The sequence below is a fragment of the Alligator mississippiensis genome, chromosome 4 (genome assembly GCF_030867095.1).
Source record: "Alligator mississippiensis isolate rAllMis1 chromosome 4, rAllMis1, whole genome shotgun sequence".
Classification (NCBI taxonomy): Eukaryota; Metazoa; Chordata; order Crocodylia; family Alligatoridae; genus Alligator; species Alligator mississippiensis.
The window spans coordinates 64,871,714-65,090,638 of record NC_081827.1 but is presented as its reverse complement, the minus strand read 5'-3'; the positions used below and the strand labels follow the sequence as shown (position 1 = coordinate 65,090,638).

The window sequence follows — 218,925 nt, the reverse complement described above, 5'->3', positions numbered from 1 at the left end:
AACATGGCAGCTATACAAAATAACAATACAGGACCCTCTACGACAGGATGTGAAAGAAAATAGTATAGCCAATTGAAACCCAGGGGAAATAAAAGAAGGCAAACCAATTGCTCAAATTAGAACTTGGCAAGGACTGTACAGAGAGTGGAATTTTGAATGGCCTCAAGTGGTCAGGACCTTGATTTTGTGTCTCAAATATCAATATCCATACTGATGTATTAGTTCAGTACCACTCCAGAGGGGAAGTGTAGCCTTTTAAATTGCCAATATCTTTTTATGCAGCCCTCAGGTTTTCCCTAGGTTTTTCTCAGACAAATATTGACCATATCTTATGTAGTAGAGCTTATTAAATCTGATAAAAATCTCTGCCCAAGGAGCTATGGGTGCAAGCTAATAATGCAAACTAATGCTGCCTTTTACAAGGATCAATTTCCATTTCAATCTGTTCACATTTAAAAATGAATTTGCTTGCACCTTTCATATTTGCTTTCCACCAACTTTCAAGCAATTAAATTATATACCAAGTAATTAAGAATATGTACAAGGGATGGGATATTGGTAGCTTAAAATAGTATGTGGACGGAATCCTTACAACTCCTTAATTGAGCACTGGCCCAGAACTATGAGCCAAACAAAAATCTACTCATACCCTTTCTAGTCAGATCTTGCATCCAAACACAACTGCTGTGTAGGCATGTCTACATGTCTAATTCATGTGCCTGAATTTTCTGCGCAGAAAACCCAGGGTCAAAAGTGCTCCCTGGTACATGTCTACATGTATGCCTGTCAGAAATAAACTGAACCCGACAGGAGCAGCTCAGTCCAGGGCTGCTCCTGCCCTGCTCTGCACCCTGCAGCAGCCAGTTGGAGCTCCAGGCTCCCCCGGGTGCCAGCTCTAGGCTTGCAGGTGGCATGGGGGCTTATCCCAGAGCTCTGGAGGGTGCTGGGGTAGAGCTGTCCCAGTTCTTCAGGCTGCTGTGTCCCAACCAGGGGGAGATTGGGTTAGTTCTGAGTGGGGCAGGGGCCCAGAATGGGGCAGCAGTAGGTGTGGTGGTGTGGGGTTATGCCCCTCAGTGTAGCCGCATGCGCAGGGGACATGTTGACAGGGCAGCATGGAACTCAAAGCAGCAAGCAGTTTTTCTGTGCAGCCCCTGCTGTACCTTGCAGTGCCAGGTTGCACCCACCAGCTGTGAAGGGCAGCAGGGCAGGTGCCTGAGTCCGCAGCAGGCAGCCTGCACCTGACCCCACCCCACATACAAATCTGGGGGGGGCATGGGTCCCCTCCTACCCCCCCCCCAGAGTGCATGCAGTGGCAGGGAGATAGTCCCCATCCCACCTGGACCCGCAGCAGGCAGGCAAGGGGGAATCTGTGCTTTGCTCCACTGCAGCAGCCACCCCCTTCTGTTACTATGGACCTGGGTCCCTGGCCCAGCAGCTGGGGCCTGAGCGAGGGCTGGGTTAGGATGGGATGGGGGTAAAGGGCGCAATCAGGGTCAGGGGGCTGTGGAGAGGGGAGTGAAGAGCACCAGCAGGGCCAGGGGGTGGTTACAGGGGCCCTTTCATTAAATAATAGATTCGGGGGGGTTTATCAGAGAATTTCCAATTTTTTATCAGAGAAAACCAGGATCCCTGCTGATTACCAACACCTTGAAGAGAAAAAGCTGAGGTGAGTCTTCTAGACTCTATGCTAAAGAGTTTCTAGACTATCTGCCTTCACACAATTTCTATGAGGCACAAAGAAAGCCAGTGACTGCAAACACATAATTGCTGAAGACCCTTGAAAATCCCCATCCCTTTCAGAGATAAATCAAAAGTGGGCTTACCAAAAAGGTGGCATTTGTCTCTAGGAAAAACAAAGATGAGGGAAGGACTTAGCCAAACTTCATTTGCAGTGACTGCAGTATTGGGATTCTATCAGTACCTGATGGATTCGTTTCTCAGACTGCCCCATGCTGCTATTCCTTTTGTTATTTATGAGTATTTCTGTAATCTGTTATCCCACAGAGTTTATAACAAATATTACTTAAAACTTTTCAAGATTCTATTTGAGTGAAAAACTTGAGTGTCTTTCCTGAGGCAGGTCTGTATGCTATGCTCTGCAGAGAGGCTGTGCTTCCTTTTGTGTTGGAACATTGCATTGGTGTAGATCACTGAGGCATCACAACAGACCCTGAGTGGCTGCCAGTGCTTTAAGGAAACCAAAAGCAACAAAGAGAAGCAAAATGTAAAATGAATTATAGGCTGAATGTCTCTTATTAGCTATAGTTAAAGAATTCAACACATCAATGAACAATTAGCTCATCTTAGAAAGGAGGAGAAACCCTGCTTTCAGTTGCTTTAGAAGTGTCAGCTCAGACGCATCAAAATACTCTGAGAATGCCTATTGGGGCAAGTCCCACAGAAAAAAATAGCTAAAGAAGTCCTAGTTTGTGAGTCCTGCAGGGGTTTATGCATAAGATGAGATATACCAATGGTACTACCTTTTTAGATTCAAATCACAACTTGGAAAATGTCAGCTCTTTGCTATCATTTGCTTGATTATAGAAAAAATAATGGAGCAAATCCATTGCAAAGAAATCAGAAGGACCACAACAGGTCACAATGTTTCTTACACTAAGGATTCATATTTGAAGTGTCTGGGCACTTTTTAAAGGATCTCTCAGCACCCCATGTTGCAGCAACAACCTGGTTGAGATTCACTGATATATACCTAGCTGTTCAGTCCAATCAAGACATCTATGCATGCCTAGCAGCAGGCATTTATACACCCAAGGCAATTCATTGGCAGAAACTGAGGTGTCTATGAAATGTAGGTACACAGAATTAGACAGCGGCTTTTGAAAAAATATAAATTTTGGACCTAGGCAATTGAAGTGACAGTGAAAGGCCCGGGTCATTTTATTTACTTTTTCTTTAAAATGAAACCCACATTTTTCCTTTAATTACATGATTTTGGTAGCTGGCATTAAGAAAGGCACAAAATACTGTGAACACCCCAATAAATTATTAGCACCTTCTATTTCAGAAAGGAAAAAAGTGGTCTCTCCCTCCTCCCATGCAGCCACTGAACCCCCACACATTTCTGCGTGTGATTTATGTTGAAAGTACTTTTAGTGTAGTTGTGGAAAGGATGGGAATCTTTTCAGTCTTCTTACTGGTATACTACTGAATGTAGGCATTTGCAAATGTTATTCAGGGTGCAGACAGAAGTGCAGCTCCTTGGTCTAACTCAGAGCTTCACAGGAAGCACCATGAGTAAGACCAATCCTCCCGACCCACCAGACATTACCTGTTGGGTCAGGAGGGTGGGGGACTGAGCTCCAATTTGGAGCTGAACTAGGGAGAGAGGCTGCATCTTTGCAGCCTCTTCCCTTAGCCTCCTCCCCCCCCTCCCCAGCTCCTGGTGCTGTCTCAGGCTGTGAAGGGGAGAAGGCAAGGATCTATTCTGGGGTTTCCTCAGCCGGCACTAGAGTCAGGGGGTGGGTGGGTTGGCCAGGGGTCTCCAACCCACCTGCCCCACCCTCTAGTGCCAGTGGGGCAACCCCCAGAATGAAATCCCTTTGCTCCACCCCATTCTGAAAACAGTTCCATGAGCAGATGTGAGCTGAGTCAGCCTAGCTCTGTTCACACAGACACAAGTTAATGAAGGCACTCTACTTTGGAGCACCTTCATCTAAATCGTCATGTAATTAGGGTTCAGACTGTTGCAGGATCAGGCCCTTTTAAAGCACTTTGCAGTCATGCTCTTGTATTAGGTCATGGCTGTAGAGTGCTTTCAGTGGCCTGATTAGGCAAAAATTATCACCTCTATCTGTGAACTCATTGTCTAAAAAACAGCTGATCTTGGGTGTTGGTGTTTTTTTCAGCACTCACATGTTGTTCCTAGAAACAGATGTGTTGACGTTTCTGGAGAATATTTCTTAATGGCAGCCAGGTCTGTACCAGAGTTGTGGTAGGACAGTGCTGGATAGCAAAGGTCACTATCTTTTTCTTTTTCTAAAGCAAGCTAGACACCTTATAGACACTCTCAGAGCTTATGGACAGAAGGACGATTCATTTCCAACTACAGGGACAATTTTGGGAAGAATATTTTCAGGACAGTGCTGTGCTCTGTGTGACTTGCACCAAGAAAGGAGCAGAAACCTCTTCTTTGCAGTTATATCCCCAGGGACTGATCAAAAGGAGTGGGGAGGAGGGAGAAGTGGGGCAGAGAATAGGGCCTGAGTGGCTCTGCTGTTTCACATGAAAACAAACTAATAATAACTAAGGGAAAGGAGTAGTCAATTAATAAAGCAATACAGATTTTGCAAATAAGTGGAAAATGGTTGTTTTTCCTTGGAGAGCTCATCTGATAAGGTTGCTCATCCCTTTTTCCCTTGCTCTGTTTCAATAGTCGTTCTTCTTCATGCAAATATAGGTGGAAAGGGGAGAACAGTGAAAGGTTAAAATGGAAGCAGGCTATCTTTCATCGACATGGTAATTTTGCTGCTTGGCTCAGTGCCAAATGTTCACTGCAGCCACTAGCTGCCATTCCAACATGAGTGAAAGGATCTTTAATAAGAGTGTAAATAAAAGCCAGGCTGAGAAATGAGTTTTCCATCCCAGCAATCACTGGACTAACCTCTGCTGTAAATAGTCTCTCAGAGCAGCACAGATGGAGTACCTGCACCTGGGGATCAAGGCAATCTCTGAGCAGTGCAATTTAAACAGCTGGGTATGACTGAAACATGAATTAGCAGGGATAGGCCGAGGAATTCCATTTTGTGTATTATGTAAAAACAAATAATCCAGTCCTGGTTTTTCTCTTTAAAAAGGGGAAGGAAAAAAAGACAAAACACTTTTGACGTGATCTTGTGGGAGGTACACTTCACTGCAGCTGTTAAATTAATCTAACCCTGAGAATTTCCCACAAGGCACTGTAAAAACAGAATCCTAATTTATGATAATTGATTTAACAGCTTGAAAGTGATTTATCTGACCTCAGTAGAGATAGCAAAGACACCAAAAGAATGATTGGTCATTCTGTGCTTTGTGTGTTTCTGATTGGCCTTATTAATTTAGAGCAGAAGGTCTGTTTCAATGTCTTACTGAGACAACCAAAGACAGTTGGCAACCGAACCATTTTAAAGACTTTTTTGAAGCATTACTAAGACTGCTAAGTGCTAAGAATTTATTGCACACAAAAAAGCTCATTAGTTGATTCATTTATAACTGTTCACAGACAGACTTCTGGTCTTGGCATTCTAAGGATTTTAAATACACACATTTTTCAAGCAGCAGAGGGGGACAGGAATCTAAAGCATCTTGTGAGATACAATGTTGTTAAACACTATAAAGAACTAAAATGTCTTCCGAGAAGTCATGAAGGATTATGGTAAAGAGGATTACTAACTGTTGCCTTTTTAAGGTTAGATTTCATAATCACCTAAAAGCTCCACTTATTGAGCTTCTTTATCATTTAGTTCCCTTTACGTCATCAAAGTTATAAAATGTATACATTATTGTGTTAATATACCCAAGCCTCTCTTCAGCAAGATATTACCTTTGGCTACAATATTGTGTGCTACACTGTCATTTTAATGTCACAGCTGAGTGATGCAATTTCATTGCATGAATAAGAAGGGAAGAATGAAAGCCAGAAGAAAAGGTGGATGCGCACTGTAAAGATAAAACAAGAATTTTAAAGGAACATGAAATTAAAATATAGATACTTTAGATGTTTAGCTTCACAAAGTTTAGGTACATCCTTCACCAATCTTTCCAGTTGGGAAAAAGAACAAAGCACCTGTACACACATACACACAAATCACACACAAGTGGAGCCAAAACCATATTTTTTATTTATAGCTCTAACCAGAAAAATAGACTGGGAGCAGCTGAATACCAGTTTATTTTGCTGCCTGAACTGATGTGTGGTTGGGTTAAATGTCATTGAATTGGAAGGTTATGCATTTCTTTCACAGCCAGGTAATGCCCAGTGTTAAAGCACATCTACAAGAATATTAGTAATTGTATTGCCACCTTTCAAGGTGGGAGACGGAAATCCTGCAGGCTAAAATTGGTTCTATAGGGGATGAACAGTTATTTTACTGTTCCCATGAATTGCTATCTGACCCATAACTAAAGTGGTCTATTGCAGGTGCTGTCAATCTTTTTCTTTCTGAGCCGCTGCCCCCGCTCCCCCCAGCATGCTATAAAAACTCCATAGCCCACCTGTGCCACAAGAACTGTTTTTCTGCATATCCAGTAGATTAAAAGCTGTAATTAATTGATAGTTATACAGTTAAACACACACGCATAGTGCATAATATAAAAAGCAAAGAATAGAGGTACAAAAAATGACAATTGACAAAAAATAAATTACAATTACGATAATTGACATAAATAATCATGACATTTTACCTGGATGGAATATCATTATATTATATCAATTATTCATATTTGTTGTATCCATATAAATCTTTTCTTTTTGAAGTTTCCATTTTCCTACTTTTATACAATGATTATTTTTTTTTTTACTCAGTGTGAAACGTTGCTGGTGCTGAGTAACAATTTTGTCAAGAAGTGGGGGTATCTTCAACAAGCACATGTGCATATCATGGTCAATATTCATCCTAGCCTGGTACTTTGTTTTCATTGATGTAATTGCTAAAAATCAGGCTTCACATAAGCAGGTAGTATTAAACAGTATCAACATGTCCGGTGCTACAGGAATGCGGTGCTGTATTCATTGGAACACTTCCACCAAAATGTCTCCAGCTACATGTCATTGAACCTGGTTCTGAAGGAGCTGTCTGATGAAATGTCAATGATCTCTTCCAATAGTTTTGATGGGACAGTAAATGGAAGTTTAGCTTCACTGTTCTCACTAAAGGAATTTTGTAATTCACGTATGTGTAGCACTTATTCCGTTTTGAGTTTGGGGAAATAACCTTTAAATTGTTGAGCAGACCATACAGATACATTGCTAGCTGAGGTTTAATTATGTCAAAGTCAATGTTTCTTTCCTGAATGAAAGAATGTAAGAGGTCAAACATATCAGTAGTGTGCCCACAGATATGAACTTTGCAGAGGTGTAGTTTTGTTTTGAATGCTTCAATTCTTTTACGCCAGGCAATAAAATTAGTGCTCCCACCTTGCCTAGTTTTATTCAGCTTATTAATTTCACTGAATATGCCTGCAAGCTAATCCAGTTTTCCCAGCCACACGTCATTTTCAACACTTTGGCAAGTTCAGATTTCCTAACAGCTAAGAAAATACGTAACTCATCTTTGAGATTAAATACAGGTTTCCCCCAGTTTATGCTATTCATGCGTTCCTGGAGAATGGCACATAAATCAAATTCATAAAAATGAACCCACTTTACAATATAACAAACAGGGATAGGTTCCCATGGTGGTGAGGGAGGGAGGGAGCTAGACTAGGACTAGGGAAGGGACAGGGGGAGGGATGCCGCTCCCGGGGCTGCACAAGGCAGCAAAGCAGAGGGAACAGAGCTGTGCTCATCCCAGCCCTGACTGCAGCGGCTCCAGGAGCAGCCGGCGCTAGTTACCTGCAGCTGCTGGGCTGTACCATGCTCCACCTGTCCCCACTCACCTCTGCTCCTGGGCTGCACTGTGCCCTGGTGCAGGCATATGATGTCAGCTGCTCCTAGGGCTGCTGCAGCCAGGGCTGGGGCGAGTGCTGCACCCACCATGCCTGGGGCTCCGCTTGTCCGCACTCACCCCAGCCTGTGCTGGAGCGGCCCTGGGAGCAGCCAACACTAGCTGCCTGCGCCATGGCATGGTGCAGCCCAGGAGCTGGAGTGAGCCCAGGGCAGGAGGGACAGGTGGAGCATGATGCAGCCCAGCAGCTGCAGGCAGCTGGAGCCAGCCACTCCTGGGGCTGCTGCAGCTGGGGTGAGTGGGGCCACAGCCCTTTCACCCCTTCCTCCCACAGACCTACCTGCTTGGGCAGGGGGGCATCTATGTTGATCACATAAGAGTGAATTTATCTCACATATAACAAATTATGGGTCTAAATATGTTCATCGCATAAGAGCGAATTCGCATATAAAGAACCTGCATAAATTGAGGGAAATCTGTATATGGGTAAGTTTTCAGCCTCAAGATGCATGAGCAGGGAATGGTGCTCTGCCCCCACTTCCTCACAAAGTGCAGCAAAGCACCTGGTGTTTGTTGCTCTGGATTTAATGAAGTTAATAAGTGTTACCGTGGGGCTCAGTACAGTGCTAAGACATGGTTCACTATCATTAGCAGCAAGTGCCTCTTGGTCTAAAAAACAGTGTATCCAAATAGCACAAGGTACAACAGATTCTATTTTTTGCACAATGCCAGAATGCTTTCCAGTCATTGCTACAGCTCCATCAGTGCAGATACTGATGCAATTTGTCCATCTGATTTCTGCAAAAATCATAAAATCATCTAAAAGTTTGAAAATGTCATCTGACTTTGTTGTCATCTCGAGCTCTTTGCAAAACAAAAAGTCTTCCTTTATTTCCTTATTCCACACATACCGAACATACACAAGTAAGTGGGACATTTTTTAAATGTCTGTGGATTCATCTAATTGTACTGCGAAGTCATTCTCACACAGAAGATCAATGCACTGAGAAATTAATGTCCTCAGACATTAAAGTGATCTGTCTTTCGCCAGTGTCATTTGAAGTCAGTATTTTTTGCAAGTACCTTGGCCTTCTCCTCTCCAAACATTTCCTTTGCAATTTCAATAGCATACAGCTTTATCAAATTCTCAGCAATCGTATGCAATTTTTTTGCTTTAGCAATTTTTTGCACCACTATGTAGGACAGGAATTGGCAATGTTTTTGGCAGGAATGCTGAAAAAAACTGCAATGTCTATCTTGTATGGTGCTGGAGTGGTGGCATACCAGAAAAACAAAACTGGGGTGGGGGTACCTGGCAGGACACACTGTATATTAATATAGTTAATAATCATAAATGTTGCTTTTTAAAAAGTAAATACCAGGTTTTCTAAAAATTCTAAACCCAAGGACAATAAATAAGACTTCATATACTGTCTTTGTTGCTGTATATTCTTTTTTGTTAAGCAAGTTGTGATGAGAGAGGAAAAAAGAGAAAAAGAGGAGAGAGAAAGAGGGAAAGAAAAAAGAAAAAGAGAAGAGAAAGAAAAAAGAAAAAAATGAGAGAGGGGAAAAAAGAGGAGAGAGAGAGAGAGAACCATACATGACACACACGCACAGAGAAGCAAACACACACGTGCAAACGAGAACCAGACATGCACACGCCCAGAACCAGACAGACATGTGCTCATGTGCCCATACAGAACCAGACACACAGCTGGACGTGCAGACGCACACAACCACAGACACACATGTGCGCACACGTAAACACACAACCACACACACGCATGTATGTGGCTGAGCTGCTGGGCTGCAAGACAAAGACTGACCTGACGATGCCCCAGGCTCACCACAGCCCCTGTGCTTCCCTGTGGAGCTGGCCCCTGCGCTGCAGTGCAACCCGCTGAGGCCCTGGCCCAGAGCCCGCTCATCAGCCAGCTGCCTTCTCCCTGGGGGGAGGGAGGATGCCGAGCTGGGCCAGGCAGGACCCCCTGCCCCGGGGCTATGGACACACTGCAGCGGGAAAGAAGCAGTACAACAGGCTGGGAGGTTGAGGTATATGTCCACTTCCAGAACAAATAAAACTGAAATTCAAGTAGCTGTCTTGGTATTTCCTAAATTCTGCACAGCTATGAACAGCTTTATGTTTCTTACTCATACCACCTCCACTTGCTTTATATGACTATATTATTCTAAGGACTACAGAGTAAGTTCTCAAGTATACGAAAAAACTGAAGTATTTTTACACAGATAGTTGATAGATGGTCATTTAGTTTTAGCTAAGTGTTCTAAGGAACGAAGGTCCACTACCAACCCACCATGAATAAAATAAACAACAGACATGTAAAAAAGGCAATAAAAAATAAGTCATTCAGGCATCTTACTGAATGACTTACAGGATTGTTCCCAAAGTACATTATAAAATTAATGAGAGTTCTTCTTTAGTTAGTGCAACTTTGATCTTTTTAATTAAAACAGAATTTATACAATTAATGGATGACAAATGTGATAATCTCTAATATTATTGCATATAGCTTTCTCTAGCACTTATCGCCATAATATCTGAACTATAAAACAAATTAAATAAAAGCTGAACATATCTGGTCTCCCTCAAAAATGTTACTTGGTAATCTTTTCCACACACAATCATTCGCTAACATTTCAAATTTGATTCTGCAAAGTTACAAGTAAATAGGTTCCATAGTATAGCATTTAAAATAACTTCATAAATTAAGATTGCTATTTAGCACTCATATTCCCACCCCAACCCCATAACTTACAAGTGATTTTGTTCTAACACTTGACACTTGATTTCCATATGCAAGTCTAAACAAAATATTATACACAGGCTAATTTAAAAAGGAAAAAGAAAATGTATTAGCCGTACTCACCATCCTAGACATAATAGAAAAACACATTATCATTAGATGAACAATGGTCAGAAGAGTTTCCAGTGCATATAGCTATGTCACCATTCTATTGTTTAAGGTTCTGGAGATGGTACTAAATCTGAAGTTTCTTAGCAAATTTCTGAGGTGATCTGAGTTCAGTTTGGTTCAACAAAGCGACCTTAGCGAAATCTTGAATAATTCTATTTCAGTAGGAAAGCTGAACATCATCTTTAAACTCAGTTTCTTCAAAATCATTTCAGTTACATTACAGTAAGAAGTCGGCAAAGTATCCATGTTTTACTGGGGCTGAGAGGGAAAAATTTAAAGGATCAAAACTCTGAAAAACATTCTACTAAGAAAAACATATCTGCTGATGTGACATATTAATTTCTTCTCCCTTGTTATTTTAAGTACATTTGCATGAAAAATATGATTAACTGTTAGAAAGCACTGCAGGCAAGTATTTGGCCCTTAATAAACATGCTGAATTACTGTTAATTAGACCCATCTGGTCTGTCCCTTCTCCTTTCCATGTCCCAACTCTGGAACCTACCAGCAAAGGTCCAAAATCTCTTTAATTCTAGCATGTCCTGTAACATTTCCCTTAGTCCCCCAAACATGCTCAAATAAAGTTATCCACTTCATGAGTCACTTATTAGATTAATATTTGAGATGTAAAACTCCTACTCACAGGATATAACCATGCAAAGAAAACAAACAAGAAACAACTTAATGTAGTGTCAGATATTTTAAATGCATGCCTACCATAAGAAAAGAAAGAAACCTGGCCAATATTTTAAGAGGTTTTTGGAGTCCAGCTGCCAAACATGAATGGGAAAACCATAATCCTTACTGAGTGAAAACAATCCAGGATGTGTAGAAAATTCTTATTTAAGAATCTCCAAGATAGGTATGAGGAGGAAAATTTTTCTACTAATCTACTTGGGAAAGTTAGAGCCATTTATTTCACAGGAACAGGTATGTCAGCTGAAGAAAAAAAAAGAAGCTGAGGTCTTTTTAATAGGTTTAGTGAATGTCACTAAAACCTTAGTCTGCTCAGCGCTTGTTTGATATACTTTTTATAACACAAGAACCAATAAAACAGAGTTAATGCTGGTTAAGGATGGTGTATTTACTAACCTGCTGTATTTACATCCTTAACCTGGATAAAATTCTATCGCAACTGACACTGTATGGAACAAACTCAAAGCCCTTGAAAAGTCAGTTGATTTTAAAAAAGTAGATAGCATGGTTTAGACCACAAGAAATGGTACACACCCAACTGACAATATATCTACAGACAAGAATAGGAGTCTCAGTAAACTTTCAGGCAACTACGAAAACAATACCAGATGCACACAGGCTGAGAGATCGTTACAAACTTGTAAACAAGAAAATGTCTGATAACTGTGGGAGAATAGTTGAGCAACACTGGTGACCAACATAAGGGACTGATGTAACAAAGGTATAAAGGGAACAATACAGAGTGGTGCAAATCCAAAACAAACCATGGGGTATGCCAGTTTGTTCATGTTCATATCACTCACAAAAATGCAAGTGTAACAACTATTTCAGTCACAGCAGCCTGAGAGACTCAAGTGTCCAGAGATTACCACTGATAAAAAGTATTGTTTATTTATATTTGATCATTTTACATATCCACAAATCACCAAAGATGTCTTGGTTATGGAGATGAGCTGCTAGATGTTCAGAGTATATGAACTGCAATGTTGAAAAGTGCCTAAAACGTTACATTGCAAAACCTTCACTTGATGGTTTCAAAGCATGCCAGGATCTTAAAATACTATTGCCAGTGGAAACATCACAGTTTTAGGTGTCACTAAGGCAAGTGATTTAGGGTACTTGTACATGTGCAGCAAGACTACTCCGATGCGCTATAATTACAGTGCGTTGGAGCAGACTCGATTAATCAAGTCTGCTGGAGAGGCAATTAACATGCTCCAGCCAACCTCCAAGTCTCATATATCAGCATCCCTGCACTTCAAAATGGTGGCGGGGGTGCTTTAACTACAGCTCATCAAACATGCTTTAAAGTGCCCCTGCCTCCATTTTGAAGTGCAGGGATGCTGATACATGAGATGCAGTGTGCGCTTTAATTAGAGCGGTTCTCAAAGTCGCTCAAATTAAAGTGCTTCCCCACCCCCAGAGTACGTGTAAAAATGCCCTTAATGAACAAATACTATGCTATATTTCATGAACAAAGCAGTTTCTGAGAGAATACAAGCAACCCCCACTTAAGGCTGTTTCACTTAGCGCTATTTCACTATAACAGTCATTTTAAATTGATACCCGATTTCATTTAGCACTCAGCAAGTTTTGTTATAATGCTTGCAGTCACCATTTTGGGTCATTAAAAACAATTGTGGTTGCCATCTTGGGTCATCAAATACTTTCGGTTTCACTTAACACTCGGTTTTTCAGGAACCAGTTAAGAGCACTAAGCAGAGGTTGCCTGTATAAGATTAAAATGGACACTTAAGCACAGGTGAGTAAAAAGTTCCTTACACTTTAAACCTCATTGGTCCTCAATTTTAAGACCTTTTAACTTATGTCATATCAAAATAGCCAACTTACTGTCCCTCATGGTACCACACTCTTCCAGGTGGGCTGCCTCCTGAGGCAGAAGTAGTGTAGACTATGTTGAAGGCAGGCTCATTAATTTGAGAGTGGTCTAACTGACACCATCACTCAGGAGTGCTACCTCCATGGAGGTAGCTCTTGTGCTTCTAGTTGAGGAGCTGGTCTGCTTGGAGCAATGCTTGAAGGCACCACCAACAGGGAACTTGAGCATGCCATGTAGACATGGCCTTAGGAATAGTTAATAAACTGGATAGTTCTACAGGTTGGTAACACTGGAGAGATTATACTTAGGAAGGCTGCAATTGTACTTAGATCCATGAGTCCTCAACAAAGCAATAAGACAAATGTCTTACCTACATTTGATGATTAAATTGCTGATGCTTTGTTTTTCAGTGTCTTAGCTGTCAGGTCCACTTACAAGGACAGAAAACTGGGTCCAAATATGGTTAGGACTGGACTTTCTGTATGCATATGCGTGTTAACTTACACAGTTAGTGTAACAGGCAGACAAGGTTCCTTGGGTGAATTTGATATCTTTTATTAGACCAACCCAAATGGTTGAATAGTTATTAAGCAAGCTTTCGAGTTCAAAAACCCTTCGTCAGGCTAAGGAAGTTTCAGCAGTTGGTGTGTGCTCTTCCTGGATGGAATGAAAAGTAAAGAAGCCAGGGGCTGGGCTGGGCTGGGGAGTCAGGTGCCAGGCAGATTATAATGTATCAAAAAGCCAACGTCTATGTTTAGTCCATGATCTCTAGTATCCAGCAGGTTGATGAAATGGAGCTCATAGGCTCGTCTCTGGGAAGTGTTGTGTAAGTTTCCCTTGAGGATCAGGACTGAGAGATTGGAGAGAGTGGCCCTCCTGTGAGAAACGTGCCCCCACCGGTAACTGGGTGTTTCTGTCTTTGATAGATTTCCGGTGTGCGTTCATTCTGGTGTGCAGTTGTTGTTTGGTCTCTCCTATGTATTTTCCATCAGGGCATTTGGTGCATTGGATGAGATATATTACATTTCTGGAGGTGCAGCTGTAAGATCCAGGGATGCTGATGGCTCTGTTGTGGGGTGTAGTAATAGTGGGGGTGGTGGAGATGTGTTGGCAGGTTTTGCATTTCTTGTCATGGCACGGTCTGGATCCTTTTGGTGTGTTCTGGGCTTGAGAAAGTTTGCCTCTGGTGATGAGGTTGGCGAGGTTCAGTGCTTGTTTGAAGGCTAGGATGGGTGGCTCTGGGAAGATCTTTTTAAGAATAGGGTCTCTTTCTAGTATGGGTTGCAATTTTTTGAGGATTTTCTGTACAGGTTCAAGGGAGGGGTGATATGTCATAACCAGCAGTGTGCGATTTGTAGGGGGTTTTCTTCTGTACTGCAGCAGTTCTTCACGTGGTATGCGGGTGGCTCTTTCAAACGTGCGATCTCTCTCTCTGGACGAGTGTCCTTGTTGGGTGAAAGCCTTTTTAAGATTGGTGAGGTGGCAATCCCGGGTGTTCTCTCCAGTACAAATGCGGTGGTATCTGAGGGCTTCGCTGTATATCACAGCTTTTTTGGTGTGTTTAGGGTGATTGCTGGTTCTGTGCAGATATGTATGTTGGTCTGTGGGTTTCTTGTATACTGTGGTCTGTATTTTACCCTTCTGGATACTGATCATCGTGTCTAAAAAGGAGATGTTGGTGCTGGAGTATTTTAAAGAAAGTCGGATGGAGGGATGGTGATTGCTGAATTTCTGATGGAACTCAGTCCGAGATTGCAGGTTTTCAGTCCAAATGATGAAGATGTCATCGATGTATCTTAAGTATAGCAAGGGTTTGATGCTGCAGTTCTTGAGGAAGTCTTCTTCTAGGTGGCTCATTAAAAGGTTGGCATACTGTGGGGCCACTTTAGTGCCCATAGCTGTTTCCATCATCTGGAGGAAGTGTTATTAAAAGTGAAATTGTTGTGTGTGAGGATGAAGTGTATAAGGTCAGTAATATCTTTGGGCCTGTATTCTGAGTTGTAATCTTGTTCCTGTAGATATGTAAGGCAGGCGTGGATGCCATCCTGGTGTAGGATGTTGGTATATAGGCTGGTAATGTCCATGGTGGCTAGGAGTGTGTTGCTGGGAAGGTGATCTATGTTTTTAAGTTTCCGTAGAAAGTCTGTAGTGTCTTGTACAAAACTTGCTCTGTGGGTGACAAGCGGTTTTAGGATTGATTCAACGAAACCTGATATTTCCTCAGTTAGGGTACCATGCTTGGATATGATAGGTCTGCCAGGGTTCCCTTCTTTGTGGATTTTAGGGAGCATGTAAAATGTCCCCGGGTTAGGTAGCGGGGGGATCAAGGTCTGTAGTTTTTCTTGTAGTCTTGATGGAAATGATTTGATGGTATTGTTGAGTTTTTTGGTGAAAAGGGGAGTAGGATCTTCTTGTAGTTCTTTGTAGTAGGTGGTGTCAGAGAGCTGTCTCTTGGCTTCCTTTATGTAATCCTCATGGTTTATGATGACTATGGCTCCTCCTGTATCTGCTGGTTTTATTACTATTTGGTGGTTAGATCTTAGAGATTTACACAGTTAGTGTAAGTTATTCATTCAGCCCTAAAAATGTTGCCAGAGGAAATGGACAGAGCCTAGGCTAGGCTTATAGATTCATAGATGTTAGGGTCGGAAGGGACCTCAATAGATCGTCAAGTCCGACCCCCCTGCATAAGCAGGAAAGAGTGCTGGGTCTAGATGACCCCAACTAGATACTCATCTAACCTCCTCTTGAAGACCCCCAGGGTAGGGGACAGCACCACCTCCCTTGGGAGCCCGTTCCAGACCTTGGCCACTCGAACTGTGAAGAAGTTCTTCCTAATGTCCAATCTAAATCTGCTCTCTGCTAGCTTGTGGCCATTGTTTCTTGTAACCCCTGGGGGCACCTTGGTGAATAAATACTCACCAATTCCCTTCTGTGCCCCCGTGATGAACTTAAAGGCAGCCACAAGGTCGCCTCTCAACCTTCTCTTGCGGAGGCTGAAAAGGTCCAGTTTCTCTAGTCTGTCCTCGTAGGGCTTGGTCTGCAGGCCCTTGACCATACCAGTTGCCCTTCTCTGGACCCTCTCCAGGTTATCCGCATCCTTCTTGAAGTGTGGCGCCCAGAATTGCACACGGTACTCCAACTGCGGTCTGACCAGCGCCCTATAGAGGGGAAGTATCACCTCCCTGGACCTATCTGTCATGCATCTGCTGATGCACGATAAAGTGCCATTGGCTTTTCTGATGGCTTCGTCACACTGCCGGCTCATGTTCATCTTGGAGTCCACTAGGACTCCAAGATCCCTTTCCACCTCTGTGCCACCCAGCAGGTCATTCCCTAGGCTGTAGGTGTGCTGGACATTTTTCCTCCCTAGGTGCAGCACTTTGCATTTCTCCTTGTTGAACTGCATCCTGTTGTTTTCTGCCCACTTGTCCAACCTATCCAGGTCTGCCTGCAGCTGTTCCCTGCCCTCCGGTGTGTCCACTTCTCCCCATAGCTTTGTGTCATCTGCAAACTTGGACAGAGTACATTTGACTCCCTCGTCCAAGTCGCTGATGAAGACATTAAAGAGTATTGGTCCAAGGACCGAGCTCTGCGGGACCCCACTGCCCACACCCTTCCAGGTCAAGACCGACCCATCCACCACGACTCTTTAGGTGTGACCCTCTAGCCAATTCGCCACCCACCGGACTGTGCAGTCATCCACATCACAGCCTCTTAGCTTGTTCACCAGTATGGGGTGGGATACCGTATCGAAGGCCTTCCTAAAGTCTAAGTATACGACATCCACCCCTCCTCCTGTGTCCAGGCGTTTCGTAACCTGGTCATAGAAAGAGACTAGATTGGTCAGGCACGATCTGCCCGCCACAAACCTGTGCTGGTTTCCCCTCAGCATAATTTGCCCTGCCAGGCTCTCACAAATGTGAGCCTTCATAATTTTTTCAAAGACTTTACCAAGGATGGAGGTGAGACTGACTGGCCTATAGTTGCCCGGGTCCTCCTTCCTCCCCTTTTTGAAAATGGGGACCACGTTAGCCCTTTTCCAGTCCTCCGGGACTTGGCCCGTGCGCCACAAGCGTTCGAATATTCCTGCCAGTGGCTCTGCAATGATGTCGGCCAGTGCCTTCAGCACCCTCGGATGGAGCCCATCCGGGCCTGCCGATTTAAAGGCATCCAGTTCTTCCAAATAACTCTGCACCACCTCAGGATCTACGTATGGAAATCTTGCGCCTTGCTGCTGCCTCTCTACAACCCCAGTGAGAGACTTGTCGTGCCCCTCACTTAGGAACACTGAGGCAAAGAACTTGTTGAGGATTTCAGCCTTGTCCCCCCTATCTGTCACCAATTGTTTCTGCCCATTTAGCAGTGGTCCTATTCCTCCCTGGGCCTTCCTTTTACTCCCAATATATCTAAAAAACAATTTCTTGTTGTCTTTTACTTGGGTTGCCATCCTCAGCTCCATGGTAGCTTTGGCCCGCCTAACTGCCTCCCTACAAGCACGAGCAGAGGAGGTATATTCATCTTTAGTGATCTCACCCTGTTTCCACTTTTTATGTGCTCCCCTTTTGGCCCTTAGGCTGCCCTGGATTTCTCTGGTCAGCCATGGAAGCCTCCTGGCCCCTTTCCCTTTTTTGCCTCACTCGGGGATCATCTTGCTTTGTGCCTGAAGGATCGTTTCCTTTAGGCACAGCCACCCTTCTTGGGCTCCCATCCCTTCAAAACTCCTACTCTGCAGTGCTTCCTTGACTAATCGCCTGAGTGCATTGAGATCAGCTTTCCTAAAGTCTAGCACTTTCACCCTACTAGTTACCTTACCCACTCGACGTCTTATGTTGAATTCTATTATTAGGTGATCACTGTCTCCCAAATGGCTACCGACCTGGAGGTCCCCTATCATGTCATCTCCTGTTGCCAATACCAGATCCAGTATGGCATTCCCCCTAGTGGGACCACGCACCTCCTGTGTCAGGTGGAGGTCCTGTACACAGGTTAGAAACCTGCGTGAGCGATGGGACCTTGCTGTCTGCGTCTCCCAGCAGATGTCCGGGTAGTTTAGGTCCCCCATGACTACCGCCTCTTTAGCTTTTATGGTCTCCGAGAGTTGCCTCAGGAGCCCCGCATCTATTTCTTCCCCTTGGTGTGGGGGTCTGTAGCAGACCCCTACCACCAAATCCCTTTCTCCTTGCCCCCCATGTAGCCTAACCCACAATCTTTCTACTTCCTCAACCTTGGATTCTGTCTTGATGAGGGTTGATGTATATTGCTCACTGACATAAAGTGCAACCCCGCCCCCTTTCTTCCCCGACCTGTCCTTTCTGTACAATCTATAGCCCTCAATATGTACCGCCCAGTCATGGGATGAATCCCACCAGGTCTCTGTTAGCCCCACTAAGTCATAGGTGTTTAGTGCAAGCGGGAGCGCTAATTCATCCTGCTTGTTCCCCATGCTCCTAGCATTAGTATATAGGCACTTGAGCCCTGCGACTGGTGCCTTTGCTGCCCCCCCGCTCCGAGTCCCAAGGGGCCCATAGTTTCTTACCTTCTTGTTTCTTACCTGTTCTGTAGTGCTGGTCTCCCCATGGCTTTCAGGTTTCCAATGTTCTCCTTCTTCAGGCTGGGCTGTCCTTGTGGGTGCCACATGGTTTGGTGGTCCACAGCTTCCCCTGCCCTCGTACTCCCCTCCCCCCGACGAGCCTAGTTTAAAGCCCGCCGGAGGAGATCCGCCAACCTAGTAGAAAACACACGCTTACCTTTGGGGGACAGGTGAAGCCCATCCCAGCTGAGCATGTCCCTCGTTGTGACGTGTGGGTCATTGTCCAGGAATCCGAAGCCTGCCTCGAGATACCACTGCCGAAGCCGCTAGTTGGTCTCTCTGATGCAGTTCTCCTGCTGTCTTCCTCGTCCGGTCACTGGTAGGATGGAAGAGAAAACCACCTGTGCACCGAACTCCTTCAGCACGCCACCCAGAGCACAGTACTCCGCCATCAGGTGATCGGGGGTTCTCCTGGCCGCAACATTAGTACCCACATGGACTAGGACCATGGGGTAGTAATCGGTGGGCTTGATCCTGGCCTGGATTACCTCCATCACATTCCGAATCTTTGCTCCAGGGAGGCAGCATACCTCTCGTGCCGAGGGGTCCTGGCGACAGATGGGTCCTTCCGTACCTCTCAGGATGGAGTCGCCTATGACAAGCACTCGTCGCCTCCTCCTCTGGGTCCTCGTGGATCTCTTGATCTGTTTGGAGTGTGAAGAACGTGGTGTTTCTTCTTGCCCAAGGGTTTCCTCCTCCCCTTCCATCTCCTGCAGGGTCGCCAGGGCCTCGTACCTGTTCACCAGTTGGACTGGAGAAGCTGGTACCGGTTCGCTGCGAGCTGCTCCGGTCCTGGCTGTGACCGTCTGCCACTCTGCTGTGGAGGGCATTCCCCGGGCTGCTTCTTCCTTGGGTGCCTGGGCCTGCAGGGAAAGGAAATATCTGTCAATTTCATCCTCCGCCTCCCTGATCCCCCTCAGCCTGCTAACCTCCTCCCGGAGCTCCCTCACCTGCGCCTCCAGAGCCCTAAGACGAGCACCTGCCGGACAGGTGTGGGGGCCCCCAATCTCTGCCCCCTCCGGCCCTGCTGGGGATCCCCCACAGGCCAGGAGGTAGGGGGACATCAGATCCCCCATGGGCTCAGTCTGGGTGGAGGCCTCAGACCTGCCCCAGGTAGCCTTGTCCCCCTGGGCAGAGGCCCTAGCAGCACTCCTCGTAGACACCATTCTATAAGCTGCTGTTTGTAGACCTGTGCGGTGTCTACGCCCTACCCCTACAGGAGTCCCACTCCTGGCCCTTCCTGCCCGCCCGCCGGCGCGAACGCCAGCGTGCTCTTACAGAGCGTGCCTGTTTGCACGCTCTGTTCGCGCCGCGCGGCTCGGGAGCGCAGCTTCCTACTGGCTCAGCTATATGGGACCCGGGGGGCTTCCCCTCTGGATCCGGCTCAGCTGTGCCGGGTCCCTCCGCCCCACTTACCTTCGGGGGATCAGCTGCTGCTGCCCCCGCTGCCGATTCCTCTGCTGCTGCTGCCGCCGCTGCCTCCAGTCAGTCAGCTGGTAAAAGGGGTTAATCATTGTGGGTACCTATACATGTGGTCTGTGTATTAAGCTCTAATTAGAACTCTCCAGTTTAAAATGGTTGCGGGATACTTTAACTAAACCTTGTTGAACAAGTTTTAGATAAAGTGTCTCTCAGATATTTTTAAATGTGCAGGGGCTTAATATATGTGATGCTGTGGCATTTTAATTAAAGTGGCTGCCCAAGAACCACTCTAATTAAAATACTCCCCCCACCTCTGAGCACGTGGATAGGCAGTCTACGATACATTTTATTTAAAACTAATCTACAAAGCATGGTTTAGAGATCCTGGGCAAAAAGAATCAGATTAAGTTCAGACAAAAGCATATCAAGACAACTTAAATAAAATGCTTGGGTCATACTGCTTGAATTGAAGGTGTTCCATCCAACTCTGCAAAACCCCCCTGAAATGAGGTTGCTAGGAACCAGGCTAGAAAACAGAATGGGTGATGGTCATTCTTTTCAGGTTTATTATGTACCTTGTAGACAACCTGACATCCCTGGGGATTTCCTAAACAAAGGGGCAGTTTTAATAAGATGCCCAGCCAGATTTAGCTTTCATCAAAATGAAGCAAATAATTACCAGTCAGGCACATTGGATACTGAATATAAACAAAGAAAAGCATCCATGCAAGGTCTTGGAGCTGGATGGCTGCAGTAAAGGAAGCTTTTGATTGATGAGTGTCATGACATTTCCATAAAAAATACACGATCCACAAAACTACATTAAGATTATATGCAGTTATGTTCAACTCTGAAACTTTTCTCAATACACGTGATTGAAAAGTTATACTGGGTTCTTGCAATGAACCTTTGGAGGCTATAATTTAACCAAGAAAATGTGGCTATAATTAAAAATGGTAACTTTGATTCTGAAGAAATACATTACCGTGGTTAAGTTTGCAGAGAAAACTTTTTTTCACTTTTTTAAATGGCAGGTGCTTGAAACTGCTAAGAGGCTTAGAGTGTTTGGTCCTAGAGGAGATAGATTAATGAACAAAATGCAGGTGTGGAGATAAAAAAAAAATGTATGATAAATGCTACTTCTCTTCGGGACAAAGACAGTCTTCACTTCCCATGGGAATGCTGTGTTCTGGATGTAATTGTTATGTATAGATACAGGCTTGTATTACATATACAGTATACCTAATTATGCCTACCAGTACAATGTCCTCCTGGAGCTCTGGTGACCTACACATATACTTTAAAACAGAAAAGGAAAGTATGAATCTATTCCAGCATAAATGTTGTCTAGCTCTAAATCCAGTGAAAAAATACCAAATAGCTTTACCTGATTCTAGTCTCTAGATGCCAATTGAAGTTGAAGATTACACAGCAGATAGTTCTTCCCTTTGGTCACCTTTGCTAATTTGCACATCTGCTTTTTTGCTTAACAAATTGTCAAAAATTGTGAATGGTTTTCTTCAATGTATTGACTACCTTAGATGATTTCCTAACATCTCACTCCTTTATCCTCAAGAATGTTAATAGATGATAACTACTTTTACATAAAAAGAAAAAATCCTTCAGTGGATTTTTTTTGTGGTAAATTAGATTTAAAAGTTTCAACAACCCTAAGTGCAAGCACTATTCTTGATACTGTTGCCTGTTGTGCATTCTTTTATGTGCTAGAATCTCCTTAAGCAAAAATTGACTGCAGTACTGTTCTAGCAAAGACAAGATCTCTTTAGGAATCCTCCACAGTTGCATGGAACAACTGATCCCCTTCCTCTGCCTGATTCCTTGTTCTGCTCTCTTTTTCCTGCTGGATCTGCCAGATGCTAAACAGAGCAGCCGCATATAGCAACAGTGGCACACTTGCTGTGGGTTGGCCACCTTGGCATACAGCTTAGTGGAAGTGAGAGATGAACTCTAACTCACTGCTCTGTAAACATCTGATTCAGAGAGAGGCAGCAGAATTAACCTGAGCTCTGGTTGAGTGTGCCTGAAATACAGATTGAGATTCAATATTCATGAGCTCATGTCTGATACAACTGGAAATCCAGTTTGAGAGGTTTTTGAGATGAAAAGTGGATCCCCTGGAGCTCCTAGCTATGGCCACAAATAGGCATAGGGACCTTTTAAACAGTTTGATCCTGTACAGATCATAGGAAAAGAGGGCTGGAGGTAGGGTTAACATATTTCCAGTTCCAAAAAAGAGAACACCTGTCAGGGGTGTACATGATTGCGGGGGGCAGTGACATGCAGGTGCCCTGCCCCTGCCTGTTCTATTGCCCCTCACTCCCAAGCCACAGCCCCTCCCAGCCCTGCTGCTGCCCCTCACTCCTGACCCGCAGACCCCTGGCCCAGCCAGTACCCCCCAATCCCAACCATCAGTATCGTGCCACCACAGGTCATGCTGGTACACCTCAGTCCCAATCTGCAGCCCCTCCCAACCCTGACTGTTCCCCTCACTCCTAACCTGCAGTCCCCTGGTGCTACCAGTGCCCTTCACTCCTGACCCACAGTCACGTATCCCGCTGGTGCCCCTCACTTCCAAGCCACAGCCCTCCCAGCACTGGTGCCCTCCCACAGCTCTCCAAGCCCCGCCAGTCTTGGCTTGTAGCCCCCTGCTCCCCACAGCCCTGCAGTGTCCCTTGGCCACCCTACCCCTGCGAGCAAAGGCACTGGTTTGCTGCCCACTGGCACCAAAGGGCTCCCCTGCCCCCTTCCCCCGGTGAAGGGGCAGGCACCTCCCGCACATTCCTCCTGCCCTGCTGCAGCCTTGGTGCCTAGACAGCTTCTCCCCGTGCCGACAGGCACCCACCCGTTCCCACCCCCCAACCCATCCCCTTCCACACACCCTGCCACACACACAGTCACATGCGCACTCCCCCACAACCTCCCAGACAGTCCCCCAGCCCTAGCCCTCCATCTCCCACTTCCCATAGACTTACCTGCATCCAGCTGCTGGGGCTGCTCCTACCCCCATGCCTGGCTGCATGCTGGCCATGTGTATGTGCGGACACACACACATATGTTGCCCCCTGCATTCAATTGCCCTCCCCCTGTTCTCCCTAGCCGCAAGCAGCAACTTGCTAGAGCAAGCCTGGAAGTGCCGGGAAAAACACTGATGCTGGGCAGAGCAAAATCCCATGCATTTGATTATATTTTAAGTAACTGCCCCGACCAAGATTGGAAGATCCAAAAAGAGAACATGTCTGGGAAACCGGATGTATGGTAACCCTAGCTGGAGGGGACCTCATGAGGTCCTCTAGCCCCCTTCTAAAAGCAGGATCACCCCTGACTAAACCATTCCAGCCAAGTGTTGTAAAACTCGAAAATAACCCTCAGTAGAAATGTAGGTTAAGTACAGAGGAGCACCTTGCTATAAAAGATGTTGTAGAGGTTGACAATTTGACCAGATTCAAAAGAGGACTGGACACATTTATGCAGGACTGGTCCATCATTAGGCATTAAACATGATAGTTAAAGGTACAACCTCCAAATCATGATTTCCTAGGCCTAGGGATGCTAAAACTAAAGGAAGAAAGGCAAGGGAGATCCATTTGGATACATATTGCATAAATACTCTTTAACTTAGCATCTCCTCCCTGCCACTGTGAGATACATAATACTGGTTGAGATGGGCCAGTGCCTTGACCCATTTCTTAGGCATGCATGCATTATGATCTTCGAGCTCACATACTGATGGATGTAGAGCTTGGATCTCACTAACTTGCCTGGTGGAGGTAATTGCCACTAGGAAAACAAACTTTATGGTTGAAAGTTGGAGGGATAAGGGTATCATTGCTTCAAATGGTGGATACATTATCACACAAGACCAGATACAGGTCCTTTAGAAGAACTGCATCCTTGACATATGAGAAGGCTTTTGCCAACCCTTTTAAAAGGGGAAAACTGGAGGGTAGTGAGCAGGGATTGCCACTAAATGAACTTTAGTTGAATCATGGATAGATCTGCAGCCCTAAGTTCCAACAGCTAATCTAAAATATTTGGGACTGAAGAGAACAATTGAAAAATCCTCTATGTCCAACACTTATGTCAGTCTTGCTGTGCCTTTGCAGTGTTCATGGGATTAATGGGATCAGAAGCACGGTATGTAGCAGGCCTTTGCAATGTGGTATCCAAAGAGGGAGCCCACACTGAGGGCCATCATGGAGCAAATGAGTAGACAACCTCATATTCTGTTCTGTTGAAAATAAGTCTATTTGCTACAAACTCTGTGCTGAGAACAGTCCTTGATCTCTCATGTATGGTGGATCAACATGACTCGACTTTCAACAGTCATGTTGATCTGCCATGAGAGACAAAGGTTTTTTCTCAGCACAGGGTGTGTAGCTAATAGACTTATTTGAAAGTCTATTAAGACTTGAAAGTCTATTATGAATCTGTAGTCCCCCATTTAGATCATACTTAACACAATCCGGCTTGTGGGTGATATCCTGTTCTGCAATTTTGCATTCAAGTTAGCTTTTAAAGTTCTGTTGTTTAAAGACAACTACTCTGAGTTGTGCAATGGAATCCAGGAAGCTTAAAGTGTTCTGTCACTAGCTTCTGTGTCACCAGGTTCTGGACTTGATGTCAGATTAGTGTCCCCTCATTCTTTCACGAGGATTGCCTTTTATGTCCAATGCTGACATCAGGGAAGCATTATAAGCAGGTGGTGACATATGACACTGATAGAGGTGCAAGCAAATAAACCTCAGATGTTTAATTCATGTTCAGTATAAGATATGTTGCATGTTTTAGTAGTCTGCATTATCAGCAAATCTTGGTCTTATTTATTGATAGTCTAATTTGTTTGACTATTGGCTAGTTCCTGCTTTCTGCTCAGAAAATGACCAAATGCATTTTAAAAGAGAAATGCCTTACAAGCATATCAGAGGAGACCTAAATTTCTGACATAGAATTTCTGGGGAAGGAAATTTATATGTAAAGATATTTCTATTTGTTTTAATAGATTAAAGAAAAAAATGGGAGACAAGGGATTTAAGAGAAGACTTTGGGGAGAAAAGAGGGCAACATAACTCAAGTCTAGGAAGGAAAGCACCCCTGCAGCAGAGGCTGGTGAGCCATCTGGGGAAAAAAAAACAGCAGGGGTGTGGCCATTTCTGAAACAAGAGAAATTACCAGGAAAGCTGCTTCAAATTAGAAAGTATCAGTGAAAGGTATTGCTGTTTTATTTTGCATTTTTTCCCCAAACCTTTTGCTTATGTTTTTTCCATGCTATGTTATAAATTTGTTTTTGGCTTTTCACCTTGGTTTGTCTGATGAGCGATTTCAGGATGGATGGCAGCTGCAGCCATTCTGTTCCCTTGGGGGTGGCAGACTCATTTTATTTTGCAATCCCAGAGAACCTTAAGAGTTTGGGAGGTCTTACTCCACTACATTGTAATGTCTGGTCAGCTTAAGATTTGCTAGGGGAGAAGAGTCCTCCCAGAAGCAATATCTGTTTGAAGCCCTGAGGATATGTAGCAAGGTAGTGGAAAGAGGATCTGAGGTCACCCCACAGCAAAACCGAGGAATTGTTAACAGGATGGCAGCAAGTTTCATTGCTGAAATAGAGACAACAGGAGAGTCCTTGCCAGAGATAGCGGTGCAAGAAGTTCTACTAAGCCCTTCATATTTTCTGCATCAAATGGAGGAGGTTGCATACTTTGATGACCTGCATTTACATTTTCCTTGAAGATAAGTGCAAATCCTGGGCAAGATCTAATAACTTGTAGCCACAACTTGTACTACTCTTGTAGTACAAGAGTATCATCATAGATCTTGGTACTTAGGCAGCTGCTTCATAGCCCCTCAGACTAGAAGGGATCACTATGGTCACATTATCTGATTTTGTGTATGCACAACTCATGGAAAGTTGTTTTTTTTTGCAGAAGCTGAATTAAAAAATGTCTTAGAGGGTAGAAAAAGAAGTTGCTTTTGTGGTGACACAAAGGCTAAGGAACAGATGTCCATACTCCTTCTCATTCCACTTATGCCCATGATTTGTGGGCCTTACAAAAGTGGTACTAGTTTCCGCAGATTTACTGCAGCCCATGTCTGCTTGCCTTATGGTGCAAAAGCATGGGCAATTTGGAGTTACCCCACAAATTTCCATGCAGGATCAGACCTCATAGGTTCTGGGAGTGCCTGGCTGGCTTTTCCCAATTACAGACACACCTCAGAGCGTCAGCAGGCACATCGCTGTAAGGAGGGAAAGCCAAGGTTCCCTGCTTATAAAGACATACTTCAGAGAGTCCTCAGAGCATAACGGGAAAGTCAAGGTTTCCCACTTGCAAAAACATACCCTAGGCAATCTCTGGAGCACATTTCTGTAAGCAGGGAAACACACTGCCAATTGTTCTGCAGGACTGGGCCCCAGTCTGATTAGAAACAATGTGTGTTTTGCCCAATGAAGTGGATGAGCTCTGGTGGGACAAATCTTGCCACAGCTGATCTGTTTCATTTGGCAATGACTGTTTATACCTATAGACACAGCTAATCTTGTTTTAAAGATTAAATGAGGGCAATCCCACTACCTTCCCTGGTAAACTGTTTCAAAGTTTAATTTACCTTAAGTCTTGGAAACTGTCTTATTTCAATACTGAATTTCTCTAACTTCAGCTTCCAGCCACTGAAAATTATATGGGCCCACAAGCTTGAAAAGCCTATACAATTAGGTCTCTTTTCCATGTCTTAATACGTATATATGGTCATCAAGTCACATCTTAACCTTCTGTTTAATAAGTTGAATAGTATGAATGCTTATAACTTTACATCATATAACTTGTTTTCTAGGGCCCCCTCTATGCATTACACTTAAAGTGTGATTAACCAAGTAATCATGCCTTAAATTGTGACCTAGCTACATGTTCAACCAATTAACAGTGTGATAAAACAAGCAATAAGCTACAAAGTTATTCCATAAAAATGTTTATTAACTTTGTAGCTTGTTCTAATCATGCCATTAACTGAACTCCTGGCCGAGGGCTCCCCTGTGGCTGGAAGCCCCACCAAGGGGCTCCTACTCATAGGGATGCACCAACTACTGGGAGCCTTGCAAGCAATTAAGCTCATGGGGGGAAGGAGGGAAGCAGCGTTTTCCCCACTGCAAGCTTTGCAGCTGACAACACTACCACCACTGCAAGCTTTGTCATCTACAAAATTATTACACGTTGCTGGCCATGGGAGGGGCAGCTGTGGGGTTTGCAGCCACAGGAGCTGGTATAGGGGGAGCCCAGGATCATGGTCCCAGGCTCCCCCTGCACCAGTGATAAGGTGCAATAGGATCTAATGTGTGATCCAACAATTGCACCTCCTGCTAGGCAAGTGTGGCATGGCAGTGGGTGTGATTGTGTGGATTTCACATTATATCCCGTTGATCCTTTACCTGCAGAGGGGCCTTTATCCCATTGCGCCTTTATGTGTAGAGGGGGCCTAGCTGTGGGAGCATTTTTGCAACTTTCTTTTGAATTCTCTCCAGTATTTCCACAACCTTTTGAAGTGTGCACAGAAGAATGAGCAGCAGTCTTGCAAATGCTACAGAGATAAATCACTTTCCTACTTCTGCTTTCTGTGAACTCAAATACTGCATTAGCCCTTGAAGTAACAGCACTGCACTGAGATCTCAGTGGTCAATAACGAGCCAACATTATATCACAGTTATATCACAATAACGATTATATCACAGAGTATTGACAGTAGTCAATAGCGAGCCATCAGTTCTTTTCCATCACTGATATTTTCAAGGCATGGTGTTCCAGGTTGTGTTAGGTTTGATGGAATAACACTCAAAAGGTTAATAGTAACTTTTCAGTGTCCAATATTAAACAGGTCAACATAGTTCAGCTGCAGACCTTAGTCTGTTTAGATCTATGACAAAAGATTAAAGATGTTTAAAGGAAAAAGAATTTAAAACTCGAAAGCTGAGATGGGCTGGAGATGTTGCTGGAGTTGTCCTGTTTCCAGACAAAGCACTCATAAAAGCAGGGTGGGGAGGAAGCGGAGGGCAGGGAGAAGATTAGAGACAAAATGTCACCTGTTTCTCTGGTGCAGACTCCAACTTGCAGCCTCATTACTAGAAAGACAGGCACAGCACACAATCCAATCAAGTCCAAGACTTGCCAAACCTGTACCAATGTCAAGCTACCTTTCTGGTTACAGGGCTATGGTAGCATTGCATAGGATTAAGTCCTGAATTTTAAAGCCAGACTTATTAAAGCAGAGACAGAGAAACAGGAGAGAGAGAAAAGAAAGCAAGGGGAAAAGAAAACATGAGGGAAGGTATATCTGAAGTAACCCAAATCTGATACTCAGTGTCACCCAGGCCTTATTCCCTGGATAGGTCTGGTCAAGACACCTGTGAGTCAGGATCTGAAAGGCCTAGAGATGCCATGGTGGGCCCAGGGATTCCAGCAGTTGGCGAGCATAGCAACCACAATGGTAATCCTTGCTTCTTTTAAATCTAAACATTCTTTGCATCAGTATCAAATTATGAATGTGAGAAAAGGATTTTAAACTGAATTTCTGGCACAAATTTCAGCCCATTAATTTCTACACCTCTTCTTTACCAAACATGATTGCAACACAGTCTTTGATTTATATCCATATGCCTCTTACTAGATTAATTCAGTCTACCTGTAGCATTTGCTGACTCTTTATAATCAATTTCATATACTTGTTTGAATTAGACTTGTTACAGTGAACAAATTATAATATAGGTTTCTACAGAACTCCCTTGTTATCCACATAGCCTATGACTCTAAATATGGTTGCATTAAAATGCAGTTTATTGAATTTTTGTCAATTTAATGAAGGAATTCAAATTGGTCTGTTAACGGTAAATTTTCATTATCTAGTACTTCTTCAATCCTGCCTTGATGCAAGGTTGAATGGAATTGGAGTAATGATTTTTTGAGATCTCTTCCAGTCCCAGTCTATACATCTGTACGATTTTCTAGGTCATCAATAAATATATTGAATCACCACATTAGGCTAAAGATGATATTTGAGGAACTCCACAATCACAAACCTCACTGTAACAGGGACTCAGGCAGGAACCCTGTTACTGAGGTGAGCTCTGGGAAGAGTGACCTCTGAATGCCCCTGCCCAGCGGAGAAGATTTGACACCGGGGGGGGGGGGGGAGGGATTGAAAAATTAGCCCACGAAAACCGGGGATAAAACCAGCAGCAGGACATTTACTGATTGCCTTCGGGCACAAGAGGACAGACGTGGGGGTAATCAAGACCCCAGGAAGCTGGAGAGAGCGGAAAAGGATTCTTACCTGCGATCCCGGAGGAAGCCGTGAACCAGGACTCTGGAGAACAGGTCAGATGTAAGACGGACAATGGTCCGGGAAATTGGACTATACCTGGTGAGCGTGGGAAAGCACTGAGACAATGGGAGCAGCTCTGCCTTGAGCCGAAAGAGAGACGGTGTCTCTGGGACAGTGCTTGGGGAGGCAGGAACCCAGATAAATCCCTGACCTTATCAGGACGATGTCTGCTGATCCGATAGCAGAACAAACGGTGCGGGCACAGCAGGAGGCTGCTCTCGGTGCAAGCCGCGAGCGAAGAGCAAGACGTGGAGGATCGCACTCCGCTAATTTAAGTAATCGACGGGGGAAGCTACACAACTACAACATATCTGTAAAGTGGCAAAAGGGAGTCTTCCTTTGTCTGTGGCTCAGAACGTCCTCTCCAACGAAGTAATTGATGAGGTTTTTGTTAATGTCTCTGTTATGTTGGAAAATAAACCCATACCTTGAGCGTTTAACACCCGAGTGGTATTTAACAATCAAAACATCAGAGCTCACTGATCTTCTCCTCTTTCTTAGTCAATCCAAGTCATGGCAGGTGCATACGAAGGAGAGAAGAGGCTAAGATTACCTTGCATGCTCACACTCACCATGGACTGACCCCTTCATGGGGTGTCATACAGATTTTCTGGTGTTTATTTCACTCATCTGGTATGTGTGGTCTCATCAGAAAGCCAATAGCATGATGTATCTTTTCATGCTGACTTTATCATTGTATGGGTTATGTGTAGGGGGTCTACTCAATTTGCAATTTTGTGGAAATGGCAAAATCCAGGATTCCTTATTAATTTTAAAAACTTAAAAATTAAATGTTGGCTTCCCAGTGAGAGCTAACAGTCCTCACTGCTGCAGTCCAGCCTCACAACCTGCCCAGGGGACAGGAAGGTGCTGGCTAGCAGGGCAGCAGACAAGATGTGGCTGCCCCCTTCTTCCTCCTCCTGCCACCGTTGTCTCTCTACAGTTAGTGCTATGGAGTGGGTCCAGCAGAGCACATCCGGGAAACACCTGGAAAATTTGCTTTTTATGCCATAACCAACCCAAAAAAATTTAGTCTCATAGCGATTTAAGTAGGTCCCTAGTTACGTTACATTGTCTGTATATATCTTTATGGTTTAGTCAAGGAAAGGGAGCAGGAAGAACGGCTAAATTTTACCTTGTTGCGCTGCTACAGCAAGGACAACTGCCACTCCCAATTACAGACAAAAGGGGCCAAGTTACTGTCTGCCTATAATAGCAAATTCAACTCTTTCATCATGGCAAAGGCATCTGAAAGAAGTGGCCCAACAGCCAGAGGAATGCTAAGTTGTCTCAGGGACAGGAGTTTCTGAAAGATTTGGGAGACTCATGCGGAATTGGGACAATGCTGGGGGGGTAAGAGAGAAGGAAATGTCATTTGGAGATGAAACATGGGCTGTATATAAGGTGACCAAGGTCTTCAGATCCCAGGTTGGAAAGAATTCCAGGGCCTCAACAGTCAAGGCTGTTCAACAGGAAGGCTGATCAATTAAAAACAGGGGTAGGGCTCTCAGGAGGGCTAGGGTATAAACAGATGAGAGGGTAAGAAACCTGTGATTTTTTTTTTGTTCTGTCTCCAATCTTATAGTCAGTTCTTCTTGCATGATTCTTTTCTTCTATATAGTAAATCCTTTTGTTGTTTTGTCTCCTTGATGTTTGCCTGTGGCAGGGTGATCTCTGGGTGAATGATACTCTAGGCTTACCCATTCTATGAAAAGGGGGTCTTAAATTTTTTCCACAACCCAAAGGGAAGGTGACCTAGGGCTCCCTTTTTTATTTATTTTTTTAAGTAATCCACTGAGTAAAAAAAAAAATCCATTTGTACCTAAAATACTGGTATTGTGCATTATTATTTGCTTATCTTGATATTAAGCAGCTATTCACAAATGCTCTACATCTTCACTTTGGGATATGTTTAAGTTTTCTAGTTGTATACCCAGAAGAGTGAAGAGGGCATTATAAATAAAGTAATATCCCTATAGCTTATAACATGATAAACCATCACCATAACTAAACAAAATCCACCACTGCACAGAAGATAACTGGCTGTGTGCACCCTATTTTCACAATGCTACTGTGCAGCAACCTATATTGTTGGTCAATCTCAGTGTTTAATGTAGAAACCTGATTTGTCCAGAATACTACACCTATTTTAGACCTGGAGCAATACAGCTTTTATTTACTTCCACCTGTAGAGGGATAAAAGCTACACTTCCATATTTGAATACTGAAAAGCTAAACTATTTCATAATGAAACTTTTACAGTCATAGTACAAAATCCATGCTAAGGTCAACTATAGGTTATTTAACCTCCTGCAACCTTTCATCCTCAAAGGTGCTTTCCAACATAAGTTTCTTAAACTCAGAAGCTATTCAGGGTGGTGGGGTAGGCAAATGTTATGTTATATATTTCGTATCCTGGAGTAAAATTCTCAGGATCATAAAGCTTTTATTTTGTATGTGTGGATAAGGGAGAAGAGGAGGGAAAAAAAAGACTAGAGCAAGAGGCACAAAATCAGTCTGACAATGAAACCTAACTTCAGGCTTAAATTGGATACCTTCAAAACCAAACTAGGCTGTTATATCCTTGCTGAGACTTTCTGGAGAAGTCAGGTCTGAAGTTGATTGTAAAGACTGAAAGTTTTCTACCATTTCTCTCCACGAGCTTTTGCTACTCAGTCTATTCTCACCTGTGTTTATTCATATCCCCTTTCCTAGACAGAATGGCAGCACTTCATATATTCACTTTAGGTAACTGCCAAAGGAAGCAGCTGCTCCAGCAGCGGCATTTAGGAAATCTGTTGACACACCAAGTAGTTCTTCCCCCAATAGCACTTTCAGTTAAATGGTATGAGTTCTGCTATTTCTCATGCAGCATCAGATGCTTTGTATTACATCTCCCTTCCCACATCCTTGAAACAGGGTTCAGATTTATTTATGGTAAATTTGGTGGCTGAATCCTCATTTCTTCCAAAGACTCTGCTGGAGGACAGGCAAGGGAATTTTCATACATGCTGCAGGAGGTGCTATGTTCCTTTTTAACTGAACAAGCGATGCAAGCAGGAATGAGGCAGCAGTGTTTCAACAGTGGGACTTTTAGAAAGTCAAAATAGAATCTGTAGGAAAAAAAATGGGTAAACAATCCAGTTACACAAGCACCTCCACAGACTAACAAAAGGAACTCTGCTCAGGAATTAAACACTACCACAACAATAGATTCATAGATGTTAGGGTCGGAAGGGACCTCAATAGATCACCGAGTCCAAACCCCTGCATAGGTAGGAAAGAGTGCTGGGTCTAGATGACTCCAGCTAGATGCTTATCTAACCTCCTCTTGAAGACCCCCAGGGTAGGGGAGAGCACCACCCTCCCCTGGGAGCCCGTTCCAGACCTTGGCCACTCGAACTGTGAAGAAGTTCTTCCTAATGTCCAATCTAAATCTGCTCTCTGCTAGCTTGTGGCTATTGTTTCTTGTAACCCCCGGGGGCGCCTTGGTGAATAAATACTCACCAATTCCCTTCTGTGCCCCTGTGATGAACTTATAGGCAGCCACAAGGTCGCCTCTCAACCTTCTCTTGCAGAGGCTGAAAAGGTCCAGGTTCTCTAGTCTCTCCTCATAGGGCTTGGTCTGCAGGCCCTTAACCATAAGAGTGGCCCTTCTCTGGACCCTCTCCAGGTCATCTGCATCCCTCTTGAAGTGTGGCGCCCAGAATTGCACACAGTACTCCAACTGCGGTCTGACCAGCACCCGATAGAGGGGAAGTATCACCTCCTTGGACCTATTCGTCATGCATCTGCTGATGCACGATAAAGTGCCATTGGCTTTGTCACACTGCCGGCTCATGTTCATCTTAGAATCCACTAGGACTCCAAGATCCCTTTCCACTTCCGTGCCACCCAGCAGGTCATTTCCTAGGCAGTAGGTGTGCTGGACATTTTTCCTCCCTAGGTGCAGCACTTTGCATTTCTCCTTGTTGAACTGCATTCTGTTGTTTTCTGCCCACTTGTCTAACCTGTCCAGTGCTGAATGTTGGGTTGTAAGAGGTAGCGACAGCAAATCCCAAAAACCTAGCACAGGAAGACGAATTCCAGTTGCTGTTAACGGGGAAGATATGGGCAAGACGGAACGTAAAAGATACTGGATGACAAGGTACTGCAAACTGATAGGAGATGGAGGACAGAAATGAAGTGAAAAGTCAGAATGTAGAGGGACAAGCAAATCTTGGGGGGAGAAGAGCGAGAGAGACACTCTAAGACCATGGAAGACTGTTCTCTAAAAGCAATCATAGTCCTGGAGAAGTGTAAGTGAAGGTAATTTTGGACACAGCTGGGTGGCATCTTTCCCCAACCAGGGTGTGCTGCTGAGAAAGTAAGTTCTGCCTGCTTGCTGCCAGTCTCCGATGAATCAGTTGGCAATTAAATACAAGAGATGGAGTTGTATCCAAGCTAAGTAGATCTCAGCACAACTCAGGCTCTCTAAAGTCAGGAGCTGAATTCAGCGGTGGCATGCAGGCCACATGCTGTGCCAGCCATTCCCTATGGAAGTGACCCATCAGAACTCCATCCTCATCCCCACCACCTGGATTACACACGGCCTGCCAACTGGACAGCCTTGCCATATTTATGCCCTTTATGTCCAACCATCACATTCATTCTCCAGCCCACAGTCTTGCTTTAACCTAACATGCCAGAGTACATGCCAGACTTTTCATGCCAGACACCATCTCTAGCCCCTTCTCATTAGGCTTACATTTTCTGTCCAGCATTCTTACTCACTTCCCAAGGCAAATCCATTCATTCCTCATGGTAATCCCTTTACTGGTGGAACACATGGCTCTACCTCTCACACCAGAAGAGCCTGAAAATTTTACAAAGTCCTTCCGATTTGCCTAGTTCAATTGGTGGATTTTTTTAAAGTTAATGTGTTGATTAAAAAAGAATGCAAGTATTGATGAGGTTCCTAAGGCTTTGTCAATCATGATGTAAATACACATTAGAAGAAAGAATGATGCATTATTTAATGTTCAGATCACTTAATTTTAGAATAGTTTCCCAAACATTGCCTAATACCTCACTTGACCACTACTGGAAATGAAGATACTGATATCTACCCATGTACAAGTTGCAACAAAACATTCTCTCACCTTTTACCAGTGAAAAGTCTGAAAACAGCCTCTTCATTTATTATGTCACTGAATATCCCATTTTAATTCAAATTGGCTTATGATGCCACCATCTCTGAAATAATCTTGGAATATATTTCATTTTTTCTTTTTCACACCAATGATTATTTTCTAAAATGGTTTTAATACCCATATTCTTCTAAAGTGGAACGTATGAAGGCCCAAAGAAAAGATTTTGCATACAATTTCCGAAACCATCTAGGCATTAGCATTAAAAAAAAAAAAAAAGTCGGAAGAGGAAAGGTGTCTCCCCCCATCTGCACATGAACTGGCTTGTTTATCACACACCTTACCTTACATCAATTAAAAAGCAACAGAATCAATGGTGAGTTCTAAAGCATCAGTTTTGACTGTATTGGGACAGGATATTCTCCTTCTTGGCACACAGGATAACTGCTCCCTGCAGGGAAGTAACTACCATGAGCGCAAGGTTTTAAGTTGGTGTGTGCCAGTCTCTCTAAAATAGGCACTGACAGACAGTAGCTGGAGGGGAGAGCAGCTGATGACTGTTCTTCTCAAAATAGATAAGACAATAGTGCAAAAAAGCATCAGATCAGGGAATAAGAGCATCTAAAGCTTAATCGACTATGTTATGAATCTCAATGCATTTTCATTATTTTGTGAATCGAAAGAAGTGCTCTATAAAGCTACACAAGAGCATTTTGTGCAGTACTTTCTCACTCAGCATAGCAAACAATAGACTTCACAATAGAGATATTATAACCATAAACTAAATGCCTTTACACATGGATTCCATCAACTCAGTCATATGCCTATTTTAACTTTTCTGCAGGGAATTCAGATAAAAGGTTTAACTTTAGATGAAGCCTCTTAGAGTTAATACAATAAAGAAAAATTCAGTGAGAGGCTCAGACAGTTTCATGTGCTGCCTCTGACAATACAATTTTTGAACCTCATTTAGGAACCATGATGCATTTTAAGACTTTTTTTCTTAACATAAGCTTGTTTGAACAAAGTATTAAATTTGCAAGATGCTAACATCTTCATCATCTTTCCTCTGAGAATCTCCAAGCAGTCAGAAATATTAATGAATTTAGTCTCATGACACCTCAATGAGATGGGCATTTTATAGATGAAGGAAGATTGGGACAAGGATTAAAAGCTTAATGCTGCATCCTAGCCATAAAAATGGGCCTACAGCAGTCCTTCAAGGACTAGACAGCTGAGCCCCAAGTAGTTTAATGAAGGCTACAACAGAAGTAGAAACAAAAAACTTACACCTTCTTGTTCATTCCTAAACCTCAACTAAGAGTTGTTGAAAAAAATTTTGAAGTTTAGTTTTCTATGCCACTACAGGAAAAAAGTGATCTCCCAAAACTAACTCCTTGGGAGACTGGGGAACGGCTTTACCCATCTGAAACTTTCTAGACCAGGGGTGGTGGATCCAGCCCAAGGGGCTTTGGCAGCTGCATAGCGGGGGGGGGGGGGAGAGGAAGGGTTGGTTGGCAGGTCATGCTGGGAGCTAAGATTCCTGCTGCACAAACACTGCCAGGTCTTGAATTAGGCCCTAACTATATAGCACTGAAACAAAAAACTACTCTGTATGCCAAACCACCCCCCACCAAAAAAGAAAGAAAAAACCACAAACAGATCCCTGCTAAGAGTTTCATTAATTACAGTATTTTAGTAAATAGTTTAATGTGGCAACCTAACAGTAACTTTAAAATGTAATTTTTTGAAGTCCCAAGAACACAGTATGTTAAGTATGAATTGCTCAGTCTACAAGTAAAGTTTAAAAAGTGTGTTCTATAATACTAGTTAGACTCTCCCCATCAACTCACTTGAGTCCTAGGCACTGTTGCCATGTCAATGACCTCCATCCTACCAAATCACACACAGTCAGTACTCTTTACTAACAAAAGTAAGGCTAGAATCATAATCCTACACAAAAATAAAAAGGATTTTAGATCATTAGCAAGGAAACAACTGGTAATTTATTACACACTAGCTTCAAATGCAGGTTAGATAGACTTTGTTTGGTGAAGCAGCATTATTTGTTAAAATATTTGCATGTTTGTCCTTTCCTTTGTAAAATATATATTCTATCCATTCTACATTTTTGGTCTTTTTAAATAGGTAATCCAGTGGGTTTATCATCTCCACATTTGAAATAATTTTGTAATTTATAAAAGTCAGTCGGTAAGAGCAACTAAGAGTTCCTTAATTTATTAGTAAGGATGGTGAAATACTCATTTACTCTTTAAAAGCTAAAACTATAGACAAGTGAAGGACCATCAAATCAGAAATTGCTAGTTGAGAGGAATAATGCAAGGTTTTCCATATCCTGGAATATTTCCCATCACTGGGCTTAAATTGAAAAGAGGATTTTACCACATGCAGGATGCTACTAATGGATTAGTTCTACTCTGTTAAAGACCCCCCCCATACACTTAACTAATAAGTTGAAACAAACCCTCTTATTTATAGAGACATCTACCCAACTCTAATTTTCAAAGTAAATTACATATAGTGAATAACAGACTATTACTGAAGCACCAACTTTACTTTTAAAAGCATTTATTAAGGTCACAGAGGTTCTCTCTGGTGTGTCCAATTAAGTTAGATGGATAATAAAAATAGATTTTATAACTATCTATATAGTGTCTACTCTATGAGATGGAAATTCTTGCCAAAAAAAGAGATGCACATGCACGCACACAAAGTAATTGCACACGTTTATTGTAAACCTTTTGATACATTCCAAAAAATCCGACAAAGCATAACTAGGATATGCTCAAGACATTACATTTCATATCACAAGCATATCTAAATCATCACCCAAGAGTGTGAGGTTACTTTAGCTTCAAAGCAGCTGTTCGTTTTCCTCGAGGTCACTAGGATCTCGCTGCAAACCAAAAATACACCCAATCTCAAAGACAATGAGTTAGTGCCAAGCAGCATCCCGATGGACAAGCATGCCCAACAAACCCAGCGCCTCACCCAGGCGTGCCAAGCGCTCAGTGCACATTATTTCCCCAGGCACAAGGAATACCCAAGGGTTTTTCCCCAGTCCCCCGGATCGTGCTGGAGGAGAGGCTGGGCCAGCCTGGACGGGTGGCGCTGCGCCTCCGGCACACAAAGAAAACGCGCATCAGCCACGCATCTGTGCCTCTTCCTCAGGCACCAGCACGGCTCCTTCCAGAGGCACAGGGAATAAGGGAGGAGAGAAAATATCTGAAGCTGGAGAAGCAGTGCCGCCGCCCACGGGCCGGGCCGGGCCGGAGGTGCGCGATGAGGCGGCCAGACGAGGCGGGCTGGCTCTTCTCCCGTCCCGCGCGGCCGCAGAGGAGAGCGCCGAGGCGGCGGCGGCTGGGAGGCGGAGCGGGACTCGCCGCCGCCCGCGATGCCGGGAAAACAAAGGGGATTCCCACTGCCATTGTCTTCGCCCGCAGCTGCTCGTCGCCCGCACTAGCAAGGCAGTAGCTTGCGCAGTTATCTCCACAGCGGGCAGTGTCACAACCCGACCAACAGCACAAACTACTACCTCAGCCAGGACCGGGCTGCGTCGCGCCGCGCCGCGCCGGGCGGGCGGGAAGTGCCGGGGCCGCCGCCGCCTCCTTTATCTGCCGCAGACATCGCGCGGCCCCTCGCCCCGCCGGGAAACCCCGCCCGTCGCCGCCGCCCGCCCGCACCCACCTCCACTGCGCAGCACGGCCCGGGCCCCGCGGCCTCCGTCCCGTCCTCCCCCGGCCCCGGCCCCGGCCCCGGCGCCTCCGCCCCTGCCCCTGCCCGCATCCCTGCAGGCCTGGCCACCTCAGCCCCCGCGCCGGCCCGGGGGCGGGCAGGGCCCATGCGGCGCCGCTCCGCCCCCCGCCCGGGCCCGGCTCCCGCCGCGGCTCCGTCCCGCGCTGCCACCGCCTCCTGTGCGCTCGCTGCACCATAGAGATCACTTAAGAGGGAGAGAGGGGCTCGCCCTCGCCCACGTGACTGCACGTGTCACTCACCCGCCCGGCGCCATCTTGAACGCGGGGGTGGGGACAGGTGGGGGGCGCTGCTGCGCTGTCTCCAGGCCCCGGGGCTGCCGCGGCAGGAGCGCTGGACGCCACCAGCCCGGCGGGAAGGGCTGTCACAGCCCGGCGCTGCCGGGCCCGCAGGCTGCAGCCGAGGTGACATCAGGCGCGGAGGGCAACGGGAGGGGGAGGAGTTTCCCGCTTTCGATCCGGGACCCTCTGAAATCCGCGGGAAAAGCGCGGGCGGGGCAAGGCGCGGCGCGCATGCGCGGGGCGGGTCCCGGAAGCACGGCCCTAGGCTGCAGCCCGGGTCCAGCTGAGAGGAGAAAGGCAGCGAGGCGAGGATTTCTAAGAGGAGGATTCCTTTACTGGGGAGGGGTGGAGCAAATAGAGTCCTCAGTGAAACAGCATCACGCGACTCCAGGAGCTAGAGCTCAAGGGCTAAGGAGGGCAGAGGGTCCCCAACTTGCCTTAGGGTTCAGCCCCGTAGAGGTAGTGCAATTTATGAAGCAAACCAGTTAGCCCCTAGTGGCTTGTTTTGTAAAATGCTACGAAAAATAAATTAAACTAAATAGAGAGAGCAGGTCTGTTCAGGAACCAACCTGGTCTACACGAAACCAACACTGCCAGGGACACGGACAGGGACACGCACACACTCAAGCCCACCCACCCTCAGAACGCAGGCAGGACTCCAAAAGGTTTCAGGAAAACCACATTGCAAGACAGAAGAGAGCAAACAGGCTGCTTACAAGTTGGCTGTAATAGGGAAAAAGCTTGGCATGCAAGAAGCCACTAGGCTGATAGGAAAGAGTAGCAAAAATGGCTCCAAAGGAATAATAAAAAAGTTAAAAAGTAAGCCATTTGCATTTCTTTTTGAAAATTGCTGCTTATGGCAGGTACTGTACTAGACTATGGTGTTGACCAGTAATTTCACAAATTTTTAAAGAGGTAGCACTCTAATGAAGTGCATGTATAAACAGGATCCCTAAAATTTCAGGTATCATCCCTTCTGCCATTTATCACAAAAGTTAAAACCACAAGCTTTGTTTGCGATTAAATCATTTACAAAAACATACTTCATGAAATAAAGAAAGAAGTATTGTGGCCTCATTTCAAAAAATTGGAATTGCAATCAAGCCACTCAGAATTCTACGCCTGCTTCTGACCTCAGCCACGTGACTCTTGAAGCCTCAAACTCTCTCATCTATAGAACTAGGATAATACTTCTCTTAATTACACTAACTTTTAAATCAGTAATCTTCTGACAGAAGTCAGTCAGTGCTGAAAATATTGCACTACATAGAGATGCAATTGAAGGAATACAGGCCCAGCTCTGCAACTGGGCTTAGGTACTGAACAGGGCAATACTGTTCAGGGAGAATCCTCCAAAACTCTGAATATCAGAAAACTTTACAAAAAAAGTTCATTTAATCAAAAACAAATTTTGAAAAGTTTGAAAAAACCTGTTGCTTACATAACCTCAAACATAGTAAAACTGTAGTTTGAAATATTTTTCTAAAACATCGGAGACTACATCTGTCTGATGACAGTAGCACCATTTTTACACTGTTGGAAAGCAATTATATTATGCCTGTTAACCCATCTAGGAAGAGAACAAAATAACCAAGACAATAAAACCTTAAGTATTTCAGTTATAAATTCTCTAGTCTAGGTTCAATCCTTATAAGACTTTTCTAAAAGTCTGCCCTCAGAGTTATTTAAATTAGCCATTATCAAAAGAACATAAGGGGAAACAACAGAACAAAAACTACTCCAAAGATAAATTAGGAATTATTTCTACCACCCTCCCACTAACGAGAACTATAATCAAATTGTATTTTCTAATGCAAGCACTTCATATTGGGTCAACCATACTTTTTCCATGCACTATACCAGGGGGGTTAGATGAACAGTCAATGGACCAGATCTGACCTGTGATGCTGTGTTGTCTAGCCTGCAGGGCTGCTAGAGGGGCCAGGAATTTGGGCACATGACAAGCAGAAGCAGGGCCCACTGCCAATATCTGGGGGAGAGCCCTGTGGAGATAAATATCAACAGTGGAAGGCAAGTGACAGCCATATTACCCCCCACAGCTGCTACAGCCAGGTCCAGGTCCAGGTTGAAGGGGGAAAGGCGGCGGGGGGGGGGGGGGGGGAGTGGGGGGGGCAGGAAGCTGGCAAACCTTCATCTTGCAGATTTAAAAAAAGGTTTACTTTACAATGCTGTGTGACCACTAATATAATACATTTTAAAACATATTTAATTTGATTACATATTTTCAATGATAACCACCCATACACCAAGGTTACATATTTCTCTCACCTTCATCAAGCTCCCTTTTGTATTAGTATTTTTAAAAAATTAAGGATTTTGGCATGATGCTTCCCCCCTCACCCCAATAAAGAACCACTTAGCACAAAAACCCTGCCATGGATAATTATTGCGATGTCTCAAATTTCAACCTGCTAAGCATTAAGACAACTTTTATATTTTCTTTTTGGATTTATATTAATCGGAAACACAAAAGTTTAAAATGCAACAAAATTAATGACATGAGTAAAATAGATGCCAAAAATAACGAAAAAAGAACTAAAAAGTTATCTGGGGAAAAATTATCTGCTGCATATTCACTCTTGCAGAATCAAGGCACTTTTCCTGAAAGCTTCAGGAAGCAGTCCCTATTGAGGCTATTCAATATTTTCCCCCTACAGGATACAACATTCTCTGAAGTACTTACTATATACTGAGTTGTGTTTGTGTGTATGCTCCAAACCAGTAGGTGCAGTTATTGTGTTGCATGCCTCTCGTGTTGCTGCCTGCTGTTATATTTGAAATTAATTCAATTTGCCTTTTACTTCGTACAATAAAGGTTACCCCTGTTACTCATAGTCTCTTCTCACCGGGACAAACTCTATGCAGTATAAACAGGTGATAATGACAGTGACCAGGAACATATTCAGTACTGCATCCAGAACTTCATAATGAAAAGCACTATAGGGAATAAGGGGACCAGCACCATGCAGGGAACCTAAACCTGAATTTAGGTGCGTTCAGTATGGCAAGTCTCCATTATAGCTATTTTGGGCTGCACTGAGAAATCTGAGATGGCCAAGCCATTGTCCTTGGATTTCATAAATTTCATAGACATTAGGGCTGGAAGGGACCTCGCGAGATCATCAGGTCCAGACCCCTGCCCAAGGGGCAGGAAGTCAGCTGGGGTCAGATCACCCCAGCAAGATAAGCATCCAGGTGTTTCTTAAAGGTATCCAGAGTAGGTGCTTGCACCACTTCTGGGGGGAGTCGATTCCAGACTCTGGAGACTCGAACAGTAAAAAAGTTTTTCTTTATGTTGACTATGATACCTATGTTGACTAGGGAATCTACTCAGAAGCCAATCAAACTACTAAGGCTAACCAGAAGTGTGAAGTGCTACTGGCTGTCATTGGTTCACAGATTTTTTACATTGTTTGCTCGCTTACATCCTCAGCCAAACACTGGAACAAGTCATACAATGAAATCCTCACACTACTAAAATTCACTTCATATCAACTCCTGAAAATCAGATGGTTCCATTTCAACCACTGCAATCAGCTGCCAAAGAGATCTGCATATATATCTGAGTTGCATTGTATGTCCAAACTGTATGTTTGAGTCTCTATCTTAGGATCAATTTGTGTATGGGGTTCAAGATTAAGCACTACAAACAGGGCTTCTAATGAAGCAAAATTTAATATTGACTTATTCAAGGGCTTGCTCACAAGGCTTCAGTTCTCCAATCAAATGGGATCCAAGCATTGTCCATGAAAATGACATCATCTGAGATTCATCAAGTACAATCTAAAAGAAATGCACAGTCGTCACCACTAACACGCAAGAAATATATTCTTCATCCAATGGAAGCTGCTACAGTTGTAATGGGAGCCACAGATGTGACATGCTGTTTTTATGCTTAATGACATCTCTGCAAGCACAAAGGTTACACTGAATGTGCATGTCAGCAGAATTTCAAGCCATCCAGAAAGAAGTCAAATAAGTGGAATAGGCATTATATCCATACCAGATTCTAGTCATAAACCACCTTCTTGACACACGTGGCTGGAGAGAAGTTTTTGCTGAAGGGGACTTGGCACAAGCACATCAACTCCTTGAGAATGACCAAGCTGCTGATGCACAGACAATCATTACCCAAAGAGCACTCCAATCCAAGTGTTACAATTTGGAGTAAGCACAGCACCAATATTGTTCCACAAGTTTATGAAAGACCTACTAATATGTCTAAGGGTCCAAAAGGAATTGTGCCATATTTTAACAGTATTCCCACCGGAGAAGAATCCAAAGAATTAGCTGTTTGACTGTACTATGCTACTTTGCCAATACCAGCCTAAAACTCAAGAAAGAGGAGTTGTCACAAAGCGTTTTCAGCCAATGGATGCAGAGGGAAAGCAATTTATGGGCAAGGGTGATGCTATGGTTGGTGTTTGCTATATATCACCAGGACCAGGAGGATGAGGTGGATAAGGTTTCTTTAAAGAGGTAGCACAAGTTTCAGAATCACAGGCTCCTGGTTCTCATGGGGGACTTTAATTACCCTGATATCTGCTGGGAGGGCAATACAGCAGCACACTGGCAATCCAGGAAGTTTTTGGAGTGTGTTGGGGACATCTTTCTGGAGCAAGTGGTGGAGAGGCCAACTAGGGGCTGTGCTCTTCTGGACCTGCTGCTCACAAACATGAAAGAATTGATGGGGAATATAGTAGAGGGTCACAACTTGGGCAGCATGATGAGTTCAGAATCCCAATGATTTGCTCAGGCATAAAATCAAGAAGGCCAAAGCACAATTAGAATTGCACCTACCAAAGAATGTGAAGGGCAATAAGAAGGGTTTCTACAGGTATATCAGCAGCAAGAGGAATATCAGAGAAACTATGGGTCCCTTACTGGACAGGGGAGGCAACCTAGTAACAGATGATGCAGAAAAGGCTGAAGTACTCAATGCCTGGTTTTTTTTTACCTCAGTCTTCACAGGCAAGGTCAGCTCCCAGACTATCGCACCTGGCAGCACAGTTTAGGGAGAAGGTGAGCAGCCAACAATGGCAAAAGAACAGGTTAGGGACTATTTAGAAAAGATGGACACGTACAAGTCCACAGGGCCAGGCAGGATGCAACTAAGGGTGTTAAGGGAGTTGGCCAAGTGATTGCAGAGACACTGGCCATCATCTCTGAAAACTTGCGGTGATCAGAAGAGATCCCGGACAATTGGGAAAAAGGCAAATATAGTGCTCATCTTTAAGAAAGAAGGATCCAGGGAACTACAGATCAGACAGCCTCATTTCAGTCCCCACAAAGAGTATGAAGTAGGTCCTCAAGAAATCTATTTCTAAGCACTTTGAAGAGGGGGAGGTGATTAGGATCAGTCAGCATGGATTTAATAAGGACAAGCCATGCCTGACCAACCCGATTGCCTTTTATGATGAGATGACTAGCTCTGCGGGTGCAAGGAGAACAGTGGACCTGATATACCTTCAATTTAACAAAGCCTCCCACAATATTCTCGCAAGCACGCAAGCAAGCCAAGGAAGTACAAGTTGGATGGATGGACTGTAAGGTGGATAGAAAACTGGCTAGATCATCAGGCTCAGAGGGTAGTAGTCAATGGCTTAACGCCTAGTTGGCAGCTGGTGTCAAGTGGAACACCCCAGGGGTCAGTCCTGTGACTGCTTTTGTTCAATATCTTCATTAAATGACCTGGAAGATGAGATGGAGTGCACCCTCAGCAAGTTCGTAAATTACACCAAGCTGGGGGGAGCTGTGGATACACTAGAATTCAGAGACCTTGACAAATTGGACGATTGGGCCAAAAGAAATCTCACAAGGTTCAACAAGGGCAAGTGCAAAGTCCTGCAGTCCTGCACTTAGGACCAAACAATCCCAATGCACCAATACAGACTGGTGACCAAATGGCTAAGCAGCAGCTCTGCAGAAAAGGACCTGGGGGTTACAGTGGACAAGGAGCTGAAAATGAGCAAACAGCATGCCTTTTTTGTGAACAAGGCTAATGGCATAGCGGCGGGCTGCATTAGCAGGGGTGTTGCCAGCAGATTGAGGGAAGTGCTTCCTCCCCTCTATTCAGCATTGGTGAGGCCACATCTGGAATACTGTATCCAGTTTTGGGTCCCCCACTACAGAAACTGGAGAGTCCAATGGGGAACAATGAAAATGGTTAGGGGGCTGGGGCACATGACTTAGGAGGAGAAGCTGAAGGGACTGAGCTTATTCAGTATGGAGAAGACTGAGAGGGGATTTAATAGCAGCCTTTGACTTCCTGAAGAGTGGTTCCAAAGAGGATGGAGCTAGACTGTTCTCCATCAACGGAAGGAGCAATGGTCTCAAGTTGCAGCAAGGGAAGTTTAGGTTAGATATTAGGAAGAAATTTCTCACTGAGGGTAGTAAAGCACTGGAAGAGATTACCCAGAGAGGTGGTGGAACTTCCATGCTTGGAGGTTTTTAAGACCGAGCTAGACAGCCCTGGATGGAATGATCTAATTAGGGACAGTCTTGCTTTAAGCAGGGGGTTGGACTAGACCTCCTGTGGTCCCTTCCAACACTAATTTTCTATGATTCTATCATTCTGTTCACCAAGATCAGACCAACACTCCAAATCACTTTACCACATATTCTGTTGATCTTTCTCAATGCTTGTGATTCCAAAATGCAATACTACCCTGGAAGTTCAATTGGGACTGTGGAGGTACTGAGCCAATTGCTGGTATCTAGTCCTGAATTCGCTGTTTCCCTAGAGATGTGAAGTTTTAATACTAGAATCATGCCCTGATCTTCCCCTCCAGGCAGATGACAGAGTTTGCATGACTTCCAAAGGATCCAGTGTTATCCTGAGCACTGAACTGGGTATGGAAAGGACAACCTCTAGCAAAGTTATGCAACAAGATTCAGGACATATGTTATGCTCCAATATGAATTTTCTACCTAGAAGGGATCTCTCTTAAGGTCAAACATGATTCCGTGTTGTACATCTGTGAATTGTTTTCACAAAAATGCTTGCCAAAACAGATGTCTGGTGGCCAACGATGGACGCTGATATTGAACAAACCATAAAGAAATACATACCATAAGGTTCCAATCCACCTGAGAGAACGGACTCTGGCACAATGGTCGTATGTGCATATAGATTTTGCTGGCACATTCCAAGGCCAGATATTCTTCACTGTTGTTGATGACTTTCTTCAAGTAGTTGGCTACTGTTCCAGTTGCATCTATGACATCACGCACCATAATCCAAGTTTTACAAAAGCTGTTGGTGATGCATGGTCTTCCAGATAGCAATGGACCACAATTTGCTTCTGAAGAATTTATGTAGTTCATGAACAGAAATTTTATCCATCACCTCGTATTTATAGGATCCATCATCCAAAAGCCAGGCCAAGCAGATGATCCCCCTACCAAAGATGCATTGAAGCAGATCCATGCACAACCACAGGTTGAAGCTTTTCAGAACTACTGATTAACCAGCGACTGAAAGCTTCTACAGATAGACTCCACTCAGGCCTGGCAAAACAAGAAATTAATTTCTTTCCAAAACAGGCTACTACAACACCTTTCTGGACCTTCACACAAAACGATTCGAGGGTATGTCCAAAACAATGCAATGAGGTCATACTGTAGTCTTGCAACTGTTTTACCAAAGCTGCAGTACCAGTGTCATACCAGGTCAAAGCTCCCAATGGAAAATGCTTTGCAACATGTCAACTAGATGTTACGCTGAGTTCCATTTGACATAACATCTATTGATTCAAAAGATACTGTACTGTCAACTCTATCAGCTGTTGTTGTAGACCCTAGTCTATGTTTTGTTTCCTGTTGCTGCCTGCCGTTATGCCTTTGTTGTGTAGGACAAAGATGGCTGCCCTGTTGCTCTGGTTTCAGAGACAAATTCTGCAATCTACTAAACAGGGAGGAATCTCTCTCTAATACCTTTTACTGCTTTCACTATGTGAGAAATTCTCAACTGAAAATAGGGTGCACAAATTGAAAATGTTATGATGCAAGCAAGACAGCTATGGGACCTGTTTAAAATTTAGTTGTACACACAGATACCTTCAGATGCATGTATACATTTCCAAGTCTCAATAATGCTATATAGTTTGATTCATTTGGACAGCCTCTAAACTGTGATAGAAAAGTTTATTCCATAAAGGGAACAACTTAGTGCCCTATCAACAAAGTATAGCGCCTGTTCTCCTTGAAAACTTGGAGAAAATAAAGGCCGACTACTAGCATGAAAATGATGGAAATCCAAGGCCACTTCAGGTAAATCTGAGCCTGGATATAGGCAAAATATACGTTCAAAATACAGGGGGTGGAGGACTGTCTCTTTAGGCTTTGTGGGCATGTCCCAACAAGTGGGAACATGCATTTCCCTGCGGACAGACAGCAGCAACACAATGTGTGCCGCTGCTACTTGTCCCCAGGGAACACCCATACTATGCTACTTGTCCCTAGGGAACGCACTGGAATGCCGCATGTTGCCCTGTGTGGGGTAGGGAAGGCTGGGGTCAGCAACTGTGCTGGCCCCAACAGCCTTACCTGGGGGCCTTCAGGAGTTGCAGCCACAGCGATCTTGCAGCAGGAACCTGGCCAGCAGCCGAAGTGTTACTCCAACTGACCAGGGTCCAGTTTTGGGTGGCACACTGCCACACATACCACCCCAGTTTTTTTAGACTTTTTTTTTTGACCCTAGGATCTCCTAGAGTCAAAAAAACCCCATATCCCTACAGAGATATAGATATATAGATATAGATACACACACACACACATTCCCTACAGATCCATATACAGCTCTATTAAGAATTATTCCCTACAGATAACTAGTGACCAATTTTGCAAATGAAAATTCAGACTCTCTTACCTGCATGTAAAGAAGTTAGGTGATAGAGGTATGCTTGTAAGTGGAAAATGGAAGTCCAAAGTGAACACTATTTTGGCAAGAAAATGTTGGTAAAACTAGAATGTAGTCTGGAGAATTCTCAGAACTAGGTACTATCAAAGCTTGCTTAAACCAATGGAAAAAATGAACATGACGTATCTATATAGTACAGAAGTCAATCATTTCAGAACTGCTTCTTTCACAACTCTATATGCGTTTAAGGGAACATATGCAGTAATATTTTTGTACAAAAATAAAAAACAAAAACACCTTCTAAGGCACCTAAACCCTGACAAGGAGAGCTGTTACAAATGTGAATTACTGAAATGTGAATGTGAAAAAAACTGCATTATAGATCACGTTTGTGTTCTAAAGTTTCTATGTCCCTGTAAAATTTACAGTAATTTTATTATTGCTAGTTTTGTTTTTTATAGCAAGTATTTCATAGATTTCATAGACATTAGGGCTGGAAGGGACCTCGGAAGATCGAGTCCAGCCCCCCGCCCAAAGGGCAGGAAGTCAGCTGGGGTCATAGGATCCCAGCAAGATAAGCATCCAGTTTCATCTTGAAGGTGTTCAATGAAGGCGCTTGAACAACCTCCGGCGGCAGGCTGTTCCAGACCTTGGGGGCTCAGACAGTAAAGAAATTCTTCCTTATGTCCAGCCTGAAACGATCTTGTAGTAGTTTGTGACCATTCAACCTCGTCATCCCTTGGGGCGCTTTGATGAACAAACGTTCCCCCAGATACTGGTGGTCACCCCGATAAACTTGTAGGTGGCCATCAGATCACCCCTGAGCCTGCGCTTTTCCAGGCTAAAGAGCCCCAGGGCTCTTAGCCTGTCATCGTAGGGTCTGCTTCCCTGACCTCTGATCATGCGCGTGGCTCTTCTCTGAGCTCTCTCAAGCTTCTCCACATCCTTTTTGAATTGTGGAGCCCAAAACTGGACGCAGTACTCCAGCTGCGGCCTCACTAAGGCCGAGTACAGGGGGAGAATGACGTCCCGGGATTTGCTTGAGAAGCATCTATGGATGCAAGCCAGCGTTTTGGTCGCTTTACTAGCCGCAGCATTGCATTGCAGGCTCATGTTCATCTTGTGGTCAATGATGACCCCCAAGTCTCTTTCTTCCATAGTGCTAGCCAACATAGCACTGCCGAGCCTATAAGGATGCTGCAGGTTTTTTTTCCCCAAGGTGGAGAACCTTGCATTTATCAGCGTTGAACGCCATCAGATTCTCATCCGCCCACTTGCTGAGCCTGTCCAGGTCAGCCTGGATCATCCGCCTGTTTTCTGGTGTGGATGCTTTGCCCCAAAGTTTGGTGTCATCGGCGAACTTGGCCAGTCCACTTCTGACTCCAGTGTCCACATCATTAATGAAGATGTTGAACAGTATGGGTCCAAGGACAGAGCCCTGGGGGACCCCACTGGTCACAGGACACCACGATGAGTGACTTCCATCAATTACTACCCTCTGGGTCCGACCCCGGAGCCAATTTTCCAGCAGTGGATCGTGGAGGACCCAAGGCAACAATTGGCCAGTTTCTCCAAGAGGCGATCATGGGACACCAGATCGAAGGCTTTTTTGAAGTCAAGATATATGACATCAATCTCATCTCCCTTGTCCAGGTGATAGGTCACCTGGTCGTAGAAGGAAATGAGATTGGTCAAGCAAGACCTACCCGCAACAAACCCGTGCTGGCTATCCCTTAAGATGTTGGCGTCGGCCAGTCCATTAAGGATGGCCTCCTTAATAAACTTTTCTAAGATCTTCCCCAGGATAGAAGTCAGGCTGATGTGCCTATAGTTAGCCGGATCCACTTTACTCCGTTTCTTGAAGATAGGCACCACATTGGCCTTCTTCCAGTCTTTGGGCACTACACCAGAGCGCCAAGAGTTTTCAAAGATCCGCGCTAGAGGCTGGGCTATGATGCTCGCCAGCTCCTTGAGTACCCTGGGGTGAAGATTGTCAGGGCCGGCTGACTTGAAGGTATCCAGCTTCTCAAGATATTCCTTCATGAAGTCAGCATTAATGGAGGGCAGGGAATCACCCTCACCCGGACTTCCCGGCCCAGTAGCAGGCATGGGCGTCCCATGGGGCTGATGAAAAACCGACGCAAAGTACCTATTTAATAGGTTGGCTTTTTCCTGGGCGTCAGTTGTCAGTTGCCCCATCTGGTTCAGCAGGGGTCCAACGTTTTTTCCTCCGGCTCCCCACATATCTGAAAAAGGACTTTTTATTGTCCTTGATGCTCAAAGCTAGCTGGAGTTCAGTTGCAGCCTTGGCTTTCCTGGTCTGCTCCCTACAGGACTGGACCAGTGCAGAATAATCCTCCTTGGAGGTGACTCCCATCCTCCATCCTTTGTAGGCCTTTCTTTTTAGCCTCAGGAGGTCTGCTAGGTCCCTGGAGAGCCAGGGGGGCTGCTGTGCCCTCTTGCTGCCTTTCCTCCGAGATGGAATAGACTTAGTTTGTGCTTTGAGGATCACTCCCTTGAGGAGCAACCACTCTTCTTGAACTCCCCTCTCCCTGTGGTCACAGTCCCTTAGGGCCTCACTGACAAGCCTCCTGAGCTTGTCAAAGTCAGCTTTCCTGAAGTCAAGGACTTCCGTGTTGCTGACTGACTTGCCAGCTTTTCAGCGGATGGTGAAGGTGATCAGCTCGTGGTCGCTGTCACCCAGCTTCCCATCAATCACTAGGTCGCCAACTAGGTCATCCCCAGTAGCCAGCACCAGGTCGAGCAGCGTATGCTGGGAGTCCCGAGTAGGGCTCTGGCTCCTCTAGACCAATCCCCGTGACTAAAGAATCCTTGAGGCACACAACACATTAGTTTGGCTCAAATGATGTTTCTTCATGTTTTCATATTTGAATTTTATTCGAGGCACTATTCTGCCTTCAGCTCTGGTTGGTATTTTCTTAGCTAAACTTATTGTAGCTGCTGAATAACCATTTTAATACTGGACAGTTAACTCTTCAGAGAATGAGTATATTAATTTACACAACACCCATAGCCTCAACAGGCCACTGCCACTTCCACAACTGTCTCCTGCACATTTTAGCAAACCTTCACACTTCAGGTCAATCCTTCAATTTTAAGGTAAACCCATATTTTTAACCATTTATGAGTGCTCATTCTTAAAACAAACCACTACAGTATATAAAGATAATTATTTTAAAGAATTAAAGACGGAGTGAGAAAAGTCAAAAGGTAATGTTTAACCTTCCCTCATCCCTTCCAAAAGGAGATATTTTATTTTCTCTATATCTACAGCTCTGCATATTTTTCCACGTGGAAATCTGTTATGCACATTTTCCTTAGTACCTTTTTAGCTCTCTGGTCATTTCAAGATTTAAGATAAATTTCTGTCATTTTTAAAAGCCAACACAGATTTACTTCATCTCCCCCTTAGCCCTTGTCTCTTTCTGCTTTCTTCTCTGCTTACCTGGCACTGGCCTTCTCTTGCTCCCTTCAAACAATCTTGCCATTGCTGGTATGAAATACTTAACTACAATTCTCAACATCTATAAATAGAGACTTCTACAACTTCTTTACCTCATCAACTTTCCATCTATTTTCTATATACAAATATATACTAAAAGGAATGAAAAAATGTAACATTTGGGTTTAGTTATGAAATCAGCAGCCTTGTAGAGTACAATTGTGTGTTCTAGTTCAAGTTCTTTGCCATCCTAATGGCCCATTTAGGCAGTCTGATTAAGGCAGTTTCTACAGCCAATGGTGCACAAGGAGGTGATGTGGCTAGCATCACGTGCAATTTAGATTTCCCAGCTTGAATAATCAGCTACATATTTATAGTGAGTTGATAGGATGTCTCTTCTACTATCTTTTAGTGAAATAATTTCTAATAAAACATCAGTGCAATGATGATCTATGTGTCAAAGATATACCTTTTAACTGAAATACATTTCTGGAGGATAAAGTCCTTTACCTTACCTTCAATGTAAAACCACTTGTCTGCCTACATCATCATCATCATTTATTTGTGCCTGTAGGCCCTAATCAGGGGCCCCACTGAGAGAGGCATTGTACATATACAACAAAGGTGGTTCCTGCCCCAAAGAGCTTACAATCTAATTATAAAAGATGAGACACAATAGATAGATGCAGACAAAGACAAATGAGCACAAGGTAACAATGAGACGAGATTAGTCAGCATGATACATGGTTGTTACAGTATTCCAGTTTCCTAACCAATCTGCAAACTGTTTAGACAAAACACATTAGGAAGTGTAAAAGCATTTATAAGTGGCTGTAAACAATAAACTTTATTAGCCACCTACAAGTAAGGCACTTAAAAGGCTAAGCTAAAACTATGTCCATGAGCAGAGTTAGGTCTGACACCCTTGCTAGACAGTAATTGATCTTGGGAGACAAAAACGTATTGCCAGGAATGTCTTGTGGTAAAAGCTTCAGACTAAAACTGTTTTGTACAACTAAACTTTCGTAACTCAAGAACAGTAGGTCACTGTTTCTGTTTGAATAAAGAAAAGGCTACTAGCCGTGTTACTTATTCATTGGATTGTTTCCTTCTTGGCAGAGTAACACACAATAAAACACTATTATGTTACAACTGTAGAAGTTGGAAATGGTCTCAAAATCTATGTAATATATAATTTTTTCTCAATGACAACCTAGCATCAATTACAGATGGCATATTCAGACAACGTTCATGCTTTTGCTGATTTTTCCCATCACTTTTGACATATAATATTTTCACAAAATAATCCTTAATTATGCCACAAACATACAGCATGGTTTTGAGTCTCTTAACAATGAGTGTAGCCATATGAAGAAGCCTGCAAACAAAATAAAGCATAATGGAAACAAAAATACTTTTCAATGTAAACGCCTTTGAAGTTTAAAAATTACTCCTTAAGAACTGAAAAGCTGTATACCAAATTTATAAAAGTAAACTGCTCTGTGAATAACTGCTCTGTGGATATTGGTCATGACTGATTCATCCTGCCTCCAATATACGCACACTTGCAGAAAAGATTCAGTCCTACAATAAAATCCTACTCATCTATTGGAACACTACTAAAAATTAGGGGTGCACCAATAGAAATTTTTGGGACCAATAGCCAATTTTTAAAGGAGGCATATCAGCCAATATCAATCCGATTTCTAATACAGCTGCATCCAGCTGGTAAGTCTGTTGTGATGGAAAGGGAAGGTGGAGGGAAAGGGCGGGGGGGGGCAGATCAATGCCCACCATGTTGAGGGAGGGAGTGGGGCTGGGATAGGTGCTGCCCAGCCGAGGCAGGGTGGGGCAGGGTGCAGGATGGAGCAGCAGCTCATCTGGGGGGCGTGGTAAGGGGGAGCAGCTCCCACTGCTGCACAGACACCAGGAGGGCATGGTGGGGTGGGGTATGTGCCCCCCAGATCTGCAAGGGACAGGGCAGGCTGCAGCTGAGGAGGGTGGCGGAAGTGCTGGGAGGTCTATGGGGGGCTACAACAAAATTTGGGGTGGCTGCAGCCCCGCACTGTAGCCCCCTTCCAGTGCCACCGCTCACCCCAAGCACAGCATGGCCCAGACCTGGGAAGAGCCCGGCAAGGTCCCCGGCCCCAGCTGCAGCCTACCCTGCCCTGCACAGATCTGGGGGGCACATGCCCCCTGTGCCCTCCCAGGGTGCATGCAGCAACAGGAGCCACTCCTCCCCGTGCCCCCCAGAGGAGCCGTGGCTCCGTCCCATGCCTTGCCCCCGGCTGGGCAGCGCCTACCCCACCCCCCAGCCCCACTCCCTCCCTCACCACGGGGGCCTTGATCTGCCCTCCCATGCCCCTTTCTTCCCTCTTCCCATTCCACCACAACAGACTTACCAGCTGCACACAGCTCTCCAAGCTGCCAAGCTGTGCTCTTTGCTGCCTGCATGCTGCGCTGTGGCTATACACATGCACGGGCATTTACTGGCCAAATTAAAATCGGCCACATCTGGGTGATTTCCGATATAGTCAATTTTTTTTATGTCAGTGCTGATCCGATATCAGACTGATGTATCAGTACACTTTTACTAAAAATATTTTCATATATGTACCCGATTACCTTTGCATTTTACTGCATAAACTGGGGAAAAGCCATATTGCGTTTTAAAACATGGATTACTTGAATACTATTCTTTTTATTATTCTGGTTTCTTCTTACAAGCAATTATTTTATGTAAATTGCCAAAGTCTTATTTCCAAGAAGAATAAACAATAATTTGTGCTCCTTATTTATAGATTAACCTAAGTAGACAGGAATATAAACAGGGTAAAATGGCAGATGGTCTATGCAGCAAGTACAATTTTTTAGAGGGTAAGAAAACAGAAGAAATTTGCTTAAAGTTATTGTTTGAAACTTCCTTGTTACATTTAATTTTGTTTAACAGTTCAGTAATGCACGAAGACACACTTCATGCAGTGGAACAGGAATACTGATTTTTTTCTTCCTCTGTCAAAAACATGAAGAACTTAAATTATATCAAATACTCTAGCAGCTAAATTCCATGTACTGCAGAACTATGCTATGGATAGCTTGGATATTGCAAGATATTGACATTACCAGAAGGCAAAAAAGTTAGTAGGGTAATAAAGGAGAAGGACAACAAAACTGTTGTTAATGGTAGGTCACCTCAGGAACAACCTGAGTGTCCATTACAGAGTCTGTAATAAAATTAACAAAAAATAACATCAACATTAGGGTGATCAAATAAAAGATACCCTAGGTACCAACTTCTATTTTATCTAAATTAACATCTTCAGTGAACTTTGTAATTCAGTTCAATCCTGTTCAAGTCTCTAAAAATCATCAATGTACCTACTTCGTAACACTTTATCCTTATGACTGAGACACAAAAAAAGCCATTGAGGAGGAAGAGGACCCACTCGTCTTTTGCATAAACTATTTTTCAAGGACTTGAAAAGGGTGGAACAGAATCCCACTTGGGCACCTATGCCTCATCCACGTGGTGTGGATGTTTGGTTCCCTGGGGACAACTAGTGGTGGTGCACCTTGCGCCACCGCTGGTTGTTGCCAGGGAATGCCCCTGCCAAACGCCCTCTGGCATGAAGCAAGTTACCCTTAGGGTGGAAGGGGAGGCTGGGGTCAGCACTGGGCTGGCCCCAGCAGCCTTACTTAGGGTCCTGGGGGCCTCCTGGGTCTGCAGCAGCAATAGTTCTGCTGTGCAGAATCTTACCGGCAGCTGCAACATGGCTCCAGCAAACCAGGCTCCACTTTTGAGCAGCACGCTGTTCCACTTTTTTTCTCTGCGGGTTTTTTTTTGACCTCTGGATATTTTACCGCAGCCATCAGGACCAGTACATTTTCATTTCTGGCTCCCAATATTTTTTATTTTATTTCAGAGCTTGTGGAAGATGCATCTCCTTATAGTCATTTGCAGTCTGAGGGAGATCATCAAGTTCTCCTTTAGCTGCTTTCAGCAACACAGTGGAAACCTCAATCTTGTAAACATTTCACATATTACTCAAGTCAAGTATTCATATTACTCACGTATGTAAAGTTAAAACACATGCATGATGCTTGCAGATTCAAGGTCTAAATTTTTCCTAGTTTTCTTTAGAAGAAAAATACATAGACTCTCTTGCTATGAGGTTGAAAATTTGTATTTTGATCAAATTTGAGAAAGCTGTGCAACGATGGACAAATATTAGACAGTAAGAAATCTCAACAGAGAAAAGAAAGACTTCAGATGGTAAGCAGGTAGATACTATAATCAGACTAAGATTCTCATCAAGAGAAACTAGCCAGTAGAAAAGCTCTCTTCCAAATTAAATGCATGTTTTATTAGCTCTGATATGCTAGTAATTTACATGAAATAGGAAACGATGGCCATATAGATTCAAATGTCAGCTGTAAGGCAAATTCCAGATGTACAAAGCTATATCATTCATTTAATAACTAAAGGGATGATAAATGAACAAATGGTAGAAGACTGCTTTTTGTAGTTTTTAAAAGGTGTGTGTCTGCAGATGATAAAAGTACATTAAAAGTTCTAGAAGCAGAAATAAATATAAACATAAGATGTCTGGTAAAGACCAAAGCTGAAGGATCTTCACTCAACTAAAATGAGCATGTACATTAGTGAGGTAATTGTACCTTTAGCCTGATTTCCCAAATTAAAAAAAACAAACAGCTAAATATAATGTGCTCACATGTATATGTTGCCTCCCTAATAATGTAAGCTAAGATGGTACATTCTAAATAAGACGAAGGGGCTACCATTCTCCAATTCTTATTTTTTTTCCCCCTACATCATTATGGGCCATGATCCTTCTTTCATGGATGGCAACACTATCTGATCCCCAAACCCTGTTGCTTTTTGGCATCACAGTTGTTTTTAAATTTTCACCGTTAGAGAACTGATAACAGATGTTCAGTTGCATAAAGGCTCCTGTATTATATTTTGGAACTGCTTCTAAAAAAGATACATTTGTTATCTTAAAACTGACATTAAAGGCTTGTCCATACCATGTCAGTGGCCACTCTTAGAGAGTTCAGGGCTGAGCATGCTTTGTCCATGTCCAGCCTACCCGAGTCATCTGAGAAACCGCAGGAGCTGGGGAGTTCACAAGAAAAGCTGCTCTGACTCATTGCTCACACCATCTCCTCTCGGGCCAGCCAGAAACTCAAGAGTTCAAGAGTGAGAACTGGCGATGAGACAGGAGCAGCCTGACTGGCAAACTTCTAGTCTTGGAGCAGATCAGCAGACTAAGGAAGGTGGGGTATGCTCAACCCCAGGACATAGTACCATTGCTGTGGTACAGACTAGTCCTAAATCATTGCAATATGCTCCTCAAACTTAATTCAGCTAGCATTTGGCTTCCTAGTACAAATTTTGTGTTCTCTAAAACTGGGCTAGAAACAGTTTTATCCAAGATTGAGGATAGAGTTCCATATAACATTCATAAAAGAGTACACAGAGTCTTAAAGCTCACTGTGTATTTAATGTGGTTTAAAATATAGAGAAAAAAGTTCCCTTGCTTTTTAAAATAAGCATAATATGGAGTAACAGCACTAGCTAGCATTATATAAATCCAGGAGCTCTAACTCTGGTCAATTCATCCTCCAACACGCACACCACTAGCACCCTCTATAAATTTGCATCTGTTCACATGAACCAGTGGATATCCCTTTATCCTACACAAATCTAAAGCAAACTGAAGAGTGTTAGTATTATGCATGATCATTACTTTTAATATCAGCATAACGTTTTAAAGAATGGAAATCTACCATTGAACTCTGAAGTCCATATAAAGGCACCTATTTGATTTTTTCTAACTTCTGATTATAACAGCTCCTAATAATCTCATATGACTTCCAAAGTAACTGTTTGGAATACAGTACTTGGAAAAGCAGGCAAGAGCCTAGCTGTGAATTTAGAAGCTAAAAACTTTAGACTCCTATTTTTTAAAAGCTTTGCCTTTGTGCTTTCACATCAATGGTCATAAACATCAACATACAGGTGAATTACTACTCAAATAACAATTATATACAAATAGTATGCTATTTCATGGCTTAGCTTTAACAAGACTACAGCTACTCAGATGTTTTACTTAAGTTATGCAGTTCATGAAAGGGAAACAAAGATCTCATTTACTTCATGACAGAAAGTTTACTGCACTTCTAATGAATAACTATCTTCAAAAACACACTTCCCATGGTTTTATCACACACATTTTATACTTAAAGGTTAGAACAATTATTGTTTGGGTTGAAAAGACATTACAAAACAAAGAGCTTATGATTATTGAACAAAAAAATTTTACAGCCAAATATTTGAGATATTTCAAATCACCTTTCCTGGGTCATAATTCAAAGACAGTGACAATTGCCATTATGGACAAAAAGGGATATAAATCCCAAATACAAATTGTTCTTTTCAAGCAAGACAGCAACTACAAAAATGAGTAGACGCAAGTAAAATGAATACACTGAAACAAGTACTTTGTGAAGTGAGGTACTGTAGAAAGTTGGATTACACTACAGTGTATTTCTGCACATTCAAACTCATTTCAGGTTGAAACTTTAAAGTTTGAAATCAGCAGATTGTTGACTGTTTGCTGCTGTCTTCTGTCATATGACCTCTTTGTTGAGATGTCCAACGGCCACAGATAAGATACATTCAAATAAGCAAAAAAAAATTAACGGCATGATCAGATATGAATAAGCATATCTGCCAATTAAGAAGGCAAATTGTAAGTAAAAATGCAAGCATATAACTTATTCATAATAAATACATCATCAAGCATTTAACATTATCAATATTTTAAAAAGAATTTAAATAATAAATGCAACTATTTTATACAGAACTGTACCATTTATTATACACACGTGTATCAGTTCCCTTTGTTTACAAAGGCTGGTTACAGATAATATGGAATGTTACAGTACCATCTTGCATAAAATTTTAATACAATTCCGTACTTCAAAAAAGGGTGCAAAACACCAGCCCAATAAATCTGACTGAATTGAAATACTTTTTTTTTTTAATTACATCATTAACACATACACAACAAGCTGTACATAAGCCCACTTTTCAGTCACCACTTCAAGATACTGTAGCTAGTACATTAGATTATAATTGATTCCACCCTAGTCAATTAAATTTATTAAAGGCTTGCACTGCTACTCACTCTGGCACCTTTGAGATACAAGCTTGTATGAATTCATGAATTACTGAGCTCTTGTTAGTAGTTAAAAGGCAGTCAACACTGGTTGCCATGTACTAGTCACAAGAGATATCCTCAGAGAAGCCTCTCTTGGAAACAAATATTTTTGGGATATTTTTTCCTTCAAAAATAAAAGAAAGTTTTATCTGGTCAAGACTCTCCATTTTGTACCTTGGATGCTGGTGGATGCATGAAGTCCTTAAAGGGAACTAGTGCTTCTTTGAGAGCAGAACAAACTTCTGATGATGAACAGCTGATACATTCTACTAAAGTTGGATACAAAGCAATAACTTGTGCCCAGGTGTTAGCATCAACTGTAACAAAAAATGACAAATGAAATCACTTAATGTTGCTCATACTTTTACAACAAAAAACCTTTTTACTATACATACACATTAAAACACTAGACATCTAGATGAGCAGATACTAGTAAATCCAAGATGCTATGTATTTTTAGATTTAAAAAACCATGCATGTTATCTAAGCTTATTTGTTTTCTCCCTGCCTTCTCTATTCTTGATCATTGGTAAAGATTTGATCTGGATAGGAAAACTTTCATACTGAACTGTGGCAGTGACCAGGGGAAAGGGAGAGTAATTCTGCACGTGCTGCACAGGGGGCAGGCAGCATAGTGAGCCCACAGGGCTCTGACTGTCAACATCCAGCCAGCAAGCTACTGGGTCAATGGAGCAGCCACAGGTTGTCGCTCCCACTGCTGCAGCAGCCAGTGTTGATGATGCTGGAAAGGAAAAACTAAATTTTTCTCCACTGTGACTTCTGAAAACAGAGCACCTTATCCAGGGACATGTAGTATTCAAGTAAAAATGGAAGATCTGATAAACAAACAAGATCATATGATCTTAAGCAGTGGATGTGCACATTCTTTTTCAAAATGTGGAATCTATTTGTTGCCTTATTTTTTACCACCAGTGTGCTTTTGAAAGATTTTTCAAATCTATCTAGGCAATAATTATTATTTAAAAAGGAGGTGTCAAATTTGGATCAGTGATCCTTGATAATGGTGTTTTAAACCATTTCCAGGGCTTCATATAACAATAATCTAAGACATTTGATTATCTAGAGCTGTAGGAAGTGTCATATGAAATCGTTATTCCTCCAAAAAAGGAATATATGATCAGTAATGTACTATGTGATGAACTGTTTGATGTTTGCCATTTTCACATAGTGAATTTCTTTAAATTCTTATTTGGGCATGAGCTACGTATAATCTGCTGTGTAAGGTCCTAAAAGAATTCACGAACTCCCTCTGCTTCCCATGATAAAACAAAACAGTATAAGGTGACACGGAACGCATAATTCTTGCTGCTGGCTCCTTAATTGCTAAAGATAAAAAATAAACTGTTTGTTAGTCTATGGTTAAAAACTGTTGGTAAGCATGTAACATGTAAGCATGTAACAGTGTGTTTTCCTACCATTAGGAGCCAGAAATGAAAATGTTACACAGAAAATGTTACACAGAGGGTATCTTTAGCAAGCAAAGATACTTTGTCAGTATCACCATATAGAAATGCCTATCTTAAACCTGACTACAATAGACTGGATGGACCTAAGAGTGAATGACAGCTAAGAATCTGAAAAGAATATTGCATAGGTAAACAGAATCTATCAAGGTTACTGCTGAAGACAACTATTGAAAGCTAAAGAGGTAACATTTTCTTTTAGATGCTATAGTTATTGGATTTAATAACTAAAAGGTGTCTATTAAGAGAAGTCATTAGTCCTATAGCTGGAAACTTCCTATTGTAGTATGCATCTTAGAGCTGTATGCCAACTGGTTTATTAGAAAGATATTTTTAAAATGACTACCTGGCTTCTGAAACGTGCATAAAAGTGCAAAATAAGAAGTCTTATGGATATTACGTCCCTTGGAAACTGCATAAAAACATTAAACAAACACATACATAGGATAGAGAAGACAATTTTATTTCATTTACAACTTAATCGTTTAACAACAACTTACCATTTTCAGGCTGAGTTTTCTTAAGTGAATCTATGAGTGTACTGACAGCTTTTAAAACAAATATGATTTCTGTTACTTGTTGCCTATAGGGGAAAAATTATAAAACTAAGAAATACATAATTTCAGAAATGTTTTCCAGAACATAATTTCCTGTTAACTACAGTATAGCCTCATAAATCCAGATATCAAATATCCAGAATTCTCAAAAATCCAGCACTTTTTAAAACGACATTAGATCAAGGAGTACTGGCAGCTGGTCCCAGAGCAGCAGAGGGGGAAGCTTGCATGTGGCAGCTGCTGCTGCCATGCACCATCCTGCACTGCTGCTCCATGTGCAGCCACTGCTCTGGGACTGGCCGCCACTCCTCTCATGCCCCCCACCCACGGGACCGACCACCACTCCAGTTTAAAAAGTACGGAGTTTTCAAATTTCTGGCAAGTGCTTGGTCCCAAGCATGCTGGATTCATGAGGTTACACTATTATATAGCAAACAAAAATAATATTTAACCAATAAAACAATTAAAACAAAATCCAAGGAAAACACCTAAGGTTATATCTGAGGTTCACACTAATTTTAAATCATAACTTCCCCACATACCTGCTGCAAGTTAGGATGGCATATTTCATTTTTAGAAATATATTTCAATATATTTTATTTCTAATTTTACATTTTTTTAGAAATAATTTTAATATGTAGATTTCAGTCTAGCACATATTTATACATATGATTACCTTTGAATATCCAAGAAGTCCCAGAAAGGCAATTTATTATTGGAACATTTTCCAAAAAGTTTACTGTAGACTTTAGGCACCTACATTATTTAGATATTCTTGAAAAGAATTACCATGTCTGTTTATTATTGTTGTTTGGATTTAGATCCTGCCATACCCAAAAAGGCTCAGGGAAGCTTATAACAACAGACAAACACCCACAATATAAGACAATGTCTGGTTTTTTTCCTGCAACAAAAAAGTGTGGTTCCAATAATGCTTCAGAGTACTATTTGTTCTACTTTAGAGGTATTTTATTTTTTTCCTCTCCAGCAGTTTAGAACCTCTAAATAGCTACAATGGAAATATATGAGGAACTAGCTATAGAAACACTGTACTACTTTTAATTTCAGGGACTAAGAAAAGTTGTAATATCTTCCTCCTGACCTCTGGATAATCAAATACAAAAAATAATTGCTACTTTACAATTCTGCCAATTAATAGCAAATGTGGTCAACACTATCTGAAACCTCTCCTACTCGCCTTAGACTTTCTCCTGCAATACATTTTTATTGCCTGAATCAGTCTTAATTACAATACACTATTTTCTACCACATAATGCTGGCATATTTGTGTTTTTGTGTTTATGTACATATGCACAATGTTGTATACTTTGTTTTTTTAAACAGATATAGTACATACCGTGGAAGAGGACATTTGCCACTTAATCTTTCATCTTCTATGTAACGATGCAGTACATCTTGTGATCTTTTCAGAAGTACAGAGAGTGCCATTCTAGAGATGTAGCCTTCCTGAGGAGTTGCGACTTTATTACTGAATGAAAACTGAAGCAGAGTTTCAAAGCATATCTTAGAAAATTCCTCTCTCATTCGAATATCTATTTCTGCTTCTGCAAAGCAAAATGTTATGTTTAATAGCGCAACAAGCAGGTCTATACATGCTTTACATTTTGTAGTACAATCCATGCTTTAAACATACTTTGCAAGAAAACATCTCTGCACCTCAGTATTCAATAATGATAATAATGTTTACAAATACCGTTAAATACACGAACTGAAAAAAGATGTTTAGCAATTTTTGACAGTTCCTAGAACTCGGAAACATTAGCTGCATATTTTAAAAACACATTTCACTGCCCGAGACAGGATAATCTGTATGCTTTACAGCTGTCTCAAATTATGGCCAAGACCCAAGTTGGAAAGCAAGTGGAAGGAAAGGAAGAAAATAAAGGTAAGACTAATAAGCAAAGTAATTCTTTGTAGGATAAAATGCATCACAGCTTTAAAATGATGCCATATAAAATCATCTATGTTGGAAACTTTATCATGATACAGTATTGTATCTGCAAATAAAATCTTTGGTGGAATAGGCATTCTAATATGCACATTTTAGTTTACTTTCCTGAGAGTTTTCATACTGCATTTATATTACTGTTCATATAACATACCTGTAAATGAGGATGACTGAGAATGTATTGAGCCTTTATTAAGCATAGTCATTATCTGACCAACAAATTCCTTGGGAATAAAATTAGCATATGGCAGTATCTCTGTACTGATAAGTTGCACAACCTAAAAAAATAAAACATACTTAAATTTGTTTCCTGCAGGGAAAGCAGAGGGGGGAAATCAGTGACAAGAATTCCAATTCTAACACCTATGAGACTTAAATTCCCAAATATGTGGAACGAGATAAAGGATGTTAAAGAAAGGATGTATTGAAGTAAGAAAATGTACTGTTCAAGTATAATATGAATGTTCATGCTCAGTGAAATTTTAAAATAAGAATCATATATTTGCCATGCTTGCTAGTGTTAATCTGCAAATACATAAGTGCTAAGATTTCAATTATAAATTGGGCTGCTAAAGTAGTATCTTAGGTTCCTGACATTTTCTGAAGTTCTGATCATTTAGACATTTCCATTAATTTCTGAAGTGTTTGGTAAAATCTTTACTTCAAATAGAATTATATCGTTTGGGGAGAAAAGATCTGACCTTCAGAACAACTATCTTCTTGGCCACTACAGCCCACTCAATATCTCAACTAGAAGAGGATAGCAAATTGCATTTATGTAAACAAGCAGAAGTAAACTTATATATTTATGAACTCACATCTGTAGGGGACATTTGGAAAAATTAAGGGGAAAAAATCAACCAAAGGTATGGAATCAGTGCACATCAGTGAGAAAACATCAACTCTGTGTGATGCCCTTATTCAAGAATGAAGTCACCTGAAATCACTGAGCTTAATCCATTAGATCTGATAACGGTGGCCATTACAGACAGTCCTGCTTCTGTTTTTATACTGAGAACTGCATAACTTTGCTGCTGCTCTGAAGTGATGACAACCTCAAGCCCTTTGTTATCGCTGCCTCTGAAGTCCCACATTGCCACTGGTATAAAAAGGTCACTGGTTTCGTTTAATTCACAGACATCTTCCTTCTCTAAAGCTTTTTCTACAGTGTTAACCCAACCAAGTTAACACACCCATTAAAAGTGCAGTGCTCTCTCTGATAAATCAATCATGGAAAACAATCATCCTCGATCGTGAGAAAAGCAGCAGCAGCTCTCTCTCTCTCTGATAACCTGGCTGAGGTTATCATGGACAATGTGTCAGAAAACTTCATCTGTCCAGTTATATTTAACCTTCTTAGAGTATGGACCACATTTTCCTTGGTCTTTGATACAGAGGGAAACACAAAGTCAGTGTTGAAATAATCATCACTACTGGCTAAATCAAGAACGTTGGTTCACTCTCAAGGAAATGCAACATGTGGAAATCATTTTAGGCCAGACTGTGAATTCCTTACTTTCACTGGTTTGCAACTATCTGTATGACTAAGTGATCATCAGTGGAAATTAAGACAGACAATGCACTGAAGTCAGAGACATCCTAAATCCTTCCCTCTTCTATTCAGTTGCACTTAGGGTGGCTATTGGTCCTGTTTAATACTGGACCATCCTGTTTTTAAACCCTTTGTCCCTTGTCTGTTACTAAATGAACAACAGACTGTAAAAAGTCCTGATTTAAAGTTCACTGGTGGAAATACATGTCAATCATTTGTCCTTGTGATCCTATTAAGATGTGCTTAGAGGTAGGGCAATGCACAGCCAGGAGGAGCAGGGTTCCGAGTCAGCCAGGGAGGGAGGATGATGGACTTCTTGTGGTGGCCCCACCCCTCACTGCTGAATGGCCCAGGTGGCAGCCCTACCCCTCACTACTGATTGGCTGAGGAGGCTAATAGTCTCCCCACCTCCCCCCTGCCCAAAGGGGATGTCTTGTATTCTGGAGGTACAGTGGCCACCCTAGTTGCATCCAAGTTGATACAAAGGAGCTTCTGTACCACACATGCTACCCTTTGCATATCTAAAGGTCATGCAGTTACAAGCTGGGACCTATTTTTGTTATGTTTTCACTAAATAGAAAAAAAGAAGTTATAGCTAAATCTGCAATGGTCAGTATTAACTGCAGTTCTTTCCACATTAATTCACAATAGTACAGTACTTAGAAGTTTAAACTTTCTAGTTAACTCTACATACATTAGTGCAAAAACATTCTATACAACTTTCTCACCTCAACATCAATACTTTCATTTCTCTGGAACTCTTGAATAGAGAGATTATCTGGAGGTATACTAAAAACAAACACGAAAATATTAAATTACATTTTTAAAAGGGCACAGACTATTCTGAAGATGTAAGATTACAAATATGGAGGCACACACAGTATTAAAAGATTATATGCACAAAGCGGTATGTGCAAGGACCAATTACAATTTTAGAATAAAACAGTAGTTCTCGACTTTTTATTTAGACTCAATGCACCCCTCCAAAATTTTTCAAAAATTAGTGGCACCTCAGTAAAAGGACTTATTTAAATAGACTATGAATATTATCATATATACATGATAATTATATTATTAATTAATATGTTAGCAATTAGTAATTATAAGATATTATATTCAGCCTATTGCCAGGGCAGTGGCTGCCAGGTGGAACTGTACCACATATCTCCTGCAGAGTTAAACTGGGAAATGATTGTGGCTCTTGCCACAAGCCCTACTAGTTCAACCCTACATGGTAATTATAATCATGGTCCAATAATCTGTTGCCCAACTTGCCATCCACTTCTACATCCCCCACCAATCTTTCCCTGTTTCCCACCCCACTAATGGTCCAAATCCAGTAAGTAATTTTTCTCAGTGTTATGTCTACAATGAGCACATTCCATGCCTAACACAATTCCTGTATGCCAACCAAGCTTCTCCATCCCAGGGCTTTAGGACTTTATTTTCGTCCTTCTGGTTCCTGCAAGCCCCTCTGGCAGATGATGCTGTAACTGAAAGCCAGGAGTGAATCTTCCATGTTTTCAGTATCCCTCTTGCTAGTACCCGAGCACTGCGGAAGACTAGACTATATCTGAATGAAGATGGATGGGGAACAAACAGAGGACTGACAGTCTGTAGATGAACAGAAGAAGAAAAGGAGCCAGTGACAAAAGAGTATGAGCTTGAGGGAAAGGAAGTAGCAGAAGGATCTTAATTAACAGATCATAGTGCACTTCAAAATAGGAGTATGCTCAGCATTCCCATGTCCAACATACCTTTATTGTCTAGGGAATAAATATGAAACTATTCACTGAAAATTTTGTGCCCTGGTCCCCCTCCACTGACTGATCTACATGCAGAATAAAAGCCTACTAATGAACTTGGTACTCTTTTAGCTCAAGTGGTAAGGTTTTACAAAACTGATAAAGAGAGTCACAATTTGGGGTGTTAATACAATTGCATATAACAAAATATTCACCCACCCAAGCTTGCTTAAAAACAACACAAAACAAAAACACAGAACCGTAAGAAAATTGCATGCGTGCGCGCACATATACATACATAAGCTTCTCCCCCTCAAAAAACCTACGTTAAGTGCTTTACATTAAGAAACACTTCAATTAAGCTTGCCTGTAGGATTTTATTCATTTGCATTTATTGATGCATTATGGTATCATTTTAAATGACATATTGGAATTGGAAATATTACTATTTCCATAAGATGCCACCTAATTAAGTGCACAGGAAGGTCAGTACTTGGAAAGAATCAAGACTGCACAGTAAATAAGGTTGCTATGTACAAGACCTCTTATTCATTTACTGCAGAAATAGCAGGTGCATAGTAAACAGAAGAGAGGAAAAAATAAAAGGACAATCTTGTGTTTAAGGCAGCTGAGCACCATTCCCAGGAAACTGGATTAAGTCAGAGCTCCCATGTGATGCTGGGCAAAATCACAGCATCATAAGCTTAAAGAGGGAAACTCAAGGGACACCTAGTTCAATCCTTGCACAGATGCACAGCTCCTAAATCATCCCAGGCCTACACATCCTTCACGAAAAATCCTATGAAGGATGTTCTGCAGCTCCCCTAGCCAGCATGCTCCATTACCCTACTGTTCTTACAGTTAAAATGTTTTTCTTCAAATATGCTATAGTTTAAAATCAACAGCTCACATCCTTCCCTTCTGTGGCAAGGAAGAATGCTAGGTCTTCATCCTATTTTTAGCATTTTTTCCAAGTATTTGAAAACTGCTGTAACGTTACCCCTTATTTTTTTTCTCCAAGAGGAAACTTGCCTGGTTCTTTCACCCTTCCCTCATACTGCTGACTTTTTAAAACCTATATCATCTCTGGCAATGACCTCCGACCCTCCAGTTTCTCTACGTTGTTTTAAAAATACAATACACTGAACAGCATGTGCTATCAGCATCCAGGCTTTGCATTAAATGCTTCTGTTAATACAACCAAAAATTGAGTTTTTTTAATTGTTTTAGCAACATGATGCTGAATAACAGACGTCTGTGGAACCCCACTTGAGACCCCCTGCCAATCCAACAAGGATCTACCTGACAAAGTAAGCTATGCCTCCTTACAAAAGCTTATGCCTCCTTGAATTAGTCTATAACAGGGTGGGCAAGATACGTCCCACCGGGCCATTCTATCTGGCCACGAGGCCCCTAAAAAATATTTAGAAAATTAATACAGGCAGTCCTCGGATTTACGACAATTGGTTCCTGAAAACCTCGTCTCAAGTCAAAATGTTGCAACTCAGAACCAATTTTCTCATAAGAAACAATGTTATAAATGGGTTATTGGTTCCTGAACCGAGGCCTGACACACTATTCTTACCAAAAATACCCCAGAATTTTGTACTCGATCAATTATAGATGAGTAATATAGCTACATTAATGTATTTATATCGTAAATAGCAATTACATTGATTTGGAAGGACTTCTTTGAGGTGACTTTGCTTGACTTTTTGAACGGCTCTTTGGTTGGACTTTTTGAAGGGTTCTTGGCTGGAGTCTTCTCAGGAGTCTTGGCTGCAAGTTTTTCTGGAGTCTTGTCTGCTTTCTTAAAGAAAGCGTCCAAGCAAGTTTGGACAGATATTCTCCAGAGAGATGAGCAGCACAGCGAACTTGTTCGCTGACATGGTGTCGCATCGGATCAAGCGTCCTAACTTGAAGCAGATGTCATAAAGTTGAAATGGTGTCAATTTATAAATGTTGTAACTTGAAACACTAAGTCAAGGACTGCCTGTATTCATTTGCCCCTGGCTGCCTGTCAAAGATAGAAAGGTGCCAGCAGCAGCAGGACCCAGTGGCAGCAGCAAGGCCTACCCCACCACCAGGCACCAACTGGAAGCTTCTGCCTAGAGGCTTCCAGCCTGGGACCCTGTGGCTGTTCCCCCCCGCTCTCCCTCCACCCAAGAAGGAAACAGAGATAAGAATGGGTAGAAGGAGCAGGGGAGGATCGCCAGTACAGCAGACGCCAGACCGGCCCGGCCACTTCAGTTCCCTGCTGACTTCTGCTGCGCTGTGTGGTCCCGGGCACGCAGCTGGGAATCACTGGGTGCTGGAGTGGCAGATGGGCACGGGGGGAGGAGCAGTGGCAGCAGGCAGGAAGCAGAGATGTGGCGGAAAATTTTCCAGTGCTTTATTTTTCCATAAGAAATTTTCCATTTCTAAAAATCCACTGTTTCATAACATTCATTAGTAACAATGAATGGATGCCAATATAATATTAGGCAAGCTTGGCAATTTCAAAGTTGTAATTATTGTTCTTCAGGTGATTATCCCTAGGAAGTGAGAGAGAGAGTACATATATGTTTTGCTGATTTGTAAACAGGACAGTAAATACACACGCATAATAATCCAAACCAAAAATCAAGTTATGAATTCACCTAATTGGCTGTGCAGGTCAAATCAAAACTAAAGCACAGCATATCGTGCACAGTTCTTTGAGTGTACTAAAATTAGTGTGTTAACAGCTTTCACTGCCATTTTTTTCTTGAATTTCAACAATGTAAGGAAAGTACATGCTATTGTGTATTGTCTTTACATTTTTACAAGTATTCCAATAAAAATATATATTTTTTCACATAAAGCTTTGAATTTGTTTAAATATAACGTTTAAACCACATTAAGTGTGCTGTATTTAATTTTTTCCTAATCAAATATTTCAGTGCAAATACTTGTGGCTATTGGGACAAAATTAACATGGGGGTATGTTTTTAGTTTTGTTTACTAAATATAAGTCAAATAAACACACTATTTAGGGCACTGGAAAATTTTCTGGAAAACCCACATCTCTGGCAGGAAGGAAGGGAACAGAAGCCACCAGGGAAGAGAAACACCAGCAGGCAAGTGGCAGCAAGCGGGAGTGTGGGGCCCGGGCTGGCAGGAGCTCTACGGAGCTAAGCCAGCTCCACCACTCGCCCTGCCACTGGCTTGGCCACATGCAATCCTGACGCTTGCCAGGACAACACACTGCCGGGGGCCTCCGTCTGCCACAGGCCATGACTGCCATACACACGCACCTGCATTCCCCATGCACACCCCACATCCCTCCTCACAGACCCCAGCCATCCTGCCCCCCCACACGACACAACCCCCAGCCAGCTTCCTCCCCACAAACAGCATACTACCCCCCCACCCCCCCCAGACCTATCCACCCCCTCCACAAACCCCACTATTTCCTGCTCCCTGCTCCTGAGGATGGGGTGGGGTAGTGCAGTGGGAGGGGGCCAGGGTGCCAAAGTCATACATGCAGCACAGGGGTCAGGTTGCCTGTGCCGGGTGCAGTGAAAGAAGGGGCTAGACTGCTTGCACTGCATGTGACAGAGAACCCAGACTGCCTGCACTGCATACGGGCAGCACTGCACGTGTAGCTTGCTAACTAAAATTATTTCAAATTTGTCGTAAGTTCTCCAATGATCTCTGTATTTATTACATTCCAAATTTCTTCCCGTTTTTTTCCCCTTCGTACTAAATTTGCTAACCATTTGATTGCAGTTTCTGGTTAGTGAAAATAAAGCAACACAGAAGCTCTGCCTTCTTTGCAATTTCTATTAACAGATCTGTCAAGCCTTGGACCCATAGTTTCCTTGATGTTGCTTTTCCATTGACATTTGTAGAACTCCTTTTTGTCTTTAACATTTCTTGCCAATTTCAACTCATTCTTCACCTTTTCTTTCTTGAATTTGCCCCTATACATATTTATTATACTTAGTAGTATGTCCTTCCTTCCATTGCCTGCACGCATCTTTTCATTTTCAGATAATTACAAGGTGCATTTATAGCCATATCATGTTTGTAGTTCTTCTTTTCCTTGTGTTGGAATACTATAATGTTGAGCCTGCAAAGGAGGGCCAGTCTTTCTGGAGTTTTCCCTTTCAGTTTGCCTATAAAGGCGACCTTACGTACTATTTTTGACTTAGTCAAAACCTGACTAAGTCCAGTGTCTTTGCTATGCTATTCTCATGCCTCCCTTTCATTAGGATCACAAATTCCATCATACCATAATCATTCCTCCCACGTTTGACAAGTTTTATGTTTACAACCAGTGAACATAATTTACTTTGGATCAAAATAAGATTCAAGATGACCCCCAGTTGCCTGCCCAGCTTTCTGAAAAGAGTGAAACAGGACCTCCCTGGGTATTTTATTTTTTTCTCTCCCTATAGCTGGGACTTTGAAGTGCCCTATTGCTATTACCCCAAACATTTTTTTTTTTTTTTTAACGAAATGAAATTTGCCTTCTTCCTCTGCCCTTCCTGATTTGTATGTATATCATGCCTTCACTATACTTTCCCCCTTTTTATTTATTTATTTTTATCTTTACCACATACCCAATGCCACTTTTCTGTTCTTGAACTTCAGAAGAAATATGCACATTTTCGAAATATACCACAATGCCTTCTCCTCCTTTTTCCCCACTATACTCTTCTGAACCAAGGTACTCTTTCAGTGTGGATATTCTAATCATGGGAATTAGTCCAAGTTTTGGTTAATTCCAATTAAGTTTACTAAGACATCCAGCTCATCTCGCTCTTAGAACTGGTATATGGGCAAAGATACTTCACAGATTACTGCCCGCCTTTCCTCCTCCTCTTTTTTAAGTATTATTTCCCAAACTTCCTACAAAATTAAGCTGCTCCTTTCTTAGTAAATGAAGCTTTTTAAAGGGAGCCTTAATAGTATATTTCTCATTTTCTGGGCATCCCAAAGTGAGACACTTAGGGCCTGATCTGCACAACTGCAACTGATACACTTGGATGTTATAGTGATAATCACCTCAGAAAAACAAGGAGGAAATAAAACACACTATTCATTATGTTCAATTTGTTTAGATGGTGTGTAAACCAAGTCCCTGAGAGCCACATACCCAAAGCAAAGGATTAAAAAAAGATTTTAAACAGCTGCAATAAGTGAGTTTCATTCATAAGCAGCAGGTGGGAAAGGTTTCTGTGCAAGAAGTATGGTGATATAATTAAAGAACACATTATAACGTATGGTAACATATACATACAGGAGAAGCTAAATTAAGGTTCCCCAATTTGAATGTCTGACTGTGTAAACTCATGGTTCTTTTTAAAAGTTTTTTTTTTATATATGCTTTTCTAGTTTTGAATATTACTTTTATGCAACTGTTTGAATTGTTTCCATGAAAGCCTCTTAACAGATTTTTGTTCTAAAGTTATATACATACTAGTCTGCTACTCATAAAATAGTTGATAATATATTAAGTTAAAGGAAAAATCTACTGCAACTCTTCAAATTTCAGATTTTGGATTATAACAATAATACATGTAGGTGTCATTCTTAAAGAAAGTAAAGCTTATTGGTTGGAGGCTATTATTTTCTTATATTCATTTTTCCATGTATTTTGATTTTGGCTCTTTTTGCAACACTTTCTTAGCATACAAAATTGCATATATTGCTCAGTATTTCCTCAACTACTTGTTTTATTCAAATACCAGTAAATATCTGCTCCCATTCAGACCTACAGATGGTTTGCAAACCTACTCTAATCCAGGAGTCAAAGGTAGAATAATAAAAAGCCAACAAGATTTTAAAGTCAAGAGAAATCCTTACTATTAAGAAGTTTGACCTCTTGCATAACACAAGTCAGATAATTTTTTTGAATTAATTTCCATTTCAAGTCCTATGGCTGCAACTGACCCAGAAGATTTTTTTCTGGAAAAGTTCAGAGTATCTTTGCATAGCAGTGTTTTGCATCATGCAGATATACCTTTTATGTCCACTTTAGGTCATATATTAAACAGTAGAAAGCCAAAAATTGATTTTTCTGGGACCCTAAAAGAAGCATACTTAGTTTTGATTTTCTATTTACAATTACATTTTGAGACCTATTAATTAGTGAGCTTTTAATCCATTTAATGTGTGTCATGTGGATTTTGGATTATTAAAGTTGCTTAATCAAAATGTTTTGTGGTGCCAATAAAATGCCATACAGCAGCCTAAATACATTATACTTTTTTCTTTACCAACCAAACTTGTAATCTCATAAAAATATCAAGTTAGTACAATGAGATCTATTTTCCATAAACCCATGCAGAATGGCATTAATTATATTAGCTTTTTTTCATTCTTTGTTAAGTCTTGTATCAGCTGTTCCATTATTTGGCCTGGGATCAATTTCAAATTGACAGGTCTATAAATAAGTAGCTCATCCCATCTATATTTTTTTAAATATTTTTATGGAAACAGCTTTATTCCTAGTTTTATGAAAACTTCCCAAGTATTTTACAAACAATTAAGCAATTTTAACTGTACAGAGATCGCCTCATTTAGCTCTTCTACAACTCATAGACGCAAGTCATAAAGATATCCTGGCTTATAAATGTTCAATGTTAGTAGCAGTTTAACATCCTCCTTTAATTGCTACTAAAAAGAAAAATATCAATCAACATATGGTGGGAATGAATAATTTGGCTTTCATAGAAGAGAAATATTGGATCACAGGATCATATGAAAATAGGGCTGAAAGGGACCTCACACAGATATCTAGTCCAGCCTCTGACTATACCCTCCCAACCAAGTGCCTGTCTAACCTGTGCTTGGAAATTTCCAAAGATGGAGATTCCATAACTTTTTTAGGTAGCCTGTTCCAAAGCTTGACTACCCTCAGTCAGACAATTTCTCCTAATCGCTAACCTATATTTTATGTGCTGCAGTTTGACGCCATTGCTCCTCGTCCAAAATAACCCCATCTCCATCCTCTCTATTACGGTCCTTCACATATTTGAAGACTGTTATCAAATCACCCTCAGTCTTCTCTTCTCCAAACTAAATAACCCTAGCTCTTTCTGCCTTTTCTCATAAGTGTTGCTTCCCAGGCTCAATCATTTTTGCTGCTCTCTCCCCTGTCTTTGCAGCATTATTATTATTAACAACTAAAATTTCCACCCAGTAATTGATCCCATTGGCAGAGCTCACTGATATAATTAGACTCCTTCCCATTATCCTTAACTCAGATTTATCCCTGTATCCTTTTGTTTCTAACTGAGAAATGAACTTCAAGAAGTTTTACGTTAAACAGATCCCAGCTTGGCTTCGTGGTCCTCTGTCTTCTTGAGCCAAACATTTAGAGTTTTCTCATGAATTTCCTTACTTGGCTGTACTGCTTCTGTATTTAGTAAACCTCTGGATTGGCAGCTGTGGTTTGTCAGAAGTTCATTTTAGTTAGAAACAAAAGGATGCAGGGATAAATCTGAGTTAAGGATAATGGGAAGGAGTCTAATTATATCAGTAAGCGCTGCCAATGGGAATGGATCAATTACTGGGTGGAAATTTTAAAGTTCTTGAAGTTCTGTGGACTGCAAACAACAATATGTAGACCTTCATATCAAGGTCACAAATTTGGCCTACTACGGAACAGCCAAAACTGCTGATCTTCTGCAAATGGAACTGATTGGGTATCTTTGTTTACATCAAAGAAATGACAGCTATAGTTTGCTCTTAACAACACAAGCTTAAAATGGGATGAGTTAAAGGACATGAAAAATCAACCCGACTTGTAATTTCTCAAAAGCATAAGAAACGAAGAGGTGGAATAATATAGAGAATTTATATTTTCTATAATATGCCAATATCTTTAGTAAACATAGAGACATAGAATCATCATCATGGTGGAAGAAAATCATGGAAACAGGAGAGAAAAGGTAATCTATATGTCATTTAAAATATATTTGAAATAGTCAAAATACATCATTTTAAGTGGCATTCTTTTTCTGTTGTTTTTATCTACATCTAAATTGTTGTGGTCCTTCATTGTTATTTAGCATTGTATATTTTTTGACAGTCTCATAAAAACCAGAAAAGCTAAAGCAATTCTAGATGAATAACTAAGAGGAAAAATAAGAAATAAATATGCTTAACTGCATGTTTAAATATAAAAGAAATACACTTGTTTCCAAAAGTAGTACATTTTAATCTTGTTTGCATCCTACTAAAAACAATACAAAATATTAAATACCCCTACCCCAAACTTTAATTCACTGAATTGGTGAAATTCAGTATCAGGGAGGGGGGGGTTGGAGAAAGCTAATACAGCTGTCATTTTTTGTTTAGCTCAAAAATATGAAGTTGAAAGCATCACCATGGGGGTTGAGAAAAATATCCATCCCCCTGGCATTTTAAAAAAGCCATTAAAAAAAATTAAAAATTAACATAATTGTTTCTGGGAAATGTATTCAGGGAATTAACATACAATTTACATAATGTATTAAATATGTACCTACAAATTATGGAACAAACTGCAAGCAAAACAGGAAACATTCATTTGTACACTGTCCAGCACAACAGGAATGCAATTCTTCCTTGACATGACTAATATAAATAAATAATAGAATCTTCACCATAAACAGCTATGAACCGCTTCAAGCAAAAAAGTAAAATAAAAAATGGCAGCTATAATAAGGTAGTTTCAAATAAACTACTTGCAACTTGCCCCGTGTCAAAAGAATCACTGATTTTAAAAGCTAATTGCGTTTCCTCTGTTTCACAAAATATACTGATATTTCTTCTTCAAACTTTGAGAGTTTTTAAAATCTCAAAGCAAAAAATCAATTTGTTTCATGACATAAATTAGACACACAACTTTTTAAACTGCAAAATCTTCAGGAAAGATCATGTTTTTCAGCATGTATGGAACCTGAAACTATCATTATAAACCTTCTATTATTAGAACTACTTCTGGAATTAAAAAAAAGTTCAATAAATTGCACAGATGGGTTTATAACACACTTTCTTGTACTAGTACTACTGCTGTTACAAACAGCCAACATGTACCCACAGTATATCATACCAGTGAAGGGATGTGTTTAAGGAACAAAGTATTAAGAATGACTAAATGGCATCCCATCAAGGTCAAAGGACAAGGAAAGGTAAGGAAAAATCTTACTAGAAAGCTAGGAATTTTATTGCAAATTATTAAAAAAATCATTTCAAATTCTACACATTCCAGAAACTTTAAATCCCAATAAAAGTGCAGATTAAGTGCAATACATTCTGAACTATGATGCGCATTTTCTTACCCGAAGGTAAACTGAGGACAAAAAAAAAAAAAAAAAAAGTAAAAAATGAGAATAACTATTGCTGTTTGCCAGTGCTACAAATGCTTGCCTCTAAAAAAAATCGTGGTACTCTAGGGACTGGATGAATAACAGCATCAAATAGATCCCATACTAAACATTACAGAGGTACAACAACAACAATATACTCTCTAATTTGCTGCTTTAACTTTCTAAAATGTTCTTATTTAGCATGGCTGTTTCTAAAAGATGTGTGAAGATCAGACACGGAGTCTTGCAACACACATCAATCATTTACCAAATAGTGACATGATTTTCTATTACATTTAAGAATATATGTAAAAACTGTACACTCTGAACTGCATATAATGTGCCCACTATATGCCCAACTGGTAATCAGGAAATTCCTATGCGAGGTAGATAGGCAGTTAATCCTGCTACCTCAGAGGTCAGCAACCTATGGCCCACGGGATGAAAAGATTTTATCCAATCCACCAGTCACATTTGTGTATGCTGCATTCCCATGTTTGAAACATGCAGCATGGGAATGAGTGGGCAAGGCTTGCATTTTGGCAGCAGCCTCAAGAACAGCATGGAACCAATGCAGACATACCCAGAGTAACAAATGTAACCAACCTTGAAGGCAACAACAACTGAAAGCACGCTATTCCTGCCATGTAACATGGCCCCATCTGCCGAATCACACTGGAATGGAGAGTCAAGCTAGCGCACAGGATCACTCCACAGTCAAACATAACATGCAAGGCTAGGTCAGCATGGACTGGCCCTGCACCACTCATCTGACCCACTGGGCTGGACGGGTTGAGCACCACTGATCTAGAGTCTAATGCTAGAAACACTAGTAGAAAAGAGAAGCCTAGAATGTAAAGAATGAAGGTGGGATACTGGACACTAGCTTAATTAGGGAGCAAGGTAAATGAACAAGCATTTAGACAGATGTTACTTTTGTCAGACTTTATCTACTGTGTTATCAGCTTGGGCTTTTAGTCCCATTGAAAAAGGATCAATCCAAAAATGGCAGATCCACAACAGAAAGTTGCTGTTTAAAAGAGCAACTTTTATGGTGGAAAACCTTCCTATGCTATGACAAACTTGATGTGAGCAGGTATTCTAGTCTATTAATATTCATATTTCCCCTTCCACCTCCAACGAGGCTGGCTATCTGATAGCTTGCCCTGCAGTGAGCTGACAAGGGCACCCTCCCATATCTCACTGATCTGCTGACTGGCAGGACCAGACAGCAAAGGGGTCTGTCAAGGCAGCACAGCTGGAACTCCTCGTAGGCCACAAGGAGTAATTCCACCTCCACAGCTAGGGCACTGGCAAAAGCCACTGTTCTTGCTGCAGGACTTTAGAACCACTCCAGTTCCTGAAGGCAAAGATACTTATTTGACCTGTCCCTTGCCCTACAGAAACCACAGGAAGAGCTCATGTTCCTGTAGGACTACAGACAGGACAAGAGCTGCCCCTGCCCCACACAAGCCCCGCTTCATGTGCAGTGAAGGGGGTATGAGCAGGGAATAGCAATGGACAGGGGCAGAAATTAGAAGGGGACACAGACAGAGTCCGAGTCCCAGGGCAGCAGCCAGGGCTGTAATGCCAGGGCACCTATGGGGAGTATGGGGGTACACAGAAACTCTCCCCTTGCAGCTACCTCCATCTAATGCCCCTGTGGCATCAGATGGATATGGCCTGTCTGCCATGGAGATTGGGGGGTGAGGTACAGCTACAAACTTTGTAGGATTAAAAACATGTCTGGCTAAGCCCTATAGCTTTGCTGTCACTCTACAGGGGAAACAGCCAGTGTGCACCTTAGAGGCTCAAAATTGTGCCAAGACTTATCTTTTCTAACTGCTGCAGGATGTCAAAAGCAAGTGTCATGACCTGCCAGTCAGCAGAAGGCTGGCAATATCCTCTTGGATTCCCAAAGGTATCTGCAGTCATGGCTCAAAAAGTTAAGTCAAAACTTGTTTCCAAAAATGCCACTACTTAACTCTGATTGCATCAAATACGTATCAGAGTTCACGTCCTTGAAAAGAACTTGTCAAATACCAGTCACCGAGCTAGCTAGCTGGCTCAAAGATGAGAAAGTCCTAACAAATTCTCTCTAAAGAGCATCTTTGCACTCCATCCCCTGGAAGTCTCAATATTGACACGTGCATAGCCAATTACTGCAAACTCAACAGGTTGTTTTTACAAAATACTTGTTCCAGACAAGTGTATTTACATATACATATATACACCCCTCCCCCTCATATTCATAGATAGATAGATAGATAGATAGATAGATAGATAGATAGATAGATAGATATCTATATCTATCTATACATAACACCATTTCCTTTGTTGAAATATTTTCAAGGGAAATACAGCAAGTACACAAAACAGTCAAAAGATGAACTTTCTAAAATTAACAATTATTTTTAAAGAGAACAAAAATGTAGCAAGTTGACTGTACTACAATTAGAATCTATAAAATCTGCAACAATTAAGCAATTAAGAGCATTCCAAAACAGAAAAAGAGTTAGATTTTCCAATCTGCAAATCTACTTTGAGTCTCCTCCTAGTTAATGGTACAAGTTAAATGTGTTTCTTCAAAGCTTTATCTTGTGCCAGGTCCAGTGACAAGCTTGTGAATAGAGTTTTAGCAGGACAGTGAAACCATCCTTTACTGAATATAGCTATGTAGCTTAAGCTCCTCTACCTGGAGGAGCCTAAAAGAGGCTGACTGGTCAGGATCTTTTACTGGTGGCAACATACAGCATGAGTCAACTTGATGACAATGCTGAGGGCAACAAAAACTGAGGGGGCTTGGGGACATGACTTATGAGGAAAGACTGGGGGAAATGGGTTTATTTAGTCTACAGAAGAGGAGACTGGGAGGAGACTTAATGGCAGTCGTCAACTACCTGAACGGGGGTTAGAAAGAGGATGGAGCTAGGCCAGGGATGGGCAAAATCTGGCCCGTGAGGCCATTCTATCTGGCCTCCAGGGCCCCTAAAATTTAGAAAATAAATATTTATCTGTCTTTGGTTCCTGTAAAAAAATGACAGGAACCAGCAGCAGCAGGACCCAAGGGAAGCCCAGCAGGCTCCTGCAACAGCAGACTTCAAAATAGCTGCCTGAAAAAATTGTGCCTATAGGTAGTTATCATTTTAGGTGTTATTTGTAAGGGTTTTTTAAATTAAAATATATCACTTTTTTCCATTTAGCTTTATTAATTTGCAAATAATCAATTAACCATTGTTTCTCTTCCTGAAAAGGCCCTTAGAAATAAAGAACAGACACACAGTCATAAAGGAGACTAACTTCCTAGGTAAGTTAGTCACATTTTAAATGGTAGGGCCCCATTATTCATAGATGTGACTGTCACTGAACAAGTGAGGAGTGACAGTATTGTATACTTGCTTTAGGCAGACAAAGGGGACATTACAGAAAACCTGATTATATAAATAACCTTGGATCATATGAACATGAGCTGATTTAATCTAATTTAAATGGAAAGATAAACAAAAGGAAGTATGTAACAAAGTTTCTATTTCAGTTGGGCAAACTTTTGATAAACACAGGGAAGGAATTAGTCAACTGGACTGAGGAGATCTTGGAGAAGGCCTGAGGGTTTCTTTTTAAGTCAAAGACACAATATTTATTGGAATTTGCATCTCAAACCAGGGAAAAATGTAGGCAAGTATTCCAGACAAAGTCTGATGAATAACCACCTTCCTGTTTCAGAAAGAAGCAGCCTGCCTAGAAGAAGTGGGAAGTAGTATTGATCAGCAAGAAAACTGTTAGAGGTTAAGAGTAGGGATGAACCAAGAACTGACAGATCTACACACTGAACAAAATATTAAAACAAGTAGGAAAAGGCTCTTCAGCTTTATACAAAAGGAAGATAATGAAAGAAGTGGGCTGCTAAATCCAGAAGGTTAGAGATTAAAGTTGATCTAGGTTTTGACCAAAAACTAAATGATGACTATACTTTGCCTTAGTTTTCAATAAGAACGATGATGCTCAAAATAAGGATAATGATGGATAACAAGAAGGAACAAATGGAAATAGAAATGTCTACATAAGGTCGAAGCAAAAAATCAAAGAGCTGAGCACACTCAAGCTTGGAAGGAGAAATACAAGAGAATCTTATCATTTCCATCCTAAAATTCAGAGTGAATCAATGCATGAAATCACAGGTCTAATAGATTTTTGATAAACTTAAGTTGCATTTGTATCATGTAGCAAAAGTAGTACCTATATGTTGGGATTTCACGTAGGAAGAACTCAGTTACCTTGAAGAGTGGAGTAACAGAAATTGAACAATATTCAACAGTACAAAAAACAAGGTTGGGCATTTAGGGAGTAATAAGAATTTGAACTATCAAGTGGGAGATCAGCTGAAATGACTGAGTAGAAGGACTTCATTTCATTAGTCTATTACAGTATGACTGTGCCATTAATACAATGCAGTTATGTAAAAGGCAAGTGTAATTCTAGGATGCATCAGGCAAGTCTTTCAGCAGAGACAAGGAAGTATCAGTGCAACTGCAGAACACTGTGATGATATCTTTGCTCAAGAACGATGAATACAAAATGGAATAGGTTAAGAGAAAAGGGCAGTTAGGATGCTCAGAGTAAAGAAGAGTCTGTCATACTATGAAAGAAGACTAAAAAACTTTGTTTTGTTTATCCTAGCAAAACAAAAAGGTGAGAAAGGATACGACTGATATTATAAATACTTCAGAGGGTATGCACAAAGGAGGAAAAAACACTATTTAAAGGACAATATTGACATAACAGGAAATGTATAAACTGGCTATAAATATGCTGGCCTGTAAATAAAAAAGTTTGTATGCTTCAGAGCAGTAAAATTCTAGAACAGTCTTCCAACCAGAGTTACAGGGCTGACAACCTAGCCAGTTTTAGCATGCAGGAAAATCAGTTTACAAATGCAATTGTAATCACATCATTGCCTATTATAGCAGTGAACTAGACTATGATACAAAAGTCCTTTCCAGTCATACATACCTACTGATCCTTTCAACTACTTCCTGTACTTCTTTTCTAGGCAGCAGCAGCAGCAGGCTGGGAAAGCCCCACATGGGCTGCTGCTGCCTGTGGCTTTACAGGGCTGTGGCAAGGTTTGATGCTGCTGCCTGCAACCAGCCCTGGCCTCTGGGCAGCTGTGCACCAGTGGGCTAGGAAAGCCTCTTGCCCACTGCTACTGCTGGCATGTGGCTGCCTGGGGGCTGCACCAGGGTCCACAGTTGGCTTGGGATGGCGAAGAACTGAGCCAATAAGGGACCCAATCCTTTCTGTAGCATCACAGCCCTGGCCCCTTCCCCACTGTCTGCCCCAAGGCACCCACCACAAGCAATGAGCTGGGCCAGAGCTCCATAGACCCCACTGCAGCTGCCTGCAGCCTTCCCGTCACTGCTGCAAGCATCCCAGGCTCCATGACAGGTGGCAGGGGCCTGCCCAGAGCCTGAGTCAGCTGTGGCAGGCAGCTGGGAAGCTGTAAGCAGCTACATTGGGGGCCAGCTCACTGCTAGAAGTGGGTGCATGGGCAACCTTGGAGCAGATGCCAAGGAAATGGCCAGAGCTGCACTGCCCCAAGAAGGATCAGGCCCCTTGCTGTTCCCCTGCTGTACTAGGTACCCTTCCCCACTTTGCTCCTCCCTCCCTCCTGCCTGCCTGCCCTGCTGCCTTCAGGGGCACCATGCCACTTCCCTTTCCCCACTTTCCCACCTCACACTAAATGCTAAGTAATAAGGCATTATTGGTTAATTTATCAATATATGAATAAACATTTAACCATTCGCATCCCTACTTAGAACCTTGAGGCTTTTAAATAATGGAAAGAAGTCACATAATGATGGGAAAATAAAGATCTTGTAAACAATTTTATTTGAAAAAATTATTTTAAAAAGATTATTTACAGTAGGCAAGAAAAAAAAACAGTGAAAAATTTACAGAGGATCACAAACATATTTGTGAATTATGTCTTTCTCTTCTTTTAAACACTGAACATTCTTCCATGCATGGCAGGTCAACCATGCTGAAGAAGCTATTGAGAACCAAATATATCACTTGGAAGTAATACCAGAAGCAATAATCTTTGCCAAGTGACATGTTAGGATGGTATTTCCGTGTGATATGACACTGGGCTCTCATTTCAATAAAGAAAAATATGGATTCACGGGCATGTCATATTCTTCCTTCTAATGAAAATAAGCAGTAAAAATTTGATCCATCAGCTAAAACAATTATTTGCCCAAGAGTCTAGTAGATGAAAAGGAATTATTTTGAGAGAATTTTCAACTGGAGAATGAGCTCTCAAATTTATGAATGGGAGCTGCTAAACTGTGACCATAGCTAGTCTAGGTCATAAAAGTACCTACAAAACTTTTCTACTTCCCTCTCTTTTGTAGATGTTTAATAATACTTTAATGTTTGGGGGGGGGGGGGGAGGGAGTTGTTGCTATCCCCCCAGTGAAGTATTCCATATCAGTACTGATGAAACTGCATTGGAGTTTGTTTATTAAAAGGATGTTTTTGATAGGCTTACTAGAGACCAAAAGAAAAATGAATGTTAAGGTTGCATTTGTCTGCTTTTGCTAGATCAGGGGTGGGCAAAATATGGCCTGGGGGCCAGATGCCGCTCACCAGGCTGTTCTATCCGGCCCATGGGGCCCCTAAAAAAATTTAGAAAATTAATATTTATCTGCCCTGGCTGCCTATCATGCGGCCCTCGATGGCTTGCCAGTAAGCGGTCCTCCGCCCAAAATAATTCCCGCCCCTGCCCTAGATATAAGTCCCACTAGAAATAAAAGTAGGAAATCCAAATGATAAAGTTATTTCAATGATTTTCTTGTTAAGAGTCAATGCAATGATTTTGCTGTCAAACTAATTAAAATCTGTATGGGTAGTGTAAGTCACTTTCCCCCCCCAGTCTTTATAAACTTTTTTAAAAAAGTTTCAAATCCATCTTATATAACAGCTTCCAAGCAGACAACACACAAGCAGAGGTAGGAAGTTTAATGGCAGGACAAACATCTTGTGATCCATTAATGAAGTGAAGTGTCCCCCTACTAAGGTAGACATGTTCACTAAAGGCATGTGCATCAAGAATTTGTCTGCCTCTCAGCATCCACTTGAGGCTATGCTTTTTTGAGTTCTCATGAGTGGTCAGTTTTTACAGAAAAAAAAAGTATTCTTTTTACCAATAATTTTGATACTGAAATTAAAAGTACCATGCTTGTTTTGAGCGATTAGATCATAAAATATATTTATATATTATAACAAGATTCTTAACAACTTTCTAAATTAAATCGTTTCCACACATTTCCACTCACACTGAGTGGAAAGCAAATATAAGATTTACAATGGAATTTAGAAGAGTACATACAAGTGAAAAAATGCTTAAATAAAATAACCAAAAACACTGTTATAAAGTATTTTCTTTCTTTTCTTTTTGAACAAGTTTTAGGACAATAATGGTTTTGTGCAAACACTAAACTGAGGTCATGGAAGGAGCTTAACTAAATAAGTCACTGTAAGGTAAAGGAAAGTAGGAGTTTAGTGTGTTATCTGTTCCATGGTAAATGCCAGGGTGTGCGCGCTTTACCTTCCAGCAGAGTAAACTTGTTCTGGCTTAGTCCTCAGTGGAAGAAGGGTACACTGATGTGGTTTAGTTTTTGTTTATAACAAGGTAAGCATATGCATTCATGCCCTCACTTGCTTTCCAATTAACTTGTCTTTCAAATTCAGCTTAGCTACTGCTTGCTATTATGTCATCATCTGAACAAGGGATATTACTTACTTTTATTCATAGTAGCTAGGGTCAGGAGGGACCTGAACAGATCATCTAGCCTGAACCCCTGCCACAGGCAGGAATGGATGCTGGGTTCACAAGACCCCAGACAGGTGATCATCCAACCTCCTCTTGAATTTGCCCAAGGTAGGGGCGAGGACCACTTCCCTGGGAAGTTGGTTCCAGATTTTGGCCAACCTAACTGTAAAATATTGCCTTCTCATCTCTAACCTAAACCTATTCTCCATCAGGTTAGGTTACTGTCACCCCAGGCAGTGCTGGGGAGGAAAAGGGCTCCAGCAATTTGCTGGTGATCTCCCCTGATGAGATTGTAGGCAGCCACCGGGTCCCCCCTCAGCCTCGTCTTGCTGAGGCTGAACAGGTTCAGGTCCCTCAGTCTCTCCTCATAGGGCCTGTCTTGCTGCCCTCCCACCAAGTGGGTGGCCCTCCTCTGAAAATTCGTTACACTCTTAAAAAAAGTGAGGATACAAATTATTCCAAACACTTGCACTTACCAAAAATCTCTAAAGATAACACTTTTTTCACTAGTTTTCTCATGTTGGATATTCATACCTAACTATAGAAAAAACAGCTTAGTCAGAAAACATTACTACATTTTAAAAAAAATAAACTTGTATTTACCTTTTGGTGAACAAAAAGTCTTCAAAAGTGTTAGCTAGTTCTGGCCACATACTGTCAAATTTTCCAGAAGATGCATGCTGCCTTGCAACTGGTAGTCCAATAGAAAGAACTTTAAGAAGAGAAGATACTGCCAGCTTCCATGTGCTTTCAGATGGACAGGAATACTTCAGACTTAGAGGTATCCTCAATGTCTGGGAAGAGAAAGTTCAACTAACGGTTATTCTTCCTTGAAGAAAACTAAGAGAGAGATTTATGATAGCATATCTATACAACACCTCTACAGGACATTTTACACCGAAGATGGTAATACTTTTCTCCAGTTATTGCTGGGATTTCAGATGCTCTCTTTTTGATCTAATTACAATGATGATTCATGGCATATAACCTGGTTAAAGTAAAGACCTGATTAACCGAATACATTGTTGAAAGTAAGAATCTATTCTAATTACATTGGAAAATGATCTGTTTATTTTTCTCCCTATATTACCATTAGGGCCCTGAGAAAAATAGCAATTTTGTGGACACCGAGAAATTAGCCCCACACCACGATTTAAGCGTTATGAGCCTGTGCCAGAAAAAAAAACACATGAAAGCACAGGTTTCCCTTTGCAGACTGGTAGTGTTCCAGCCTACAACAGGAAACCTGGGCTTTCACAGCATTCCAGCCTGCAAGCAGCTGCTGGAGGCATGGTCAAGATGCAGCCACATGAAGGTAAGTGTATGGGGCGGGGGAAAGACTTGGAGGGTCAGGGTTTGAGAGCTGTTGTGGGGAGGGCGGCGGAGGAATGGACAGTAAGCGCCTGCCTGCCATAGGCAGAGGAAGGCCAGGGCTAACAGGCCCATTAGCCCCCCAAAACTTTTCATGGAGGCCAGCAACAGCACTATGGCACCACCATCTCTCAGTGCCCAGTGGTGTGCAGCTGCTCCTCTGCCGCCACTTACAGTTGCAGCGCATGCTGGCTCCACAACAGCCCCGTGTGAGTGAGGGGCAGGGTCAGGTAGGGCTCAGCCACCCCCAAATAATATTTTCTCCCCACCCCTCGATGCCTGCTACACGTGTGCAGGTAAAGTATCGTTTTTCACAATATTCACGGAACTTGTCAAGATCAATAGTTGTTCCATGAATATTCCATGAAAATGATACTTTACTCGTGCACGTGTCACAATTTTCTCAGTGCCCTAATTATCATCTGCTGGTCACCCCTAATCCTGACAAATGGGTTTCCACAACTTATGCAGATAGACTGAGACAGAGTTCATCATCATGAGAAGGAAGACTTTAGGACCTTGTTACATCTTACACTATAAGCCATTGTTCGGCCTAGCGCTAGCTTGGAATTTGGAGCAGTCACATCTTAAGGCAAAAGATCTTTTCTGATAGTTTCTCATCTGCACAGCTGTGACATGCCACTACAGGCCTGGTGAGCAGGGCTGGTGAGCCAGGACAGGCTTCTATCCCTGCTATATGAGCAGGGGTGAGAGAGATTGGGAAGTGGGGGGCCGTGTAACTATCAGTATCACTTGCCTCTCCTAAAGCCCAGCATGGAGAGCATGCTGGTGGCCTGCTGCAACAAGGTAGCACCCTCCCATCCTCAGCCCCCTCCTGCCACACCCTGCTGCCGCTGGGGCTACTAAATACTCCCACCAGCCACAGCATGGTACCTACTCTGCTGCCTGGCCCAGCAAGGCACTAATGACTCCATTGCTGCCTGGCCCTGGAGCACTGCACCACACTGCCCCACTGGTTTCCGCCCAGCAATATCACTTACCCTCTCCCCCCCCCCCCCCCCCCGAGCTGGGCATGGGTAGTAAGCTAATGGCTCACTATGATGAGGCAGTACCTTCTCGTCCATTTCCTCTGCCATTGGGGCTGCTAAATGCTCCCAGCAGCCATGGCATGGTGCTGTGGGAGGAAACCACTGGGACAGTATGGCACAATACTCTTAGGCTGGGCAGCGATGGAGTTGTCAGTGCCTTGCTGGGCCGGAGAGCAGAACCAGTACCAGAGCCCGCACCCATGCAGCACTCTTCTTTTTCTCTAGTTCTGGGCCATGCAGCAGCATCCTGGTGGCACCAGCTATGATTTTCCATGCCTCACCGCTCTCCCTCCCCCCAGTCACTTCCTGCCAGGCCCAACCTGCCTCAAGCAGTTACCATCTCCAGCTACACAAAGAAACACCATCTGGGGGAGGGACAACTTCATCCTGGGATACTGGAGGACTTCAACTCGAGTGGCACAGCCATCAAGAGTGGCAACACCTTAATGGAACAAGAGCATGTTTGTGGAACAGAGTTGGATCTTGTCCTGGAGTGGCATAACTGAGCTACATGAGTGCTTTAAGCCACTTAAAGGTGTTAACCCCTGGATTGGCTGCAGGTTAAGAGCTCCAGGAGCTGCCTAAAATTACCATTTACTAAGCCCGTTGAAGAGACCAGCCCTATTCAAAGGAAGCTGCCAAAGTGGAATACTTTCAAAGTTGGGAATAAAAACAACTTGATATTTATACTTCTCATAACAAATAATATAAAAAATAAACCATGTGCACATAATCCTTACAAGGAATCATTACAAGGAACCTAATAAATATAAGAACAAGTGATATTTTAAAGACTAAAACTATTAAGGAAAAGGATTAACCTGCAAAATAAAATAAAAGAGAGAGTATTTTTCATTTACTTTCATGTCACATTTGCTAATCCTAGTAAGTAGAAAAATAAACAAGTAATGAGATAATGAAGAGATAGAAGAGAGAAAGGTATTGAAAGAGTGCAAAGTTAGAGAAGCCCTCCCTAGCTAAACAGGAATCCCACTCTGCTGAAGAATATAGTTGAAAAATCCTGAAGACCAAGTCTATAGTAACTTGGAAACATACAGACAGCACAACGCTGGGACAAACAAAGTCTTTCATGAACTAGTTTCTTATAAGCGTGCTTGCACAATTCCAGATTTATCCACAAATCCACTGGATTTATAGTTGCAGGAAGGGAGATTCATCATCAACGTAAGGTATCTTTGAAGTGGCAGCATTTTTCTCCCATTGAAATAATTGGTAACACCAGATACAACACACATATTAGCACAAATTTCACTCAGATGTCTCTAGTAGAACAACATTAAAGAAATATTATCCTAATTTGGAGATCTATACATTCTGTTTACAATAGATTATAAATAAAATCACCTATTAATGTAAAAAAACAGCAGCCACCAATTAAAGATCACTATATCCATCTCATACATACTTGAGAAACTTACAGCCAGCTGAAAATATCTAGAAATGAAGGTCATATCAAATAAATTACACAATTCATGAGTGCAAATGCTAGGGCTAAAGTTTTCAAGATCTTCAATTTTTCAGGTAATATTTAAGAACTAAAATCAGAGACCTGATTTTCAGCAAGTAAGTGACACAGCACTATAGAAAGTCAAATTTCACCGTTTCAGTAAACATATATAGGTTTTGAAGGATGTTTCAGGATCACATTTTTTCCATTTTAACTTTTGCTCATTTCTGTTGCAAGCTTAAGCTGCCACATACTCTAGCTACCAGATTCTCAGCCTTTTCAAGTGCTAGTCAGTAGCAAAGGCATCAAAATTACCTACTGCTTAAACCTTGGCTAAGGTATCATCAGCCCCTAGAGTGGCCTGTCAGATTCCAACAAATCTGTGAATTCTGCTAAATACCTTGTCACAAGGACATAAAAAAGGAAAGGAAGTCCCTACAACAAGATTTCAAAATACAGGTAGGGCTTGAGAGTAATTATAGAGAATGTTCAGTGTCTTAGAATAATTAGAGTTTTGTTGTACTGTATTATAGTAAATCAGTTTAAAAGCATTGAAATGTAAATTTAAATAAATGATATTATTTCAGTCCACTTGAGTTAAAGAATTGATTCCTTCCCCATAAGCCCCAGACAAGAATCTTAACATACCATTTGTCTGCAACTCTGAATAGTGCCATCTACACTGTCCCCTAGTGGTTCCAAATCAAACTAACCAATTTAATATATAAACAAAAGAGAACAGTTTTTACCTTAATAATGTTCTGAAGAACTTTCTCATTTACAACAGCTTTGTGGCAAGCAGTCTTTTGGTATAAATCCACTACAACTTCCAAAGACCTCTCAGCAAATGGTACATAATTCAATGCTACCCATTCTGCCTGGAAAAAAAATAGCACACTGTTGAAGCATGAAAATATGCTGGTTATGCTTAAGAAAATTTATATTTTACACTGAAATATTATTTTAATGCATGCAAGATTTCCTAAAACTACATTCCAGAGGAGCAATTTTGATTCAAGCAAAACATAACCCTTCCTTCCCCACCCCCCAAAAATGCCCACAAAACATTCCGACTGCAAAAGTGTGGTAACATTTTGGAAAAGGCACATTGCATTTTATGCAAGAATACTATAGTAGGACAATCTTTAAGGAAATTTAACTCACCGGTGCAAATAGTTGTATCTAGTGTGATTCCATTGGGTTGCAGGACAAACAGAATAAGAATAATTAATACATATGTAATAATTACCTCTTAAAGTTATATTGAATATTAGCATGTTGATTACACATTAGTGTTCATATTGTTTTTTTAAAAACAGTTAACATGCTTCAATTGCCTACTGAATATGGAATTTTAAGAACTGCCAATTTACAGAGTTCTCCCTAAAGAAAATTATATTTCAGACTACTTTGATATAAGAAATACAGCACAAGCTACTTAAGATGTGTGTTATTGTGCCTGAGGTCCATTTTAGACTTTTCCTATCAAAAAAGTATTGAGAAAATATGTATCGAGGTAACAGAAAAAAAAAACAGTAAGAAAAGTCTGGAAAAAAAATGTCAATAGCTTAATTGACGACACAAGCTGACAAAGTTTTGTGGATGGGGTAAGAATGTCTATCACCTCTGTCTGAAATAAAACTGAAGTCATGAGCCATTACAGTTAAAATAGAAAAGATGGGATTTTTAGTTAGTTACCTGATTATATTTTGCATTTGCAATGTGTTTCGTTTCCAGCTGCCCATACTGTGGAGGCTTACAGGAGAATTCTACAAAAGCTAGTAGCTGGTCAAAGATTGCTGGATACATTATCTGCATATTTTCTGAACCTACACATATGGCCTGTGAACAAAATTTAAGCATTATAATATTTACACAAAACTTCAGCTTTAAGAACTTCTCCTGTATTAAAAAATAAGCAGGAACTGCTACTTCCAAAAAAAATTATCAAATCTGTTACAAAAATATAAATACAGATTTCTCAGCAAACTCTTCACTACCTCCATCATCCACATTGAAATTGGAGATGTCAACAAAATTCTAAATTTCAGATGATATAATTAAATACTGTAACAGTACACTGATGCAAGGTGACTGATGCAAGGTGACTACCGCATGATCAACAGAAATGGGACTCAGCAAGAGTGATGCTTTATGTTATTTATTAAAAGATTGCTCTGCATGTTTTTTGGCTCTGTCCCACAACGTTCTAAAGTCCCACTTGGAGGAACATTTAGACAGTGACAAATAATCACCACAAGTAGTTAAAGTGGTAAGGAAAGAACAAACAAACTGTAAGGAACATCTCTCAAAGCGGCTTATAACAAAAGGTTTATAAGACTGTATTTACGATTCTCAGTTTTGCTGAACAGATTGCTGCCCAGTCAGAAGAAACTTTGAAGATGACAATGAAAGAGAACCTGGTTAGAGAAGAGCAATTTCTTGCTAGTATAAGTCTCAAGGCAACGTCAAGTAGTTTGTACTCAAAAGCGGAGCCAATTTTCTTATACACTTATTCCAGTATTTGTCTTTTATATTAAATAATTAGCACATTCCTCCTTGGGGGCTCCTTAGCGCCCCCTCGGAGTTCCAAGTCTCTTTCCATTTTACTGCTCCAGGAAAGGGCCCGTGTCATGTGGACATTCTCTCAGAGAAGACTAAATTACATGTCTTCAGTAACAAAAAAAACCCCCTGTCTAGACCATGAAACGTTCCCTTTTAGAGAACGTGTCACAACTAATAATGTCTGAACAAGGAGGTAAACTGCGGTTCTAGATTCTGATTTCTGCAGCACAAGATCACTATTTTAATCGCTAAATTAAAAGATTTGATTTTTCTAGTTTAAAAATTGTGCGAGATGGATGGTGCACTGAGGTTGCAATTGTGCACTGCTTTTGCTAAATCTACAAATATACTTATTTCATATATAAGAATAAACAATAAGCATAAGATTTTAAAAAAATTATAGGCCTACACACTGATCAGAAGTGAAAAGTACTTCAAGAAGTACCTTATGATGCTCCCCCTAAGCAGGTTCAAATTTAGTAATATGGTGCCTTAACATTACAGTGATGGGAGTTATCACAAACTAAGACAAGGGTCAGCAATACAGGACCCATAATTTTAACCTAACCCACAGAGCCAGAGGATTTACCCTGTGCCTGCATTGCAGCCAGGGAAGGAAGGGGTGTGTATGTGCCCATCCCCTAGCAGCAGGGGGCTAGGGAAAGCAGCATGGATACAACTCCCAGATGCCTTGCCTGAGCCCACACCAGGACAGAGCCCCCCTCATCACTGAAGCCACCCAGCTTGTGTTGAACCAGAGCCAGGTTATTCCAGCTCAGGGCTTGTTAAAAGGTTGCCAGCTGCTGCTTTAAGTGTTAAAACTCACAAGTCTGCCCCTCAGCTCCTTGCTCCTGAAAGACAATGGAACATCAGGATCAATCAGAGAATGAAACTAGATATTAGAATAGAAATAATGTTAAAGAACAGGTTTGTTGAGCTAGTGTGCAAGGAGGAGGAAGAGTAAATGCGTTGGCAAGGAGAAAATAGAAGGGAAGTCAATCCCAGCAGAGGAGGTAACCAGGGATATAGCCAGGGAGACAGCTGGCCTTCCGTTTCACAATTTCTTCTTTTAATCTGGCTATCTTCTAGCTATATCCCTGATTCTCTCTCTTTTGCTGGGACTGACTTCTCACCTCGCCATCACATTTACTCTTTCTTCTTCTCAAACACTAGCTCAACAAGTCTGTTCTTCAACTTTACTTATCTTTTAATATTTGGTTTCATTCTCTGACTGGTCCTCATGAAACCTGCCCCCTTCATCTGGAGTTTTCACTCCAAGTTCTGTTTTTAGCAGATTTTTTCAAGAACTTAGGTGACTTCTTTCCCTCCCTTCTCCATGTCACTACAGTGGCTCTCCCTCAACTATAGGAGATAGTTAGGGACCTTTTGCAAGGGACACGTTGAAACAACAACTCTTTAAAGCTTGTTTTAAGATAACAAAACATTTACAGTACTTTTCCAAATTGTTCAGTTAACTTTTAGGTTACCTTTATTATACACACATTTGCCACACAAACTGTGGGCATACACTTTCAGGTGTCTATAGCATTACATACCTGTGACAAAATATTACTTGCTGATGAAATGTCTTGGTCGAATGTGTTAGGAAAAGAATCAAAGGTTCAGTAATTTTTCTCTTTTAGAAATATTTGTTTTACAAAAAGAGATCTTTACAAATGAAGATCTTTAATCAAAGATTGACAACTGCACTAGTTTCTAAACTTTTAAAATTGAATAATTAAAAATAAATTTGTTTTCCAAAACGTAGATAGAACTTCTAGCAGCTCCTGCCCACCTTCCCTTGAATAAAAATTCAGTAATATTTTTACAATCTTCTTTATGTAACCATATTAGATTTGCAGAGTCCTCCAACATCTCTGATCACAAATAAATTCCCCGAAGATTCCTAAAAGACTACTAATGTTGTTCTTCTTGGGGTTTTTTTTTTTTAAAAGGGGGAGGTGTTTGTTTTTAGTAACAACCACACTAATGTTAGTCTGAAATCAAACCCACTAAAAACATCAGAATAAAGTTTTTTTCTATTGAATCACCAATTGTGCCAGGGATCTGACTGCATAGAATACCCACACAATTTACCCACACAACCTGGCACAATTTAAGTGCCAGATGTATTTTGCATGTAATTATTCAACTACCTTTTGTCATTTATATTCTAAAAAGAGCTCCAGAATGGTACTATTTTAATAATTAGATTTTTTAAGTTAAAAAGTATTTTAAAAGACAACATACCCTCAAATGCCACATTAGATTATAAGAACAAATCAAATGTATTCACAAACTTTTAAACTATTATTTTTGCGCTCCAGCCAGGTTAAAATAATTAAATTAAAATAGATCTCTCATCTAACCAGACAATATTTTCCACAGGAGTGAGGGGAAGATAAAAGGTCTACAAAGGCAAATATACTGCAATATTTCTACTCATCATAAGCCTTAAGAAACAAAATTAAAAGACTTACCTTAACAAAACCTGAATCTTGCACCTAAATGAACACCACAGTTACTAACCAACTATGGCTTACGAGGAGTGGACTCAAGAACCCATCTATGCATTGCTAGGAATGGCTTCTTAGTGATGCAAGAACGTGTGTGCTGCAGTGGCCCTAGCCCTACTGAACTAAGGACTGAAAACACTGGAACCGATTCCCTATCTCCCCATTACAGCAAAGAACAGGATTTAGTCTGATCCCACATAAAAATATCTTTTGAAAAGTAATTATTTTGGAAAAGTAAATAAACATTTCCATGCTCTCATTAAACTGCTCCACTAAAAGTAGGTATCAACCCACTACAGTACAATACATTTTCCTGATATTGACACGTTCAGAAGAAATACTCTGTTGGCCTTTGTTCCTTTCCACGACTGGCTGGCTGCTGCTGTCAGGTTAATTCTATTGTGTTCCACAAGATCTTGCAACTCCACAGACTCTTATAAAGTTTTCTTTTGTTTTTAAACTTTTCATTTATGTTTAAGGAAACATAATTGTACTGTTCTATTAGTCACCGTTATGGGCATGGCTAGTAGCACCAAGTATTAACATTGTCCAACCCTTCCTAATATAACACTTTTTCAATTGATCACAACTGCCAAACATGTCAAATACTTAGTGTCTGCCTTGTTTGGGGTTTTGGAAATTTCAACCAAAATGGCTTGCCTATTTCCAAGAACAAGACTGGAAAATGTGTTGTTTGGTCCATGTTAAAAATTTTTAGTGACCACTTTAAAAATCTCTAGTGCTCCGGAGTAGGGTCCTGACATTTGGCAAAGATGATCTTTCTTGTGTCATCTGTATGAAAATCTACCCAAACTGGGCAAGTTATAAACCTCTGAAAAATCAATTTTACATATGCTCAGTAGAGACTTCTTAGATATTAGTAGCTAAATTCCCTGAAAAGTCTGTCCATTCTGAACATGCTCCAGTTAGGGTTAAGCAGACTTACCCTGCAATTGTAGCTCTGGGATACTTATGTGAATCAAGAAGAGCTATTCTCTCTTCTCACATGCTGAATGCCATCCCTGGTACAACCACACAGCTTCAAGGACAAAGCTGTCTTCCCCTTTGCCTTCAAATAAAACAACCAAATCTGCAGGGAGAAGCATGCTGGGGATAAGGAGCAAGGATCAGGGTAGGGAAGGAACTAAGGCTGAAAGCTGTCAAGAGAGGGAAACCAAACCTAAGAGTTGGGGCTGACAGACCAAGTTTTAGGGAGCAAATGAAAGTAACTGAAGTCAGAGTGGAAGAACGTACAGAGTGGATAAGGAACCTGAACTCAGGTAGCAAGCATAGTCTGGACACAGAGGGTGTTCATAGACATGCTCCAGGAGCTGTTGTGGAGGGGAAAGAGAAAGTACACTTTAATTAAAGTGGCTTCAAGAGCTGCTCTAATTAGAGTGCCTGGAGCATCACATGTAACAACATCCCCATGCTGAAAATTGATGGTGGTTGAACAAGTTTTAGTTGAAGCGCCCCACCCCCACCACCATTTTTCAGCACAGGGACATTGATACATGTGATGCTGGAGTCTGCTGAAGTGCAGTAATTACCACACTCCAGTAGACTCGATTAATTGAATCTGATCTGACACGCTCCAGTTACAGTGTATCAGAGCAGCCTCCATGCACGTGTATAGGTGTTCAAAGACTTGAGAAGAAGTACTGAGGTCCTGGATAGGGAGCTGACAGTGGCTACAACTGGGATGAGAAACCTGAGTAGACCTGAGGCTAAGTACAGACCATCAAAAATCCCAAGGCTGAATTGATTCAATCTTCACAGCTTAGTTTAAGCTATGTAGGTTGAACTAGTAAGCAAATGAACAGACATTCTCTTTTGATCCTGAAAATGCAGCCACTTGCCTGCAGAAGCCAGGGGGAGCTAAAGCATGTCTCCCTGCTTGGCTGGTGCAGGCAGCTTAGGCCAAGGCTAGCCCACCCACCCTGCAGGGTGGGTTGTGGGGGAGGTGCAAAGCATCCTGGGATGCTGGGGGACCGTGAGTTGACTTGAATCTGAAAGGGATCCGAGACAGAAGTTCAATAAACCAATTTAACCTAAATCACATAAGTCTGACACTATATCCATCCAGGTTTATCTTAAACTGGTTTTCGTCATTTTAAAAATTGTTTGTGTGTGCTGAACTTCTATTGTTATAGATTTGAACCTGTTTCTTATCACTTATACTGGTTTATGTACAACTTCTGTCCCTAGCCTGAGTGATTGGCCTGAAGAATGGGCCTGAGACTAGGAATTAGCGATGGGGAACAGAAACAAACTGGAACAAACTGGAGGCCATGAAATCGAAAAGGTGTCAATTTGAGAAGTATGGGCACCAAAAATTAGCAGATGTTCCTGAGCATAGTCTTTTTGTCCCTCAGTCTGCAGTCTGTAAATGAGAATAATACTGCCTCATCTGACAGCTACGTTCTAGAAGTAATTTGCTGATGTCTGTTAAACACACAGACTGCTATAGAAAAAATCATGAGGAAATGAATAGTTCTCTCTTCCTAGCTGTGTTAGGATAGCGTGCAACAAATAAGGCACTGACCACACCTTAAACAAAGAAAAAACAAAATGAATAGCTACTCATTAAATAAGCACCAGCCATTTCATGCACTGCACGAGGCATGGGTCATTTGAAAATAATATGTAATTATGTAATCAAGGGCTATAATGCAGAATGGATGAGCACAGGGGGTTGAAACAGGATTATACAGACAGCCTTAATTCTGGTATTTCTTATCTTTGAATGCTTCATTTCTAATTTTAATAATGTTCCTTTAACAAAAAGGAGATGTGCGAGATGCTTTACATAGATAGATTCAATACCAACTTAATTTCTATAGGAAAACAGGATTTTCACCATGACCAGTTACCTTCGTCAAGAAGTATTTTTACAATTCCAAAAAAATGTAAAAGAAAAAATCTGGTTTGAGCAACATACATGAGGCAGAATTCTGGAGGGCTATATCATTTTTGCCTATAACTTCTGCCTTCCAATACAGTACTCATTTTGCAGCATATTAAGAGTCTCAAGAGGTTAAGCGTCAGTTATAAGGAAAAAGTCCTGATCAGTGGGAAATTTTAAAAGAAAAAAGGTATAGCTAAAATTGTATATCACTCAAAAGGAAGTTGTGTGGGGGGCAGCAATATAGGCCACCTCTGCCTATAACCCTGGATTTTAATTACAAACTTTTCAGGTAAGTAAAGGGTGCTTTTTTGGGACAAGTATTTTAGCCAAAATTTCTGCAGCAAAGCAGCAGTGTTTTTAGAACATACTGGATTCCAGAAAAGGAAGAAAAGAGAGTATGCTAATTCCCTTTACACTTTACAAAAACTTGGAATTCTTAAATTATGATCACAATCCTTCCAGTCTCTGTCTCTAGGGATACTTGATAACAAATATTAATCTCTACAGTGGGTGAACATGATGCCTCCATTCTACTTCCAGCCCCGGTTAACTTCAGTACTAATAATAAGTCAGATGAACATGATACTTGACAATGCAACTCTGCATTTGCAATATGCCTGGAATGATGGAGAAGTAATCTTGTTGAAGGTTATACCATTTCTTTCAACAGAGAGCTGCTAGATCACAAGAACTCCATGGCAGTTGGAACAAGGAATATTAGAAACAATTCCAACTGTTCTTAAAAAAAGAGGAAAAGTTATCTTCTTTATACAAGCGCAGTATATTACACATGCAAAGAAATAAACAATTTACCTGTGTTAATTTAAATCAACACACTGCAAATGGCAAAGTAAAAAAGAATCAATATATGGCATGGTTTACATTTCACAGATTATTTAAAGCTATATTACCTTCTGTAGGACATCTAAAGCCGTAAGTACCGCTTCTTGTAAACTTGTCAAAACTGCTTCGGTGTAAGATGGAAGGATGAAAGGGGAGGCATCAGAACTGATAGGAACTGAAACAGCACCATGTAAAATGACACCCAGCTTTTGGAGATCATCCATGCTGAAACCAGTTTTGATGTGCTGGTATAGAGCTGGGAATATCTGAATTAAAGCTGTGAGAAAAGGCTGGCTGGGGATGAAGGTCAATTTATCGCAAGTAATTGGAGGCTTTGTACTTTCGGAGCCAATCCTATACCAGGTGTTCCAAGCAGCCCACCAAAGATTCAAATCCTCTATTTCATCTGTTATTATAGGTGGCTCAGATGCATTATATCTTCCAATTCTTTCTCCTATGGAGTCAGTTCTCATGAATGATCTGCCCAGACTAGTAGCAGTCATTGCCCCTATGACAACAGGTACAGAAACGTTAATAGCAGGTGGTGTATCAGGTTTCTCTGAGTCTCGAACAGGGGAAACAATCTGTAAAATTTCCTGAAAACTTTTCAGAGCAGCCAAAGAAACTTCATTATTTTTGCTGAGGGCTGCTGACTGGATGTGATCAAGAAGAACATCCCAGGCTTTGGAAAAGTCTCCTATATTAAAAAAAAAAGAAAAGAGTTTTATCAACTTGACCTTTCATCGGATCTGTTTTGATATATTTGCATGTCCAGTATAGAGGATTTTGCCAGGGGAGGGGACACCTGTCTTCAATTTCTTTATAAATACATGATCATAACTGTAGTAAAAATAAAGTAACAGACACACACATGTGCGCACCTGCACACACAGAGAAATAAAAGAATTATAGCACTCTTTATGCCAAACCTGATGTTTGCTTACTATGACTTTAGCAGTTCTTTATTACAAATAATAAAAATTATTCTTTTTCTTACACCTGTCAGTTGCCTGTTAATTTTACCAAGTATTAAATATATTTAATGGCTATGGGGTCTTATTTCTACTCATGCAATGAATCTAAGGATTTCTTAATACACAATTCTAAGATAATCATATATTCATGCAAGTTCTTCAGGTTTTTTCCCCCGCTCTATTTAATTTTTATTTGTAACCAAAATTTCATTTATGGATGTATGTGCTTTTTTCTTGTGTTTTTTTTTTTTAAATTGTAGATAGTTTTGGTGGGTTTTCAGCAACTTTTGATCTTCTAATACCTGACATTCTTATATAAACTTCTACCAAGTTGCACGGACAAAGAATGGATGGAGAGCGTTTATATATGTTAGTAAGAAAAAGCTGTAAATGAACAAATGATATACAATGAATCATCCCCCTAAATCAAACTCCAGCCTGCGGGCCAGATCTGGAGGGTCTTGCTATGTTATCAAGCCTATGGAATACCCCATGGATCTGAAAATTTGGCGGGGGGGGGGGGTGTTAGCAGCATTAATTGCTCTCAGAGCTGCGCCAATTAATGTTGCAACTCTTCCCTTTCCACCAAATTTCCAGACCCATGGGGAGTCCTACAGTCTAAAAGATATGGCCCCTCACATTAGATCTCAACAGCATATGGAATTATACTGCTGTCTGACTGCATCCACATACCAACCCTACTTGTCAACACTGCACGGCATTCAGCTGTCAGACTAATCCTGTGTGTGAGATTTGGCCCATGGACTGGCCTCACACCAGTCATCCCTTTTGTGGGACTAGATAGGTTGTACACCTCCGTCCCTAATTATTACTTTTTATTAGAATTGTCAATTACTATTAAATTAAAGCTTAAATCTGAATTATGTGTGTTTCTAATTCTTGTTTTTGGGTAATTACAATATCCTTGTCATATTTTTACTAATAATTATTTAACTTTATTCTCAGATTTGAATCTAGGAGTAGAGGGAAAAAAAATGAATGCCTCATCTTTCAGGATGTCCCATCACAACATTTATTCAAATAACAATTTCTGGAATACAGCATATGACCTGTAATAATATTAAAAAGAAACCTTAATAAGTTCTTAATTTTAGTTCACCTTTCTTTTCTTTAAAGTAAGTCAGGGACCAAAATATGACCAAGTATAGCAACAAAGCTCTAAATTACATTTCCTTACATGTGTCACTTTACATTAAAAATATTTAAGACAGACTACTTCACATTAATTATAAAATTAAATTACTTCTGCAGTCCATGAAGTCTAAATCCAGGCTACTGGGCACAAATTGCCTTTCCTCAGGTCTGGGAAAGAAGCTGGTACAACCTAAGCTAGTAGGGCCCAATAAAAGACATCACCAGGAAAAGCCTTGGTCCTTGCATATATTATGGACATCAACTATAGCACCAATCTAATTTTATTGAACTACTACCTACTAATTTTACTGCATCCTTTTGTCAGAGCTAGACTGCAAGTTCATTTGGGCATGAATACTAAATATCATATGCGCTGGCACTGGCCAAACATGGCTTCTGCAATTGATAATTTTACAGACTAATAACTTTGCAAATATCCAACGAATGAGTTTTTTATAAAAAGAAGAAAGCAGAAGAAACAGGAGTATCAAGGAGGTGAGAGAGAATAATGAGAATAACCCAAAAATGAAAACAAAGATGATGAGAGAAAAACAGAATAGAAGAAAAGGAAGTACAAAACTGGAGAATACCAAGGATGTTAAAAAAATAAATAAAAGAGAACAGAGAAGAAAGGAAAGGAAAGGATCTGAGGGAAAGAATGGGTGAACTCGCTCCTATTAATTTCAGGTAGTGCAGGTATGGTAATAACAAATTAAACCAAACTAACATGGAGGAGGAACTGCTTGAAAGAAGGAAATCTTAAACTGTCTCCCAATTCATAATAAGTCAAGGATTTTTCCTTAAACATTCTTCCCTTTTTTAAACCATACTCAGCAAGCAGATTTCCTCAATATCAGGGCTGTTCATACGACTGAAGAGTCCCTGCCTGATAAATGTTCTGTAGTATCACACTGTTGTCTGAGTGTTAAATATTTTTACTCAACAAATGAAAAGGGAAAAAATCCCTTTGTTTTTCTCTCAGAGTCAAGAATGCTTACAGCATTATGATTAAAGTCATTTGGTACCTGAGTTAGGAATAAGAACATTTAATATCATGTCCATACTTTTAATTTAAGAATTCTTATTCTAAGCACCTGAAAACAAGCTCCACAAATCACAAAGAATAGAGACCACACATTTATAAGAGTAATTTAAATACTTTCCTATAATCTTACTGAAAAAAATAATAGCACTAAATATTAAACAGATATTACCTAAAGGCTGCAATAAGTATCTCCTTGTGTTGAATATTCTTGCAACACCAGCCAAAGTTAATACCCATGTCTCTGCCCATTGTTTCTCTGCTGTATCCCTGGAATGATGAATGAGGATATTGCCCCCTCCTGATTCAATTTTCTCTTTGTCAGCTGTAGTGGAAGACTCTCGAACACGATCCAACAAATGAAACAGAACCTAAAATATTCAGAAAAAAAAATCCATTGACTACTACATGTATTTGAACTCATGCTAAAAACCAAGGAAAAAGTAAAACTGCATATTTTCTTCCTCCCCTCTGGTCCCTCGAAAGGGACCAGGAGAATTCTTTTATTCTGCTCAGACTTGCTCTCTTTCTGGGACTGTGTATACCTGAATCAGCCATCTGACATTAAAATCACACATAGCTCTTTAGCTTCTGAGTGGCCATTCCCACCACCATCAGAACCTTTGAGAATACTCTTGGTGCTAATTAAAACCTTGTAGAACAGACATACTGTCTATGTTCCATTTCCAGAGCAAACCAGAGGAACTTGTGATGTGCTTCTTTAGTAAACATGCAATTATGCTTATTTTAAATCAGGAGCTCTATGGGTATGAGGCGCCAAAGTGATGATATAAGTCAACTCAAGCCTTGTCCTTACTTTTCCAATGAGAACAAATAGTCTGCCTGCATTCCAGGGGAAAAGGGCCTTTAGGTATTGCAACTGAGACGAAAGAGCTAGAAAAGCTAAATCTCTTATTGCAGGGCTATCCAACTGGTGCTCCAGGGGCTGCATACAGCCCTCGAGAGATTAACATGTGGGCTGTGGACCACAGTGGCTACCACTCTCACTGCTGGGAGAAAAAAAGATCAAGATATAAAAACAGTGTTATAGTTAAGTCACTGTAAATTCCATAACAAGTTGGTACAAGGGAAAGACAGAATGAGAAAACAATGGGTTGGAGGCAACTGCAGGATAAAACAGGCCACAGCTACATTGTGTTTATAAATTATGTTTTAAAAAAAGCTTAGAAAAAATAAAAATCACCATGACAATAAACATGCTTATGGACTCAATACCTTCCATATAACTGTGTGCCATGTTGAATGTTGGAGTAAAGTTCCATGAGCACCAATTGTAGAAAATAATGTCTGTCCAGCACTCTTTCTAACTGCTGGTCGTGGATCTACACAGAGTTCCCCCAACTTGGCATACAGGCATAACCAAAGGCAGTCAAATGGTGGTGCAGGGTGGAAAGGACGATTTAACATCACTCCCTTCTCTTCTGCTTGCTTTTGCAATACTGCTTCCTCTTTGTTCAGTTCCTTTTCAATGATCTCACCTCGTTGGAAAAAATAGTCTGAAATATTCCACTACGAACAAAAAAGTAGATAAAAACATTATGTAAATACATAGCTGAACAAAATATCCAAATAAACATTTGCTCATTGATTATGGATAAGTGTTTCTAATTTGCACATTTTTTATAATACATTGACAAATGTATACACAGGTAAAGCTCCCCTATACTGATTTTACATAGATAGCATTTAATTGCACCACAGAGTAGAATATGAAAGTACATTATCTCTGGACTTTGGCTTTGGGCTCTCAAATGACTTTGTCAGTTGCTAAGTATCAGAAAAGGGATCTTAAAATCAATATATCTACTTAAAAAGCCCGTTATTATAATATCTCTATAACCATCTTACATATTATGGAATCACAGAAATAAATTTAAAATCTGCTCACTCTGTATATACAGGCAACTTACTGACTTCAGTGGGAGCTTCGTGAATACATGGCAAACAAGTGTTGGCATGTATCTGGTTAGCAGACTACAAACCAACTAGCATTAAAATTAGTCAAGTAAAGCCCTGAAGTATCATCATTATGGCTTAATAATGAAACTCACCAACAAACCAATTGAAGTTAAGCTAATGTTTAGCTCTTGATTGTGAAGTCCAAAGCTTCCTGCAACTTCAACAACTATCTGTAGGCAAGTGCACGGCATTGTTGGTAGAAAATCTGTCACAACCAACTGAAGACACTGGAATGCAGTCCGTATTAAGGACTCTCTTAAAAAAACCAACATACACCTCATTTCAAATTTCCTTAAGAACATGCAAATTGCATATTATACAACAGGAGGAATACTACAACAAAAGGAAAATGGTATTTATGTTAAAACTAAAGATTCCAAGCAGAAGCCGAAACATATTGAAGGTTTGTCTCAACTAAGATAAAAGATTTTTTAAGAAACGTAATTAGTACATTTTAAACTCACTCGCAGAAAAAGCAAATTGTACTTAAATGCATGTTAGCTAATTGAGTTGGAACTTCAACGCAACACAGTAGTTATGAAGAGAAACAAATCTGCATATGCAAGACTAAAAAATGCATATAATCTTTCCTTTATTTCTGTTAGAGAAAAAAAAGCCACTTGCAACCAGTAAGTAGCCATCAAAAGTTTTTACTAGCTTTAATACTCATTACATTATTCCAAATCTTAGGATAATCATTAAATTATTAATTCATAATTCTGTGCATATGTTTCTCTTTCAACAAACATCTCTTCATGATATCTAAAACAAATGGACCTAGCATTTAAAAACTGCAAACAATCTATTGCTAAATTCATTAATTCAGTAGACAATGTATGCAAAGCTGACAATGTATGCATTTAAAAAGGAGTAGGAACATTACCAGACTGCATTACGTTGAGTGAAGTAAATTTAGAGACCTATATCTACCTTTTAACATCTACCTAAAAATTAAAAAAGGTAAATATTGAGTACTCTGCTCTTTTTATCTATATCAATTTTTAAAACATTTATTTCAACCACTTACCCTTGATCACTTCTGATTGCTCCCATGACTCCAAGCACTAATGGCCAGCCTGGTCCTAGACTGTCACCCTGGCTTTGCAAAATCTGTAATACACACTCCAGCTGCTTGATCCTAATATCAGGATGGTTAATATTTGACAGTTCCTTCAATGGATTTAACAAAAGCAATTGGAGCCTCTAAAAATAAACAGCAAAACATACTAAGGGGAGTAACAGATAACATAGATCATAATTCATCCTGACAAAATAGGTGAAACAACACAGCATCAACCCTATGGCACAGGCAGATGTAAGCTTAGTTATTTAAACAGTTTTCAAGTGCTGTAAAAATTGACTGGAGATGATGCTATAGGACTATAAATTGGCCCAAATTACATAAAAATGACCCTGGATGAAACTTAAAAATCTGAAGCACTGCACCAGAAGTGTACCCAGGCAATTCTTGATCTGGGCAGCAGTGGTGCAACATCAGTGACTATGCTCTGCTATTGCAGGCTAGCAGCACAGAGGCTACAATTTTTGCACCCCCTGTGCCTCAGCCTCCAAGGGCTAGCGCCCTGGTCTCTTCCTCTTACAGTGATATTTTAGCTGGGAAGCAGTTTATGTCTGTATGCTACTGAAGTGCTACAAAGCACATTAAAAGAACTTTAACTATAAAAAAGGGAGGGTCAGAATTTGAAATGCTTTACATGTATACTTGCCCATACTTCTACATTCTTTGAATGGGATTTTTAAAACAATATTTAGAAATCTGAAAATTGGTGGGAGGTTGAGCACCTAATGCTTATAGGTATTTTTGAAATGTCCACCTTAAAAGATGTTGGATTTTTTCCCCTTTTTTTCCCCCTTTTCCTGGGGTCTTCAAGGCATGGGGAAGGGAAAAACCCCCTCCTCCAGGCTTTTTGCCCTTATTCTTCCCCACCCCCCATCCAACAGCCTAGAGAGCTGACTGGGGTCCCTTGGCCCCTGCTTTCACAAGGCTGAGGCAGCCCAATGGGACCATACTGAGAAAGGGGGGGATTCTCTCTCTATACCAGGGGCAGGACTGGGGGATCTGGCCAGCTCTACTCTAGAGGGACTATTCTCCCAACACCACTGGGCATGGAGCCAAGCCCTACAGGCCCATACTGAGTGGGGTGAATCCCTTCTCTGTACCAGAGCAGGGCTCAGGGGACCCTTCCAAGGGCAGGGACCCCCCGCTCTCTGAGGCTAGGAGACCTGGCCATTCTAGACAAGAAGGACTGTTTTCTCCTGGGAGGAGATAGCAAGTGGGTGATGGGGCATGTGCTGGGCAGCCAATCAAGGATAAGCCCTGCTCAGCTGCATTCCAGTACCCTCAGCAGTGGCCAGTAGGCCGGGAGTTGTGATCTAGCACCCCCCAGCTACCGGTATAAGCCATTGCAGGGGTCTGGCTGCCTTTCCAGCTTCAAAAGTAAATGTCAGTTCACTTTACTAACAGTTCAATCTATCCTGTTTAGAGAAACCTGCAAAGATTCATAGAATCATAGAAAGGAGGTCTGGAAGGGACCTGTAAGATCATCAAATTCGGTCCCCTGCCAAAGGCAGGAGGTAATTGGGCTCAAACGATTGCATCAATTCAGTCTGGAGCTCTCTGACTGCACCTGCCCCAGAAAATACCAATGTAAAAAGTTAGACTCTTCCATAAAATACTTTGGAGGGCTACAACCCCTGCAAGCAAGCAATAACACATGACCACCAGAACTGGTAATGCTAGTGGTTTCTACCATCAACAGTAAGTGGGACAACAGTAACTTAGAAGAAGAAAAAAAATTAAAATTCTGCTTCTCAGTTGTCATTTCACAAAACTGTTTCCCTTTACCTTCATCACTTAAAAATTTGGAGGTTTGTTACTTTGAAATCAGGGTATACTTCTCCCCTCTTCCCATCCCCTCCCTCCCCTTGTCCTCCTTTTGTAACTGTGCAAAATAAATGTTACATCTTTCATTCAAAAAGGAACTGGCAGCTGAGGACACCAATGGACTATACCACTAGCACTTAAGGACTAGAACACTTGCACTTCTGGAGGCATGCAGAGCATAACTACACAAGACACTACGTCACTGTAGCAACATGGTACAGCAATGTAGCTTCAGTAGGCAGAAACTGTGATGCCGCAGCTACGTTGCCATAGCGCCATGCTCCCTCAATGTAGTGCATCACTATGGCTATGAAGTGGCTAAAAATAACTGTGTGCTGTCAGCATGGTGCAGTAACAGCCATTTAGGAAGTACTACATGATGGTGCAGTAACAGCTGTTACTGCATCATGCTGGCGGCACATGGTTATTTTTAGCCACTATGTCACCATAGCAATGCGCTATAAGTGAGGAAGCACACCACTATGGCAACATACCTACAGCACCACAGTTTGTGCCCACTGACATTACATCGTCATAGCATGTTGCTACAGCAACATAGAGCCTTGCATAGATGTGCCCCTGTTAGGAAGTACTAAATGACAGCACACTAACAGCCATTACTGTGCTGTGCTTGCAGCGCACAGTTATTTTTAGCTGCTACGTTGCTGTAGCAATGCAAGTGAGCGCAACCTAAAGGAGGTACACCCAAGGAAGTACTAAATGATGGCACAGTAACAATGGTGCCATTGGGGCATGTGTAGACGTGCCCTGGGGGCAGGAAATCTGACAGGCACCTCTTTAAAATTTTAGCTATGATGGATGCTTGAGGTTCCAGAACAAAAATCTTGCAATGACTAAGGCTTTGAAGAAAGATCTTTCTACCACACACAAATATTGTGAAGATTAATGATGTCAGGTATAGACTTGCTTTATAGGAGTGCTAAGTATTCCTATTACTACTATGTATGAGGTGACACAAGCATTTCATTCCTTTTTCTAGGCTGACTAATCAGCTCTATCCTTTTATCACAAAATCATAATCAACAGTTTTTTGTCCCCTGCAATACTGGACTGTATATGAAAGAAAGAGAGGGCAAAGTCAAACGACACAGATGAGCAGAGGCTAATACTGACTATCATATCAAATTTAACAAGCAGGGAAAGCAGACTTCAAAAGAGAAAGCCAAAGGGTCAGGAAGTCATGTTATGTCAAGTCCCAAAAGACTGTACTAATTATCTAAATAAAAAACCCACAAAACTGAATCATTTCCCCTTAAATGGAACAAGCCATATGAAGTTGGATTAAAAAATGCTTCTGCATCTATCCTTCATGTACTGTACCACAACTCTATGCTCAGTACATGAATTCCTTTAAAATTCATATAAAATATATATTGAGTGTATATACAGAGTCTCCTCTTAAGAGCTGGTACTTGTGATAGCAATATTCTCTATTTTTATGAAGAGAAAAAGGGTGGAAGGAAATCTCTCTCAAACTAGTAGAATCTGATAAAATGGAAAATAGGTTTTTAAGTCTGCTCCCCCACAACTGTCAAATGATCTGCAAAGAACAGTAGGGTTATTGAAGAGCTGGTTATAGGTCTTATTTTGAACCATCAAAAATCAGAGACGTATATATTTAGACTTTGACATAACATGACTTCCTGAACCTTTGGCCTTCACTTTTGAAGTCTGTTTTCCCTGCTTATTAAATTTGATATGGTAGTCAGTATTAGCCTCTGCTAATATATGTATTTAATATATGTTTATATATGCCTTTTCTCGGAACCATCAAAATCAGAGATGTCTATGATTCTGATGGTTCGAAAAGGAGATAATTTAGAGAAACAAACAAACAAACAAACAAACAAGGTAGAGAAAGATAGGCCACAAAACTGAACTTTTTTTTAACAAAAAACTGTAGTAAAAAATAAATCTGCTGTACATTATGGGACAAACATAAAAGGAAACTCAAGAAAAAAGCCAAAGTGTCAATAGCAAAAATATCATTAACTACCAATATTTTTTAAAGATAATACAAGGACAGGCAGGAAAAAAAGATGCCATTTTATGCACCAAAGAATCTATTCTATGCCCTCAGTTAAAATCCTACATAACCTTGCAAATATTTTGGAAATGTTTTGTACTTGCAAGGGTGATCCACCTTTTGTTCTAACACATGAACACGTAAGTTAACCCCACCATCATTCTTTGCTCTGCATTCAAGCAAGGAGGTTATGGCTGATTAAAATGCATGAAGTGATCCTCAATATCTAAACCATACAGTTACAACTATAGGCTTTAGAAACTCAATGGTAAATGCCACTGATTTGCTTAAGTATAGAAAACTGCCTCTATGGAATATTACAATTTAATGTCCATTACCAGCTCCAGAAAAGGAAAGAGTACATTCACAAGCTTTACCTGATTTTGTGATAATGGAGGGTCATGGTTAAATGTCAGCCCTGCTTTAATGAGAGAAGTTAATGCTTCTGCTCCCCATTCCCTCATTCTGGAGTTCGGATGTTGACAGACCTGAAGACACAGCATAGCCATGTTTAAGCTATTTTTGTTTAATCAAAAATGTTTGTAAGCATTCAACAATGAAACTAGATAAATAATCTATGTAGCATTTTTAAAAGGGTAATCAAAAACTCATTTTACAATAGGAAGGCAACCCTCTTTGTATTTTGTTATTTTTCCCCGTATTTCTCAATGCAACCTACTGCTATTATTTAAGTTATTGTCACAAAAGTTAAGACTAAATATGACAGTAAGATTGAAAAATGTATTTGGGACAAGCTTACCTTCTGAATAAGAAAACAAAAGGAAGCAAAAGGGAAAAAGGCAGAAGGAAACAACATGAAAACCAAGACAGTTCAACTCAACAAAATATGCTGTTTTTTAATTGAGAAAAAGCAATAATATCTTTGCAAATGTAGACATTGCTAACTTAAAAAGAAATAAAATCTTCTCTTTGATGCAACAACAACTCATTTCCTGTTAATTTGCCCTTGAGCAGCTACAAAATAAATTCGCTGTCTCACTAGTTATGTTTCAGAACAGCTAAAATTCCTTAATGGGACCAAATGAGAATAAGCAACAAAATTATTTGTCTGTCTGTGGTTTCACAAACACACAAGAAAATGCATTTAAGTAACTGCAAATTACTGTACTAAAAGCAGTAAATATAAAGTGAGCACATTCTTCTTTCAAACACTTCAGAAAATGGTAGGTATGATAGCAAACTCTGCAAGTTAGAGACCCACTGGAACACATGCTTCTCTCTCAGAATCGACTTGCCTTTGTTCCCCATTCAATCCATATACAGATTATAAATCCATTATTTTTAGGTAAACTGTTACTTCTTATGGAAAGAAATTAAGCCTCATTCTATAAATACAGTGCACAAAGTGCTATCATAATATGAGCTGTTCTGCATGTTGTCATATTTGAGAGAGTGACTGAAATCTCAACAGCAGTTAAGGAAGCAGTCAAGGGAGTTAAGCAACATTTTTTTTTTAAAAAACAACAACAACAAAAAATCAATACTCCCACAAACCATTTTCAATTGGAGCAGGGATATGTGATCAGACTCCCAAAAGAGAGGGAACCCCCAAGTCTAGGAAAGAGGAGGAGGAAAAGGAACAGGTTTATATGCCCTAGGTATGGTGGACTGGGTATGAATAACTTCCAGGTCACTGATGAATGACCTGGAAGATGGGACAGAATGCACCCTCAGCAAGTTTGCAGATGACACCAAACTGGGAAGAGCAGTAGATACGCTGGAGGGTAGAGCTAGGATCAGAGAGACCTCGACAAACTGGAAGACTGGACCAAAAGAAAACTTATGAGGTTCAGTATGGACAAGTGCAAAGTTCTACACTTAGGACAGAACAAATCCCATGCACTGCTACAGGCTACAGACCAAATGGCTAAGAAGCAGCTCTGTATAAAAGGACTTGGGGGTTACAGTGGAAAATAAACTGAATGGAGCCAACAGTGTTCCCCAGCTGCCAAGAAGGCTAATGGCATACTGGGCTGCATTAGTAGGAGCATTACCAGCAGATCAAGGGAAGCAATTATTTCTCTCTATTCGGCACTGGTGAGGCCACATCTGGAGTACTGTATCCTGTTTTGGGCCCCCCACTACAGAAAAGATGTGGACAAATTGGCAAGTCCAGCAGGGGGCAACAAAAATAGTTCGGGGGCTTGAGAACATGACTTTTGAGGAGAGGCTGAGGGAACTGGGCATATTTAGTCTGGAGAAGAGAAGACTGAGAGGGGGGTTTAATAGCAGATTTCAACTACCTGGCGCAGGGTTCCAAAGACGACGGAGCTAGACTAGTCTCAATGGTGGCAGGTTACAGAAAAAGGATCAATGGTAGAGTTTAGGATAGATATTAAGAAAAACTCTGATGAGGAGGGTAGTAAAGCACTGGAACAGGTTACCCAAGAGAGGCTGTAGCCTCTCCAATCCTTGGATATTTTTAAGACCTGGCTAGCCAAAACTTTGGCTGGGATAACGTAGCTAGGGTTGGTCCTGCTTTGAGAAGGTGTTGAGAGGTCATCTAATCTAGTCCAAGAGGCCTTCCAACCCTCATTTTCTATGATTTGTATGGTTTTTATGACTGGAGAGGAAAAACATTTCTCCATCATTTTCATATCAACTCTTAACACAACTAGAAATAAAAGGGAGAAAGAAAGAAGAGTTGGCTTTCTTGCACCCTACTCCAGCTACGTGTCAAATCCTCAGGTCAATAAGCAGTAAGGCAACATTTTAAACCAATGGATGTTATAAAGGCAGGTCCAGGCAATACCATGCTGAGGCATTCCCTGCATATTCTCAGTAGTGTAACTATGACAGGACAAACAAGGCATCCACTGCAGTGGCCAACTTAGAGGGAGCACCAGAGCTGTCCCCCTACCCTGGGAGCCTTTGCTATGGCAGGTGCAGCTTGAGCAACCCAGCTATAGAAGCCAGGCAGGCCTGCAGTGGAACTGCAGCAGCCAAGAGAAAGGTTTGCTTCATACCAGCTGCACCAGCTTGGTAGCATGGGTTCCCCAGGGGCTATCCCTGGTGACCTGTTCATCACCCCTCATCCCCTCCCAGACACTCTACTGGGCATTCAGAATGACACCTCCAAGGCAGGGTCATCATTCAGTTCAGCCCCTCCCTCCCCCAGACGTTATGAGATGCAGGGCTGCCTGGCTTCTATGCCTGGCCAGTGTGAGGCTGTGCCTATCATAGTAAAAATTTCATGGGGGAGGGAAGGCAGGAAGACTGGGATTCTGATGCCTCTTGCTGAACCTGCTCCGCAGCTGCAGCACTTTGAGCATATCTATGATACCTGCAAGAACTGCCACCAGTGTGGAGACAGCTGGATCTGGTAAGACAATTTGTCATGGGGGGGGGGGGGCAAGAGGCTGGCACTCTGCCCAGGGTGCTGCAGTAGGTCACTACACCTCTGGCTATTCCACACACAGGCCAATAAGCTCAGTAGAGTGCAACAGTGAAGTAATACAGCAATACTATTTCTAGTTTGGGACGAGCATATGCAGAGCTGGTACAGCATATCTCAGCACAGCACTGTATTATAACTTGCAGACAGATCCTGAGTCCAAAGATGTGACTGGTGAACTGTTAGCCCACATGGGGAGGACCTCGTATTTTAAGATTTTGCTGGTTAATCTGTACATATACCCTCATTCCTACCCAAAAGAGCAAACTGCAAGAACATGGAAGCGGGTAAATCCCGGGGCTTAGCCTAAAGGGGTCAAACTTTTAATATTGTTGATATGAAGCCATTTAAAAGCAAAAAGATTCTTAAGTATAGGATAAATATAAGTTATTTTCTAAGGGTCGAGAGGATGGAAAGCCTCCTCCAGCTCCCCTTAGAAAAGAGTGTAATATACAGAATGCACTCTAAATCTATCCTCGTGTGTTTCATGCTCCTGTATATTCTGACCAAGGTAAGTTTTAAATTTGAATTTTTCCTGAATTTATTTTTTGTAGCTAGTTTGTCAGAGATATTCAAAAGAAGTTTTTATTTTATTATGACAAAACATTTTGTACATGATTCAAAATGTTGTTTACTCAAGAACTGAAACAGTTATTCCTATTTACTACTATAAATAGAGGCATTTTCCTTTAAGGCACTTACAAACACATTTAACTTGCTAATAGTTAAGTAAATAATTTCTTAAGTCTAAACGCTCTAGTCTGTTAGGTACATACATACACTCTTTCTGAAGACATGGTTTAATAATCAGAATATATTCATTCAAAATTTAATTTGCTTGAGTTATACCAAGTCAAATAGTAAATTAATGATCAGGTTTATTTCAGATGTTTGAAGGCAGATATTTAGCACTCCTGACAAAAATAACAATCCCAATAAAGTATCATCTTAAATTTAAAATATGATAAATAAGTTCCAAAAACAGAACATTGTTACTTTATTAATTAAGTTCATACTGAGAAAGATTTAACTAAAATATATATTAATACCATTGAGAGAAATCAGTTACCTCCAGGAGGTGACCAGTCAGAGGTCTCCACAGAATCTCAATCCTGTGCATGTTAACTAATCCTGTTTCCAACAATTTAGCAACAGCAAAAAGAGATGGTTCCTAGATAAAATGGAATTTGAATAAGTGATTGGAGAGGTCATGTTTAATTTTAGAACTTTTCCCTCTCTTATTTACAACTCAGCTTTTTCCAGTCGTACTACTGTATTTTGCAACTTGCAACCACAGCATTCACTCTATAGCAGGGGTGGGCAATTTTTCAGCTGCAGGGCCACTTAACAAGTTTTGGTGAGCCGCACAGATTAAAATCTTTTAGAAAATATCATTTTAACAAATTATAGATAAAACACAAATCGTACACTAGAAATTAAACATCTACTATAACATTTTAATTTTATTAAAAAAAATATTTTGTCCTGATTTACTGTTTTTCTTGAGCAGTGTTTATAGAGGCAATTGCATAATAGCTCAACGTAAATCTTACTCTTGTATAGTGTGTGGGGGAAGGGGAGGGTAAGTGTGTTGGTGAGATCTGGGGGGTGAGTGGGGCTACATGCAAGCTAGGTCCTGGAAGCTGGCTGTGGGGAAAGAAAGAAGAAGTGGCAAGGTGGGGGGTGGCAGGAGGCACATGCAGAGTTTACTTGAGCAGTGCAGGTATATGTGCAATCCACCCCTCCTCCCCTTGATCTGGCCAGTGCCTGCCCCTGTGGCACAGTGCATGGGGCCATGCTCCCACCCATCCCCAGCTCTGGCCCAGTCAGTGTGCACAGTGCTGGGTGCAGATGGGGCTCCGTCCCATGTGGAGTGATGTGGCAGCAGCCTCAGGTCAGATCCAATCAGTTGCCAAGCCAGATCTGGTCCACAGGCCATATTTTTCCTACCCCTCCTCTATAGCTCCTAAGACTGGGAGGTTTACATTGAAGCATCTGCAGTATTTTAAGATCAGGCACATGAGATAGAAGCAGTATGTCATGAAGATTAGCTTGATAAGTTCTTTCTACATTCTCCATTAGCATGAGTAACAAGAGTATTAAAATCTCTCCCTAAGGTCTCGGATGTGAAAAGAACAGTTTTAAGCCATCTATACCCCATAACACATTTTCTTAAAGAAGTAGTAAGGCTCTTAATTCTACCACCAGACTTTTAAATTATTATATTAAATATAAAGCAACAGCAAGATCATTTTACCCAAGGCTCATATCACAACAGTATATATGAAAACAAAATTTAAAGATGCCTGCAGAGATGGGATGAAGCTCTCATTCGTATGATCTGTATGCAAAATACTTGCATTTTTTAATGCCAAAAAAAAGTACACATCTACCAAATAGCTAAAAGGAACATCATAAATTAAGTATTCAGCGCTTAAGTGTTTTCACTTATGTGCGTTCCTTCTTGTTTTTAGTTGATTTTAAATCCATATTTTAACTTAATTTCCTTTTTATACTTCATTTTTTTCTGAATTTTGTAAATTTTATAGATTATATACCAAAAAATAGTTATTCAATTTTCTTTTTTTTCCCCCTATTGCTACTGTCAACATAAAAGATTAATCAATAGAACATTTGACAACATTTCTCAAGAGGATCAAATGGTTGTAGATCCTCTCATCTCCCTAAACAATAGGGGACTAGAGTGTCGTTTTGTGGGTAAAGAAACACATATCTGGAGCAGCAGCTGTTACATTCTAATTGTTATGTATAGACAAGTTGAGAAGGATACAAACATAGCAAAAATACTGCAACTTTAATACTAGATACAGCAGGTAAAGTTGGAGTGGTGCTTTGCTGGTACCCTTTTGAAACATTCACTTTTTGAAACTGTTCCAAGTGTATGCATGTCCATACCCTTTGAGGCCGCTAGGGGCTTTTTACCACTCTTCCCAGAATTTAGACCGAAACTGGCAAGCGTGCTTTTCAAAGCATTTTACAAAAGATACTGAAACTGAAAACTTCTATACAACTAAGAACAGCATCATTCACAATGTCTAGCTAAGTAAGTTTGTAAGACTTACTAAACATTATCTATGCACAACAATTTATTAGTGGAAAAACATGACAGCAATTAATTAATAGTATGAAGTGGAACATAATACAAGTACTAAAAGAAATCAGAAAATTTATGAAATATAAACAAGGAATATCATTGTTCTTGATTTATTTTATGCTCACATGCACTATTCATTTATTTTAATATTCAAAAGTGTGACCTAGCTTCATGAAGTAAACAAGTCTAATACCTATCTCACTGAAATATCTTAAAAAAATATAACAAAGTATTTTATACCTTATTATTTCCATACGCCATATCCATGGCTTCCAGAGACAAGGAGCAAAGGGCATTTATTAAATGATGTAAAGACACATCATCAAGGTACCTGAAAAATATCAGCTATCAACATACTGTCAGGGTTTACACAAACAAATATTATGATCATAAGATGATGTTTCTTACTGTGAACTTTCAAATAGTCTTGAAAGTATGTTGGATATAACTGGCAGATCAGTCATAACTGCAGTAGTTAGAACCTATGAACAAACAGAAGTTTGCTTCATAAACTACAAGAGAAATACTGCACAAACATTAAATTATATAATGAACAATTAAACTTACTGTGCTGGGTCCTTCTACAGCTCTTCCTGGTTTTAAGGCACCCCCAACACCAGGTTTTAATCCCAGAATCCAAACAAGATGCTAAAACACAAAAATAAATTTCTAATAGTGGTATACCGACTCGTGAATATTAAGTACTCTGCTTATATTTAAGAGATCAGATCTCCAAATACTTATTTGAATACAGTTAGAGAAATCTCATCAGATTCTGCAATTCTGCTTTACCTGCTTTGGAGAGCAGTAAGCTTGTACATGTTTTTTCAAGGTATGTTTGTAGAGCACAAGGGAACAATGTGATGAAACAGGATCAATTGGAGGTAACATACCACCCCGAACACAGCTTATTGGTAAAATGTAGCTCTAAAGCAGCCACCCTACTTCTGATTCAGGAGATGGCTCACAGGGCTGCTTCACCTTATGTAGATATTCTTGGAAAACATATTTAACTGAGTTCAGAGGACAGGTGTCACAGCACTCCTTTGAGAGAGTCTGAACATGCACTGAAGACATAATCTAAGTTTTTCTGCTGCTGTGCCATATGGATGATGCTCACATGAGACAAAGGCCAGTTATCACCAAAAAGCAAGTAATCAGAAAGCAGGACATGCATTACATATACCATACCTGGAGAGTAGCCAGGGCTAGTTGCCATGATGTACCAAGAACAGCTCCATGGCAGTGAGCCAAGTTAAGCAATGTCCTCATGCACTGGATATTTTTTGAAGTCAGCTAAATAGAACATTTAAAATGGTTTTATTTTTATTATGGCAAATCAACTGCATTCCTAGGAAAACGACTGTAATCCTAAATTATTTAATGGTAAATTAAATTGAAAAAATGAATTTGTGTGGTATATATAATTTTAGGGAAGTAACTCAATAGCTTTAAGAACTGCCCCCATCTTCCAACTAAATAGATTAAATATAGTTTGACAGCAAAGAAAGAAAAACTACTCTCAATATCTACTACAGAAATATGTATACTACGAGCTACCTGAAACATTTTTTTACATGGTTGTCCAACTCACTTCTAAAATAATAATTCCTAAACCTCAGTGGAGGGCAATAAAGTATGGATGTTAATAATGGGTGCCAATGCCAGATTACTCAAGTATAGAAGGAAATATCTTCAACAACTGTTTGAGTATGCCTATACTGCAGACCACAGCAAAGTCTGGGCTCCTAAGTACATCCATATTGAACTTGCCATGCCACCTGAAAGCTTCTACCTGTGTAGCCACATCCACACTGGAGCTCTAGTAAATCAGGTTAGGTACTACAATTCCTGGGAATGTGCTGCAAGGTTCTTAACATTCCACCAACTACCAACAGGTGCTCTAGGAAATGCTTCAGTCTTCTGTGGAACAATTTTTCTGTCTTTCCCAAATTTCTGCATAGAAATGTCCTTAGGCTACCAAAACATTTAACAGAGGCACTTCTGACAACACATTCTACACTTCTGTCTGTTCTAGCTGCTGCTATCTAAGCCATGCATCCAGCATAGCTGAATGAACTATTCTGGCTTGTGGCTACACTTGTTTCGCAGCTGGACCCAGACAGAAGATACGGAAGGCTGCATTTCAGCAGCAGCTTATGATGCTTGTTAGATAGCAACAGGTCACAGAAGGTAGTTCATTCATGTTGTATGGTGACATGGCAGATTGGAGACAAACTACAGGCAGTCCTCAGACTTACGACACGATTGGTTCCTGAAAACTGTGTCTTAGGTCAAAACGCTGTAACTCGGAACTAATTTTCCCATAGGAGACGTTAAAAACGGGGGACTGGTTTCTGATCCAAGGCCCGATACTCTATTTACACCAAAAATAACCCAGAAATTTTGTACTCAATCAATTATAGATGAGTAATATAGCTACATTAATGTATTTATATTGTAAATAGCAATCATATTGATTTGTAAGGACTTCTTTGAGGTGATTTTGCTGGACTTTTTGAAGGGTTCTTGGCTGGAGTCTTCTCAGGAGTCTTGGCTGCAAGTTTTTCTGAAGTCTTGGCTGCTTTCTTAAAGAAAGTGTCCAAGGAAGTTTGGACAGATGCTCTCCAGAGAGATGGGCGACGCAGCAAACTCATTCGCTGGTGTCGCGTCAGATCAAACACTGTAAAGTTGAAACTGACGTCAGAAAGTTAAAACAGGGTGTTTATAAACACTAAGTGCGAACCGTTGTAACTCGAAACGTTTTAAGTCGAGGACTGCCTGTATATGCTCCAAGCATCAGACTTCCCAATGGACCAACAATTCTGATGAAGAACAACTAGTACAGAGTGATAGGCTTATTTTCATGGGACCTACCAAGAGGAACTGGCCGTAACCTCAGAACTTCCACATGACAAAGTAGACCTACATGGGTCTGAGAGAGGACCTCCAGTACCAAGACGTACAAATAAGGGAAGCCATGACAGCCCAGAAGCCATGGGGAAGCTGCCTGCCTTAGACTTGCACAGACCTGTGACTAATGAGTTTGGTCTTAGCAAGTCACTTGTCAGTGCTGTGGTAGTGAAGATCTGTAAAATTATTCTGTGCTTTACCAGTGGATACAGGACATAACTATCTGCTTGAACTAACAGCTGAGCCTCCTAGTGTGAAAGGTACGGAGAGCGGTATGCACAGAAATATGTATGCAGGTATAGCGAGCATGAAATCTCAGCTTTGATTCTTTTTAAATGATTACAAACTTAGTAAATATGAAGCGCCAATTGCATATTTAAATATTTTCCTCCAAACAATCCAGAGGGAAGGCTATCTTCTACAGCTTGTTCCACAGCCTGTTCAAGCACTGTGGCCTGTTTCTCTGACTTAGCTCCTCCAGTGCTATCCCAGTCCCTTTTCCCTATACCATCCCTGCTGTCCCAGATGAAAAGCTCGTCACATTCAGGAGCACTTAGTTAAACTCCTTAAGTAAGTTAGGGTAGATGGGCCAAGAGTCACAAGTATAAGCTGCCATCCTTTGCCTTTAAGACGGTGTCCTTCAGATTTCAAATGCACTTCCTTCCAATCCTCTGCTTTTCCAGCCCCTTCCAGATGCTATATCAGTGAAGATCTTGGATGCTTCTCCTGAAATCGAGGTCCTTGCTGTACTCACACCAAACTAAGTAGAATCCCATTGTTCTCCTTTCATCAGCTAATGGAAACACTGTAATAACACCTCATGAGGCTGGCTTGGCTGAACTGAGCTGACCTGAACAAAGCAGGCAGAACACGGGGTGGGCCACATGCAACGAAGTACAACCACACCTACAGAAACCAAAAGGAAACTTCTTATGTAGAGGATGTGAGTAGAAAGTAGAGACAGGACTGAGGAATTTTGAGATGGCACTGGGTATGTGAAATATTAGCTCTATTTCCCAAGCTTAAATCAATTGTAAAGTGTTTGGTAAAATCTATTTTAAAGCAAAACCTATGCTTTTTACCCATATGCTTAAGTATGCAACCAAGTCCAGGTTTCAAAGTCCACAAACATGGACACAGGGGGCTCATGTCAGAATGAACAAATTGGCTAAAACACAAGTAAGAGCCTGGGTACTGCAGTGTAGACATACCCTTTTCATGATTACAGATATTTACTGTTCACTGAATAGTACTTTCTAAAACAAAATGGGATCTTTAAGTAAATGGTACTGTTATTTCAAATTCTTTTATATAACAAAAACAGTGTCTGTATCTTTGTGTACTTTGGCGTTTATCAATTGGGGAACTCCTGGCTGTCAGAGACGTTACACCAGAGATTACTACATGGAAGTGGTTTGTTATTTCAAATAACTGTCTATTGCAAAAGACAGTTTAAAAGAAATTCAAATACGAAAATGACTGGTGCAGAGAACGAGAATGAGCATATGGATGCAATTAATTACAGACATGTAAAAGGGGAGGGAGGAACGAACTAACCTAGTATCAGCTGATCCAAGAGAACCATTTTGTGTCACCCTCATCCACAGTAATTGAAAACTAAACTACATAGTTAACCCGTGAAGGAAACTGTTCATTACCATGGTTTAGATTCTACTTGTTGCAGAATGAAGTAGACACAAAAGGTTACTGTGAATCAGATGGCATGCGGTAAGTTCCCCTTTCAACATGCTTATCTGTTTATACGCCCATATGCAAAGAATGGAAAAAAATTAAACATAAAAAATAGCTATTTAAAAAGTTTGATTTACCATTACTGTTCCCTGTGGCTGCAGAGCAAGTGGTTGTCCAACTGCTACAACTTGCTGGTGAGACTCACTTGATGGACTGATCATCTGAACATTCTGCCCCTGAATGGAATATGCTAGGGAGCAGAGAAAAATCCTCATTTAAAATGCAATAAACACTGTAATAACAATTTTCAATTTCTACAACATATAAGCATGTGTGATGTTACCGAAACACCTATATCTAGTGTTATTAACATGGTTGAGAACATGGACTTCTATTTATATGTATGCCAACTTGTCACCATTTTATAGAATAAAGATTAGTCCTTTATACTATCTACTATATACTAGCTGCAGCCCAAATGAGAAACCAGTTTAAAAGACCACATAACTTCTAATTGAAAAATATGTACCTACTAGGGGTGTGTGAAATGGGCAGTATTATTAGATTCGAATCCGGCCCAAATCAGGGACAGTGATTCGATTAGTTGATTCCGATCACTGCCCCCAATTTGATTTGGCTAAATCTGAACCTGAAGATTCAGTGCTGATTCAGCCAGACACAGCTTTAAATGTTTTTTCTACATACCTCAAGGTACCAAGCGCAGCTCGTGAACACTGCAATGGTGTGGCAGACAGCAGTGTGGGGGGGCCCTCTGCATGCTTGGTGGCAAACCCGGGAGTACTTCCAGACCTGGTCCACTTCTGGGTCCGCCGCCGAGTGTGCTGGGGGCCTCCCCATACCCTCCCAGCTCAGCAATCAGCTGCAGGGGGATCCTGGGTGCCCCCAGACCCAGGAGGCACCAGTTGCTGAGCCAGGGAGGGTGCGCCCCCCCCCCCCCCCCCCCAGCATGTTCCCCAGAAGACCTGGAAATGGACTGGAAGTGCTTCTGGTCCACTTCTGGATTTACTGCCAGGTGCACTGGGGAGCCCCCCGTGCTCCTGTGGGACACTTCATCTACCCCACCATCGCAGCATTTACAAGCTGCCTGGTACCTTCAGGTATGTAGAAAAAGCATTTAAAACTGTGTCCGAACAGTTGACCCTTTGCAATTTGATTCGGAGGGTTTCGATTCGATTTGGAGAGATTAAAGGGTCTCCTGATTTGGAGATTCAGCCACCTAATCAGGCCAAATTGAATCAGCAACCGAAGCTTCATACAGCCCTAGTACCTACCCAGAGTTTAAAGCAATGATTCTCAACTGAGGTGTCACAGTACCCCTGGTGTGTCATGAGATCCTTTTAAAGATGACACCTACACAGGATTCATAAAGTAAACCTAGAGATTTCAAATAGAAATCCATAGTGGCAAAAAACATTTGACCTACTGCACTATTTCCAAGTTCTCTGCGACAGATCTCCTCTATTATTTGTCCATAATCAAAAAGAATACAAACTAAGAGCTGGGATTTTCTGAATAATGCCTTGAATCTAACGGGTTGAGAACCATTGGTTTAGAGTGAATAAAGGTTATTCACCTGTAGCTGGAGCTTGTACACTCCAATCATTGGGATGTACCAACAGTACAACCTGGACCACCCAGGCTGCCTACCTTGGGGGCTAGGAATATGCAGGGGCCTCTTAGAAAACATTACCCAGGATTATATAAACAAAGACAAAGGAAAGTGATTGTTACATTTTTTGTGTTCATTTGTTTACTTTTGTGCATTGGCACCACTTCAGAAGCAGTGTAATATAGTCTGCTGTTCTATTTTTTTCTATATAGTTATTGGTCAGTCATGCTCCCTTGTTAGTATAGGCTTTTTTTTCCCCAACGTAAGAATTTATTTTAGAAAATTAACAAAAGGTGATGATAATAGTAAAATCTCAAAAGATAATCTTAAAATCTCAAAGAAGGACTTTAGAGGTTAGCACCAAAAACAATTTTTAAACTTGACTGGAATTCAAATCAATAGCATCATGAGTGAATATACCAAATTTCATGAGTATTAAGTATATTTTACATAATGGCATATATGACTTTTTAGATTGGTCTGCATTGGAGCATTCTGAAACTTCAAAAAGCGTAACATGGAATTTGCCAAGCTTGCAATATACTACCTGTCCACACACAAATGTTTTGCACAATTATTGCCAACACTGTCATAAATGCATTTGCTCTGGATATGGCTCTTCACAGTCCTCCCACTGAGTCACTCATTGTGTACTGCTACAGTTCTAGTGTACAGATAAAATTAGGGTGTCAGAGCTTCCTTGTTGCAAGTAGTCTTTCTACCCTTCTTCCTGCTACCCCTCGATCTAAACTCTACTGTATACCTGATCATTTTGTTTTAAGGTTTTTGAAATTTTATTCATAAAACTTTGGTTTTTTTAAGAAAATTAGCTCTTTAAAGAATTTTGAGCATAACATGAAGCCTTTTAATGACCCTTAATGAAACAAATATTCAATTCAATATTAGAAAAAACAAATTTCATGCACTGAGAAATGCCTAATTGATATCACTCATGTTCCTTTGAAGGTTAATGGCACAGCTATAACTATAGACTGCTACTCCTACAAGATCCCTCTGAGATCTGTGCTGGGAAATGTGGGATTGGTACCTAGCATGCATCAGCATTAAACTGAATGAATGCTTCATCTGCAAGCTGCAGTGATGCATATCCAACCCACTATAAGTTATACAGATGTGATACACCATCAAAAGTTATGATTCAATCAAACCATCGTAAGTTCCAATAGTACAAAAATGTCGTGATTAGACGAGCCTTCTTTGCAGGGGTGCACCAATAAAGAATTTTGGCTGATACTGATAGCCGATTATTAACCAGCCACATCAGCCGATACTGAGCCGATTGCCGGTACGCAGGCTGGTAGCCTGGAGAGCAGCATCCAGCAGGTAAGTTTGTGGGGGTGGGGGAAGGGGAGTAGGGGATGGAAGAGACATGGGGCGCAAATCGAGCACCCCTCCTTCCCCCACGGTGAGGGAGGAAGTGAGGCTGTCTAGCCAGGGTGGGGCGGGGCGCAGGATAGGGCTCATCTGGGGGGCAGGGCAGCTCCCGCTGCTGCGTGCACCCCTGGGGAAGGCACGGTGGGGGGGGGGCATGTGCCCCCCAGATTTGTGCTCGAGGTGAGGGCAGGCCGCACCAGACTCTTCCCGGCCTGTGTTTGGAGTGGGCAGAGGTGGGGCAGGCAGCAGGGGCTCTGGGAAAAGGGCTACAGGGTAAACTACAGCTACCCCACAACCTCCCCTCTTCCCTCAAAATAGTCATCTCTTCCCTTGAAATTATAGATTTGAAAGGATCCACCACAGTAACAGTACCATCAAAGCATGGATACCCTGCATTGACTCTGGAGCCTTTTACCACTTTCTTAATAGGTGTGAGCTATATCAAAGGTATGCTATAAAGGAATGCTATATCTGAAAACATGCCCAGAAGCCTCACCCTAGCAGGGGTTCTGTAGAGCAAAATAAAGGAATCTGTAAGGTACCCTAAAATAGCTTCAGCCTCTCTTAAATTTTTTTTTTTTTTTTTTTTTTTGTGGGTGGAAGGACTAAAGGGGTCCCTCTACCAACCTAGCATGCTCTAGCCTCTAACCTATCCACTGGATCATGCAAGGACTTTCAACCTTGAGTAGTCCCCTTGCAAAATCAAAGGACAGCAGGGGGAAGCAAAAAAAGAAAGAGATGGCTGTGGTGGCACCTAAACCACTTTCCTACAGGCAGGGAAAGGTCCTTGAGTTTGCACCATGGTAAGAATGATGCAAACACATAGTGTCATAAGATAATCTGAGTAATATAATGCAAGGTATCTAGAATATTCTTTTCTATGTAAAGTGCACTAGAGCATAGAGAAGTTTTGTTTGAAAATATAAATACTGAATCATAACTTTTTTTTTTATAAAGAGCAATCAAGATTTTTAAAATGTTAAATAAATATATATTTTTAGGGAATGCTGGAGAAAGGCACATGTGCTATGATATATGGAAAGCCTCGAAGTAATGTGGAACAGCACATTCCTTGCGTCGAAAAAAAGCCTAACCTACCACGCTTCTTTTTCTTTTTCAAGGTTTAATGTGGATGAATAAAATAAGGATCATGCAAGGCATTAGTACCAGACATGATTGCACAGAGATCACTGCGACTACAATCACAACTGTTGCCCTGCAGCATCAGGACCTAAATAGGATACTTTTAGTCACTGCACAGCCACGTATTTTAGATTAGTAAATATTATATCTCCATATGCGAGCACCCATGTCTTGGAAAAAAGTTCAGGTTTGTTACTATGATTCAGAATTATTTAGAACATGAAATACTGATTTGAGAGGGAGAGAGAGAGAAGGAGAAAGCAGGACAGAGAAGATTAGGTTAACAGATGAAAGTATATAAATTAAGGATAAATTATGCTCTTACTTTTATTGGAAAGAGCTGCAGTTGTGCTGTTCAGTACAGTCAGAGCATAATGAGGAGGCAAGGAGCCTTTGCAAATGGCAGTGATAAAGGCATCTCTTGAGGTTACAAGACCCAGTCTTCCGCAAAGTGCAGCCATGGTCAGTTCTGCTTTTAAAATATTTTCTGTGGCAGCTTCATCCGTGCTGAAAGTATATAGAATATTTAGTAGGGATTAGTCATCAAAAGATGATACAGAAGCTAATTAGAAGTTAGATAAAGCCAATAAGAATTCAGAGACAAAAATTATCAACACTGAAAACATTAAAGATCAAATGTACCCAATTAATAAAACATTTCTGAATTCTCATTCGCATTATATAACACTGCAGTTCTGAAGGATTTAGCATAAGGAACACAGAGTAGATGCATCAACTTCTGCCATCAGAAAAGTATTTTAAAACAATGATTCAAGAAGTGTGGACTTTCTGAAAGAAAAAGATAGGGTAAAACGATAGCTTTTAGTAACGGCACCAACAAACATTCACCATTTCTTCCCCAACCGCTCTTAACAGCAAACTTAAAGTAAAGGATTTTCTAGAACTTAGAGATGCTGGAAAATTATTTACTCCATTAATTACATCAACCAAGACTTTTGCCCTTCAAGAAGAATAATTTCATTGTGCTAAAAAATGCCAATGGCCTGTGTAAAGAGAGATTAAAAAAACTAAATATAAAATTTTGAAAATGTAATTTTGTTATAAAATAAGTACTTTTGCCTCCAGATAGTACTAGAACACTAGTACTAATACTCCAATTCTGAAGAGTGCCACAAGATCCTTTTAATGATGCTGCAGGGTGTTATGCAATATTAGCACTGTTAGGTATGTGAACACTTGCACAGGATTCACCAGATAACCCCAGAATGTCAAATAGGAATCCGCAGCGTCAAGAACATTCTGACCTGTGATATCTTTCTGAGTTCTTTGCAACAGAAAAATTGCTCTATTATGTTTCTGTAGTCAAGAACAAGTGAAAGCAAAGGACTGGCATTTTTCAAAAGATGCCTTGAGTCTAAAAAGGCTGTGGACTACCATATTAGAAGCTGTGTTAGATTTTTGGTGACCACCAGGCAAATTAACTCAAAAACTTCTTCACAACCTCTTCCTAATTCTTGTGAACGGTTTCATCCCACACAGCAGCCAACTTGACATGCTGCAAAAAATCTGTTCTGGATAGAATTGGTAATATAAGCTATGAAGGATAAGCAAAAATTAAGAGAATGAATACCTGGCATCAAGAAGCAGCGACAGTGCAGCTAGAAGGCCACACCAACATGCATTCACCATTTCTTCCCAGACAGCTCTGCTAACTTAAAAGAAAAATATTTTATCGTAGTGATAGATATGGAATATTTTTTAATGACTACTAGAACAAACAGAAAAATGGTGATTGCTGGATATTTTCATCTTTGCTTTTATATTGTCCTAAACAAAAATTCAGTCATATTTGCTAATGTGAAAACACCACACTGCAAATCACAAAAAAATATGGAAAATGCCAAAAAAGGCCTTTTTTATTTCACATGATATGACTTGGAGTGCATTAAAGTAAGTAAAAAAAAAAAAAAAATCACTTGCACTTTCAAAATAAGACAATTATAACGCACACACATCTTGCATCAACTTATATTCAAAACACTTAGTGTAAACACAAGACTACAACTTCACCTGTACAAGTATTTATACACTAGAAAAGTGCATGTAGTAGAGATATGGGTAAAAAGATACACCTGCTAAAGAGAGGAAGAAACCCACCTCGCCTATTGACCTGGTCTGCAAAGCTTCCATATTGTTCTTCCTCCAAATCCTCTTCCCCCACCACAGATCTTTCAGCTTTCCCCTATTCCTAGAGACTCTTTACTACACTCATGAACTCCACAACCCCAATATTTCTACTGGCCAGGCTGTGCTCTTGGCCTTCCATGGTCTCCATGATAAGCAAGGTTAAGGACTCGAGGGCCATGTCCAGGTGATCACAGCTGTGCAGTATGCGGGACAGCAAACATCTGTATATACGTCACATTCAGATGTTCTCTATGCTGCAAGGGAGTGCTGCCCCTGCGTGTGCTGCTCCACTTTTTTCCCTGTGGGTTTTCTGACCTGTGGATATCCAGGGGCCAAAAAACCCATGGGGAAAAAAAAAAAAAAAGTGGAGCAGCACATGCACAGGCAGCACATGCCGCTCAAAAGTGGAGCTGGGCTGCCTGGAACTGCGCTGCGGCTGCTGGCCAGACTCCACACAACAGAATTGCCGTTGCTGCAGCCCTGGGAGGCCGCCAGGACTCCAGGTGCGGCTGCTGGGGCCAACAGTACTGGTCCCAGCTTCTCCTACCACACCCAGGGTTAAGTGTCACACACCAAAGCGTGCATGGCATGGGCATTCCCTGGGGACAAGTAGTGGCAGAGCAAGGTGCACTGCTGCTGCTTGTCTCTGGGAAGCCAAACGCCCACGTGTGTGTGGATGCGGCCAAGACAAGACAACACTACTAGAGAACTCAGATAGCTAACAGAACTCCTGCTGCCCTCTTTCTGAGCGCGCGTGCACACACACACAAATGTATTACAAACAAAGGGTATTAAACTTTCAAAGAGACCCATGTTTGAGATGTTATAGAAAAGAGAATGTATGAAATCAGAAACATTGTAGTGGTTCAACAACAATTAAAACAAATTCTAAGAGAATTTCAAATGATTGCTATGTTGAAGTTACTAAAAATGTTACCAACATTCTGGAAAAATCATTTACACCATGACGAAGTGTAAATGTAAAATCATTTACACCACGTACCCCTTGTGGTACATAACGTTCAGTGGTACATAACTCCAACACTCCACCCCTAGTGGTACATAACAAAGTGGTACATAGCATTCAGAAACTATAAATTAAAATACTAAAATGAAAAGACAGATTTGCTTTTAGTTTTATCCTAACTATGGAGATACTAGGGTGCCTTGCGTAAAGCTCCATAAAGGCTCTTAAAGTAAGATCTAGTACTTAAAATTCAGACTTTTACTCCAAAGATTTTATGTTCTTGAACTGTAGTTCATACAGTATCAATATTTTTGTATACCTAGCTCCTTGTCAGTTTGGTCAGATACCGACTGCTGGTCTGAAGATTGTGCTGGTGATGAAGTTGTTTCAGCCATAGTCTGACCATCTGTTTCAGCCTGTCCCAACTCCCCTTCAATCATGGTAGTGATACCTCGAACAAGATCAAGCAAACAGTGGAATGCCACGGACATGGCATAACCTTCAGGAATAGTAGGTGGCTCGACCTTGTCCAGCATTTCTAGGCTAAAAGGATGAAGGTATTGAAAAGGATTGTGAGAGCAACAAAGAAAATTTGATGAAGTAAAATAACACTCCAATCACCCATTATTAAATTACCAAGATCTTACAAAATAACCTTTCAATTTTACAGTAAAAAGCCGCAAGAAAATGTTAATATACAAATACATCAAGAACAAAACATTACTAAATACAATAATGGCAAGATTTGTATTTATTGACAGTTATATAATATCTAAATATTATTAGAAATTATATATTTAAGCACATTTCACTGAAAAACTACTTCATTTTCATTCTTATTGTATTAACTCAAATATTGCATTATGGAAGTGTCACAGACATGAGGAATTCAAATAAAGGAAAATAATAATTAAGATAATCACCATAAACTAAATGCCAAGTTACAAAATGGTCTTTAAAGAGAGTTATCATGGTGGACCACAAGAACAGAGAGATGCTAGAAGATGACCAAACATCTACCACTGCCATATTTGGTTCTGACAACTTGGGAGGCAAGGGGGGGAGGGGGGGAGGGGGTTGGGAGAGGAACACAGAGGCTAGGGACTAAAGTTACACACAAACTGGCTTAAGTCATCAGAAACTGGTTTAAATCTGTAACAGAACAGAAGTTCAGTGCACATAAACCAGTTTCAAAATGACTGAAACTGGCATAAGATAAACTTGGTTTAAGATAAACCTGGTTGAATGCAGTATCAGACTTAACTGATCTGGGTCAAACCAGTTTATGAAACTTCTGTCCCAGACCCCTTCCTGGTTCAAGTTAATTCACAATCCCCCTCAGCATGCTTTCCAGCCCTGGGCTGTGATGTGCTGTCTATTCCAACAGAGAAGGGGTGGAGGAGGGGGAAGAGAGGCAGGGACTGCCCTAGCTGGGGTCTAGGGCCAGGGAGTGGGGTTAAAACCCCCCTTCCCCTGGTTAAACCCCCTTCCCATGAGCACAGAGCTGCCCTGCCCTGCCCTACTAAACTTACTGAAAGTTGCTGCTGGCTGTGACAGTGGACTAGAAATCCCAGAGACACCTGGAGGCAGGAAGAAGTAGTGATGAGCAACCCTGTAGAGTCCTGCTGCTGTAATACTGGACCACAAAACCAGAGAGCTTAGGGGCAGCAGGAAGAAGCAGCACCAGAGAACTGTGCTCTAGCATCCCCCAGCTTCTGGCCTAAACCACTGCAGGCATGTGGATGCATTTTCTGAGTCAAAGGTAAATGTGCATCCAGTTGTTTCTCAGTTTAATTCTTGCAGCTTAGACTAATCTGCAAAGACTGACTTGATTCAGCCTTGGGCTTTTTGACCATCTGTATTTAGCTACAGAGCCAATGCATGCTCTCCTGTGCACTCAGCCTCTAGTCTCCTAGCCTCAAAAGCCACATAAGGAAGCATTCTTTGCATGGGCACACACAACTGGAAAAGCTCCAAAATAAAGCCCATTAAAGAAGTTGCTATTATACTCAAGATAATTTTTGCAGCATTTTGGCCAGTTTTAGAGCACTTCATAGGGTATGTATGCCTCTCTGCTCACCATCTGAAGCATCTTAGATGTTACATCTGTCTAGGGCCTGAATGTCTCACCTTCAGTTTATGAGAAGGGGAACTTAAGAACAAGGAAAACTGAGTGACTTCCTCAAGTTTACAAAGATACTCCATGGCTATGCCAAGTCTTGAACTCAAGCATCCTCTTATTTCCAGCCTGTTACTTAACATACTTCCAGTCTCATGGCTGTAAATAATACCTTGACAATACAAAACAAGTATAACGATTCCTCCCTGAACCAAAAAGATCATGAATTCACATTACTGAGGTCTTAACTTAAACCCACTGCTCTGGAGAGTTCTTCCCCAACTCAGCAAAGAACTCTGCTCAGAGTGGTGTCTCTATCCCTCCTGGTTTCATAGTTGATAGGGTAAGAAGAGACCTAAGCCCTCTGCCATAGGCAGGAAAGAATACTGGGGTCAAACGACAAGGTGTCTATCTAGCCTCCTTTTAAAGACCCCCAGGGTAGGAGCGAACACCATTTATCTTGGAAGCTGGTTCCAGATCCTAGCCGCTCTGACTGTGAAGTAGTGTCTCCCGATATGTAGCCTGAATCTACTCTGTCACCTTATGGCTGTTATTCCTTGTTACTTCCAGTAGTGCTCAGGGGAACAGGGACTCCCATTGCCTGCTGGTCTCCCTTGGCCAGTTTATATACGGTCACCAGATCCCCTCTCAGCCTTCTCTTGTGGAGGCTGAACAGGTTCAGGTCCCGTAGCCTTTCCTCATAGGGCCTGTCCTGCTGACCCCTGATCATGTGAGCAGCCCTCCTCTGGACCCTCTCAATGTTGTCCACATCCCTCCTGAAGTGCGGGGCCCAGAACTGGACGCAGTACTCCAACTGTGGCCTGACCAATGTCATACAGAGGGGGAGGATCACCTCCTTGGACCTGCTCATGATGCATCTGAAGATGCATGGCAAGGTGCAGTTAGCCTTCCTGACTGTGTCCCCACATTGGCAGCCAACGTTCATCTTGGAGTCTATAATGACTCCAAGATCCTTTTCTGCCTCTGTGCTGACGAGAGGGGAGTTCCCCAGCCTGTAGGTATGCTGCTGGTTCTCTCTCCCTAGGTGCAGTACCCTGCACTTGTCAGTATTGAATCCCATATTATTCTCATCCACCCACCTCTGTAACCTGTCCAGATCCAATTGCAGCCTGTCCCTCCCTTCTAGTGTGCCCACTTTTCCGCACATCCTAGCGTCATCTGCAAATTTGAAGAAGGTGCTTTTCACCCCCTCGTCCAAGTCGCCGATGAAGACGTTGAACAGTCTGGGCCTGAGGACTGAGCCCTGGGGGACCCCACTACCCACATGTCTCTAGGTCGAAAATGACCTGTCCACCACCACTCTCTGGGTGCAGCCCTCCAGCCAACTGGCGACCCATCTGACTGTGTAGGCATCAACACCACAATCTCCTAATTTTTTAACGAGAATGGGGTGAGACACTGTGTCGAAGGTCTTCCTAAAGTTCAGAAAGACTACATCCACCATGACACTAAGCGAGTGGCAAAACAAGGCTCTCACTGGGATTGTAGGTCCTAAGCGAGGGGCAAGACAAGGCTCTCACTGGGATTATAGAGAGGCAGCAACAGGATGCCAGACTACCAAGCGTAGACCCTGAGATGGTGCAGAGGCACTTGGAGGAACTGGATGCGTTTCAGTCGGCAGGCCTGGATGAGCTTGTTGGCTACAAATGTCCAACTCGGGATCCTTAAAATTCTAGTTTATTAGGCGGATTGAAACACTGTAATCATAAACCTTGGGGCTGGTCCACACGCACACATGCACACACATACACACACACACAGTAGCAGGCTACAGAGTCAGGTATACCTATCCTACAAGCGCTGGAGTCTGTCGTTGAGGCTTCTTTCAGTGTGGTGTTATCTTCCAGAAGGGGGTCACTGGCTGGTCCTTCTGGCTGGACAGGTCTGGTCGAGTTGGAGATCAAGAGGGCGCCACTGAGGGTCACTTTTCACTGCCTTTTATCTGTCCCTGGCAGACTTTGGTGACTCCCCAGTTTTCTGGTTTGCCCAGTCCAGGGGTCATTGACCCTCGTGGGACTTCCCCCCCCTCGGTGGCTACTGGACAGCATCTGTCAGCCCCAGGGGTCATCCGCGTGTACGTGCAGGTTTAGGAGTCTGTTGATGAATTTAGAATAGGGCTCTGGGAGTGGTCGATCTGGAGATATTCAGCCCAAAAGTTGGTCTCTGGTGTTGATTAAGTCAGGCCAGGGCTTCTAGCCCTTGATCAGTGAGGTAGAGAGATTTCCCGGTTGTTACATTGTCTTCTGTTGAGTTCTTCCGTTGGTTGATCTGCAGCTTCCAGGTGTTAATTGCTGCCTGCTTCCATGTTACACATTCAATCATGTTACACATTCAATCACTGATTCACTCGCTCTTTCAGGGGCCAGCCTGATACTGTGAAGGGCAGTTTGATTCCTGCCTTTGTTAACAATGTTACAATGAATAACTTACTAAAACACATTTAGTTGAAAGTTGAAAGGTGAGGAGTATAAAATATAAGCTACAAATGCCATGGCACACAAATAGATAAAAATACCAAACTACAAGGGGAGATATAAAATGCACACATACACATTTTAAAATACAATTCCTTATCTTAAAGTGAAAGAGAGAGGAAGGAAGAAAAGGTAGAAAAAGAGAAACATATCCAAAGAGGGGAGAGCAAATGCAGGCAAGAGGAAAAGGGGGCTTTCTGCTACAAGCTCCATCCGAGGGTACTGAAGGCACTGGCTGACGTCATTGCGCAGCCACTGGCAGGAATATTTGAACACTCAGGGCGCACGGGCCAGGTCCCAGAGGACTGAAAAAGGGCCAGTGTGGTCCCTATTTTCAAGAAGGGGAGGAAGGAGGACCCAGTCAACTATAGGCCAGTCAGTCTCACTTCCATCCTAGGCAAAGTCTTTGAAAAAATTATCAAGGCTCACATTTGCGAGAGCCTGGCAGGAAAAATTATGCTGAGGGGAAACCAGCACGGGTTCGTAGCAGGTAGACCATGCCTGACTAATCTAGTCTTTTTATGACCAGGTTACAAAACACCTGGACGCAGGAGTAGGGGTTGACGTCGTTTACTTAGACTTCAGGAAGGCCTTTGATACGGTATCCCACCCCATACTGGTGAACAAGTTAAGAGGCTGTGAGTTGGATGACTACACAGTCCGGTGGGTGGTGAATTGGCTAGAGGGTCGTACCAAGGGAGTTGTAGAGGATGGGTCAGTATCGACCTGGAAGCGTGTGGGCAGTGGGGTCCCGCAGGGCTCGGTCCATGGACCGATACTCTTCAAATCTTCATCAGCGACTTGGACGAGGGAGTGAAGTGTATGTACTCTGTCCAAGTTTGCGGATGACACAAAACTGTGGGGAGAGGTGGACACACCAGAGGGCAGGGAACAACTACAAGCAGATCTGAACAGGTTGGACATATGGGCGGAAAACAACAGAATGTAATTCAACAAGGAGAAATGCAAAGTGCTGCACCTAGGGAGGGAAAATGTCCAGCATACCTACTGCCTAGGAAATGACCTGCTTGGTGGCACGGAAGTGGAAAGGGATCTTGGAGTCCTAGTGGACTCCAAGATGAACATGAGTCGGCAGTGTGATGAAGTCATCAGAAAAGCTAATGGCACTTTATCGTGCATCAGCAGATGCATGATGAACAGATCCAAGGAGGTGATACTTCCCCTCTATCGGGTGCTGGTCAGACCGCAGTTGGAATACTGCGCGCAATTTTGGGTGCCGCACTTCAAGAGGGATGTGGATAACCTGGAGAGGGTCCAGAGAAGGGCCACACATATGGTTAAGGGCTTGCAGGCCAAGTCCTATGAGGAGAGACTGGGGCACCCGGACCTCTTCAGCCTCTGCAAGAGAAGGTTGAGAGGCAACCTTGTGGCTGCCTATAAGTTCATCATGGGGGCACAGAAGGGAATTGGTGAGGCTTTACTCACCAAGGTGCCCCCGGGGGTTACAAGAAATAATGGCCACAAGCTAGCAGAGAGCAGATTTAGACTGGAAATTAGGAAGAACTTCTTCACAGTTCGAGTGGCCAAGGTCTGGAACGGGCTCCCACGGGAGGTGGTGCTCTCCCCTACCCTGGGGGTTTTCAAGAGGAGGTTAGATAGGCATTTAGCTGGGGTCATCTAAACCCAGCACTCTTTCCTGCCTATGCAGGGGGTCGGACTCAATGATCTATTGAGGTCCCTTCTGACCCTAACATTTATGAATCTATGACACCTGCATCCAAGGATTTTGTGACCTGGTCATAGAAGGCCACCAGGTTGGCCTGACAGGACCTGCCTCTAACAAACCCATGTTGGTTGCCCCTAAGCATACACTCCCCTGCTTGCCCCTCGCAGACATGCACCTGGATAATTTTCTCAAAATGCTGCCCCAGGACTGAGGTAAGACTAACAGGCCTGTAGTTTCCTGGGTTCTCCTTCCTTCCTTTTTTTTGAAAGTGGGGACCACATTGACCCTTTTCCATTCTTCTGGCACCTCGCCAGAGTACCACAAATGCTCATAAAGCTGTGCCAAGGGTCCCGCAATGACCTCTGCCAATTCTCTCAGCACCCTGGGGTGGAGATCGTCAGGACCTGCTGAACACATCCAGTCCCACCAGAATGTCCTTGACTAGGTCCTCTCTGACCCTGGACCTGGCTGTGCCTCCCCTGGGACCATTGGGGATCCCGGTGGGGGGGGGATGACCTGGTCCCTGTTCGAAAAATCGAGGCAAAGAAATTGTTAAATAGGTTGGCTTTGTCTCTGGTGAGACCACCAGATTTCCTAGCGTGTCCCGCAGAGGCCCCACGTTACCCTTCTTTTTACCCCCCAGCAGTTCAAGGAAAAAAAACAAAACAAACAAACAAAAAAAAACCCACAAAAAAAAAAGTCCCACAGTCTGCTGAACACATGTGCTTGAACACACACACACACACACGGTATCTCAGCTTGGGCGACACATTCAGATTGTGGGCTGTCACAAGTCCACTTCCCTTAAAGGCAAGGCACAGTAATCTGGGAAGAGGAAATCCCAGTGGGTCGAGACATCCACCATTCCAGCCCATGATTGATATGCCTGGCTTTTACCACAATACAAAAGGGACCTCACTAGGTTATGTATATAGTCATAGCACAGTAGACCCCTAGAATCCTGCATCTCTGGTTCTATAGAAAATCTACAGCAGCAGGAAGGGATGGAATGAGGCAGAAGATGACTATAGACAGGGGACAACTTAAGAGTCTCTCTTCTGGTAAAAGAAATTAAAATGATTTAGGAAAAAACAGAGTCACTTGAGGAACAAAGCTGGAAAGTGCTTGGGGAAGCACAATGATTTTAGCTAAAAAGTCAGAGACGGGTGAGAGGAAAAATAAGAAATAAAAGAGGGAGCAAAAGGCTCAAGTAATTTTCAGAAAGGATCCACTTATAGCTGAAACAAGTAGTCCTCAAGAACTGTGCAAATAAGAGAGAACTTTGCATTCCTTTTTGGTTTCCTTGTTTCAGTAAACACTGTTTCTTTTACATACATGTGTAAACTATTGCTAAGCCTTGAAAACTAATTCAGAATTTATTTTTCTAAAAGACTAAGTCTACAATTGCAGTTAGGAAGAGGCCTAGTTACATTCATGTATGAATCTTCAGATTATTGACTTGAGGTGTCTGACATCTTTTAAGCAATGTGGTAACACTTTGTAGGTTCTGAAAATAAACCACATTTTTAAAAAGATGACATTGTTGAAGCATTATTGACATGAACGACTGACATTATTTCAATGGACATTATAACATCCTGAAACTGATTATAAGCCTTGGCTCACAAGTTCTGAGTACAAGAACTTCTGATTTATAATCTTTAAAAAGACTGAGATGCCAGCCATGTGAAGGACTGCTTGTAATTCATTCTCAGCATAGGGACTCACAATACACTTAGAGTAGCAAAAGGACCAGTATTTCACTAATACTGTCAATATTTTAACGTCAAGACAAACTGCCAGTAAAGTTGGAAAAGTGTTTTCTACTCCCATGAATGCTTCTTACTACATAGATGTAGTATGCACAGAATTAACACAGAAAGGGTACAGTAAAGAACATGGTTGACACTTGATAAAGTAATGAGTAATATTTGAATGGGAATTTCAAATATAGAAAGAATAAAAAAGAATATCAGTCTGAAGAGAATCTACAATATTGTTTGACATTAGCAATGCAATGCATGGCTTGCCATACAACAGAAATATTGTATAATCACCAAAAAATATATTTTTTAACTAAAACATTTTAAAATAGGCATTATTACTTACTAGGTAGCTTTAGCACTGCCCTGGACTGTTACATTAAGGATCGGTATCCAGGTACCTCTATATTCAAATGCAGGTAATACAGTTGCACCTCCACCCATTCCCAGTATTCCTGGGTTGGTCTGTGCTGAGGCAGTCCCACCAGGTGTATTGCCTCCTATACAATATATAAAAAACAAAAAAACCCACAAAGATTAACCATAATCTTTATTTTAATTAACAGAGAGTATCTTCTTCTATATTCTTTTATGTGCAGAGATATAAATGTATTAAACCAGATGCTTGGTAAAAGTTTTTTAAAAACTATTTTTGAGTGCCCTCTGCTGGCTAAAACAAGGCTCTGTATCTGACAGAATAATATCAATCATAGTTATAATAGTAATATAAATACCTCTTTTACAATTTAAAATATTTTGTACTTCCTAGTAACTTCAAACAGAAGCATTCAAAGCATTTTATAGCAATTAAACCTAAATAGCTCCATGATATATACTGGATCAAAAGAAAGAAAAACCCCAAACAGAGATCACCATGTACTACTACATTAGATAAATACTGTAAACAAAAAGTTAAAATAGTTGCTTCATTATCAGTTCACAGAAATATCAAATGTAACTCTTCAGTAAGATACAAATAAGACTTAGAGAAATAACAGCAAACTAGACAATTTAGCACTAAGACATTCTAGAGCAGGGGTTGGCAACCCCTGGCACGCGTGCCACAGCATGGCACATAAAGCCATTTTGCTTGGCATGCCACAGGTGGCTCAAATTCTGGGTAGCCGCTGCAGGTCACAGAGCCTAGGCTGCTCACAGTTGGTGACAGGGAAGCTGCAAGCCCTGCTGCGGGCAACCCAGGCTCTGTGACAGGCAGCAGGAGCCTGGCCAGAGAGCCCAAGCTGGCTATGGCAGGCATCCGGGAAGCAGCAACTAGTGCACCAGGGTCTGGAGCCCCAGCCCAGAACTGTGGTCAGTGGAGGCTGCATGTGTGCCTCAGGGCGCACAGCAAGGAAGGAAGGGACTAGGGGTGCAATGCCCCAGGCCCCTTCCCTGTCGTGCACCCCAAGGTGTGAGTGCAGCTGCTGCCAGCCACAGACCTGAGCTGGGGGGTTCCAGACCCCAGCGCAGCTGTTTGCAGTCTGCCTGCCGCCTGCTGTGAGCAGCCCAGGCTCTGTGGCCAGCAGCAGCTGCACACATGCCTTGGGGCACACAAAGGGCAAGGAGCTGGGGACAGTACAGTCCCAGCTCCTTCCCCACCATGCTCCCCAAGGCGCATGTGCAACCACTACTGGGAACAAGCCAGGCTAGGGCTCTGGACCCTGGTACAGTGGCTTGCAGGGTCACAGGTGTCTGCTGTGAGCAGCCCGGGTTCTGGGAAGGCTCCTGCTGCCCACCACAGAGCCCGGGGTGCTTGTAGCAGGCAGCTGCAAGGCTTCAAGCAATTGCACTGGGGTTCAGAGCCCTGGCCCAGCTCGTTGCTGGCAGCAGATACACATGTGGCTTGGGGAGCACAGTGAGAAAGGGGCCGGGGCTGTGCTGCCACAACAAGGATTGGCACCCTTGTAGCCCGCCTGCCATCCACCCCTGGCATGCCAGTATCTTCCAAATAGAGGTTGCAAGGTTTTTTGGGACTTGGCCAAAGCTCCAACACTCCACCCCTAGTGCCAAAAATGCTGATGGGAACCTACCACAAGGACAGGTTAATGCAGCCCATCTGAATAGGATATAGTACCCATTGTAGTCAGTCCCTCTCAGCACTAACTTTTTCAAGTCATGATGAACCATTATATCAAAACACATTTAAACTTCCTCTTCACTCCCACCACTAAGCAGTGCCTTTCTTTCCCTTTTCCAATGATTCCCATTTCTTCACAAGCCTTAAATGTCTGGCAGAAGTCACCAAACTTCCATGTAGCCGAAAGCTTCTGTCACCCCCTCTCTCAGCTTGGCAAATAAGATTAGTGTGGTCCCACTCTCTATGAGGTGGACAGGGACCAGGCAGCCCTGCACCTCATCTACATATAAATTTTTGGAGGGTCCCAGGACTCGTGTCAAGAACACCCAGTTTCAGTTACAAGTGTGGGACCAGTTAAGCATGTAGATATTTTGTGGGGATATCTGGAATATGCACACATACTGAGCAGTGCTGGACTGCGAGGTCACCATGGCTTGAAACGCTGTAGACTCTGCTGGGGTCCAATGAACCATGTGGTAAGTCATGAGGCTTTTGGCTCTGGACTAACATCATGCACAGCTTACATTATGTATAAGTAGGCACAAAAGTGGTACTCCATAATGTTTACGGAGTACTTGTACAAAAATGTGAAGCAGTTTACAAAAAGTTAATGTGCATTAATTCTGGATGAACTAAGTCAACATGTACCCATAGTAATTTGCACATCTGTTTATTTCAAAGTCTGTGTTTTTGTTCCTCTGCGTGTCAAATTAATAAGGCGGGGGGGGGGAGAGGGGGGGGAAAAGAGGGGCAGCAGGTGGTTCTGCCCCTGGCCCCAGGTCCCAAGTCTGAGTGAGAGCCAAAGTCAGACCCACAGCAGTCTCCTTCCCCCCTCTGTATCTTCTGCCCGGCCCCACTCTGCAGCTTCTGGTCTTGCCTCTGTCCCTTCCCCACCTTTTTATCACATGCAGCTCACTTGTGCTTAGGGATGGAACAGAGCCTGAGCAGGGTCTGACAGTAAAGGTGGGCAGGAAGGCTAGAGGGAAGAAGCAGGGGGGTGGGGAAAGAGGATGGGAAGACATCAAGGAGGCTACCTCTGCCTCCCTCTTCCCCCAGCCACTATATTCTCTACTGTAGAACTGGGAAGGTGGCAAATTCAAGGGAATCCTCTGATAATTAGATTCAACACCTGGAAAATTATAATAAAATGTATTCATTTTCCAAATTAAATCTAATTATTGGGGGATCATCTTATAGTCACAGTTGTCTTATATTCAAGTAAATACAGTAATTTGTGCTCAAACGCATTCTATCATTCTAGTTTGTTACATCAAATGAGAGTTAAGAATAAAATTATATCATATCATAAGAAGAGTCAACAGTCCAACAGTAAAATAAACTGGATTTTTAAACATTACTGTTTAATGTTTAATGACCCAAATGGTTTTGAGAATAACTGTCTGCACTTACATTGCAGTCACAGAATTGGTTTTATTCTGAGAGCACAGAACTCAAAACGCCAAAAAGGTCAATCTTGCTAAAGACTGTCATCAATACACATACATACATACATACATACATACATACATACATACATACAAGTTACCTTCTGCATGGTCATCAAATATTTAAACAACAACAGAGATGTTGAAAATCCCCCAGACCAAGAAAAGGCTTTAAGAATAACTACCCTAAATCATTTCATGTAGTTCATGACAATTAGCAGTTTCAATTAATGCTACCTATGCTTAGCAAGTTATTGTGATAAATTAAAACATAATAATTGCTGTTCCATTGAAGGCCATTGGACATGGCAGAAATATTTCCTGTAACTGGGAAGAAACAGGTGTTTGTAGTTCCAGATTAGTAGGAATCCAGAAATAACCACATTGGGTTTGGCAATCTTTGGCCCATGGAGGGATTTTATTCAGGACATAAAAGCCCAGATATCAGCTGCAAGGGGTTTCTGCAGCAATTCTGCACTGGGGGGCTTCTGCAGTGACAGGGAGAGATTTGCACATGCAAGAGCACCCAGATCAGAAGCACTGGCCCACCACAAAGCAAGCAGCATTATATTGCTCCTAAAGATTGCCAACCCCTAACCTTCATATGGTTTTAACACAGACTATGCACAAACTTGAGGTGGTGGGGGTTTTTCCGTTTTGTTTCCAACTACAAATACAAATAATTGCAGAAACACAATCCCCAATATAGACTCAGTTATACTACTTAGCTTACCTCCCTCTTCATAAAAGTATAAGGTATACGATTATGATAGTTTACACAACAAAGGGGTTCATAGAATCATAGAATTAGGGTCGGAAGGGACCTTGTAGCTCTTCAAGTCTGACCCCCTGCCTGGGCAGGAGGGAAACTGGGCCCAAGTGACCCCAGCCAGGTAGGCATTGAGCCACTTCTTAAAGACCCCCAGGGTAGGAGCCAGCACCACTTCCCTTGTATCCTTTCCCTGGAGGCGACATGGATGGACTGTTTGAAACTTGGACAAATGTATTTCGACTAGAAGCTGCATTTCCGCATGTACTTTGATCATGGGGCAGGTAAACTTGCATGCATCTACCTCCAGGAAGGTCTGTGACCACTTGGCTCTTTCCTCCCTCTTTTGTCTGTGGCACAGATGGGAGGAAGAGTAATTTCATAGACATTAGGGCTGGAAGGGACCTTGGAAGATTGAGTCCAGCCCCCTGCCCCAGGGGCAGGAAGTCAGCTCAGGTCACAGGATCCCAGCAAGAAATTTAGGAGCAGAGGTATTGTACTAGTTTAATTATAACAATATAAAATGGTGCAGACAAGGCCTTCATCTCTTGCTTTGCATAAATGGTCCTGCAGCATTATTCATTTCAAATCTATGTCAGTGCCTAAGCTGGACCATAAAAAGGTAGCATCATATCACTGAGCAATCATTGCTATCAGCAGACTGAAATAGTAAAGCAAGCTGAACAAGTTGCTTTATCTGTACTTCTGACATTGGCCTGAAGGAGGACAAGAAAAAGAAAAAAAACCCCATGAGAAACAAAATATATATACACACAGAAAAAAAGAAAGAAAAGATGAAATGCTGAAACCAAGACAGGAAGATAGATTAGAAAATAACACTGGGCCTACAGGTTTATTTATAGTGTAACTTTATATTAGATTAAGTAAAGGTGTGAATCGAAAGTACTTGAGCTAGTCCTGAGTAGTTTCCCGCACAAAAAATCCAAATAAAAAGAGTGGTCTCTTCCCATTTAGCTTATGCAACTTTCAACATGATTAAAGTTAAAACTAGAAAAAGACACACTATTCCCAAATCACATGGAGATATTGTGGAATACCTGATCTTGTTAGTTTTCCTAGATACACAACTATCTGGGTATACCTCAACAAGCAGGGAGACGTAGGGGCTGGCTCTCCATTTTAGAGAGGTATGCCCCAAATGTTGTCCCACTGGGTCTGGCCCATCACTTATGAGGGGGCAGGGCCCCACCCCGCAGGACAAGAGGCAATGTCTGTTTTACCCAGTAAAGTGGATCAACTGTGTCACTATTTATATCCTTTGACAAGCTTTCAAAATTATAAGTTTTGCCAGATCAGGAATGGGGGGGCAGGTCTATCTGTGCCTACTTCAAAATTTCCATTCAGTAATAGGTCCTTCTTTTACAATGGCTACCTTGAGCTACTTTTATACCCTGGGAGCAGAACCCAACGGGCAAGTCACTGTCAGTGGAATAATTCCCCACCAACTAAGTTTCCCTCATTTTACAACAAATGTCATACTTAAGGTTATAGGCAGACAAGGTTCCTTGGGTGAATTTGATATCTTTTATTAGACCAACCCAAATAGTTGGAGAATAGTTATTAAGCAAGCTTTCGAGTTCAAAAACCCTTCGTCAGGCTAAGGAAGTTTCAGCAGTTGGTGTGTGCTCTTCCTGGATGGAATGAAAAGTAAAGAAGCCAGGGGCTGGGCTGGGCTGGGGAGTCAGTTGCCAGGCAGATTATACTGTATCAAAAATCCAATGTCTATGTTTAGTCCCTGATCTCTAGTACAGAAAATCCTCAAAAAATTGCAACCCATACTAGAAAGAGACCCTATTCTTAAAAAGATCTTCCCAGAGTCACCCCCATCCTAGCCTTCAAACAAGCACCGAACCTCGCCAACCTCATCACCAGAAGCAAACTTTCTCAAGCCCAGAACACACCAAAAGGATCCAGACCGTGCCATGACAAGAAATGCAAAACCTGCCAACACATCTCCACCACCCCACTATTACTACACCCCACAACAGAGCCATCAGCATCCCTGGATCTTACAGCTGCACCTCCAGAAATGTAATATATCTCATCCAATGCACCAAATGCCCTGATGGAAAATGCGTAGGACAGACCAAACAACAACTGCGCACCAGAATGAACGCACACCAGAAATCTGTCAAAGACAGAAATACCCAGTTACCAGTGGGGGCACATTTCTCACAGGAGGGACACTCTCTCCCCAATCTCTCAGTCCTGATCCTCAAGGGAAACTTACACAACACTTCCCAGAGATGAGCTTATGAGTTCCATTTCATCAACCTCCTGGATACTAGAGATCATGGACTAAACATAGACATTGGATTTTTGATACAGTATAATCTGCCTGGCAACTGACTCCCCAGCCCAGCCCAGCCCCTGGCTTCTTTACTTTTCATTCCATCCAGGAAGAGCACACACCAACTGCTGAAACTTCCTTAGCCTGACGAAGGGTTTTTGAACTCGAAAGCTTGCTTAATAACTATTCTCCAACTATTTGGGTTGGTCTAATAAAAGATATCAAATTCACCCAAGGAACCTTGTCTGCCTATGTCCTTAGACCTACAACCTAACAGTCATTTTTCAAAGTCTGTAAGCCTGTTTGTAAAAGTCCGTGCCTGACTAAACCATCCCAGCCAAGTATCCATCTCATCTGCTCTTGAAAGCTTCCAGGACTGGAAATTCCACAACTTCTCTAGGTAGCCTGTTCCAACACTTGACCACGCTCATAGTAAGAAAGTTCTTCCTAATCTCCAACCTAAATTTACCCTGCTGCAACTTGAGTCCATTGCTCCCAGTTCTATTCCCTACAACCACACAGAAAAGCTCTTCTCTAGCCTCTCTATAATTATCCTTCAGGTATTTGAAGACTTATCAAATCCCCGCTCAGTCTTCCCTTTTCTAGACTAAATAACCCTAGTTCTTTCAGCTTTTCCTAATCATTTTTGTTCCTCTTTCCAAACTGTCCACATTCTTCTGGAAGTGTGGGGCCCAAAACTGGACATAGTACACAAGCTGAGGCCTCACTAGTGCTGAATTAAGCAGAAGAATCACTTCCCTTGATTGCAATGACACTCCTGTTAATACAACCCAGTGTGTTCTTGGCTCCATACTGCTCCCTCCAAGAAGAGCACACTCTCAGTTCATATTCAGCCTGAGGTCCAGCATAACTCCCAGGTCCCTCTCTGCTGTACTGCAGCCTAGCCAGTATTCTCCAGTCTGTATTTCTGCATGCAATTTTTCAACCCCAAGTGGAGGACTCTGCACTTGTTCTTGCTGAATCTCATCTGACTGATTACAGACCATTACTCTAGTCCACGGGTTACCAAAACTTTTATGCTGCGGCACAGTAAACCACAGCCTGGAAGTGGCTGTGGCCCGGCAAACCACAGCTCAGTAGTCACAGCCAACCGCTGGCAGAATTGCTGGCTGGAAGACAGGTAAACAAACCCCCACCTCCTGGTGGGGGAGGTGCCAAACCCTGCGCTGCTGCAGGCCCTGCGGAAGCAGCTGCAGCCTCTCCACCTGGTTCTGGGGGGCCGCGGTTTGCCAGTCCATGGCCACTTCTGGTCCAGTAGCCAACTGTACTGTGAATCGGCACCAGACCGTGGCCCAGGGATTGAGAACCCCTGCTCTAATCTATCCAGGTCATTCTGGATCCTAGCCCTACCGTCTGGCATATCTACAGTGCCACCCATCTTGGTGTCATCCACAAATTTCCTAACTATGCACTCAATCCCATCACACAAATCACTAATGAAAAAAATTAAACAATAACGGACATGGGACAGACTCCTGGGGAGTCCCACTTTATACCTCCTCCAACCAGACACTGAGCCACTGACGACCATCCTTGAGTAGAATGATCCAACTAGTTATGTACCCACCTTACAGTACACTTCAGGCTAGTTTATTTCCTTAACTTGTTAATGAAAATACCAAGAGACATGATGTCAAAAGCCTTGCTGGAGTCAAGTTTAACACACATCCACTACTTTCCCCCATCCAGAGAGCCCACTAGTCAGAAATTAAGTTGGTCAGGAATTACTTCCTCTTGATGAATCCATGCTAGCTGTTCCCGATCACATTGTTCTTTTCTAGGTGATTCACAATGGATTCCTTGAGGACCTGATCCATGATCTTTCCAGTTGTAGAGATCAGGCTGACTGGTTTGCAATTCCCTAGATCCTCATTCTTCCCGTGCTTAAAGATGGGCACTACTTTTGCCTTTTTCCAGTCATCCAGGATCTCACCCAACCTCCACAAGTTCTCAAGGAGTATAGCCAAGGACTCCAATATTACCTCAGTCAATTCTTTCAATATCTGTAGATGCAGCCCACTCGGCCCTTCCAACTTGAAAACATCTAGCTTCTTTAAGAAATTACTAATCTGTTTTGTCATTACTCTAGGCCAGTGGTTCTCAAACTATTTTTTTTCGCAGAACACTTGAAAATTGCTGAGGGTCTCAACAGACCACTTAACCTTTTTTTTGTTCTACAAATCAAAGCATACAACTCTTACTTTAATATCAACAGTCTCGCCTTACAAGTACAGATATTCTCGATTGTTCCGCAACCTTTCGGTGGACTACCTGACTGGAGCTCACGGACCAGCGGTGGTCTGCGGACCAGTTTGAGAACCTCTGCTCTAGGCTGTTTGCCTCCTTCCCCACCTTTGCTGTCTACTGTATTCAACATTGGGTAGCTGCCCCTATTAGTGAAAACTGAAATAAAAAAGCCATTAAATACTTCAGCCTTCTCTGTTTAGATTATCTTTCACATTCTGCAAGGGAATCAGTTCATCTGTTCTTCCTCTTACTTTTGACATACTTGGCCTACCTAATTTTCTCCCTGCATGCCTGTGTGAAACTGTTATACTCTTCCCTAGTATTATGACCATGCTTCCACTTTTTATAAAAAGAGGAATATAACTGAGTCTCCTAGTCTTGTGATATTTGTGAGGACTACCTGTCAGAAGCAGATGGTTAAGTAATGGATTGTCTTAAAAAGCTCACAATTGCCACTTATCTGAGTGGAAAGAGGAATTATCCAAGTGGAAAGAGGAGTTCCTAATAAAAGTATGACAACTAAAATGGAATTCCAACTAGAATAGTGCTGCAAAGGCTGGGATTAAAGTTTCAAGGTTATGCTCTACAATTGTGTTAAACTAGATAATTGGTGGCTGCTCTAACAAACCATTTTAAAAAGGCTTCTAACAATTTCCTTTTCTTGAATATACTGAACTTGAGAGTGCAGAGACTCAACAGCTTTATTTACTTGTTTTCATATACTTGCATAAGAGCCCTCTTGGGTGAAGTCTATACTGTTTTCCCTTGCTCAACGCAGTAACTAAATCATGATTTTTTGCTTGAATTTGTTGACTTCTAATTAACAACAGAAAAGATCACTTCATACAAACATCATTTTGCATCTGGCTGCTATAGGAACAGAAAAAAACCCAAAAAAACAGAAGCAACTTCCAAGGTAGGTATTGCCCTTAAACCTAGTGCAGACAGGTCTGGTTCTACCCCACATAGGAAGTAAAGCTCTCATTGTGACAGATTCATGGACTTCACTAGGATGAAGAACTATATATTAATCAGTACAGTTCAGAAAAATTGGCACAGTATTACAATAATTTTGTCTCTATTTTTCGCCTCTACTTTTACCAGTGCTAAATTTATTTTAAGAACAGCACCAAGTATAGAAATCTGAGACTTCTTTAAATAATTATCAACTATTATGAGAAAATATGAGGAAATTACTTTGAGCAAGAACGCAAAGAAACGTTTACCTGTCTGATTCGTTGTAGCTGATGTATTCCCCGTATTTGGTACAAGGAACAATGACTGAATGAATGATCCCAGTGCATTCACAATATCACGGAAAACCTTGGTAGAATGTTGCTTCATATCATAGAACTGACAAAATGATCTGTAAGTTTTAAAATAAATAAGCAAGGGTCAGTGACATAATCAATACCAATACTTCCTTCTGGTTGAAATTTTATGGTTAAGGCAGATTAGGTCTTTAAATTTTGGGGCAAATATTCACGTTCAAAGTGGTAAACCAAATAAGTCTGGTAACTTTGGCCCAGTGCTCAATGGACTATGACACTGCCTTGCACTACAACAAGAAGCCTAACATATACCATATTTACTTGAATACAAGAAGATATTTTTTTCCTCCAATCAGCATGGGGAAGAAAAGCCTATCATCTTACATTCACATACAAGGACACCTCAAATTCACTGTCTATCAATAACCTGCTGCCAAAAATCAGCATGTGTTCAGTAATGGAAACCAACTATGACGCTAATTAAATATAACCAACACTGAGCAAACTATAAAACACGTGGCCCATATTGGACAAACATGCTGATAGGCTCTTTTTTTTTTTTGGCCCTCCACAGGAAACTGGCACTGGGCCTAGAGGTACTGCAATACCAGGCTGGCACCAGGAAGGCCAAAGCCAGCACTGACACCTACCCCTTGGTGCCAAAAAATGCTTGATTTTAGCCAAAAGGCCTTGAGATGTTGATGGGAGCCTACCAAAAGGACAGGCTAGTGCAGTCCATTTGAATAAGATACATGACAGTGCCCATTGCACTCAGTGTGCCCCTCAGCGCCAACTCTTTTTCACGGTGAGCCATTACAGTGCAAACATTTCAGCTTGCTCTTCACTTTCACAACCGAGCTGCTTTTCTTTCCCACTTCCAATGATTTTAGTTTACCAGCCTTAAATGTCTAGAAACCATCACCAAACAGAGTCCCAAACAGTTCACCCAGAATCCTCTGTCACCACCTCTCTCAGCCTGTTGCATATGATTTAATGTGTCCCTGCCCTCCCCAAGGTAGAGCTGGACTACGCTATCCTGTGCTTCATCTGCGTAAGTTTTGGGAGCAATCCCAGGCTCATGACAAAAACACCCAGTTCCAGTCATGAGTGGGGTGGGTGGGGGGAGGTGGGCAGGCAATTAGCACATGGACCTTTTTTTTTTTTTGGGGGGGGGGGGGGGGGAGGGGAAGAACAATGTAATCTGGAACACACACACACAGAGCAGTGCCAAGCTCAGTCACTGTGACTGGAAATCTTGTGGACGCTGGTGGGCCCAACCCAGTGAACTATATGGTAAATTATGAGCCTGTTGGCTTTGTACTAATAACATGCATAGTTTGTACTATTTATAAGCAGGTGCCATAGTGCTGCCTAAAACTGTATTTTGGCATAGGTCCACCATAAACTTTCAGCAGTTTCAAAAAAGGTAACCTGCAAAAATTCTGGATGAACTAAATCTGTGAGTATTATATGCAAATAACAGCTATGTTTAATTTCAAGATCAGCATTTCCAAATTTGCTCTTCTCTTCCACGTGCTGAGGGAAAGCAGGGCCTGAAAGTAAAGGGGGGGGGGGGGTAGGAAGAGGGCTACCTAACTCCCCAGATTTATTTTCCCTGCTATAGCAATGAGGAGGACAAAAATCAAGGCCAGCCTCCAATAAGTTAGATTCTATACTCAGAAAATTATAACCAATTTATAAAGCTTTCCATATATAAAATCTAATTAGAAGTAGTCTTATATCCAGGGCTGTCTTCTATTCAAGTAGATACAGTATATATTTCTCCCCACCCCTACAAATGACATGCAGTAAGGCTAACCACACCTTGTCATGAATCTAGAGATGAATCACAAACAGGTCCAGGGAGATGATCCTTCCCCTCTATGCGGCATTTGTCAGGTTGCAGTTGGAGTACCGCGTCCAGTTCTGTGCACCGCACTTCAAGAGGGATGTGGCTAACCTTGATAGAGTCCAGAGAAGGGCCACTCGCATGGTCAGGGGGCAGAAGGCCAACCCCTACGAAAATAGGCTAAAGGGCCTGAATCTATTCAGCCTCCACAAGAGAAGTCTGAGAGGGGATCTGGTGGCCATCTATAAAGTCACCAGGGGGGACCAGCGGAAAATAGGTGAAGCTCTGTTTCCCTGGGCACCACCTGGGATAACAAGGAATACCGGCCACAAAATTAATTGAGAGTAGGTTCAGGCTTGATATCAGGAGGTATTACTTTACGGTTAGGGCTGCCAGGCTCTAGAATGGGCTCCCAAGGGAGGTGGGAGACCTTGGGGGTCTTCAAGAGGAGGTTGAATAGATATCTGGCTGGGGTATTATGATCCCAGCGCTCGTTCCTGCCCAGGGTAAGGGGTCAGACTTGATCTGTTCAGGTCCCTTCAGACCCTAGAAACTATGAAACTATATACAAGCTGTTACTTTAAAATATAAAGTGAAATATGGCATATCTGTTACCTTAAAAGCTGAGGCTGCACACACAGCCTGTGGATAGATTCTACTGCAACAGCTCTTAGCCACTGTGGTTTGTCTGCATCCAGAAACTTTACTAACAGTGACAGAAAGATCTCACATTCTGTTACCTACAAGAAATAGGTTACAGTCATATACAAGCAAAAAGTCGATGTAAAATATTCTCTCCCCCCAAGCTTCTGTCAAATCCCTAGCAAATATTGGTGCATTCTGCTTTGGCACTAGGTTGAATTTCTGTCAGCCAATCACTAAAAATAACACAGAATATATCCAGCAATTGCAATGTTTTGCCAAGCATATGCCAGACACTCAGCTACATACAGGAGTTACATTCCCTTACTGACATTTCTAAGGAAAGTATTAAAGAATGGGATAACAAGCCTATAGAAGTAAATATTTAAGAGTTGGAGAGTTCATCATCAGTTGAAAGATAAGCACTGTAGTAAAAGAACAGGGTGTCATAGTACAAGTGGTGTATAAGCCCTTGTTCTCAAAACAGTTTGCAATACAAGTCAAAAAACCCTCTCACTGAACAACAATAAAAACAGACAACTGAGTGCTCTCAAGACAAAGCAAAAAGTTACAAGGATATAAATAGCTTCCTAGAGAGCTTTAACTGAATTAAGAGTTAAAATACAATAGCCATGCACAATCTTTACCGCAAGGAAAAAACATACACAAAAAAGATATCTCAACTCAGCTTTCAACTCAACCCATGCTTGTATGTGGGTGGAGAAGAGATGGTTATGGTTATCTGCCATATCACAACTGTTGGTTAAAAATAAAAAGAAGAGAACTGAGAATAAATTAGATCATATAATTGCCTTTTTCTACTTAATCTGAGCCCTGGTAATTTTCACCTCTGATGCATAACAAGTTATTGCCGTCTCAGAGCTATCAATTATCAACGTTACAGGAAAATATTCAAACAAACAGGTTAGTGAAATCTAAAAAAAAATCAGAGATATAATGAACAAGCAAAAAACAGCTGCTGCCGCTGTCAGTAGTCCCAAAAGGCAGGAAGAGAGAACATGATTTACGTTAAGACTTATCCTTTTACAAACCAGGAGCCTGTCAACATATAGTCCCATTAGCCTACCCTGTCTTTGAAAGAGAATGCTAATTAGAGCCCTCAGGCAACTTCCCAGGGGACTAGACCTATCAGAAGACTCTACCCTCCTCTAGAAAGATTGTCAGTAGCAGCAGCCAAGGTTAACAGCAGCAGTAGCAGGAACAGGACCTCTGCCATGCCAGGACTCCTTATTACACTAGGAGTCACAGACTTCTAGCCGATTTATGCTTTGATCCCAATTAGGACCTCTGTGTGTGACAGTAATAAAATAGGTAACTGACAACATGCCTCATACTTCAGGGAATACAGTAACTAAAAGCCTGGGGTCATCACAAAATATTTATTGCTTTCCCATGTTTGAATAAATAGCAAGAAAGCATTAATACATAGGCGGAGTTTGACCTTCCTCTGAAGTCTCAAGTAAGGGAGAGTGCTAAATAAAAGATTTTAAATCAGAAGTGGATCTATCATTCCCAATTCATCACAAAGACAGCAAATTGAATCTTTGTCTCCTTCATTTAAGAGAACTTAATTCTCAAGACAAGTACAAGATTAACACATTAATTAACACAAGCAATGGCAATATACCATCAACAGCTTTCTTTTATACCTCATCAGTCCACTTAAATACCTGACCAAGACAGACTTTAGATATCAAAATAACTCCATACCCATACAAATTAAATCCCCAGCTTTTCTATGTGTCAATAAAGACTTCAAATGTGTATGCATTCTTTTTGCACAATAGGAATACCTGTAATTAATCATCATAGTCTGGTTACTAATCCATATGCCATTTGAATAGAAGGGAGTGAGGAATCTCATTCAAGTACCTGAATTCCCATTTGGAGCTCCAAACACAGTTTCCAAGCTTTCACGTGATACTGAATTTTTACTCTTAACCACAAACAGTAAATTCTATATTGCAAACAAAAGCAGACTTATGTAGCTGTATATACTAGATTTGTGTCCAATCTTCATGCACTTTTTAAATATACTGTATATAGTAAGTAGCTATTTTCTCTCGTTTTCTACATTAGTGAAAGGTTTGTTTTTTGTTTTTAACTACAAATATACTTCAATTATCACTGCATTCCAAATCTTTTTCAACCCTTGAACTCTCTCACATTCATTTCATTTTCTATTAGACTGCGTGATAACAAAAAATACCATAAAACCATCAAGTACTGGATAAAAACAAATAAACAAACAAACCAACAAACCCCTCTCAAGCAACTTGGATCTCAAGTATCAATAATTTTCAAAGATTCTTTTATACCTAAAGCAAACCATTCTGTTTTAATGGTTCTAATTTAAAAATTACCTTATACCAATCTCACAAGCTTTTGCAAGATTGGGCCACAGGGTATAGAGGTAGTCTGTATATTTAAGATGTAGAGATGATTAAAACTTTTAAGCTATTTGGTTTTTTTCCTTTCAAAAGTTAAATGAAAAAACATTAAAGTAGTCAAGTTTTTCAATGTTTACCTAGTTGTGTATTTTCTAATAGTGGGTCTCACACTACTGTTTTCTAAGTTTTCTGCTTTACAATGAAGAACCATATATTTAATAAGGGACTTTGTACTTTTATCCTGATCTTGCAAATCCTTCACCTTATTTAGTTGTCTATAAATCTTCAACAAAAGCTCACATTTATTTCTAAAGAAATATTAGCTCTTATTAAATCAAAAGGACTAAGTGAAGCATGACTCACAGGTAAGAACTGCATAAAAACATCAATTGTGGCATTTCATAAGAAAAAGATTTTTCTGCTGAACAAACACAGTTCAGAGGAGAGAGTTATAAAAACAATATTTGAAACCTATATTCTTACCAGCAAACTGTAAAACTGCTTGATCAAAACAGAAACTACTCTCAGCAGGCGCATGCAGATAGGAAAATATGGTTTCTCCACAGGAGCTGGGGAAGATGATGAGCTGGAACCCTGTCTAAATTTGATATTTGGGGAGAAGAGCTTTATCACAAGAGGACAAACTCTCTCTTTAAGAAGGAAACTAAATTCTTGATGCTGTAAAGAAAAAAAAAGTTAACAAGGAGTTATATAAACAACATTTAAAATAAATTGAATGATTTAAAATAGACTTTTTCAGTTTGTATTAGCAAGTCTAAGATATTTAATACACAAACACACCCTATTTTCATATTTAGAATACAACTTAGCATTATGAACATACAGAACAGAAAAGGTCACGTATGTTGGCATACATTGTACGCTGAGGGAATGGAAAGAATCATAGCAGGAAAAATCATATAGCCAGGTATAGAAAAGTTTAAGAGATCAAGTCCTTTTCATGCTAAAGGCTCTTCTCCCTTTCAGTTTACATGTTAAATTGGTTTTCTGATACATGACTTGTATACTTTGCTTCTGAATTTGGGCTCCATCATTATTAAATGAACCTCTACCATTATTAAATTATGGTAGAATACTGATATGCACCTAAAGTCATATAATTCAAAATTACAGTTGTGCAAGTTTTTGTGGAATGCTGTGCAAGGGGGATGAAGTTAGAATTCCTGTAGGAACATGATATCACAAAAGGTTTTCCCAACATACTTATGTTATGAAACAACAGCTTCAACAGAACCATGACCAGGGATCCAGGTTTTCCGTTCGCCGTGGAAAAGTGTGGTAAAGCCCAGATTCTCTCATTTTAAAGAGAAAACCCCATCCTGGTGAGCGGCAGGGGGAGCTCTGATTTTCCATGATAAAAACCCCAAAATCAAGTATTAAAATTTTAGAATTTATTTTATTATAGTGATCGATACCAGGAGGCTTCCAAATTGCTTTAAAATTGTAAATATCTCAATAAAATATTGTGTTCAACTGATAGTTATATATTCATCTATCTATAGTGGAATTTCATTTTAATCATGGAAAAAATGCAGATTTGGGGTTTTTTAAATCAGAGAATTTGCTATTTTTAAACAGAGAAAACCAGGAACCCTGATCATGACCTAGAATACATAAAGGTATGAAAACATGTAAAACCTGAATATGAGGAATAAAGAGGAAAAAAAACCTTCCTGCATAGATTTATATGTTGATTATATGTAACACACACAAATGTGTGTGCACAAACTAAAAAATTAAATGCGTGTTCTCTATAGGCAAAGAACGTGGGTAAAAATCTTTACTGAGGAGGTTAAACCATGAAGAAGCATGAAATAAAAATTGTAACTACTTTTGAAAAGTAATATAATATAGTAAAACCCCTGTTATCAGAGATTTTACTAACCGGCACATTAATTGGATTTTCGGGCTGGTCAGCTAGACATGCAGGGCCGGGGGGGGGGGGGGGGGACGAAACTTGCATGGGGCAGCCACCGCTACCCACCACTCTGCACTGCTGCCACCTCCTCCCACCCACTCCGCATCCAGCCAGAAACCCTGTGCCTCAGGTAACCGGCATTTTTAGATTACTGGCACCCCCCATTCCTCATTTATGCCAGATAACAGGGATTTTACTACATATTGAAATATTTTTATTAAGAACTTCAAAATCCATACTACAAAATCTCTGATTTGAAAAAATAAAATCTCTTAACTTTCATCAGAAATTATATTTAGCAGAAGAGAAGTGTCTGGTGGAAAAATCCAATGAAAGCAAAAGGCTCTCTCTTATTTTTAAAGACAACTTACTTGTAAAAACACTTGTGGAAAATCATTGAGTACAGACTCAAGAAGTTCAAGGCCAAATGTCCGAGTCATTTCCGTCATACCCACTAACCAGTAGGGAGCATCAGCATTAACCAGCTGGCAAAGATCCTGAAAAACAAACACATTTTGTATTTTCTGTCCATTTACTTACTTGGATACATTTCCAGATTTTTACTGTCTAAAAGAAAAAAGAAAACCTAAAGCTCCCTTGCTCCTTAGTAATGACAACTTCTTTTCCAATTTGAAGCTAATTTCCACTTTAAACATACCACATTTGGCTATATACCATGTACACTGTGTTTTTCTATTTTAAGAGAAAATCCATCCAGAACTAGGGCAAGTGTTTTAAGCGCAGTGTGTGTTTCCATGCCTGAATGGAAGATGGGAATACTGGAATGGCTGGTAGAGACCTACCAGCCACAAGGTTTTACCCACTCACAGCTGCTGCTGAGTAGCTTGGCAGTAGCTTTTGACTATGACAGGGGCCCTGACAGGGTGAAACCTCTAGCTTTTGGCTGAGCAGCAAGGGAAAGACAAGTGATCGGAGGAACAGACTCCCCCTGTATAAGCTGTAAGAATTCAGTCGCAACTGGATAATTCCCCACCACTACTCTGCCTTCCCAAAACCAAAAGTGCATCTTTTTGGTGGCATGTGGTATGTGAGAAAATGCAGTATGAATAAACTGATAAATCTTTTTATAAATAAAAACTAAACAAGATTGCTATGAGGCAAGGAACAAAAATACTGCATATAATCAAAGGCTAGGTTTTGAAAGCAGGAGTAAAAACATTTTAGGATCAATAGGTATGATAAATCAGCAAGTCTTAACATCATAAATTCTGACATCATAAATTCTACTAAGTTTTATCATGTGCTTTATAGTGCTAGTTCAGTCATTCAGTTCAGGTCCAGCATACCCACATAATATTGGTGTCAAAAGTGCTAGAGAAACTGCAGATTACATGTTATCTGGTGGAATCCTTGACAAATGCTGCCCACCCTGTGTCCCAGAGGTAAACAAAATGACCTGTTTAGTTAAGGTTACACTGGATGTCAGTGGCAGACAAGGAAACTGAACAGGGGTCTTCCAAGTCCAGGCCAGCACCCCCACCACTAGACCATCTTTCCTCCCAAGGTTTTCAATAAGGGGGGGGGGGGAGGGGGGAGGAGAACCCAAACACAAAAATACAAGCCACCTCTGAAATAAACATAGCTTTGCAGTCAGTCATTAGTTTAAGCCGATCAAAATTTTTGTTTTTAAAGATTCTCCCATTCCACCTTGTTTTCAGTTTCTCTCTTTTTTTTTTGATGGGGCAAATACATCACCATCAATGGTTATGAGTCATTCACAAGAAAATCCAAAAAAATGTAAGCAGGAATAAAATGCATGGTATCCCTTTATTACTGTTATAATTAAAAACTAATCCAATAACAAACAGAATCTAGATGGGTATGTTAGAAAAACCAGATATGGATTAGCATAATGAAATTATAATAGTCTATTAATAGATTTTCAAACTGACAATAAGGGAGTCTGATACTCTAGTGGTCTGTAAAACCATTTTATTTATTAAAATATTTCACTGCTACATCAACTCATTTTTGCTAATATAAACATTAATATAACAATGTGTTTTGATATTTAACAAGCAATATGTGCCACATTATTAAACAGAAAGACATTTAAAGTTATGAAATTTCATCTGTTTTCAGAAAAATGAGCCAGATTATAACTGTATCCACACAAACAGTAGAAAGAGCTACCAATATAGCATATTATGTATTATTCTGTTTACATGCATAGGCTCCAGACTGAAAAAGGCTATATTCTTGACTAGAATACACACAATTATAAACTAAATGTGAACAGTGACCAGTGCTGTGGTATTAAAAGCCTCAAAACTGACAATCTCCACTAATTTTCAAGGATTCTAATAAGCAGTCCTGAAACAATTAGAAGTAGAGTGAGCATATGTCCCACTTTGCCCGGGACAGTCCCATATTTCAAAGGTCAGTCCCAGTCAGCTGATAGAAATTAAAATGGGAGTCCCAGAATCACAGGGGCATGGGATACAATACGGCAGGAGCAGAATGGTGCACCAGGCAGCTCCGCCTCCCCACCGGATTATGCCCACATCCATGCCCACTGGCCTCTGCCACTGCCTACAACAGTGCTGTTGTTGGGCAGGTTGGGAGGGGCAGGCGGGAAGAGGATGGCAATGTCCCAGATGTTCTAGATTTCCTTAAGGTGACCCTAATTAGAAGCCCTAAACATGGCAGCCTTACGTATTTAAGATGCACTGTTTATAGCACTGTTAGTGCTGTAGTTTTAGGATCCCCAAAAAATTATTAGGCTTATCAGTTTCCAGAGACTTCTAGGCTAGGGACAGAAGTTGCACATAAACCAGTTTAAAAGTGATCAGAAACCGGTTTAAACCAGTTCAGCGCACTTAAAATCACTTTCAAACGGCCAAAACTGGTTTAAGATAAGCCTGACTGGATATAGTATCATGCTTAAACGATTTGGGTCAAACTGGTTTACGAAACTTCTGTCCCAGACCCCCTCCCAGTTCGAGTTAAGTTATAGTACCACAGCATCCCAGGATGCTTTGCAGCCCTGGGCTGTGCTGTCTGCTCCAGCAGAACAGGGTTGGCCCCCTTCTCTGTTCCCTAGCCTGAGCACTATCACTGTTCCAGGCAGACCCCAGCTGGGTCTGGTGTAGACCCCAACTCAGCATGCTACCCTGGGTCAGGGCCTGGCCATGCCCCCCTCTGCTCTCCTCCTGATTGGGAAAAAGACTGGGATGAGTTCCTTCATCCCTTCCCCACCCCCAGCAGATCCAGGGCCCCCCACCTCCTGACACCCAACCCACTGCATGAGCCAGGATCAAGGGGTGGGGCTAAGGGAACCGCTCTTGGCTCTGGGCAGAAAAAGGGAGTGAAGCCCTTCCTTTGGGCTTCCTTCCACTTCCCACATGCATAGGGCAGCCCCCAGCTGGGGGGCATTCCCCCCCCACAAATCTAACATTAAGTCTGGTAACAGTGAGGTTTTGGGGGCCATGTGCTAGGCAGCCAATCAAGGATAAGCCCTACTCAGCTGCAATCCAGTGCCTTCAGCAGTGATGACCAGGCTGGGAGGTATGCTCTATCGCTCCCCAGTTACCGGTATGGGCCACTTCAGGGGTCTGGATGCCTTTCCGGTTTCAAATGAGAATGTCTGTTTACTTGCTGACTTTTTAAATTTCTGTACTTAACCCTAATAGTCAGTTCTGACATTGCTAATAATAGCCTTGATGAGAGACAGCAGCCACAAAACTGACTAGCTCCCTCATTGAAGAGCAACCTTTGACAGCAGCTTTCCCTTAGTTCTTTATAAAACAGTTAAAGGGAGTACAATTAGTTACAAAATAAATAGATAACATTACTTTCCAGTAGTTCTGAGTACAATTCAGTTACAAAGTAGATAGCGGGGCTAAAAGATGTTATGCCTTTAAGCAGTTATTTATTTAACTGGTATGTCGATAGCCAGAGTCTGTTACAGCATAACCAATAGACAATAATTTGGGAATGACATTCAGTTATGCAATTAAGCAAATGATGCACTTATCCAGTATTCATATAAGATGGGTACAATGTACCTGAAAAAGCATATAAGCATCTTTAGCACATGGTTTCAGGGTACTGACTGATCTTCTGTTACTGTTTCCTTGAACTGTCGCTGGCTGTTCGGTAACATCTGTATTAAAGAAAAAGTTATGCAGTATGAGCGCAAAAAAATATTCAATAGTCAAATCTGCGTTGCCTATGAAGACCAATTCTGGCACAAAGTTGAGGGAATTATCCCACTGACAGAAGAACCTCAAATTACAACAATAAAAGTCAGATTTAATATCAATAATCTCTAGTAAAGATTATTCTTAAAATACATGTTCTTTTCACATAATATTACTCCAACATCACTCAAACAACAGACATTACCAAAATAAAGTCATAAAAAGAAAAGTTAAAAAAAATGATATGCTGCATATCTAAAAGACATAGCACAGAACCTGCAGCATGAATAACTGTGGCAGCTTTCAGTCAGTTTTAATCTGATTCAATTCTGTGCTGCTATGCAGCACTGAACATAAATGGACATTTATGCATATATCATTTATGACAGCTTGTCCCCAGCTGCCTATAGGTCACAATGCTCAGGTTCTCCACAGCAATGCAGGCTATCAGGCCCTAACATGGTTCTCCCATTCTTAATCCTGCCCCAAAACCTCGCTGCAAAGTCTACCTTCAAGGCTAATCTTCCACAGCTCTACACTGGGAGGAGGGGGTTTGTGGGGGTAGAAAAACAAAGCCACCTTTTGAAACTACTTCATACCATACTAGCCTGCTTATTCAGTATAAAAGGGACAGGGAGCAGGGGGTGAGGAGTTCATCATCCAAATCGCAATCAACAATTTATTATACTATATTCTTTACAAATGTACAGGCAACAAGGTAATCCTTTCCAACAATGAATAACTACTGTGATTTTTGTAGCATTTATAAAGTCTGTGCTTTCTGGTAATTTTAGATAGTTAAGACAGACACTTTAAAAATATATACATATAAATCTAACAGAAACAGATCTAATGCACACAACACAAAAAAGGAACATATATCCACCTTTGTATCGTTCATCTTCGGCAACCACTCTCTCAAAAACAACAGTAACTACTTGTCGCACTGTAGCTGCAGCTGTGTTATTTGTGATATTATCTTTTGTGAAGTGCAGTCGAAAACAAAGGACAATTGCCTGCAATAAAGTTTCCAGTTAATAACAATGTATATATCATTTAGCTAAAAATAATAAAAATGAATGTAAAAGTTGCTAATGTTTAATCAAAAGTTACCTAAATATGAGGTTTATTTAATCTTTTTAAGTTTGAGAAGCTAGATAAAGTGTGATGAAAAAAGATGTACGGATTGTTCTGTGGAAAAAAACCCCAACTATATTCATAGCTTCTATGGCCCTATGTGAATTGGAAAGAGCACAAATTTAACTGAGACTAATATGTGTCCATGACAACTATAATAATCTTACAAGCAACTCATATACAATAACTACATGAAACAATGTATATTGTAACAGTATAAACATTCAGGTTAAGACGACATTACAGTTGTATGATTAAAATCAGAAAGGTTGGGAAATACAAATTTTGGTAACCTGTGCAATGATTAAATGCATGTCTACACGATGGAAATTATTTTTAGGGGTTGTTTTTTCCAACTCTAGATGCTGCATTTAAAAAAAAAAAATCTATATTCAGACACCTTAGAATTGCAATGTTGCATAGTCAAAAGTAAGAAAATCAAAATGAGGGTCTGTCCCCACAAATTTAATTTGTCTCCTATGTGCATACTGCATTATGCTAGTCATATGTTATTTTTTGGACAGGCCCAAAACTAATGCCATCTGTGGAATAAAGGATGGTAAAAAAAATGGTGGCTATTCAGGATTTCTTTTAATACACAGCATTCAATATATGACTTTATGGGACACTTACTGCATGCCACAAACTCTGTGTTAACAGGAAACTAGAATTCTTAACTTCTAAAAGGACTTTTCTTTGACACTAGATACAGTAGGATCTGACTGCTTCACAAACATTCAAAGAAAACCGAAGATGGAAAGGGTGGCATTATTCTTATCATACAAATCATGTAAAAGGACTTACACATACTAGACATTAATGCTAAAACTGTCAAACACTAATTTTCAGTGCCTATCTTGAGACTCTGAGGCAGTATCTATAGTTTCCCTTCCAGAGAAAGCCAGAGTACTGCTAACAAATAAGCTCCAACTACCTGCACCCCAAGGTCCTGTGGAAGAGAATGCGCAATCATATTATAATGAAAGATTATAGCATAATACACATGGCACAAAGGGGACACATTAAAGTTGCAGGGAGCACTTAGTTTCTGACATTTCCTAACATAAGTTTTCAGCATTGCAAGCATAAAGTTTTTACCTTTATTTACATACAATTTTACGCAAGTAATGTAATTCTGTAATTTAAGTTTGTCCTGTAATCCAATAGTTCTACTTTAATGTAGTTTTGACAATTTCTGGGGGAAAAAACCACTATTTTTTTAAAAAGAACTAATTTGTGACTCAACAATCCAAACAAAGCTATCTGAATCTCAATAATAGAAAATTACCCACCTATACATATGCAAGGTATCAAGAAAAAGGAGGATTTGCATGAATCAAAGAAGAATGCTGTGTACCAGGAGTGGGCAATAGAGATGCTCCGATATATTGGACCACATGATATCAGCACCAATAAAAGGAAAATTGACATTAATCAGCAATTGGCTTTTTTGGCCAATGTAGCTGATAATGTCACTGATAAATGCCACATGCATTCAAATAGACAAAGTATTCATGTGGCCAGGAATGCAGCCTAGCAGCTTGGAGAGCCGTGTCTGGCCAGCAAGTGTGTGCTTGGGGGGGGGGCGCACGGCAGGACAAGGGGCAAATCAAGGCTCCTACAATGAGGGAGGGAAAGAGGGAGTAGGGCAGGGGCAGGCACTGCCCAGAGGGCAAGGCAGGACACAAGACAGAGCTATGGAAGGGGTGGACTACTCCCCACTGCTGCATGCACCCCCAGAGTTTGTGCAAAGGAAGGCTGCACCAGCCTCTTCCTAGCAAGGGGGGGGGGGGAGAAGAGAGGGCTGGGAAGGGGCAACACTCAGGGCAAGGCAGGCAGCAACAGCACTGGGAGGGGTGGCTACAGGGTGGGCTACAGCCACCCAAAAACTAACCATAGTCACCACCACCCACCCCGCTGCCCCTGCCTGCCCTGAGCACAGCCCTAGCACAGCCCCCCTGCTGGGAAGTGGCTGGCACAGCTCCTGGCCCCGAACCTGCAGCATGCTATCACCATGTGCACAAATCTGTGGGGTACATGCTCCCCTCATACCTCCCTTTGAGGTATGGGCAGCAGCATGGAGCTGCCCCCCTTCTGTCCCCACCACCAGATGAGCTACCTGTGGCTTCGTCCCAAACCCCACCCCAGCTGGGCTGGGTAGTGCCTGGCCCTGTCCCAGCCCCACTCCCTCCCTCACCATTGGGACCTCAATTTGCACCTCCCCCCCTCGAATTACCAGCTGGACGCTGCTCTCCAAGCTGCCAGGCTGTATATTGGCTATCAGATCAATACCGGCCAATATGGCTGGTTAATAATCAGCCATTGGTATTGGCCAAAAAAAGTGTTTACTGGTGCACCCCTAGTGGGCAAAATATGGTTTGCAGGACACATCCGGCCTGCCAAGGGATTTCATTTGTCCCCCAGTGGGTCCATCAGACCCACCCAGCCCAGAGGCAAAGCCACTCAGGGAGTTGTGATGAGCTGTTGTGGGACGGTGGGGAGAGCTGACCCAGCCTGCAACAGCTCACCAAAGCTCCCTAAGTGGCCCTTGGGCTCACATAATTGCACACCCTGATCTATACAAACCACATCATCTACTGCAGTAGCTAGCCCTATTCAGCTTTGATATTTATACATGTCAACTATTTATAGTGTAAACAGTAGGCATCACAACCCCATTTTATTTCTTTTTTTAAAGTGTGCATCTACGAAACCCAAAAGACATTAAAATCAGCTACTGGTGCACCATTACACAAGATATTCAAAAACTCTCAATGAGGTACCCTCATAAAACCCTCTCATATTTCTTCACAAAAGAGCCATCAAAATTTTATGGCAACTACTGCTACACCAAACTACAGCATTTGTATTTCAGCTATAGCCCTATTTAATGTTGTATTCAAAATTATGATTTCACTGTTTTTACATTAAGAGCCAAGCATATGGAAAAATAGAACTTTGGCTCTCTTCATTCTCAGCCCTGTAGGTATGAGGCAAGGCTCATAGGACATTTAAGAGTGTAAGAACAACAGGTGAAAAATAAGGTAACAGACCTTGGGTCTCATATCATATGTGAAATAAACACTCTTGAGAAGTGCACATGGAGATGAGTGCACAGATGCACTCGACCTAACTGTGGATATGCACATGCCTGGTAGGCAGTTTTCAGAGGCTTCTAAAACTTAGTCAAATCAACACCAAATTCCTCTGTAGCAGGCCTTCAAAAACTCTTCAGTGAGGAATATTTTTAACCTAAATTGCACCTTTCAAATCTCAGTCACCTGAACAGTAGGTTCTTTTCTTTTTTCCTAACTATAACAATAAAATATTTAGAGTCATACTGAGCTGGATGGCAATAGAAAAGTGCTTACATCTCCCCACATTTTTTTTGCATAAGAATGGCTGCACCATGTCTGTTCAGAGATTTTTAAAAAGCACTTTCAAGCCAGAACCACAAATGAAATCTCAGCCAGACATATTAGGTTGAAAAAGTTGAAAGACTGGAAAGTATGTTGCAATAAAAAGATAAATGGAGTAATTGCTGAAAACATATTTTTCCAGTTAAAAATTACACATGGCAAATTAAAGAATAGATTCTAATACTGGAGTCAGGACTCAGGAACTAAGCATCTTTCCTAACATTTTCATTTTCCCTTCTAATAATGCTTCCATGCAGAAGACTACCTTTACCAAGTATGAGGGGTTCTTGATCTATATAGATTAGAGTTTATATTGCAACTCTAAGCCTGATTCACACTTTTCAAGAAACAAAGTGACAGGGTTATGGTAAGAGAAGAGAATACAAACTACCACTGAAGCAATAGAAAAGAATAAAATAATGATATAATTTTAGAAACGCTGATGGTATGTGAGGCAAACACAAGACATCTTACAAAAAGACTTATTTTGTAAATTTCCCAAGAGGCTGGCTCTGAAACTCTCTTTGTTACGATTAGGAGAGTCATTGAATGCAACGTATTCCCACAGGGACTACCATGCTGTTGCATTCAATATCAAGCAAAACTATCATGTTCCTCTACTTTAAAATTGCTAGGGGCATTTTTTAGCTCAAGCAGCAGTGACCCTCTCATAGTATAACTACTGCTGAGCTGCAATACATTTGATTGGCACAGGGGCAATATAGATTCATGCCAAAATTTCAGCATCCTTATACTGAAAAACAACAAATTATTATTTTACTCTGTTAATAAAAGAAGAATAAGTCCACTAACTTAATGTGGAGATGGATACAACTTGTGAAGCTCTGGATTTGCTTAAAGCCTACCAGATTTGCTTTTCTGCAAAGGATGGATTAAGGTGTGAAGTACCAGGAATAAAACTCTACCTGAAGAGTAGAATGAATCTATTGTCCCTTTCAGCACTGGTTCCTTTACCTCTCAACACAGCATCTCACTTTTTAAATATCTCTCTGGAAGAAAATAAAGTAGTAAAAGAGTGCTGAAGAGGTCTCTGAAATACTGTAACTCTGATGTTTTTATATATCTAAAGGATGGAACATAATATTTTTCATTTTTCTGTACATAAATAGTTGAATATTTGAACTATTCTGATGACCCATGTAACTAGTATCCGTCAATAGTTTCTAGATAAATGAAAGCATGAAAAGATTTTATATTTTAAATAACCTCCTAATACTAGCCAAACATTTGTTCATGTTCGCTACCTGGGGCAAGCTAGCCAACACCTCCTGCACCATCAAGGGGTTCTTTTAAATCCTCATATACGAAGTTAACTTGATAGAAGCAGCCAAGTACAATTTCCTACAGGAAACTAAATAACTGATACAAATATCTTACATGAATTGTTTAATCTATTAATAGAGATAAAACAATGCATACTGCTACATCTATTCACATAACTAACTGTATCTGTTAGAAGTCCTCTAGATTAAAATTTTAGCTATATGCAAATTTTGGGAGTTTTTTTTTTTCCCCCTCTAAAAGTAGTACAGCTAGAAATTTACTGGATTCTTTCAAAATGAGAAAATACCTAAAATTTATATGCATTATATTAAAGCCACCCCCAGTACAAGAAGTTACATACAACCTAACTGGAACCAACAGAAATAAAGTTAAATATAACCTCTTAAACTGTGAAATTAAAAGAACAAGCAATTCAAAAGAGGAATAGAGAAAAATCTTCAAAAAAGGAATTGGCAATAAAAAACAATTATAGCATAGAATGAAACAGATACTGTCCACATCATATGTAATCAATTTAAAGAGCTGAAAGTAGTTTCAGACCTTATATTTGCTTGTCACCATGCCAGTTTTTGAGGAATTACAATGACTTATTTCTATTTTCAAAATGTCTTTTCCCACTTTTGCTGCATGAAAGATCCATAGAAACAGAAAGGGGAACTGAAACTAGAGGACACAAACAAGTCTGTTTAAAAATACTGCTCCTCTAACTAGTTAGGTAAAGACTACAGTTCCTGTCTGTTCTTCCCCAACTGAATAGCCAAGCCCAAGAAATAGGGACCTACCGAATTCACAGCAGAAGCAGAGTACACAGCAGCTCCTTTAATTCTACACACACCTCACCCCTTGCTGCCTCCTGTCTCCCCCCCCCCCGACTGCTGATTAACAGAGGGCCCCACCACTCCCTCCTGATCAGCAGAGAAACTAAAACCACAGTTTTAAATATGGCGGCGTTGTTGCCTCCCCACCAGTCAGCAGCAAACAGTAGGGCCATCCAGAGCCCCTCAGCTAATCAGTGGTGGGAGGCAAAAATATCACCATATTTAAAAAAAAAAATCACAGTTTTTACCTCCCCACTGATGAGGAGCAAGCCACAAGCAGGGCCTCTCCACCAATCAGCCGGGGTGTAAGAAGGGAATGCAGAGGAACCTGCAAGGTTAATGGAGTCACAGTGCACCCCACTCCCACCATGAATTTGGTAGGTCCCTACCAATAAAGTACACACTACGTAGCCCCTCAATCTCCTTACTAGTTTTGTGTAAAAAAAGCATAAAGTGCAGAACAATTTCCTATTGCCTTACAACATTAAACTTCCACATGCCACAGTCATTAGTGGTCCGGGATAAAACTGTCTTGTTTCTAGTTGAGCGCATCTGGGTGATGGTGATAAAAACTATAAACTAAATTTCCAAGGAAGAAGAGAAGAAAGCAATCCAGAAAAAAGACGAACCCAATGCCTTAACCTCTCTGACATTGTAGTTAAGTGCATAAGTGCAACATCTACTAACTAAAGCTTAGGTATTATACATAAAAATAATGGATACATATATTACAAAGAAGCAAACAATTCAGGGTGTATAAGAGGAGAAAGAAGTCTATTTATCTGGATCAACAACATCTGAGAAGGATTTCCAAATTTGTTCCCTAAACTAAACCTAGTATTTTTTTAACCTATGCTTTAACTTTGGAGCTCAAGACTATGACAACCATTTCAGAACACATTTCAAAGCCCTGTTTAAAATGGGAAGTGAAAGGAAAAAAGCCCCAAACCTATAAAATCTAAGCTGTAAAGGGAAATTCTGATGCACGGAATTCTTCAATTAAACTAAACTGCTCTTGCAAAAAGTACCACAGAATTTAAGATACAGATGGGTCAGAACTTATCATGTTGCTTCAAATGAAAGAACATCTAACATGGTCCACCTTTAAATTTTGCTAGATTGTTATTACAGGCCTGACTCAAATGGCAGTCCTGCCAACAACACAAGAACTATTTAGGAAATGGGTATCAGGAGGGTGCCTAGTAGCATAACTAATAAAGCCTCATTGGCATATGGGCTGCAATTCAGAGCAGAAATGTACCATGGGTTCCACATTTCTTACTCTATTTTGCGAAGACAGGATATACAGATGCATGAGTGTAGTTTAATACATTTAGAACGCTAAGTTACTGATCATGGAAACATGTTTGTTTTTAAACTACTTCTATTAAAAAGTCTTATATAGTGAGGGGTTTCCTTTTTATAGAAGAGAAGGAAAAACAGAAGAACAAGTAAAAACCTAAAAGAAAACAGTTACTGAAGTCCAGCTGCAGAGAAAGTATTAAAAACAGCAGAGTACTTCATCAATTCCATGTTTCCAGATCATTCAAAAAATGAAACAAAACAAAAAACAAAGCAAAAAGAAACTATAAAAAAACCTCACCTCAGTTATTTTCTAGGTAAACACTTCTAACTGAACCCACTTGTTGCAACAAATTTGGTAATCAACATTTTATTAGAAAAATATTCTATAAATAAACTTTAAGTAAAAAATATTATTTAGTCCCATAAAACATTATTTAGACAAACATTAGTTATTTCATGAACATTTGCAGAGAGCAATCAAAGACAATCTTATCATCAGGCAATAATTTTATGTGGTCAAATATTAAACTTTCCTCTAAGGTTTAGAAGTGTTTTAGGTACCATTGTCTAAGAAATCATTAGTATTTGTCAATACTACGGGTGAATAAAATGTTTTTGCAGGGAAGTCAAGTCTCTTCAGTAATTTCCTTATAAACTAGCTTTTCTGACTGGGGCTATAAATGACAAGCTCTTAGAAAAAGGAGTGTAAAGGCCACTGAAATTCATCTCAACAACCATCTCATACACGCATACCAACATTTTGTTGTATGACATTCATACCCCAAAGGCAAAATATTAGCAATAAAGCAGGAACTTCTGGATTTGCAAGTTCCATACTTTGAGGCTTTGAATGTGACCACATGCTATGGATTTGTGTGATGTTAAAAGTTGTGGCAAAGATGTCTAGAATGCCTGGGATAGGCACTATTTATTTGAATGCAGACCAAAATAAAGCATATTTCTTTTAAGACATAGCCTATGAAAGAGAAAAGTTCTTAAGCGTCAGGCCTTAAGAAGAAATACTAGATCTATTTAACATTTTAAATTAAAAAGGAAACTACCATCATTTCAATCGATATGATCTTATAGTGAAGATAAAAATATCAACAAAAGATGCATTTAATGGCCTTGTCTGTCATTTTCTATTAGTCAAAGTGATTCAGATGAAATGGCTTAACTCAGATCTTTGCTATACAAAGTCATGTTTTGGTTAACACATTACTACACATGCAACAGTAATCTGCAGATATTTTCTTTAGAATTTAGTACTAAATTGGTCAAAATAATAGCATACTAGAGTATTTCATTAGCACACATTCTATATTCAAATCCTACAAATCCAATGTGTACAGCCCTGCTTCACTACCAATATTTTGCTAGCTTCACTGAGACACCTTAAAATGACTACTAATGAAGACTAATTAGTAATAGGTCATATCTTCAGGTACAAAGACAAATCCTCTTTCAACTGTTTAAAATACTGTATTGTAAAAAAATCTTTTTTCTTGTCTTGTAGCTTATAGGCTATCAGATATTAACAAAATTGTTTAAAGTTCTTGAAATTTCCTTATTATAGAATTTATTTTAATGCACAACACTGGGAAAAGTAAGACTTATTTAACCCCTATAAACAGATTTCATTTTCTAATATTTCTCAATAATGGATGTGACCTTAAGAGTAGCAGAAACATAACAGCAAGAGGCAGCTGGTAAATGATTATTCCTTCAAGTTATATCAGATGGACAATGGCCAAATATCTGATCACAAGCAACTCAATTTTTTCCCCATTAATTAAAAGAGGATGCAATTACACTCTTATTTAATAACGTACTTCAAGTTATTTAAATGAAAAATGGTTTGTGATGACAAAGCATCCATTTTTACGCTCTACTTATCTGAAAAACTCAGGACTTAAAAGTTGTGACTTCTGAATGAAAAAGATAAAATTATCTTTATTATTTTCTTTGAATATATGGAATGCACTCTTTCATTTAAATATCAATGTTACAGATGTCTAAAATGTTCCCACTTTATAAGTATTAAAATGAATTTGTGCACAAGTCTGAACTGTTTATAAAATATCATATATGGCCAATCACTGATAGAGATTTTTGGGGCCGATACCGATAGCCCATTTTAAAGGAGGTATATCGGCCAAAGCTGATCCAATTTCTGATGCACAGCCCGGCAGCTTGAAAAGCAGCGTCCAGCTGGCAAGTCTGTTGTGGTGGAAGGGGAAGGCAGATTGAGGCTCCCGTGGTGAGGGAGTGGGGCTGCCCAGCTGAGACAGAGCAGGGTGCAGGACAGAGCCATGAATGGCTCATCCAGGGGCCTGGGGAAGGGGTGGCAGCTCCCGCTGCTGTGCACATCCTGGGAGGGAATGGGGGAAGGAGAGGGGTGTGACCCTGGATCTGTGCAGGGCAGGGTGGGCTGCAGCTGCAGGCTGGGGCCCTGGCCTGTGGCGGGCTCTTCTCCATAGGTGCTGGGCTGGGCTGCCCTTGGGGCAGGCAGCAGCACTGGGAAGGGGCTATGGGGAGGGCTGCACCCACCCCAAAATTTGCCCCCCCCATGGCCAGCCGCCAGTGCAGCCTGGTCCAGCCCCCACCGGGAAGAGCATGGCGCAGCCCCTGCCCACCCCATGCAGATCTAGGGGGCACAAGCCCCCCCATACCCTCCTGGAGCGTGTGCAGTGGCGGGAGCCGCCATCCTCCCAACTCACCCCAGACAAGCCATGCCTACATGCCATGCTGCAGCTGCATGAATGCACAGGGCATTTATCAACCACATCAGGAAAATTTCCAATACAGTCAATTTTCTCTATACTGGTGCCAATCCGATATCAGACTCATGTATCGGTGCACGTCTATCAAACACATTTATGCATATCTACTGTACCTTATGCTTCCAAGTGTAACTTTACACATATATGAGCACTTACAGAATTGTTGCCTAAACTGCAACCTTTAAATAAGTATATTCCTTCAGTGGATTTACTTTAAAATTAATCATTATATCCTAATTATTGTAGTTTACATCAACAAATTCCTACCTTGGACAGTACTTCATCATGCACAACAGTATTTGTTGTTAGAAGCACAAGAACTGTCTGAAGTAATTTGAGTTCTTCAAGACTATTTTCCATCAGCTGCCAAAGCATATTAATAATATTCCCAGCTGCAGCCTATAAAGATAAAAGTGTATACGTTCAATTAAAGTACATAAAAACTTGACACCCAGTACCATGATTGCATATCCATGTAAACAATACTCACACATATATCGAACTGAATTTAGTTTTTCCTACAACAAAAGTACAAATAAAATACGAAACACTAATTTCGCTGTCCTAGATATTGTTTAGAGGCTTTTATCTATGTAGGGTTTTTTTAAACATGTCATCAACATACAGTTATTTTACAACTGGAAGCACAAGTTTTCATAGAACAGGAGTTGTCAATCTGCAGCACAAGTGCCACAGGCAGGCAGCCTCCATGTGTGGCATGAGATGGATCAGGGAAGGGGCAGAAGGCAGAACTGGAAATGAGGCAGGGAGCACAGAGCAGAGAACAGAAAGCAGAGCAGCAGATCAGGCAGAGGAAAAGGATCAGAGCAGCACCCAGACAAAGAGCAGGGATAATTTGTAGCATACCTGCCAAAAAGGTTGGCTCCCACTATCACAGGAGATGAGGCAATTAACTACAAAATACTTCACTTAAACACTTAAATTAAAAACTATAATTCGCTGAAAAAACACACTATAATTCTATTGGATAAATACAGCTCAATAAATATTTTTAAATATACCAGAGTGCTACTTTAAAAAACCATGACACACACAAGATTAAGCAGTACCGCAAAACATTATATTCACAGTTACTGGCTGTAGAAATAGTTGTGTGTTATATTGTATGAGAAATAGTATGCAATTTTATCTTTATTATAATACAAAATGCATAGATATAGGAAAGCATAATCCAGACTGTGCATGAAACTTAACACATGACACTTACTGATAACTGAGCATCTACCCTGACCTTTCCAGCATCAGAACTACACTAGACAAACTTGTTAAACTACTACTTTTGTTGTGTACGAGGAATCTCCCTGGTATGCAGTAATCAGAGACTAAGACAATAGAACGTTGGGAACAGTATTTTTTAGATAACTGTTAGTAAACCAGCTAAGGATTCCAACTATTTGCATAGAGTCTATAAAAAGATACCAATCATATTTTTTATTTAATTCATTTTTCCTTTGGCTCTCAAGTGGTAGATTTGACTTCAGAAATTATTTGCAGTTAGAAACATCATCCACAAGATTATGTTAATTCTAAAGTACAAAAATGTGTTCACTCTTAAATAGCATTTTGAGTTTTTTTTAAAAAGTATCTTTTGTTAAAGCACTAAATCCTTCAAATATATCAATGCCAGATAATATTTTCCCATTGTATAACCTTACCTCTGAAACAACTTCATGTGACATGAGTCTCTGTATGGCTGCTAGACACAGCTGTGTGATCTTTGGTTCCTTTGTTCCACAACCCATTAGAAAGGGCTGAACTACCTCTGAGCTGTTCTCTTTCAATGCTTTTGAATAGAGATAAAAGAAGGCTGGTCAATTTTTAACAATTTACAACTTTGAACAGTGTAAGGCAAAAGCATACAAATTGTACATACTAATAGTTATATACTTCCTAATCAGAAACAAAAGGAATCTACAATCTTAGAACTAATGAAAGAAAAGCAACTAGATGCAGAAAGAGAGCTGTCACTACTCTCATTAATACCTAGCTTACCAAAATGCTTCGTCCTGTTTTCCCTTAGCTATCCTCTCTCACATCCCACAGCCACCATTCTCTTGTGCCTTGGTTATCTCCGTCTTACTCAGCCTGATGCTTTTATTACCTTTCCCCAACCCTAAATGTTCTTTAGGGTGATTATGGCTTATTTCATTATGAGCCATTTCCTATCCTTAGGAAATCCAGATTCTTCACAGTCTCATATTAACAATATTCCTTACTCCTCATACTACTGGATATTCATGTGCAAATAGTTGCAGGACTAAGGTATTATATGCATAGTATGAAGAGACACAGAAGTGCAGACAAGAGTGGGCAGGGAAAAATATAAACATTATTTATCAACAGACATGTTGCCTTGAATGATGGGAGGTATAAAAAAATCATTCAGAGTTATGGATATGCCAATTATATATCTATATCTAGATATAATTTATATTTTATATCTATATAGAGATCGCTATATAGATAGATATCTATCTATATCTATAATCTATATAGAGATTGCCATCATTCAAGGCAACATATCTATCTATATCTCTTCAGTTAGAAAATTATTTTTTAAATTAATTCAGTTGTGGAAGAGAGTCAGTTTCAATCTCTCTCTCCTTTAAAAACACACTAACCAACCAAATACAAATTAACCTATTTCAACATTTTTCAGAAAGAAAAATTCTCTCCCCCCACCATTTGAAATTATTTTTCATTCAGAGTTAATATCAATAACATTAAAGTTAAAAATAAAAGGGGCACAAAGAAAAAAAAAAATAAAAGTTAGAAACTACTGATTAATCCAAACCACTTTTTGACTTGCTAGTTCACTAGTGTTTTTTTTATGCAAGTTTTTTGTCCCAATTCCAGATAAGAAAAATTCTACAGATGTCAGAAGCAACATCAAGAAGTTAAAAGCTACAAAAACATGTTATAAGGGTTTTTATAATTATAATATTAGCCCATAATATGACACTTCCTTCACAGCCACTACCGGGACATATAAACAGTTTTTCAGATCCCTAGATTTGGATATTATAGCTAACGCTGAATGCCTGTTCAAAATAATTGCAGTGTTATTCATGATTTTTTACAGTAACACAAGTCACTCACTCATCTATCGTGGCTATTTCAAAAACATAAAAACTTTAAAACAGAAAACCAACTAAAGAACTAAAAAGCAAGCTGCTATGCTCAAGGAGGCATAGGCACACAAGCTTGTAACTATAACCATTAGTCATCTAGGAAAAAAGTTTGATGATTGTCTAACAAAATGAGTTTTCAAAAATTATCATTTTTGACAATTGAACCAAAGTGCTTTAGTTTACAATTTTTTCCAAGCTGTCACTGAATTCTAATGAAACTTAACAGTATAAATAAATTAAAACAGAAGTAAAGACTCCCAGTACAATTGTGAAATGGATGGAAAACAAAAAGGTGTTAACACACTAACAGGCAAGGGAAAAAAGCTGAAGAAAAATGGAAAATTTTAATAGACATAAAACATGAAAATTATTCAACCAGATTTTCATAGTTATCCATAAACAACATGAAAATCTAAGAGAAATTTTTACCTACAAAGCTCAATCTAACACTTAAGCACCCCACCTATACCAAATATTGATCCAGACGTTAATTTCAGTCTTAAAAGCCAGATATTCAGTTGCATCAAGGTCCACTGCACTTTATGACACTATTTGATTGGTCAATTAGTTCTGCTTTAAAAACACTTCTGCAAAAAAAGATTAAAGTAAGTGTTTTTAAAGCAGAACTAGTTTAATAAAACGTATTAATGGTGTGAAAACAGTAAAGGTTTTTTTGTGTCAAAGCCAAACATGTAAAAATAACATCATTTATATGCCACAGTTCAAACTCAAGGTTACTATCAGGAGGGAAATACTGGGGAGATCACAAATACATTGAAAGCCATGTAAAAACTTAAGATTGTATGTTACAGTAATTTCAAGACTCTTCTAAGAGAACCAAAACAATTAACTCTATTTCTGAGAAGTTAAAAAGCACCTTAGCTTATCTGCAGGGGTTTAGTTTGTAGCCGTGTTGTCCGCCTATGTCCTTAGACCAAGGTTCCTTGGGTGAATTTGATATCTTTTATTAGACCAACCCAAATAGTTGGAGAAAAGTTATTAAAGCAAGCTTTCGGGTTCAAAAACCCTTCATCAGGCTAAGGAAGTTTCAGCAGTTGGTGTGCGCTCTTCCTGGATGGAATGTAAAGTCTTTTTGAACCTGAAAGCTTGCTTAATAACTTTTCTCCAACTATTTGGGTTGGTCTAATAAAAGATATCAAATTCACCCAAGGAACCTTGTCTGCCTTAGCTTATCTGAATTTTATCTACCATGTTTTTTAAATTACAAAAGGTATCTGTTTTGGTAATTAACATCAGAATTCACAATGCATTCATTTCTCTTAAAAAAAAAACCAACCCACATCAATTAGCCTTTGGAATTAAATGTTTTTAACTTATACTGGATAAATGTTTTCATCCAAAACAAAAGCACTGGCATCAAACTAAGAACATTTAGATACAGGCCCTGATAAACATACATTTCACAGGTCACCAATTCTTCTCTTAAAATTTTTTAACACTTATAATGCTTAATGCATTCGATTTCTCAACTAGGCTAAGTACAAACAGTCAAAAAGTCCAAGCCTGAATCGATTCAGTCTTTGTAGGGTAGTCTAAACTACAGAGATTAAATTGAGAAACAACTGGACACGTTGACTTTTGATTCAGCCACATGCCTGCACCTGGGGGGGTGCTAAAGTATGGCTCTCTGGCATGTAGCTAGCATGGACTGTGTGTTCACGTCCTCTTCCTGCTGCCCCCGAAGTCTCTGGGGTTTGCAGCCCAGAATTACAAAAGTGGGACTCTGCAGTGTTGTTCATCACTTCCTTTTCCTGCTTCCAGGTGCCTCTGGGATTTGTAGTCCACAGTTGAAGCCAGCAGTAACCTTCAGTAAGTTTAGCAAGGCAGTGTAACTGTACTCAGGGGAAGGAGGGTTTAACCAGGGGAAGAGGGGTTTAATGCCCCTCCTCCATCCCAGCCTCAGTTTCCAGCCAGGGTTTGCTGGGACAGGAGGGGGGGGGGGCAGTCCCTCCCTCCACCCCTTCACTGATGGACCAGACAGCACTTCCCAGCCCAGGGCTGGAAAGCATGCTGGGATGCTGAGAGACTGATTTAGCTTAAACCAGGAAGGGGTCTGGAACAGAAGTTTCATAAACCAAATTTGACCCACATCAGTTAAGTATGATACTACATTAAACCAGGTTTATCTTAAACCAGTTTCAGTCATTTTGAATCTGGTTGATGTGTACTGAACTTCTGTTCCGTTACAGGTTTAAACCAGTTTCTGATGACTTAAGCCAGTCTGTGTGTAACTTCTGTCCCTAACCCTGGAGTAATCTTCAGCTGCAACAGTGTGCATATATCCTTCTCTAAAATCTGTATAAAATGCAGGGGGAGGAAGGAGAAGGGAAGTAAGACTAAATCTAACAGAAGCAGACACTGATCTAGAGCTACATAAAAAAAATGCTGACAATTAGAAAAAAAATAAAATTCTTTAAAAAACTGGAAAAGCCCTTAAAGCAATGGTCTCTACCATTTTTAAGTAGGAGATCACCTTTGGCATTTAAAAGCAACCCAAGATCTACCATTAACCGCCCCCACACAAAGCTGGTAAATTTTTTTTGGGGGGGGGTGGGGGGGCAGTTTGAGGCAGAAGGAAAAAAATATTTGGGGGTGCACCTCCCCACCCGGCCAGGGCCCCACTCAATTTACTCCTGATCCTGCCTCTCTGGCACTGTCCCTCACCGAGGAGGGCCTTGATCTAGGCCCCGCCCCTTCCCTCCCCCACTAACTGACCTGTTGGGCTGGGGCGCACGCGTATGCGGCATATGCGGGCCCCCCACCACAGCCTTGGGTTGACTCCAAGAGGCTCCGAAATCTACCGCAAGAGGTCCGAGATCTACCATTGGATCAAGATCCACTGGTTGGTGACCACTGCCTTAAAGAGACTATCACTACTAAATATTGGCAGAACGTAGGGTAAGGTGGCTCCGTAGAGACTAACTGGCTCAAAGAGACACGAGGTTTCGTAAGCAACAAGATACTTCATCAGATATGAGACATCCAAAGTAGATTGTCACCTATGAAAGCTCATGCCTTGCTGAACCAGTTAATCTGTAATGCAGTGGCTCTCAACTAGGGTGTTTGAGGCCCTCTCAGGGATGCCATGAAAGCAGCGGCCAGATAAACTTTCCTGTATGCTTCCCTTCCACTAGGGCCATCTTTGTTGCCTGTTTTAGGATGCTGAAGCAGGCAACAAAGCTGTCTCAGTGCAGCTCTTTCTAGTTCACCTCCCTAAACTCCTCTCAGAAAAAGATATGGGTGGAACTCTCTCTGGAAATGGAATCTGCTTCTATTTCCAGAAGGAGTACTGGGGATGCCAGACAAGAAAGAGATGCACAGCACAAGGCAACTCCTGCCTGCTTTAGGCTGATCAAAGCTCTAATGCAGGAGGAGTGCACACAAGTGGCTCAGCCCTTCCTGGGCTGGCTGTGCAACACAGGGCATTACATCACTGTTGCACAGCTCCTGTTGGCAGCAGAACCAGGGCGAAGAAGCACTTGGGTAAACCGAGGCAGGACCAATAGTGGTTCTTTGCCAGGGGCGGTGCCACATTAAAAAAAAGTGGTTGTGGGGTTCCTTGACCCCAAAATGATTGAGAACCACTGCTTGAATGTGCCACCTTGCCCCGCTTTCTGCCCGACTTCAGACTAACACAGTTAATCACTGCCTCTCGAGACTAACTATAAAGTGAGATGTTGACACACAAAGCTCCATGGCAGGCATGCATGGTTTCCCCATCAAGTAATTTCTCTCTGATTATATCATATTTAAATAGCAAAGCTAAGCTAGTCAGCACTGTACACAAGATTATGTGGAAATTCCAGGCAGTTTTGTATTGTAGCTGCAGCTCACAAGTATTCTTATAACTAAAATATGTATCTGTGCACTTTGTTGGTGAATGAAACAAATTACACTGAATACATTTCAGTTTAAGATTCCAAATAAAAAAGTACTTATGAAATATGAAAAACATTTTGAAAGTATTCCTTTAAAGACAAAAAGACTCTTTCAACTATACAGTGGGTCTAATAAAAAAATATCACCAGAGTACCCTTGTTTTTTGCACATTTCCTGGACCACCATGGCTATGACACTCCAACCATACTACAGCTATACCCAGACTGCCATGACCTTTCACAATTCCTCCACCTGGGAATGAAAAAATGCATCTTACAGAGATATAAGCTAGAAGTTTTAACTTGAAGTCTGTATACCTAAAGAACCCTGTTAGTTTCCCAAAAGGGTTAATTAAATTTTCTTCCTTGTCTATTTGTGTATTTTGATGCATAGCTGACATTACCTGGCATAGTTTTCCCACTTATGTCAGCATTCATGACAGCAATAAAAACAAAGAAAAATAAACAAATAAAAAAAGAAGCATTTAAAGTAAAATATTGAGGGACAGAGCTACTCTTTTTTTTTAAAAAAAAACAACAAGTATTTGAAAAAGTACCTCCTTAACAGTATTTTTATATTTCTAAAAACAAAATTCTTTAAAAAGGGAATGTAAGAATAGTCTTACACTTCACATAATCTTATTTGAATCTTTCAAACAGCTCATGTCTTGCAAGAACCTTACATAAGTACAGTATACCAAAAATCCAGAATTATCAAAAATCCAGCACTACTTAAAACTACACTTCATCAGGGAGTAGTGGCGGCTGGTCCCGAAGCAGTGGAGGGGGAAGCTTGCAAAAGGTGGCTGCTGCTGCCATCCACCACCCCGCACTGTGTGCAGCTACTGTTCTGGGACCAGCCACCGCTCCTCCCGAATTACTCCAGGACTGGCTGGTGCCCCAGTTTCAAAAAATCATGAATTTTCATATTTTCGGCAGGTGCTCAGTCCCAAGCATGCTGGATTCATGAGGTTATACTGTACTGCTGAGCTGAGCAATGATGTATTAATACAGGGGCCTCCAAATGTGGCTGAGAGCTTTAATATCTATCTACAAGAAAACAGCTTACACGCATTTGAATAAAGCTGCAAAAAGCAGAACAAAGTGTTAAAAAAAAAAAGTGGATACAGAGTTCGTCACAGATAATTCCAGTCCCAAAAGGCAATAATGTATCTTAAATTGAAAAACCTCTATAGTGTACAAATTAAGATGAATCATTGCCTGCTGGGAACTGGTTTCTTCGGGCTAGATTCTTCAATTAAAACAGACAATCACCTGAGAATCATATTGTAAAAGTTCATAGACAACACTTGCCCATCACTGGAATAGTATACAACTGACCAGATGCCACAGTATAATGGAAAAACACATACTGAGAATTTTGAAATACTGAGACGGCAATACTTTTATTGCTTTTTGTGTGCTCACTGAGCAGTTCTGTAGAAGATCCACAGAAAACATAGAGCCTCTCAGCAATGTCAATATAGAAACAGCAGAGATAGTACTGCACAAAATTCCCAAATATTCTTGGATTTTTTTCTATGTCCTACAGAAGCATATTCCATCAAAAGCAATGCTTGTACTTATCCAAAACACCTTTCTACAAGTTTTTCTGTGCGAGACAAACTCATGCGCCCTTTTGGATTGGTATAATAAATAATTACCTGCCAGAACATCGGTGTTTCGTGCAGCTATTGTTTTAACTTTTATTATTCCTGATTCAGCAGCCTGTAAGCAAAAGACAACAATTAGTTCAGAGGCTATTGTTCATCTGTTATTATATGAAAAAACAAAACAAAAAACCACACACACAAACCCAAGAGAAGTAATCCAAATTTAATGAAAAATGTCTAGATGGTTACACAAACCAATGCAATTGTTGTTTTACTTGCTGAAAGCACATCAATCTGACAGTGAAACATCTATCTGCTTTCTATAGTTCTATAGCCACAGAATCTATCCCACTGCAGATTTCTGATCCTGAATCTAATATTTGCATTTAAATGAGCCTTACAGCTGTGAAGGCTTTATCTAGCAAACAAAACTGCTACTGTACAGATTTCAAACAGCACAAAACAAATCACTACAACATTCTTCTTGGGATGTTAACAACAATGGGGATGTTAGCAAGAATTTCACGAGTAAATATTTTGACAGTAAAACCCACTTAACAAATCTATTCAATATTATCAGAGAGAGAAGCATATCATGGAGTAACAATAGTAAAGCTTGAATCATCTCTCAAAACTTGCATCTAAACTTATGCAACATAGATACAAAATCTCATGCCAACATCAATTAAAACACATTCCAAAACTGAGATTTCTACTAACTAGAATATCAAAACAAAAATGACATAAGACATATTGCAGTATACTACCCTGTTACTTTCCATCTTCAATTCATTCTAAACCTCTGAGATTTCTATAGTTACTTCCAGGAAACCAAAAAAGAAATGTGCCACAGTATTCAGTCCACCCTGCACCCAAAAATAACATCTTCTTACAAAATTCAGTTCAAAGCCCACAGGGTTTTGATTATTAAAGACTTGATAAACAGAAATTATATCCAAACAAACACATATAAAAGGACATGTTCAATTTGATATACATTTGAAAATATGCATCTTATTTGCATCTGGGTACTATACCTTTCCATCTCATTTTCATATATTTAAAATGTTTAAGTAAAAGTGAACACAGTAACGTGCGGGCCGGGAGCGATCGAGGCTCTTTTTTCGCGCGGTGGGCTGTGGCCAGCAGCCCGGACACGCCGGGTCGGGGAAGACAGGCGGCACGCTAGAATTAGGCACGGACGCTTAGCGGTTGATTTAAGATTATTTTACTTACACCAAAGATGGTCGCAGTGCAGGCAGGAAAACTTGCTTGAGTTGCGGTTACAAAACAAAACAAAAAACTTGAACCTGCAGAACATAAGGGTACGTCGCAATGGGGTTTCGGCGACGGGAAAAAAAAAAAAACTGCAGGACTCGAACCCCGGGTAGAGCTCTGGATTCACTCACACGAAGTTTGCTAGGCTCCGTGGAACTTTGTGCACAGGGAAGGGTACGTCGAGGGATCAGGTGGTGACGGGGAGAGGCTAGAGGCTGATCAGACCCCTATAGCCTTCTTGAAATACACGCTGGGTCCGATAGGCTCCGCAGTGCTTAGAGATCTTCACGAGACGTGAAGTTCTCTTCCTCCTGATAGTCGTGGAGTCCTCCAACTTGGGCGGAAACCACTCAAGCCTCTTATACGGCTAGCAAGCCAATCACTAGCTGCCACATAGGAATAATTTAGAACTGACCAATAGTGGGGCACAAATCTGAATACAAATGGCGGGAACTCCTTGCAACGTGCATTTCTCTGCTGCAATGAAGAAATGCACCCTGCAAAGAAAGCTACAAGTGGTGGGAAATAATTCAGCAGTGCCGAAGCGCACACAAACAAAAATCACACCCTTGGGTTGTGACGGGCAAAACGTAACATTACAAATGCAGAAATACAGAAGTATTTTTCCTCAATACTTCAAGAGCAATCTTATAATATTTCCATAAAAATGGTGTAAAATTTTGTAGATTGTGCAATTATGTTGATAGTGTAAATTTGAAATCAAACACTGTGATCAGTTTAATATTAGTTTACCATGTGTATTTTATTTCTCAGACCAACTGAAATTATAAACATACGCCTTTAATTGTCAAAGCTTACAGAAAACTAAAGTCAAGTAAGGAAACACAGATAATTAAATAATAAAGCTTAGACTTTGTTGAATTAAATTCATTTCTTAAACTGGGAAATGAAAATGAGATTTACTGAATATAATTAGTTTGTTTCAAAAAACAGTACCTGAGCTGATATACAGTAACATGCTCAAATGACCACAAATTGATATGCAAGTATATCATTTTGGTTGAAACTGGAGCATTATTTCTCAATATTTTAATTATCTCAACTTCATCTGTTGAATTATCTACATTTTGCAGAAAATCATCTGTGCTGTTACATCTTTAAATGGAAGGCTAATTAGGGGTCTCTTGTCACAACAGGTTGTTTCTATTAATTAACATGAAGGATTTATTTGTCACAGTCCAACTTCAATTACCTCCAAACTGAACCTCATCATGTCTGCTGGCAATTGATTTCTTTCCTGCCATAAGTGACAAACCAAATTAGAGTCAAAAGAAAAATCAAATCTGTCTGTGCATATAAAATATTCACATATACTACCATATCCTGCTGAGAGGTGAGAAACTCTGTATGTAGTGCCTCCAAACTGACAATTTGGCTTTTGTAATGTTTGTATAAAAACAAGAGATATTTCAGAACCTATTAAAACATATAATTGCTCAGAGCAAAGCACAACTATTCTGTGTATGCTTTTGTCTTTTATATGATGTACTACATTTGGTAATTATTTTGAAAAAAAGTCAACATAACCAAAATTGATCAAAATAAATACATTTAAAAAAATCAATGTCTAATTTTTATTTGATATAATTAACCCAAAAATAATACAAAGAAGTTGTACCATATTTAATTTTGAATCCAAGATGAGCCCCCTTTCCCCCCCATGGGTACTCCTCTTGGATTTGAGTACAAGCAGGGGGAATAGGCAGCTGCTGTGCCTTCGGCTCTCACTCCAACACGAGCTTGGGGCCAGGCCCAGGGCTGGGACTGTCACAACTGCTGCTGCACAATTGGGTGGAGGTGGCAGAGAGAATGGGGGCCGGGGCTGGAGTTACCACATGCTCCATGTCTCAGCCTAAATTGGTGTCAGAGCCAGAGCTGTAGCACAAGTGACAGGGGGAGGGAGAAAGAGTTAATGGTGGGGCAGTGGCAGTCAGGGAGAAAGCAAAAGGGGGGCCAAGCAAGCATTGGGGGATGCAGCCATGGGGGACAAGAGACAGGGGGGAAACAGACAGCAGGGGACAAGGTGTGGGAGGGACAGATGTCAGGGAACAAGGGGAAGGAGTTAGGCCACTTGATCACTCCACCACCTGCTGCTTGCCCCACTGCAATTTAAGATGCCCCTCCAATAATTAAATTCTACACAAAAGAAAATTTTAATAAAACTTTCCATGTGTGGAGTCTAATTATTGTGAGTTGTCTTCAATTGAAAGCCACCTTAAATTTGGGTAAATATGGCAGTCGCATATTTACTACAGAAATCAATCATGCTGAAATTTACAAAAACAACTTCTAATATTCTGACATAAGGAAGTACTTGTACTCCCCAGAAATTAGAAAATAATATAAAATATTTTTAAATAATTCTGATGTGACAGGCATATTAATATTTATTTTGCTAGCTGCAAACTTTGCTAGCTGTAATAAATAAATAAATAAATGTATTGGATACAAACTATAAAAAAGATGCTCAAAGTATTTTTTAATAAAATGACTTACTAACTGTATACAGCATAATGGGCAAGCTTTAGTTTAAGGACCAGATGCAGGAGACTTGGACTTAGGCTCCAAAACTTTGCTTAAGTGCTGAATTGATAAAACACCCTGACTAACTGATTAGTGCTTTAGGCATCACAGGCAACTAAGTTTCTTGAAAGCTTAAAGTTTACCTACTGTACATGCCCAGCACTGCTGCCATGTTGGGTTAGACTATCCATATCGTTCACCAGGTTTCATTCACAATCGCTTAGCCCGAGTTTCCTGAGAGACCCGATCTCAGGCGTAGGCAATTATTTCAGATGGAGGGCAGCTTAATGAGTTTTGACAAGCCAGAGGGCTGAATGACAGGCAGCCAGAGGCAGATAAATATTTATTTTCTTAAGTTCCTCTTTCACCACTTAGCAGTTAGTATAGAATATGATTTGGGTCCTTCACCTATTTTAATAATACAGTAATTATGTGCCACATTATATTATCCACTATATGCTACAAAAAAGACATTTAAAACAGTAGTTCTAAAAATTATAAATGGGAAAAGAGATGGTGTAAGTTGCTGTGAACAGAAGGGCTTGGTCGTGGCCTCTGGGGCATGGTCTCCATTAAAATATGTGGCCCACACTTTGAAAAGATTTGATAAAGTTTAACACAGAGGATTGGTAGCACCCCTGCACAAGTGTTAAGGTCACTCTCCTCCTCCAATGAATTCAACTAAACAGTGTAAGGTAATAGGGCTTTTAGAGGTGGTTATATAAGAGCTTCTTTAGCTCTGTATTAATACAGTACAAATCCATTATAAAGACCCCCTGGTAGAATGAAGAGAAAACTTCATTAAAATAGGATGTTAGCTACAATAGGGTCTGTCAATTTGTTCCATCTAATACTGAAAAATATTTGTTCCTGCTGCTGAGACTGTCAAAAGCGGGAGTTATTATAACTAGGTTGTACTCTACTTGCAATGGCTCAATAAGCTACCTTATCATATTTAAGATGAGCAAGTTTATATTCTGATATAGATAGATGCTTCTGTGAGAAGCCATACTAATACAACTTCTGTGGCGTTAGAAACTGAAAGTATCCAGCATCCCATCAATTAGCTTGAAGGTAACTATAAATGTGAATATTGTGGTACAGCGCTGCCCGAATATCCATAAAAGTCATTATTAATTTTAATTTCATACTTCAGCAAGCATGATAGAAGTAGCAATATATCAGAAAATATGCAGAAGTATTTAGAAGAGGACAATATGCATTAAAATGTTCAAAGTAATTAAGATGGCACTGCTGGTATAGAAGTGATCCAAGAATGAGAATCCCCGCCGCCTCTTTTTTTTCCTTTTTATTAAATTAATCAAATAATCACATGCTAGTTGCAGTAGATAGTTCTATCTCCCTACCCAATCTTCTGCTTTGCTCTCTACTTTCTGCCCTATCTGATTCTGTGATGCCTATCCCCTCCCTATTTGCTGCATGCCACACACACAGGCTTCTTGTGCCACTTGTAGTATGTACCCCAGCTTGGCCAGCCCTGGCCTAGAGCAGCTATAGTTTGGCTATGCCTATATTTCAAAAGTCCCTGCTTTCCACATCCAGAAATTGTTCAACTGTTGCAAACACCTCACCATCATCTATGAAAACCATCCTACGCAAGTCTTGCTATAACTTGAAAGAGTAGGCAAGAGTCTGAAGGAGTCCAGTCTGCCAGAAAGCAATTCAAAGCTAGAATGGTCATTTGACATATAGGATGATGATTAAGACTTCCCAACTCAACTTTTCATACCACTTGTTCTCAGCTTCTTGCAAACACTGCCATTTGCTAGGACAGTGTTTTGATACTCCTGTCTGTTGTCTTGTCAGTCAAGTATTAACCTTCACTGTCCTAAAAATCTGTGACCAGGACCTTACCAACTGAAGTCACCTTCTTGAATTTCTTACAAGAGGGAGACTGTGTGCACTTCCACTGCATTTTCTATTGAGAGTATTAGGATACAATCCATGTTATACATGCAGGCATAGGCCTGCTTACCATTTTTGCTTGGTTAATTTAAAACATCCTCAGAAGTTCTTTTGGACTGTCGAGATGAACTCTCTTCTAGCCACTTGTTCAACATTCGAGGTGCCCATCTTGTCAACACATTTCTTCATCCCAAAGTCTTTACTGAAGGTGATATGCACTGATGTCCACAATCTCAGCTATGAGCCTGCTTGCTAATCTTCTGCTATTCTTCAGGAGCTTGTGGACCACATCAATTTGTTCTGGTGCAATGGCATCACGGAATGTCCTGACCTCAATTCATTGTCAATGCTGATTCTTTCTCACTGCCAAGAGTATTTTTACAGCAGCAAGTGAAGAGGCATCACCTCCCAGTGTCTATATCCTCACATACTTCGTTATCAAGCCTTTCTTATGGTACTTGGTTACCACTGCAATTCACTCTATTTTATTTTTCAGAATTTCAGTAACTGATTCACCTGAACATATCTTCATACAAGTTCTGCACCAATACAAATATAGCTGCTAACAAAGAAACATATCAAAATACTGTATCTGTGAAATCTGCTGGGCTCTAGTGTATTATGTCAAGTTAGATATTTTCTAAATGCTTCTTGTAAAGTGGCTTGCCATTCTCTTATTGACAAGACCTACACTAGAGCATCTGTCTAAGATGTAGATGCTTTCAGAAGAGAACTCTAACAGAGAGATTAGAAAGACCACCATTCCTGCTCCAGTTATATTTGGATCAGTATAGAATTTCATGACATTCAGAGTAACCAGAAACATTTCAAATGGTCTAGCAGGCCTGAGGCTATATCTAGTGTGTGCTAAAAGTTATATCTGCAAGTCATTAATATATTCGGTTGAATGCCAGCATTGATTTTATAAATGATACACATTGCCATCTGTAGCAGGGCGCCTTCTCCAGCGGTGGCTGTAAGCCCCTGGGGACCAAAAATAATAGTGGCCCATTGGCTGCATGCAACCTGCAAGGAGTTAAGTTGCAGCCTCCAAGGCTCTTGCCTGGCCATCACTCCGCCATTGCTTCAGGTTCCCCCCTCTTTACTCTAGCTCAGGGTGGGCAAAGTCTAGCCCACAGACTCCATTTCCCAGCAGCCCCTGCACACCTTGCTGCAGCCAATTTCTAAGACAGCCCCAGGAGCAGCAGGGCTGTGACAGCATGGGGCCAGGGTTTCCATGGACACTGGTCCGAGCAGCACTGGTAGGGTGTATTGCTGGGCGGAGAGCTGCTCCGGGGCCAGGGCCAGCACCAGGATCTTGCAGCAGTGACAGCATGGCCCAGAGCTGAGGCAGAGCTGCAATCTGCTACCTGCACGCCCCTGACCTGGCTTTGGCCCATACTGTCAACGCTGCAAGATGCCAGGCCCGCCTCTGGCCCCAGTGCAGCTCCCTGCCAGCGCTGCTGAGGCCAGTGTCCAAGGAAACCCTGTCTCCATGCTGTCCCTGCCCTGCTGCTCCAGGGGTCTCCACAAAAACTGGCTGCACCGAGCCAAGCAGGGGCCGCTGGAACTGGAGTCCACCATGGGGCTCATCTGCCGTTTTGCCCACCCCTGCTCTTGCTAAAGCTTTCTGCCTCTGACCCAAGGTGTGGGGCAGTAAAATGCTGCACAAGGAGCCGAAGGAGAGTTCAGGGCCACCCATACAAGGGGAAGGGAGAAATCTCATTCACATGGTGCAGTGAAGGAGTGGGGGGAAACTGAGGCAGCGATGGAGAGGGGGGCACAGTGCAGCAGTAGGGTGGTATCCAGTGCAGCAGAGAGAAAGGGTGCACATATGAGTGTGCAGTACTGTGGAGGAGATGCAGAAGTATCTGCAGGGTTTGCAGCCCAGTGGCCCATGCAGCACTCATTCCCCAGGGCACGTGACATGCACGGATTTAGAAGTTGGACAGTTATGAGCCAACTCATTTACTCACCACTCACAAACTCACTAATGGAAACTGGTTGGTAAAACCAATAGCTGGAATTTAATTGCTGGGATTGGGAATAAGGAGTTCAAGTCTTCTCCTCCTGTAATTTGTTTTCTTAAGGCATCTCAAATTCTGTAACAGGTGTGAAGGAAACAGGATGTACAACTCTGATGCACCCATTTACTTAAGCATCCACCAAACTTGTGACACAGTATCACTATTTAATATTCTTAGTAACAGAAGTATACATTTCAATTCTCATGAGGTCTTTAGTACAGTATCTGAAAGAATAGCTATACAACTAAGTGTTTTTCAGTCATCTGTACTGTAAGATACTGAACTAATAGATTTGAAATCTAGAAATCAATATATATCTGCTTGGAATGCTAAGCACCTGGAGATCCCTTGCCTTTGAGGATGAAAACAGACATCCATTGATTTCTCATTTGTGTAGCCTTAAAAAGTTTAAAGGCAGGACAAATGTGGAGCAAACAGACATCCTTACCCTTCGTTGCACCACATGACCCAAAAATGAGTGGCACAACAACATGTAGCAGTAGACTCTGCCACTTTATTGCAACAGACATCTATTATCTTGTGGCACTTTCTACCCCAGACTCATGCAGTGGTTTTGGAGCAGCAAGGTAAAGTACTTCCACACTCAGCTAGCCTCAAATTGAGGAGGGCCTTTAACCTGATTTCCCACTTCCAAGGCAAGTGTTCTTCCCACTACATTATATGTAAAAGGAGAATAATAGGGGTGCGCCGATAAAGATTTTCTTGGCTGATTATTAACCAGCCATATCAGCAAATACCAATCCAATAGCTGATTTACAGGAATGTAGCCCAGCAGTGTGGAGGGCAGCATCCTGGTGGTAAGTCAGGTGGGGGGCAGATTGAGACCCCCCACAGTGAGGGAGGGAGTGGGGCAGAGGCAGGCACTACCCAGCTGGGCAGGGCATGGGGCCACTTTCCTCCCCTGGACTTTCGTGTGGGGCAAGGGTGAGCTGCATGCTGCGGGGTCAGAGCTATGCCAGCCTCTTCCCAGTGTGGGGACTGGGCCAGGGCTGCTCTAGGGGCACGCAGGCTCAGCTGCAGCAGAGAACAGTGCCTCAAGTAAGGGCGGCATGGGGGGGAACTTGGGGGGCTATAGCTCCCCCAAAATTCCCTGTAGCCCCCTCCCATAGCCACCCCTCTCAAAGTCACCACTGCCTGCCCCACACAGCTGAGCCTGCCGCCCGTCAGACCGCCCATCAGGAAGAGGTTGGTGCAACCCCTGGCCCCGAACCTGCAGCGGGCAACCCATCCTCACCCTACACACAAATCCAGGGGGGACATGCCCCCCATGAGGCTGTGCAGCAGCAGGGAGCTGCCTCCTACACCCCCTCATGCCCCTGGATGGGTTGCAGCATGGGGCCTGGGCTTCCATGCACACTAGCCCCAGCACTGCTGGCAGGACATGTAGCTGAGCAGGGAGTTACTCCAGGGCTGGGATCTTGCAGCAGTGATAGCATGGTCTAGAGCCAGGGTAGAGCTGTGATCCACTGCCTGCATGCCCTGGGACAGCCACAATCTGCTACCTGCATGCCCCTGCCCAGGACATGGCAGGCAGTGGATCACAGCTCTGCCCCGGCTCCAGACTACACTGTCACCGCTGCAAGATCCCAGTCCCGGAGCAGCTCCCTGCCCAGTTACATGCCCTGCCAGCACTCCTGGGGCTGGTCTGCATGGAAACTCTGGCCCCACGCTGTCACAGTGCCACCACTACTGGGGTCTTTATGGAGCAATGTGGCTGTTTGGGGACGAAACTCTAGCTCCCTGGGGGGCCAACCTTTAGAATCAGCACAGACCCCCCAATTCCCCCTCCCTCCCCAAGTGCAGCTCCAATCTCTGCCCTGCCCTCAAATGCCACTCTGATTCCCAACCCCTCCTTGAGTGCCATTCCAACAGTCACTGCAAATACCTCTGTAACTTGGCACCAAGAGCACATTTGTCAAATACACTGCCTGTCCATGTGACAGGTTGGTCACTGCTATCTTAGACAGTCCTAAAATTGTGGGGAGAGGAACAAAGAAAAGAGTAAGAAGCTGAACAAGGTTTTCACTTAAAAATATTAAATATACAACAACTCAATAAACAGAGATTCCCATACTACAAAATCGTATTAAAAATATTATGCTAACACATTTTTTCAGTTAAAGTGGACAAATTTTATATAAAACTAACGAAAACAGAATATGCAACAGTTAAGAAACATAGGTGCAGTTGAGCAATTAAAATGTACTGTCAGCAGCATTAGGAACTGCTTGTTTCAAAACATCCATTACTGGCCAGAGTCTATGGGATAACTGCCAGTCATTCACAGAAGGCTCAAATCTACCTAAGTGGCATCTCCCTTACTATAAGAATATAAACTTTTATATGTATAGCACATATTTTGTAACTTAAAAGAAATTTCTAAACCAGCAGTTAAAAGTATATCACTAACATAGCAGACATCCCCAGAAAAGGCATTGGGGGAGGGGGCAGGGGGGACGACACAGACATATGCCCCCCCCAGATTTGTGCGTGGGACAGAGGCAGGCTGCCTGCTGCGGGCTTGGGGCCAGGGGCTGCACCAGCCTCTTCCTGGCAGGGGTGCTGGGCTGGGGTTGGGCAGGTGGCAGCAGGAAGACTATAGCCCCCCCAAGTCTTCCCCTAGTGCTGCCCCTGCTTGGGGCTCTCCACTCTGCTGCCTTTCCCTCGGGAGCCCCAGCTGCGGGGCAGGCAGGGAGCACATGGCTCCCGAGGGAAAGGCAGCAAAGCGAAAAGCCCTGAGCAGGGGCAGCCCTGGGAAGGGATGACATGACAACAGACTTGTGGGGCTACAGCCACCCCAAAATTTCCCCTCCCAGCACCACCACCCAGTGACAAAAGCACCCCCCCCCAACACCACCACCGCCTGCTCCACACAGCTGAGCCCACTCCAAGCCCAGCCCCTACCACTATGAAGAGGCTGTACAGCTCCTGGCCCCAAGCCCATAGCAGGCAACCACCCACAGCTGTCCCACAACCTGCCCCAGGGTCCCATTCACTGCTCCTGTCCCACTCCCTCCCTCCCTAACTGCAGGGACCTTGATCTGCCTCCCACCCCCCGCAGGCTTACTGGCATAACACTGCTCTCCAAGCTGGTAGGCTGCATTTCTGGCCATGTGCATGCATGCAGCATTTATCAGTGACGTTATCAGCTACACTGGCCAGAAAAAGCCAATAATATTAATTTTCCTTTTACCGGTGCCAATCCAATATATAACCAATATATATCAGTGCATCTCTACTTAAAAAAAGTGATCTGAAAAAGAGAAGTTACTAAAAATGTATGTTTTTTTGACATGTATTAAAAATCGTGTGAGCATTCTTTGAAAACATTTCCTACACAATTTAGTGAGTGGGAAGGATTTCTTGAATTGCTGCACTTTTTCTGCCTAAAGAAATACTAGAAAATGGCAACAGGTAACTGCCTATCTGGCACACAGACTCATTCATGTAGGATCCTGAATGGGTCTTTTCTGTAACTTCTCACATTCAAATTGCACAGGAAGTATTTTTATTTATTCCTGCAAACTTCCACCTGAATGGTACGGGTCCCATTTACATTTGTTAGAATTCCAGTCAAGTTACTGCAACAAGCTTGGCATAGGGTTATCCTGGAAAACTATACAGAAGCTACAGTTAAGGTAGAATATGATCACCTGTCATCACCATGTCAGCTGCAGAAAGCTAATTTAGGTTTATTTAAACATGCTTTCCATGCTTAGTGCATTGTGGCGATATTTCCAGGTGTTAGCCCTGGTCTATCAAGCATGTTATACAGCAGTACAACATAAAGGATCTGGAAATCACTGTATGTTCTATTTATAACCATGTCTGAATAATATTTGGAGTTCTCAAACCAACAAAGATCAGGAATCTTCTCAATAAAAGGTGGAGGTTAAATTTAAGCATGCCAGCTAGGACAAGGTTGACAGGTGGAAGATGACATGGTTCAGAAGCATTAGCATCTGGAGTCAGGAAGTCATGAATTCTAAAGGTGGCTCAGCATGGCCTTGGCAAAGTCCACTTTTCTAGCTGTTTCCCATCTGTATAATGGAGATTATGGCAACACAATACATTTAGAAGAGCTGTTAAAAAAGGATGTTGTAAACCTATTCTGTATGCATACTTGTTCCAGAATAGTCTTAATTTCTTGTTGAGAACCTCACAGAGACCACCCATCAAACAGCTCACCAAACTGTGCAACTTTGTACAGCAAAACCATGTCCTTACTTCGAGAATAAAACTTAAAAATGTTTTGCATTTCCTCTCTTGGCTCCATAGCTTCAATTTAGGCCCGGATTCTTCAACCAATGCTCAAAGTACTCAATGAGACTATTCATTTTTTATGTCAGGAGTGTCAAATTCTGGCATGCAGCATCCCCCCCATCCCCTGGACCAACCTGTGGGGAGGGAGGGGTGCCACATGCAGCACAGATCCCAAACTAGCTGCAAGAGGTGCCATATATGGCATGTATCCAGAACCCTGTGCACAAGGCTGGTCCAGCACGCTTTGTGCGGTGTGTGACTCACCTCTGACCCAGGGACAGCACAAATAGCCAGCTGATAGGGATCTGTAGGCTGTGTCTTTGATGCCCCGATCTATGTACATTAAAAGATTTATGTACATGGGAAAAAATTACCCTAACCCGCTCTATCAGACAGGTAGCAATTCACACTGCAACATGTGTTCCAAAGCCATGTTTTAGCATATCAGACTCCTAAAAACTCAAAGAAATTGTTCAGCAAAAGCAAGGGTGGCCATTTCTGCTCCATGCTAAAAAAAATAAATAAAAAGAAAGGAGAGGGACAATTAAGGGATTAAACAAAAAAAAATGCTTTTCAAGCTTCTCTAGAAGATATATCAGCTGAATGTGAGCAGAAATTAATTCAAAGCTATCATCATTTGAAAAAAAAAAAAAAAAAAAAAGATAGAAGCATGCAGAGGGCTAATTCATGAATGAAGATTTGTGGGCCTGTCATGCCTTTTTCCTGCTACCCTGCATAATTTCCTTTCATAAAAATGTGCTTGTGCTCCTTCACAATGGCTTTTTCTCTTTGGCAATAACATGGATGTACTCCAAAACTTGCATAGATAAATACAACTGCTGAATCAGTTAGGAAAGTGCTACTTTCCAAAATGCCAGTTTAGCTGAGGGACAGAATTTGAACAAGAAAATTTGAACACTAACTTATTCCCAAACGTTTGTTGTTCCAATTACTTCAGCAGCAAACATTCCAAAACGTGATGAAGATGCTAATAACATTTATTTTAACTACTACTAGAGTGAAAGTAAAAGTGTTTTCTCACTGGAAACAAACTGTCTGCCTATACTTTTGTAAAGCCCCCAGTCACAATGTCCATGATCCTAGATCAACTCTCACTTTTTTTAGGTAAACAGTAGGAGGCTAGAGTGAATCTGGAGTGTAAACTCAATATTTAAGCCAGTCATTCTTTAAAATCTCTGCTGATTTTAAATATCTGTCTATTACTCTAGGAAGCTACAATTGATAAATCACATTTCTCACAAAACAGTACTTTCAATCAATATGTAAAAGACAATAGTTATGCTAAATTAATCCAGCAGCTATTGTTAACAGTGTAACAAGTTAACACTCCTAATTCACTGTGCTTGCTAATACAAATAAGTAATTGTTGTTTAAGATTAACTCAAGAGTTGTAGCAGCAAACCTACCAAATTATTTGCTGCTTAATCATTTGGGCTGAAGGTACAAGCTTAATTAAAAGCAGAGTCTTTAATTCATTTTGCACTAGCATCCAGCATTAGGATATTCAAATCACAGGCACTAGTGAGTTAAAATACCTCATTGTGCTCTGTGTTATTAGTACCACACATACCAACCTAGATCGAGAAGTTAAGCACTGCCTGCTACTAAGACATAAAAAAGGCAAAGCCCAGTAGGTTAAAAACAAAAGAATCAGTATGGCAAGTGATATAAATATATTAGGAAATACTTCCATCTCTTTAATATGTCATGAACAGCAACAGAAATGGTCAAATACCATTCATTTCCTTAAAACCTCCCTAAAGTAGTTTAATCTTGTATCAAATCACAGGTAGAAGACCATTTCTATTGCTAATAAATTAAATCTCAAATAAACTGGAGTATATTCTCCAACAGTGTCATTATTTGGAAATCAACCAATAAAATCTGATCTAAAATTTCACAGATTAATGACCATCAAATCACCCGTTGGTCACGAGTGTATATTTCATTTTTAGTACACTTTGTGTTGAATAGTATGGGACTTATGTAACTATCATAAAACAGAAGCAGAAAAAGACTCTCCTCCCCCCAAACAAAACAAAACATCCACATACAATTAAATGTGCTGAAAATGTCAACTCCTGTAACAAACAAATCTTTTCTCCAGTAAGTTACAACTAGCACTCAACAGCTATGTCCAAAACACTGCCAGCAACGTACACTCAAAAACATAAAAGTCCCTTTTACAGCACCCATACCCAATGCCAAATGTATTTTAAGTGACATCACCTAGAATATCCTAGGCTGTTCCACCTCCATTGGTCTTCTACAATATAAATACAACGCTGGTTGGCATTTTTGGGCTCCAAGAATAGGGATAGAGGTTATCGAGTCTGAGGCAACCAGGAAGAAGCAAGTTTTAGGATTTCCCTCATTTTACAGCTAACTACTTCCCTCCTACCACAGCTATTTCTACTTCTAGATTTTCAATATCACAGACTACCAGAAAAACCCAGTGACTTTGCTGTAAGCCTCCAGTAACTAGATTCCGGACTGCATAAGTAGAAGGCCTTAAAATGCACTGGCATAAGTGACCTGACTTAGGAACCCCAAGTTGGCCATTTTGATACCTGGACACATGAAAATTCTGTAACAGGAACTAAGAATTTGAAAACATTTGAAAATTTTGTCTCTTAAGTGCCTAAAAGACTGAAGAGTCCAAAGGCAAGTTTACATTAAACCAATCACACACCAGGGAACGCTGCAGTGGGCACATTATGGCTGCCTCTTACATACTACCTCCCAAATAAAACAGCATAGATAGGTGCACATCAATAAGATCTCCTGAGAGGAAAAGCTTGTTGGCTTGTTGGCACAGGTCCAACACCACACTAAGCCAGTTGCATATTCCTGGTTCACAACACAGTTTATATTGAGTACATCCAGTACGACTGACAGCAGATTTTTCTAGTGCCAACATGGGATGGTGGACAAATATGTCCCATTTTCAAATGGCTCCAATATGCCCAAATCTCAAAGTCCCATTGTCTTTCAGTGTCACTGTGGCAGGATGCAAGCTACTAACCAAACAATGTCTAAGGAAGGTTCTGCATCTGGTCTACCAACCTACTTGTGCAGATGATTCACCTCTATTGTTTCTTTCTGTGTCTGTGAAGGAATGCAATGCCAATTTTATATGTGGACACAGAAAGAAAAACTCTAAAGAGCCTAAATTTAATCCCACAGTCTATTCCTTTAACATTGTGATTTCCAATTTTGTACTTAAGTCTCTATACCTTTCATACTCCTTATTCAACTAAATGAAAGAAGAACATCCTTCTATCACTGTGGTTAAATCATTCTGATTATGAACTAATGTAGTGCCATTTCTGTATGAAGAACAAAAAAGCAATGCTTTTGCTGTACGCGCAGCTGGGCAGGTCATATATAGGACCTTACCAAGAAGTTGGTAGTCAAAGAAGTGCAGGAATGGGCTCAGAAAATCTATCACTACATCAATCCCTAGGCCTAAGCTACAAGTGACAGGAAGCACTTAGGTCTGTTACTGCCAAAGTTCATGAGCTTTACAGCAAGCAAGTCCTTCTATCCCCCAACCTAATGCAAAAATCTATTTACTTAAGCTAAACAAAACTGTTTATTTGGCTGTAAAGAGGTGCAATTAGCACCACTGGTTTCATTGGTGTTTTAGTTGTGGTTTATAATGCTATCAATTATGGCTTTTCATGCAAACCTACTATGGAAGACAGTGGTGTGATAAAGCACCAAGGTGGTCTACAATGGATAGATACATCCTGAACTGGAAGTACTGTCACACATAGCATGCTGCAGTGTCACACAGTAGGGCTAATTACTGATTAGCTCACCTGCAGCACTACAAAAATCAAATTGTCACTTCCTGAATGACAGGTTACTCAACATGTTTACTTACATAACAAGAGTAAATATTTTTGCCCTCAGTAATCAGGTGAAGAGCCAATAGAACTGAGGGTTCTATGACTTCCTTCATCAAAGAGCCAAGTTATCAGCTAAACTTAAAACAGAATTTTCATTAGTGGTATCACTGTAAGAGCCCAAAACGACAAGCTGAATTTGTAAAAAAAAAAAATTAATATCAATAAATAGCTTTTGATTTGTCAAAATCCCCAACAAACTTACAAGCTCAGTGGTTCTAGCTAGCTAGCATGACATCCGAAAGGGACATGGGGGTCATAATTGACCATAAAATGAATATGAGCCACCAGTGTGATGCAACAACATGCTGGCATGCATTAACCGATGCATCTCAAGCAAAACTAAGGAAGTTATTCTCCTGCTCTACGCAGCATTGGTGAGGCCGCAGCTGGAGTACTGTATCCAGTGATGGGCACCACACTTCAAGAAGGATGCAGAGAAGCTTGAGAGAGTCCAGAGAATAGTCACTTGTATGCTTAGAGGCCTGAAGAGCAAGCCATACGAGGGAAAGCTGACAGATATGGGACTGTTCAGCCTAGGAAAGAAAAGACTTTGTGGAGGATTTGGTGGCAGCTTCCAAATATATCAGGGGAGAGGATCAGGGACTAGGTGAACAACTATTCAGAGCACCCTAGTAGAAAACCAGGAGCAATGGTCATAAACTCCTAGAAGGCTTCAGACTGGATGCAAGGAAAAACTTCTTCACGATTCATGTGACCAGACTCTGGAATAGACTCGCAGCTGGGGTGGTGCAGGCACCTACCCTGAAGATCTTCAAAAAGACTGGACGCACACCTTGCTGGCGTTATTTGACCCCAGCAGTTTTTGCTGCCCAGAGCAGGAGAGCTGGACCTGATGATTGTCACAACCCAAAGGTGTGATTTTTGTTTGCGTGTGCTTCAGCACTGCTGAATTATTTCCTGCCACTTGTAGCTTTCTTTGCAGGGTGCATTTCTTCGTTGCAGCAGAGAAATGCACGTTGCAAGGAGTTCCCGCCATTTGTATTCAGATTCGTGCCCCACTATTGGTCAGTTCTAAATTATTCCTACGTGGCTGCTAGTGATTGGCTTGCTAGCCGTATAAGAGGCTTGAGTGGTTTCCGCCCAAGTTGGAGGACTCCACGACTATCAGGAGGAAGAGAACTTCACGTCTCGTGAAGATCTCCAAGCGCTGCGGAGCCTATCGGACCCAGCATGTATTTCAAGAAGGCTATAGGGGTCTGATCAGCCTCTAGCCTCTCCCCGTCACCACCTGATCCCTCGACGTACCCTTCCCTGTGCGCAAAGTTCCACGGAGCCTAGCAAACTTCGTGTGAGTGAATCCAGAGCTCTACCCGGGGTTCGAGTCCTGCAGTTTTTTTTCTTCCCGTCACCGAAACCCCATTGCGACGTACTCCTGAGGTTTCTGTTCATCTCCTGTCGCCAAAACCCCATTGCGACGTACCCTTACGTTCTGCAGGTTCGAGTTTTTTGTTTTGTAACCGCAACTCAAGCAAGTTTTCCTGCCTGCACCGCGACCATCTTCGGTGTAAGTAAAATAATCTTAAATCAACCACTAAGCGTCCGTGCCTAATTCTAGCATGCTGCCTGTCTTCCCCGACCCAGCGTGTCTGGGCTGCTGGCCACAGCCCACCACGCGAAAAAAGGGCCTCGGATCGCTCCCGGCCCGCACAATGATCTCACAAGGTCCCTTCCAACCCTAAATGTCTGTGAGTTTGTGTAAACTGAGCCAAACTGCCACATGAAAACTTTCCGCATGCAGAAGACAAAAGAAGATTATGAGGACATAGAAGAGAATACAAATATCTACTTTTAGCAGAAGATAGCAAAAAGCCAGAGTAGTGAACATTTCAGATCTCTTCAGGAACTCTAAAGATTATTAGAAAATCTGTGTTCAGTGCTATGTACTATAATAAGACTCAAAGTTATTAATTTTGAACTAAGTGATTTTATAGTCTGTCACAACATGTCCTAGTGTCAGTTTGCATTGGTTCCATCTGGATGAAAGCATAACATTCTCTGCACACAACTGGTGGAAATGTGAACAGTTTAATTATACCATAAGCACACTGTAAAACTCAAGCAAGCAGCAAACATTGTTAAACAGATTGCCATGTTCAAATGAGGTTCATAAAGGTTAACATTTTGCTCTTACTCTAGATCCAGATTAGCAAGTGGAAAAGGCAGTTCCCCAAATCCCATTATCTAAATGTATACTACTCAAATATCATTCTGTAGTAGCTTCTGCATGACAGAAGGATATGCAAGCAACCTGATGTAAAGCAAAAAAAAAAAAAAAAAAAAAAAAAAGACCCTGAACTCAGGAAATACCTGTTTCCACACAAGATCATGTCCCGTGTTTCAAGTCATGCTGATTTCAGATGGAGATGAGACATCCCCCCAATATGGGCAACTTCAACCAGAGATTCCCGTATTCAGCGCAGAAAACAAAATCCTCCTTTCTTCACACACACATTTCCACCTGTTTATCACTGCAATGGGCCCATATCCACCACATACAGCTTACCCAGACCAACAGACTCCCAATAACATAATTCAAAACGTTTTATAAAGGTTGCCTAGGTGTAAAGGAGAAGAAGAGACTCAAGCTTATGAACTGGCATCTGTAGATTTCAAAGCACTTTACAAAATAGGTAACCATTAGCCACACGAGAAACTGGGTACAGAGGATCTCAGCAACTCTGTCGCACAGTAAAACACAGGCATATCCCAAAAAAGAATGCAGGCGTCTTGAACCTGTGCACAGTACACTGCCCAACCAACGCGAATTATTTGATTATAGGTAACAAAATATAATTTTTTGTGCAGTGTAGATCCACGCATGTGTACTCAACACGTTTACTTTTGGTTTGTCAAAAGTACACATTTTATTATGCTGTATCCTGCAAGCAAATTCCCTTTTACAGAAAGATGAGGTAATTTGTTCTGCTTCCTTCACTAATTTTTATAGACACGTTGTTTGAGATGCGACGTAGCTACACCATTAGACAGGTCATCATGTTACCCGTGCAAAATGATGCGGGACTTCACAGGTCAATGTCAAATCTACTCAATTAAAAAAAAAAAAGGGGCAAGTAAGCACAGTTTGAACTGCTACAGGCGCTTCCAGTGTCTACCCCATGACAATTGCTTTCAGGCTTTGAGGTGTTTTCCTTTTCTGGGCAGTTATGTTAACAAAACAAACAAACTGACACCAGAGAGTGGAAAGAGACCGGGGAAGAAATATAAGAAGCGAAGAAGAGTGTATGCAGAACACTGAAGGCACAGACGGAATCAATAGGAGCCAATCTATTGCCATGACAGTCATCTTTCTCAGGCGTTACTTTTAAGAACAAAAAGATCCCACAAGACGAGAGGACTGGGGCAGCAGCGCTCCAAGCCCGAGGCGAGCCCCGGCCCTCACCCCCGGGCCCGAACCGCTCGCACCTGACGCGCAAGGCCCCCCGCGCAGGCCGTGCCCGAAACAAGCGGGTGCGGGTGAGCGGGGCCGCCGCGGACCTGCTCCTCCGGCCGCAGCAGCCGCTTCGCCTCCGCGTCTCCCAACTCAGCCAAGTTCCTCGCGCGACGCTACCCAACCCCCGCGGGCCCGACCTCACCTCCTTGACGGGCGGGAATTTCTTGCGGCACTCGAGGCTGAGGCCGCGCAGGTCGCCCTGCATGTTTTCCAGCAGCTTCTTCACCGCCTCTGGGCTGGTGGTGCCGGACATGGCGGCGGCAGCGCCACCGGCCCCGGCCGAGCAGGGGGCAGCGCCTGGCTCCGCAGGCCCGCCCGGACACGTCTGCGCGGCGGCGCCGGAAACCTCCAGCCCCGCCCCTCCCGTTCCCACAATGCCCTGCGCCCCCGCTGCCAGTCAGCTTCGCTTCCGCGCGCGCGGCCCGGGGGCGGGGTCTCATGGCCGTCGGAGGGAAGATGTCAGGCGCCGCGTGCAAGAGCCGGGGGGGGAGGGGGCAGGAGCCGCCGCAGCACCACTGGAGAGGGGCAGGGAGGGGCGTAGATACGTAGCCATGACGTACGCGCTTTCCGCAATCCCTTAGTGTCTTAAAGGCACTGCTGGTGCGGGGCAGACGGAAACCAGACTAACAGTGGGCCGCCTCCAATCCGGTTTCGTTGGCCTGCAGCGGTGTGTACACGCGTACCAAGTTGACTTAAAATAAGCCACATTAGAGCATACACACGTGCAGCTTCCTGACAGAGTGGCAGCCATCTTGGGAGCTGAGTTGACTTAGTAAACCTGAGATAATACATCTGGGAGGTGTATTGTCTTGCGCAGCTTTTAAGTCAACTGCGCTCCATCTGTGGTGTATGCTGTGACAGATTAGTCGACTTAAGAAGGTGAAGTTGGCATAACTGTTAGAAAGTGAATATGTGTGCACAGACGAGTGTCTCTTCCCTTGCCCTCAGAGATAGACAAGCCCATAGCCCCACCTTAAAGCACCTAGGAAAGCCCCAGGGTTTCCCCCCTGCCTCAAACCCCTGCAGGGGGTGCAGAGACACAACAGCCCCTGGAGCAAGGGGAAGTTGAGACTGGAGGTCATGAGGACTGTGACAGTGATAGGGTCAGGCTCCTTAGGGAAGCTGTGAGATCAACGCTGGAAGCTTTCAAAACCAGGTGGAACAGACACTTAGGTTGACAGGGATGTTAGTCAGGGATGAGCCTGCCTAGAGCAGCAGGCTGGACTAGATGACTTGGGCCCTTCAGCCCTACTTTCCTCGGACCCTGGGCCTTAGAATAGTTGCAGCTGATTGGACTTCATTGCTACCTGCACAAAAACATATGAAATTGTTCACAGCAAGGTAGAAAGCTGGGAGGAGTGCGCAGAATCCTGTCAGATCTGGAGGGAGCATCTGGCACTAGGTGCAGCGCAGTGAAGCAGCTTTGATCCAGAGGAGGAAAGCAAAGTGAGAAAGAAGAAAACAACATGCTCTAAACTTGGACTCCAACTCACAAAACACATGGATCTGTGAAACTTGTCACAAGTTGTGTTGCTCTCGCGCTGGGCTCACCAGCCACAAATGGATTAATCAGGCATCTGACTAGACCTTTATGCATACATCATGATCCAGGCCTGATGTACATTTTACCGAAACAACTGCTATACTCCCAACTCAGCCAAGGACAAAGGACATGCAGGGGCCACAGGCAACACTTCAAGGACACCCTCAAGGCAAACATTAAGAAGTGTGTGTTGTATGGACGTCACAAATTGGAAAAAAAACTAGCCCAGGACAGGGTTACAGGGTAATGCCTTGTGAGAGAAGGTACATCTTACTTTGAGAAAAGCTCTCACCCTAGAGGCAGAAAAACAACAGAAATGAATGAAAAGGAAACAAGACCAAGAAATCCAATTCAACCCTCCCTTTAACCACTACCTGTGGTATCTGCCAGAGAGCCTGCAGCTCTAGGATGGCCTTGGCCATCAACAGACTCATTCACAACCCTTTACTTGACCCATGGGAGGGATCATTACTGCTGATATCACCATGATCCAGAGGATCAGCGGTTGTCTATTTTCTATTTACACCCCATGTGTGTAAACAACATGCCGCCTCTGGATGCAAGTCGTATCACAGCCTCATTGGGGCTACCTTAAACTGGCTGCCTGTTTTATAGCTATGAATAAGAAAGTTTGTGCATTAGTCCCATGGCACCCAACCTTCAGTCCATGGGATGAAACTGACCCATGAGGGGGTATCAGCTTGTGGGGCTCTCTAGAGGTCTGGAAATTTGGCAGCTGGAGAGTAGTTGCAGCATTAATTGTCCCAGTTTCCAATGCCACCACCACTCCCCTGCCACCAAATTTCCTGACCTATGGGGAACCCTGAGGACTGAATGACGGTGCCACATGCTGACATACAAAACAAGGCCATAGCACATGGGGCTGGGTTGGACCAGATTTTGGTACACAGAGCTGGAGTTGTACTTCTAGCTGGATCTGTTGCACAAGACTGGGCCAGCATGCAGGGCTGCAACCAGAGACCAACCCCACACTGGATTCAGGCTGTAGAATCTGGCTCATGAACCATCCCTGTGCCTCTCATCCACACCACAGGACTGGAAAGTTGAGGACCACTGCATTAGGCTTACAGTGCACCTCTCCCTCTACTTGAGGTCACACGCAAATAGCTAACTGGACAACAATAAAAAGTAGAAGTGCTTTTTATACTAATTCAAGAAGATCCAAGATGAGCAACTTGAATGTTTCACAGTAGATAATGGTATTGACATCATAGGTATCTCAGAAATATGGTGGAGAGGAAAATCAATAGAATACTGTAAAACCCAGATAGAAATTATACAGGAAAGACAGAATTGGTCTTACTAGTTGGGGAATGGCACTCTACATCAAAGACTGCAATCAAATCAAATAGGGTAGATTTTTCAAGTACAAAGAGAGGTAATCATAGAATTTCTGTGGATAGAAATTGTGTTTCAGTAGAAAAAAAAGTACATCTAGAGATACACTATTGACCCCAGACCAGGACAGCAGCAGCAGACTACAAATGCTATGGGAGTTGGGAGAGGCTATGAAAGCAGAAAACACAGTAATAATGAGTGATTTCAACTATCCACAAGTAGACTGGCTCAATCTAACATCGGGCTAGGATGCAGAGACCAAATTTCTTGACAGTATAAAACAGTTTTCTGGAGCAGTTAGCCCTGGAACCTAGAAGAGGAAAGGCCATTCTTGACATAGTCCTAAGTAATGCATAGGTTCTGGTGCAAAGGGTGTTTGCAATAATGACCACAGCACAACTGTGTTTGACAACCATGTAGGAGGGGAGATAAGGAAAATATCTACCCAGTAGCCTTTAACGTCAAAAAATGGAGATGCTACCAAAATGAGGAAGTTTGTTAGACAGAAGTTAAAGGGGGTTCCCCTTAAGGAGATAAAGAACTTACAAACTTTTTTAAGAATACCGTATTGGAGGCGCAGAGCAAATGCATACTGCAAATCAAAAAAATGGAAAGTAGACCAAAAGAAAGCCAGCATGGTATAAAGGCAGAGTTGCAGAAGCAATAAACAGAAAAAAAGGCTTCATTCAAAGGGGGAGAAGTCAAATCCTAATGAGGAAAATAAAAAAGAGCATGAACTTGTGCAAATCAAATATAAAATGGTAATAAGACAAGCTAAAAAAAGAATTTGAAGAGAAACTTGCTAGAGAGACAGATGGTAACAATACATTTTTTAAAGTGCATTAGAAGCTGAAGGCCTGGCAGGGAGTCGGTTGACCCTTCAGATGATCAGGATGTAAAAAGGGTGCTAAAGGATGACAGGGCCATTGCCAAGAAACTAAATGCTTTCTTTGTATCTGCCTTTACTGTGGAAGGGGTTAGGAAGATTCCCTCACCAGATTCATAGCTCCCTAGGGACAAGTCAATGGAGCTGACCCAAACTGAGGTTTCAATAGATGGGGTCATAGAGGAACTTGATAAACTAAACAGTAGCAAATTGCTAGACCTGATGGCATTCACCCTGGGGTCTTGAAGTAGAGATGTGGGGTGGAAAATTTTCCAGTGCATTGTTTTTCCTTGGGGAATTTTCCATTTCTAAAAATTAATTGTTTCATAAAATTCATGAGTAGCAATGGATGGATGCCAATACAGTATTAGGCAAGCTTGGCAGTTTCAAAATTGTAATTAATGTTTTTCAGGTGATTATCTCTAGGAAGTGTTTGAGAGAGTACAAATACGTTTTACTGATTTGTAAACAGAAGAGTAAATACACTCACATAATAATCTAAACCAAAATCAAGTTATGAATTCACCTAATTGGCTGTACCAGTCAAATCAAAACCAAAGCTAAAACTGTGATTTATTTTTGTTTCACTTTCAGTTCAGCAAACAGAGACGTGTCTCATTTCTTTTCTTGAGTTGGGGAAGTTGGGAGTGTTTGCATAAGATCTGTTAGTTTTTTAGTGCTTTTGGTTTCAAGTAGTCATAATAATGCCTAATCAGAGAAAAAAAATGAGTGTGTGGCATCATTATAGTGAAGTTCAAGTCACTGAAGGAAGGAAGGAAGTTGGTAGATGTAAATATTGCAGGCAGGAGTATACTAACAACACAACAAGAATGAAGAAACATTTAATAACATGTAGAAACTATCCTGAAAGAGTACAAGACATATTCAGAAAGCTAATACAACAAAGTGGTAGAACAACATCATTTGAGAAAAGTCTACTTCAGGAATGCTATGTAGTAGGTAAACAAATTAATATATTAAACAACACACACTATAGCTAGCATTTGTATTGTTTTAAAACATTACAATTTTAAGTTATTAATGCAACTCTGGACCATTATTTAATTAAAATATTTGTATCCTGCTTTTCTGCTTGCACTAAGCACCCAAAGTGGCTTAGGCTTAACAATATATTTGCTTTAAATTACATAATAGATAAATGGTTAACTATTTCAGCCCAGCAGAGTGAGCTTAGTCCTCTGGCCGATGGCAGAGACCAGACTATACTTCCCTTTGGCCCTGCAGTCCCAGGGCAATTGAGCAGCAGGGTGTTCTTTCTGGCAGGGAGGGGGAATGCAAGCTACCTGCTGCTTCTCCTTCTGATGGATGAGGCTAGACCAGAATAGGCTAAAATAAAAAATATCTTTTCCCCCTTTTGTTACAGGAACTTGGTAGCTCAAGTGAAATTGCAGATTTGTGAAAAATGGAAAATGAAAATGTTGAGCTGCCAGGTCTGGGGGAAGCAGCAGCAGGATCCTCACTTTCAAGATCACTGTCACCAGACATGCAATCCACCATGAGTAGCTGTTCAAGACAGTCAAGCTTTTTATCAAGCTTTGTGGACAAAATATCAAAATAAGATCAAGAAAAACCACATGAGTCATTAGCTTAAATTATATTTCCAAGTGGTACACCTCTTTCCATAACTGAAAATCAATACTAGAAGGAACATTACAAAATAATTCACCCATCATATAAAAGTTACCATCATATTATTGCTTAGCACATTCTCTCTTAGATAGAGAGTATGACGAGTTCAAACAATGGCTATTCAAAGGATTGGTCAAGCAGGATCACTGACTGATGTCAAATGGATGGACTGATATACAAGGAAATACTTTACTGAACACTATGTTAGCAATACCTGAACCAATAGCTACCAAATCTTCCAGTCATACAGGCGAATACACAGCCAAATTACTGAGTGAAGAAATGGAAAGCGCAGGTCCCTCCAGAGTACAAAGTCCTTGTAACTTATAATGCAAGTAACATTAATATTTGCCATGCAACGTTCGAGGCAAAGTATCCACATTTAATAGTATTTGGCTGTCTTGCTTATGGGTTGCATCTTTTGGCAAAGGACATAGTACATGTGAATACAATGAAGACAATATTGGCAAACTGCAAAGCAATTGTGAAGGTATTCAACAATCATCATGTTGCTAAATCAGATTTTGAAGAACTTACAGAAAGAGAAGCAGGGGAAGGAAAGTGCACTTTTATTGCCAGGAGAAACTATATGGGGCTCGGCTACAAAGTGTTTTTGTAGTTTGCTGCGCACAAAGAACTGTTTGCAGTGTGCTTCAATAGATGATACAGTATCCCAGATTATTCCCGTGAACATTTGGAAGCAGATTCTTGACAAAGATGTATTCTGGTTCCGAGTTCAAGGAGCATTCACTTTGCTACTACCAGTTTCAGTGGCCATCAAGAAACTTGAAGGAGATGCACACCAAGCCTTTCAAATATTCCAGAGATATTCAGACAACTGAATGAAAATCTAAATGAGCTTTTGCCTCCTTCACCTCTATCCAAAAAAGAAGTAGTACATTAAAAGCTCGGCTATCCGGTGTCCCCCGGGAATGGGGGATGACGGATAAGAAAATATGTCGGTTAATTGAGCAGCCCTGGCCGCCATTACTCCCGCTGCATCCGGGGCGTCCCTCCGCCCCTCCCGCAGGCCCTGTGGGCCCCATAGGACAGGGAGGCGGGCCCTACACAGCCCTATGCAGCTTGTTATGTCCCCAGGCTGTGTGGGCTCAGCAGCGCAGGCTGCTTTGCCCTGGGCTGTGGGGGCTCGGAGAAACCGGAAATGGGCACTTCTGGTTTCACTTTATCTTACAAGCCAGCATGCCAGTTAGTGTAGCATGCCGGCTTGTAGGATGCCGGGTAGCGCAGCTTTTACTGTAGTAGTAAAACAAACGTTTACTAAGAGAACTGAGTTTTGTGCTCATCCAGTTCATCTGGCAGCAAACCTTTTGGATCCTCAACACAGAGGACAACATTTATCAGAAGATAAATTATCTACTGTTCTTGATGCAATTATGGAAGTAGCTAAGAATGTCCCCAACATTGAGGAAATAACCATGATGACAGACATTGCCAAATACTGTGCAAAATAAACAAATTGGAGCAAAGACATCATTTGGCGGGCAGCAGAGAATGTGTCTCCTCTTACATGGTGGAAGGGGTACTGTAACACCCAACTGTTGTCCAGGATTGCTCTAAGGATCCCAAGCATTCCACCAACGGCAGCTTCTTGTGAACAGAACCGGAAGACTTTCAGCTCAATCAAGACAAAACAGAGGAATAGACCAACAAATGAAAGCATTGCTAAGTTTGTTTCTATTTCTCAAAATCTCTTGTTTCTGGAGAATCAGTCAGAAGCACAATTAGTGAAGAAGATGCAGTTTGATGATAAGCTGCCCTTGCTCATTGACTCATTGGTAAAACCATTCCTTAGTGAAAAAGAATGTGGTTCAAGTAGTTCCGAATCAGATTTGCGTCAATCTGATTCTGAAATGGAACTAGTAAGTAGTGCAAGTGATTCTACAGATAGTGACAGTGAAACTGGAGGTGCTGCAATGACCTCAGTGGGGGAGAATTAACTCTGCTGAAGCAAATGAGTGGACAACCATGGCATATCATGCACAGCTCTTTGGGTGTGCTAAAATTAATGTGTCAACAGTTTTCAGTGCCTTTGTTTTTTTTCTTAAATTGAAATGAACAATGCAAGGGAAGTACAAGTGTATTGCCTTTACATTTTTATAAGTATTCCAATAAAAATAATTTATTTCCACATAAAGTTTTGAATTTGTTTGAATATAACATTTAAACCACATTAAGTGTGCTGAATTTAATATTTTCATAATCAAATGTTTCAGTTCAAATACTTGTGGCTACTGGGACATAAGATTAACATGGGGGTACATTTTTTAGTTTTGTTTACTAAATATAAGAAAAATAAACATGCTAAATCAGATCACGCTCTATTTGGGGCACTGAAAAAATTTCCAATTCAAAATTTTCTGGAAAACCCACATCTCTGAAGGAGCTCAGACTGGAAATTGGTGAAGTCCTAACTGTAGTATGCAACATGTCACTAAAAACTAAGGAAGTTGTGTAGTCATGGTATTACAGGGAAAGTCCACTCATGGATTAGAAATTGGTTGAATGATAGAAAACAAAAAATGAGTATAACTGGTCAGTTTTCAGGTAGGAAAGCAGTAAACAGCAGCTTCCCTGCCCCTCCCTCCCCAGAGATCTGTTGGGACCAGTGCTGTTTAATATATTCATAAATGATCTAAAAAGGGGGCTTAGTAAGGTGGCCAAAGTTGCACTATTGAGCAAATGGCAAGTGAAATTCAACTTGGACAAGTGTAAAGTGATTCACATGGGCAAAAATACCCCAAATTATGCCTACACTATGATGGGCTCTACATTAGCTGTTATCACACAGAAGAGAGATCTGGGAGGCATTGTGGACAGTTAACAGAAAACATCAGCACAAAGCTCAGCAGCCATCAAGAAGGGATAATTAAGAAGGAATTTGTAAACAAAACAGAAAGTATCATTATGCCCCTTTATAAATTCATGGTGCACTTAGACCTTGAACACTGCTGTCCAGGCTGCATATTGGCAATTGGATTGGTATCGGCTGATATGGCTTGTTAATAAATCAACTATTGGTATCAGCACAAAAAATCTTTATCAGTACACCCCTAGTAACAAGGGTGATTAGTGGTATGGAGGGGCTTCCATATAAGGAGATACTAAAAAGGGTAGGCCAATTCAGTTTAGAGAAGAGATGCTTGAGGGTTTACATGACACTAAATGGTGAAGAGAAAGTAAATAGGTATTTTTTTTTACTCTCTAGTATTATACAAGAACTAGGGGTCATAAAAATAAAAAACCAAGGAGGTAGTTTAAAACTGACAAAAGGAAGTCCTTTTTCATACAGGGTTCCATTAAAAACTGTAGAGCTCATTCCCACCTGATGTTGGAAGCTGACAGTTTAACTAGATTCTAAAAAAAGCATTAGAGAAATTCTTGGAGGGAAGGTGCATTAGTAGTTATTGAACATGGGAGCTAGGGGTCCAGCCTCTGAATCAGAACTTCCTACACCTTAAATGCTAGATATTGCAAGTGAGAGGGGAACCGTGGAAAAAACCCTGGCTGTACCCAGTTCACTCTCCCTTTCAGCATCCACTGTCTGCCACTGTGTGACATGGGATACTGGACAAGACCTATGGTCTGACCAAGTAAATAGCAATTCTCATGTTCCTGTGTACCCTGTCTCCTGCATGTTTCCCCACTGTAAAGTTCCCAGCTTCTTACTGAGCCAAGTCTCCAACACACTAATCCCAAAGGGAAGGACCTATGAGAATGTCAATACCAACTCTGCTTTGAATGTACTTTTTTGTGAAAATGGGGCATATCTACACATGCTTAAGGCAACACATCTACATGTGTGCCTGGGACCGCAGTACATTGAGCAGAGTCAGAGCAACCCTGGCTGGCAGGGGGCCAGCCTAGGGCTGCTCTGACCTACCTAGACATGCAGCAGAGGGGCTGGCTGGGGCACAAGGGTGCTCCAGTGTGGGGCTAACCAGCAAGCAGCCCCCCAGCCAAAGCATCCTGGTGCCCCAGCCAGCCTTATTAGTGTCTACACATGTGGTGCTGCTGAATAGAAAACAAGTACTACCCTGCTGCATAGTTAATTAGTATTAGGAAATACAAGTACTACTCTGCTGCAGAGTTAGCTTTCTCCAGCCTAATAGGACCACACATGTCTAGGTGAGATGTTTACTGTTGAGCTAATTAGTTTACTCTGCAGTAAACATCTTGTGTAGATGCACCCACAAGGTATTTGTGAAACTTCCTAGTCAGTTCAGTAGAGTTAGAGTGATATAGTCCCAACAGTCTAGCCCCGAAATATATACAAAAGAAAAGGAGATTTTGGTGATAGCTTTTATTGAACCAGTTAATCTAACATCTTTCCTAAACATTCAGTAGGTACAATAAAAGACACCACTATAAAATCTTTTCCTCCAGGCAGTTTATTTTGGAAGTAACTGCTGCTGCTCCTTCAACAAAACATAGACACCACAACACCAGAGTTCATTTTCCCTACTGCATTACGCTTTGGTTTTAGATGGAAGGTTCTTTTTCCTATGCAAACTGAAACATTTTCCTTCCCTTTGCAACTGAAAGGTCATATCCTTTACAAAATTTCATAAATTTTAGTAGTCTTCATTAGGTAACTATTGTACATGTGAAATCTGTCAAGATATATATGTAACCCTTCTGCCGGGCACCGGTCGGCAGCACAAAGACCAGATTCGCATTTTCGGGTCTCTCATAAATTTATTCCCATGGCTTGAGCCCCCACCCAGAAATCTGGGAACACTAAATTAATTACTAGGATGTCCTACATAAACAACCCCCCGCCTCCTCACAAGCAGAGTAACAAAAAAAAAAAACAAAAACAAAAAAAAGCCAACAGATTTAATACAAAAATCAGGAAAAAGCACCAAATGCAATGTGAAACACTACTAACTACACAACATAGTCTATAGGTTGTGCTGTGCCAGGGGGAAGCTGCTTGAGAGCACTGGTCCTTCAGTGGTGCAAGGGGCCCCTCGGTGCTCTCAAAGGGATAGTGACGAAAACTAGATGAAAACTCAAAAAAATCCTAGGTTGATTAATGCTTACAGCCAAAACTGGCAGGATTAGAAACACCTAGGTTCCAACCCTGTTTAAGCTGCCAGAAATAAATCCTGTCCAGAAGCCCCAAGGAACCAATACTCTTTCCCCAGTATTAATTCCTTAAAACCTCAAAAAAGAAAAAAAAAAAAAAAGGGAAGAAAAGGAGGAGAGAGGAGTTTCTAAACACTGGGACAATTCCCCGCCCCCCCCCCCCCCCCCCTGAGCTTCCCTTTTCACTATCTGCTGCTAGCTGCTTCTCCTCCCCCAAAACCAGTCTAGCCCCCCTTGTATGCCTTTGCATGACATCACCCTGGCCTTGTCCAGTCAGGGAGCACCATATGCCAGTTCTTCTCCCAATCAATCGGTCTGAGGAATCCTCTGCTTCCCCTGGCCAATGAGGCCAGAGGGTTTTACATATTTTTCCCAAGATACAGACCCCAGTTTGATATGTGCTGAAAACATGGCCAAAACACAGGGGCCAGCTTGCCCACATAAAAAACCCCAGTATGCACCGTGTGTGTGTGTGTGTGTGTGTGTGTGTGTGTGTGTGTGTGTGTGTGTGTGGGGGGAGGGATACTACTAACAAATTAGGAAAAGTTGTCTTATGTAGTAAGACAATGGCAATTTAATGACAAGGACCCTACCCTTTAAAGTAAATATTTACACAAAACCCAGGAACTTCTGAGGTTGTTTCTGAATTTAAAATAGCGTCTACAGCACAGTAGCTTCTACTTTGTCAGATACGATTTCTGTGACTCTGTTCACCCAGTTCAGAGACTTTTATGGAGACAAGTGCAAAGTTGTATACTTGGGATGGAGCATCATATGTGCAAAGAGACTGGGGAATGATTGGCTCTGCTCTATGGTTCACTGTAATTCCCAGGACTAAACTGAATATGAGCCAACAGCATGATATTGTTAGAAGAAAATGCCAATAGTATATTAGGCTGTTAATACAAGTGCTCCTTGCAATTCAAGGCAAGTGATTCTTCTTCTCTGTTTGACACTGCTGAGGCCTCAGATCAAACATGGGCAATTATTTGGGCCCACAGGCAACATAGGGAGTTTTGATGAGCTGTTGCATGCTAGATCAGAACCACCCCCTTCGCTCCCCCATCTCCCCTATGCAACACTTCACCAGAACTCCCTAAGACCAGCAGCTGGGATGGGGCTGCAGATGGTCAGGGAGTAGCATCCAGGAATGGGATGGGTGGGCAGGACTGGAATCAGGGCAATGACAACACAGGACTGGGGCCCGGGACACACCCATGATCTGCTACCTGCATGTCCCCGTGAATGAATTGTAGCTCTGCCCTGGCCCCTGGCCCCACTTAGTCACTGCCCAACAATCCTGGGGTGTCCATGGAGGTCAGCTGAGACCTGCATGGGCAGGGCACGCAGCCAAGAGGACAGGATGGGGCCACAGGCAGACAGGCAGCTGTGTCCAGGCCAGGTCCAAAATCTTGGGATGGTGACAGTCATCACCATTACTTTGAATGGTGGGGCTGGGACATAGGGCAGGGCTGTAATCTGCTCCCTGTACACCCCTGCCCATGGAACCTGTGCCCATCGCTGTCACTGCCCTATGACCCTGCCCTATGGTCCCGACCTCACCTGCCTATCCCACTCCCAAAAATTGCTCCCCAACCACCCACCTGCGTAGCTCCATCTCATCTTCCCAGCTATGCACGCTGCAGACGGAAGCAGCCACCACCAGGAAGTGAATCTGACTGCCACACCACCCTAGCCCAACTGCACATACCCAGGGGCAATGGGACTGGGCGCCATCTCTGTGCCTGGGCTAGGCAGGACTGAGGGACTTGCCACAGGCCAGACAAAATTCCTCAACAGGTCAGATTTGACCCTTTGGGCCATTTTTTGCCCACCCCTGCCTCAGGTGTACTGTGTCAAGTTTTGGGCACCACACTTCAAGAAATAGGAGACAAATTAGTAAGAATCCAGTAGTAAATGATAAATATGATCAGAAGCCCAGGAGAAAGGCTGAAATAATTAAGACTATCTAGTCTGGAGAAGACTGAGGGGAGATTTGATAATAGTCTTCAAATACCTGAAAGGTTGGATATATGAAGGATGGAGCTAGACTGTTCTCTTTGGCTACAAGGGAGAGGACAAGGAGCAATAGTCTTAAATTGCAACAAGATAAATTTAGGAGGAATATTAGGAAGAACTTTTTCACTATGAGTGTCATTAAGCATTGGAAAAGACTACCTAGTGAGGTTGTAGAACTCGATATTTTTAAGAGCAGGTTCAACAAATGCTTGACTGGGATGGTTTAGTCAGGGTCTGCCTTGATCAGAGAGTTGGACTAGATGATCTCCTGGGGTCATGGAGTCTATGATTCTATCAGGAATTTCATTCCACCCATTGACTCTCTAATATTATGGCTCTAAGTTTTTTTCTTCTGTTCCCTCTAAATAGTATCATATTGGTACCAACAAGGATCTTGTGCAACCCCATGGTTTTCAGATTATGCCTTTAATTACACCTACCAGACCTCATTGCTTTAAAATGGGGCTGGCAGAGGTGTAACACACTGGAATTTAATAAATAACTGGTTGCACAAGAAGGAATATAATTCAGCACATTCTTCCACAGCTTAGCTGGTTCTGCAGTATGAACAGCAGTTTAAAAAAAAAAAAAGAAAACAATTTTTTCTTAAGGGTTTGTAGATATAATTCTAAACATACAGCAAAAATGGAACTGTTGAATAAGAGCTTGTCTGCGCATGCATTAGGCTTAGATCTGGATTAACCTATATAGGGAAGAGATGCTTTTATTTGGAGTAATAGAGTCCATACTTGGATTTTTTCCAAAATACTTATTTCTCCTTTACATTCATACCTAATTTATTCCATAATAACCTTTGTGTGTAGACAGTCCTTAAAAAAATGCTATTATTTGTAGAAAATATTAGCTGCAGGAATTCTAAGACTGGACTTACTTTGTCTGAAGTGCTCTATAGGTAAAAAAAAACTCCAAAGCACGGAAGTACTGCATAATAAAAACAGTCCAAAGCAATAAACAAATGCATGATAGAGGAGATTAAAATCTAAATAGAAAAAAACCCAAGGATTACTATTTTAATTTTACAGGATGAGCTTCTGTAATTTTACAGATGATGAACTGAGCATGCCCAAGGTTACACAGAGAAGGTGACAGAGATGGCAATTAAATTCAGAATTCCTGAATCTTGGGCCTGTTCCTTAAATCACAAGATCAGCCTTCTCCTTTGTTTGACATAAGCCTTATATAAAAAAGAAGTTGTAACAGTTTAAGTTTAAATCATTGTTTAAAATCTGTGTTATGTCACAGAAACAAGTTCCTATAATATAGGTTGTGAATTTACAGAGTATTAGCTACTCTGTAGTAGCTGTCTGTGTGTATGCTCTTACCCCAAATTTACCTTACACTCTCCCCCATATAAACATCTGACTTGGAATAAAAAATGTCCAGATAATCTGACCCAAGACTGGTTTAGTGCTTCCTCTGGCTTGCTTCTTAGTGTCACTCTCTGATGTAGCTTCCTGACTTGCTTTATCCCTGGACTTTGCCCTCTGTTTGATCTGACCTCTTAACTAGCCTTTCCCCTGGACTTTACTCCTGGATTCTCCTGACCTGGTTTAACCTCAAATTTTGCTCATCTATCCAAGCCCTAGTCAGCACATGATTCCCCAAGTGACCCCAGACCTGGCCACCCATATCCCTTGTGTGACAAGTATTTACACAAGCACAGCTATGTCAGGATACTCAAGTTATTTTAGGTCTTCACTGTGTCTTGGTTTTAGTTAATTGAAACCTATTCCCAAACGTTTCAGATTAAGCTGAAATGAGCTTCGTTTAAAGTTAAATTAGAATAGCCAACCCCACCTATTGACCTGGTTTCACTAAACCAGTTTAAAATAATACCTTAAGTTAAATTAACAGAACATTCTTGTGTAGGCAAGTCCCTCGTCACATTTTAAGAGTGGAATCACCCATTGGACTGATTTAGAAGATGCATTTAGCTTTGGGAATATATTAGTTATTGTTATATTATTGATTGGCATATTATTACTTTATAGACTGTTCTGCGTCAAATAGTGAATGATTGAAATCACTCGCTGTTGCTTCATGGTCCTTGTCAGCAAAACTGCTTGAGAGATCTGTTAAGATTTGGTAAGTAGCCTCTGAGAACCATTATACTCGCATATTCCAATCATAGAATCATAAAAAATTAGGGCTGGAGCCCATCTAGTCTAATCCCCTGCTCAAAGCAGGACCATCCCCAATTATATCATCCCAGCCAAGGCCGGGTCTTGAAAACCTCCAAGGATGGAGATTCCACAATCTATCTGGGTAACCTGTTCAGCCTCCCCCCTCCCAGGCTCCCCCATAACTTGAACCATGTCTACTACTTCCCCCTAGCTTGGTGTCATTTTGCAAACTGAGTGTACTCCATCCCATTTTCCAGACTGCTGATGTAGATCATTGAACAAACCCAGCCCCAGAACCAACCCCTGAAGCACTCTACTTGATACTGGTTCCCAACTAGACATCAAGCCATAACTACCCTTCTAAGCCCAATGATCCAGTCAGTTTTGTATCCACCTTATAGTCCACTCATCCAACTCAGACTTCCTTAGCTTGCTGGCAAGAATGTTGTGGGAGACTATCAAAAGCCTTGCTAAAGTCAAGGTATATCATGTCCACTGCTGTCCCTGGATCCACAGAGCCAGTCACTCCCTCAAAGAAGGCAATCAGGTTTGTCATTCATGACCTGCTCTTGGTGAATCCAAGCTGACTGTTCCCAAATACCTTCTTTCCCTCCACATGCATAGAAATAGATTCCTTGAGAGCATGGCTCCATGATTTTGCTAGGGACTGAGTTGAGGCTGACCAGTCTGTAGTTTCCTGGATCCTTCTTCTTCTCTTTCTTAAACATGGGCACTATATTTGCCCTTCTCCAATCATCCGGGACCTGATTGCCACAAGTTTTCAAAGATAATGACCAACAGCTCTGCAATTACATTAGCCAACTCCCATAGCACACTTGGGTGCATTGTGTTCAGCCCCCATGGATTTGTACACATCCAACTTTTCTAAATAGTCCCTAACCTTTCCTAAATAGTTCTTTCACCACTGGCTGCTTACCTCCTCCCCAAACTGTGCTGCCAAGTGCAGGAGTCTGGGAGCTGACGTTGCCTATGAAGACTGAGGTAATGAAGGTATTGAGTACTTCAGCCTTTTATGCATCATCTCTCACAAGGTTCCCTGTAAGCCTGAGCAATACTCTTATACTCCTCTCTAGTCATATATCAATGCATATCAGTCCTTTTTCATTGCATTAAAGGTGGTATGGCAGTATTCATTCTAGTTTTCTGTTTCTACTTCTCAGCTCTCCTAATGAATATACGTTCAGCCCTGACATTTAAAGACCCAGTCCTACTGTCACTGAAAATAATGGCAAAACTATTAGTGGCAGTGACACTGAACCTTTATGCTGACTGATAATTCTAATTTACTTTCCATTGGCCATAGCATAGATACTCCTCCAACCCCTCCTTTCAAAGATTTTACTAATATTTCAGTATATATGTTATTTATATACATACATGGATACAGTACACATCAAATTTGAACAATATTTTACTCAAAATGTGTAGCATGGTAAATAATTTGTGGAGTGGTATCCACTTTAGAAGAATGTAAGATCACTAAGGAGAGTATTTTGTCCCATGACTGGCTGTACATAAAAGCAAGTACAGTACTAAGAGACAAAACTGAAAATGTATATTTAAAACTAGAAAAGGACAGGGATGTATTAACAGTCATTTTTCAAAGTCTGTAAGTCTGTTTGTAAAAGTCTGTGCCACTGCTTTAATCTATGCAAGTACTTACAAGATCACTACAATATTGTGCTTCCCAATCAGTAATGGATTTCATCTTCAATACTCCTAAAAAGGAATTCATCACCATTTTCATAACTAAGGGCTATGTGAAATTTGACCCGTTTAGGCTATGTGAAATTTGACCCCACAAAAGGAATAGACTTTACTTCCTTGCTTCTCAAAGTTAAATTTCTTGATTCTCCCTTTAGACTAAGCCAGTGTGCTTAGTCCCATGACATTCATTTGGCCTACCTTTTGATGCTGTGGGCCAGATGAATATCATGGGGCTGGTCCAAGGGCCCCATGCCACCCCTGGCCCAGGTGTGCAGGGTCACATTATCTGGTCTGTGAGGCTCCCCAAAGGTCCAAACATTTGGCAGCAGGGCAGGGGAATGGTGCCACTGCTCCCCACTACATTTTCAGACCAATGGGGAGCCCACGGGGGCTGGATGACATGATGCCAGGGTCTGGATCTGGCCTGCAGACTAGAGGTTGATCACCTCTGGACTGGGCCTCAAGTACAGCAATCAACTGGGTACTACTACCTCCAATTCTTCCTTTGGTAGCCTTGGCCATAAGTAAATACACAATTCTTAAAACAAAGGAGTGCTTAACCACAACAGGAGAACAAAGCATAGCACAGCTCATAAAACGTGTTGTTACACATTATCTTAAATATATTTAAGGGCTCTTAAAACAGAAGTGTCCACACATTAGGGCAAGAAAACATGAGCTAAGGGCCAGGGCCCTTTGAATGTCTCAGAGATAAACCTCTTCCAGCAAGGGTTCTTTCTAAGTGGTTTTGGGCAACTCAGGTTGCACTCACAAGTGACTGCTCCAAGACCAGTTCAGCATCTCCGATCCTCAAGTGCTTTTCAGAATCATAACTTCTTCTGATAGTCACCTATCCTGTGCTTGGCTTATTTTCTTTGTTCCCAGATTTCTGACAAAATTTACATATGCCAATAATGCATTTTTTACTTGCACCCAGCTTACCAAGCCACCTAGTGCACAATATATCAGTGACCTCAGTTATTTATTATGCCCCATGTCAGCTACAAATTCTCTCAACAGCAATTTTGTGTTCTTTTAGGTCACTGACAAAACTATAAGACCAAGAAGTGGCCCCTATGCCATCCTGTTAGACATCCAGTCACTCAGTGATGATTCCTCATTTACAATTCAAATTAAATTACCATAAAAGTTTACAAACATCTTTCTCAACTAAAGGGTGGGGGAAACCCATTTTATCCCAGACCTTTTAACATCAGGGGAAAGTTTGCTTCCTAGTAGTCCCTGTTCCTCTGTGTCTCTGTTTAGGGAACATGTCTCTTTATAACTGATGAAATGCTTTACCATCTTCAATGACCCTTGAACATCATCAAAATGGTTTGAAATCTTTCCAGGAGATCAGAGAGAGTTAAAAGCAGATTTTCTGCACAATCCAGTTACTGATGCTTAAATAGATCATCTGGTTATTAACTTATTTCCCAAGGAAATACCAGCAACTCAGCTTGAACAAACCTCTTGTAATCCTACAGCAAACAATACAAAAATTAACAAACAGATGGAGGTATAATATTTATGGAATATTATACACAACTCTCATGTCCTCCACATTTGCTTTACAAATGAGTGGAGGAAAAGAGAAAAAAAATATCCAGTGTTCACACTCCCCACTAGAAAAAATATACAAGAGAAGGCAATTTTTCCATAAATCTCCAACAGTACAATATTGAAGTGAAATACCAAGGTACAGGGTTAGAAACACAGTAAATACAACTAGTATCTTCCTTAACACAATGTAAATCCAGTGTAGTAGCCTTGTTAGCTGTTATACAGATGTTGGACTTTACCCTGAAGGTGTTCCTATTTGCATTGTTGGTTCTCTGGTCTTTTTCTTTCACTTTGTATGGACACTGCATGTAGGCCCTGAGCCATGTGGACACAGCCTCAATGGCTACGGTGGGACTCCATGCAGTCATAAGGATCCTACTGGGTGGAGTAGAGCACAAGGTGAGGGTCACTGTTTACAAACTATTCAGAAAGGTGTGGTGTAAAAGGCTTATATTTAATTTTATGTTTACATTTAAAGCACCCCAGGAAGCCAAGACCTATCGAGCCACTAACCAGCACTTAAATCACTAGTGAATCACAGCAACCAGTCCTCCCCTTTTAATATTTATGGCATGAACAATCCTTGAATCTTAACCATCCTTGGGTGACTTTAAATTATTAAGAAATTTCAAATTCTGTCAGGAAATATCAAGACACTAAGGTTAGGGTCTCAACCTTTTAACTTCCATAAGTCTCAGACTTAGTTCCTGCACTGTGTTAATAAATGTCTTTCATAAAAGATCATAATGAAGGGCCACTCGAAGCGCTTGTACAAGTAAATATTTGGGATCAATGTTATACATGCCAGAAGCATACAAAACGTTCCAGGTCTCATCAAGTAAATATGCAATTTAGGCAATTATATACAAATTCATTTAGTGGCTGACCAACCATTGAAGCTTCAAGTTGTAATTATTTCATTGTCCTTTACTTTTTTTTTTTTTTTAAACTTTTGCTGCCTCCTCTTTTGTGGCAGATATGTGGCTCACAGAAGTTGCCATTTCATTTTTGAAAAGGATAGTGGCTAAAATATGGGAATTTAATTAAAATATGCCCTATTGCTCAGCAACAATGGGAAAACGACAATATAGTACCTCACATTCTCAAATTGGAAGATGGAGGTGTAGGGGTGGAAGTGTTTAGATATTGGAGAAACACTTGGATTAGTGATACGAGTAATGGGATTTACATTCACTATATCTACAAGCCTCTCATTCATCTATTTTCTATAAGAAAAAGTATCCACTAAACAACATAACAGTTGGCTGGCATGAGATAAATTCTCTTAGTAAATACAGAACACAAATTATAATCCCAGTGGTACTTAAACATACCTGTCCAAGATGAGAAGACAATGCATGGACTGCAATACATTTTACAGTATAGGCAGTATATAAAAAAGGAAAAACCACTAACCCAAAGAAGACAGTAACTCATCTGAATTTCCATCTTTCCCCCATACTTTTTCAATGTGTCCTTGGCCAATAATCCCTGCAAGAAAGTCTCACTTCTCAGGCTCCCCTGTTGTCATTTAGCATCAGTCACCTCCCCAGATTATCAATGTTTACCATTTTGTGTATACTTCTGCTTATTACACTAAGCTGGTGATTTTCAACCAGGCACTCTAGAATGCCTAGAGATCCTTTTCAGGGTGCCATGGGATTCCACACAATATTAGGTGTGCAAACATAATTCACAGGTTTAACTCGATTTCAAATAAGAATCTAGTGAAAAAAAAAATGACCTGTTGTGGTTCAAGTTCTTTGTAATAGAAAAATTGCTATATTATTTTTCAATTGTAAAATACAAATGAGTAAAAACAAAGAGCTGCTGTTTTCTGAGACATGTTTTTTGCCTAATGAGGAGTGTCTTGAGCCTAAAAAAGTTGGAGAACTGCACAGAATGCTTCCCAAGAACATGAGTAAAGCACTTTCAAATGGCAGTATCTAGAGAAACGTACATATTGGACTCATCACTGAGAACCAGAGTGCCTTTACCAAACTTTGGGAACGAAATGCTCAGAGATTCATAGATGCTAGGGTCAGAAGGGACCTCAATGGATCATCTAATCCAAACCCCTGCCGACCCCCATGGCAGGAGAAAGTGCTGGGATCATGTGACCCCCACCTCCCTTGGAAGGCCATTCCATATTCTGGTAACCCTAACCCTGAAGAAGTTTGTTCTGATGTCCAACCTAAATCTTTCTATCAGCTTGTGGCTGTTGTTCCTTGTTATTCCAAGGGGTGCCCTGGTAAACAGAGCATCCCCTAGTCCCTGCTGCCCCCCACCCCTCCCAGTGAATTTGTATACTGCCACAAGATCCCCCCTCAGCCTTCTCTTGCAGAGGCTGAAAAGGTCCAGGTCCCTCAGCCTTCCCTCATAGGGCCTCAGCTTTCCCTGCAGGCCTCTAACCATAAGAGTGGCCTTCCTCTAGACCAGGGATGGGCAATTATTTCGGGTGGAGGGCCACTTACCAAGTTTGGCAAGCTATCAAGGGCTGCATGACAGGCAGCCAGGGGCAGGTTAAAATAGATTAATTTTCTACATTTTTTTAGGGGCCCCGTGGGCCGGAATGGCCTGGCAGGCCGCATCTGGCCCACCCCTGCTCTGGGCCCTCTTAAGGCTGTCCACATCCCTCTTGAATTGCAGCACCCAGAATTGAATGCAGTACTCCAGCTGTGGCCTGACCAGTGCTGCATAGAGGGGAAGCATCACCTCTCTGGACCTGTTCGTGATGCACCTACTAATGCATGACAAAGTGAGGTTAGCTCTGCTAATTACTTTGTCACATTGAAGACACATATTCGTCTTGGAGTTAACGACTCCAAGATTTCTTTCCGTCCCTGTGCTGTTGCAAAGGTTATCCCCCAGCCTATAGGTGTGCTGGTGATTCTCTCTCCCTAGGTGCAGCACCTTGCGCTTGTCCTTGTTGAACTGTATCCTATTGTTCTCTGCCCACTTCTTCAACCTGTCCAGGTCCACCTGGACTTGGTTTCTTCCCATCTGTGTTTACTTTACCCCATAGTTTTGTGTCATCTGCGAATTTGACAGAGTGCTTTTCATGCCTTCATCCAGGTCGCTGATGAAGATATTGAACAGTACTGGCCCAAGGACCAAGCCTTGGGGGACCCCACTGTCCACATCTTTCCAGGTCGATACTGATCCATCCTCCACCACTCTCTGGGCATGACCCTTAAGCCAATTTGCCACCCACATGACTGTGTAATCATTTATGGCACAGCCGTTCAATTAGTTTATGAGACAAGGATGGGATACTGTGTCAAAGGCCTTCTCGAAATCCAAGTAGATGACATCTACCTCGACTCCTGCATCTAAGCATTTAGTAACTTCGTCGTAGAAAGAAACAAGGTTAGTCAGGCAGAATCTATCTGCTATGAACCCGTGCTGGTTGCCCTTCAACATTATATTACCTGCAGGACTCCTACAAATGTGATCCTTGATAATTTTTTCAAGGTTTCTCCCCAAGGATAGAGGTGAGACTAACCAGTCTATAGTTACTCAGATCCTCCTTCTTCCACTTCTTGAAAACAGGGGTTTCCCTGTTCCTCTGGGACCTCACCTGAGCACCACGAGTGCTCAAACACCCATGCCAGTGGCTCTGCTATGGCCCTGGCTAATTCTTTCAGCACCCTAGGATGGAGCTCTTTCAGTCCTGCTGACTTAAACATATCCAGCCCCAATAAGTGTCTGTTTACTAGGTCAGTGCTGACAGTAGGTGGGTGGGTGTTCCTTCTGCTTCTATCTGTAATGCATTTGGGAGTCAATGGAAGCTTTGCTAGAATCAGCAGAGCCAGGATTTCAGTCCATACCTTCCCTAATGGGCAGAAATTAAAGCTCTTCCAGTTCACTCTTCATAGATCCAGGGCTCCAGAACTTTCTCTACTTCCCTCCTGGTCTTGTCCTTGGCTATGATGTGGCTACAGTAAGAATAAGTACTACCATGGGCAACTGGTGCCACCTTAGTCAGAGGGGCACGTGCGGCCCCCCCCCCCCCCCGCGTGACCGGGGGGAGTCCCCCCGCAGCCAATCTCACTGATGGAGTGGGGGGGGGGAGGGACCCCCTGTGGCCGACTGCAAAGCGGCTGTGGTGCTCATGGAAGTGGCTGTGGCTGCTTTCAGGAGCGCCATGGGGCTCCCACTCCCCAGTGAGCACTCGTGGGGGGAGGCACTGGAAGTCCCGCCTGCCCCCCCTGCCCACTGCTTGAACGGCAAGTGTGGCTGGTCAGGGGGTGCACCAGCACTACGCATCACCACTGAGTACCACTGCAGTCTACAAGAAAAACTGCACAAACCAGAAGTGTTTGAGTGATGCTTTAGCCATGATGGGCCAGGAGATATACAAGAAATAAGGATTTTTGTAGCTGGTATCTTTACTGGACAAGCTGTATCCAACTTAACCCAGCATTTGAGAGATGACATTCAATTCTTCCAAATATAGGGGAGCCACGTATGTTTCCCTTCATACCCTTCTTGCATACAGCATGACCTCTCTGTAGCTTTGTATGAAATCAAGACAACTTCTAGCAAGAAAGGAACTTTCAGATCTTGATTAGTTAACTGAGAAAAGTCCTTGAGTTTAGATATTAAACTCACATATCTGAATTTAATATCACTACGCTATACTGCAGAAAATTTCATGTTATTTAAAAAGAGAATAAGAAAGAACATTTTCATGGTCTCTTTCAGAGAAGCAAAAGGATTGATGGCAGAAATCTGAGCAGTAGCTGTGAAAGACTTAGGTAAAGCAGTTTAAATTTCTTTCAGCCTCACTCCCAATATTAAAAAGGGCTTGCTTCTCTTTCAAGAAACCAAGTATTACTTGTTATATCCTATACCCAGAGAACACACACTTCATGGAGGATTTTGACTCTGCTTCACAAGTTTTGAAAGTGATCAGAACAAAATAAATCTAAGGAGGTAAAAAGGTACAATTTACCAACTGATCTTAAGGTTTTACCTGAGCTGCTACTAGTGACAGTTTCATGGTTCACCACATACTTCTTTCCATTAATTCCACTGATAGTTTTCATTTTCATTATCTTGGGAAAATGGTATTTATTCATGTTATGTTACTTGTAAGTATGTAACCCCTACTTCTCCAATTAAAGATCAACACTCAAATTATAGGGGTTCTTACTCTCCAAAGCCCACATACAAAACAAGAGCACACCTCATTGATTTATACACAAGATCCACCCAGAAGCATTTCTAAGTTAACCAAAATTACCATCAAGTCATATCTTATTGTTTTCCCAATTCTTAAGGAAGGACCTATTCTTTTCAATACACAAATCAATTTAACAACTTTTCATTACACACGAATAAAGCACTGCATGGGTTAGCCTCTGTTCACTCAGCATTACAAAGACAAAGAAAAACAAAATGAAAGGAGAGGAACACATTTTATTTCCCTTGTTTCCTGTTAGTTTGAGGAAATGATTGCAAATCCAAGAGGTCATTTAAAATGGATTGAAGTAGTTACTGTGACTTCAGGGATATGCAATGCAAAATGTTAATAAACATTGTGCAGAAGGAAAATCATTTGCTTTTATAGCCTAAAAAAGAATAACTTTTTAAAAATTCAAATTCTAACGTGGCTTTTGACACAATTAAAGCAATAAGGCTCTAAATTCAATTAAATATATGCTTCCATGCTTTAAGTACATGTTTAAATCTCTTGACCTCCCTGGGAAATAATCATGTACTTGGGGTTTCACTTTAGCAAAGCACTTAATGCACCTAGTAAATAGCATCACTTTGATCAAAATGTGAATGGGGCAAATCTGTAGGCAAATCTGGCACAAAGGAACACTCCCCTCTCAAGCAATTGCAATATTTATAGTCACAGATTTTTAATACAGAAAGGAGCATCTAATCACTTGGTCTGAAATGATCCCAGACCATAACATTCCACAGTCATTTCTGTTTAGAGCCCAAGTATTTGTGTTTGGCTAAAACATCTTCTGGAAAGACATCATCTTAATTTAAAAACAGTAAGAACTATAGAATTCTCAACTACCCTTTGTTACTTGTTCCAATGGCTAAATCACACCCCTTTTCATACTAAGGTTCTTATTTCTAATGTTAATTTGTATTGTTTTGACTTTTAGGTCTTATGCTTTTCTCCACTAGTAGGCAATCAGCACCCAGAATTTTCTTTCTGCAAAGGGTAATCAAGCCATTCGTCAGGCTTCTTGCTAAACCAGCTACACTGATCTACGTTTCTTACTGGAATGCAGCTTCTCCAGTCTTGTAGCTTTACTTCTGTACTCTAATTTTCTTCATCACCATTTTTAAACCATCAAAACTCCAAACATGTTTGACAAGATCCATTATCCATGAAACCATTGATTATATTACTATTCTTTAAATTTCCTCTTACAGCCTAGATCAGCTTTTCCATTATTTTGGCTGGAACTGAAGTTAATTTAATGGGTCTCTAATAATCTACATCATATCTGCCTAGAATAGTGGCACAACATAGGACTCTTCCTAGGACTTCTGGAATTTCCCAGTACTCCAGGAATTATTACGTATCAGATTATATTTACAGGAAGTTAATTATTTAATATTCACCCCAACTTCCAATAAATGCTTGTTTTCTTTAAACTATGAGTTAGACCTCATTTAAGAGAATTCTCTGGTACTACTCCAAGCAAGATTGGTTGGTAGTAGCTGTGCTACATTAACCTACTGCATAATAAGTAGTTTAAAGAGACCTAGAGTCTTTGCTTTGGAAAAGACTGCGAAGATTCCCAATTGTATCCCCTACAGACAAAAGGCTGGAGGACCTTAACAGCAATAAGGAATGTTGCATTAAAAATATATTCTTCTTGTTAAATTCCAATTGTGGTTTAATGTAAGTTCACTGTATTTCAGTAGCATTTACTGTTACTTTTTATTGTAAAAGTAGTGAGTTTTTTTTGTAATCTCAGAGTAGAGGTTACCACTCTGCTATTAAATCTTAGCTCAACAGTACGGTCCTCTCTCCACATGTAGGTAAAGGTGCAATTGGATCTAATGCATGATCCACACAATCATGCCATCTACCATGCCACAAGTGCATGGCAGGAGGTGCGACTGTGAAATCACACATTAGATCCAACAGTTTCCTCTTGTACTGGCAAAAAGCAGGATGCCATGGCTGGGAGCCCCCTTTGCTGAAGAGACTCCCAGCTGTGGAGGCCACGTGGAACCGGGACTGAGGGATGGGTGAATACACCAGGCCTGCCTCTAGTAGAGTGGAGGCTACTTTCTTTGAAGTTGAAGAGGTGGATTTGAACCCTCAAGTCAAGAACATTTTACTAAGCCAAGTATTCTAACACTGAAGAATTTTCTATAAAAGATAGATGACAATACCACTACCTTCAGCAGTCCTTTAAAAAAGGCACTTATTTTTCCTAAAAGGACTTTAGGTATCTAAGTCCAGGAGAGGGTTTAGGGCCTTAAGCTCTAGAAGCTGAGGTTTAAAATACCCCCTTAACTAAAGCATTTTCTAATGGCTGGCTCAGGCACTCTCCCTACACTGCTCCAAACTGGCGGTTGTGTATCTATTCTAAGGTACCCAACTGTCTCCTCGTTTTGCATGTGAAATTTAGCCACTTAGATCCATTGTGTATCAAGGTTTAAGTATGAACAATAGTTATGGTGACACTCTGAATTTTACCTTGAAAGCAAAAGAGGCTGCCTTTAAAATGATGGCAACTATACTGCCTGGAGAGCGTGAAAAAAAAAATCACAGCTAACAAGAACACAGCTAACCAGTAGTCATGTTAGGACTATTACAAACTTAATATTTACAACAGCGTTTACATTAGAAATAGACACCAAAAATGCTCAACTGGAGGTGGATAACTATGGTTTATTTCAATAACAAAATTTCAACTTAAAATGTAAATCACTCCATTTTGTTGGATTACTAACTCATGGTATTTGTATGATTTTAAGTGTTTAAATCATTGTAGGATTGGTATTGATGGAAAGTATGACCTGAAAATTTACTGTGACCAGTGTCTTCACTGGCCCTGGCTCCTGAATGTGGTCCTTCTATTCAGACCTCAGGGCTTTTCTATGATCATGCCATGCCTACTTGCCAAAGTTGTGTTTAGCTCTTAAAAAGTCATTTTACATGCAATGCTTAAAACTCTAGGAGAGATCCTGAATTGCAGAGAGCTAAGTACTGCTACAGGGGAAATAGCATTCCCTAATATACTTCCAAGATAAGGGAAAATGTAATACCCCAGTCAGTCATGGCTTCAGACATACAAGACCTAAAATCATGCCTTCTCACTACCACCTCTGAAAACATTCTGAATATTTTCAGTGCCAGTACATCGATATGTAGCCCAGATAAAGCTCTAAAGCAAAAGGCCACACACACTAAAAAGCTCTGGTGCACTGAATAACTATCAGGCATCATGTCAACCCATATGAATAAAGCAATATTTAAAACACTAGAACAGAAGTTTGTGTTTAGAATTTTTATGTTATACCTGAAAGCCCCTTCACTCACTCAAGCTACTGATGTTATGGGGTAAAGGTGTGCATGTGTGTTTGTGTTTTTTTTCTTTTGTTTTTAATTATCCTGGGTGATATTCGGGAAAGTTGCAGAAAATACCTTCAGTATTTTCTTCTTCTTCAGAGGATGAAATTTGCCACAAGCTGAAAAAAATGGATGGAATAAGAGCAGGCCACACATTAAGTTCTTCTTATAAGCCTGAAGTACAAAAGTGAAGATTTTGTTTAGGTATCATTTATATGAAATACAACAGCCTTAGTTCCCAAACAGTACAATTTTGAAACAAGCCTCTCCCCTACATTCAGAATCAGAGCCACACATTCT

General features: G+C 41.4%; 1 protein-coding gene and 1 long non-coding RNA gene across 3 annotated transcripts; one reads left to right on the top strand and one right to left on the bottom strand.

Moving 5' to 3' along the window:
• Nucleotides 1–51,544: 51,544 nt before the first annotated feature.
• Nucleotides 51,545–192,423, bottom strand: MON2 (MON2 homolog, regulator of endosome-to-Golgi trafficking). 2 transcript variants are annotated; one of them, XM_006260497.4, is made up of 35 exons: nt 192,204–192,423; nt 172,647–172,710; nt 165,608–165,735; nt 164,199–164,330; nt 154,051–154,180; nt 153,030–153,127; nt 149,373–149,498; nt 147,546–147,740; nt 144,625–144,749; nt 142,116–142,255; nt 132,366–132,519; nt 124,275–124,498; nt 122,432–122,513; nt 121,166–121,347; nt 116,810–116,922; nt 113,259–113,363; nt 112,635–112,715; nt 112,476–112,549; nt 112,308–112,398; nt 110,022–110,123; nt 105,915–106,025; nt 101,613–101,788; nt 100,678–100,840; nt 99,842–100,135; nt 98,778–98,976; nt 95,503–96,131; nt 88,301–88,444; nt 87,767–87,784; nt 87,352–87,480; nt 83,318–83,508; nt 64,541–64,601; nt 62,415–62,538; nt 61,649–61,856; nt 60,235–60,317; nt 51,545–58,567 (listed from the first exon to the last, which is right to left on the bottom strand). In XM_006260497.4, exons 1-35 carry the CDS (start codon nt 192,312–192,314, stop codon nt 58,404–58,406), a joined length of 5,151 nt encoding a protein of 1,716 aa, XP_006260559.1. In that variant the 5' UTR covers nt 192,315–192,423; the 3' UTR covers nt 51,545–58,403. The 2 variants fall into 2 exon arrangements, with proteins under 2 accessions (XP_006260559.1, XP_014451387.1); XM_014595901.3 differs by lacking the exon at nt 87,767–87,784.
• LOC109284499 (uncharacterized) lies at nt 64,599–71,149 on the top strand. Its single transcript, XR_002091977.2, has 2 exons — nt 64,599–66,867; nt 67,304–71,149. It is a non-coding gene; the product is annotated as an uncharacterized LOC109284499 (long non-coding RNA).
• Nucleotides 192,424–218,925: the final 26,502 nt, after the last annotated feature.

Coding starts and splice junctions, on each gene's coding strand:
- MON2 (XM_006260497.4), bottom strand. CDS start 192,314: ATGTCCGGCACCACCAGCCCAGAGGCGGTGAAGAAGCTGCTGGAAAAC. Junction 113,364..116,809: donor AGCCACAGGGAACAGTAATG/GTAAATCAAACT, acceptor TGTTCTATTTAG/CTGACTTCAAAAAATATCCA. Junction 110,124..112,307: donor TGGCGTATGGAAATAATAAG/GTATAAAATACT, acceptor CATTTTATCTAG/GAACCATCTCTTTTTGCTGT.